General features: G+C 36.9%; 2 protein-coding genes and 1 long non-coding RNA gene across 7 annotated transcripts; 2 read left to right on the plus strand and 1 right to left on the minus strand.

The window, feature by feature from the left end:
• Positions 1-27173: 27173 nt before the first annotated feature.
• LOC148127862 (uncharacterized) lies at positions 27174-34297 on the plus strand. The gene is made up of 3 exons (XR_015740653.1): positions 27174-27230; positions 32655-32771; positions 34233-34297. It is a non-coding gene; the product is annotated as an uncharacterized LOC148127862 (long non-coding RNA).
• A 56351-nt stretch (positions 34298-90648) lies between these two features.
• KIF16B (kinesin family member 16B) lies at positions 90649-236774 on the minus strand. 4 transcript variants are annotated; one of them, XM_026712864.2, is made up of 27 exons: positions 236595-236774; positions 227856-227925; positions 226454-226567; positions 225435-225551; positions 224254-224351; positions 223668-223777; positions 222571-222713; positions 221464-221632; positions 221240-221371; positions 220593-220768; positions 218650-218715; positions 214498-214557; positions 190298-190417; positions 183937-183988; positions 180615-180752; positions 171662-171744; positions 171323-171411; positions 167784-167816; positions 167496-167549; positions 163780-165114; positions 162199-162354; positions 160739-160844; positions 157749-157799; positions 147759-147881; positions 145183-145272; positions 112747-112830; positions 90649-90905 (listed from the first exon to the last, which is right to left on the minus strand). In XM_026712864.2, the coding sequence occupies exons 1-27, from the start codon at positions 236639-236641 to the stop codon at positions 90747-90749; spliced, it is 3975 nt and encodes a 1324-aa protein (XP_026568649.2). In that variant the 5' UTR covers positions 236642-236774; the 3' UTR covers positions 90649-90746. The 4 variants fall into 4 exon arrangements, with proteins under 4 accessions (XP_026568649.2, XP_026568650.2, XP_026568645.2 ...); XM_026712865.2 differs by lacking the exon at positions 167784-167816; XM_026712860.2 differs by lacking the exons at positions 90649-90905; positions 112747-112830; positions 145183-145272; positions 147759-147881 and adding an exon at positions 153566-156734.
• Positions 236775-277670: 40896 nt separating this feature from the next.
• Positions 277671-286129, plus strand: SNRPB2 (small nuclear ribonucleoprotein polypeptide B2). 2 transcript variants are annotated; one of them, XM_026712879.2, is made up of 7 exons: positions 277671-277820; positions 278508-278587; positions 279336-279508; positions 281092-281232; positions 283147-283200; positions 284161-284249; positions 285662-286129. In XM_026712879.2, the coding sequence occupies exons 2-7, from the start codon at positions 278524-278526 to the stop codon at positions 285819-285821; spliced, it is 681 nt and encodes a 226-aa protein (XP_026568664.1). In that variant the 5' UTR covers positions 277671-277820; positions 278508-278523; the 3' UTR covers positions 285822-286129. The 2 variants fall into 2 exon arrangements, with proteins under 2 accessions (XP_026568664.1, XP_087775405.1); XM_087919279.1 differs by lacking the exon at positions 277671-277820 and adding an exon at positions 277907-278002.
• Positions 286130-288358: the final 2229 nt, after the last annotated feature.

The raw sequence follows: 288358 nt of genomic DNA on the forward strand, positions 1-288358 counted from the left end.
AATAGAGGCTGCAGCAATAACCTTGATGATTGCAGTGTATGCCAGAAGTAAGTCCAGCTGCAGCTAATGATAGACGGGGTGATCTTCAAAAATTTTAGTAACAGGTTCTCTGCCCGGTTGCTGGGTGGACATGGCCATGGTGGGCACGACTTAGTTGGCCTCCTGAACCATGGTGGGAGGGGCCCTTTTTGCCCTCCTGGGCTCCGGAGGCTCTTGTCAAGCCTCCAGGAGGGTGAAAACAGCCTCCACCGGACTCCGGAGGCTTTTTAAAAGCCGGAAATGGGCCCATTTCCGGCCTTCCTGAACTTCTGAGAGGCCCATTTTACACCCTTCCAAAGCCTCCGCGCGCACCCTGGACTTATCTGCATCCAAAATGCGCCACATGGGGACTCCTGGGAGGGGCGTGGTGGGGTAGGAGGGGCCACCCAGGAGTGGGATTTGGGGAATTCTCCAACCCCTGCAAACCCCCAGCAGCCCCACCCTTGATGATAGACGGAGCTAATCCTCCTTTCTTTTTCTTTCCTGAATTTTCCTCTCCTCTTCCATCTTACATAGCAGGAAGTCCTGAAAGGGAAAGATAGTTTCTACCAAAGATCTGAAAATACTGCCTGTAAAGTGAGGGGCCAAATGAAAGTCAGCTAAGGGCTAGGTCTGGCCCTAAGGCTACAGGTTGCTAACCTCTAATTTAGAAGAAGTTTTATGAGGAGTTTGACAGATTTTAATGCTTACAAACCACACAGTTTAGGAAAGCATTTCCGCCTTTGGCTATTAGTGACTTGTTGTGACCTGGACTTGCTTATGTACTTATTACTGTTATTCAAAATACATAACTAAAAATGCAGGAATCCAGAAGATGTCAGCCTTAACTGGCTGGATGATTGGACAGGCTGCGTATTGTCTACAGTCCTTCTCTGAAGTCATAGAATAAGATGAGTACTGATTCGCATGTTGCTTATGTGTGAAAGAAGCACAGGGTTGTAAAAGACTTTCAGAGTTACAACATTTCTTTACCCAGCAATTCTGATCAATGGCCACATGGCATTTCATTAAGTGAAAGCCCCCCAACCAGTGGTGGGATTCACATTTTTTTTTACTACTGGTTCTGTGGGCGTGGCTTGGTGCACATGGCAGGGGAAGGATACCGTAAAATCTCCAGTCAGAGGTGGTATTTGTCGGTTCTCCGAACTACTCAAAATTTCCGCTACCGGTTCTCCAGAATTGGTCAGAACTTGCTGAATACCGCTTCTGCTCCAAACATTAATATGCAGTCTTTTGACTTAGTCCATACATTTCAGATGAGCTGTTGTTCTTTCATCTGAAAACTTGCTGACAAACATCAAGCATTTTCTTTGCTGGTGGAATGGAAAGGAATGGTGCAATTAAGCTGCAATTAACTCTTTCATATTGTCAAGCATATATTTGGATGTGTTGCTTTTTAAATCAGTAGCACAAGGTGCCTTTTCTTTTGCAAATGAGGAAGCAGCTACACTTAGGGGTGAAATTTGTAAAACCTACATTTACAAGACGCTGACAGCATCGGTACCATAAATCTGCCCCCCCCCTATACTAGCTCCCTAACACACTGTAACTTATCTGTTACACCAGTTAAAGAAACCAGCCAAGGACTTAGCTCACAGATGGACTATTATCTGTTTCCTGTAAAGTTGGATGAGAGCAGCGTGGCCTGATTTGCCAGGCTGTGAACTTTTCAAATACTTACACCATATGTGTTCTGGTGCTTGGATGCTGTTTTTCCAACAAAATGAACCACAGATGCGCCTTCTAGTCCAAATGGGCATGTTTTCAATTCTCTTTAATTTGCAAGCTTCCTCAGTTAGCCTGGTTTTCTTCTCTCTCTCTCTCTCTCTCTCTCTCTCTTCCCCCCCCCTCCAAACCAGGATGGGACTATTAACTTATGGGTTCGGAGAAGGAGGAACAAAGATAAATGGTGAAATGACATGTCCCTCAAGAAAATTCCCTCCTTAATAAAGCCTTCTGCTTGAATTCATGACCATCTTGAGGGATTAAGCAATTCTCTCTCTCTCTCTCTCTCTCTCTCTCTCTCTCTCTCTCTCTCTCTCTCTCTCCCTCACTCACTCCTTCCCTCCCTCCCTCCCCACCTCTCTCTGTGGAAGAAGGGGAAGAGCCCAGCAGCTCTTGAAATTACAGGTGAAACTCAAAAACTTAGAATTTCATGCAAAAGTTCATTTATTTCAGTAATGCAACTTAAAAGGTGAACCTAATATATGAGACAGACTCATTACATGCAAAGCAAGATAGTTCAAGCTGTGATGTGGCATAATTGAGATCATTATAGCTTACAGCTCATGAAAACACAAAATCCACAATCTCAGAAAATTAGAATATTGTGAAAAGGTTCAATATTCTTGGCTCAAAGTGTCCCACTCTAATCAGCTAATTAAGCCATAACACCTGCAAAGGGTTCCTGAGTCTTTAAATGGTCTCTCAGTCAGGTTCAGTAGGAATCACAATCATGGGAAAGACTGCTGACCCGACAGTTGTGCAGAAAACCATCATTGACACCCTCCATAAGGAGGGAAAGCCTCAAAAGGTAATTGCAAAAGAAGTTGGATGTTCCCAAAGTGCTGTATCAAAGCACATTAATAGAAAATTATGTGGAAGGGAAAAGTGTGGAAGAAAAAGGTGCCCAAGCAGCAGGGATGACCGTAGCCTGGATAGGATTGTCAGGAAAAAGCCATTCAAAAGTGTTGGGGACTTTCACAAGGAGTGGACTGAGGTTGGAGTCAGTGCATCAAGAGCCACCATATACAGATGGATCCTGGACATGGGCTTTAAATATCGTATTCCTCTTGTCAAGCCGCTCCTGAACAACAAACAATGTCAGAAGTATCTTACCTGGGCTAAAGAAAAACAGACCTGGTCTGTTACTCAGTGGTCCAAAGTCCTCTTTTCTGATGAGAGCATCTTTTGCATCTCATTTGGAAACTAAGGACCCAGAGTCTGGAGGAAGAATGGAGAGGCATGCACTGTAAGATGCTTGAAGTCCAGTGGAAGTTTCCAGTCTGTGTTGATTTGGGGAGCCATGTCATCTGCTGGTGTTGGTCCACTGTGCTTCATTAAGTCCAGGATCAATGCAGCTCTCTATCAGGAGATTTTGGAGCACTTCATGCTTCCTTCCACAGACGAACTTTATGGGGATGCTGACTTCATTTTCCAGCAGGACCTGGCACCTGCCCACACTGCCCAAAGCACCAAAAACTGGTTCAATGACCGTGGAATTACTGTGCTTGATTGGCCAGCAAACTCACCTGACCTGAACCCCATAGAGAATCTATGGGGCATTGCCAAGAGAAAGATGAGAGACATGAGACCGAACAATGCAGAAGAGCTAAAGGCAGCTATTGAAGCATCCTGGTCTTCCATAACACCTCAGCAGTGCCACAGGCTGATAGGTTCCATGCCACGCTGCATTGAGGCAGTAATTGCTACAAAAGGAGCCCAAACCAAGTTCTGAGTACCTATGCATGCTTATACTTTTCAGAGGTCCGATATTGTTCTCTGTACAATCCTTGCTTTATTGATTGCATATAATATTCTAATTTTCTGTGATTGTGGATTTGGGGTTTTCATGAGCTGTAAGCCATCATCATCACAATTATGACACATCATGGCTTGAACTATCTTGCTTTGCATGTAATGAGTCTATCTCATATATTAGTTTCACCTTTTAAGTTGCATTACTGAAGTAAATGAACTTTTGCATGATATTCTAATTTTCCGAGTTTCACCTGTAAATGAGTGCAAGGTCTGAATGACACAGATTACTAATCATATAGGAAATAAAGTGGAAAAGTGTCCATATTAACTCTGCCCAGGGAGGATTCTCAAAAGCCTTTGTACAATAAGCTTTTGAAGAAATCCTGAAAACTGAAGTTATGCTTTAACTTACTAAGTTTGAGGATAGACATTATTTTAAAAGGCATAAGGAAGCCTGATTAGAAAACCATGGGATTAAAAGTCCCATTTAACTCATTTATATGGAAATTTCAGATCATTTAAAGGATAAGCTAATAATAGCTGAATCTTTGGAAACAAGGTTTCTCTCTTCCTGGAATTAAGTCTGAATGTAAAGATAATGGAGATTTGGGCTAACCCTAACCCTTATAGTACTTGGGATATGGGAATGGTGATGGGATAAATATTCTTTCTATAATATAGCTACATGTGTATTACATGCCAAACTCTTCTATCAGTAAGTTTTAATTCATGCCTCTGATGTTCTGCCTCTATGAGATTCCCATTAAAGAGTGCTATTAATGTGAAGTGGATTTTGCAAATACTTTTCCTGACAAGATGTAGAAATATCACGGGAAAGCATAATGGCTTTTTATGTCACTCTGGTTGCTAGGACACAGATTTCTGAATTCCTCGGCTGCAGAATGGATTCCTATACAGCAGTTAAATGCACATGATCAACCGCAGTTGACTCTTTTGATATGATTCTGCTGGCCCTATCCCCTTGGCTTATAGCACAGCCTTATAGATACTTGTGGATCTTGAAGTTATGAGTGGCCTGACATTTTCCAAGTAAGCAAGAAACCAGAATCACTGAACAAGAGCCTTCTACATAGTTGGTAACCCTGATGGTTCAGAGTCCCTAATCAAACAAATGTGTGCATTTGTATACATGTTTAGGCAACCGTCAATGAACAAATTGTTTGTATCTACTGCAAATCAAACTCTATTTCTCTTTCAGCATCACAACCAGATGGTCGTGTAGGAATGGAAGATGGAAGAAAGTCCAACTCAACCTAACCATGTGACAATGACCTCATAAAGAAGGGAGAACCAGAATTCATGGACTCCCAGGTTTTTGATCCAGGACCATTTGTTATTCTTAATCCCAAAACCATGGAATGCACTTAAGCAAACTGGGCCAATTTTGAGAGGCTGATATCCTTCTAATGACATACTATTTTTGCTATTTTTCTCTCAATATTAATTGTTCTTAACAGTGACGGGATTAAAAAAAATTATTACCGGTTCTGTGAGCATGGCTTGGTGGGCGTGGCAGGGGAAGGATACCGTAAAATCTCCAGTCAGAGGTGGTATTTGCTGGTTCTCCGAACTACTCAAAATTTCCGCTACCGGTTCTCCAAAACTGGTCAGAACCTGCTGAATACCACCTCTGACTCTTAACTTATGAAGGAATTGTTTACATTCCTATTTTTATGCAGCTTTTATTCAACAGAGAGTTTATTTAGTAATCCATGTATCCATATATTATGTAATTCATGTATCCATGTATTATGGCCTTGTTTGAGAACTCCATGTGTGTGTCTGATTGGGATAAACGGTAGTGGTGATGCAGAAATATGTAGTGTGTTTTCTTTTAGTTTTGCTTGTTGAGTTTTGTTTGTTATGTATGGCTTTATTATGGCCTGGTATTTTGTATTCTGACATGGCCTTACAGCTAATCAGTGAAGTATTATTACATTAATTTATTATCTGATGGTTCAATTTTTGTTCTTGATGTCATTTATGTAAGTGTGCAGGGAAAGTTTTAAGAGAATAAAAGTTGACAATTTCCCAAATAATTGCCCATGAATTCGGGGGGCATTTGTTGAAAAGAATGGAATATGTTGTATTGGTTTGGAATGATTACAATTGTAAACCTAGCCATTACTTTGGAAAGTCTTCTTGCTTGTGAATTTTAATTCTTTTTCTAACGCTCAAACAGGGGCCTTCCTTGCCTCTCCTTTTCCTTTCCTTTCCCTTCTCTCCCCTTCCGTTCCCTTCTCTTCTCCCTCTCCTTCTCCCATCTCTGTCTAGTTTTCTTTCTATTCGTCCTTCCTTCTCTTCCTGAATCACCTACTCTTTCTGTCTGGATTCTCTCTCCCTTCCTCATCCCCTTCCCCTCCTCATCCTTTATATTTCTGCTGGATGTGTGTATACCTCTGCACATCACTGTGTCTGCGGGGAGAAGAGTAATGATTTGCATGTGTGTGAGAGTGAATGGTTGATTTATGGAGATGAGAATCAAGTTTACAGGCAATTGAGTTTTGGAATTTGCTTCTTGCAGGAATACAGACAGATGTTCCCATAAAGTATGTTGTATGTGCATTAGAGAAAGAGTTGTCAAAAAGATGCTAGGTAAGGCTCATAGCTTCAGTGTGCCTGGATATATTCTTTTTATTTTTCCATTTATAAATAACACTGCTTTAAATTCAAGGCTATCTTCTTTTTGGGTAAATCTAGTCATAAGCACCCTTTTACGTTTCTTTGGGGGATTACTAAATGGCTCCTGTTTTACCCCTTCCCTCATTCATTTCTACAGAATACTAGAATATGCCATTTCCAGTATTGCTTTATATACGTGCAATAGCTATAATCATTTGAACTCCAAATGGAAAACAATAATTGAATGAAGTTTTATGCTTTTAAAGGCAGCTCATAGAGCTTTTTAATGATGCACTGTGCTTTGACTGGTTTCTTTACCCGTTTTCTTATCTGAACAACTCAAAGGGATCTTGCAGAAATCCATCTTTTTTTTTCTTCCTTAAATCCAGCTGTGTTGTTTTTTGAAACTTGACATCTCTACAGGAAAATACTTTGGGGAAACCATAATTTTCAAAATAATCTCCTTTTCTCTGTTTTTGCTTTCAGATTTGTATCCTTCAATCAGTTTCCTGACCATGTTCAGCTATGCCGAGACACATTCTTCTGCTTTGTTTTTCATTATTTATCTACTATCTATCTAAGGGCATTTTATACCATTACAAATAATTAGAAAGAAGTAAGATGCTGTCTTTTTCAGAAATTGGAAACCTTCCAAAATACCAAGAACAAGGTAATCTTTAAATAATTTTTCAATCATTAAAAAAACCAACCAACCCCGATCTCAATTATGTTTCCTCATAAATCAGAAATAAAACCTACTAACCCTGTTTTCATCAAAGCCTTCAGCCCTGATGCCCTTCAGATCTGCTGAGCAGGTAACTTCTCAGCTTTCCACCCAACCTGGCCTTTGATATTTAAGTGGAGTAGATGGATGAAGCAAAGCTAGAATTTTCCTTGGTTCCAGAGAGTTATATCTGGTATGGGATATGGCAGTGACTGTACTTACATACTGCTCCATTGTAAGCTTTCTGAGCAGTTTACAATGTCGGCATATTGCCCCCAACTATCTGGGTCCTCATTTTGCTGACCTCAGAAGGATAGAAGGCTGAGTAGTCAACCTTGAATTCCATCAACACCAAACTCCAGGCTGTGGGCAGAGTTTGCCTTCAATGCTGCATTCTTACCACTCTGCCATCAAGACTCCTAAAGTTCTGTCATGTGATTTTTATCCAGGGATATGGAGAAATCAAGCCTCTCACTACCCCATGGTGTTTTGGTGACACAGGATCAATATATACTTTTTCTTCATCTCTGCAACCTCGGCTGAGAGTTAAGTGATTTTTTTTCATGAGGTTTTACAGACAGCAATACCAGTAAATCTAATATCAAGAGTACAATTTTTCTGCCATTCAGGGCAGTCCTAGCAGACAAGTGCAGATAAGGCTACCGCAAAGAAAACACAAACATCTTGACTTGAAAATTAAAAAGCCTAAAGCAGAAAAATCAAAATCATATAAATGCAGACTAAAGATGAAACCAAAAAGAGAAACAATAGTATTATTATTGTTAATGACATTGAATAGACAGACTTAAATTACTATATACAGCAACTCTAAACAAAAATTAGAATTTCTTTTTAACTTGGCATGGTGATTTAAAAAAAGAAAAGAATGGAGACTCCCATGTATCTGATGCTATTCAAGAAAGATACTTGGGGGGTTGTGATGCAGAAAATAATTTCACGCTCACACACATGAACACACATATGCAGTGACTGGAAATTTCATTTGTTAAAAACAGAACAAAATCCAAATATTCTTCGCAAAGTAAGGACAATAAAATACTGAGAAATATGCAAAATAACTTCCTAAGAATGAAAGGGGGAAAATGACTATATTGCTATGAACATTAAGAGATTATTAGAATAAAAGTTTGAGATATGCTTGGTCTATGAAAGCTGATACAGAGAGCTAAGCAGAAAATGGGATGATTGTTTATGTTTATGTACTACCCAGAATGGATGGATGAACGGATGGATGGGTGGATGGATGGATGGATGAAGGATGAATGGATGGATGAATGAATGATTGGATTCACACTCCCCAGGGATAGAAAATGAGGTACTGATATCATTACTATATTTAGAGAGTCTACAGCCTAGTAGTTGAAAAGGATTGGAGCAAAATTTACAGATCCCAGGAGGAAAGCAAATGAATTCCAAAGAGGAACATATAAAACGTTGAACTGATGCAAATACAAAACTGTAAGGGGGAAAAAATGGCTTGTTTAAGCTGAGAGCCTCTTCTTGCTAGTCTGGGAACAAAATAAAACCAGGCAATATCTCTTTCTGTAAACACAAAGTGAAAATTCCTTGGCAGAGGAGAAAATGACCCCTGCCTGCTGAAAGCTAAAATAAGTGAGACAGGCAGCAGCTTCATAAACCAAATCTCTCCATAGTTTTTCCCTTGCCAGAAAGTAGTCATTTGCTCCCTGCTAGTTATATTGAAGAACAGTTATTACTACGGAAACTAATCCACTGTGAGGAAAATATAAAACAAAAAGAAAAGTGGGAAAGGCCCTGTCCATTAATAATGTAGGGTGTTAGAAAAAAATGCATTGGCTCTTCGTTTAGATTTGCCAAATCCAATAGGCAAAAATACAGAAAATTCAGCCCTATTTTGCGGTAATAGTGGGAATTCCAGGATGGCTATTTTCAACAAGGAAGAAAATGGAATTTGCCAGTGTTGGAGAGAGTAAAAAGCTAGCCAGCTCGGTGGAGTTTCACCATAAGGAAGAAAGATTTATGAGATACATGAGAGTGAGATATAAAGGTAACATTTTCAGTGATGAGTGAAAGAAGGATTGTGAGATGTGAGAAAAGGTGAATAATTTACGGTTCCATCTGCTACAGCAAATGTTGCGCTGAAAAATTATTTCCTATTTTAGCAGGTTAGCATTGTGGTTTAGGGGCATTGGCTTTTTTCTTTCTTTTTCTTTCAGAAAAGAAAGAATCAGAAGAGAAGGGAAAAAATAGACACTGATTATTCAAATCCACGGCTAAATTTATTTTGTAAATGACTGGTATAATATATTACTGAAAGGTTGAGAGAAATTAATATAGTAAGGAGAAGTTTGATATTCACATTACACTCTTTAAGAAGAGTTGAATTAATGTTTTTCTATCCTTAGTTGTTACTCTTCAACTTTAATTGCTTACTCTTACTCAAATGTAAAATCTCATGCAATCCTTCTTGATAGTTGCATCTTGTAGGCATACTTGTAATGCATGCTTGAGTTGTTTTCTGGCCAAATATCAGCTTTCCATCTTTGCCAGTCAAACAACTGATGTATCAAACTGTCCACAACTTGAACCTCTAAGATAGAAATGATCCTTGGCTCCATTTGTTGAGAAAGATATAATTTTATTAGTGATTAAGTATATTGCATCATTGCATAGCCAACTTGAAAATCGTCTTGGAATGCCCTGCCTCCCCTCCGGCCAGCTGGTATTTGGTGCACTGCTCCTGGGCTCATCAAGCTCTGGACATCAGATTCCCACCATCCAGCACCAGTTCAGGGGTTCCTCTCCCCCCAGGGAAGAGAAGGGAGGGGAGGGAGGGAAAGAGAGAGGGAAACAGAGAGAGAGAGAGAGAGAGAGAAACAGAGAGAGGCAAAGAGAGAGAGAGAGAGAGGGAGGGATGGAGGGACGGAGGGGAGAAGAGAGAGCAGAAGACAGGGGGAAGAGAGGGGGAAGAGAGGAAAAGAGAGAGAAACAGAGAGACTGAGAAATAAGAGAGGGAAAGAAATAGAGACAAAGTGGGAGGGGAAAAGAGAGAGCAGAAGAGAGGGGGAAGAGAGAGGGGGAGGGAGGAAAAGAGAAATGATATTACAAAAGATTTTTTTTATTGCTGTTAAATGTAATATTTCAAAAGCAGAAAAAAATCAAGGGGCATAAAAGTGCATTTATCAGGGACTTCCGATTTGAGCTTCTTCAGCGACAGACCGAAACCTTGTCTCTGAGAGGTTTCGATCCGTGCTTGCCACTGGAGCACCCTGAGCCAGCTAATTTCGGGGCTAAGCTACCCCGTAGAGGTGGTGAAGAGGGGGGAGACTGCCTGCAGGGTTGAGGAGAGCTGCATCTCTCCTCCCCAGCTGGCCATTACTCCCTTTCCTGAAGGTGGTTGCAGCGGTGGTCAGAAATGGCCACCACAAAGAAGAACTCAACCGGAAAAGAATGTGCAGGAGGAAGATAAGAGAAAGTTTTGGTTGACCAGGTCAAACAGCAAAAGCAACAAATAAGGTACCCTGGAATTGAAACAGTTAAAAAACAATAACATTGTTCCCTAAGAAGATTTTTAAGCTGCGAAGGAGAGAGAAAAGGGAAAAGATTTGGTTTTCTCCTTTTCCTATACTGACAGCTAAGAGACTTAAGCAAGAAATTGGAAAAAAATCCACTTTGACATCAATAGGCATTTAATGCTGAAAATAAAAAGTCAAAGGGATAATAACGATTTCTGGATAATTAAAAGCTTTTGAAAACAGGAAGGGAGAGAAAAAGAATAAAAGGGTAGGATCTGGAAGGGAGGAGACTGCCTGGAATTAAAAAAGAACTTACAACAAAATCTCAACAAGACTTTCAAAAGATACATTCTAAATGAAATATTGCAACAAAAACCCCAGGAAGAAAAAGTCGAATAAGAAATAAGAAGATATAACTCAGGACTATCTGGATTACTTGATGATTTCTGGATTCTTGGTTATTGTTTTGAATGACTAAAATCAATCGGGTGGTTGTTTAAAACTGTTTAAAATGGCCCCACTTTTAGAAGAACTGAAAATGGAACTTAAAAAGTACAAAGAAGATGCACAAGAAGGGAGAGGTTCTTTTGGCTTTGTATTTCAGTTTTTAGAAATTCAGATTTGGAATTATGAGAAACAACAAGAAATGCCTGAAGAACAAGAAGATTGCGACAAATAAGAAGCCATCTTTAATGAACAAGTAATCTTAGATGGGGGGAATAAAGGAAAGGGAGGAAAGAGAATGGAAAGTTTAAGATTGGGAAAAACAACTCCCCCCCCCCCAAAATAGAGTGTAAAATAAGTAGAAAATCAGAAAGCAACAGAAGAGGGAAATGCAGAAGAGAGAATTAGAAGTAGAGAGACAAGGGGGGGGGGGAAGGGGAGGGAGAAGATGAGAGGGAAGAAAGAATGGAAAAGAAGTTATAAAGGACAGAAGCAAAATATAGAGAAACGGGGCCTATTTAGAGATAATGGGTGAAAACTTAATGGAAAAGGGGATTCTGCAAAGGTACATAAGATAGTATGGTTATATTAGAAGCAGAAATAATTTTAGAAAATATGAAACAATGTATGATTAAAATGTCTGATAAAATAGCTATCGTAATTCAGTGGAAGGCTTGTCAATAAATAAATGTAACAAAAGGTATATTTAATGATTTATAAAACATATGTGAAGAGAAATAAGGGAAAAATTAATTATGGAGATTATATGTGTTTTTAAGGAAGTATGATATTTAATTGAAAAGAAGTGTTAAATATGTTAAGATTGTAATGATTATTAATGATAGAACTGAACTGGAATGGAATGAGGGTTTATAATTACATATATTTACAATCTTTCTTTCTTTTTTAAAGAATATAGTGTGTATTATAAGAATGTGCCAAGCAGAATTCGATTGGAAGTTATGTATTATGTATTATATTGAAGGTCATAACCTTAAGGTATATATTGAAGTTTAAATAAGAGTTGAATGGATGTAATTAAAAGATATAAAGGTGCCATACTCCAATTAGAAACTACGGAAGAAAATTTGTTTAATGAGAAAAGATAATATGAAATTGAAACAGAACAGACAAAAGTATAAATATAATGATTTGAATTGAGATGAGATAATCAAAATAAAATTGAGAAAATTAAAAGAGGAAAAAACTATATAGAAAATATAAAATAGTATAAGATATGGAATAGAATACAAAAAGGATCATGAAATTGAGTTTTGTGTCTGTATAAAGAAGTTCTACCCGGGACCATGCTATTTTCAAAAAAGATGTTTTACTTGTATTTTGTGTGTGAAAACCCAAATAAAACTTTATATTTTTTTTAAAAAAAGTGCATTTATCATGTTTTTCTTAGAACAATTAGCTGAACTCTGCCTTGTTTATCATTATTTTAGGTAGTAAAACCTCCGTATTCAGGTTAAATTGGCGTGTTGGCACTTTGCGGTAAATAAGTGGGTTTTGGGTTACAGTTTGGGCACTTGGTCTCTAAAAGGTTCACCATCACTATCCTATACCTTTTCATACAAGTGACTGTCCAGCCTCTTCTTAAAAACCTCCAGTGATGAAGTACCCACAACTTCTGAAGGCAAGCTGTTCCATTGGTGAATTGTTTTCACTGTCAGGAAATTTCTCCTTAGTTCTAAGTTGCTTCTCTTCTTGATTAGTTTCTACCCATTGCTTCTTGTTTTCCTTTGGAGAATAGGTTGACCCACTTCTTTGTGGCAGCCCTAAAACCCCTTCCCCATTTTTGTGGTAGCTTCTTGTTTTAAAGAAAAGTGTATTAAAGGTGAATGATACATGAGTTAAATTGATAGCAGTGTAAGCAACTGAAGTGTGGCAAATAATAGATTTTGCTAAAAATTATTCTTACAGGCATAACATGGAATTTTTTGAGAAAAACCAAAAGAAAGTCAAAAAAATTGCAAATATCCATTTCATTTATCCACTACTAATGAGAACCATTGATCTTGAGCTTGCTTACAAGCCTGAATGCACTGAAAATTATCAAGGTTACTCATCTCTACAGATCACCCATCATATAGGAAATTTGCCTCTTTCAGTTCGTAAAAAAGTTCAAAGATAAGTCCTCTGGGACTTTTAAATTAATGTTCTTTTTATTTATGTATTATAAATAGTTCTTTTGTTTTCCAAATGTCTGATCTGTAGAACAATCAGCAAGCAAAGCAAATATACAGGGCTTTTAAACCCAAACTTTATGCATTCTTATAATGGATTTTATTAGTATTAACAATGAAGTTCTCAATGGTAGCTTACTGAGGTCAGTAATGCAATTTGACTTTGTATGATTTTGTTCCACTTCCTCCATTAAACCTTTGGAGACAATCCACAAATAATGAAAGGGGTAAGCTGCATTCTGAAGTGCCTCAAAAGCCCTTTTGGGGGATTAGATACATGAGAGATATTCAGAAGCATTTACTGGGAATGGATTGAAATGCCTTCATTTGCATTTTCATAAATTCCTGAAAATATGTTTATTAAGCCCAAAATTCCTTTTCTTTTTTTCCCCTTTTGCTAAAAATGATTGTTAGAAAAACTTTGCAGATAAAATTAGATAGATTTCATGCTGGATGTAACTTGTCCGTGATGGAAGTCCCTGCTAGAGTTAGCAAAGTCAGGGGACAAAGCTCTATATAATCAAAATTATACTCAGGGATTCTCATAAAATCATTCATATCAAGGCAGCAGAGGCAACAATGCAAGATTTCATTTTATATAGGGTAAGATTTCATCATGTGGTCCAAAAACCTGCCCAAAATTCAAACTGGCAAACAGTCCAAATACCACGCAGAATCTGGATTCAGTAGAAAATGTTGTTTCCAAAAAAAAAAAAAGGACTGAATTTCAGCTCAAAGCCTTTGTAACTGAAGTTCTCTGGCACTCCTCTGTTCCATCTGTTTCTCAGAGAAAAGATAAGGTTCAAGTGTTTTCAGAAAGTCTGTTTCTGTTTGGCTATGAGCTGAAGGCAAAGGCTTTGCTGTTTGACTTTCTACATGCAGGCTGTTGCAATCTCATGATTTGGAGTTCAAGATGTTTTTCCTCCAGTGGAAATGCAAATTTAGCTGAATTGGTATTTTCCTCCTTATCATTAACTGTTTCTCAGATCATTTATCTCTTGATCCTCTTTTGCCTTTTCTAAAAAGAAGCTCAACTAGCGATCCATGACAAATATCAGGATTGATATGGAACCAACTACTTTCTGAACTATTGTCCCTGTTTTGAATCACCAAGGAATCCTCTTCATTCTCCTGCATCAGTTATGCCTCAGACAGACCCGTGTAAACAGTGTACAGATATTGAAGGGGAAAAAATCTGTTTCTTTCTACATTGAAATTAACATATTTTAGGTAAAACATAAAAGGGATGGGAAAAGGAAACCGAGCATTTTTTCAGCTGGTAAATGTCTCCCCATCATCACCAATTCTTAGGAGCTCTTGGAGCTAGATGAGAATGTTACATGCCTGTATAACCTTAGATTATGTTTTTCATTGTATTTAGTTATTGCCTAGATAGGAGTATTTGGCATTCTATGAATAGTAGCACATCTCCAGCAGAGGTGGTATTCAGCAGGTTCTGGCCAGTTCTGGAGAATCAGTAGTAGAAATTTTGAGTAGTTCGGAGAACCGGCAAATCCCACCTCTGACTGGAGATTTTACAGTCTCCTTCCCCTGCCACACAAACCAAGCCATGACCGCAGAACCAGTAGTAATTTTTTTTGAATCCCACCACTGATCTCCAGGGTTTTAGGCAAGTTCTGCTCCTTCCACTAGTTTTTTAAGTGATGGATAGGGATTGAAATAGGCCACTTCTTATTCAGAGGATATCTTTTATCACTAAACTGTGGGACATCTCTATGTCAGTTGAACACATGACACTGTTTTTTTATTGATTCAATCTGCCTGTTTAGTTCAGTGTTCTGGAAGTATCTCTCCCAAACAGCAATAGCACTTAGCCTTATATACCACCTCTCTCTGGACAATTTGCAATGTCAGTGTATTGTCCCCAACAACCTTGAGCCCCCTCAGGACGGAACTCTAGACTGGGGTCAGAGTTTGCCTGCAATACTGCATTCTAACCACCGTGCCACCAGGACTCTTTGGTGCCAAGCAGCATTTCACCTTAATCCTGCTCTTTATATTTCTCACAATCCAGCCAATGGGAGATGCCAGGATCAACTGAAGACCATCTATATGCAAAGTTATGTGGTATATTATTGGAATCATAAATGGCCCTTCCAACTCTATGAATCTGTATGCATAAGTAGAAAATAAACAAGGGTCTCTTTCGTGTTCGAAAATCATGGCTCACGTATCTTGTGAGTCAAATGGAAAAGGCAGAATTGAAAACGAAAACTGCATAGAAGAAAATAAAACATTAATACCTGTCCGAAGAGAGGAGATGTTTGTGGGAGAACCTCCCATTGTTGAAACAAGTGATGTAAAACAAGCCAAACTCTCAAGATAGAGCAAAACTGAACACACATTAGATGAGAATACAAGAAGATTGTTTCTTAAAAATTGCAAGAGTTTAGCAGAACATTAAAAACAACCTGCAGAGAAATGAGAATAAATTTAAATAATATTAAAATATAGGGCAAAAGTATTATTTCACTACTATTTTACACGTATGAAAAGTACATGAATACAAAACCAGTATATTTGCATGAACTCTATAACTTTTCCCTGTTTGCATTCTATTTTACCTTTGAAAGCAGCTCTGGCAGCTCTGCCAGTAGTAATTAAAGGTTTTATAGCTGACATACAAAAAACACCCTCGGTGATTTTTCAGAGACACAGCCCTCTATAATTTTGTAATGAGATTCTCCCTTTACAAGTGTTGATTTTCTGCTTGCTAATTTCATCCAAGTTCAATTAAAAGTAGCCCGAGAGAGGTGGAGAGAGGGTCGAATGCTTTGCAAAACGCAAAGCATTGGGCCATCAAATGGCAGGCTCTAATGGCCTCCTCCTTCGCTTCCTCCTCCCGTCAATGGTATAAACCTAAATCCCCATTTTATATTTTGTGGACCGGCCGCTGTATGAGCTGTCCATCACAGGCAGTCTCATTAGGATTCCCGCAGCACATGGCCGTTAATACTAATTCCATAATGACAGTGGAACACTGAAGTAACATTTAACAGTTCCTCAGTTAATCATTAAAATTAGCCTATCTCAGTGGATAGTGGATCATCTAATGTTTCAGGGCAATGTAATTTCAGATAATATATGAGATTATGAAAGAGGACTTTGAATATAGCACTGAATGGTGCAGGGTAGTAAAACGCTGCTTCCCTGGAGCATCCGAAGTTGGCGTCAGTGAGATTCTTCTGTGGGTGTTTAAGTGGACATCCATTTGGGCACATCTCATACAGATCAAAAGTACCTCAGCAAACCAAAGAGGAGCGGAGCCTGCATGCCGAAGAAGTGCGTTATTTTTTTTCCTGATAGAACATCAGAAAGATGAGAAAAGTGAGAAAAACCACATTCCTGCCAAATCAATGTGCAATGAAATTAACCTCAGAAGGCCCAGAAAAGTACAAACCTCCTTTCCTATCTTGCTAGATTGGACGGGGCCTGTTGGGGTAATTCTTTTTTCTTTTTCCTGGCCTTTCAACTCATAGATGACAAAAGACAGTTCTCCGAACCTGGAGGGAGATTTTAAAATGGCTCTGCAATGAGACAGCTTTATTAACAGGTTAATGAAGAAATCCTGCAGATGGAAGCTTCTTCTTCTTCTTCTTTTTTTAAAACTAAGAATGAGACCCTAGGAAAAACAAGTGATTTGTCATTTAAAAGTTAAGGCTGAAACCAGCAAAGCAGCAAAACTCCAACAGTCCATTTCCTCATCACAGGGACCTGCAAGTGAAAAGAAGTCATGATTGCAAACCCTTCAAATATCTTCTCTCGCTTCCCTTTTCCCTCAGACTTTAAAAAGAAGGGCTGATTTATTTCCGTAATTGATTCTGAATGTCAAGTCCTTTCCGAGAAACAGTCAGTGATCCAATTAGCAGCACAACTTTTGGCCTTTCTGGCATGGTACTGCTTTTTTTTTTTTAATGAAGTATGGATGTGTTTTGGTCGAATACTAATACTTCGCATTTACAATGGTGACTGAACAGCTGATGTGTGGCAGAGGAAGGTTTTCAGTTTACCCAAAAGGTGGGGGGGAAGTAACTCAATTTTTATGACCGTGATACTAGGGACCACTAACATGAAGGAGACAGATAGAAAAACTGGTCCATGGCATGAATGAATAGCCAATAAACTGAGAAAAGAGCATGTGTTATGCTTTTTAATATATATATATATTTATATGGCTTTTATTATTTTCAAATTATTGCATTGTTTGGGTGTTTTATATTGTTTGTTTGCGAGCCACCCACAGTCATGCATTGAGATAGGCAGTGATATTAAATAAATTAAATAAAATAAATGTGCAAAGTGTGCTATTTACCCTATATGAGGGGAGGAAGAGACTTGCCAGAGATGTGTCATTGCCTGAGTGATGGAAGATGCCTCCTGTTTTAACAAGTTAGACTTGGCACGCTGGCTTCAGTAGGGTAGACGTGAAAAGCTTAGTAAATGAGTGTGACAGAAAGAATGATATTAGGCTTTGCATTAAGCCAAATCATGGCTTGTCATAGCCATGGTGTGCAGTCATAATTAGCTGAGTTCACAAAACACCCTAAACTTTGAAATATCACATTCAACCCCCTTTTTGGGGGGGGGGGTCAACTTCATCTTTGGCCAGTATGCAACAGCATACAAAAAGCTAATGCAATCCTTGGTTGCATAAACAGAAGCACAGAATCAAAACCATGTGAAGTATTAGTACCTCTTTGTAAAGCTTTAGTAAGACCACACCTGAAATACTGCAACCAGTTTTGGTCACTACAATATAAAAAAAAGATGCTAAGACTTTGGAACAAGTGCAGAGAACAGTATCTAAGATGATTAAGAGCAAGGGTGTCAAACCCATGTTGTCATGTTGTCATCATGTGATGTATCGCAACTTTTTCCCCCTTTGCTAGACCAGGTGGGCGTGACCAGCACTTGATGCATATGGCCCAGGAGGTGCAGGTTTGACACCCCTAATTAAGAGCCTGGAGATTAATACATATGAAGAATAGTTGCAGGAATTGGGTAAGGCTACTCTAGAGAAAAAAAGAACTAGGAGTGACATAATAGCAGTATTCCAGTATTTGAGGGGCTGTCACAAAGAAGACAGGGTCAACCTATTTTCCAAAGTACTGGAAGGCAAGAGAAGAACCAATGGATGGAACTAATCAAGGAGAGAAGCAACTTGGAATTAAGGAGAAGCTCCCTAAGAGTGAGAACAATTAATCAGTGGAACAGCTTTGCCTTCAGAAGTTGTAGGTGCTTCATGACTTGAGGTTTTTAAGAAGAGGCTGGACAGTCACTTGTCTGAAATGGTATAGGATCTCCTGCTTGAGCAGAGGAATAGACTAGAAGACCTCCAAGGTCCCTTCCAGCTCTATTCTGATTCTGATTCTCTCTCTGAAATGGATATCCCTTCCCTTGTACTTGTTTCCTAATCCTACTCCACTGTTCACATTATCTTTTGCGGGTTTATTCAACATAACCAGTGTTATAGCAATAAAATAAATATTAACTGAGGTCAATAGGCGGACAGGAAATCTATAGTAAAACGATTGACTGTGTTACACAGCACCACCCTTGGCATCTGTGTGTGGGGAGGTGGGGGACAGAAGAGCAAATGACAAAACAATGTGTCGTGTCAATCTTTGTGCAAACATTGAAAGGCAAACACATAATCATGGCTTGTGCAGATGCACTGAAAACACGTCTGCAATTGTTTCATCATTTCTCCTTGGTTCTAACTGGGATTATAAAAGGCATTTTGTGCCAAAAAGTTTTCAGATGATATGAAACCTGGTTGGATGATTTAATATGAGCTCACAACCACTTCCCATGTGATCAGCAACCCATATCCTTTTGCCTTAATTTAATCGTTTAGATATATTTTGTGCAACCTGGATTACCTAAACTGTTCAGGGCCTTTGGAATGACAAGTTATCCATGTTTTATTTGAAACTTACCTCACTCATTTTGGAACACAGCACTTCTCTTGGTTTACTGTACAAATCTTCAGGCAATCACAAAAGGAGATATGACAGGCATAGCAGTAGGAAATGAAAATAAAGATGTGCAAAAAATATGTGTATGAAAGTAGTAGGAAAAAAAGAGATTTTATATATGTGTGTGTTTGTGTGTGTGTGTGTGTGTGTGTATGTGTGTGTGTATGTATGTATGTATGTATGTATGTATGTATGTATGTATGTATGTATGTATAAATAGAGAGCTGCTTTTACTGTTTGTTTCATTCATTTTCTTCCTAAGGTTGGGGAGACTGTGATATGGCAAATGTAACACGTAGCCAGGATCATAAAGTATAATATCAATTGATTATTAAGTCTTGTCGTTTTAGGCAGATGCTATAGAAAAATTTGATAGGAATTTATATGTGTAAAAATGTTTTGGTGTGCAAAGCATTTAACATTTACATCATTTTATTGTAGATGTAAAATAATGCAAATGGTTGATTAAGCTAAATTTTATTATTATTCAGCAATATTTTTTGAATGCTGTATTATTTTCCATTGATCTGCTCAACATCTATTCGACAAAGAGATTCTTATTTGTAACAATATTCACTAAATACTAGTACCAAACCTTAATATCAACACTCCATACTTGTTACTACAATTAGAATCACAATTTCAATCACCAAGTGATGCAGTCATAAAGACATTACACGACCACATCTCTTAGTAATTGCAATCCCTGTTGCCATCATTAAGCAAAATTTACTGGCTGTTAGCTAAGGGCACACCCCAATCTAAGCCATTTTGGGCTCAGTCCATTCTAAATCGGAGTAAGGAAAGGGACTGCTTCCAGATCCCCTCATCCACCTATCTCCCTGAAGATGCTGCCTTTTGGGCTACCCTGCACACTGCTTTATAGGACAGCAAGAGGCCCCCAAATTGTGTGGCTCTGGGGCTGCTTTCCATAACTTGGGAAGCCACAGCTGGCTCACTCCAAGACTTCTGCTGCCATGCAGGGGTGGGATTCAAAATTTTTAACAACCGGTTCTGTGGGCGTGGCTTAGGTGGTGGGTGTGGCTTGGTGGTCATGTGACATGGCTTGGTGGTCCTGTTACTGGCAGGGTGGGGCCAACTCAATATCACTCACATCGAGGCACGCATCTCCTTGCTTGGCCTCTCATGACTGTGGGGATGCTGCAACAGTCGTAAGTGTGAAAAATAGTCATAAGTCACTTTTGTCAGTGCCATTGTAACTTTGAATGGTCACTCCACACAAGCAAAGTAATAGCAAAGGAGTGGAAAAAAACTCCAGAGATGTTCCTGAGACAGGAAGTCTAGTCCTGCCAAGAATGTTACAGCTTCTGTAAGCAACACCAGAATGTTTCCTTCCTACCTTCCTTACAGGATTAGGCCAGTCATTTCTTCTAACAACCGGTTCTCCGAAGTACTTAGAATGTTAACAACCGGTTCTAGCGAATAGGTGCAAACTGGTAGACTCCCACCCCTGCTGCCATGTACCACGCCAGCTTAATTTTGCTGTTATTTTGCTTCTGCTGCTGCTGAAGTGCACTTGGCCTGTCTGCTAGGCTGGCTTTGCATGGCGAGAAAGAAAACAAAAGTATAAAGCAGCTTAAGGGGGCCACAGTATGCCAAAATGCCCCCCTTTTTGCTGCATTCCTGGGCTTTATGGGGCTGGCTTTGCACTGCAGGAAAAAAAGGGGGGGAAGGGGGAAAGCCAAAAGTACCCTTCTCCCTTTCTCCCAATGCAAAGCCAACCCCCAAGGCCCAGCAATATTTGGAGGATTTCTGACCCCTTTGTGCTTTGTCTTTTTTCTTTTTCCGCCATGTGAAGCCAGCTCTATACAACCCAGCAACCAGGCTGGCCCTGCTTCGTCAGCATCCAGAAACAAGAAGATGGGAAAAGTCCACTCCGGTTGTGAAATGCAGGACAGCAGGCAGCCCACAGGGCATAGATTTGGAAGGAGGGGAACTGCAGTGCCCCCTACAGGCTGTCAAGCATTGTAATTTTGAACATGTGACTGCAAAGATGCTGCAAGGACCCATTCCTTAAGGCACAGGTCGTAAATCTCTTTGTTCATCACCTATTGTACCCTCAAATGGTCGATTGACCAAACGGTTGTAAGTTGACTACCTCTACTACCCATACACAGTTCACTAGGAAGCCGTATGAAAATATACCAGAATCTAATAAAGCTCTGGGCACGGAACCATTGAACGTAAATACACAATCATTTCCACACCATAGAATATAAGTCCTAAAGTGATATAATTAATGCCAACATTTTATATATTCTTCAAAAGAAATCAAGAAATCCAGTTACGCTATTTATTATTAACTGCAAAATATAAATAGTTGATAGATAATTTTTGTGAAAAATGATTTTTTTTTAATTGTTAAGAGAATAGCTCATGCTGTGGAAGTGCCTCTCATCTTTATTTATTCGATAATTTTTCATCACTGCTGAATTGCCAGCATGTCTTTATCCACTCTCCATATGGCACTGTTTTTGCTTTTCATCAATCCTTTTGCAGTGACAACTTTCCTATTGTTAACAGATAAAGTACAACAAAGCTGAATATGTTTTTATAATCAAGAATTTTAAAAGCTTCAGCAATGTGATTTTAAAATCAAAAGCTGCATCATGTCCCAAATTCTCTATCATTCTGTAACATGTTCCCTGAATAGATGCATGGTTGGATAGGATACCCCAAATGCAAAAAAAAAAAAAAAAAGCTGTTGGGTGAAAGCCGTTATATTTCTTCTAACATTATTTAATAACTTAAATATATTAAATACACAACAAAACCAATTAGTAATGCGGTAAATTTTCTTTCAACAGTTGTTGACAAGGTCCCTTTGCTAGATTAAGGGGGGGCGGAGTTTTGTCCTATGATCGGCTCCCAGTAAGCTTTAAAACCTTCTGACGGGCTTATTTCTATCAATATGTAATTTAATAGTGAGAGTAACTGTGGTTGATTTCATATTCGGGTAATCACATCACAGGTCTTGTCTTTTTTATATGTATCTTTGGTTTGTCGTTTTGAAAATCCCAAAAGGATGCACAATGAACATTTACTTTGTTGTAAAAATATTTTTTCTCTCAAACAGATAGAGTTGAATGAAGATTTGATGTACAACATGGCTCTGGCTTTTAAAATATTGCAAGCCGGGGTGGATGGAATTCACTGTTTTGAGTGCCGCTGGCAATATGGTTACTTTGTTACACCCAAGTGGACACATATGGAGAGCCTGTTTATCTTCATTAAGATTTATGAGAATTTATTGCAGGATAGAAGTTTTATTATTCTGCACTGGGCTATCCAATATGCAATCTTGTTAAAAATATCAGGACATGAATTGGATGGGTGACATCCTTTTACCTCTTCATAAATGGGCATTATGCTCATTTGCATCTGACAGTAACAAAATGAGCTCATTTTCCATTCTTTCAAACGGATACCTAAATAAAGACAGGATTATTGTATTGTAAAGATTCTGTCATGCAATCATTTTCATGCAAACCACCGTGTTGCATTTTAATTAAAAAAAATGATATACAAATTCGGTACTTAAAAAAGCAATAAGTCTTCGATCCATTATTTAGAGCCAACCTGGAAGAAACTACATTTGGCAGAGGGAGGAGCGAGATTAGATTTCTCTAATCTAATATCTAATCTAATCTAGTCTAATCTTCCATTTTTACTTTCTCAAAAGTATGTTTCATTTTATTTTTATGAAATTACATTTCAGCGGTTCATCAAATGCTTACTTTTATAGCATATTCTATTATATCAACAAATGACATCTACCGGAGAGCATGTGCCTTCATGTATTAATGATCATTGCAAGATTTCTAGCTCTAAGGGGATTTATTGTATTTTCTCTTCCTCCTTTTCATGACAATGGAATAGAATGAACAGAACAGGACAGAACAGTTCTTGATTCACCAAGTATGATTGGACATACAGGGAATTTGTCTCTGGTGCATAAGCTCTCAGTATATAGTACATACAGGCAACAAAGTGATAAATCATAAATCACACTATCATAAATCATGATACAACCAACAAAGTGATAGTCATTATACTAATAGGAGTAGATAATAGGAAAGGTGAGGATAATAGCAATGCAGCCCTACTGCATAGGTAAATATCCTTAGGCATAATGCAGTGCTGTGGGAATTAGGTGTTTAGGAAGGAGGGGGGGAGAATTATCTTTGTGTCCAGTTGTTTTGGTGCACAATGCTCCATAGTGACATCCTGAGAGGAAAAGTTGAAACAGTTTATGTCCAGGGTATTAGAGGGTCTACAGATATTTTCTCTGCCCTATTTGTGGTTTGGGCAGTATACAGGTCCTCAATGGAAGGCATCTAGAACAATGGTGCAGGCATCTCGGGCATGGGCTCAATGAAATGCAACCCTTTGTATGGTGTGCAAAGTCTAGTGTGAATTTTGAGCTGATAAAAATTGTACAGCTCCAAATTAATTTCCCCATTCATTCAGATTCCTTTTCTCTTCTGCTATGCAGTATATAAATATTGTGTATCTGCACTGAAATAATGTTTCCTGGAATGTCCTGATGTTATTTGCTAGTATCTTAGTGATCAGAGGGGAGCAGTTGAAAAAAAACCACTCAGAAATTCAGACAGAAAAGCATTAATCGGTGTAAACTTAAATTGCCAATCCAGTTAGTGGTCAAAGACCAACAAAGTCGAGGGGACTCAAACTGTAAAGAGCCAACAAGAGCAGGAAGGTTTCCCTGTTCAATGAGCTTTTAAAAAGAGAAGGGTCAGCTAAATTTTGCTTTTGTTCTTTTGTCTTTCATCACAGCAAGATGCCTCAACTTGAAGAAGAGGCAGAAATCAGAAGAAAATAGCCACCTAGGGAAATGTGGAGCTCGATACAAAATTGGATTCTTTTTAATATATATATTACGGGATGGTCTGAGCTGTTTCTTGCATCTTTGGTTCTATTTGGTTCTTCGGCATTGAGTTTGCGTCTCAGTGTGTGTTTGTGCATGGCAGATAACCATTCTATTCTGTTTAATTCTAAGAAAGTCAGTCCCAAAGTATCTTCAGTCCTCAATTAACTTCCTAATCTACCTAATAAGCAATTTGTATTGTATCTTCTTGTGAAATCAGTAGCCTCATTGTGGCAGAGAATTTAGCATACCATTATCAGGCCCATCCTGCAGTGGCAGAAAAGCAAGAGAAAAGAGGGAGGGGAGGAGGGAGCATAAGAAGGAAATTCCACAGCAAAGAATGGTGGTGCCAGTGATTAGACAAACTTCCCAGATTCTGGGAAGTGACCGTGATTGTGGGAAAAGGGCTTAGGGACTACTCCATCCTTGTACATTCACATGCAAGCACAGAACATGACCATTCACAAATACTGACAGGTTCTGCATTTTTGTCCAAACATTACCATTTTGTGTGATTCCCTCCCCCGCCCCCCCCCAAAAAAATCAATTTCTAAATTTCATTCAAAGAAGAGGAATATTTTAGTGAAACTAAATGCGCTTATATGTGTGTGTACATCTCTGGGTATGTATGTGACTCCTATTTTGAATGGGAAATAACTTCAGCAATCTGCAACCTTCTCAGCTTCCTATCCTTTCAGGAAAGCCCAAGGATAAAGTCATGTTTTGTTCTTTTTCAGATTAAGTGTGAACTTCTAAGGAGGCTGCAGTGGAATGGAGGGATATATAATTCAAAGAAACAACAGCATATATTGTGCCATTGCACAATAGTAGTAGTAGTACTACTAGTAGTAGTAATAAAATTTCTAAGTGCCCTGGAGTTTAACAAACCACGTCCCCTTTACATGAGAAAGAAACTATTAGGTTCCTGAAAAAGTTTTCTCGACCCACCAATTTTTTATTTGTTGGCAAGGACAACATGGAATGTAGCACCAAGCTGGTTTTGGATGATCCTTCCTATTGCGTTTAGCCTTTCCAGCAGACCGCAACAATTGTTCCGGCTACAACCTCATTTTGCTTTAGCTTAAATGTAACAGGGAAGAACTCCTTATGGATCAGAATAGCGAGGCATGGGTGGAAGGGTTCGTTGTTATTTCATGCTACATGACACTGATGAAACCCCATCTCAAACTAATGGATGATGTCTCCCAGCAGCTTAAAGTAGATGTTAAAGAAAATGGGGAAAGGCATCATATATTAAAGTGTTCAAGGGCTTAATCTCTCTTCCTCAGCAGAACCACTTCAGGAAAAGCCCCTTGATCTCCAAGCCTCAAACCTGATCCAGAAATATACTATGGCATGGTCCATGGTAGTAAATGCTACTGGAAAATCCAACATAACCAAGAGGGGTGAACTACCCTCATCCAGATCAGTAGTGGGATTCAAAAATTTTTACTACTGGTTCTGTGGGTGTGGCTTGGTGGGAGTGGCATGGCTTGGTGGGCGTGGCAGCAGTAGGATATTGTAAAATCTCCATTCCCTCCTCACCCACTAACCTGCTTTCCAGCTCTGTTCTCCAGTGCAGGGCAACAGAAGAAGACCCAGACGATCAGCTGGGACTCAGGAGGCAGATTGGGGGGGGGGCGCAGCCAGAGGTGGTATTTGCCAGTTCTCCGAACTACTCAGAATTTCCACTACCGGTTCCCCAGAACTGGTCAGAACCGGCTGAATACCACCTCTGATCCAGATCCCACTGTAGTTCATCCACCAGAGTGCTTCTCATCTCATGCCTAGACCTGGATCTAGTTCTAGTTGGAAGAGATCTGGATCATCCATTTAATCCAGAGCCCTTTGATCTTGCTGTCTCATTACTTTCTGTACAACCACCCCTAAGAAAGAAAGAAAGAAAGAAAGAAAGAAAGAAAGAAAGAAAGAGAGAGAGAGAGAGAGAGAGAAGAAAGAGGAGAGAGAGGAGAGGAGGAAGGAAGGAGGAAGGAAGAAAGAAAGAAAGAAAGAAAGAAAGAAAGAAAGAAAGAAAGAAAGAAAGAAAGAAAGAAAGAAAAAGAAAGAAAGAAAGAAAGAAAGAAAGAAAGAAAGAAAGAAAGAAAGAAAGATAGATTGCAGACAGGATGGCAATCACTTCCGATGGCCAGGTTGAGTGATGGCATCTTGTGGATGACATCTTGTGGAATACATCATGAAATCTTAGGATTCCAAATAAACCACACATTAGTGAACACTGCAAAATAAAGTATACATGTTAAACACTTTTAAAAGGAATGTTAGTTGTGAAATATGATGGTGTACAAATATTGTAAATAAATAGCTAAATGTGGCATAATTATTAGTTATTAAACTACAGTCTAACATGTCACCTAAAAACAAATAGAAAAGAATTTGTTGAGATAATAGACCAAGGAGTTTTTAATTCAAATCTTTCAGAGTTAGGTGTTAGGCCTGAGGTCATATCAGATATCTCTCTCCCTCTCCCCACAACCTACAAAAGTGTGGTAACACAGATCTGTCTTCATAAATAAGCCACTAAAATAATTCGTTAAGTGTTGCATAATTGTGTTAGATTGTTAAATATCTGACTACAGCCTCTAGATACTGCTTTCTAAATGTGCAAACCTGTGGTTTTATATATTTATTTGTTTTCTGAGAGATGTGTCTTTTGCCTTCCCGGTTCTGCAAGGGACTACTTAAGACTGCATAAAGAAAAATACCATTTAACACTAAAGCACATCTGGCTATAAGATCCAAGCTGCAAAAATCTATATAGCCATTAGATGAACTGGTATACCTATAGAAGAATTTGCATCTTACATTTGTAGAATAATATCTTGATGAAATCATGCACAATTACCCTACTTTTGGTGTGGGATGTAAGTAATGGCCAACGGCTTTCATATTGTTGCTCCAAAAATATATAGATTAAAAAAAACTGTATCTTTTTATTGTACTGCATTGCTCTGCTCATAAAATAGAATATCATACACACACTCTCTCACACATGCACAAACCTTTTTTGTATTTTTTGTTCAGTTCCATCAACTCTCAGGTTTATTTCCCACAAGTTTTACATTCTGGGAAGCCAACACAAACTTTCTATACACTCTATTTTTGAAGCCTCATCTGGTTTTGAGCTTATCTTGGCCAATTGCAAAACACATTTCCTTTACCCTGGTAATGACCTCTCCATAACAAAATACCTCTGGATCATATTAATCTGTTAGCAGAGAGTTATGAACTTTAAACAGATGCTTTAAAAACACAGTCCCAGCAGTTGTAAGTATTTTCAAAATTGACAAAGAAGCTAAATATTTGGACTATTTCAATAAGTGAATTGTTTTTGCTTCTATTATCTTCTCAGAAAATGCAAATTATTCATGTCATCACTATTTGTAATTATTACTAAAATAAGTAAACATGATACTATTATTGTTGTTCACACAGTCAGATGTTTAGGCTGGATCTGGCACTTTTATCCACCCATTGAATGGTGTTAAACTTATTGTCACAGAAGATAAGGTGTACCAAGTAAAGCTTCCTTTTGCAAATGACTTATGGGGATTTCTCAATGCTGATTGTGTTCAAGTAATGCTCTGGATGTTTGGGGGTTGCTAATACTAAGGCACCTAGTATTATTGGTAGTATCTTTGCTTTCTTTTGCCACAGTCATTCTACTTCTATTCGCAGGTGCTTATATTTTGTTATTTTTCTTCAGTTTTTTTTCTTCTTCTTCTATTTTGCTGTCTTCAGGTACTCCCACATCCACCATCCAGACATTTTTATATTTCCTATAGGCAATTGTTAAGACTGGGGCAGGTGACAGGAATTTGTCTATTTAAATTCTAAAGTCCCAGAGCACTTTAGCTTCTTCATATTCTATTCCTTTGTTTTGTGATCCCACCAGTTCTTGCTGGCAGGCAAATGGTATTTCTTACACACATTCCAATGCATCATTGTTGCTACTTTGTCGGGCTGTTGTTTGTAGTTAATCCATGCAATCTTCTCGCAGCAGTAACTACATGATACACTGTTTCTTCAATTTTTTTGCAGAGGCAGCACTTGCTGCCTGTTGCTATCTTCTCAATTGTGGCTTTGTATGGATTTATTCTTAAGGCATGGTCTTGTGCAGTCAGAATTAGTCCATCTCTTCCAAGATATATTTTATGTCTAACATTTATACTATCTTAATAAACTATCAAACAAACAAACAGGCTTTCCCAGGATTCCATAAGAACTTCATGATATACAAGAACTCAATGGAAGAAGACCTAACTGTTCACCTACCCAAATGGCAGCAATAGTCTTATTCTCTTCCTTTTTAGTTGCTTCTATAAGAACTTTCAGAATGCTAGAATTGAGACATCAATATTTCATGGCTTGAATGCCTCAGTGGTAATGTTGCAAATACCCAGAGCAAGAATTCCTATTGCAGGTTGAAAATAGTAGCTCCAGGTTTTATTCTTTCTCATTCTTCAGTACTCCTTAATATAGGAAGGTGAAGTAGGAACAGAGAAAAATGAAATATGCTGATATTGGAATACACAATAGGATTTTCCATCCATTACAGGTGGAGAGAAGGCAAAATCAACACAGCCCATTTTCAAAAGCAATGCTAGTATGTCAAGCCTATAGGGTTCCTTCCACATATTTTGCTAATAGCAGAAGAGAAGTTCAGCCCAAGGATTTGAATTTTAGGACGAGAGCATCTGCTTGATTATTAGTATGTTTTCTTAATTATTTCTTAACTTCACAGATCAACAAATAGTACCAATAAATGTAATGTCTTACTTATGCTTCTTTTTCTGTGGGCAAGTATGTGTTTGTGGGAGAGAAACAGAGAATATGAATAGCTTTTGTTTATATATATAATTGAAAATTATATCTGAGGTGTTTAGGATAAAATTTAACTGAGAAGTCATTGGTTTTATTTGGTTTCTGTCTCTTGTTTTGGCTGGCATCTTTAAAAATGGAGTTCAGAACAAATATGCTGAATAAATATAAGAAATCTTTGCACTTCAAACAGATTCTGACTTGGCATCCAAAACCATGCATTCGGAGGTGGCAGATGCTGCTAATTTATCAACCTTGCCTAGCTAACTTTGGCCAGATCTTTCTAAGGGGGAGCAGGAATTCAGAACTGTTTCTCCAGGCCTCAAACTGATTTTAATCAAGCATTGCCACGTTGTGGATTTTTCTCTTTCTCTCTCTCCCTCCCTCCCTCTCTCTCTCTCTTTCCAGAAAATCCATTGTATCCTTCTAAAATGCACTATTTAAAAGAAACTTTTCCTAAAAGCATGTATCCTCATAAGGGCTCATTAAAAAAAAAATGTAGACTTACAACACAATCCCATGCATGAAAAAAAAGTCTCCATTCTATGGAGCTATCTCCTAAATTTGCTTAAGATTGTTGCCTTTGAAAGTAGCCCTTGACTTATGGCCTGGAAAATTCATCATGAAGTGATGTGTTTGTTAAGTATTAATCCCTTGACCACACCTGATTTTTAACAATCTTTGTTCTGCCCTTGTTAAACAAATCACCAGGGTCATTAAGTGAGATGTCATATGACTGCAACGTGAGACTTTCCCTATCAGCTTCCCAATTGATTTTTGCTTGTTGGAAGTTGGCTGGGAAGGTAGCAAATGCTAATCATGTGACCTTAGGGGTACTGCAGTTAAATCAGGGGTGGCAACCTGGCAACCTGCGGGCTGGACGCACCACATGCAGGCCACGCCCACCCCAGTTCCGTGAAGGGAAAAAAAAATCACGAAATGTCACATGACGGCAATGTGACAGCACGAGTTTGACATCCATGTCTTCAATGATTATGAAGCACCCAAATCATGATCACATGACTGTGAGAATGCTGCGACAGTTGTAAGTGTGAGGACCAGTTGCAAGTGATTTTTCTGGCATAGTCACAACTTTGAACAGTCACTAAAAAAAAAGTCAAGAGCTACCTGTATGTTCCAGAAGCAGGTTTAATTATTCTAATACCTAATTCATCCAAGTAGTTGTCTCTTTTGCTGTAACCAAGAGTAGTAAAGCTAACCAGCCAAGCTAAATGAAAGGGATCAGTTCAAGCAAGAATTACTTCCTATTCTAATACTTTGATCCATCAGTAAATGACTCTTCTCTATCTGGAGCTTCAATAAGCTCTCAGGTAACTGACTGATAAGCCAGCTCAAAACTTGCATCCAACTTGGAACTAGGACCCAGCAAGACAGTAACTGAGTTCACAGAAAGGAAAGGGGTAATTGCTTTCTTGAAAAAAAACATGATTAGATCACAGTTATGCTTCCATTAGTCTCCTCCAGAGATGGGATTCAGCAGGTTCTGACCAGTTCTGGAGAACCGCTAGCAGAAATTTTGAGTAGTTCAGAGAACCGGCAAATACCACCTCTGACTGGCCCCGCCCCCATCTCTTCTCTGCCTCCCGAGTTCCAGCTGATTGGCTGGATCGTCTTTTATTGCCCTGCACAGGAGAATGGAGCTGGAAAGCGGGTTATTGGGGTGGGGAGGGAATGTGATTTTGCAGTCACCTTCCCCCTGGAGTGGGGAGGAAATGGGCTTTTAGAGTATCCTTCCCCTGCCACACCCACCAAACCCACACCATGCCCACCAAACCATGCCCACAGAACCGGTAGTAAGACAATTTGAATCCCACCACTGGTCTCCTCCTGTTTTGTAGGTATGTAATAGCATGAAGAAATTAACTCTGGTGATAAGAGGGTGAGCTGGGCATGTAAAAAAAAAAGGAGAGGAAGCATAGGAAATATTTCAGAAGGGACTTTCCTGGTTTTCTGGAGGCAAAAAAAAGAAAGAAGGGAAGACATTCTTGCAAGATTCTGTTAATGTAACCTTATAGTAAAGATAAGTTGAGGCTACTCTTTGTGCTTCTTGTCTGGACCACCTTCCCAGGCAAACAAAGTGTCACTTTTCTTACACCACCAGTATCAAATAGCAAAATATCCTGAGGACACCTCTAGATAGGCGAAGCAATGGGATCGCCACTCTCCCAGATGTGAAACTCACTCCAACCTCCTGCTACCATTTCTTATAGCATGAAGGAATGACACTTAAATTGGTTTTACTCATGCAGCCAGTTCCTTGGGCCCATTACAGACTGTGATGGGAAAGACAACTTGGGGGAGGTAGAAGTTTGCCACCTACCTTTCCAACCCTAAAGTTAGAGAACCAATTCCGTCATCAGGCAGAGGATAAAAATAAATAAACGCCACCCCCATAACTCCTTAGGACTTTGCCATCCTTCCTGCTAACGCTTGTAGATAGCCTAAAAGGATAATAAATTCTCTGGTATATTACTAGTGTTTACTGCATTTTGACTTTCAAAAGGGAGTTTTGAGTCCGTTTTTTCTGACTCAAGCACCACATTAATATGATCAGACCGTACTCTAATGGTAGGGGGTGGGGGTATGGGGAGGAATTGCAATTTGCTCTTCTGCCTTAAGCAGCAAAATGTCTGTCTCCAAGGGCATCAGCTCTCCTTCATAGTTTAATGGAGCATATTCCCAATTAAGCATGCATAGGATTACATTATAAGGCTAAGAATGTTTACAGAGAAGTAAATCTTATCCCACTGTGTTCACTGGAGCTCATACCCGATGGCTGCCCCCATAGGATTGCAGCTTGATATTTGTATCATAATACAAATATCTAACACATCTATCCTTCCTGAGGAAAAAAAAATACACAATTTTATTGCAGTATTAAAACTCCATTGGAGTTCTTGGCAGACAGTGTATTCCACATTGGTTTGCCACAATCGAGTTTTACATCAAAACATCTGGCGCAAATATTACTTGAAATGACTCAAACGACAAACTATTACACGCAGTATACATTTGAAATACATTATTGTGTTATGCAGGGAGCCCCCCAGGTAATTACCAGAGTCACAGGGAAGCCCACATCCCCAAGATAGACTTCTTCTTCCTGAGTTGGTTTGATCCACTGTTTCCCCTATTTCTTTTTCATGTCTTGACAGCTTAAATTAAGATAGAATTGACAAAGATGTATTGATGAATTATTCATGGTATAAAGATTTCCAAAAAGCCTGGCCTCACACAGCAGCTTGTCAAGAACTAGGCAGCACCTTAACTTCTAAATAACATCTTCCTCTAATAGTTTTATATCAACATCTAAGTGTAGTGAAGATGTCTCTTTTTGATTATCTTTCCTTGCGTGAGAATGTTTTACATTGGCTTCAGCAAGGTAGCTATATAAGATGGTAAGCTTTGTACAATACTAGAAATATTTCTCAGAAATCTTGGTGATCCAGTCAGGAATACCACTACCATGTCCAGTTATTTCTTCTCATTTTGCAAGTCCTGCAATAAACTTGCTCAGTACATCCAATTAATAACCGACTTGAAGCTGAGGACAGAATGCTGACTGAGTTGCTTGCTTTGCATGTGTTCAGTCCAGTGATCTCCAGCTAGGCCTGAGAAACATCAGTGGGATTTTATGAATGCTCAGAGAGCCATGACAATATGTATGAGCTTCACAGCTCAAGAGTCTGACTTTCTATAAGCAGCTTCTCATGCTGCAATATCAAGAAAAAGGAGAGGACTTTAAAAGTTCATCCTGAGGTCAAAAAATTGGGAAGTTCAGGCTTCTATTTTCCTCCAGCTTTTCACTTTCTTTCCTTTTATGTTGTTTGCATCTGATTTGCATTTCAGCATATTCTAAACATCTTGCAAATAGAAGAGCTGCTTCTGTTCAAGGCCTTCAGTCGATTATGGAGAAAACGCCATTGGGGTTATTACTGCAAGTCTTACTACACCAGCCTAAAATCTGTATGTGCATTTGTCTATCTGCGTGTGTGTTTGTGCCTGCATGTGCACACCACTTTACATATAACTTTTAAAATGTATTTGAAGAGAAGTCAATAAGTTATTAAAATTGTTTATACCTGTGGGGAAGTAATTTTGTTATACTTTTAAAAACTATATTCTTTTTTTTCCCTACTGTTTCAATTTTCTTTGTATTTTCTGCTCCTTCTATTTTTTTATTTTGAATTAGTTTTTATTATTATCATTATAACTTGTAATACAAATTTATTAGAGGGTTCGAGTTAGGTGTTGTATGTTCATTTCAGTGGGTCCTGGAGGTGATATTAGCAGGTTCTGACCAGTTCTGGAGAACCGGTAGCTCAAATTTTGAATAGTTCAGAGAACCGGCAAATCCCACCTCTGACTGGAGATTTTACAGTATCCTTCCTCTGCCACACCCACCAAGCCACACCCACAGAACCATTAGTAAAAATTTTGAATCCCACCATTGGTGGGTTCATAGATGGGTTAAAGTGGGCTAAAATAGCTAAATTTGGGTGAAATCAAAGCCAATGAGAGAATGGGAAAATTAGAGCCAAGAGTAAGGCATTTGAACATAGTTTATTATATTGTTACCAATGCTGAATGATTTCTGTATTAATAGGAAGGATGAATCAAAGACTGAATTTTAATAACTTGTCACAGGCAAAATTGCCAGCTTGAACGCTCCAACACAGATACTTTTTCTCCCATGCATTCTTCATTATTATTATTTTTTGCACTCTTCTCTCTGGAATGAGCTTAGGGAACAGATGTACATTCTGGGAATTTTTCCAGGAGAGGTTCCCACATGCATCAGATGCTTTCAGCGTTGGCAGTCAGCACTCTAGTGTCCATAGCAAGGCTGTCAGGAGCATCAGTGATGAACTTCGGATGTATCTGGTCAATGGCCAAGAAGATTCATCTGGAAAGTGGTGAACAGTGCCTGCTTTCATCAATAAGGTTTAAAGGACTTTCTTATCAGGCACTTTGACTTATCATTGGGATGTTCATTGCTGAGAAACTGTGATTAAAAATGCTGATCAGTACAGTTTGAGCTTTGAAGTTCTTCCACCGTTCTCTTGTGAACAATAGTGCATGAATGTGTGGGATCTGGAGATTGAAACCTCTCCTCCAGCCAGATGTTCTCCTTAATGTTTTTAAAACTGTGGTACAATGTAAGGTTACCATATCTCAATTAAAAAGACAGCATGTCTTGAAATGGGGTTGTTTATGTAATGGGCTGCATGTAGCACCCCTTGCGATATGTGAAATTACAAATGGCTCATTAAGTCCGTGATGGGTGCTTTGGTGGGTCCCTGAAGAGCTAGCTGTACCCGAAGCAGTGTTTCTTAATCAAAAGTCGTCTTTGCTAAACTGGTATTGATTTTACAAAACCCCAACTCTCTGCTACTTAAATGTGTGCAACTCTCTCTTTTCTAATAGCATGCCATTGCCTGCTGTCGCACCATTGTGAAACGTTTTCCATGTTTACTTTCTGCTATGAAAAGGTAGGGTTTTTAAAAAATGAAAAGTGGCAAATGCAATCAATAAGAAGAGTAACAGTTATAATGCTGGGTATGTTTCTTTATGGCTTGATTGAGAACATGACCAGAGAAATATCTCTGAAAGCCTAAAGATGAGTGTAGAAGGCAGGGTATTCTTTACCATTTAATGAGGGGTCAACTCATTCTCCAAAGCACCTGAGGGCAGGACAAGAAGCAATGGATGGAAAAGGAGAGAGGCAACCTAGAACTAAGAAGAAATTTCCTGACAACTAGAACAATTAATCAGTAAATCGACTTGCTTCCAGAAGTTGAGGGTGCTCCAACCTTAAAAACTGGAGGTTTTTAAGAAGAAATTGGGCAATCTTGTCAGCACCAATTGTTTTTAAGTGCTTGCCTAGGTCTTTAGGCACAGCACCCAGTGTCCCGAGTACCACTGGAACCACCTGCACTGGTTTCTATGCCAGAGTCTCTGCAGTTCGATTCTCAAGTCCTGATACCTGGTGATTTTTTCAAGTTGTATCTAGTTGATTCTGCTGTCACCAGGTATGGCAATGTTGACAATCCACACTTTTTTCTTCTCCACCTTCATGATATCCAGGGTGTTGTGTTCCAAAACTTTATCAGTCTGTATTCAGAAGCCCCACAGTAGTTTTGCATGCTCATTTTCGACCACTTTTTCAGGCTTATGATCCCACAAATTCTTTGCTACAGGCAGATGGTAGTGGTGACACAAGTTCCAGTGGACCATCTGAGAGACTGTGTTGTGATGTTTATTATGATTAATATGATTATTATGATTATTATTATGATTTTAACAGCCTATGCAGCCCATTCAGATTTTTGCTTCCAGTGCAAGAAACAGAAAAATCTTCGTTTGCAAAATTCTATCTCCTCCTTTTTCTGAAAGCAAGTGGGGGCACACGTTGCTTTTTATATGTTAAGTATAAAATAATCGGATGGAAATGAATGCAAATACAGTTTTGCAAACTCAAGTTTATTTGGGAAACTGACATTTGATGTGTTAAAATATATATAAATATAAGGATAATGATCCCTAGCCTGCTGTGCCAAAAGGAAGAAGTTCAGTGGTAGAGGTAATACATTCAAGCTATTACTGGAATGAAAACTGATAACACAATTTTGGCTGGTGTGCTAAATGTATCCTTTGCTTGAGGCATGCAAGGCATTTGACTGTTTTAATTTACTTCTGGATTATTCCAATGTGTATATTTGATAAGTGTTCAGAAAGTGCAGCTCAGCCAAAATACTGTGGCCAGAAAGTTGCTCATTACAGGGAACAGGTGACCTTCTTGTTTCAATTCCTGACTATTGGTCTTTTCCCAAGCTTAGTCTTTGTTTTGATTCCAGTTTTGACTTCGAAAGCCCTAGAAATGCTTGGAATTGGAGTAGCTGATGGTTTTCTTTTTCCAGGAGGAGCTGGTCCAGCCATTATGTGCTTTTGAATTTCCTTGGCATTTTACCAATCTTAGAGGGGCCCTTGGCAGTAAAGTGAGGGTAGGATCATATCAAATTTGCTTTTCAGGTGTTCATCGCAACTGCCAGAGATTATTTCTATACTATCTGGAGATGATTTTGTGCTCTTTCTGATTTTTATAACCCAAGATGGTAGGCCAAAATCATTGCAACATCCTATGTGATCATGCAAAAGCAGTTTGGAATAGAATCCAAGTTAAACGGCTTCAAAATGGTATTGGACAAACGTAGAAGAGCAGGGGTGGGATACGACAGGGTTAACTACCGGTTCGGGATTTACGAGCTTCCCTGCACACTGGGAGCTGCGTGCCTGTAAATCATCATTAGCACATCATCAGCACGCTGCCGAGAAGGAGCCTTTGAAACAGCCCTCTTTTCTTGTTTTTTTAACTGCAGTTGGGCCTTGTTCAGCAGTAGAAAAATCAGGAAATAAAGGTCAGGTAAGAGCCCGGGTGGGTGGGTGGGCAAAAAACATCAGCAGACATAGAACTGGTTCTATGTCTCCTGCTCTTCAGAGCTACCGGTTCTACAGAGGTGAACAGAACCGGTAGAAACCCACCCCTGTATAAGAGGGTCTATTAACAGCTACTGTTCTCAGCAGCTACACGAGGCAATGTTCTCCTGAAATGTGTCTTGAACATTCTGAGAAGTCTTCTTTCTCTGAAAAAGAAATATCTGTTTCTGTATCTTACTGTCTTACCAGTGATCTTGAGCTTACTTTATAAGAGGAGAAAGCTTAGGGACTGATGCTGCTGCTAGGGCTGTTTCTCCCCCTCCCCCCCATTTTTTTTTTTAATCATTTGGAAGGAGTCCGCATAGTTTTCAGTCCTATGGAAATTCTTCCCTTGGGATTTAATGGAAGGCAAGAAAGCTAGAGTGAATATACACCACTGAGAGATGCTTGAACAAAGAAGGGCAGGAGATCCAGCCATGGCTCATGACCACCCAACTCACTAACCAAGTGTAGGGACATGACACCTCATCCGTGAGAATTTCATTAATCATATTTTCTCCTTGAAAGGAATTCTCAAAAATAAATTCTCCTTTATCAGATTCTGTGTGATTTGGGGGACTAAAGTTCAAGAGAATTTATCTGCATGAGTCTGCATGAGTCTAGCCCAAGGGAATCTCTGGATTTCAGTTACTGAAGCAGACAATAAAGAAGAATGGAACTATCTCCAAAAAGGTGTTGGACAAAATAATGAAAACAGCCATAAACTATGCCCTTTTATACATGTGCGTGATGTTACAATGTACATGCAATAGAGTCAGGGGTTGGGTTGGTTTACAAAAGCAGCAATTCTGTTTGTGTTGTTCTACTTCCCCTTGAGTACCTTGTCAACTTCGAAACAACTTTGGCCAAAGCCACATTTCCTTCCCTTTTGTTTCTTAGTTGCCACTCTTGGGGGGGGGAGGGGGGAGTTAGAAAGGTCTAGAATGCGGTGCCTGAGTCCACTAGACAAAACATCGACCAGACGCAGTGTGTGAACCAAGTTCATGGCAATAGCAATAGCACATAGACTAATATACTGCTTCACAGTGCTTTATAGCCTTCTCTAACGGGTTTACAGAGTGAGCATATTGCCCCAACAATCTGGGTCTTCATTATACTGACCTCAGAAGGATGGAAGGCTGAGTCAACTGTGAACATGAGATTTGAACTGCCAAATTGCAGGCAGCTGGCAGGCAGCAGAAGTAGCCTGCAGTACTGCACTCTAACCACTGCACTATCTTGGCTCAATGAACATCTGCTAATACCGAGGGGGAGTTACTGCTGGACTGATTGGTTAATGTGATCCAAGACACCTGAGGGGGTGGGAGGGAAGTTTCTATTATTTTTATTACTCTGAAGCATGGGAATTACCTTTCTAAGTACCAATACGATGTACTCAATAAAAGGTCTTTCAAGCCTGAATGGAGCTTCCAAGTCCTGATTCAATTGGGTTCATTGTTTGGAACCATGGCATACATTCTCTATAGCTGCTGTGGAAACTTATCTTTCTTGTATTCTTACAGGAATTTTGAAATGTCCAATTGGTCTCAGTTGGAAGCAAGAGATACACCTATATGTCCCCTTCACCTGACCTGACAGAGATGCTTTTTTCTTACGAATCTGCAGTATTTTTCATCCTCTTATTTTCTCCCTGTCCTACACTAATTGATTAGCCTTTAGTTCATCTATACCTACTGAAAAATACAACTGTGGTATTTTTTAATAGTAATCGTTAGGAATATGAGTCACCTAACAGGTATTTGGGTTAGAAATATATAAACCAGGATAGACATTTTAAAACTGTCTCTTTAAGAGCATGCTAAAAACTGCAATTGGGTGAGGTTATTCAAATGGCCATAAGATGGAGCCAGAAACCTGGTTTGTCTTAGTCTGAGCCTCAGAAGAGAGTGTATCTCTGTTTCCTTCTGTTGGAAAGTATTGCCGTTGCTCCATTTTTCCTAATTGACTGATATTTTCTGGATTTAATGTAAGTCTGTTACTGAACTGTTTTTTGACACTGGACTTTGATATTTGAATTATCCCTGGATTGAAAACTGACTGATTTAAGTTGTGAATGACTTTGGATTGCTTATTTTGGACTTTGCTTAACGTTTCTGGAAGTAAAAACCCACATTTACTGTACAGTGTATCTGTGTGCTCTGTGTGTATTATTCCAACACTACTCTCTATACGTCTCCCTGTATGCGCTCATTCTCCTAACGGGGAATTACCTCAACAGTAATGACCCTCCTGTGGGTTTTAACACACCAAAGAGTTAAGCAGATCATTTAAGAAATCAGAAAATATAGCTTTTTTCTAATGCTACTAAAAACTTAGTGGTAGTCTTGGGGAGATGAATGACTAAAAAATAAAGGAAGTAGCAAAATGCACTGACTAATGAGTTGTGCTGAATTGCTGAAGTCTTTAATCAATTCTTTTCAATCAAGGTCTTGATATGATTAAAGCATGAAAGGAAAGTCCCCCTTAAAGCTGGCAACCAAGAGCAAAACATTTTCCTGTTGTTCATATTTTGTAAATTAAACTTGATTTGAGAATGTAATATTGTGTAAATAAAATCTTCAGGGAGGAATAATAGAAACATTCAGCTTGCAGTTATGAAATCAAATTGAACAAAGGGCAATCTCAGCTACCCTCCCTTTGAACAGTTTCCAACTGATATAGTCAATGTGTGGATTTGCAAAGGGAAAATGTGAGGAAAAACATAGCTTGCCCAGTCATTTCTGTGTTTCTTAATTTTTAAAGAATCCTCTAAAAATGGTGAACAAACCATAAAATTAGTTTTGAACTTTGCTTTGTAGTTGTTGATCATGAAAGTATTAAATGTCAGTGAGATTGTCAATGAAGGCTACAAAAGTGTGAAATGACCTTGAAAAATGTGTCTCATTTGATGGACGGCCCAAAGGGAAAACTGGTGGGCACACTCAAGATGTCAGTGGAGCTCTCAGATAGATGCATCACTAGATAAAACATATTTGTTAATTCTCAGAGCATAAATGGAATAGAAGTCTTGATCTTGGAGCATTTTGATCCCCCTCTCAATATAGCTTTCATGTTTTTATCATGTAACTCTTTGCTTTATGCTGGGACATTTGATTGGGAGGGGATGACAACAAAGGTCTGGGTTCCCATTTAGAAAAGAAAAAGAAAAAGTAGAGCAGCTCATGATGTGTTGCTTGAGTCAAAGGAGAAAGTGGCTCACATTCTGCTCCCTTCTGTACAAACTGAAGCTGATTGGACAAAGAGTTGAACATTATTCCCATATGGATGATGCCATAACTACCTCTGCTGTAGGCAACACAGGATTGATTCTAGGCAAGGGCCGTGGTGCATTCTGTCCAGTCCTCAGATAAAGGGAGCTATTTAATGGACGTCAGGATATTGCTGCTGTCCCAATGTATATGCCACTTGAATTTTATTTTATTTTATTTTAGTTTAGTTTAGTTTATTTTTTATTTTATTTATTTTTTATTTTATTTTATTTTATTTTATTTTATTTATTTTATTTTTGTCAATTGCTGACAAGATAATAGGTATAAGTAAAAACATAGTTATGAATACATATAAGAAAAATAAAAAATAAAAGAAACAATAGGACAGGGACGGTAGGCACGTTAATGTGCTTATGCATGCCCCCTTAGGAAAGGGGTGAGGTCAATAGTAGACAGTCTAAGGTTAAAGTTTTGGTGGTTTGGGGAAGAAACCACAAAGTCAGGTAGAGTATTCCAGACATTGACCACTCTGTTGCTGAAGTCATATTTCCTGCAATCAAGTTTGATGCGATTAACCTTGAGTTTGTATCTATTGTGTGCTCTTGTGTAGTTATGGTTGAAGCTGAAGTATTCATTGACAGGTAGGACATTGCAATGTATGATTTTATATACTATACTTAGATCAGACAGAAGGCAGCATAATTCAAGGTTTTCTAGGTCTAGAATTTCAAGTCCAGTGGCATAAGGTATTCTGCAACGAGTAGAGGAGCGGAGAACTCTTCTTGTGAAATATTTCTGGACTTTCTCAACTGTGTTAATATCAGATACGTAATGTCATTCTGCTGAATGGCAGCCAGAAAAACTGAGCACTTAACAGAAACCTTTTGGTGCCAAGAACCTTCCATCTGAAAGCAGCTAGAATTTGTTGGAAAACCTGTACGGCATTGTAGAATAAGTAGACTGACTGTATCTCTTCTGATACTGCCCTTTCAGCAAGGCTGATGAAGATATGCCCTGATTTGGTGCCCCTCCAAAATCACACGCTCCTTGGGGCTTTTTGTTCAGCAGTGCCAGTCAATACACAAAGACACAGAGAAAAACGGGGCCACCAATCCAGCCCTGAGTACATCTTTTTGCATGATGATATTCTCAAGCTCAAGGGGAAAGAATGGAACTGGGTAGAGAGCAAGAAGGAGGAGGATATTTAAAATCTAGGTTTGGGTACATAAACAAATTCTTGTTGCAATGTTAAATAGCAGCTGAGCATTTTTATGAGAGGAAGTTCAAACCAGTTGGCTGTTCTGAATGCACAATCAGCCTAAAGGAAAGCTGTAATCACAGAAGGATGCATGCTAGAGGTATTTATCAGTGCAGCCCTTGCCTTGGCAGTTAATTAATGACTCACTGGCTCTTAGGTAGTTGCATGCAGAGAGAGCCTGATGAAGACGTGCCTGCAATATGATGAAGGGTGGAGATCCAAGATTCTTTTTAAGACTCTTTCAGGATTGTTCGTTGTCCTCCTTTTTATAGGCTCCATAAAATGGTAGCTGTTTTAACTTTCTCACAGAATTTGGCCTATGGTGATGGGAGAAATGTCCAAACTCTATTCATAGATGAGTCTTTTTACAGAAATCCACTTCATGGTAGACATCTTGGCAAAGGCTTTGATCATGAAAGCCAGTTGGAAGCTTTGCACAACACCTTGAAAGAGTCAGTCTTCTTGCAGGTGATGGAATGCTCAGGTTTGTGCTGGCAAAAAGGAGTGTGAAGAAGGGAAGCTCAAGAAGAAACTTATAAAGACTTTAAAGACTTATTTAAAAATCTTGGTTACTAAGAGCTAAATATTGTATGGACTACTGTATGGAAAGGCTTTGATCTGTTTATTTTTGTTTTGTTTTGTATTTTGGAAAAAAGGAAAAGGCATTTGGAAGAGCGCCTTAGGAGTTGAGACAACAATGCAGTGCGAACAGTTAATTCACTTTTTTTCCTACCATTTCTTCTTTTTGCAAATATTTTTCTTTGTAATTTTTCCCCGACCAGCAAACTTGAATGGTATCCTTTACTACATATGTGACACCCTAGTCACACTGACTTCTAGAATGGAAAGAGTTAAATACTGACTGGCCTTCTGTGGTGATGCAGTGATTAGAATGTAAGAATTCTCTCCTGACCAACTCAAGGTTGACTGAGCCTTCCATCCTTCTGAGGTAAAATAGGGACCCAGATTGTTGGGGCTAATATGCTGACTTTGTAAACCACTTAGAGAGTTCTGTCAAGTGCTATAGAGCAGCATATAAATGTCTAGGTGCTATTGCTATTTCCAGATTGCTGGATCCATCCAGAAATGTTTAGTCTCTGGACAAAGGATCTGAGACCACAGTAACATATGTGTGTTCCTAGACATGGGTGCACAGTCCAAAACCAAGAGCCGCAGAATCCATAGTGGGATCCAAACAATTAAAATGGTTATCATGACATTGCTGCGTATACAAAACAGGTGGCATCTTGATTGTAGGGATGTGGCCTCCATCTTGTGTTTTTTTTAAAATCTCTGCCCAGAAATTCTCCAAACAGCAAATTACATGTGATAAAAGTGAAAAACTATTAAATATGTGGCAGATGTGAAAAATGGTTAAATATCTGACAGGTGAGTAAACCCATTAATGGTATTTAATATTCTTAAATGAAAGTGTCCTAGAAATAAAATGGCATCGAATTTTGTTTCATTCTCAACTACAGCTCTTATTTTTGGAGAGTGGCATTGGTATGGTGGTCGAAGACATAATAAGGATGGTCTTCAGTCCAGAAAAAGCAGCGGCCCCTGAGGAAATGTGGTTCTCCCATATCTTGGTATGATACAGAAGCTGACCTAGACAAGGGCACTTTTCACCTCAGAGGCAGAAATGGAGGTCCGGAATGGGATTATAAAAGGAGTGCAAACCACTCCCCCACCCCGCCCATTCCCATGACTATACTCATTGCTCCCTTAGTTTGCGTCTATCCACCTGAGATCTGCACAAAGATGTTTGTTGCACTGATCTGGACTCAGATGTTCAGGGCTCGAATGGCATGGAAGGTCTCTGTGAGTTCAACTGACTGGGAGCAGTTGACAAGGTGACAGGGAAGATAAAGAGGCAGGCCTCTGGGAGCTAAGGGAGGCCTAGATAGAAAAGGATCCCTCAAGCAGAGAGTAAAAGAAAGCTTAGTCACTATTGCTATTCCATGAACCGGTAAGAAGGGACAGAAAGGGAGGGAGAGGAACAGAGTTTCTCTTTCACACACACACACAACACACACACACACACACAGAGAGGGAGGGAGGGAGAGAGAGAGAGAGGATGAAAAGGAGAGATTGATGGGGAATGATGGGGAACTAAAAAAGGAGAGGGCAATTCCAGAAATGGGCTGCAGGAGAGAAAGCTGTGGTGGAGGGGTGGGCAGAAGGAAAACAAAAAGCAGCTGAAAACTCTTTTTTGTTTTTCCGTTGGGATTCATTCTTCACAAATGACTGGAAATGTCAAGGTTGCCTTCCAAGAGATGTCTTGTATATACCTAATATACAGGATCAGATTGGAAATTCTTTCAGCCTAGGAAATTTGAGAAGTGTGCCACTTTGTGATAAAAGAGCAGGAAGCCCATCCTATTCTGAATCTCCTTTTGTATGCCTCACGGCATCTCTTCCCATTAGTACTTTATGACACATATCTGTGGAGCTCTTGTGAAAGGACACAGTGGGTCTCTGAGCTCAAATGAAACCTCTGTTTTCCTGATTCTGCTTATATTACAGTAATGCTGGGCTGTGTCTGAAAAATGATGGCTGTGTCAGAAAGTCCATTATAAACCTTTATGGTTGGAGGTTTATAACCTGGCAGTAGAAAAAACTATCGGAGTTCTCACACAATAATTTCTACTTGTGAACTGCAGAATTGCTATGCTTCTAAGCTGACAGACTGATATTTCAGTTGCTTTATTTAACCATGGAGGGACCAAGCAGTGAAGGGTAGAATATATAATTAACTATTTATCTCTATCTCTACCTCTGTCTATCATCCCTATCAATCAACTTTACATCTATCTATCTATCTATCTATCTATCTATCTATCTATCTATCTATCCTCTATCATCCATCCATCCATCATCATCATCATTATTATTACTATCTATCTATCTATCTATCTATCTATCTATCTATCTATCTATCTATCTCTGTTTTTATATTGTTGAAAACACCAAATGTGCTGCTTCATAGAATATCCAGTGAATATCCCTAATATCACACCCTGTAGTTTGGGAGACCTTAGAGTCAAAATCTGGAAACAACCAAAGGACTCTATGTTGAAGTACAGTATATTATTAACCTTCAATCAAAAGAACAACTATTAGTTCCCCTGCTTCTATTCCTCTTTGGGGAAAGTACTACCCAACAAAGTCAAATTTTCCCAGTCTACCAGAGCAGAAATCACTTAAGTAGCCCTATAGTTTCAGGCTGCTTCTTTTAAAATAATAGTAATTTTACTCATTTTTCTAGCTTTGACATGAATTTAATTCTGTTAGAATATGGATTCCAAATGCCAAAGAATCAATTTCTGCCCTCATCTGAAGAGGAATGGATACCCAGTTGCCCTCAGAATCCACTTTTCCTCAGTGAGAGCAGCCAGGAATAAGGAATTCTAGTTGTAACTAAAAGGCCACAGTGCCTGATCCTTTGCTCTATAGGGTGTGATCACCAGTGCAAATTGAGCATCATCAGAAATAAAAAAAAAAACCTGAAGGCATTTCACCCATCAAATAACTCATAAAATTGACCGGCTTACTGCTAATTGTCTAGTTTGTTGCAGAAGATGGTACTTTAACCAAAATGGAAAAGAAAGCATCACCTCGATATGAGCAAATTCTGGATGGATGGGTGAGTAGGTGCATAGATGGGATGGATGGATATTACATACTTGCATTTAATGCCTTGCCCAACGGTTTCCCAAATGATTGCATAACTCTGTGACCTTTTGGTATCTCTAATGCTCCAGTGGAAAGAAGACTATAGCATTAAGGGGGTAATGAGGAAGGCATCTGATTCCAAGGGGAAAAGGTTGACTCACTGCATAATCAGGCCACTTATACATTTGAAACCAATTTGGGATTGGCATTTATGTCCCTAATTAAACTGGCAAGAAATTCTTGCAGCTGGTAACATGCCAGACTAGCAGATTGCTAGGCTAAGAGCTAGGCCAAGAGTATGCCTTGGTTTGGGATGAAATTTCTAAGTCTGATAACTGGAATTTTGCATGAGAAAGATTTTGAAAGATGCTTGTTTCTCTTTTGGAATGTGAAAAGTGCAAAAAGGAACGGCTATTTGCCCTATGATGAGTACAGTGTAAAGTCTGACTGTCCAACTACTATGGAAGTCACATTTCATAAATGATAGGACAGATGTTTTAAGTAAAATATATGCTCCATCTCAACCACTGTAGTTAATGTTTTTCTTATAGAGAAATTGCCGCTTATAGTTAGATGATTCAATAGTATTCTAATTGCCCTGTTTTGTCCCTGGGGAGAAATATGTCTTTTCAATTGGTTATTAGGCCATGTGTATGGTGTACCTATTGGCAATGGTTGTGCCATTACTAACATTAAACATCTTTGCTTCCAAAATTATTCCAGTTTCAGAGTTTTCCATCAGTTTTTTTTTTTAAAAAAATGCAATTGTTCACAGGATTACTTAGCTACTCTGGCTGCCTATTCAAATGATGAAATATTCATCTAGGTGTTCCCCTCAGGTTCCCCTAAGAGACTTGGGGCAGGCAAAAAAAGGGATCACCCTGATGGTAATCTTCTCCTCCCTTTCCTTACATTCCTGTTGAATGACTGTGTTAAGACGAGTGGCTATAGAAACCATATGAATAAGTGGCAAAGGTGAAGAATTCTGGAGATGCACGCCTTAATATCTCAAAAGCATCAGGTAACGGAGCTTCCGGGTTGAGCCCTCCTCGCTAACAGATCATAGATCGCGACTGTCTGTGGCTATGGTCAGTGCTCTTTCGTTGGAGAGCCCCGATCATTGCGATTAGGGGCTGAAGCTGCCTTGGAGAGGCAGTGGAATAAGGGGAAGCCACCAGCCAGGTTGATGGGAGCCGTATCTCCCCTTCTGGGCTTGGTCTGAAGCGGTGGTCCAAAATGGCCACCCCAAAGAGGAGGACTCAGCTGGACTAAGATTTGTGCAGGAGTGAAGAAAGAGGTGGATAACATCTCAGCCAGGACAATTGGGTGAAACAACCAAACAAAAAGTACCCCGGGATTAAGGTAACATTGAACTTTTAAGAAAAGTAAAGTGAGCGGCAAAAATACAAAGGGACAGGGAAAAAAATAAGAAAATAATTTTGACAGCTAAGTGGGGCTTCGAACTGGGAAAGGAAGAAGCCGGAACTAAAGACTTAATTAAATTGGATTAAAATATTTTGGCAATAAACAGGCATAAAATAAAGCTGGACTTAAGATTGTCAAAAAATAATAATAATACAATTTACAAAATGGAGACTGGATTGCTTTGGAATATTGAGGTTCGAAAAACCCTAAATAATAAAATAGGGGGAAAAAGTGAAGACTTTGTATAACAGAGAGTGCCATCTTGTGGGCAAAAACTTAAATTCAAACAAAAGGGAAATCATCCTGTTACTTTATGAACTTGTGTTGATACAATGTTAAAGAAATATTGAAACAAAATAAGAATCTTAGAAAGTGAAAGCTGAACCAGAAAAAAGGAAGAAGCAAGGAAATACTGACTGCAGGATTGATTGATGTTTTTGGTATAGACCCTGGATTGGAACAATTGAGAACTTTAGAAAACTTGAAGAAGAAAGAAGGAAAGTAAAAGTGTTTTTTGTGGATTTCACCTATTATAAAATATAAGAGTGTGTAATGATGATATCTCTTTGGGAATTAAAAATGGAACTTAAAAATATGAGAGAATTACTACAGGAAAAAGGCAAATCACTTTGCTCTGTGTTAGAAGAAATGGAAATGACAATTGAAGAACAAAAAAAAAGAGCTTCAGAGAAGGAGGAGTCGGCTCAAGGAGAAGCCATCTTAAATAGACAATTAACACAAAGAACACTACAAAGATGAGGGGAAAGAAGGGAGGCTAAAAAGTTGAAATTTAAGAAGGCAATCAAAAAGGGGAATAAATGTGAAATCAGGAGAGGTAGAAAGATGCAGCAGAAAAGGGGAAAGGAAGATATCTAGAAAGAGAGGGATATAAACCGGAATGAGAAAATATATGGGAAAAAGAGGGGGAGGAGAGGCAGTAAGAAACAGGTGCAGGAAATAAAGAAACACGGAAATAGTAAAATGATGAAAAGAAATTGTTTTTATAGAGATAATGGCTGATGAATTAAAAAGGGGATTCTGTAGGGTGACAAGGGGTAACAACAATATATTTGCAATTAAAAAATACTTAGAAAATAGGGTAATATAGATTATCAAAGGAGGGATAGATACTGATAACTCTTATTAGATGAATATACATTTTTATTTTTATTTTTAAAAGAAAAGTTAAGGTCTATTGAAGAAATTATAATAATTGAATTGAATGTGAAGATGTTTAAAAATGAGGTCAATATCAGTGACCAGGAATTAGTCAATTTTTCCCTTTTACTCTTTTGAAATTAGAAATAAAATTAAGGGGGGAAAATATATTGCGGAATCCAAATGAAAAGATGTAATGATTATTATTGTGACTACTTAAAAATAAAGGTTTATTGGGAATTAAGATGAAGGAATAAGGGTATATTTTAACCACTGAGGTGTCACACTCAAAGCTGTAAAAGGGGGGAAACTATGCTTGTTTCTTTTTCTCTTGGGTTAAAACTTGTATTAATCTAGAATTTATAGAAAGAATGTGTGATGAAAAGAAAATATGACAGATTAAAAAACTATTTAAATTAATAAGCTAATACAGACTATTAAAAGGAAGAAGAGACACTGGTAACCTTTTTTTTATTAGGCAAACATATTATTATTTTTATTCTTAAAATAAATATTAAAGAATTATATTTGAGATAATTGAAATGAAATGAAAGGATGTTTGGCTTGAGATTAATGTAAGAGATTAGGATTAATTTGCTTGTTTTTTCTCTTTTCTGAAAGTTTAGAATGGAAAAGGTAATATTAGAATTAAGTATGCATATATGAATGTATAACTATTGTCATATTTGTATGTAAAAGTGATGATCCGGAAATATGTTGTCCACTAAAAAGAGCTTTTTGTTTTTATGTGAAAAATGGAATAAAACTTGTTGTTTTTTTTTTTTTAAAAGCATCAGGTAACATCCTGGTAGTGGGAGGGGAGAGACAGAATGGGGGAAGCAGAGCCCCCATTAATTAGTTTTAAAATATGCTTTATACTTGTTTAAAGGCACTTAAAACTTATCTTCAGGTTGTATTTTCTATGAAATGTATTGTTGCTGGAATAAAACAATGCATTTAAACAGAATGCTTTCTCAGTATTTGTAGATTGTGAATTAAAGCTCCTCTTAGCTCCATCAGCTTCAAACACTAAATATCCGCCCTCTCCAAACAGTTGCTATTGCTTGCTTTTGTTCTGCCACAAAACCTCAGCCTTGCAGAGTTTCTTCCCCAAAAAGAAGGGAGATGGAGATACATTCCATAGCTCATGGACCTCCATGTGAATGACCCTGACTCATCTTTATTTGTCTACAGCAGTTGCGATTGGATTGCAATAAGTCCCAAAAGCAGTTCCATTCAGCACTGTCCTGCCAATTACAGAATAAATGGAAAGGAAACAGGCTTTCATTGCTAGCAAAGCAGAAAAGTGGTAAGAGGAGCAGGTGGCAGCTGTGGCCAGGAGAGCCTTTGTACAACTTCAACTGGTATGCCAGTTACATCCTTTCATGGACATGGTCATTCATGCCTGAGTCCCCTCCCAACTGGACTACTGCAATGTGATCTACAAGGGTTTCCCTTGAAGACCTGTCAGAAGCATCCACTGGTCCAGTGTGTGTAGAGGCACAGATAGTTATGGCTGCATCACAGCGTGCCCATGTAACACCACTACTTTGTGAGACACAGTGGCTGCCAATAGACTTCTGGATATGACTCAGGATAACAGCTATCATATATTAAGCCGCCATAACACGGGACCAGTTATTTGCATGACTGCTTACTTCCAGTTATATTGTTTTGTCCAAAACACTTTTACAGCTTAGTCATGCTCCATGTCACTTTGCTGTTCGTAAGAAGTATCCCTGCACTCAACCTCTGGAATAATCTTTCCCCCCTCTCACCTAAATTTGATTGGCCTTGTTCATTTTGTGCAGCACTGAATTTCTGGTTTCCTCCAGAACATCTGTATAGTTAGAAATTAAGAAGTATATTCCCAAGCCAGGTGCAATAGCAGGACAACACTTGTGAAGGATTAGGAAATAGCAATGAAGCCCAGATCAGCAAAGCAGAGACAGGTGCTGGCCACAGACAACATTTCCTCACAAACTCTCTTATAGATTTCTAATTCAAAAGTTTAACCCAAGCATCTACAACGTGGCTATAAGGTATTAGTCTCTCATGTACTTCTTTTTTACCTGGTTATACTCTCTATCTTGCATGGACATCTACATGCTAACCAGTACAATTGTTTCTGGTCAGTGATTCGCCACAACTTCTACAGAGGCAGCACCTGTAGTTAACCACACCTAAGCCTAATCTTCCCCAACCAAAACTTTTGTGCTCAGGTACCCATAATGGCAAAATTAGTTCTTCCTTTATAAAATGCCATTGTTGCTGCTTATTACAACCTTTTCATTTCTTGCCAGTTCTTAGGCTACTTTAAGTATTATGAGCAAATGAAGAAAAAAATGTTTGTTGAATTTATGTTCCATTATTGTTCCAACAGTACCAGGATACTCATTGTAATCTCAGAACATGGTATTAACATGGCTTGATAGTTAGAGGATGAAGAAGATTACTCTCTATTGTTTAAATGTCTTGTTAGCCACCCATAGTCTCTTTGGCAAATGGATGGGTATACGAATTCAATAAAGGAATGTTCTCTTTTGGCATCAATGTCAAAATCAATCTTTTCACTAATGCTAATCAGAAGAGTATGAATTTTAAATCACATATCAGCTAACTCAGCCACTAGATAAGTGGAGGAAATAGTACCCACTCACTCAACTACTGCATAAGATTAGGCGATCAGCACTCATTTCTCCTGGATAAATAAATAAATAGCTCATTTTTCCCTTGTTCCATGACACCCATGAATTCAAATTCAGATAAACAGGAAACAAAGGATTAAAGAGAAGTTTTTTTAAAAAAAAGTTTCTCTTTCCTCATCCACACACAATCCATAGATTTTCCTCTATGAGTTTGTGAGCATTTATTGCTTTGCAAAGCATTGTCAAGATGGTCTGCTCTGTAGGTGGGTGTGATGCTTAGGTTATCCCAGGGAACTGCAGCAAATGTTGAGAACACAGACTCAGCTTCTTCTCTTCATGAAAGCAAATCAGCAGTGCTTGGAAACTACATTTTCAGTAGAAATCTTATGAGTGTTGCGTTGTTGCTGGCTTTCATGCCTCATACTCTGGGTTTAATTGGGAAAACATCAAATGAGAGATTTGCCAGCAGCTGTTGGAAGGACTAAAGCTTGCTTAAAGCAGAAATGAGAGGAAAATGGAAACAATTTCATGTATAAAGAACACTGACTAAATGTAAATTATTAAGATTTTACCACATGTTATTGTTAGAATATTTTATTCTGAATCTATTTGAGCTGAGATCAAGAAAGCAGGCAGACTCGTGCAATTAAGTTCTTCATACTTCACCTAAGAACAATGACAGTAAGCTGTTAGGTGGTCAGCCACAAAGACCCCTTTCTTCCAGCACAAATTGTATATATTACAATCAGCCCCTCCTTTATAGTATAATCTGCTTATCCATTCACCCAATTTCATCCTGAAATCATCCTTTTTCCCATGCCAGGGTCTCTTTTCTTAGAATAAAGGGAAAAGTTTCCCGAGTCCAGTTGTGTCCAACTTTAGGGTGTGGTGCTCATCTCTGTTTCTTCGCCGAGGGAGTCACCATTGTCTGGAAACATTTCTGTGGTTTATGTGGCCAGCATAATTATATGCCGAGGTGCATGGAAGGGTCTAGGTCAGGGGTATCAAACTGGCGGCCCTTGTGCCAGATGCGTCACACACTTTTATGCACCTCATAAAGAGAAAAAAACATCATGAAACGTAATGTGATGGCAAAGTGATACCATGAGTTTGGTACAGTGAACCTGGTGCAGCCAATTCACCAAAGGCCAAATCGCCACAACCAGCTTGCCTCGATCAGCTCACTATGGCCAATTCACCATAAGACAACTTGCCACAGGACAAGAGTTACACTAATATTGAAGAAATGGTGGAATAGGATCATTAAAGAAAAAGTGCAGAAGGAGAGGCAAAATAAAATGTGAATGACAACAATTAAATTATTTTTAAAATTATTTTAAATACTTAAATTGTTGAATTGTCCCACAGTAAGTTGCCCTGTGGTGAGTTGGCCACAGCGAGTTATCCCACAGTGAGTTGGCTGTGGTGAGTTGCCTGTGGCCAGTTGGCTGTGGTGGGTTGGTTGTGGCAAGTTGGCTGCACCAATTTGTCCCATTCCACACATTACCTTCCCAGTGAAATGGTATCTATTTATCTGCTTAAAGTCTATGGAGATTCTTAGTCATCTAGGTCATGGTTGTCCCAAAGATGCTATGAAACTTCTTGGATGAGAAGTGAAATGTCTTCAAAAAAGAAAAAGCAGAAAGTTCAGCTGCCTCTTGAAAAAACACCTTTGGGATATTTATCTGCTTGCACGAGCATGCTTTCAAACTTCTAGGTGGGCAGGAGCGGCAAATAACGGGAACTCACTCTGCCACCCAGAACTCAGGTCTCAGCTTCCCAAGCTCAGTACCTTTAGCCACATTTATCTAATGAAAAGCTATCCTTGGAATATATCCCTTATCTCACTTCAATAGATAAGCTACTTTCAAGGCCTAGGAGCAGTAAAAAGTAAGAAAGCCAACAAATATTAAACAAAATGAGACATGGTTTCTGAGCCTTCATAAGGGTGTAAATGCTCAAAGAAAATATTTTAATAACCTAAAAACATATTCCAATGTACCCAGGCTTATTTGCTGGATGTGGTAATTTTTTTAAAAAAAGTCTAGATGGTAGCTACAATGATATAATTGAAGTTGTGCCTATTTTTATGTGTAATGCACATGCAGCCACCATCTCGGGTTTTGAACAAGATGCAGACATCCTATCACTACTTTCTACTGGAAATATATATACATAAGTATGGGTATTACCTATATGTGGAGTGACTCGTAATTTACTTGTTTGAAAAAGGAGATAGATTTACAGTTGATAACTATAATGTGATATATTGTATACCATAAAACAGAAATAGTTTAGTTTTGCATTCAATCTCAGCTCATTTTGAGTTACCATATTATTGTTGATTTGAATTGTATTAGAATTCCTGACTGCATCTATCAACATTTAGCTTATAGTGCATTTCTGTGTATGTCTGCTTCCTAAGAACCACTGTTCTCAATTACAGGATTTACTCCTAGGTAAATATCTGTAGGCTTGTAACTTCAGATCATTCAGACACTGGAGCTTGCTATTTCAATCAGATAATCCATTCTTCTTAAGCCAGCTAGTTTCCAGTTCTTTTGTGAGTGAGCTGGTGGATATGCCTAACGTATAGCAATTACCGATCACTCGGGTGAAAACTAAATGAAACTGCTACTCTGAGGCACACAAATCAAGATTGCACAAATTGCCTTAGGTCTGCTGAATCTTAAACAGATGGGCAGCTGTGTGTGATCCTTTGCCTACACACAGCCTCTAAAGAAAATTCTTGGGGCAAAAACCCAACAGACGGCAAAGAACAACATTTGTGTGTCAAGGAGCACACTCTTTTTGGAAAGAAACTGGTGAATATGACAAAAGAGAGGGTGAGTGTTCTTGAAAGGTAAAATAAATGTGAACCACTCCTTGGTTAACTGTAGAAGGTAAAAGAAGAGCAGCATGCTAAAGAAATTCTTGTATAAAAGATTTCAGATTATTTATAATTATATTATTTAACGTATTTGTTACTATAAGATGTTTATCTACCTGGTGATTGGACTGACTGAGAATGAATGTAATTATGATTTTATTTACTTTTATTTGTTCCATAAGGCCATTTAAATCTTCTAAAGAGCATTCAATCTGATTAACAATAAAAGTGTAAGCAGATAACATGTAAAAAAAAAACCCACCATCAAGGTATTTTTTAAATTTAGCATTATCTTGGAAAGCTTGTAAATATAATCTTGAACTCTTGAACTTTTTCAATAGTTTTCTTTTTTCTAATCAAGTCATGTATTGATGGACTGAGAAAATGGCTCCCAGGATTTCTGATCACACAGCATGCTTAGCTAATGTTTTCCATTGTAAATAAATACAAAAAAGTTCCTAAACTCTTGATTTTTCTTTTTCAGGAAGAAACCTAATTCACAAACAATCACATAACTATGCAGAAAATCAAATGCTTCTCTCTGTGTCTCTAAGTGTAATATTCAGATTCCAGGAACCAAAACAATGCTGTTGACTTTTTCCAAAATGTTCAGAATCTGGTTTGTGGCATCAGAGATATTCTTAAGAATTCTTTTGCAATCTCCTCCCTTATTTGTTTAGTTTAAAAATGAACTTTGATTTGTAAATATTAAAAATTAATAATTAACATTTGGCAATAAAGAATTGATATTTAGAATATGTATGAAGAATCTCTGCCATCAAAACTGATAAGGCTTCTTGGATGAGAAGTGAAACATTTTCTTCTTCCTCCTCCTCAAGAAAAAAACAGTCCAGCTGTCTTTTGAAGGGGGAAAAAAAGTACTTTTGAGACAACTATGACCTGGATGACTGAGAATCTACACAGACATATGAAGACATAATTTCATATACGGTATGCCAGATAGAAAAACTGTGGGCCTAGTTCAAATAAAAGTCAGAAATAAGAGATTTGGGGCCATTTTGCTCTGAAAGAAATTTACACTGTGCTGGCTATTCTATTAACTTATTAATCTTCAAGGGGAAGTTGCTTGAACAACTAGGGACAGTTTGGCTTCTTCTGATATGGCTTGTTATTTTAAACTGTTTTTTAATAGCACTTCTCATTTCTGGCTATTTGGAATGTGCTTACTGCTGTTTTACTTATTATTTTGTTTTCAATCACTCTGAAATTTGTGATGATGAAAGCTGCGGTATAGCTATGTTTAAAACATTTGCATTCAATAAATTAAAAAGAACAATTGTTTGATCCGGCCTTCTCATATGCTATTTCATCTCAAATATATGGAGTATTTTTCTTGCAATTAATAAATCTCATCTCCTTCAAAATGAAAAACCAAGAGTGAAAGTAATTGCAGTGTATTGGGTTAATAGTGTTGTTGGTTGATTAAGCATTCCTGTGATCTTATATTGTTGCTTGATTGCTTTGGGTTGCCTTTATGACACTTGGTTTGCAGGAGTTAACTTTTATAGAACAGTATTTCCCAATCTGATCAACTTCCAGATAGCTAGACTTCAAAACTCAGACTTCTTAGCTAACATTGTCATGGCTTAAAATTCTAGGAGTCCACACATCTGCAGATAGCTGGAGATGATATAATAGGGCTGTCAAACTCACGGCCCGCGGCCTGGATGTGTCATGCACTGGTCATGCCCACACCCATTTAGTGAAGGGGGTAAAAGTCCCAATATGTCACATACAGGGGTGGGATTCAACCAGTGTTACTAGCTGTCCAGTGGCTACATTTTGCACGCGCTTAATGTGCGCTGTGCACACATATAAAAAAAACCATCAGCTGTGCCGCCCAGACAGCTGAAAAGTGCTGGGGGGGTGGGCACAACGTTTGAAAAGCCTCTTTTTTCCTGCTTTTTCCACCTCAGCTGCGCCGCGCAAAGCAGCTGAGTTTGAAAGAGCAGGAAATAAAGGAGCAGGTGGGTGGGTGGGCCAAACAGCAGCAAACACAGAACCAGTTCTGTCTCTGCTGCTCTTCAGAGCTACCGGTTCTACAGAACCCGGCAGACCAGTAGCATCCCAGGCGTAGTCTCATGACGGTGCCATAATGATGTGAGTTTGACACTCCTGTGATATAATGAGAGATCTGAATAATTCTTTGAGGCAAATATGAAAATTGGTAAAAAAAAAAAAAAAAGCTTCTCCGTCTCCAGATATTATGGGAAACAAAGCATACAGCACACGGTTTAATTAAGTGCAACCAAAAACTGTTGCCGTACAGCCTTGCAGAACCAGTAAAAATAATGCAGGAACATTTGGCACCCAAGCTTGAGAGATTGGCTAGTCTGTGGAATTTTGAGTAAAAGCAAATAGGATTAAGCCTACAACAGCATAGAGACACTAATAGATTAAAACGAGCTGTGCCATTGTTGTGGCAGAGGTTCATGCATGACTCTAAAAGAGAAACCAGAAAATGCAGTAAGAATGGGGAGCCTATTGTTCTGGGAACAGCAAGTCATCTGCTAAAGATTTTAAAAACCTAATCTCTTATTTTAAAATGCTGCAACAGATTGTGCCACTGATGAAAAAAGGAAAGTGAAACCAGGGATAACTTGGAAACCCATACCTTTAAAGGTAAAATGAGACCAGCACTATGATTCACAGCAGGAGTGAATTGGCAAAAGCATATAAATACAAATGGACATTGTTTCTCCTATATGTTCAGTTATGTCGTGGTTGTGAATCTGAACAGAATATGAGAGATGTTAAATTAAAACCAAGAGAAATACAATTAAAAACTTACACCGAAGAAGAGAGAATTTCCATAGAGACATACTGTATCTATTGCAAAATATAACAGCCAATTAGGGAGATTGGACTTACATGTTTTGGAGAAAAAAGCTGAACCAACACCTGAGTTGTGATTGGCTGAGGAAGCTGCCATGGACTAAGGTTCAGACAGCCACCTGTGCACTAAATTTCTTATCATGGAGACCACTGGAAGGAGGGTAATATAAGTATTAGATGCTGTGCCTATGTTCAGTGGCACTTTAGTGGTAAAATAAAGTTACAAGGAAATGCCACATCCAAGTTTTACATGTCCAGGTGCATATGCCATATGAAACAAGGGAGAGATTGAACAGAATTGGATGGAAACCCAGGGAATTTTTTCAAAAGCTGACTGGAGCCCATGGGTTGCATCTGTGGTTCTTGTAAAGAAGAACGGAACTGTTCAAATCTGTTGGAACTTAAAGTTGCCACCAATCTTCTATTAGAGGCTGAGCAATAACCTTAGTCTAGAATTGAGAACATCCCCCCCACCCCAACCTGGATGAGGGACAGTATTTCAACAAAATAGACCTTGCGGAGGCTTACTTACACTTAGAAATGGAGAAAAATTCCAAGGTGTTTCACATCATAAATACACAAAAAGTTGTATTATTATAATAGAGGGGAATTTGGAGCATTTCTGCCCTAGCAATTTGGCAGAAAGCCACTGACCAGGTGCTAGAAGGTTGTCCAGGCTCCTAGAATAATTTTGATGAGACCACTGTCCCCAGAGAAAATGGTCAGATTTATTGGCTAAAAACCTCAGTGCAAGTGACAAAGGTTAAAGAACAATGCAATAAATGTGATTTTTTTTTAAAAAAAACCCTAGTATTACATATCACAGACACACCATTGAGGCAGAAAGTCAGTGATGGGATTCAAATAATTTAATAACTGGTTCTCTGCCTTAATGATTTCTTCCAACAACCAGTTCACCAAACTGCTCAGAAAGTTAACAACCAGTTCTCCCGAACTGGTGAGAACTGACTGAATCCCACCACTGCAGAAAGCCTACACAAGCTCACAAGGCCACACATGACATGTCACGGGTTATGATCCTCTTTAAGATTTGTTAATCATTGTAATCAATTCCTGCTAAACTTGGCCACTGAATCCTATTCCTTCAACATTTTCTACATGTGGGTAGGGCGTAATAGACAAAACTGAAACTTTTCCATATCAAAAACCAGTGACACCAGACATGGGGTTCACACCTTATAAGTCACACTTGCTAGTGAAACCAGCTCTGGATATATTACAATAGGGCACCGGTAGAGTTATGTCACCTATTAAGAAAGTTAGCAGGAACATCAAAAGAACTTTGCATTAGGCATGCTAAAAGGTGTAAAAAAGAAAAAGAGATTTGCATGAATAGGAACATACTGAGATTGTTTGAGGTTTCAACCAACACTTTTATCCTCATCACTGATCATCAGCACTACTGCCAGTTTTCAGTCTACAAAAAAAAAAAAAAAATTCTTCTTATAGCAGCTGTTCAAATTCAGCATTTGTCTTTGTTCCTTGGGGACAGGCTACAAAGTGGAATTCAAAAGGACACTCAGTCATGCAGATGTAGATAGATTGCCTCATTTACTTCTATAGGTTAACAATCTGAAAACAATCACATCCAATGGGTTTCTTTTGATATGGTTTTCTCTTACACAGATCTGGATACCTGAGATTATTCAGGAAAATTCTAGTAACACTACAGCTGTCTCAAGTTTATATGCAACCTAAAATGGCTGCAATACACAGCAAATTATACTAATGGTCATATTTTGAGAATTTGAGAATATAATTTAATTTGGAAATCTAATCTGAGAAGCATCTGAACAGTTCAAACAAGCTGCTCAATCTGACAGTGAAACAACATTTTTACACTGAACAAAGTATAGCCATAAACTCTAAAGGGGAATATAAGTGGATTAGCAGAAAGAGCAAAGGGCCTCTTATATTGCACAGATTGGTTCTTGTAACATTTTAAAGTAAATATTGTCCAACTAAGAAGAACAGAAGTACAGAAAGAAAAGGATTGTGGCTGATGTGATTGTGAGAAAGATGTAATTCCTGAGACACAAACAAGTAAGATCTACCAACCCACCCACCCCTCCCCAAGTATACACACAACTGGTGGCTTCTCTGTGGATGTCAGCACTGGTTGTTGTGACAGATGTTATCCCGTTTCCATAGAAATTCCATTGTAATGTTACCTCATCTAGGTAGGTGGGGAGGGGGCAGACTGCATTAGGTTATTCTCATTAGTTGCTTAAGCCTGCCTTTGATCTACTATTGTTGCTTAATTGCCTTGAAATGCCTGGGTATGTTACAATTATTGCAGGCATCTGGAAGTTTTCAGGAATGCAAGCAACTAAGATCTGCTCTTGACTCCAGTGTCTTTGTCTGATCAGCAGAAACAGCCCAGCCTTGATATTTTAAGGAACTTTGAACAGAAATGGTGAAGAATAATCATGGGTGATATTAGTGGGAAGGCAGCATAAAAGCCAAGACATCCAAAGCTTTAAACAAGGGTGTGAATTGGGTATGAAAGATATCAGTGGAGTGAACTGTAAAGTGGTAAGAGTCAGACATGATCAAAGCCCTTGCTAGAGAAATGCAGACAACTTGAAATCTGAGCAGTAACAAAAGGTTTGATGCTGCAAAGAACTGGAAACCACAATTTTAAAAGAATCCAGCAATGAAAACAATTAAACCTTAAACCAGTATCTTTACAGCGCAAACAGAGTTCTGGCTAAAGTAAGAAAACGAAATGTCTTATTTTTCTTCAAGAAAAGTTACTGCTGAAAAAGTCTGGTGGTGATGATTTAGGCCAGAGGAATTGATAATTTAATTTTGAATAATATCCAGAAAAAGATAAGTGCAGGCAGACAGGCTGTTGGTTGCCTGAATTAAGTTTAAGATTTGGCTGGATCATGCAACGCCAGAATTGGCAGCCAAGGAACCAAAAGAAGGCCAAGGAGAGAGAGCTCAGAAATGATAAGTGAGACCAGAAAAACAGGCAAGTGGGCCAGAAATAAAAAAGAAAGAAAGAAAGAAAGAAAGAAAGAAAGAAAGAAAGAAAGAAAGAAAGAAAGAAAGAAAGAAAGAAAGAAAGAATAGAAAGAATAGAATAAAGAATAGAATAGAATAGAATTCCTCATGGAGGAAAAAATAGTTATAAAGTTGTGCACCTTTTTAGAGCTGGAAGAAACTGTACAGGTCATTTAGTCTAGTCTAGTCTTCTGCTCAGTACAAAATGTCAGACAGACATGCTGAGTTTCTTTCCAAATCCATGACCCACTTCCACACTATGAAATAAATATAGGTCAATATTGAAATAAAAACACAACAATTGGAAGGAGAAAATACAGGTATCTGTTTTCCAGAAAGAAGGACAAACACACTAGGAGTCTGCAAACATTTAATATGGAGAGTTGATCCAAAGGCAATTCAATTAAATCTCTGCCTGAAATTTCTGAACTGAATCAGCAAGTTGATTTAAATTGTCAAGACGACTTGGATTCATGTGAATCAATTCAATTGGCCTGTTTAGTTTAAACATCCAAATCAAATCAGATTTTCTGAATCAAATTAAATGTCCAAATCAAATTAGACCATCAGTCCAAACTGAATTAACAATTAAATCAGATGTTGTCCTCTCTCTGTGTTCTAAAACATACTGTATGAAACAGAATAAAATTTGAAAACATGAAACTTCCCTGGAAACAGATATGTATCTCTTCATTCCTTTATTACACACATACACAGCTAGTGTATATGAAAAATAATGCTGAGAAAAGCTTGGGAGACATCATTTCTTGCCCTTCCATATTCTTGTCAGCTAGCAAAACTTGTTGATAGAGCTATTCCTCCCACACTCCTTTTTGTCTTTATGCCCGTGGGAAGAAAAGTAAGAGGAAGAAATGTAGTCGGATTTGTCTAAATCACTTTTCCTTAAACAAATTCACTATGCTGCAACATTGACCATGGAGTTGGTGGAGTTTTAGTCCAAATTTTGTCTGGTGTAGCAGGTTGGGGAAATTTCATTGAATGAATGATGTTAGTATAAGTTGGCATACTTGCACTTTCTAGGCCCAGTGTATCCTACTGTTGGAAGTTAAAATCCACCCTCTCCTAGAAAAATGAAATATTTTAGGATATACTAAAAAGGCAGAATATTTCCCCTAAAAGAATTATAGAAACTCAGAGGCAGAAACTCAGCCCCCCCACCCCAACTTTGTTAATGGGCCATTAAGGCCTGGGCCAGTCTATTCTCCATAACAAAGAACTACCTCCTTCAGGCAGCGCCATTTAATTGCCCTTCATTGCACCACCCACCAAGTTTAGCACACAGACAACCTACGGAGCTAGCTATGACCTCTGACAGCAACCAATCAGGATACTCTTCCTGTGCTCCAGGAAGTTCAAAGCCCAGAGAGGGCATAAAACCCAGGCACTCTCAGCATGTCTTCCCTTTTTTGCCCAGGATCTCCAAGCCACGTGGTCCTGTTCATCAATAAACCATCTTTCCAAGTGGCTTCCATGTTCCCAGTGTCTTTTCCTCCACTTGGAACTTCTGAACCCAGTAGGATATTTCTTCCAACATTACTATTGCCATTAGGAAATGCATCTTCCTTAAATCATGCATGGAAGTGAGACAGGTTAAAAGAAAAAACTGCACAAGAGTTTTAGACAATGATAAAACAAGGTTGTTGTTTTTTTTTAAGGGCGGGGCGGCAGCTTATTTCTGCCAAATTTCTTGGCCTGGGAGATGGTTGGAATGCTTGTCATTAGGTCTTTGTTACTGATTGATATGCACCTTTGTTTCTTCTCTGCACCTTTATAGCAGGAGGTAGGAAATGTTACCCTCACTTGCATTGGATTCTGATCTTCCTTCATGATATCATCAGGAGGTAAATTAAGGGAGGGTCAGCACTTCCCACCATAACTCTAGTTTCTGGCAAGCTTAAGAGGAAGGAAGCAGCGAAAGCCAAAGACAGTCATGATAATGAATGTTCCACTGTCAGGTGAGAATCTGGGGGAAAATGATTATATAAGATAACCATAGATATAGGAAGAGCATTTAGTCTCCCCTATAGGCTAATCTTATGTAAAATTAGCAACTAAACCCTGCGTGGGTTTGAGTTAAGATTTACCTAATCCCCCCCCTTTTAAAGTCATTCATTAGCAATAGTGAAACACACATCCAGACAAATTGCCTGTGTGCAGATGCTTAATTCTGACAATCAGTGCTTCTTTTATCCTCTAGACAAATCTAGTTAACTGCAATACTGAGGAGAAGAAGCCAACACCTGAGCCAATTCTTGATTCTGATTTATTGCCAGGAACAGCAGCGTCAGCTGTTTGCAGAGTTTTCCATCTGTTGCCTTTGATCAAAGCAAGATGTCTGGAAGAGAACGCTGCTCTGAATGAGGAGGCTGCACAGCTTAGGCTTTCTCTCCCCCTTCTCTTCAATCAAGGCACTCGATGAGACACATCAATACCCCAATTGGGAGGACTGTCACCTGTCCTGATGCCATTCTTGTATTTATAATAGGAGCATGACAGTCAGAAGACAGGTGACATTTCAACCTCCACCACTCATTTCTACGGGGGAAAAGCGACTGTTTAAAAAACAACAACACTTCAGTGGCACATCTCTTCCGCATGAGCTTGCCTCTCTTTAAGATCCACTTTATTTTTTAATTTGTCAATTTTATATAGCCACCTGTCTCACAGAACAAGTGACTAGGTGCAGCAAGCTAAAATACAGGGTAATGTACAGGAAGCTAAAATACAGTTCACTGTTAAATACTAAAATATTTAAAACTATAAACAGCAAAGCTAGAAAGAAGAAATAGAGGTAGTCCTCAACATAAAAAAATTCATTTAGTAAGTTTTAAGTTACAACATCACTGAAAAAAGTGATTTATGACCATTTTTGCACTTATGTCCATTCAGAGGTGGTATTCAGCAGGTCCTGACCAGTTCTAGAGAATCATTAGGGGAAATTTTGAGTAGTTCGGACAACCAGCTGTAACCTTCCCCCAGAAGTGGAGAGGGAATGGAGATTTTACACTATCCTTCCCCTACCACGCCCACCAAGCCATGCTATGCCCATCAAGCCACGCCCACAGAACCATTAGTAAAACATATTAAAATCCCACCACTGCATTGATTACAGCCTTCCTGTGGTCACATGATCAAAATTCAGATGCTTAGCAACTAACTCATATTTATTCAACAATTGCAGTGTCCTGGGGTCACCTTTTGTGACCTTCTGACAGGCAAAGTTAATGGGGAAACCAGATTCACTTAACCATGTTGCTTAACATGATTCACTTAACAACTCTGGTGAGAAAAGTTGTAAAATAGGGCAAAACTCACTTTAAAAGGTTTTACTTAGCAACAGAAATTTTGGGCTCAGTTGTGGTCATAAGTTGAGGACTACCTATATTGGGTGAAGAGATCTTGATACTATTCCTAATAATTCACCAGTCACTTTAGAGATGGGACATTGAAGAAAGTAAGTTCAGTGGGAATACCCTGCTTATAGAACATAGTCCAAAAGAAACCATTTTTTTGAATTCTAATGGGTCAGGCCTAAAGACTAGAGTTTGCTATTAGCTGCTCATAACTGGGTTAATTTAAAATGGTCTATGAGAACCAGGGGAACCAGACCCACAGTGAAAATAATAATTTTAACCAGAAATAAGATCTTTGTCATCCACAGAAACCAGATTTTTTTCTAACCATAAGGCAGCATTCTTAATACATTTTGGAACTGGCAAGATAGCTATCATAAACATAGACTGGACAATTTCAAAAGTACAGACCTGAACACCTTGAAGAAGAAGAAAAATTACCTCAGCAAGAAAGGTCTCGCAAACTCAGGAAGAAAATGTGCTCCCTTTGAATGGAAAAATCTTAAGCCAGCTGAGGAGCTACATTGAGCAACATTGACTTGATAGGATAATTTTGTGTTCCAAGATAAGGAGGCCTGGAATTGCACCCCAGACTATTTATAAATGTGCATCTGGTCTCTTGGGGTCCTGTTAATTTTCCATTATGTTGTGCAACAACTAATCCTGCAGCTTTTTAATAATTTACTACAAGTAATTTTTTAAGGCCAAAGGAAGCCACTGGCCTCAATGCCCTTTTCATTCCCATCTGGGAGACAAACCAAATTACTACACCAGGTGCAACAGTTGCCAGGGGATTGATGGAGACTAGATTTAATAAGTGGTGAATGGCTCTTGGAAGGGCTGCTGTCAAGCTTAAAAGAGGTGATGATATATGCCCCTTACTAAGAATGCAACCATCCTGGACATTTCTATCTCATAGCAGTGGTCTCTTCTTCAGGATAGTTGGATGTGGCCATGCAGCAGCAGCAGCAGCAAAAAAAAAAAAAATCCTACATAAAGTAGATTACCCAGCTTTCTTTCAGTTTCAGTTCATACAGGGTGATGGAACCACACTTGTGCCAGGATTTGGGGAGAGGGAGTGCAATCCTGCTGGATCTTTCAGTGATGCTTAATGGCCAGACTTCTGGTGAGGGGCTGAAGGTTGAAAGCTCTGCTTTGCAGTGATCCAGGCCTTTTTTAGCAAGTGATTCCAGTTTGTGGTGGAAATTGGGAAAAGAAGGCATTGAACCAGAGTCCACTCAAATATGGAATACCTTAGGATTTAGCATTCTTTTTAGCATAAAACCACAAAATTGAAGTATCCTCAATATAATAGTGATATCTGGAAGTATATCGTCACTCCAAGCCAGGCAGGAGATGCATTAGAACTATTGACCCAGACTCTGGAGGTTATGAGAACTGGATGGGGTAAAAACAGCTGAAGCTGAACCCAAATAAGATGTAGCTATTCTTTGCTTAGAAGCCCCGTGTCTCCAGATTAGTTCCATCTGTTGCTTTAGATGGGTATTCCCTGAAAGAACAGATATATAGCCTGAGAATTTTCCTGGTTATAGGAGACCCTTTCCAAGCATTGATGGGTGCGCCAGGTATAACCTTTCCTGGAATGGGAGACTGCCGCAATAACAATAACTCTTCATCTTGCATTTGAACAACTCTGTTTATAGGGCTACTCTTGAAAAAGGGTCAGAAGCCTCAGCTGGTGCAAAGTATTTTGTTTACTATTTATTTACTGTATTTATTGTTATAGTGCAAGAGTCACATAGATGGGATGGGCGGTATAGAAATTTAATGAATGAATACATGAATAAAATAAAAATTATATACTGCCAGAATCAGGGTCAACTTCTGACAAATTGTGACATGATAGGCAACAAAAAAAAGAAAATTTTAAAAAAAGGAAAATAATAGGACATCTTACTATATATTATAAACTATGCTGTCAACCCCAGGTCAATATCAATAACTATTAGATTTCAATTATTACTATATCAAGCAGTTTCCAGTTTCTTAAATATGCCAATGTATGGTGCAATTTGAAGGAGGCTATTCTACAAGGTTGGGGCCACTATAAAAGAGTATTATAGGTACAACCTGCAGTTTGTTCACTTAATATTAGCTGTCAATTTATTTCCCAACTCAAGTCAGTCCTGGTTACATTTAACATTGCCTGTTCTAAATAAAATCTGCCTGTTGAGTACAAGTGGGCCAAGTGATGTGTTGTAGATATCCCTTCCTGGATGATGGAGGTTAGAGGCAGGCCTTCTTAATTGAATCCCCCCATCAGATTTCATGTTGGCTTCCCTGTCTACTAATATTTAGGAGAGCTATCAAGTTCATCCAGCTTTATGTAGGGTAGGAGTGTCAAACTTATGGCCTGCAGGCCAGATGCATCATGCACTGGCCACCCCCACCCCCGTTTTAGTGAAGGGAGAAAAGTCGTGATACATAAACAATACTAGACTAAATAACTGTCTCGATCTCATCTTCTGCAATAGTTTGAACTCAAATTACAGAATACAAATTAAAGAACCCCTTTCCAACAGTGACCACAACATGATTGATTTTTGTCTCAATATACGTCCACACAAAATCATCACAACGGAATCCCCAATTATAACTTCAAAAAAGGCAACTACAATCTTATAGACAACGATCTCTCATCCCTTGATTGGCAATCTCTATTCACTGGATGCAACACTGTTGAAGACCATTACAACATACTTTTACTTAAAGTCAAAAGAGTCATCAAACTATATGTACCAATAACAACTCCCAAAACCAGAAAAAAATGATTACCCAAAACAATAAGGAAGCTTCAATCCAAAAAGAGATCTCTTTAGCAGAAAAACAAATCTGGTCATGTTGCCAACTTCAAAAGCCGATACAAAAATTTATGCCACCAGATAAAGACTGAATGCACCAATTATCACATTAAACAAGAAGAAACCTTCTACACACCAATTCCACCCGTGCTTTGTAAGCAACAAACTAAAAGACTCAAGGTCCATCCCACCCCTGAAAGGACCTAATGGTAAAGACTGCAATGACGACACCATTAAAGCCAATCTCTTTAACACATTCTTTGGCTCAGTATTTGTAAACAGCAATGGATCATGCCCAGTATTTCCTAGTCGACCCACAGACAATTACAATGATCTAATACATATCGATTTTACAGAAGACAATGTTGAAAAAGCACTACACAATCTAAAACCATCTCTATCTATTGGACAGGATGGAATATGTTCCTATTTCTTTAAAAAGCTATCCACTGCCATAGCCGAACCTCTAAGTATAATCTTTGAAAAATCTTTCAGGACCAACTCCTTGCCAAACCTATGGTCACAAGCCACGGTTATCCCCATCTTCAAAAAGGGAGACCCCAGCCTAGTTGAAAATTACAGACCAATCTCTTTATGCTGTGTCACCTGTAAAGTCATGGAATCAATTATTAACCAATCCATTATCCTCCACTTAGAGACAAACAACCTACTCTCTAATAAACAATTTGGTTTCAGAAAAAAACTATCCTCTAATCTGCAACTCTTACACTGCAAAAACATATGGATTATACAACTCGATCAGGGCAAAGCAATAGACGCAATCTACATAGACTTCTGTAAAGCCTTTGATTCAGTGGTACACGACAAACTACTACTAAAAGTAAAATCTTACGGTATCTCTGGACACCTGCATAACTGGATAGAAGCATTCTTGTCAAACAGACAACAAATGGTCAAAATTGGGAGTGTCCTGTCAAATTCTGTACCTGTCAACAGTGGTGTCCCCCAAGGCAGTGTTCTAGGACCAACTCTCTTCATACTCTACATAAATGACCTCTGTGATCATATTAAGAGCAACTGCATTCTCTTTGCTGATGATGTAAAGCTATTCAACACCACAGACAATACTGCTACCCTTCAAAAAGACCTCGACTATGTATCAGAATGGTCAAACAAATGGCAACTTCAAATCTCAACAAATAAATGCTCTGTCTTACAAATTGGCAAAAAAAATAATCAGAAAATAAAATACAAGCTGAATAGTCAAGACCTTGTTGATGATCCAAACTCTGTCAAGGGCCTTGGAGTACTCAGCTCTAATGATCTAAGTGCTAGAGCCCACTGTAACTACATAGCCAAAAAGGCATTAAGAGTTGTTAACCTAATCTTACGTAGCTTTTTCTCTGGAAATATCACACTACTAACTAGAGCATATAAAACATTTGCTAGACCAATACTTGAATACAGTTCATCAGTCTGGAACCCACATTACGTATCTGATATTAGCACAGTTGAGAAAGTCCAGAAATATTTCGCAAGAAGAGTTCTCCACTCCTCTACTCATTGCAGAATACCTTAGGCCACCAGACTTGAAACTCTAGACCTAGAAAATCTAGAACTACACTGTCTTCGGTCCGATCTAAGTATAGTATATAAAATCATACATTGCAATGTCCTACCTGTGAATGAATACTTCAGCTTCAACCATAACAATACAAGAGCACACAATAGATACAAACTCAAGGTAAACCACACCAAACTTGACTACAGAAAATACGACTTCATCAACAGTGGTCAATGTCTGGAATACACTACCTGACGCTGTGGTTTCTTCCCCAAATCCCAAAAACTTTAACCTTAGACTGTCTACTATTGACCTCACCCCTTTCCTAAGAGGTCTGTAGGGGGCATGCATAAACGCACCAACGTGCCTACCATCCCTGTCCTATTGTTTCTTTTTATTTTTCTTATATGTATCCATTTCATGTTTTCATAACTATGTTTATACTTATACCTATTATCTTGTAAGCGGCTGACAAATCAAATAAATAAAAATTAAATAAATACATCACATGAAAACAATGTGACATCACGAGTTTGACATCCCTGGGGCATTTGAGGTCTAAGGGCATTTGAGGTCTAAGGGGGCAAACAGCCATCCAGCAAAGGTCTGGTATCAAGGTTGGCTTTTGCTGTATGATGGCTGAGCTCGACTTTCATGAGTTCTTATGATGTGATGATGTTATTTGTTTGTTACATTTATTCGCCACCCATCTCTTCACAAGGCAACTCTGGGTAACTTACAAAATTAAAAGCAATAAACAATAAGAATATATATAGCAATAAAATTATAAGGTAAAACAATGGGGGGTGAGGGAACATGGTGTTCAGGGAGAGAGGTGGGATCTGCTATTAGTCCATCAACCACCTCCAGCATGGCACTCACCCATTGGGGTTCCAAGCCAACTGGCAGAGCCAAGTTTTCAGGCCCTTACAGAAGGTCAGGAAGGTGGGAACAGATCTCACCCAGGGGTGAGGGCAAGATGTCCCAAAGGGCAGGAGCCCCAACAAAGAAGGCTCTTCTCCTGGAGCCCACCAGCCAAAATTCCTTGCCTGGAATTATTAAATTAAGTTTGTGCACCTCCTAATGACTTTGGGTGTTTTATAAGTTAAAAAAACAGAAACAAAATAGCCCATACCCAAAATAAAAGAATCAACTTATTTTAGGATTCTTTGAATTAATGTGTTTCTATTGCCTCATTGCTTTGATTATGGTGTGACCTGCTTCAGGTCTTGGATGTAGGCAATATACAAAAATGGTAATAAATGCATAATGAAGTGATAAACGCTGGAGCCCCTGTACTGCTCATTCAACTCCTACTTCAAACCATAGTTTTCTACTGCAAGAACAATATCTAGCCCTTCCCAGGCTTCTGCCTCCTTCCACATGAACCAGGGGCCTGGAAGCTGCTGCTTTCATGTCCAATTAACCACAGCTTGCTGCACGGCAGGAATTGGGCGAACAGGTTAATCTTCATGATCCTTTGTCTGAAACAAGTCGACTTCTTACCATTGCTTATGAACTGAAGCTAGCTGGTTTCAGCAAACTAAAATTAAGATTGATTGCAGTTAGGGGATAGATGGTATGCTCAAATGGGAGTTTCCAACCTTACAGCTATATTAAAAGGGGAAAGAAAAGGAATGTGCAAAGCCAAAGCTCAGTGAGTCTTATTCTCTTACCATGAAGTCATAATTTAGCATTGTATTGAACTGCAATTATTACTTGTTCTCCTTGATCATGATCCAAACGTACATTTGCTGCTTCTGGAAATCCCCTGCTATTGGACAGCAGTACTCAATTTATCCTCTCTGAATTAATCAGCACCGTTCTTTAAAGGTTCTGCTGTCACCTGGACTCCTTTCTTTCCCTGGGTTTTATTTTACTGAACTGTCTTGAACCCAAGTCTGCCACTTGGCTTTCTATATTCAGGGTCAATTAATAGCAAATTCTATCCAACAACACTTTCCCCATCCCATCGCCCCATTACATTAAACTAAAAGGCTGCCAGTCAAGTAGAATTATCATAAGGTAAACTATTGTCCATAATAATGAGAGTTTGTAGGCACTTAGCTTGATTTAGTTGACTAGGGATAAGTACATTTGCTCCTTGTAGAAAATTAGAAAGCAAAGTGGATAAACTTGAAATTGCTTTGATATCAGCCAATGCCTGGGGTGGATTGCTCAGAAGAATGTAACAAGAAGTTGATCATATGTTATGTATAAAAAGCGGAAGCTGGATATCCAATGTCATACAATCAGTGGTGGGATTCAAATTTTTTTTACTACCGGTTCTGTGGGTGTGGCTTGGTGGGCGTGGCAGCAAAAGGATATTGTAAAATCTCCAGTCAGAGGGGGTATTTGCCGGTTCTCTGAACTACTCAAAATTTCCGCTACTGGTTCTCCAGAACTGGTCAGAACCTGCTGAATACCACCTCTGATACAGGTGGTCCATGACATACGACCACAATTGAGTCCAACAGTTCTGTTGTTAAGAGAGACACTTGTTAAGTGGATTTTGCAACAATTTATGACCATTCTTGCTACAGTTGTTAAGTGAATCCCTGAAGTTGTTAAGTGGGTAACATAATTGTTCAGTAAATCTGGCTTCCACATTGAATTTGCTTTTCAGAAGGACACAAAAGGGGATCAGGTGGGACACTGCAACCATCATAAATATGAACCAATTGACAAGCATTCAAATTCTGATCACGTGACCATGGGGATGCTGGAATGGTCATAATAGCAATAGCAATAGGACTTACACTTATATACCGCTTTATAGTGCTTTATAGCCCTCTCTAAATGGTTTAGACAGTCAGCAGCATATTGCCCCCAACAATTTGGGTCTTCATTTTACCCACCTCGGAAGGATGGAAGGCTGAGTCAATCTTTTTCACATAAGTGTGAAAAATGGTCACTATTTTCAATGCCATTGCAACTTCAAACAGTCACCAAACGACCTAAGTAAGTTGAGGACTACTGGTACAGATAAAAACTTCAGCAACAAACATTAGAAGAATCTGTGGTTACTGTGCTGAATTAGGAGATGGAAGACTAAAGTTCTAATTTACCTCAGCCATAGAAACTCACTGAAAAGGTTAGTCATTTTCTCTTAGCCAAATATTTCCTCCCCACCGTCATATTGATGAGGGGAAAAAGAAGGAAAGAGTGTTATATATCCTGCGTTGAGCTCCGTAATGAAATGTGGTGTATCAGATAAATAAACCAAAAGGAAATGCAGACAAGATAGAAAATTGGGAAATGCATCAGGCTGTGGAAAACTCCTTCAGGAGCAGGTACAACAGATAAATAATATGTTTATGTCGTCCCACAGTTTTGTGGAATATTTTTTACAGTCTTCTTGGAGGATGTTCATTTATAGTCTTTCTCTGTTTCTCCTCCAAAAGAAAACGCTATTCATTCAGGAAGCAGGTTGCAAAGAGAAAACAAAATGTTTTCAAATCTGTTCCTTTAATTTAAGTCATACTGAATGCTTCCTGTCACTCAGCAAACAAACAAACAAACAAACAAAAAACGGCCCAAAGTTATGATCATTAGAAACGTTTTGAAACTAGAAAAGCAAACCCACTGGTAGCAGAGAAAGTGCATTTATTGACCGAGACTTATGCCTGCCAGCCCTGTTGACCTTCAGGCCAGAATGAGCTAATTGAAAATAATGTTGATCAGGATTCATTCCTGCTAATGTGCTGGATTGATTTATTTAGAGGACTGAAAAGACTTCTATGTATCAGTTTTCTGAATGCAGATTATTATCTGGTTTCTCAGTTGTACAGTAAAGAGCCGAGCTCCCCTTGTGTCCTATTATAGGGAGTTTAAAACTGTTTAAAATCACTCTTCTTAAATCCATCCTTTTTATCAGACATTAGATAGCCGTCAACTTAGATTGACACATATTTTGAGTCTGGGATTCAATTGACTTCTGCAATTGACTGATGGCAAATTTGTCAATGTCTATGATGTTCATGTGGTGCTCCAATTGTTTTGGGATTGCACCCAAGGCACCCATTACTATTGGTACTACCCTTGCTTGCCTTTGCCATAGTCGTTCTATTTCTATTTGTAGGTCTTTGTATTTTGTTATCTTCTCCAGTTCTTTCTCTTCTATTCTGCTGTCTCCACACACTGCCACATCCACTATCTATTGTTGTTGTTGTTGTTTGCACTGATAGCCAGACGTTTAAACTGAAATCAGTATTTTTATTCACCTATCAAATCTGCCCAAAGCACCTGGGATATAAGGAGATGTTGTTGTTTGATGGTGTTATTGGTATTGTCATAGAATGTAAGCTGTTCCAAGTAAAGCTGTCTTTTGCAATTGACTGATGGGGATTTTGACAATGCCAATGGTGTTCATGTTGTGGTCCAGATGTTTTGGGATTATTATTATTATTAATATGCTAAATTTATATACTGTCTGACTCACATAATAATGATTCTGAGCCCAACAGGAAATGGTGGACAGTTCAATCCTTTGAAATCACCTCTCCCACCCAATTTTTTTAAGGGGGTGGGATGGCCTGGACATGCCTGACTAGGTTGTTATCCAGTAAAATGTATATTTTGTGACACACTTCTATCTTTTGTGGCATTTTCTGAGTCAGACAGTTTCTCAAGGGAACCCATTTTGTTAAAGTGTAAACTCAAATGTGTTGAAATTTCACGTTTAACATCCCCTACTCCAATTGCCTATTCTGGTGACCAGGACATTTGGTTGCAGTTCTTCTGAGAAGTTCAAGCTGCTTTTTGATTAGAAATGGAATTAGCTGTTTCTGAAGTCAGGTGTAAAATGGGTCAGCTTCCTTATGGATCTCTAAAGCTTTTTTAGTGTATTCATATGGGATTTGGGATTTTTTTAAAAAACTGAAATCTACCTTGCAATATGCCTTGTGAAATCAAGATGACTATCAGTCACTTTAAAACACTGGAAGTTTTTAAGAAGAGATTGGACAGCCAGTATAGGGTTTCCTGCCTGAGCATGGGGTTGGACTAGCAGATCTCCAAGGTCCCTTCCAACTCTGTTATTCTGTTCTGTTCTGTTCCGTTCCGTTCTGTTCTGTTCCGTTCCATCCCATCCCATCCCATCCCATCCCACTCCACTCCACTCCACTCCACTCTATTCTACTCTACTCTAGTATGCTAAACTGAAGGTGTGATAGATTTCTATTCATATCCTTACATTAATGCATTCAACAGGCATGTTTCTGGTGAAGCTCTGACCATAGAAATTGATTAAAAAACCAAGGAGACCACAGTACACTGTTGAACTTTCTAGCAGGTACATAAGTGAGGAAAATCTTTTGGTAATGAGGCTAAGAAACATTCTTTTCCCCTGAAAGAGTTCATGAAAGAAGTGCCTCAGCTTGAAATCTTAGGCTCGGTCTTAAATCTAAATGTTGTTGCAAGGTTCCCCAAATGGGGAAAATTGTGATAGTGGAATCCAATCCCCATGCACTTAGAATTAAGTACCACCGAAGAACAGCATTAAATTTTGTTCTTTTGAGGGTTTGTCTCTTTTGCCGCTAATGCTCTCTCCAGTCTTCACATATTTAATTGATTTTATTGTTTTTATGAGTTGCTTTGAAGCCTTTCCTCAAGTTAAAAAGGAGATATATGCATGTAGCGGCTGCTACGAAAATGATCCATTTATACTTAGATAAATTCTTGGTTCTGCGGTTCTCGTAATTTTATGATCTTAAGTTAATTGGGTAATTGTGTTTGATATGTGTATCTTTTATGCGTTCTGGTTTTGAACTGTGACCAGTAAGAACAACAAACAATAAAGAATATGAATGTAGCTTAAGTTACAACCCAGTGAATTCTGCGTTGCTTAGTTCTAAATAGATTTTTATTGCATTAAACATAAAACTACAATAATGGTGTCTTCAGGTCAGTGCTTCCTATACTTTCTGCAGCTGCAGAGAAAAAATAAACATTTGGCAAATGTGTGGAACACACAATTGAACAAAAGCTCCCTCCTACATTTAAAAATAAAAAATAAAAAGCATGGCAGGTTTTTCTTCTTTTTTTAGCAAATGAACTAATAAATGTAGTGGCACTTGTGTGTCCCTTCCGATCCCCCCTTTTTAAAAATGCATATTCATACCATTTTTAATTAAATATATCCTTCTTGACTTATTTTTTGAATTCATTCCACAACTTTTGTCATAAGCTTAACGTTTAAAAAAATTTGAACAGATCTCTAAATACTGGCAACTAGGAGAATTGGATCTCCAGCCCACTTTTAGGTCATCATTGCAGGATTTTTCTATTTAAACTTTTCTTTTTTGGGTTCCTTGGTCAAAATCACAATTCCACTTAGCACAGCACAGATATGGCCTCACAGTAACCATGCTTGAGACTATTCCTTCTGTATTATCATTTGACACTTCAACGAACCAGTTTTCAACAAGTGACCCATGTTGATGAACCAATTAACTAGCAGTAAACATGAAGAGCCTGGGACTTAGTTGGCAGGAGATTTCCAGCTCGGTGAGCTTACTAGTGAAAATGTGTGGAAGATTTGGTGAATCACCTGACAGATGTCATAGACCACCAGTTGAGAATGGCAATAGGCATACCCTATTTGGGCTGATAAAATCTGGACAATTACTAGGTAAAAAAAAGGTGTGTGTGTGTGTGTGTGTGTGTGTATAAAATGTCACCCTCTGCTGCCATCTAGCAGATAGCTGGAGTCCTAGAGCTGATATAGTATACTTTGTGGCTGTAGTATATTTATAATACTATATATAGTATAGTATAGTATGGTATGGTATGGTATAGTATAGTATAGTATAGTATAGTATAGTATAGTATAGTATAGTGTAGTATAGTATAGTATAGATATACTATAGTATAAACTGTAGTATATATAGGCTGCCCCAAATTTGAATCTGAAACCACTATAAAAGCCTGACTCACAGATGAACACTATATAGAAGCCTGATGATGGCAGATGAGATTCTGCCGAAACGTTGCTACAACTTTAAAAGCACAACTACAATGACGTGGGAAAATACCTGAACAAAGCTGAATGCCATACTATACTATAGTATATAGTGTGTATCTAGTATCGTGTGTGTGTGTGTGTGTGTGTGTGTATTTTTTCTTAAGTTTTCGTGGGTATTTATATGTATAAACTGATTGGTTGGGAGACCAATAAACACAGACCAAGACTCCCAACCAATCAAGATGAAGAAAAAAACATTCTAACAAAGCATGAGGCTAGCACCAAATTTAAAACAGAAATGGCTGTGAAAGCCTGACTCACAGACGAACCCAATACACAAGCCTGATGATGGCAGATGAGATTCTGCCGAAACGTCACTACAACTTTAAAAGCACAACTGTAATGATGTGGGAAAATACCTGAACAAAGCTGAATACCACACACACACACACACACACACACACGCACATGCACACACACTATATTTTGCAAAGTTTCTAGAAAATTGTCATGTCATTACTTATAACAGTTGTAGCTAAAGAGATGAAAGTATTAGCAAACATGTAAATCAATGCCAAACATTCTAATAATTAATATAGTATAAGCCAGGATAGATTCTCAAAGCCATACAGGAGTAATTTTCCTTTATGTGCATGATAATGCATAACATACCTCACATCAAAGGGCATTTAGAAGATTTGGATGAATGTAGAAACAAGGAAGTAATAGTCAAATTGGACATTATAGCTAACAAAGGGAAATAACTTTTCTATTAACTTAGACCTCTAGCAAATGAGTGATTCTCAGTGTCTCACATGAGTCTAAATAACACAACAAAAAATTGCCCACACCAATTTTATTGCTTATATTCTTAAAACCTGTTGTATTTTTATAGACTGAAGGAAGAAAATGGATGTATTTAATTCAAAAATAAACAAAAAATAGTGTTAGAAAAAATCAGTACACAAACACCATCTCTTCGTTTAGACTATCTAAACATTAATTCATTGCACTTGAGAATAGGGCCATAGTGCAGCATGAAAGGCCTCAACAAGTGATAGCACCTCAATATCTAAGAAGGACTGGTTCTGGATCTGGTTCTGGTTCTGGTTCTGGTTCTGGATGGCTTCTCTGCTAGCCTGGGAAGTTGGGAAACATCCTAAAAGAAAACAACAGCAAAATGACTCCCTTAATGCTGCCAAGAAAACTGCTGGATAAAGACTCAAAGGATTCTTTTTATGGCATGGAAGAAAATGCAGACAGACAATTTAATTAAGAATCCATCACTTTCAGATTACAGTTCTATAATGGCAGGCATGACTCCCATTGGTTCCAATTTGACTTAATGTTTAGCAATTGAAAATTGCTATAAACAGGTAAGTGTTTGAGATGAAGAATAACTGCTATGTTTGTGACACTGTAGAAATGAAGATTCAATCCAGAACAGGGTTGAATAAAAGTATGTATCTCACAAGTAAAAAGATATGCCCTTATGACTTTCTAAACTCCTTCTGTGTACACCCCTGTCTAAAACAGTTTATTTATTTTACAGCTGCTCTGCATTCAAAATCCATAAGCCCTGTGAAACAACTCTTTGGAGCTCAGGACATTTTGAATTTGAAATAGTTCAAATCTGCACACCACTTCTCCACTTCAGTAGCCATTTCCAGCCACGATGATCTCCAGCCTGTTGTAAATATATTATCACATGTATAATTACACAATGGTAATATTACAGTATTTGGAGAGTTGGACATTAAGAGCATCTGATCAAAGAATCAACACCTTTGTACTGTAGTGCTGGCATAAATTGTTTCATATATCATGGACAGCTAGAGTAATCAAGAGGTGCTGCATTGTACGTATCACTAGAAGCCCAAATCACAATTACGATTACGTATGATTTTATTTTGGCCCTATCATGCATGCAAATTCATTGGAGAAGTCAATGACCCCAGGAATGGTTAGTGGAACAAGAAGAAGGGGCAAATAAAGAACACGTTGGCTTGATAACATCAGCCAACCAGAGGTGGGCTTCAAATTCTTTTACTACCGATTCTGTGGGCGTGGCTAGGTGGGCATGGCAGGGGAAGGATACTGTAAAATCTCCAGTCTGAGGTGGTATTTGCCGGTTTTCCGAACTACTCAAAATTTCCACTACTGGTTCTCCAGAACTGGTTAGAACCTGCTGAATACTACCTCTGATCAGAACAGATACAAAGCTGAACATCCAACAACTGAAAGAAGTTGTGCTTCACAAAGGGTAACATGGAGAGCGCTTGCCTATAAAGTCACCAAGAATCAAACACCATTGAATGGTTCGAGCAATAAAAATAATACTTGTTCAATAGTTATGCTCAGTGAAGTAGATTTCTGGGGGAACGTGTAGATGAGTTGAAAGATAGTAAAATACACCATGTATGATTTTGTATTCCCTCCGTTTTTTTTGAAAAATGTAAAAATTGTTAAGAGAGCAATTATACAAATAGAACCTTTTTTTCCCAAAAAACAAAAAGTCTTACGACAAATTTTGTTATGACAATCAGTTTACATACTTAAATAAATGATGGGGCATAATTTTAAGGCTGGGAAAGGAAGAAACAGGGCATCATTCATTGTCTCAGGATGACAGAATAAACAATTTCCATACAGAGGCAAGCAACATGATTTCTCCCTTGAAAAATAGACCATCCATCATAGTGAAATTATAAAATTATATGTAATCAACCCTGACAATCAATGGGGTGCCAGATGCTGTAGCAGATTGTGCTCGTGTCTTATTCTCATGCCTTATTTTCATTGCCCCTTTTGTTGTATTTAGCACACAAAATTTATATACCCACTTCTTACCTGCTGCTTTAAAAAAAAAACTTGCAGACTTTCCCTGTGAGATTTCCAGGAATGTAGCAAAGTTCTACTTAATTAATAGGGTCAAGACCAAGAAACTAACGGTAGAGATATGGAGTTTGAACCAAGACACTTGCTCCTGAAATCTGACATCACCCACAAACTCCTTAGGTCTTAATTTGTTTATTTTAGTATTTCAGGTGGCTGACTTCCAAGAAGCAAGCATATTCCCAGTCCAAACTGGCAAACTTTATTGCATGTCAAATGCAATATGGATGCTTGCTTTCTGAAGCTTGCTTCTGAATTGATCTATATCTATGACGTCCATGTAGCTTCATTCTTTGTAAAGAAGAACATCATTCAACATCCAAAAATCTGTGAAGTGAGGGCAGTTTGCATTATTTTCTTTTCACTCCCACGCCATACAGGGCTCTCTGGTAGGAGCTGAAATATAGGCATCTCTTTATTTTCTCTAGAGGAGAACCCTCCGAGACTTCAAACTGTATTGCAACATGCATGCTTAGCTTCCTCCTTTCCCTGGCTTCAGATGAAGTGAATGTGTTGATATTAGCTTCCAACTGTTTAGCAGGAAAATCCTTTGATAGCCAAATCATTATGTTAGCAGAGGGAGGCTAAATCCATCCCAGTCTGCTAAGTGATCAGTGCTGCCTGTTGGGATGAACAAAAATGTTTACCCACCTAATAAATCTTCTCATAAGCTGGGACTCCCCAGAGCTCAGCAGCAGAATGATGGCAATTTGGCCTGCTGAGAAGCTCATAGTTGCAAGAAGCTGTTAAATCTGAGGTGCCAGTTCTCCCCTGACCTCCTTGTCAGTGTTGATCTCAAGAGGCTGCCTGTCAGCTTGGATGAATAATGGATGGCAAACATTGCGTTCTTGCTCTACCACAAATCTTTTGCTGTTGTTGCCATGAAGTGCTTGTATGCATACTTCTAATCAGTTCGACAGGAACATGGTGAATGAATTCTTCTGCATGCTGACTTTGGGAGGGTAGAAAATTCTCCCCCCCACATCCCCAACTTTCAAAAGTAGGGTGTTGTCCAAATTAAGCAACCTCAGCAACCTCCCTTTCTGAAAGAATAATAGGCAGATAAGAGACCATTTGCAAAGTCAGCTTGTAGGGAAAGAGAATTAAGAACATATGTGGAAGAACAGTTTTTACAGTGATGAAATCCATTAAGGAATTATGTGCAACCAAAACTGTAGAAATCTGGATACATTTTCTTTCTCAAGGATAATATATCAGATTCTATTTGGCTTGGAAAACCTTGAGCCCTAATTCAGTAATGCTGGGATTTATAATATACTTCCATAAAGTTATTTACTGACTGAACCAAAACATTAAATAACCAAACTCAATATTTCTTCTGAAGATCCTTTTCCTGCAGAGAATGAATATCCTATCAATCCCAACCTGGAATTAGGTAACAGAAAAACTACTGGGATCTGATCTGAGCAACTTCTTCATCAGAGGCTTCTTTATTTTTTTGAGTCTATTCTAGATGATGTAGATAGAATCTAGATACAGAATCTCTCTCCATATGGTCAAGTCAACTTGTAAAATTTGACCTTATAATGCTGGCATGCTGCCAATGGGAATGAATGATAGAACCAAGTATTTTCTGTGACAGCTAGTTGGAAGTTCTACCAACCAAAGTTACCTTGGCAGCTCTTTAGGGAAACACAATTTTGCTGTTTATGATAGGATTTCAAAATTGGAGAAGAAAATAATTCCACACTCATGTTGGTGTTTTCGAAGTATTTGCTTCTTATTTATGGTACACCAAACAGTTTCAAATGTACAGTGATTATGTGCTATCAAATCAGCGTTAACTGCTAAAGATCACATAGATTTTTCTCATCATGATCTATCTTTAACCGGGTCTTTGAGATCTTCAAATGGAGCACTCATTGCCATTGTAGCTGGGCCCATCTACTTTTCTTTCTCTAGGGAGGTAAGTCTTCACATAATATCTCCAAAGTAGGATAGCTTATGTTGTTCAGTGAATTGGCTTCATCATTGACTTTGCTTCTCCAAAGGTCTCCAAAGGTTATTGAAGCGATCCAGGACACTGCAACCTTCATAAACACATACCAGTTGCCAAGTTTCTGAATTTTGTGACCATGGGGATGATGTAATTGTCATAAGTGGGAAAATGGTCATAAGTCGCTTTTTCAATGCTGTTGTAACTTCAGTCACTAAACAAATGGTTGAAAGTCAAGGATTACCTGAATTGCCTTTGTCATTGTCAATCAAATGGTTATCTGCCTCCAACATCTTCCTATGCTATCTTCTGATATTGGGGTGAGGTTTATGCTTTGGGTGACTCTGCTGGGAATGTATACTCTGGGCAAACACTCCCAATATCCTTGGCTCATCGCTCCCAGAAACACACCCACTATATTGAAGCAGCAGAGCAGGATTTTTGGAATAAGCTGGGTTAGATAAACTTGTTTAACATATTAACAAGCACCAGTGCTGTAACTTGTATATTAAATAGATAAAAATGCACGCATTTGGTACTGGCCATACCTTCCCAGTTTGAAGTCTTCCAGGCGTGCTTCAATAATTGTTCACAGCATGGTCTCACCATGCTGCCCAGGAATTCTGGAACCTGAACTGCCCTAACAACTCGAAGACATTAGGCTGAGGACCAGTGATATCGAATACAACTTCCTTTTATCTGTGTGGAGTCAAAAATCCAGTAGTTTTCTTCAGGATTCCTTCTCTGTGTCTCTTCCCTTTCTCCGGAATCTAATTTAAAGCCACATAACCCTATTTTTTGACTTGAGCATGCATCCCTTCTTCATTTACAGTGTTATGCTTTTTTGACACAGGAATGGATTTTTAAATGTTTATTCTTCTGAGAAAAACGTTTAATTTTAAAATTGGTTACTTTGTACCTCTTCAATATGAATATGCTTTTAATGTTTAAATGCCATTTCTCTGCATTTGAATTAATCAAAGCAGGGTGGGAGGGAAGAAATAGCCAAAAATAAACTTAATGGATTATATCAACCAAGAATGTGCATGGATGTTTTTTTTCCTCTCTCAAACTGAGGTTCATACTTGGCTTTTTCAGTGACCCCGCAGTACAAAATGTAGGTGGAGTCATGAGAAAAATTAATTTCAATTTCTTTTAATTGAAGTTTTAAATTACTTTACATTCAATGCATCTTAGTTTGCTTTCTGTATTGAGTAATTTTCCTCTTCAGACGCACTGCAAATTTCAGTTTGATGGCTGGTTCCAATTAATGGCAAGTTGGGGTTGTACACAGTACGTCTCTGATATACAGTAAGATAGAATACAAGAGACATTTCCTGACTGTGAGCTTTCATTTCCTGAATCTCGAGAGCTTTCTCTAAGTTGTAATGGTGCCTTCGTGTGAAGTTTGGAAAGGCATAAACCCATATTAAATGACCTTTCCACAGTAAGACTCATTCTGCTTCCTAGTTTGGAATGAAAAAAATAAATCCCTCTGCTCTACATAACTGAAATCACACTAAATTGGAGAGAAACTATGCCAAATGTCAGAACTTAATCAGAAATTCATTAGTAGAACAACTGGAAAATATGAAAGAAGGGAGTGAAAAAAATGATGGAAGGAACACAGCAAATCCCCAACTATTGGTAAAAATAGAAGCACCAAACACCAGAATGATGATTCTGAAAAGCAGAGATGAATTTAATCCTTCCTAGATGACTCAGAGAATAGAATCCATGCTAGGGAAATGATTGGTTTCTCCTGAGTTCTTCTCTTGGGAGCTGTCAAATAGCATCAGCTAAGGATGGATTTGCAAAATTGATGGATTACAGTGCCATTAACTCTGTAGATTGACCTCTTGCTTCAAAATCAATATTGTTACCTCCAAATTATTTTTTATTGACTTACGCATAAGAATCACAATTCTTTTATTCCTCCATCATTCTGAAATGCTTCAAGGCTACTCTTAACAATAGCATTCAAATCTTATTACACGGTATGACTATTTCACATTTCCTTTGTTAATGAATTGTCTGTAGTAAGAAAAAAAAAGATGAAAGAAATGGCATGGAAAAACTTGTCAGTAAGACTTCAAAGATTCACTGTCTGGAGTTCCCTATCCTAAAACTCCACAAACATATCTTTAGAAAATTGAAACTTTGTGTTAAGGTGACATAATGGACATGTTGATTAAAGCCAGTTTGGCAGATATGCAGTTTGAGATTTTTTTTTTCTTTTTAATTGTATTTGTAGATGTTTCTGCTAACTTTCTCTGAATTGTCAGATCCATCTTATGTCAGGATGGGCTGCTATTTTTAGAATTGGATCAGAAGAGGATAGATCAGCTTGTTTCATTGATTTGCAGACCAGTTTATGAATTTCTGCTCTGGGTAACAACAAATTAGTCTCACTAGAATACAGTTGGAACTTCTCTTGAGGGTAATGCTACCCATCATATCCTGGCTTCTTCTCCCATTTTACCTTTATAAAATAATGGAGAGGTCTATCAGTTCAGAGAAACCATCTTGGAGACATCAAGTCTTATATTGCTTATATTGTCCTTATCCATAAATTATAGTTTAAAATATTACTCAGATAAGAAACATAATCACACGATGATTTTTCTAATGATTCAGGACAATAATAAAAGTTCATTTAACTTTGGGAGTGAAGTTAATTATATATATTTACTAGGTATATATAATGAGCTTTACGTAATATTTACTAGGCATATATAATGAGATTTATGTAATATACATATTGTTGCTCATCATAATTTCATGTATCTTTTGGCATAAGGCAAATGCATAGTGGCTATCGTAGTGAAAATTCATCCATGTATGGCATCAATTAATCAAAATGTATTTACATTTAAAATATAATAAAAAGACCAGCAATACAGTATAAAATTTTGGTAGCCATATACTACATGACATTATTGTCTTTTTAAATATATAACTCAAGCTTGATGCTTTATTTAATATTAAAATGACTATATCATATTGTTTCCAACAAGAAATTAACATTGATGCTGAGTAAAACAGTATCTGTTATGACTTGTCCTTACATATAAACAAGCTATATTAGCTCTTCTACAGGAAGATCATTAAGAAGGGTATGGTGATTTGTACAACTACAGCACCTGGCTGCAAGACAGCTTTTGTGATAACTTCATTCTTTTCCTTCATTTTAAGTAATGGAAAGATGCAATATAAATGTCATGAATTAATAAAGAACATCACAAGTGACAATGGAACACTGACTGTGAGAATGTAAGAGCTCTGCAAGATGGAAAAACAACAACAACTTTTGTTAAATGTTGAAATGGGCCAGAAATAAATTATTCTAGTTTCAGGACAACAATCATTCTCTGACCTATTGGGAGAAAAATTTACTTTTGTCTTTATTTGTTTTGTCTTAATTTGAAGAGTGTTACCAGCATCACCTACAGTATGTAATATGATGGGGAGAGGATTTGATACTGTTCTTTCCATTGTCACAGAAACAAACTACTGTTAAATTTTTAATTCTTTAATTTAAAGTGTTGGTTTCTGAGTAGGAAAATGTATTAGAAGTGTATAGGGAGAGAATCTCCAATGAAGTGGAGCTTCTACTTCTAGCAAAAGTGATAGATGCTGTAATTACTCCAAATTACAAAGGGGGAGGGAACCCATGTGCTTAGACTACCGTTAATAATGTTCCTGTACTTAAATTATGATTAGAATTGCATATACTCTTTATTCTCTCCTTGTATTCTCTCCTGTGGTAAAAAGTGCTGGATAAAATAATAATTTACCTTGGGTATTGCAATCTTTATGTAAAAAAACTAGAATTATCACCAGGAAAATGGCTGTCTCCTGGAGACAAATTCACAGTTATATAAATGGTAATTCGTGTCATAGACTTCAGTAAATTGAATCCTAATTTAGTACATTCAGTCTGATGCAGAAGTTGAACTGAAAAGTGGTAAATGGATTTTACAGAATCACTTACTTTGAAAATCTGCAGGGTGACTTCAATGATTTCTGCAAATATTGTAATGAAAATGAAAATTGGCTACAGTGATTTGGGGCTAAATCTAGTTCTCAAAACATTTAATGGGCCCATAATAAGCTAGATCTGTCCCTTCTGGTACTGAGCTTGTGATTCTGCAATCCATGAAAGGCTTTTCCTGAAGTCAGATGAATAGATCTCAAGGAGTTCCATAGACTGTGATACTCTTAATATTGATGTTCCAAATTTAGAGAGGGAAAAAAGGAAGACAGTTGGAAGTGAGCTGGGGGAAAAATTGGATCTACACAAAATCTATGCCTAAACTAACAGCAAACTACCCCAATCCTAGCAAGCCAGCCCTACCATAGTATGAGAAAAAAAATCTAGGAGAGTCACAGGTCCTGTTTTTTGAGGCATGGCTTCCAGACTGCTTGGTCGTGAGATGGGAGAAAGCCTTCTCCATGGTGCTGATTGTACTGGGCAATAATTTCCTTTCTACAAAACACCACCAATATGCTTAGCTATTAGGGACACCTTTTGAAAACACACATTCCTTTAATGCCATGCTTAAAAAGCTGGGGGTGGTAAGAGGATAGTTTGAAGATTCTTTCATGAAAAAGAATTCATTTTTAGCCTTTAATTTAAAAAGGCTTGTCTATGCAATCATTGCTATGTAAACAAAAAACTCCTTACAACTCCAATCTATCATAATGAAAGGTAAGGAATGTCTTAAAGTGAAATAAGGGAAGCTAAAAAGACATGTGTGTTAGCTTAACCAGAATAATAAAGACATATGGACCACAATTATCTCTGACAATCCAGGGAAAAGATCATTGATTAAATATTAACAGCAACTGTACAGCGGGAAGTTAATGATCTGAGAAAGGGCCTAAGTTCTTGACATCAATAGACTAGGGGCTCTGGAAATAACCATTTGACAGATCAACAACAACACAGGTCTCCAGACAACATTCTGTTCTAAATTCTGCTAGAACCAATATAGTCAATTATGAATGATAGCTGAAGGTGGAATCCAGGAACGGGGCTATGTGTTTCTCCCAACCACTGGGAGATATTTTGCTTCCAGGATTGATTGGAGATCTTGGAAAAACAATAGTTACATCCAGAAGTTTTAAAATAAGGAGATAAAGAATTTATAGGCTGTTTGGAACCAGAAAAGTATACATATTATTGTCCAAAATAATATAGCTATACAAAACAATGGCTGAGGCAAGGCTGTAGCAACCACGTTAATAATTTTTATGTTTTCTTGATATATTCAGGCAGTCAGCAAGAGTTTACAGTGCTCGAATGAAAGCACATTAATGGCCAGACATTTACATATAAATGCATGATGTCACCTATTCAGCAACATCATTTACTGGGATTTTGAAGACAGAATTATGGATGCAGCTACATCTACAGTCAAAAAGTATGCACATCCATGTTATACTTTATTTTGCAATATGTTAGCATATATTTATGAATTGCTGAAACACGAACAAGAAATTTGATGAACGGCTGCGGGAATTGTTTGCAAGTAGTGCTTAGCTAAACTTCTTTACAAAATAAAACCCAGAACAGTGCTGAGAGTTGACAGAAATGTGCAGACAAGAACCCAAGGGACAGAACGAAGTTTGCATTATATGGGAGTTTCTGGAGAGAAAAAAGAACCTATTAGGAAAATATTTTATTAAAAATGGGGTGGGAAATGAAGCAGGTTTTATTGTTGCTATTGCTGTTATAGGATGTGATGATTTCATTAAACATTTAAAGGGCAGATCATGCAGATACGAAGTGCAATTGTAGGAATCCAAAGTGTTAATATGTTCATGGGGAAGTGAGTTATTTTAACTGATTTTGCAAGATTAAATAAAACAGCATAAGATTTAGACACAGTCCTTCAGAAATGCTTAACTGCATGTTAATCTGTTTCCGAAATGTTCCTGATCTGCTTTTCCAAATTTTGATTGTCATTAGGACACTTAAAAATTAAACATTTATTTCCTCTACTACATTCTAATTAAATTACCAATCATTTTATGCATTCAATCCTGCAACTCTGTTCCTCCGTTCATTAATCTTACTATTTCAATCCTAAATTTCTCCTGAAATTTTTCACTTGTACTTCTTTAGCAGTTTCAAATTATTCACCTTATTTTGTCTACATATTTCTTCCAAACATCAACTTTAATCCTCCATATAATCATTTTTAAACAGCATAGCTTAAAATGTGTAGTACATAGACCAAAGCATACCAGCTATGTATTCTACTGTCTGCTAACAAATAATTTCATTTCATTCAGTTGTTTTCTGTATTAAAGCTGCTAATACAATAAAGATATCATATCTTCATTATACATATCATGTACTATTCAAATCTGTTTAGTCTTTCTTAGAATAGATTAGTTAGGTGTAAATGGTTAAGGCATTCGCCTAAAAACTAGAAAACTTTTGAGTACTTGTCCAGCCTTGGGCATGAAAGCTGAGTGGCCAATCACTTTCTCTCAGCCCAACCTATCTCACAGGGTTGTTATTGTGGGGAAAATAGGAGGAGAAAGGAGTATTAAGTATGTTCACCACCTTGAGTTACTTGTAAATAATAAAGATGGGATAAAAATCTAATAAATATGTAAACAGAATTATTGAAATAGCTAGGAATATCTGGACATGTTAATTTCAGAGGGTCCTTTTTATATATAATTAATTTTGTATTCAATCCACTCTGATTTTATTTCCTCTGCTTCTACAATATCCATGCTTATGAGATATCTTATTAAGCATTTATCTACCTGGTCCAAAGTGGTATAATAACAAGTACAGTTCACGCAATTTAGCCCTGCAGTGATCTTGTATATCTGTGACTTAAATCTAGTTTGTAATGACTTCAAAGAGAAAAGACCCTTGATTCATTATTCCTCAAGTTGTCAAAGGCAAGAAATAAATGAAGCATCTTATTAAAACTCAAAATATATTCCTTTTTTAGTTGGACTTTGGCATGGCTGAAAAAAACATGACTGGAATACATCATGGGTGAAAACTGTAGGAGTAAACCAGTTGATTAGATAAGAGCTTTATTTATAAGAATTTATACAAAGTTAGACTTTATTAGGGCAACTTACAACACACTAACAAAACACAAAATTTTAACACAATTAAAATGTATAGTCAAATGCAGTTATTAAAACACACAATAGTGGAAGCAACAACTCAGATAAAAGCTTTCTAGGAAACAGTATTCCTTCCTTGCAGACAAAGCAAAATAAGAAATCTCATCAGGAAATGGTGCTGGACTTCCAAAGCTTATCTGGATGAAAGATTAACTAAATAATCCTGTTATTTAATTTCTTTATTAAGAGTTTGTACAGGCCCCCACTAGAATTAAGTTCCATCTTCCATTTCTAGCTCAAAACCCAATATTCGCATTGTACGCAAACAATGCTGTTTTCTGCCTGCATCCCACCCGGGGCTATAATGAAGCTCCCGCATTGAGAAGTAAGGGAGAAAAAAGAAGAAAAAAAGCAGAGTCTTTCATTCTGTTTGGTATAAGATGGAGTTGAGAGAAACTTTCAAAATTCTTTTATTCTGCTCTATGGAAACAAAGAGAATCCTTGCTGCACCTTTTTCTTGACCTTGTTTATCTCAAACGATAAGGAGCCTTTTTATTTAGTCGAATTAGGGAAGATGGTATAAAGATTTCAGCATTTAAAGTGGAAATTTGATATTGAGGACATAGAAATTAATGATGAAAATTTTAAAGATAACAAGCAATTAAAGAAAAAAAATACATGTACATTTGTCTAAGCATTTGTATGCATATGCTGTAAACTTCAATACCATGACAAAGACATTCAAACAAAGATACAGGAAATATATACAAAATCTGTCAGAATGCTGAGAATTACCAGATTTGCAGAAGAAAAGGCATAATTGGAGTGTTATTATCAGGTATGCCAAGGTACATAATATCTAATCAAAACAAAATTTAAGTATGGAAATACAATATCCCTCAACTACACTCATTAAACCTTTGATTCAGATTCTGTGAAGAAAGCAAACAAAATGGGGCAAAACTTCTTTTATGCAATATAGCTGGTTGTGAACATCTGGGGGGGAAAACATCTAGGGATTTTAGCAGGTACCATAACAGAAGATTAGACAGAAAGCAAATAAAGGAAGATTTATGTCTCATCTGCAGGCTTAACTTTCCATATTTCATACACTGCATGGCATTAATAGCAGCATTATGCCAGTTTGGTGTAGTGATTAAGGCATCAGGGTAGAAATCAGGAGTGTCAGTTTTAGACAAGAAGCCAGCTGGGTGACCTTGAGCCAGTCACCTTCTGTCAGCCCTAGGAAGAAGAAAAAATGACAAACCATTTCTCAAATCTTGCCCCCCACCCCCAAGACTTTTCCAGACAGATTACAGGAATCAACATTGACTTGAAGGCACCAATATAGTAGTAATGATAAGGAGAAATAGAACATCTATGGCAAAGGAATGAAAGGATAATACCAATGATAATAGGTACCTTGAGTGCAATTCTAAAACATCTTAACACCATGGGCATTAACAAACACATCATCAGTCAATTATAAAATGCAGCTTTACTTGGAACAACTTACATCCTGAGACAATATCTTTAATACTATCAAACAACATCTGCTTATTCCAGGTCCTTGGGAAATAATAGTGGATAAAAATGCCAAATCCAGTCTAAACTGATTGGGTAACCAACAAAAAAAAATAAAAGTGTTACCAAAACCAGGTTCTCAAATCTTACAGCAGAAAAGAAAGCCCATCCAAATCTACAACCACTTTAGGAAGCAGATTATAACTAAGTAAAAGACCAGATTCAGCCTTTGGCCCGCAGAAAGTTCTACGCAACAGCAATTTCAAAAATTATAGAGGAATGCTAATCAGAAGGTAATCGAAATTACAGGCCATTCCCTTGCTCTGTTGAACAGTTGGCAGTTGATCAGCAGAGAGACTTTCATCAGTGTAAATGCAAAAATTAAAATTAAGACACCTGGGTAAAATGAATTAGGAACAAAAGTAATTGCAAATTATCCAGTGCTGTGAACATTGTTAGATCCAAAAAAACCCAAAATACAGGTAGTCCTTGACTAATTCATTTAATGACTGTTCAAATTTACAACCATACTGAAAAAAGTGACTTATGACCGTTTTTCACACTTACAACCTTTCCAGTATCCCCAGGGTCAAAATTCAGATGCTTGACAACATTTGATGGTTGCAGTACCCTAGGGTCATGTAATCACCTTTTGTGACCTTTTGACAAGCAAATCAATGAAGAAGCCAGATTCACGTAACAATTACTTAACAATTGTTACTAACTTAACGATTGCATTGATTTAGTTAACTACTGTGGCAAGAAAGGTTGTAAAATGATTCAAAATTGACTTAGCAATTGTCTCAATCAGCAACAGAAATCTTGGGCTCAACTGTGGTCATAAGTCGAGGGGTACCTGTACTAAGTAGCAAACAGTATAGATGCACCAAAATATAGCAATCTGAGAGTAGACAAAACTGGAAACATAGAAGCTGGTTGTTATCTAAATGTAATAAAATAAATAGAAATCAGTGGCAAAACCTCTGCAAAGAAAATGTATATTCCTCAAAGTCTGATTATTCCTTGCATGTGAATTACAAGTGAGACCACTTGAGGCTAATATTTTTTAGCAAATATCAGCAAATTTCTTTGGGGAAAAATGAAGGTGTTTATGAAGTGAAGAAAGTTATGAGGTTATAAGAAGAAACAAAAAGAAAAGCATCAGCAGCAAAGATGCAGTACAATTTCATAGACAGTGCTTTTTATTGTTTCAAATAAAGCACTGTGAAAATAGCTTTTTTCTTCTGCTTTGTTAATACAAATGTTAATTAAAATGTTCAAAAGTTTATAGCTTGAAGCTTTTAAAAATATACAGAATTCACTCTTTCAAATAGTTTAATACACATTTTATATCCAGATTCTCAGTGAGACTCCAACCTTAAGACATTAATTGTATTGGAAAATTACAAAAGCTCAATTTACCATGGAAAAAATAGCTACATGTGTATAAAAGCTCTACAATTGTATTTTGTTTTCTGGAAAGCATCACTTCCATACCAATACTCTTCTTCTAGTAGAAGTGGCTCTGGAATTCTCAACTGGAGAAAATGTCACCCAGTAAGTAAATCCTGTAAAAAGTACATTTTTCAAAATAATATGCTTATACTGTATTTGCATGCACTTATATCCCATTTTTATGAAGTAGCTTCATCATGAATGTGACCATTAACCATTAGTAACTAGAATTGGTTACTTTTCTTGTCTACCGTGCAAGTGGATTTATACTGGAGAGGCCCAGCTGAGTCTGTATGGTGGTGGCGTCAAATTTGCCAAGATGATGACCAGAGTTTTGTGTTACAAATCTCATCCTTTTAAAGTATTGGTGCAATACTGAGGCACCTACCTCAGAGACATGGATGCCCAGACAAAAGGAACAAGGACACAGTTGCCACTGTAGATGCCTTTCCATGTTTATTCCTTTATATTCTTTCTTTTAATAAGGATACTGGGTTTATTTTTCAAGGGCACTCTGCAGGATTCTTTTTGTTCAAGTTACAACTACCTGTCGAGAAAGATGGCTTACCTTTCCAAGCTTTCAGTTTTATCTTTAGGAACTCATGTTAACCTTAGTTACTGATAAAAGGAACTTTGAATGTTGATAAATGAAAGATACAATGATTATCTGACCCTTCTGAAATCTTGGTAAGTATTGAGATCCCTGTTTGTGTGGGCATCAGCTTTAATGCAAGATATATATAAGATTATGTCACAGATATCATTTTAATCCACTTATCCATGAAAACTTTACATTGTAAGATTATAAATAATACCAGTTAAAAATGTCATGTAATTTCTCCTAGTCTCTTCCCCCCACCACCAATTTGTCTGTCTCACAATATTATCACTTCAGATTTGTCCACTTCAGAAGACATTTTAAAAGGTTTGTAGAATTAAGGAAATGGGATTGATTCTGGAAGGGGAATTTCTCACACTCATTTACAGCGAGTTAATTTGACAACTTGTGCCCTGTTGGGTCATTTCCTTATCTAAACAGAGGAACAGAGTGATCATGAGTGGGCAACATGCAGTGGAAGCAAGAACCATTTCTGACTTAAGTTGGGAAGTGTGCCTGGAGATGCACAAGAGGTACAGTTCTGTACAGCTTGGTAAAGTTATGGAGGTGGTGATCAAGAAGAATGCATGGGAGTCTCAGGAATGTATACGAGGTGCTATGCTGGTTGAGGACAGCATGTGGGATGGTGGTTTGAGTTAGAAAGTGTGCCTGGGAGTGCTCAAGACTGTGCAGGAGAGTGCAGGTCAGGGATGGTACATGGGATAGTGGTGCTGTGGATCAGGAAGGGTATGGATGTCACAGAGGTGGCACATGGTTTGGGGAAGGCACATGGTGGGGGTGCTAGTAGGGGAGAATGTATGGGGTGGTGCCTCCTGGAAGTGGGGAGAAATGCCCCCAAAGCTGTTGAAGACAACATCATCATCATATACAAAAAAAGTAGTTGTTCTGTTATAATACAGTGGCTTTGTCTCAACAGAAGTCATCCTGTTGACTCACTCGGATCAGCTTTTGAAACACAGCATTTCTGAAATCCCTTTGAGGACAACTCCTATGATTACTGTTTATACAATTCTGGAATAAATGTCTATTAACATAAAGCAGAAAAATAATTAATACAATCAAGATTAACTTCTCCTGAATATAAAACCCTAAAGGCTTGTTGCTTAACATCTACAATTCATTAACCTCTGCTCTGCACTCCATGAAAGTGTTCTCCGATGGGCATAACAGTCCTCAAAACAAGTTAGAATCAAAATGATTTGCTTTTCTCAGTCTTTTATTATTGTCTCTATTGTACATCACAGCATTTTTTCAATTTATACTTCTGCAAAATGAATACAGCTGCCTTTCTAAATGTCCTATCTTAAATAAGCCCTGAGTACTTTTAAAGCACGTTAAAAATGTAATTCATATTTTGCAACAAAGAATCTGCTAACGAGAAACCGTTACCCGCTTATGGAGAAAATTGTTTTCAAAAATCATAATACCCACTGCCTTTCTAATAGTGCACCAGGAACTTGTTTGAAACATAACACATAGTAACAGTCTATATAATTAAAAAAAGTGAAAAGAAATTTGATCTCATCTATTTCAATTGCTCAACAAATGATTCTGTTTAGCTTGGTGCGGAAGATTTCAGGATTTTAAGTCTGTGCGTATATATTTTGTCGATGTTCAAATTTCAACCAATCTGAAAAGTAGTATGATCAAAACGATAAAGTGCAGTTCACAATAAAAGTGCATTAGTCTAATACAAAAAAATGTGGAATAATTTGTTTACTCCAAGAAACCTACTTCAGGAAAAAGTTGCCTGCTAAAAACAGTCAAGTAGAAAAAGAAAGCCGCAAGAAAGGGTCTGAGAACATGTACAAGGAACGTCAGCTGTTCAGTGGATCCACACAGCCTGAGAAATTTTTATTAGCTATTTCTTCAACTAGTATGTAGCAAAATGGCAGAAAATGAGTTAGGGTTTAGACGGAAAAGGTCGATTTGACAAGGAGTATTTATGCAAGTTATCCAGTTTCTCCCCAGCTTTTTTATTTTCTGAGATCGAGCAGCATTACAGAAAGACAGGTGAATTTATTTTTCTAATAGGAAGCGAGGTTCCCAACCATTAACCGGTGCCATAGCTGCTGTAGTCAAATACACCTTTCTTAAAGAATGAAGAGAATTCACAAATGTCATGTTTGGACAGGATCAAGCCCTCTTTATTTACATATAGTGGAGATGATGGAGAATTGAGCATTGCGTCAAAGAAGTCTCTGAGGTATTTCTGGAAAAGAAAAGTAAACCAGAACAACAGTTACACCAATGTTACATAATTAACAGTACATTCATTACTCAACATTGTTTTTATTTGAAACACTAGAAAATAAAGACAGAAATACAACACCTTTACATGTGAATTGGCTGCAAAATCTAGACAACTTAAGACTTAAAACTAATATGTAGCCTTCAATGAAGTCTACAAGCTTTTTTTCTTCAAAAATGCAGAGCAAGATCTCCTTCTATTTCTGAAAGTGAGTGAAATCTGAAATGCAGTTTGTGACAGGAAATGAATTCTTTTATCTATGGAGTCAATGATTCAAAGAAACAAAATTTGTGTGGCCTCTTTGATTTTGTCTACAAAGCAGAGTTATACAGCACTTTGAATTCAGTCTCCCAAGAGCACTTGGGATGTGCAGGAGCATGGATACAACTGTTATGTGCTCTCAGGAAGACACATATGAAGATGTCATGGATTGGAATGGGGCAACTTGCCCTAGCTGACTTGCCGTGTGACAACTGGCTGTGGCTGACTTGCCACAGGACAACTCATTATGGGACAATTCCATACAGGATAACTCAAGGGAAGTAAAATCGTAGCTCCCCATCCTCGAGGACTTCTATCTTGAGAAAATTCAAATCTAAAGCAAGACAAGGCCTTCATTTACCCTCTCTTTAAGTTATCCTGCATTGAATTGTGCTGCAACGAATTGGCTGGGATGAGTTGCTTGCAGTGAGTTGTCCTAGATCTACCGCAGATAAATAGTATAAAGATATTCTCTGCACTCGGAAGCACTTTTTGGAGATGGGTTTTGAAGCACTGCATAGTACTACCTAATAGTGTCTAAATATCATTACATGTCAGCATATGCTAGAACAGGGGTTTCCAACCTTGGTAACTTTAAGACTGGTGAACTTCAACTTCCAGAATCCCAGGAGTTGAAATTCACAAGTCTTAAAGTTGCCAAGGTTGGAGACCCCTGTGCTAGAACAGCTTGGCAAATAAGGGGCAAATTATACACAATAGATGTCAACTATCATTGAAAAAATTAGGCTAGTCTTAGCCCTTGTTGGTCTTCCAGAAATTTTGAACAATTGTGTTTTTTTAGAGGGTGTTTGGGGAGAGAGTGGGCACCATTATGCTGATGCATTACTGGGTCTTTGACTATTTAATTATTTTGATTTTTTGCTGTTCATTAAGTTTCATTTTTTATGTTGTAAGCTGCCAAGAGTTGTTTTGGGACACTGGGGTGGGTGGGAGGGAAGGGTAATAAAAATGAAATGAAATACAAAAAGATGAAATAACAACCCAACAAAAACCTCTGGGAACACAGAAAGTGTTATCAGATGTGTTATATTAGCTATTGTCTAACAGAAAACAAGATCAGTGTTGGTCAAATTATTTGGAAAAATTGTGTAGGGGAAAAATGATGCTTCTATCTCCCATTACCGTGCTCTTTTTGCTCTCCTCTCAGGATTTTAAAGAAATCATAAAACTTTTTTTTAAAGTATGACAGATCGCAATTCATAACTACAAAGATAAATTACCTATTGTAGTAAAAATATATAATTCTTGATTTGTTTTCTGAAAGTCATCTAAACTTCAATAGAGTGTCAACAACTAACTTAAGTTTTATATGGAATGTTTTTCAATATTTTGTAGGTGACTAAAACAAAAATTATGTGTTTTCACCCAACAAATGTAACTATCAACACAGAAATACAGTTTCATGCTTGGAATGGTAAATTAGAGGATTTTTTTAAACAGAATGTTCTTACTGTATGTTCTATAGAGGTACACTTATAATCGAAATTAATTTAGCTTGCTAGAAGTTTCTTTGTTAAAATTGGTCACACACACACACAATTAGAATTATGTTAAAATATAATATATATATAAATAGCTTAATTGTATTATTCTAGTGTATACATATTTAATGCAGAGACAAAATAAGACAATAAATATAATGCTGCTGCCAAATATCTCTAAAAATTATAAACTAAAAAAAAATGATGTTCAGAGGTATTTAATATACTTTTCCATTTCCACTTAGGGCCAAAATTATTTTTTTTGTGGCATATCCAAACATATGTGCATGTTTTGAAAAAGTATATTAAGTATTTCAAACCTTAATGATTAATTAGCTTTCTTGATGTTTATATAATAAAGGCTGCATTTTTAAACTATTAAATAATATTTGCATAAGTTTGAAAACTTATCTGTTTGATCTAGATTATTACCTCTCAATAACATCACATGCTATTGCTACCAAACCAAAATCAAGGCTTTATGATCATAAAGAAATATGAATCTACAAAAGAATTATACATTTAAAAGTTATATTTAAAGGAATCCTTCAATTACTAGGAAATTTCCTTGTACTTTTCTCATGTCAATTGGCAGAATAACTTCTGCCAAAATTAGTAAGAATTTTTATTCCACTCGTAGCACTTAGCAAAGCTGCCTTTTAAACATATTCAATTATTTGCAGAACTTAATATTTTTACTTGTATACTATTGTCTAAAGTAAGCATAATTTACTTTTAAGATGATAGTATTATATTGGATGGGAAAAGAGAGTGTTAATACTCTCTTAATTTTAAAAGTATTTTTAGCAGAGCTATAGTATATCAAATGCAATCTTATTTTGAATTTTTAAGTTAATTATATAGCAAGCTTATCCTCATACAAAAGATGTCTGTGGTATTGATAAATAGGAATTTCTAGGTTCTTTGTGGCACATCACATTTACTTCTTTTTTTGCCATACCTATATCAGCTGTAACAAAACTGCAATTTGGAAATTTCAAACGCTATAGTTTCTAAGATGCTGGAAAATGAACCAGAGTTTCTAAAAAAATAATAATCCCAAGATCCACAACAGATGCATATCAGAACTTTTCCTGAATGTCACATATTTATAGCCTGACTGTTTTTTAAATTTACAATAAAAGCTCATACTATATTTTCTTGATATCACTACTATATTATAGGTTGCTTTATGCATTATAGAAACCTGTTTTTATTGCTTTTATTTTAATATCGTAAGACAGGCTTGCACATCATCCTTGTGATACATATACAAATTGTAAACACAAGAGTCAGATCACACATTTTACTATTGGATAGTGCTATATCACTCTCCGCTCCCCACCCCGAAGTTGTACAAAAGCACCTTGTGTATCACTAGATGCTTATTATAGCTTCTGTACCTATGTTATATAATAAGACACCAATTAAGAAAAATACTCACATCCCCACTGGAAATCTCAGTTTTAGCTGGGTAACTAATAAGAAAGTTAGGAGCACAAGAAACAACTGATAAATTGTCACCTAAAGTATTTTTCAAAACCCTTAGTAAAAACATTATGATATCTAAGTGCAATTAATGAAGGTACGGTATGGTCCAAATGCACGACACAATGAAACATTCTTTTGTATTAAAAGATTTATGACACAATCAAATTAAGTTTTATTATGGCCTTCAGATCAGAGAATAGTACAATAACAATATATAAAACTCCTAACTAGTATATTATGATGCAATAAAAACTCTAATTTCTTGGAATGTGCTTAATGTCTCCTATGATAATATAAACTAAAAACGATTCCATTGTCCTCCCAAGATTTTATTTTCAGCAAGTGTTAAGTAAAGCAAATTTAAGCAAAGTTTAGATTTCTTAAAGGTATTTTCCATTTATTGTGATTACTGGAATCTGCATATACATTGACTGACCAAAGTTAGGATTAGGGACATACATTTAGGTTGGGTCTGAGTCTAATGACTAGATTTCATCCATGGAAGAGAAATCACAGGATCCTCATACTTTGGATTGTTCCTGTTGCCACTTAAACAATAATTAAAAAACAAAAATGAAACAGCTATCTGAAATGTTTGTTGGGCTGCAATAGAAAATGAATAGAACGGGGATAAAGCCATTGTCCATAGCTAAATTGCTAAATTTACTGTTGTCAAGCTACAATAGCAAAAACATTGTATTATTAATGTTTTCTGCATCATTTATTACCAAGAGTTTTTCAATGAAAATCTTTTGGTATGAACATTATACTGAACATCATCCATCAAATTAACTGTCCCAGCTAGTGAAGTTCAACCTGCAATAATTATTTGCAATAATACTTCCTATTATATCTAAATACATGAAATCCATTTGGAATCCATAAAATGTAATAATCTTTCTAATGTTTACACATTAAAAATAAGGTTATATGCTGCCAATAGAGAGAGAAAAATCCCTCACTCTTTCACCTGTGCTGGAGAGTAAACCTATGATTTATAGTTTCTGCACTTCTGTGGATTTTTTGAATGTATAAGGGCATATTAAAAAAGAACAAAATAGATCTTGGTAGTGAAGGAAATCAATCTTTTCTCCTGAGCAATAGTCAAAATAAGTCTTGTCAAAAACTATTCACAGGAAACAACAGAGGAATTGAATTTACTACACGTCTCTAGGTTAGCAGTGACAATTTTTGAGATGGCTTCGGCAAACAGCTAGCCCAAATGCATGACATGCATCACCCTTCACTTCCTTGAATGAAATCAAAAACTGAAGGATGATTGATAAGTAGGCTGTGAAAAGGAACAAGACAAAATGCATCTTCTTTCTATACTTGAGTTTTCCTGTCATTGATGTACATGAGTTGTGAGCATTATCTGAAACTTGGTACATACAAATTCAGTACACAAGCATAACCAAAGAATTTGCTTTGATCTGACAACAAGAGTAATTAATAGAAAAACTGGATGGTTTTTTTTTTGTCCAAGAAGATGTAATTGTCCAACTCAAACTACAACATATATTATACAAGTGTAGCATACAAGCTATATTGCACTACTTTTTTAAAGGTTGACAAGCTATAATAAAAATAAATATTTAGGAACTTTCCAAAAACTCATTTGGAGGATATAACGAAAGAGAACACAGCCTACATCTCAACTGTGAAAGTAAGGATAACAGTAGTACCTTTATTCTTGCAAAATTTAAGTATCTGGATCTCAGATCGTTTTCTTCAAAATTCTTTTTAAAATAACATTTCACCGGAAACTTGGAACAGCTTTTCCTAATTTAGCACTTTTGCATAAAGCACCACTGAACATTTGCATTGGATACCACTAGACTGATTGAAAGGGAAGATTATTTTGACAGATAGCAAAGTGGCTTTAGAACAGGCAATCCACTTTGGATCAAGGTTTAGTACTTTATCACTTAACTAAAATACACTGGACTAGTGAAAGCAGCTGTATATGTTGCTTTCTTGGAATTTAAGAAAACTTTTGACTCACTATTGGTGACTACAGATATTGGAGAACTATCTCCTTCCTCTCGTGTATGGATTGCAAAAAGACACAATGCAGCAGGGAAACTTTCATAAATGGATGTTTAGAAAGGGAATGAAACAAGGATGTATCCTTGTTCTACTACTGCTCAGTTTTTATATAAATTCAACAGTCAGGTACTTAGAAAAAGGACACCATTTTCTAATACAGCATGGACTGTTTTACGCAGGTGGATATTGGTGAAGTAGAGTGAGGGAACATGCAGTGAGCAAAGAGGTGTGGCAGGTGGACTGGCAGGATATACCACATTGGGAAATTGGTGGTAGCAATAGGAGGAATGGTTGAGGAAACAAAGGTAAGGTGTTCCGAAGGGAGAGTATCTGCGTTATTGGAATATGTTACATTGTATAAGGCAGCAGTATTAGCACCTGAGGGAAAGACAACCAAAGTGGTCCAGGTTTTGGCTCTGCTGAACCAAGGCTGATCCAAAACACTTCAGCAGAACTGATGGAACCGGAATATAGATTCTGGGTTTGAAACAAGGATATATTCCTACTTGCTGCACTTACCTACAATAGACCTATTATCATAACACTGATGCATGCAAATAATCCAGTACTTTGATCACAGATCTCAATACTGTAGTCTCAGTTTTACATCTTATCATTAAGAATTCTCAAGGTCAGAAATACCCATTGTCTTTGCAGTATGGGTCTTTTTAGCCACTGATTCATATTCTATTCTACTGTGACTTCTACAGAGATCAAAGTGGTTTACTCTTCTAATACTTCTTCTCAAGCCATTTCTTGAGTGGCTAAACAATTTTTAAGTGTAAATGTCACATGCTGTTAGATAAAGGCTAATTTTTTAAATCAAAATTGTATTGTTAGCCTGCTGGATTCAGTCACTGTTAGTGGCTACAGTATATTTTTCTCAGCTCATTTATATAAGGCGGCAACAGTAGGCTCATTGTATTAGGGTGGCAATTCATCTTACTCTTAGTATTCCTCTCTCCCCCAGGTGTTGTAACAGTAAAATAAATGTATTTTATTATTTCAGTCCAAGTCAGGAAACATAAAAAATTGATAAAATTCTACCAGGAAAAACACACACACATAACTATTTTCCAAGATTCTTTCTTTTTCTACTTAGTCCTTAAAAATCCTGATTTATAGAGCTGAGACATAAGATAGATTCATGAGGTCACTAATTATAAATGACAGAAGCTTTATTTTTTTAAAAAATATTTTCATTCAATCCTAACTATAAAAAGGCACCAGGATTCCTTTTTATAGAAACCATTGGCAAATTTATTTATAGCACTTGATCAGAGAATTAATTTCTGACAAAACAAATTTTCATTCATTTCTGTAACCATCCTTCTTTAAAACCATCTATTATGTTACTATCTATAATTACCATATTTTGGCTCATACAATTAAACAATTCAATCTGATATGGTGTAATAATAACGACATCTATTTATTTTTATTTTTTTTGTGGAGTTTTATAGGAAGTTTCAATAGTGGTTTTAGGGCAGACCTTAGCATTTTAATGGCCTGTGGGCAGTCCCAGTCTGGCCTGCGGTGGTGGTGGGGGAGTGGCCTTCCACAACAGTCCCAGTTTCTCATTTGATCCCTTAGAAAAATTAATTGCCCATCCCTGTTCTAAGAACTTATGTTAGCTTTGGATAAAACTCAACTATGGAAAGTTAAAAATGCACTTAAGGAGATTTGCAGCTCAAGTGGACATTCCTGTTTTGTGGAAGGCAAAACGTAATACCTGGGCTGAGGGTTTTTCTTGATTGCTTCGTACTGACTGATCATACTGTATGCTAACACACCAGTGTTGACTTTTAGCAATCACACAGACAATATTTGTTCCCAGCCTCACCGCTCAACTTTTCCAGTGGTTTACTCATCCTCAGTCTAACTGAATCTGTCCACCTTGTTGCTGGTCACTCTTTTTTTTCCCCCATCACTTTCCTAAAAATCTAGGTCTTCTTATAGGATAATTTGAACCTAGTCATTTGTGCCTTTTCTGAAATCTCTTGACTGATTAGTTGATGATCCATTTGATATCATACTGTCCATGATATTCTCAGACATCTTCTCCAACGTCAAATTTCAAAAATGTTAATATTATTTTAACAACAATAATCACTGAAGATTATTTTGGAGGACTATGAGAGAAGGAAGATCAACTTGAATGTAGGTTGGATTGATTACTAGAAGGCATTCGACTCCCTGTCACATGACTGGATAATAAAGTGACTAGAGATAACAGGAGACAGTAGAAACATCAGAAGCTTTATGCAAAGATAAATGACACAATGAAAGACAGAGTTGCTGGTCAGTGGTGAAAGACCAGGAGAGGTTAATATCAAGATAGGAATCTTTTGAGAGATTCACTATCACCACTGCTGTTTGTCACTGCACTGATTCTTCAAATATTATATTTTAATGCTTAGGTAAATTTTCACCTCCATAAATTTTAGCAGCATCTCTTTTTAGCCCAAAGTTGCTTCTACTTTTCTTGTACTGAATGTAACAGCCATTTCATGCAACTTGTGTAAAAGCAGTGGTTGAACCCTTCCATGTAGCCCTTTTCCAAATATTTGCATTTGCCATCTTAAAAAGAGACTGCTAAGTCATGGTTAAGCTATTACTGCTGATTTATCAAAGAAAAGTGCATTCAGGTGTCAGTGGATTTCATATTAATACATAAAACATTTCATACTTAGCAAGTAATTTCTTTCCTTTCTAAAAGAAGTAATTTTAAAATTAAATGCTGGCATCCTTTTTTTCCTTTAAATTCCCACAGGGTTTTAAAAACAGGCAAATAATGACGGCATTTCCCTATTTATAGTTATCAAATGCCATGAATGGGTAAACATTAACTCCTATTCATTACTTTAATCAACAAAATTCTTGGCTGTGTCAGTCAAGACAGATTTAATCAAGGAAGGCCTGCTGTAAAGTTAAAATTGCATACTTAAACTGCTGAATAAAAATTTAGAGGTTTACTGTGGAATAGGCTATCATAAACCACTAAATTAACAGCTGGTGAAGTCTTGTTGGAGCTGGTAGTCCTATGTCTAAGTGTTGTCACTTTTGTTGGAGGCTAAGTTACAGATCTATGAGTCTCTTTAAAAAACAAACCAACCATGAGCTTTTATATCCCATATCTTGTCTTCAGCAATGTTGATCTGCTAGCCTCTATTCTGTTTTTTCCAATTCTGGAATTTGCTCTTTTCTGAACTGGTACATTCTTTTCGGATATCCTTTTCTAGTTGGATTTGATCTGTAATAACAGATCATTATCTCTTTGATTTCAAAATTTCTATATTTCTGATGTGTAAACAACTTTTCTTCTAGTAGTCCTACAGCTGCTGGCCTTGGTTGCTCAGCCAACAGTCTTGAGTCGTAAGCCCATTTGTCACCAAACATCCAGAAATTTTAACAGCTAGCCTGGTCCTTGTTGATCCAGGTGATGAGTGATGTGTTTTTGTAAATTATGTCTCACCATATTGTTTATGGGAGAGACACTTTTCATCTGACTCCTCTAATGAGACTTGTCCAATCTGATTAAACCTCACTGGGGGATGCACAGGCACACATAGCTCAACGTTGCAAACCTAATATTCTTTCCTATTTTTCCCAACAGCAGTTGAATGTAAATATCTAGCTCCTGTTAATGCTATATAGTAGATATTTTTCATACCTCAGAAATACTTGATTACAGTTCAGTGATAATTTTACAGCAAGCCTGCTCTGCTATTGCCCTTTTAAGTTATTCCTCCAGGTGACAAGTAGAGCTAATATTTCAGCAGCTGCCTGCTGACTCAACAAAGAAATCTTTTCCTGGCCTATTACTTAGATTGACACGATAGCCTGCTTATAGCATAGCGAATTTACACATACAATCAAGATATATACTAGACTGTTCTAAAATTGGGGGAATTAAACTTGGCTTGTGGTGCTTCGGTGCAGGCAGGATTCCGTGACTGTGCACGGTTTCTGCCTGTGTTCACTGCCTGAGTGCCTCGAGCCATTTGGCTCCGGGGCTAAGCCACCTTTGTAGAAGGTGGTGAAGACTGGGGGGTTCTGGCAGGGACGAGAGACATCGCATCTTTCTTCCCTAGCCGGCTAAATCTCCCTCTCCGATGGCAACTGAACGGCGGTCTCTGGCCGCCATTTAGAAGAGCTCAGCCGGGAAAAGGAATGTGCTGGAGGGGTTTGTGAAGAAATGAAACTGATTTTGCTGACTGGGACAAAGGAACAGTGAAAGTATCCTGGTATTTAACACGTACTAAAGACACATTGCTCCCAGACTGAGTAAGCAGCGAATGGATATCAAAGGGAAAACTTTTTTTCTTTTCACTCTCCTTCCAAACGGAACAGCTTTGAGAGAAATCGGAAACCCGCATTGAAGGTATGCTAAATGCTAAAGACTATGCTAATGCCAAAGGGATATGGATTTCTAAATATTTAACGAAAAAATTTTCTTCTGCTGTGAGTGGGAAGGGAGAGGAAAAAAATTGAAGTAGAAGTTGAAAATAAGGAGCAGACTGCCTAGGATTTTAAAGAGCCATTTGAACATTAATAAGACTTCAAAAGACATACTATAATTGGAATTTTGTGATTTAATAGCAAACCCAGAAAAAGAAATGGAAGAACAGAAAATAGTCTATCTGGTTTGTTTGGTGACTTTGCATCTTTTGGGAAACTTTTTTTTCTTTGTTTAAAAACACTCGGGTGGTTGCTTTGGGAAAATTTTTTCCTCTTTATAATGGCACCACTTTTGGATGAATTTAAAACTGAATATCTAAAATATAAAAAGGAAGAACAAGACTGGAAAGATACCTTGGACATTCTTTTTCAATCTCTAGAAATGGTGGTGCATTCCTATGGAGAATTGATTGCGCAGCAGGATAATTGGGACAAAGAAGGAACCATTTTTGATGAACATGTGACCCTATTGGGGGAGAAGGAGGAAGAGGAAAAGGAAAAAGGGATTTTAAAACCTAAAAAAACAACCAAAAAAGATAAAAATGAGTTGAAGGGTAGATATAAGGTTAGAAAACAACAGGAAGGGGGAAAGCACAAGAAGAAAAGGGAGGTGGAAAGACAAAGGGGGGAAAAGTGTAAGGAAAAGAATAAGCAAGGGGGAAAGGAAGGGGTGAGAAGTCTCAATGATGGGAAGCAAGATTTGAAGAAACAAGATTTATTTAGAGACAATGGGTAAACTTGATTGAAAAAGGGATTCTGTAAAGTACATAAGATTGTGTTATTATACGCATTTATAGAATAAAATGTTTAAGATATAAATATATAAATAAGTATCAATAGGTACGATTAAAATGGTTTTGATAGGGGTACTACCTATATTATATATCTATAAATTTCTTTGTTATTGTCGTTCTTTCTTTTTTCTTTTTCTTTTTATATAATATATTGTGTGACTTTAGGATGTGCTAAACAGAATCCCAATACAAGTTATGTGTGATATTGAGTATTATTAGGTTGGGGGAAAGAGTTAAAGGCGTCATGCTCCAATTGGTGTACAGGAGAGGTTTTGTTTAAAGAGAAAAAATGAATGGATAGCTGAGAACAGACAAAGAATGTTAAATATTATGACTTGAACTGAGATAAGTAGAATAAAACTAAGAGAGTTAGAAAAAGGAAGAAGCTATATGGAAAATGGAAAACGGTAATAAGATATGGAATGATATATAAAAGGAACATGATTTTTGAAGAGGTGTCTGTACGATGAGTTTTAACCCGGGATCAAGCAACTTTCAGAAAAGATGTTTATGTTTTTATGTTTTATGTCTTGTTTGTTTTTTTATTGGAAGAGAATAATGAAAATGTATAAGACAGATGGATATAAAAAATGTACACAATCTAAAGTTAAAGAGATATAATTTGAATAAATAGAAGGAAAGGAAGTAATAAAGAGAAGTTTGGGATAAGATATGAAGATGAACAGATAAGGTAAATATATATATCAAATTGTGCTTGTTTGGAAATGTGATAACTTGGAATAATTCTGTCTTTAAATAAGACGTTGTATTGGCTTTTTAAGAAAAAAAACTCTTATGTCATTATATTTTATGTTTTGTTTGTCTGTGTATTGTTTTGGAAAATCAATAAAATTTGTTCAAAAAAAAAAGATGTAAAACAGGGAAACACATTTAGGCTGGAGATTCTGCTTAAAGAAATCTTTGACAAAGCTTGTTTTTAAAAGTAAAGACCAATAACAAATAGAAGTTATCTACATTTCAAAAAGCAATGAATGAACCAATATTAATTGGCATATCTCTTTGACATATACTCTTGATAAGCATGTAATATTAAAATTTCCACATATAACTGTGGCTATTCCACCATTAAGCAGACATTGTCAAACACGGATACAGGGATGTTTGCACGTATCCAATGACCTTGTTTTAGCCAACTGAAAAATGTTTCAATATGATCACGAAACACTGACTGTTGTTGCTTTTCTTCCCAGGACACCATAGCCAATATGATAAGCATATTTGCAAGCTTGCAAACTATCACATACTTTGTTCTTTGTTCTTTGTTTATGATCTTCTTCCATATAAGGTAAAACTCTGCATACCCCTGTGTGCTCCCCACCCGCTTGAAAGAGGTTAATAAATGAGGTTTGTACAGAGCACCCGAAGCCTTTTCAGCTCCTTCTCCAGGTCCCCTCCTTCTCCTCCTCCCCTCCTCCTGCTGCGGCTGCTGCTGCCTGGGTCAATTCCATCTGCCTCGGTGTGAAGTGCTCCCTCCTATGAAAACAATCGGATGTCTGGTGTCTGTTATTGGTATTCACCCTTGCGAGGGTCCCTCTAAACTTCTTCCCTGCGGGAACTCCATAGGCAGCGAAAGAACGCAGACGGAGCAACGGACGGTCGCCGCTGCGACAACTGGGGCTCGTCCGGGATCCGTCTGCCTTCGCTGTCTCAAAGGTGTGATCTCTGTCTAGAGGTGCATCTCCTTCACTCCCGCTCTACGCACCTGGCAAAGGCATCGTACAATCATAAGTAATGGGCTCCTCACCTTCCAAAGTTTCGTCAAGTCATAGGGACGAACTTTATACTATAGTGAAGAAGGCTAATTCATTTCAAAAATTAATGGCACCACTGTATATCCTCTTTCAAAAAAAATTATTGACTAACTTATTGACATATATAGAGGAACATTGTCCATCTTATCCTGAGAAGGGAACACTCCGACACTCCTCATGGCAGAAATTGGGGAAATATCTACACGATATCCCCCGAGCCCCGCCTGAAATATTAACATCTTGGCGGGCTGTCATGGCAGCATTAAACACACTCTATCCTCCAAAAGAGAATGCTGCACCTCTTACCTCTAAAACCCCCTCTCTCTTCTTCTTCCTCAACTAATCCTGCTAAATCTGGAGATCCTCTTGTGGCACAGGTGGAAACTCCCTCTCTTCCACCACCTTACATCAATCCTGCAGAATCTTCTAATCCTCCCCTTCTGCCCCCACTCCTTCTTCCTCTCCACTAATTCCTCGAGGAGGCCTTATTAGCAATCTCCTTTCCTCCCCTCTACTGTTGGATGACTCTGAAACTCTTTCTGCCTTCCTCTTGCCCTTCCCCCGGGAGGTGGCGGCAACCCTGTACATACTAACATTGAATTTAAGGTCTTGAAAAACATAAAAGATGCTGTAACTAATTATGGTCTGCATTCACCTTACACTAGAGGCATACTTGATTCCTTAGTTTCTGGTAATACTGTCATGTTGCTCTATGATTGGAAAATGTTGTTTTCTATGCTTATGACCCCAGCACAATATGTTGTGTGGCAGTCTGAGTATGAAAAATGTGTTGATGTAGAAATAAGGCGAGGTTTGCCGGCAGCAGTCACGGAAGCTCATCTTAAAGGGACAGGACAATTTGCCACTTTTAGTTCAACAACAGACTTGTCCCCGCCGTGCGTTTGCCATCATTCATATGTGTGCAATGAATGCTTTAAAACGGGTGGATGATACAGACTCACAATCCACCCAAACCTTTTTAAAAGTAATGCAGAATCCTGATGAATCCTATGCCTCTTTCATTAGTCGCTTGCAAACTGCATTGGATCGTCAGATTGACAATGCTACTGCTAAACAGGAATTACTCATGAAATTGGCCTTTTCTAATGCTAATCATGACTGTCAAAAGATTTTGCAACCTGTTGCTAACAAGCCAGGGGTTACTTTGGCTGAGTTTCTCCAGCTTTGTAGAATTGTTGGCACAACCTCCCATAAATGGATGCGCTTGCTGCAGCTATTTCTTCTTCTTTCCTGCTTCTGCTTCTTCTCCCGACGCTTTTGCTTTAACTCGTAATGGCAATTGTTTCAACTGTGGCAAGCCTGGACATTTTAAAAGTCAGTGTCGGATGCCGGGAGGAGGAGGGGCACCCCACAGCCAAGCTTAGGGGCCCTCCGCCTCCTGATTCTAAAAACCAAAACTATCTGTCCTCGCTGTCGTAAAGGCTTTCACTGGGCTTCGCAGTGTCGTAGTAACCCCCTCTGCTCAGCCTTCGGAAACTAACTATGGGGCCCTCAGCTAGCCCCGCTACCAAGGCTGACCTCCCCACTACCACTTTCCCGGTAGTGTTATCTGAAGACCTTGTGTATGATGACCCTGGTGCTGTTGTAACGCTTCCTTTAACTGCAACTCTTTTAACACCCTTGCCTCCCTCATTGCCTATTCTGCTCATTCCCAATTCCACTCTCACTATAGAAGGTATTGTTGCTGCTCCTTATCTATATGACTCCTCTGCTCTCAATAATCTAGCTCTTGCTGCAATAGGGGATCGCTGTTTTTCCTTAAAAAATTGGGGCCTGTGTGTGGTACATAGATGCTCAATGGAATAAACGCTTAACTGCCCCGCAGAAATCAGCACAACAGGCTGAATTGGCTGCTTTCTCATTAGCCTTGTCTCTTTTTCCACAGCAACCTTTAAATATCATATCTGATAGTATGTATGTCACTCAAATGGCTGTTTGCATGTTTGATGCCTATATCTCCCCTGTTACCCTCCCTCTCTCATGACACTTTTTTACAGCTCCAAGCGCTACTGAAGGAAAGAAGTAAGCCCTTATTTGTGGCTCACATTAGAAGTCATCAACACTTGCCTGGATTTTTATCAGAAGGCAATCATATGGCCGATGAGGCCTGCAAAATCATGACCTCCTCCCTTTTCTCAACCACTTTCGGCTGGGGAGAGTCATGACTATTTCCATCAAAATAAGAAGGCCCTGGTACAGCAATTCGGGATTACGTACCAGGAAGCCACAGCAATAATCCAACAATGTCCCACATGTAGTCTCCAGGCTAGAGGTATCCCTGAGGGTGTTAATCCCAGGGGTATCCAAGCTTGTGACACATGGCAGATGGACATTACTCACTACCCTCCCTTTGCTCCCTGGAAATACATTCATGTGTCCGTAGACACTTATTCAGGGTTTATTATGGCAACATTGCAAAGAGGAGAGGCAACTAAAAATGTTATTAATCACTGTATTCGAACATTCGTAACGTTGGGATGTCCAAAAATTCTCAAAACAGATAATGGTCCTGCTTATGTCAGCTCTCCCTTTGCTGAGTTTTGTCATAAGTGGGCCATCACTCATAAATTCGGTATACCATTCAATAGCCAGGGCCAGGCTATTGTGGAAAGGGCAAACCAAACTCTGAAAATGCCCTTGATCGGCACACGGGAAAAAGGGCTTAGGCCCCCGAACCTCCCGGCGTTACAAAACATCTTGAACATTACACTCTATGCTCTTAACTTTCTTAACCTCACTGGCTCTCCCTCTTCTACGGCTGCTTCTCGCCATTTTACCAAGCCAGTGCCCCTCCTCTCGCCCTCTTGTCTATTTCAGGCAACTTCCAGATCCTGCGTGGAAAGGCCCTGCACAGCTCATCACGTGGGGAAAAGGATACGCTGCAGTACAACTTCCTGACAAAGTGCTTTGGGTTCCTGCCCGTGTCCGCCCTACCATGGGCCACCCAATGGCCACGACTCCTCTATCTCTCACCCTCTTGCTGACAATGATATTTCCAGTCTTTTCACTCTTTAATGCATCTCCAGGGGTTATCCTAGCCCCCTTCACAGCACAGTAACCTTTACTTATAAAGACAATTCTCTTCCTGCCTGCAATTATGCCTTTCAGCATAATGGCCACACTCTTCTGCCTGCTTCAGAAATCACTCTCTCATATTATTATTTCCCTTGCTTCATTTCTCTGACTATACAGGTAACTTCGCAAACAATTGGCTCCTATTCTTGTTTAGGCTTCTCTTTTAATCATACTTACCTCAATCATACTGTTCTCTTATTGTCTACCCCCTCTTCTGCTTTTCCTCCCCTATCCCCACTGCTTTCTATCCTGGCTACAGCTGCTTGACTCCAACGCTCTCTTCTTTCGAACGCCTGGAGAGACACCTTCACTGCTGCATTCCACCCTGCGATTCTGCTGCCTGCCTTTGGAGATCTACTCTTCCATCTTATTGGCCAGGCCGTTATAAGTCACCCTTGGACCGCAGACATCGCCTCATCCTCGATGGCAATTCTCACAAAACAACCACACTCATCTGGACGCATCGCCTCAGATACCCTGCATTTCCGGTCTCAGCTCCATTTCCAACGCCATGGAATGTGTCCAGCGCTCCGGTAAAAAAGAAGGGAACTATTTGGAGGTGGTTTCAAATGACACTCTGTTGACAGATGACACCCAATATTCCATCACTTCTCATTTTCGTGCTACAACCCTGGCCCTTCACCACGTGCGATTGGCTGACTATGGACAGTACCAGTGTGAAATTACAAAAATGGTCAATGGATTTGCCACTTCCTCCCGATTGACTCTCACTTTGTATCAACAGCACGCTCCACACACCGCCCATCGTGTCCGTCGATCTCCTCGAGCAGTCTCCGCGAATGCACATCAACCACATACCTATACCTGGACTATCCTGGACGTTCAAGGACAAGTTCTTAATAGCACCACCAACTACACTCTGTGGCCATGGTTTCCCCCCATTATCCATGGACTTTGCTGAAATGGGTACTGGGGTCGAGAAATTTGCTGACAAAAAACTGCAAGCTGATATATGGGACAAACAAGGCTCTTGCACTCCAAATCCTGCTCATAACTTTCCTTTATACTTTTGTCCTGCTCACAGTACCGGCGAACCCCGCACTGCTTGTGGTGGTCCAATCGATAGGTATTGTAAAAATGGAACTGTGTGTCCACTGGCCACATTCGGTGGTCACCCCCTACCAAAGGAGATTATATCAACATTACCCGCACTCGTGGGCACCTTCCTGCTCTTCGTGGCCATGTTGTGGCCAGAGACTGAACCCGCTCACCATTACCTTTACCGAAAAAGGAAGACATTGACTCAACAACAATGGATGTCAGGGTTTACATGGGGGACGGCAATGGGATGGTCATAGGGATGAAGGTAACATTTTCACTATTCGTTTAACAATGTCTTTGCCCACGTATGACATAGGTCCAAATCAAAATTTGAAGTCTGCCTTTTTACAAAAATCTGACACTCAGGCCAATCCATTAATTCAATTGGTTAATTCTTCTTTGCATTGTTAAAAGCCACCCTTAATGACTCCTCCAAAACGGACCAATGCTGGCTCTGCCTATCTGACCTGCCACCCTTTTATGATGCAGTAGCCTCAGATGAACCCATTCGCAATTCCACCTCAGATAACGGATGCCGATGGAATACTTCTTCCATCACGGTTACTGACATAATAGGTCAAGGATGCTGTTTGGGAAATATCCCTGCTAATTATTCCAAGTATTGTCATAATGTTTCATTAGGTCATCATTGCCAAGTCTATTTGCCCAAAGAACGGTTAGCCATCACATCCTTTACCGGGCATGGTGGATATAACCCATTATATACCTCTTCTGGAAACAACATAACTGCTCGCCTCCGGGTCAGTATTTCATTCCAGGTAACAACTCTGTTTGGGCATGCTCCACGGGAGCTACAGCCTGTGTTCATGGGGACGTTCTCATTGCTCAAAAATCCTTTGCATACAAGTAAAATTGCTCCCCAAGATAACTTATTACCCAGGGCCGGAACTTGTTAATGTGTTAGAACCCCCAAAATTTCCACTTCACAAAAAGAGAAATTGTCACAGCTCTCACATTGTCTCTGTTGTTGGGCCTTGGTGCTGCTGGCGCAGCAACTGGGGTCACAGCTCTGGCTGTTGGTCATCAACAAGTAGCAGCACTTAGTTTACAAGTAGATGAAGATCTTAACGTATTGAGACCTCGATCTCTGCACTCCAGGCCTCGCTCACTTCTCTGGCTGAGGTCGCTCTGCAGAATAGAAGAGGTCTTGATCTGCTATTTTTAAACAAAGGGGATTATGTGTAGCCTTAAAAGAAGAATGCTGTTTTTATGCTGATCACTCAGGTATTGTTAAAGATTCAATGGCTGAATTACGCAAACGATTGAAGGATAGAGAAAATGAGCGACAACAGAATCAAGCATGGTATCAAGGCAACTACCCTGTTGTCTGCTGTAGCCGGTCCTCTGATATTGCTATGCCTTGCCTGTTTAATAGGTCCATGTGATATGGGACGATTGCTAAAATTCTTACAAGGTCGCTTACAAGCACTTGATAGTGAAATCAGTAATACTCAAAAAACGGTCAGTTTTCTCACATCTGTTATTGTATCCAAAGATTCCGTTAAACAGCCTCTGCTGGAATGGTCTTCTGACGAAGAGTCAGAAAATGAAATAGACACAAATGCCTCCTATGCTCCCAAAGGAGCCTTATTGGATATGAGTGATGAAGAGCCAGAAGGTGAGTGTTCCTTCTCGTATGAATTGGTACAACAGGATCTCAACAAACCGAAGGGTTTGTTGCCACCCATTGAATCCATTTCAGGGGAAAAAGGACTTTACCTGGAGACAGCATCACAAAAATAATAAAAAAGGAGGAATTGTGGCTATTCCACCATTAAGCAGACATTGTCAAACACGGATACAGGGATGTTTGCACGTATCCAATGACCTTGTTTTAGCCAACTGAAAAATGTTTCAATATGATCACGAAACACTGACTGTTGTTGCTTTTCTTCCCAGGACACCATAGCCAATATGATAAGCATATTTGCAAGCTTGCAAACTATCACATACTTTGTTCTTTGTTTATGATCTTCTTCCATATAAGGTAAAACTCTGCTACCCCCTGTGTGCTCCCCCACCCGCTTGAAAGAGGTTAATAAATGAGGTTTGTACAGAGCACCCGAAGCTTTTTCAGCTCCTTCTCCAGGTCCCCCTCCTTCTCCTCCTCCCCCTCCTCCTGCTGCGGCTGCTGCTGCCTGGGTCAATTCCATCTGCCTCGGGTGTGAAGTGCTCCCTCCTATGAAAACAATCGGATGTCTGGTGTCTGTTATTGGTATTCACCCTTGCGAGGGTCCCTCTAAACTTCTTCCCTGCGGGGAACTCCATAGGCAGCGAAAGAACGCAGATGGAGCAACGGACCGGTCGCTCGCTGCGACATATAACAGTGCAATATAATCTTGTAAATGCATTTTCTCCAAACCTTAAACAATAAAGGTGAGAAAAATCACCTTCAAAATACACCTACAGAACATAGGAACTATGTTATTGTTTTAGGTCAGTCTTATGAACTTTCTGCTTAGCATTTATACTAGCTGAGTTCATGATAGTTTCCTCTCCTAGGAGCAAACTCAAAAGGGAAAGAATGCATTGGATACAAAATCTAAGACAGTGGTACTTGGAGCCATTGCCATAGCAATGGCATCTTTACTTAAAATTGGACTTAATTTCTAGTAAAAGACTAACAAAAATAAAATGCTAATGGGGACCATACCAACAAAATAAAATGGGGAATTAGCATATTAGGGGGGAAATGAGTAGAGGTGATTTTCTGGTGAATTAACCTTCTGATGGCAATTAGTTGGGCAGAATCTAGCAATTCTCACCATAGTTTTGGTAGACTAATACAATAAACAATACAAAAAAACCACAATTTATTAAATTGCTGACTATATAGAAAAATAGCATAAAATTCCAATTTCAAGAATGGAATATTATTTCATTTTTAAAATAACAATTTACCACAGTATGAACAATTAAATTATATACAGCAACAGAAACAGCATTTCAATTTACATCTTATACGGTTCTAGACACATTATACCAGTGCTTTTGATAGTTCCCATTGTAACAGGAATAGTCAAATGTATGAAAATATAATTTGTGAAAACACAGCATTGTTCTTTTCTAGTTTCTACTAAAAAAACAAGATCTGTGATAAATAGCAGTATTGTACATGGAGTATATTCCCCCCCACAAGGCAAAACTGCAAATGTTTATTAGAAATCTTTCCAGCACAGTTAAGTTCATTTCTCTCAACACTTTTTAATCACAACTTTAAAAGCAACTGAAGAAGAATTGTCATTACTCATCTTCACAGATTTTATTACATCCTCCTACATCTCAGGTTCAGCTCTACCCACAGAATAGAAATGATCAAGACTACATTAACTGGCTGGCAGACATAACATCTCAGAATGTTGAATTCTTGATTTTATTTAGCATTTTCCATCTACCCTGCTCTTCCTTTTGAGTCAAGAGTAGGCACTAGAGCCATGTCAACTCACACAATGTGAATCATTCCCTGTACCAATATGCACCTAGAATTCCCCATCAATGGATTGTTTAATTATCAAGTAGATAATAGGGATGGAGACAGCCTGCTGCTTTCCTGCTTCAAATGTGGTAGGAATGCTGGAATGGAAGCAGAGTATGAGAATCCAGCCATCAAATAGGGTTGTTTGAAGTTAAGAAAGCAATGAAGCTTCCATGAGGAAGAAAAGATGATGGAAAGTACCAACAGCAGGTAGGAGAAATAATGGTAGAAATCCAATTTTAAGGGTTGAACACTTCAGAAGGTTCTTTAAATAAATAAATAAAAAATCCCCTGGCAGTACGTTGTTCCATTCAGAAACCATAAAATGTTTGATGTAATCTTGACCAGAGGACAGAAGGTTCTTTTGATGTTTGTCCCTGAGAGACTTTCTTCTCATTGCTTCTTGTTAGTGTGATCCCCCACTCCCCCTTTAATGGTTGTTGAAAGTAAATGACCCAGCATATTGAAGTAAAGCAACTCTTAGGATTAAATGTTCACTATTTAGTTTTTTTGCTTAGAAGGAAAAACATCAAATCAGAAATCACTGACCACTCATTTTGGGGGAGGGATTGCCCATGTGATACACGGTAGAAAGTATTTCTATGGTGCCACATAAAAAAACCATTTGCCTCACCATTACCTTTTAATTTCAGGCTTTTTCATTCCCAATGTATTTTTTGATCAAGTTCTTAGCCTTCTATTATAAATATGGTATCATTGTTGTAGCTATTTATTGAAAAAGACTCTATAACAAAAAAAATCTACGTTTTCTTAACAAATTAAGTAGATAGGCAGAAAGGCAAGATAGCATTCAAAATAATAACAGTACTCCCAAATCTAATGAATTGTTAACCTATATAGATAGTAATACTAATAACAGATCTGAACTCACCTTGTTGAAAAAGGAAATGAACAAATATTGTAGCACAAATAAAATTAAACAAAAATAGCTAATTGGACGAAATATATAATGGAAAAATATAAAATGTAAGTCCTAACAAAGGCAATTTTTTTCTCAAGCAAATAGAGCTCTTCCCATTGTATTAATAATTACCACATCAAGACAACTAAAATCATTTTCAGCTGAGATTGTGGCATCATTACAGCCAGCATAGATAACATTATACTGGGTGCACCTGAGAGTGTGGTGGAGTCAGTGATTATTGAACTGAATACTTTGAAGAGTGGAATTATCTTGGCTATGAGTTTTACATATTTGTATGATTGTTTAATATGCTTTTATATTCTTCTTCCTTGGTTTTAAATTGTTGCATTGGTTTTTGGCTTTTTTATATTTTTAAACTGTTTGTAAACCACCCAGAATCATTTATCTATCCACCCATCCATCTATCTATCTGTCTATCTCTAGGATTTTACCTAATGGTATTTTGCATATTTGTAAGTTTTCAGATTTCCCCAACACTGCTAATATTTCCCTTCTGTAATTGAATGGAATACTTTGCAATATAACAGTACTGCTACTGAATATTAGGAATGGAGAGAATGATACAAAAATCCAGACAAATGTAAATAGTTTTCTGTTCTAAAGATTCATCTTACAAATAACTTTTAGCTCTGTAAGGCAACTGTTTCTATTGAATTCTAAGAAATATTTCAATGTAAGCTCAATACTCTTTTCGATATTTTTCAGAGATTTATGTCCTGTGCAGATATCTCATAGAGCTTCCATATCCCTTGTTAAATGAAGCATGGGGTATCTAATTTTTACCACATGAAATGTATTGATCACAAGTGTAATTGTGTAAATATAACCTAAAAAGAACTTAGAGTAAGTTTTTTTAAAAAAAATTCTATTACCTCTAAGTGATTCCGCCGCTCTGCAATGACACGTTCATCCTTGTTTCCAAATAGCCTTTTTGGAGGAAATTCTAGCATTGCCAGCTGCAACAGACAACAGAAGATGAATCAGCTGAGAAAAGTTTCTTAAACATGGAACAAAAATACTAAATGTAAGCTATGTGTGTTTATAGATGGTCTACTTAATCAGACAGAGTTTGGATTGGTGGGTCCTCTTTTCACAAATCTAAGCAGCTTCAAAACAAGTAAAAAAAAACAAATAACAGAGGAAAATCAGTTAAAGAAAACAGTAGCATTTATTACTTCAGTCTTTGCTCAATATTCTTCATAAAGTTTAAAAATTTAAATTTAAAAATACGTTGAAATAGGGGTATTTTGCAATCTTTTCTAAAAGCAGGTAAAGAATATATTTTATTCCATATATAAGGTATTGGAGAAACAGCCAAGGAAAGTAAGATAAAAGAGCTGCCAATTTTTCAAATGTATAGTGTTACTTCCACCTTCACACAGGTTCTTGTCCACTTCCTTTACTCTAAGACAGCTCTAAAATATGAGATTATCTTGTCCCGGTGAAAGAAAAACAAGGGTCTAATCCAAGAAAATTATTATGGGATCTAATACAAACCAAATCAGATTTGTAAAAATGTGTATTGTTCAAGTCATAAAGAAGTTGAACGCTTGCAACTTGAGCTATTGAAGCAGATTGGCAGACAATGTTGACATATAACGGGCTAAATAATTTCATGAATTCCAATAATTATAAATTAATCTGCATGGGGCTCATTGAAATTTCAAGGTCATTACTAAGTTCAGCCCATAAGAATGATAAAAAGTACAGATCAGTACAGCAGAGCCTACACCATGAGCTCAATTGCCAAAAAGAAAAAAAAAGCACCTAGTAGCTACAGTTGAAGTTATATTGTATGTTCCTTTTCAATTTAGGGCAAAATATATGTTTTATTACCTACCACAGAGCCTTGTGGGAAAAGAAAGCTAAAGAAAAACATATGTGCTTTCGTATCTCTCATCATTTTATTTAGGAACACTACTTTCAACAGCCACAAATAAAAATAGAAGAATGTTGTTTTAAATGTGATTTAGTTTGCCTTATGTCACTAAGTTTAGATTCCATGTTTTGATTTTTCCCTGTCTGACCTGAAAAGAAATATGATATAATTTTATTCTGTAACTGTGTCAATATCTGCTTAATCTATGTTTGACTTAATAATGGTGGTGGGAGAGGAATGTCCTACTTTCAGGTTTTTGAACACACTAACACAAAGCAGAAGGACTAGAACTCAAAAGTAAAAGATGCAGATAAATCCATTTTTACATTAGAAAAACACTACACATTTATTGATTTATAAAGTTAACAACTGTCTTATTACTTGGAGCATTTTTTCAGTTACTTATTTGAAAACAAAACAATCTTGACCAAAAATTTTCCAGAACCCTCAAAGGGCAATATAAAGTTACTATCAAAAAGGTGAAAAACAACAGCATTGGCTACAATAGTAATATTAACAAAAGGGATGGGAAAATCAAGGCAAAGGACAATCTTCTTGAAAACTTTACCCCCCAACCCACTTATCCAGCCTATTTCAGGTAAATTTATATTTCTGAAAAATAAAATTAGTTATGGACAATTTACATTCCTGTAACTGAAAATATTTGAATTATTATCTATTAGTTTACACAAGTTATGCTTCTACACACAGCTCATTTGGAATGTTCTACATCTGTAAGAAAAAATGGTATATGATTCCCTCTGTGTATAGCACACTTAATTAAGTACAGCTCTGACTGAGTTTGTTCTGTTTTCAAGACTAACACAGATTATATAGAAGAAGGGAAATGTCCAGCAAGTAAGGTAGGAGGGCAAAGAATGCATGTAATCACATATCATTTAAAACAAGATCATCTTGAGAAATACTCAATACTGGAATTGTTGGAATAGGTAGAATAGATGCTCAGCATCAACTTCTCTTCGCAGGACTTGTGATAGCCAATGCTGAGCCATGTGATATCCATTTGTGCATCAGATGGGATAGATCAATCAGTGGTGCAGTTGTTAGAATGCAGTATTGGAGGCAAACTCTGCCCATAGCCTGGAGTTTGATCCTGACCAGCTCAGGGTTGACTTAGCCTTCCACCCTTCCGAGGTTGACCCAGATTGTTGGCGGAAATATGCTGACAATGTAAAAGTTAGAAAGTGCTGTAAAGCACTATGAATCAGCATATAAGTCTAAGTGCTATTGCTATTCAACATATGAATTGTAACAGTAAATCAAATGGACTGAATATCATTGTACTATGACATGTAAAAAAAACCACCTCATCATCATCAGACCACTGTAGATTTGTCTGATACAAACTGAATTATTTGGATTTTGAGAAAACTCTAGAAAAAAAAAACATTCAAATTGCAATAGCTCCTACCAGTACTATACAGCTGAGAGTGGAAAGGCAGATGAACTGAGGGTTGGTAATCTAAAATATCTCATAAATAAGGGAAAAGAAAAAAAATGAAAAAAGAATAAGGAATCATATTAAAATAAATAAAATTTAAAAAAGGAAAAATTATAAAATTGGCAGGCAGATATGCTCAGATATGCTCTCACAGTAGCAGATGAAAATAAATTGAAAAAAGAAAAATTAACAGGGCCAAACTACTTATCTATATTATTCACGAAGTATGCCTCTTGCCACTGTATTCTGTAAGTTTTGAAGGATTCCAGACAAGCTGTACACATACTTGTAACCCATATGTATGATTACAGAGAAAACAACAAAGCAATTATGGCTTATTCATAGTAGTACCATTGTAGTTTATACTTCTAAATGTAATTCTTTCCAACACTGAATTAACTGTACTCCTCATTACTGGTGTGGTCATTAATAGTCAGAGATAGTATTACTCTAGGTCAATGAATAATCACTGTGGTCTTGTACACAAGTTTACAATAAGAATGTGTTTGTGTGGGACAGATCTGAACTGCTCTACTTTGGTTACTATAGGTCATTGATTTTACTCTGTACATTTTAATGACTATTAGATTAATGTCTATGTAAAAGATTTTGCTGTGCTTTGCACTACATGAAGATTAGTCATGAAACAGGTTGAAAATCTCACGAGAAAAGCCTTAAGTGGCTTAGATGTTTCTTCCCATATTGCTGGGAATAATAATTATTATTGTTACACAGTCAGCCAGACGTTCAGACTGAGTTTGGCATTTTTGTCTACCTATTGAGTCCTTACCAAGAATCTGGGATAGGCAAATCTGGATATTTGATGGTGTTACAGATATCGCCGCAGGATGGAAGCTGTTCCAAGTAAAGTTGCCTTCTGCAATTGACTGATGGCAAATTTGTCAATGCCTATAGTGTTCAAGTGGTGCTCCAGTTGTTTTGGGACTACACCCAAGGCGCCTATTACTATTGGTACTATCCTTGCTTGCCTTTCCCATAGTCGTTCTATTTCTATTTGTAGGTCTTTGTATTTTGTTATCTTCTTCAGTTCTTTCTCTTCTATTCTGCTGTCTCCAGGCACTGCCACATCCACTATCCACTGCAACACCCATTATTATTATTATATTACACACAAAAAACAATAGTGTACACAGCAAACGAGATAACTATGGTGGTTTTTGTATCACAAATCACTAGTTGAACACTTCCCAAGCGTTTAGGACTGCATGATGTATTGACAGATTATGTGAGCAGATCCCAGTAAGGTTGCATTCTGCGGCTGTCCAATGGTGATTTTGTCAGTGCCAATTGCTTTTAAAGCTTGCCTAGGTCTTTAGGCACAGCACCCAGTGTGCTGAGTACTACTGGAACCACCTGCACTGGTTTATGCCAGAGTCTCTGCAGTTCAATTCTCAAGTCCTGATATCTGATGAATTTTTCAAGTTGTTTCTTGTTGATTCTGCTGTCACCAGGTATGGCAATGTCGACAATCCATACTTTTTTCTTCTCCACAATTGTGATATCCAGGGTGTTGTGTTCCAAAACTTTATCAGTCTGTATTCGGAAATCCCACAGTAGTTTTGCATGCTCATTTTCTACCACTTTTTCAGGCTTATGATCCCACCAGTTCTTTGCTACAGGCAGATGGTAGTTGTGACACAATTCCAGTGAACCATCTGAGCGACTGTGTTGTGATATTGTTTTCAGTCAGTCTGAGCAATTGTCTACAAACAAGTACTATTATTATTATTATTATTATTATTTGTTATTTTCTTCAGCTTTAGTCAGGTATCTCATGATCTTGTCAGCCTAATTAATTTTCTCAAGTCAACATGGATAAAATACAGTTTCAGTTGCCTACACAGTAAAAATTACTTAGCAGGTACATCACTTCATGGATTCTCTTTCCATTAACTAAACAGAATATCAGACTGGGAAAAGTAGACAATTATGTATCCAACAAATACATTGAGACTTCAGGTAGTTTCATTTATCATAGGTCTAATAAAAGGCTAGTACTTTTCCGCTGAATCAGGCCACTCCTATGATTCAGCTTTTCGATTCTTTGATATGGGGCAATATTTTCATTCCCTTTTCCTAATGATCTTGACTTCATTTTTAAAATGTGTGTGTGTGTGTGTGTGTGTGTGTGTGTGTGTGTGTGTGTGTATGTATATATATATATATATATATATATATATATATATATATATATATATATATATATATATATATATATATTATTTGTATCTTGCCTTTATTACTTTATAAGTATTTCAGAGCAGCATACCTAATATTCCTTCCTCCTCCTATTTTCCCTACAGCAACAATCCTGTGAGGTGAATTGGATTGAGAGAGAGAAACTAGGAAGAATCGTTAGTGCTAGAATGGAGTGAGGTTTGTTCTCATTTTATATACTAGCAGCTTGCCCTGTCACTGTTGGTGGGGGGTAGTCTTGGTGGTTCTAGCATAGATGTTACCTACTTTGGTAATGAAATGTCTGCAAGAAAACAAGCTCAGAGGGAACCAAGGATCCTACAGACTTAATAATTCTGCTACTAATAGGCAAATGAGATTTACCTCTCAGCTCAAGGAGACTCTTAATAATACTAAAGAAAGACAGTATGGTTAATTTCTGCAGCAATAATTGACTGGAATCCCATCCAATATTCTGTAAGCATTTGGGGCAGATCTAGGCAACATAATTTGTTGCATTATTTTCACACCAGTCTGTCCAATGCTATTAAAGAAGCAAATTAAACTCAGCAGAAAATATTTATCTAGGTTAGGGGATTCTTTCATTCCCCAAAGTAATTTTTGGATCTAGCTGGATATAGTAATAAACACTGGAAATATTAGGCATGAGAGGTAACATAGTGTGATAAATCACTCCAGCATTGTGTTTATTGTACATAGTGTAGTAACATTCATATGCACAATGCTAATAAAAATGGAATGCACTGTAATTTAAAAGTTTATGAAAACATTTTGAAATATTATAAACTATATGTAGCCTTGACTCAATTTTAAACTGTTTTCTAAATAAACACATAGGGCTAGTAAAGAGTTTACTAATTAGTTACATACTTCAAAAAGTATTTCCAGAAAATGTGCTTATTGCTACTGACTCGTTCAGTTCAATACAAGATGCTCAGTGATATTCACTAAATTTCTTAAATGTATTTAAGATTTAATATTTAAAGGCAATATATTTTGCCTACAGCTGCATACAGCTTTCTACAAGAATTATCACTGAGTGATATTCAGTTTATACTTCCTAGCAGAAGCCAAAATTTCCAACAAAAGTTTAAGTGATCCATTAACACATTAATCAATAAAGTTATACATTCAAATGTTATCTTAATTTTATACGTATGATCGTCTTAAATTTGTTTCTTTTTTAATATCCTGATTATGCACAGAAAAAGCAAGATTATTAGAAGGCAGGGTTCAGCTATTTTTCTGGGTAACAAATAACAAAAACAACAGCAACAACAGGAATCTTGAGACCTCTGTAATATTTTTAATGTAGTAATGCCATGTTGGAAGTCACACTTCAACCCACCAACTACTCCATCCCAAATACTGCTCCTTTTATCAAAATAGCCGTTTACTGGAAATTGGGAATTCAATTGCCATTCAGGAATGCCATGATCTGAGTAAGCCCTCCATAAATAGCTGATATGATTTTAAAAAGAACATCAAAATAGCATTTTTGAAGTGTGTGCTTAATAGAACATATGATTTGATTCTGATGTACATTTAGATGATACTTATGTACTTTTTATCTATGACGTCAGGTGAGCTACCAACATACTAGATCCCTGTCTAGTTCTTGTCCTAATGTCATATAGCCCTTCCCTCACTGACAGCTGTGTTGAAACAATAATAAAAATAATATGGTGTCATGCCATTATTAAAATCCTTCCATACATCCTTATAGCTCTAAATGTCATCTTGGTGCAATGAGTATCCAGGGACCCAGATGTGTATATATAAGAATTTCAAATTAGCAAAAGTACTTTTAAATTCTTAAGAATTATGTTAGAAATGCCATGTTGTGTTCCCACTGTAATGCTACAACTGAATATTCGTCCATGTTCAATAAAAGCAAGAGCCTAGATTAGTATTTTTAATTAGAAGTTGAACTTAATCGTTCTTATGAATTAAGAATGTTTGTCTTCTCAGAATTAAGACTTTATTACACAACATGAATTAATTCCTTCAATCCTCTTGAAGAAAACTTGGGGAGGAAAAATTTCATCTATATTCCTTTATGTCCCACGGCTGTGACCCCCCCCCCCCAGATATAAATAGGCATGTTGTTCGATCTACTGTATGACTCATTGTCAAGCAGAAATATAGTCTCTGATCAAGACTTTATGGCTGCTAACTATAGTGACAATTTCACAGTTACCAAGTAAGAGAAGCATTTTCACACTGATCTGCAGCCCTTTGGGTTGGCAGTAGAGAGTCCTATTACTATACTGTCCATATGCAGCTGATGAGGTTGAAATGGCTGATTTTGTATTGCCATGTTGCTTAGACCTTAAAAAAGGTACACTGATGAAATTGTCCCTGTGTTAGTTAAGTTTCAAAGAAAGTTGAAGGCATATCCATAACATAATCCTTGATTGCTGTGCACATTTTGATTTGACTATGATTTGTTTTTATTTCTTTTTAAAATTTCTTTTTAATTTATTTGCTGCCCAAAGTCATGTTGAGATGGGCAACCATACAAATTGGATAAACAAATGAACATTACATAAAGTTGTCCAAGCTGACTGATGACTGAAGGGAATGAAAGTTATGGCATGGTTTTGTGGTAAATATGTACATTGATTACACATTGCACATAAATATGTACATCTACAAAAAGGGTATACAGCAAATGTCACATAATAACTGCCCATGTCCAATTATCTTTTTACCATTCTCTCTCATCTACTTACATCAGCACAACTTTACAACTTACTCTAGAATGTGTGCTGTGTGGAGACTGAATAACATTAGAGCACAGTCCATGCTTCAATGAGGCTACCGAGAAAGCATCACATGTCTTGCTGTGCTGCTCCATAAACTAGACTTGGTACTCTGTTAATGTTCCCTCTCCTTGATAAATGTATGGATTCACCTGAAATTAAGGTTATCTACTTTTTATTACAGAATCAATCTACTGAAAACTCAAGGAAAGTTGCTAAATGCTACACAATCATGATTGTTGTTAAAAGATAATGGAGATGAATTACACATAAGCTTGGATAATTAATTACACCTTGTGTTAAAAGTGTGATATTAATATTTCTAACTAAATTTAATCCTTCTGATATCTAATTTATTGTTGCAATTTTTTTGATCTATACCTTATTATTATTATCTTTTTGAACTTTAATCATGAATCAAATAAACAAAAATAAATATATGTAAGTACAAGATAAGATGATGAAACAATATTAAATTGTGAATAAATAAGTGGACATGATTGCTTTACAGATATAAAAATATATTACCTTGAAATACGAATGCGCAAGTGCTATAATCATTTCACTGATATTGCCTGACAATGAAAGCTTTCAGAAGATAACAAAAGGGATAGTGAAAAAGAGAGATAAAAATGTGCCAGACAGAGAAAAAAATGATATCCCCATCCATTTGGAGTTGGGCTCATATATTGTTGCATAAGATGGGGTACCAAATAGTGGCAATATAACCTTCATCAGAAAAAAAGGTCCACCCAAACTGAAGTGAAATAAATATAAAGATTTTGGAATAGTGCTGCTCATACCGCTGTTTCAGAGATGCTCAGTCCTTCTCAGTGAGACTGCACAATTGGGCATTACAAATCTAATTACAAATAATGCTGCATGAGTAAACCCACAAAGGGAAAATCTAAATTGGCCATTTAAAGCCCCAACAGGGGAAAAAAAACAGCTTGAGTACAGAGTACTATAGCTAGTTAACACATTACCAAAGTATGTGACTACTACAATAACTTTCATTGGCATTTTTTCTAGCAGCTTTTCTAGCAGCTATTTTAAATTAAATCAGATATATAACTATAATTTCTATCACGCGATGTCTATAATGCTCAGGTAAATTCTGAATTTGAATCTTACAACCCATGCCTAAGAGCTTATGATTTGAGAATTAACACTTAAAAAACAAGCTAGACAAATAATAACCATAAAAACCTCTCACAAATTCAAAAGTACATAACTGACAGGTGTTTACATGCCAGAGTGAGAGCCAAAGCAATGGGATTCCAATTACCCAGGAGACAATATCAAATTTTTCTTCTGCATTTCCAAAGAGCTATACATTCCTATATGTTTATTTCATTTTCAAAAATTTAAATAACTCCTATGGCCAAAATTATATATGTCCTAAAAACATACTTTCTGAAATGTCTTTTTCTATTCTGTAGTAACCATCTTTTCCTAGAAGGTATTCATCTGACATTTATGTTTTTTTTTAAAAAATGTCTTTTTAACTAACCTTTTTTCTATCTTACCTTTTCTTTAGAAAGCCTGTAAAAAGAATTAAGTTAAAATCTGGAAGCCCATGAGTTCTATTCTCGTCTTACTATAAAGCCAGCTGGATTACTTTGGATCAGTCTCTTTCTTGCAGCTCTAGCCAATATAACCTTCATCAGAAAAAAAGGTCCACCCAAACTGAAGTAAAATAAATATAAAGATTTTGGAATAATGCCACTTCCAAAAATCTTGTTAAGGAAATGGCAAGGACTTGTCTGACATGAAAGCACAAATACTGCCCTCATCACTTTTCTTATACTTTTTCTATAGCTATTTTGGATCTAGTGTAATTTTACATATATTCATATTATCTTCATCCTCACAACTGAACATTTCTTCTAATGTCTAAGTTCCCCAAAATCTTAGATTGCAGTGTCAATTTATATCAATGTGCATTCTACCTTTAAAATGATTTTGATCATGAAACTCCACAAGAGGAATAGACAATACCCTCTTTGCATATGGACACCCAGATCTTTTTGGAATTTCACAATACTGATTTTTAACAGTGGTAGTTTCCATGATTACTTATTAAAACAAGGCAAAAATCCCTCTCACTCTGTACAGCAGTACAGAGCAAATCTTTAAGAAAGAATGCAAGAATGCTTAAGTAAACCTACACTTTGTCCCAGGAAGGAGAAGAAAGAAATTAAGATAATCCCATTTTGCTTCTCTTTAGAATAAGAGATGGAAGAAGGAAATTCCAAGGCCTTCAAGATTCTGTTATAATATCCTGGAAAAATAGAGTTGCAGAAGTCCTTGTTTCCTGACATGGCCTATTTCAAAGTGATGACATCCTTAGTGAGGCATAAATGGATTCTCACAGTTTCTGGCCCTTTAAATATGGTTTGCCTCTGTTTGAGCAATGTGAAAAATTTCTTCCCTGAATGTGAAAGATATTTAAGAGGGGGTGGAGGTGAGTAGAACAACTGATTTTTCTTTGGGGTATACAATAAATGGCATAGTATACTTCAAATGCTTTTGCACCAGAAATTAAAAATAACCCTGTCAAGCATGTTCAACAGATAACAGATAATCAGAGTTGGAAGGGACCTTGTAGGTCATCTAGTCCAACCCCACCACCACCCAAGCGGGAGACCCTACACCATTTCTGACAAATGGCAGTCCAATCTCTTCTTGAAAGTGATGGTGCTCCCACAACTTCCGAGGGCAATTTCTGTTCCATGGGTTGATTGTTCTTACTGTCAGAAAGTTTCTCCTTATTTCCAGGTTAAATTTCTCCTTGTTCAGTTCCCATCCATTATTCCTTGTCTAGCCTATAGCTTGACCCTTCCTCCCTGTGGCAGCCCCTCAGATATTGGAAGACCGTTATCATGTCTCCCCTGGTCCTTCTCTTTACTAGACTAGCCAAGCCCAGTTCCTGCAACCGTTTATTGTATGTTTTAGCCTCCAGTCCCCTAATCATCCTGGTTGCTCCTCTCTGTACTTTTTCTAGAGTCTCAACATCTTTTTTATAATGTGGTAAACAAAACTGGATGCAGTACTCTAGGTGTGGTCTTACTAAGGCTTTATAGAGTGGTAGTAGTACTTCCCTTGATCTTGATTGTATCCCTCTGTTAATACAATTTAGGATTGCATTAGCTTTTTTGGCTGCTGCTGCACACTGCTGGCTCATATTTAGCTGGTTGTCCACTGAGACTCCAAGATCCCTCTCACAGTTACTGCTATTGAGCCTGGTTTCACCCAGTCTATATGTGTACTTTTGGTTTTTCTTGCCTAAGTGTAGGACTTTTCTCTATATTGAATTTCATTTTGTTAGATATGGCCCAGTGTTCTAGTCTGTCAAGATCCATCTGGATCTTGAGCCTATCTTCTTGGGTGTTAGCTATTCCTGCCAGCTTAGTATCATCTACAAATTTGGTAAGTTCCCCTTCTATTCCCTCATCTAAGTCATTAATGAAGATATTAAAGAGTATTGGGCCTAAGACGGAACCTTGTGGCACCCCACTGCTTACTTCCCTCCATGTTGACTTAGACCCATTAAAGACTACTCGTTGAGTACGGTTTGCCAGCCAGTTGCAAGTCCATCTAGTGGTGGGGCTATCTATTCCATTTTTTTCTAGCTTACTAAAAAGTAGGTTGTGGTCTACTTTGTGGAATGCCTTGCTGAAATCTAAATATATTATGTCCACAGTATTTTGCTGGTCTACTAATTTAGTCACTGTGTTGAAGAATGAAATAAGACTGGTTTGGCATGATCTGTTCTTAACAAACCCGTGCTGACTGCTAGTTATTACTTTACTTGTTTCTAGATGTTGGCAGATCTGTTTTTTTATTATCTTTTCCAGTATCTTCCCAGGTATTGATGTTAGACTGATTGGTCTATAGTTTCCTGGGTCTGTCTTTTTTCCTTTTTTGAAGATGGGAACCACATCAGCTCTTTTCCAGTCCTCTGGTAGTTCCCCGGTGCTCCAGAATTTTTGAAAGATATGGTGCAGTGGTTCTGAGATGACCTTTGCCAGCTTCTTTAAAACTCTGGGATGTAATCCATCAGGCCCCAGTGATTTGTTTTCATCAAGATCAGACAGGTGTTCTCTTGCTATTTTTTTGCTTATTTTAACTTTTATTTCTGGTCTGTCTTTTACAGTTATGTTTTTGGTGGGTTGAGCTATAGTTTCTTTTTGCGTGAAGACCGATGCAAAGAATGAGTTAAGCAGTTCTGCTTTCTCTCTGTTGCCTGTTAACTTCCTTGCCATCTTCTCTCTTTAGTGGACCGACTGTTTCCTTGATTTTTTTCTTGTTATTTATATTTTGGAAGAAACTTTTTTTATTATCTTTGACTTTTGTTGCAAGTCTTTGTTCATTCGGAGCCTTTGCTACCCTGACTTCGTCTTTGCAGATTCTGGCTATCTGCTGATATCCTGCCTTAGTTTTCCTTCTTTCCAGGTATGGTGCAGTTATCTCTGTTTTCATTACCCTGTAATATATGTCACTAATTTTTAAATGACTTATCGCTTCACCTAAGGCAGGAAATCAAACATACAGTAACGTACAGTCTAAAGGTAAATATTTTAGAGGAATTCAGAGAAGAATGCAAACACAGCTGTTTAGAACATGGATATTCTTTAACTGTAAGTCTAGCGTTTGTAAACAGCATGGTTGCTCTCAGCTTATGAAGAAACCTTTTAGTCCTCTACTTATTGCACAAAGGTAACAAATGTAATGCATTAACATTTAAAATTGTTTTCAAATTGTAAATTTCATCCATAATTATTCTGAAAAGCATCCATTTAAATTAAGATGACTCAAGACACATTTATTAATTCATTAAAACAAATGTAGATAACAAATTAAAAGTTGCATAATGCTTCAAATTTAAAGGCTATAAGGTGATTTAGAGCAGTGGTTCTTGACCTGGGCGATATTGCCCCCCAGGGGGCGATTTCGTTTTTCAGGGGGGTGATGGAATGAAAAGGGGAGACGCGGGGGCGAAGGAATGGAAGGGGGGTGATATAGCGAGAAGTTTTGGGGACACTTTTGAGACTTTTTTCGTACAGTGTACCACTGTATATCTGTTGTACAAAAACATCAGATCGCTCACTATTAGTGGATTGAACTGTTTTAAAATGTTCCTCCAGCTAGCTTCAGTACAGAACGCTGTACATATGTGAATATGCATCGCTCATCTTCATGCACGCTGTAGCAGCCTCTATCACTCTACCCATTGTCGTTCTGATTTTTGTTGCTTTCCTTCTGTAAAATTTTTCTTTGTATCTTTTTAACCATTTTTATAGTGTGCCTGAATATATATTTTCATCAAATCTTAATTTAGTTTCAGAGTTTTCGTCTTGAAATTCTTACTTCCTGCATTGAGATTTGTTCTTATGCCCTTTCTATATTTCTTTTTGCATCTTAAAATTCACTTGTAATTAAATCATTAAATGTTACTGTTTTGGGGGGGCATTTCATTTTCTTGCAATTGAATATTGTTTTCAGTGGTCATTGCATTTAAGTGTCTTGAATAAATAAGATAATAATGAAATACACGTATCATGAAGTTTGGGAATAAAGTGATGGGTGGCATCAGAATTTTTCACAGTTGAGGTATGGAAAAAGACTGGAAATAAATTATTTGCATCGATATGTCCTGATGACAATTTGAAAAAATGTGTTTGCATAAATTGAAGAATTATTTCTCTGTGTTGTGATTGAGAGGTTATGTTGGGGGAGGGGGGCGATGATAACTTCCTCAATGGTTTCAAGGGGGCGATTCTTTCAAAAAGGTTAAGAACCGCTGATTTAGAGCACATATGGGTTTGCATGGAGCACATGTCTGCAAACTCTTTAAACCAACTGCACTTTGTCCTGGCATAATATGGCAACTGTAAAGGACTGCAGTGATTCCAGAAAAAGATGCAGCTGCTTTAAAAAGCTGCAGACTAGTGTTCTCTGATAAGAGGTATTGTCTATACAGGTAGTCCTTGACCTACGACCACAATTGACTCCAGAATTTATGTTGCTACAGTAAGTGAGAAATTCGTTAAGTGAGTTTTACCCCATTTTACAACTTTTCTTGCCCCATTTGTTAAGTGAATCACTGCAGTTGTTAAATTAGTAACAGGTTGTTAAGTGAAGCTGGCTTTCCCATTGACTCTGCTTGTCAAAGTCAAAAAAGGTGATCACATGACCCTGGAACACTGCAAATGTCATAACCAGTTGTCAAGCATTTACATGTAAATCACATGACCATGGGGATGCTGTGCAGGTTGTAAGTGTGAAAAATCATCATGTCACTTTTTTCAGTGCTGTTATAACTTTGAATGGTCACTAAATGAACTGTTGTAAGTCAAGGGCTACCTGCATTAGATAACAACTGTTTTCCTAATTCTATTCCTTTCTTCTATTTAGAATTGGGAAACTGAATCGTAAAGTGCCAAGGAACAGATTTAACCTTTGGCTGTTCTGTTTCTCAGTTGTTTTGGTGCCCAAGTAGTGCCTTGAGCTCTGTTTTAGGGAAAGTAGGATTAAAGGGAAGCTGAAAGCGCTGTAGAACAAGTCGCACTCTTATTCTGCAGACAGGCAATCAGAGAATGGCAGGAGGTTGGTGGGGAATTTATTTATTAGATTTTTTTTTAAATCCCATCTTTACTGCTGGTGGGATCCAGGAAGAGCCTTTTCTGTTATGTTCCTTGATCTTTGGAATATTCTTCTGGTAGAGAGGAGGTTGGCCCCCATACTCCTGGCCTTTTGGAAGAGTGTTAAACCCAGGCTCTGCTAGTTGGCTGAGGGACTGACAGAGGCACTTTATGCTGAGAGTAGCTGACTGGGTAGAGAAAAGATCTCCACCACCTTGTTGCCTGTTCTCCTAGTTTTGAGAGTCTTATTTAATCTTCTTAATTTTAATTGTTTTGTGCGATCTTTTTTTTATCTTTTTATCATTCTGTAAATTGCCCAGAGCCACTACAATAATGAGATGGGTAGTGTATAAATTTAATAAAAAATAAATATATAAAATTATTTTGATAATTAACTCAAGGTGACAAACATACTTAATACTCCTTTCCTCCTTTTATTTTCTTCACAACAACCCTGTCAGATGGGTTGGGTTGAGAGAGAGTGACTGGCGCAAAGTCACCCAGCCATTTTTCATAACAAAGGTGGAACTAGAAATCAAAGTCTCCTGGTTTTCTAGGCCACCCCCTTAACCACAACAAACTTTCTCTCATCTTCCCCTTTTAGTCCCCTGCAACAGAGGGTCTGCTAAGGATAAGCAGTGGAGGAACTATAATTAAATAACTCTTCCTCAGTACTTTTTAGCATGCTTGCTTCCTTACCTGATCAAGCTATGCTGCCATGCTAGCCCTCATCCAATCCTACCTATGGATTCAACTTTAAGCAGTCATCTCTGCCAGTCTCCAGGACTTAAGATTGAGCGGGGAAAGAGACTTGATTATTGCATCACATCAGCAAATAAGAACCCTGGCTGTATAGAATGTAGATAAATGGAATTCAAGCAGCAAAAGTATAGAAGGTGAAGCCCAGGCCTCTGGTTGGAGGTTGTGAGCTCTTCGTTCAATCTCAACCCACTGGGCATCTGTCTTTTCCCTTGAAAGACAAAGACCTAGTTCACAAGAATTAGACCAAAGTAGGGTTGGGTTGATATACCCTTGCTTTATATGAGTTGACATACCCTTGCTTTATATGTACCCCTGTATGTTCTGATGTATTTTTTTGCCTTCAAAGCTGAATTGTGCCCTGTTCTAACAGCATCTTTGAATTAATCAAATGAGCTAAACAGTGAGTATCTTTTATGAAGTAAACTAAAGAACGAACATTAATATCACAATGCATGCAAGAAATTGAGGTGGAAAGAACCACTGTAAAATAGTCCAAGTTGTTCATAATATTGTTTTTCATTCAGCCTGAAAACACAAATATGAAAGGCTAGCCACCTTCTAGGATTTTGGTAATATATAAATTAAAGAAATAAAAAAGGAAATACATTTAATGTGTGTAATTAAATATTACACACATTAAATGTATTTGATGGACATTTGGATTCTCTAACTTGACAATGTTTCATTTGAATGATATTTTTAAAAGTGAAAAGAAGAAAAAATGCATTCCTGTATAGTCAGTAGTACATTTTCAATGGCTTGATACAATGAAAAAAACAATCCACAAATTCTGAAATTCCAACTTCTGAGCTTTTAACATACAGATTATCATCCTTCAATTTTTAGCACAAAAACATGGTTGTCAGAATGTGTGATTTAGTGAATAGTCTTCAATAAACTAGAGTATAACTCTTCTAAAAAAACATCACTAAGTGTCTGAAGCATATTTAAGTTGAAAACTTGAAGAGGGCGCTCAAGTATGCAGTTTTTCTGTCCTTGATCACTATACTCCTTTTGTAGATATGGCAGTCTGAAAGAGGAGACTCCTCTATTTGAGGAGGCCCTATAAATAAATGAATGAATGAATGAATGAATGAATGAATGAACAAATGAATGAATACAAGGTTCACAATGAACTGAAAACTTGCTACAAAGAGAGGAAGCCCTCAGCAGACAGCCTGTCTTTTCATATGAAAAGCAATGAGAAAAATGACTGTTCCCTTCCTTACATATAAAACTCACACATGCTCCTACTGCCTAAATAGGGGCTAATGAAAGGAAGATAGTAGTTAGAGTAGAAATCTACGCAGAAAGTAATTAAGAGTAGAAATGAATAACAAAGATAGATATTCAAGGCATTTTGATCCTTAAAACAATTGGAAAGAGAAGCAATTACACCTATGGTTTCTATAATCTGTAGAAAGGTGAAAGGTCAGTTTGGAAAATTTAACAAAATAAAAAAAAACCTTAAGGGAGGATTCAATCAGTCTGAGTATGTTTTTATAGCTTATTTTTTGAAAAAGTGCTATTAATTAAGGTATTTTATTTTCTATTGGCAAGAAATGTACCTTTATGCATAGCAAATTCATTTAGAGTCTGAACTTGGAATGTGCAGCTAATGATAAAATACGTATAAAGCACTGTCAAGAGCCATATTTAGAATATTGCCAACTAATTCTCAAGAAGATTGGAGTATGAGCTCCAATGGAAAGAACAAAAAAAAAACCTGCAACCACAGAACTCAAGCAATAGTTAAAATACTGGGAATATGAAAATGCTGGTTAAAAATGATTGTCAGAAGTTTATCTTCTGCAATAGTATTTTATTTCAACAGAGTTTTAGAAAAAAAGATCCATGCTAATTCAAAATACATAAGCTTCATGAAGTTTAGTTCGATTTTACTTTAGAAAGAATTGGTTTATCAGACAAACCACAGATCTTGAATAGCACAATTTATTTGGAACATCAGTTAGTGATACTCCATTTAAACAATGGCAGATGGATATTTCTCTGTTTATATGGCAAGGAAAAAACCCCAATAATTGAATATAAACTACTGCAAAATATTAAGGAAAAAAGAGGTTTCGGTTTATCATATTTGAAATTGTATTTTGGTACTTGTTGATTAGTTTGGTTAAGAGAGGGTGAATCTTCAGAATAAGAGGCTACTTGACCTAAAGCAGAAATGTCAAACTGGTGGCCTGCGGGCTGGATGCAACACATGCAGGCCACGCCCACCCAGGCTCCGCAAAGGCAAAAAGCATTGCAATACATCACGTGACATGATTGAGTTTGACACCCGTGATCTAGAGAGCCATGATGGCCCGGTTAATAGTTAATCCTAATAGTTTGGAATAAGTATAAAACAAGGTTTTCTGTGAAGATGCCTCTTTCGGTCTCCCCTCAGGAAGCTTTTTTAAAAAAGAAATGGTGGCAAAGCCAGACTGGTAGACTTATGGTCAAATAATCTTTCTTAATTTTGGTGATCCTATCCTCAAATCTAAAGAGGAGTTAGAATCAGAAGGATGTGTCTGCCATTGGTTTACATATTTATAATTGAAAGAAAGATTTAAATCAGACAAAAAGAGTTATGGCTTAGACTTTGTGAAAATGAACTAGAAGTCTTACTGCATAGTAGTGATGAACATATTATTGCTGAGGTCTATAAATTATTATTGAATTTGAATTTGGAAAAGGAATATGTAAAACATTACATTATTCAGTGGACAAGAAACTTTGTATATAATGTAATGCTTGAAGAATGGGAGAACCTGTGGATGAAAAGTAGATTTTATTTAGTTACCTCTGAAGAGCTATTATGCAATTTCTTATCAGTTAAGATGTGAGTCATTATTATTTGCAGATACCAAAGGCACATCTGGTCAGGGTTTTTACCTCACTTTTTCTGGAATATCAAGACAAATGGATATTAAATTTCCAGAGTTGAATAGTTCAATAATAATCAACCAGTGCATGGGAAGGGGGTGATTACTTTTCCATCAGTTCAGATTACTGCTGAAGGCACCCAATAAAAGTTACCACTCTGTAATGTTTATAACATGAATAGAGCAGTGGATTGATTGTATTGGCAACAAATCATCTTGAACATTAATGGAATTTAAGCAGCTTTGTTGCATATAGGTAGTCCTTGAGTTACGACAGTATTGAGTAGTGATTCTACATGTTGTTTTTCCACAGCTTCAGATTGTCACGTAAAGAGGTGGGGTATCTATGGCCTGACCTTTTTCAGTATTGTTGACAGAAGAAGCAATGCAAGAACAAGTAATGGTGACAGTGAGTCTTCTTGAAAGATACTTCTCTTGATATTAGCCTCTTCTAATCTATCACCATTGACCAGCAACTGTGTCATCCATTGTGCCATTGATAACTGCACAAAGTTTCTGATGTTTTTACTAATGCCTGTTATTTCTAGGCACAATTATCCAAGGAATTGAATGCCTTCTTATAATAAATCCAAACTACATTCAACTTGATCTTCTTTTTTGGGAGTTGATTACTATTTCTACTACCGCTACTGGTAGTATTATAATTACTATATGTACACTCCAATTTGAAGACATAGCTGGAAGTTATTTAGCTGGTGTTGGTCTCCATATGCATAAAGTTCTTTCTGAGAATCTAAGATGTTGTAATGTACTGGTGTAGTATATACATGGATCCAAGTAGTGTAGCTTTTTGTAACTGATGGATGGAAATGTTATCAGGGTGCAGAGCTTCTAAGTGCCACACAAGATTTTTGGGTATGGTACCCAGAGTTTTGAATAGAACCATCACAGCCAGTTTATGCCATAATCTTTCATTTCAATTTTAAGATCTTGATATTTTGTGATCTTCTCCAATTCTTTCTCTTCTATTCTACATCCCCTTTTTGTTATAGTATGTTGCCCATCTTTCAACAACTCTGGGTGGCTCACAACAATCAAACATAAAAAAAATAAAATAAGAAAGATAAAAGATGGTAAATAAGCACAAAGATCAGATGGCATGAAGTGAGGGGCCTCTCCCCCTCTCCCTTGCCAAAGGCCTAATCTTCACAGTTCTTCTAAACAATAGCAAAGTGGGGGCCATCCAAATCTCAGGGGCAACCTCGTTCCAAAGGTCAGGTGGTATTATGGAGATTACTTCTGTGGTTTCAATAGATAACATTGTTTAATTAAAGGCACCTGGAGAATGCCAATCCTAGCAAAATTGAATCAGCTCGACTTTAGGAAAAGTTATAACTGCAGAAAAAGAAATAGATCTTGATTGTTATCAGGATATCTTATGTATTGGTTGTAACATTGGAAAAGTAATATTGCACAATCCTGGTTCAGGAAGCTTTTTAAAGAAATTACTAATAGAACATCACAACAATATGTGTTATTATGACAGAGATTCCAGGATATTTTATAGAAATATCTTGTATATTTTATCAAAGAATTCCAAATATGGTGTGGACCACAACTTGGTCTCTCTCTCTCTCTCTCTCTCTCTCTCTCTCTAGGCTCTTGATTGAATAATTTTTGCTTGAAAATGTTAAAGAATTGTGTAATTCTTTAACATTTTAACCTAAACACAACTGCAAATTATAGAGAAAAGACTGTTAAAATACAAATTGGTTTCTGAATAAAAGTTCTAACAAATTATGACCTGGACTGTTTCTTTTCAGCAATGAAAATAAACTTAAGATGCACTTGTTTGCATTAGAAATGACAATCAATTGTTGGGGACTAAGTGCTTTATCCAAATTTTTAAATGGCAGTTTATTTCTGTGACACTCAAAGCCAGGAGTTGCTCTCAACAAGCTGTATATATCTTGCTGACTCTTAGAGCTCATATAAACTTGGTACTTGAAAGAACAGAAAAAACCTAATTAATGTAACACTAATGACAAAAACAACAACAAAAATCATTAAAATGACAATAGAAGTTTTCAAGAGCTACTTCAATTACAAGAATGTTTCAGTGAAAAGAATGTCTAAATACTGAAACAGAAGTAGATATTCCCAATAAATGCCTGTCTTGAAGCTTAAGACCCACAACTTTGCATATTAAACACATTTTATTAGACTTTGAAAAAGTAATCGCAGTGACCTTTCCTCCATCTTGTCTCAGGGCAAATGTTCCTATTCAACACATAGATCTAGACAATACACATACATTTAGACCAGTGGTTCCCAAAGTGGGCGGTACCGTCCCCTGGGGGGCAGTGGAATGCCTTAGGGGGGATGCTAAGAAGCAAGGGGGCTGGCAGGGGGGCGCTAAGAGGCAGCAGGGGGGCATTCGAGGCGCTGGCCCTGCAGGTTCACCCATTGACTGTAGCACCGCTCCGGAGCCGGCGCCTCCAATGCAGAAGCGGTGGCTTGTTATGTGCTACCGCGACAGTGTTCAATGCACTGTCCCCCTGCCAACTCTTAGAGTCCCCAAGGGGGCCAGCAGAGGGGCGCTAAGAGGCGGTAGGGGGGTGGCGTGTCGAACACGGCCGCGGTGGCATGTAACCTGCCACTGCTTCCGCATTGGAGACGCCGGCTCCGGAGCAGTGCTAGTCAATGTGTGAAATTGCAGGGCCAGCCAGCGCCTCGAACGCCCCCCTGCCACCTCTTAGCCCCCTCTGCCGGCCCCCTTGGAGATGCTAAGAGGCGACAGGGGGGCATTCAAGGTGATGGCCCTGCAGGTTCACCCATTGACTCTAGTAATGCTCCAGAACCGGTGCCTCGAATGCGGCAGCACGTTGGGAAAAGCCACTGCCACCACTTTCCCAAAGTACTGCCGCTATCGCATTCTGTCTGTCTGTCCGTCCGTCCGTTCATCCATCCAAAAGGTCTGTCTGTTTGCCTGCTTGCCTTCCTGCCTACCTACCTGCTTGCCTGCCTGTCTGTCTCTCTCTTTATCCATCCATCCATCCATCCATCCATCCATCCATCCATCCATCCATCCATCCATGTTCGAAGCGCCGGCCCCGCAGGCACATTGGGAAAGTAGAGCAAAGGCAGTCTGAGAGGGAGGAGGGAAGAAGGGAGGGAGAGAGAGAGAGAGAAAGAGAGAGACCTGATGCATCAGACTGAATGAGGCCTAGTTTAGACTGAGGCCCTTTTCCACATTGAAACATCTTTGCCAGCACATTGAAACATCTTTGGGTTCTATTAAAGGTTTTGTGGACAAAACATGGTCAAGACTATCAGGAAGCTCTCACATTTTGTTGAGGCTTTAAACAGGATCCATTGGACCAGTTCTCCACTCTAAAAATTACTCTTCCCCAATGTATTACAGTGCCAATTTTGAAGAAGGCAAAACCAAAATGTACTGGTAAATTACAACACACACACACACACACACACACCCTTCTAACCCTGCTGGAGCAGGTGATTGGACTAGAATAGATATCTCATTATCTTTCTCCTCCCTCCCTCCCTCCCTCCTTCTTTATTTCTTTTTCTTTCTGTCCCTTCCTTCCATCCCCCATTCTTTCTTTGTCCCTTTTTCTTTCTTTCTTTCCCTTTTCTCTTTATTTTCTTCCTCTCTTTCTCTCTTTCTTTTCTCTCTCTTTTTCCCTCACTCAGGCTCATCCCTTTGGATCAGGGGCCGCCAAACTTTTGGACCTAAGGGACCACCAAACTCATAATTTTAAATCCTGGAGATCACTAATATGAATTTTGACTGATGGTGGCTTTCTGGCATTGGTGGGAGAGAGAGAGAGAGAGAGATCTGATCCAACCTCTCTCTCTCCCTCTCTCACACACACAGGCAGGGGTGGGATTTAGACCCCTGATCTAAAGCTGTCAAAACTCCAAAAACTGTTCAAGTAGCTCTGGGGAGGCCAGTCATAAATTAGAACACTTGCTAAACAACCGGTCATTAAGGGAGGACCACTTGTATTTGGTTTGCCAGTCACCTGGCCACACCCACCCAGTCGCATGACCAGCAAGCCATGCCCACTCAGTCATGTGACCAGCAAACCACACCCTCAAATTAGGCCACACCCACAGAAATCTGAATCCCACCCCTGGGTGGGGGGCACCGAGTTTGTAGCACCAAGGGGGCAGTGGACCAAAAAAGTTTGGGAACCACTGGTCTAGACAATGGAGAGAAGGACCTGTACATTGACTACAATGTACTATGCTGCTGTATCAAAATAAGTCACACAACCCACAACTCAGCATCCAACCCTACTTCAACCAATCCACCATCACCCAAGACTAGGCACGCACACCCCGAACTACCTCAATTCCAACTACAACTGGCCTTAAATGCAAGCTACCCAATGCAAGAAGCCTTGTGAATAAAATTCCTCAATTTCTCCTCTTATTAAATATGGCTACATTTGACATCGTATTTGTCTGTGAAACATGGCTCAACGCATCTTTCCCTGACTCCATTACCACAGTAAGAGACTATCATGCTTACTGAACAGATTGTGAAATCCGTAGAGGAGATGGTGTTGCTATCTTCTATAAAAAGTCCCTGCATCTAAAAAACATCCAAGTTACCCAGGAGCTTGCTCTTCCCGAGACCATTGTTTGTGAACTGTCCTTAAATATCACATTTCTATTCTTACTATGTTACAGAGCCCCTGATTATGACATCGAACATGTAAACAAACTAAATTCACTACTAACATGGGGAACATCCTGCCCACACGCTTTTATCTTTCTTGGTGACTTCAATCTATCTCATATTAACTGGACCCTAAACAAATGTATAACTGAATCCATACATACAACTTCTACAATGCTGTAACAAATCTGGGACTGGAACAACTAGTAACCAACAATACTAAACTTAACCACTGCCTCAATCTCATCTTCTGCAATAGTTTGAATTCAATTTATGGAATACAAATTAAAGAAGCCTTTTCCAACTGTGACCACAACATGATTGACTTTTGTCTCAACATACGTCCACACAAAAATCATTATAACAATGTGATCCCCAATTACAACTTCCAAAAAAGGCAACTATGGGGCTTCTGGTTTGAGCTTCTTCGGTGACAGACCGAAACCTCGTCTCTGCGAGGCTTCGATCCGTGTTCGCCACTGGAGCGCCCTGAGCCAGCTAGTTTCGGGGCCAAGCCACCCCGTAGAGGTGGTGAAGAGGGGGGAGAATGCCTTCAGGGTTGAGGAGAGCCGCATCTCTCCTCCCCAGCTGGCCATTACTCCCTTTCCTGAAGGCGGTTGCAGCGGTGGTCAGAAATGGCCACCACAAAGAAGAACTCGACCGGAAAAGAATGTGCAGGAGGAAGATGAGAAGAGAAAGTTTTGGTTGACCGGGTCAAACAGCAAAAGCAACAAATAAGGTACCCTGGAATTGAAACTAGTAAAAAACAATAACATTGTTTCCTAAGGAGATTTTTAAGCTGCAAAGGAGAGAGAAAAGGGAAAAGATTTGGTTTTCTCCTTTTCCTATACTGACAGCTAAGAGACTTAGGCAAGAAATTGGGAAAAAAATCCACTTTGACATCAATAGGCATTTAATACTGAAAATAAAAAGTCAAAGGGATAATAAAGATTTCTGGATAATTAAAAGCTTTTGAAAACAGGAAAGGAGAGAAAAAGAATAAAAGGACAGGATCTGGAAGGGAGGAAACTGCCTGGAATTAAAAAAGAACTTACAGCAAAATCTCAACAAGACTTCCAAAAGATAACAGTCTAACTGAAATATCGCAACAAAAACCCCAGGAAGAGAAAGTCGAAAAAGAAATAAGAAGATATAACTCGGGACTATCTGGATTACTTGATGATTTCTGGATTCTTGATTATTGTTTTGAACAACTAAAATCAATCGGGTGGTTGTTTAAAACTGTTTAAAATGGCTCCACTTTTAGAAGAACTGAAAATAGAACTTAAAAAGTACAAAGAAGATGCACAAGAAGGGAGAGGTTCTTTTGGCTTCATATTTCAGTTTTTAGAAATGGAGATTTGGAATTATGAGAAACAACAAGAAATGCCTGCAGAACAAGAAGATTGCGACAAAGAAGAAGCCATCTTTAATGAACAAGTAATCTTAGATGGGGGAAAAAAAGGTAAGGGGGGAAAGAGAATGGAAAGTTTAAGATTGGGAAAAACAACTCCCAAAAAAATAGAGTGTAAAATAAGTATAAAATCAGAAAGCAACAGAAGAGGGAAATACAGAAGAGAGAATTAGAAGTAGAGAGATAAGGGGGTAAAAAGGGGAGGGAGAAGATGAGAGGGAAGAAAGAAAGGAAAAGAAGTTATAAAGGACAGAAGCAAAATATAGAGAAACAGGGCCTATTTAGAGATAATGGGTGAAAACTTAATGGAAAAGGGAATTCTGCAAAGGTACATGATAGTATGGTTATATTAGAAGCAGAAATAATTTTAGAAAATATGAAACAATGTATGATTAAAATGTCTGATAAAATAGCTATCGTAATTCAGTGGAAGGCTTGTCAATAAATAAATGTAACAAAAGGTATATTTAATGATTTGTAAAACATGTGAAGAGAAATAAGGGAAAAATTAATTATGGAGATTATATGTGTTTTTAAGGAAGTATGATATTTAATTGAAAAGAAGTGTTAAAGATGTTAAGATTTTAATGATTATTAATGATAGAACTGAACTGGAATGGAATGAGGGTTTATAATTACATATATTTACAATCTTTCTTTCTTTTTTAAAAAAAGAATATAGTGTGTATTATAAGAATGTACCAAGCAGAATTCGATTGGAAGTTATGTATTATGTATTATTGAAGGTCATAAACTTAAGGTATATATTGAAGTTTAAATAAGAGTTGAATGGATGTAATTAAAAGATGTAAAGGTGTCATACTCCAATTAGTAACTACAGGAGAAAATCTGTTTAATGAGAAAGGATAATATGAAATTGAAACAGAACAGACAAAAGTATAAATATATTGATTTGAATCGAGATGAGAAAATCAAAATAAAATTGAGAAAATTAAAAGAGGGGAAAAACTATATAGAAAATGTAAAATAGTATAAGATATGGAATAGAATACAAAAAGGAGCATGAAATTGAGTTTTGTGTCTGTATAAAGAAGTTCTACCCGGGACCATGCTATTTTCAAAAAAGATGTTTTATTTCTATTTTGTTTTTGTGAAAACCCAAATAAAATTTTCACACACAAAAAAACACACAATACAAGAGCACACAATCGATACAAACTCAAGGTAAACCGCACCAAACTTGATTGCAGGAAATACGACTTCAGCAACAGAGTGGTCAATGTCTGGAATACTCTACCTGACTCTGTGGTTTCTTCCCCAAACCCCAAAAACTTTAACCTTAGACTGTCTATTATTGACCTCACCTCTTTCCTAAGAGGACTGTAGAGGGCGTACATAAGCGCACCAACGTGCCTACCATCCCTGTCCTATTGTTTCTTTTTATTTTTCTTATATGCATCCATTTCATGTATTCATAATTATGTTTATACTTCTACCTATTATCTTGTAAGCGATTGACAAATCAAATAAATTAAATAAATAAATGACAACTCTGAAGCGAATCTGGCTGAAGCCATCTTGTGCTGCCTCGGTTACCACAAAGCCTGAGAGAGGGAAGGGAGTGGCCCAGGTAACAGTCAAAATAAAAAGTTTTCCTGTGGGAACCAAGGTCTTTGTAACAGATGGCTGGTGAAGGAGGAGAGAAGCCTGCCAGCTATATTCATTGGACAATGTGACTGGTGACACCTGGGATGGGGGGAGTTTTACTCTTTTAATTAGGGGAAAACCACAGAAACATTTAGAGTTAGTTTTCATTGGCTGTGCTGATATGATGCATCCAATGAACATGTTCTTTGAGGAATCTACCTGCCTCGGAGTTCTGTTTTCAGTGGGTGTGTTACTTGGAACACTGACAAGAAGACAACCAAGGGTTTTTTTTCCCCCTCCATCCTTTCCATTCAGTTATTCCTGTGCATTCCTCTCATCTAGTTTTGTTCTTTCTTTTCCCTTTCTTTTCCTTTCCAGTGCAGCTCCCCACTCCCTTAATCTCATCTTGATCCTACTTCTTGAGGGTTGCTTCTGCTGGATGAAGAAAGAGAAAAGCATGTGGGTATGTGGCAAAATTATTTCAGTATGTATAGAGGCATAGGAAATCAATTTTAAAAATTGTTTATCTTACTGGCAATTAATTCTAACTGAAATATATGAATTCAGCTATTACTAATCTAGTTCTGGTTCATGCCTTCACTTGTTTGCAGATTATCTTCTGATATGTCTAATCACTTATATATCCTCAAGTGTCTCTCTCACACATATTTATTTATGCAGTTGTCAACCTCACCAGGACTGGTTTGAAATAGAGCTAAAAGTACTAAGTTGGCTAAATACATAGACTGTCCATTTTACAAGACTGTTGTTGATAGACAGTATAAATAACCTATTCTTTCTGTTATAGGGAAACATTTTCATTTCAGGTAAATATATTGCTCCTCACAGTACCCCCCAAAACAGGTGTGTTTTCATGAATACAATTCTTAATTTCAGTCTTCAAATTTAATCTTTTAACATTGTACAACATATTTAGAGAATTAATAATCTGAATGGACTGTGGAGAAAAATATTCATAAACATATGCAACCCTTGTTATCTAGGGACCCATAGAACAGAAACTTACTGCAAACATAAAATAAGCAACTCCAAAACTAAAGTTCTTTGAAAATGCTATGAGATTTATGCAAATAATTACTAGCATATTTGAACTAAATTTGGAGCAGGCTATTCTAGGCTTTTAACTTCTCTACGTATTTCATTAAACCCCCATTGTAAAACTGAAAAAAGAAATAAGCATATTAAAGATAAGATACTCACTGACTCACTAAATTATTTATTTAGAGGATAGCAGTATGCATCTGTAGAAATAATAACATAATCTCAATTTTCTCCCTTATATTATTCATTTTTATATGTAGCTCACCCAGTCTGAAATTTTGATTCTATGGTAACCATATACACTGATCTTTTGGCATTGGAATTATATTGTAAAATATCACTGTTATATCAAATACTAGAAGGTCAAGACATACTGAGTACTTAAGGTGCCCAGTATATAACTAGTTCTGGTTAAATGCCCAATGCATAATTAATAGTATATCCAGTGATTTAGTAGTGGTTCTAGAAGGTCAAGAAATACTGAGCGCATAAGATGCCCAGTAGTTAGCTAGTTATGGTTGAAGTCCAATGCATAATTAGTAGTGTATCTAGTGCTTTAGTGCCTGTACCTATGATATCTCAAGTACGATCATGTTAGGATGTCCCTATTTTGATTAAATGCATTCATTTGGTATCAATTTCAATTCATTTATCTGATTTATGTGCTTGATTCAACAAAATTATATATTGCAAAAATTAATAGTATTAGATTACAAGGGGACAGCAGTTCATTTTTTCAAAGTATTAGTATTTCACCCACTCCAAAAATAAATATATATTCTTCTAAAACGGGGTGCGGACACCATGTGTAATTTTAAATTAAAAACAGAAAGGTTGAGATTCACTTATGTAAAGTATAGCACATATTAAAGAATAGATTTTGTGTTCATAAATATAATGTTTCAAAGATTAACTATGAAACACAGCCTTGCTGAAAAAAAAATGCTATAACTGTTCAGAATTTGGATTGTCTCACACCCCCATCCCAGGAGGCTGTATTAGAACATCAAATGAGAATCTTTCAAATGAAACATATGGTAGTAGTGCAACTACATAATATAAAGATTGCCAATAAAGGATTAAAACACTGTCACCTCAGGTCAGCTTGCATTTTTTGCTAATCAGGTTAAACAATATGCCTTTATATACAGAATCTAAATCTTCACAGAATACTATGCAATATTAACAATTGGTGTACTTTATAATTTCAAATCTGATAACTTGGTTTATATCAGAGAAGAGTAATGCATGACCAATTCTAAAAGTTGATGGAGCTCCAGTTCAACAAGTCAGCCATACATTCTTTACAACAATAGTTTGTTTTTATAGCTAAGCAGGTCAATCTATGGGGTGACTTCTTCATAATTAGTGTTGACGGGCTTCCTGAAGTATCTCATGAAGAAGCTTAGCCCGCGCTTTAGAAAGATGCATATGCTTCAATCATGATTAGGAAAAAATGCTTTGGTTTAAAGGTAGTCCTTGCTTACTGATTGCTTCATGGAGCAACTGTTAGTAGTTATCACAGGTAGTCTTCAACTTAAAACAGTTCATATTAGTGAGTGTTCAAAGGTACAACAGCACTGAAAAAAGTGACTTATGACCATTTTTCACAATTACAATTGTTGCAGGATCCCCATGATCATGTGATCAAAATTCAGACGTTTGGCAACTTACTCATATTTATGACAATTGCAGTATCCTGGGTCATGTGATCCCCTTTTGCGACCTTCTGACAAACAAAGTCAATAGGGAAGCCAGATTCACTTAACAACCATGTTACTAACTTAAGAATTGCAGTGATTCAGTTAATTTAACAACTGTTGTAAAACAGGGAAAGGCTCATTGATAAATTTCTCATTTAGCAACAGAAATTTTGGGCTCAATTGTTGCATAAGTCGAGAACAACCTCGGCTTACAGTTGAAGTGCTAAAAGCAGAGGTACAGTGCTAAAAATAATTTTTGAAAACCAATCCTTTCATTTACCACAGCAGCCTCTCACAATGATATGATCACCATTCAGGTACTTTTCTACCAGCATGCATTTTCGCTTGCAGAGTTAATACTGCACAATATGAATAGAATAGAATAGAGAAGAATAGAATAGAATAGAATAGAATAGAATAGAATAGAATAGAATAGAATAGAATAGAATAGAATAGAATGATTTATTAGCCAAGTGTGATTGGATGCACAAGGAATTTGTCTTGGTGCATATGCTCTCAGTGTACATAAAAGATATATTTGTCGAGAGTCAAGAATGGAAAGTCGAAGTAAAATTGTAAGTCATAATCATGTGATTTTTCACTTAACACCCATGTCATTTTGTTTAATGACTGAAAGCCATTACAAAGCCATTGTGAGCCCAGTGGCGGTCATGTGGTTTTCTGCTTACAGCCCAAGTTGCCAGTCTCAATTTTGATTGCTAAGCAAGGATTACCTGTACATGTAAGGACAGCACTTCCCTGTTGTTCATTTGAGAAAGGATGTTACTGCTTTTATGAACAGCATAGAAGTACTGTGTTCATGCAGGTTCTGAAGTATTTCTTCTGAAGCATTCTGGAAACATTCATAACCCAACGTATAATGTTTAGTGGGAATTAATGACATGCAATTTTTGAGAAACTAAGAAGGATCTTGCGAATAAAAAAAGAAAAACCTCTTTCATATTTTTTGAATTCGATGACCAGTAGTGACACTTGAAAAAATGACATTTGAAAGGATTTTTGAAGCAATGGGAAAGAAGCTTGTAGATACAATGACAGCAACAATATCTGCTCTGGGAAACACACAATTTTAAAGAGATCTGAAAAAAGAAAAGAAAGATGTGGTGGTGAACAATTTGAAAAAATTCAATGATTAATAGAACTGAAGAGAAAAAACAAACTCCAACCTATGCAGAAATACTGGAAATGAAATAGAAGTTGTAGACTATAAGACAGAGATGAAATTAAAAGCGGAAATACAAACTATATGCCAAGAGATGAAAAATGACCTGGTAATGATTTATTACTGGATTTACAAGAGAGCTGTTAAAAGCCATAAAGAAACTCCTGAGATGGGAGAAATAAAATTTTGATGGAGATCAAATCTTATGACAGCATCTTAATGAAGCAAAGATTAAGAAGGAGCCAAAGAAAAGAATACAAAGTAGACCTGTTTGATCAGATTTAAGAAATATGTTTTAGGAAAGTTCTGGGGGGAAAAAAACCTTTATTTTTGCTGATACTACACATAAACGTTAATAGATTTTGAATCTGTGGAAGATAAGCATTGAGATATGGGAAGAAGTGATATATGTAATGTAATATCAAAGAGGGCGGAGAAATGCTAAATAAATCTGTTTATATTTGTAAAGAAAATCAAAAGCCATTTCTTTAAATCTTTCCTTCCTTCCATGTTAGGAATTTATAGTCACCTAACAATTGGGTTGGAAATATATAAACCAGGATAGACATTTAATACTGTCTCTTTAAGGGAATGATGTAAATACACGTAAATCAACATCAGGTACTACAGTGTTATTTGGAAAAGTGTTGATTGGATGGAGGTCTATTCGACAGAAACATCTAAGTTTATCAACAATGGAGGCTGAATTCTTGTATTTGTCTCTATTATCTACAGATTTAGTTTGTTATAAGCAACTATTGATTGATATGGGAATTGATGTAACAGATTCTATTGTTTATGAAGACAATCAATTAGCAATAGAGATGGCTTCCAATCTTGCTGTAAAGACAAGATCAAAACACACAGATCTAAGATATTGAAATGTGAGACAATGTGTGCAAAGTAAAATGATTAAACTGGAATACTGCATGTCAGAGAATAACATTACAGATCATTTTACAAAAGCCCAAGGCTCTGTAAAGCATAAGGCTTGCTGTGAGGATTATGGACTTAAACTGTAAACTGTGTTATATATTGCCCTACCCAAAGGGGAGAATGTTAAGAATTGATAGTTATCTAACAATTGGGTTGGAAATATATAAACCAGGATAGACATTTAATACTGTCTCTTTAAGGGAATGATGTAATTGTAATTGGGTGTGGTTCCTCAAACGGCCATAAGATGGAACCAGAAACCTGGTTTCCTTGTTGCAAGATGTTCTGATGTTCGCTATTTTTGGTTCCTGCATTTTTCCTATTGACTGTTGCTGATCGTCATTCTTCTTGGATTGCTGTAAGTCTGTTACTGAACTGTGTATGATACTGGACTTTGTTATTTGGATTATCCCTGGATTGAAAACTGACTGCTTTAACCGTGTATGACTTGGACTGCTTGTTGGACTTTGCTTAACCATTTACTAGAAGTAAAAACGTACATTTTACTATTCAGTGTATCTGTGTGCTGGTCATGTGTTATTCAAAACCACTATCACTATGTCTCCCTGTGTGCACTCATTCGCCTAATGGGGAATTACCTCAACCTACCCTCCTTCCTTCCTTCCTTCCTTCCTTCCTTCCACCCTCCCTCCCTCCCTCCCATTTATGTTCTTTTTCCATTGCTAAATCTTTAATAAACAGTAATTTCATTTTTTCTAAAAAAAAAGAACAATAACAAAAACATACAAAAAAAAGAACAGGCATTTCCACTATCCCCTGCATCCTTTGAATGTGCTCATAAAGACAGATATTTTCATTATCAACTGCTATACTGACATTGATAACTAGATGGAAATTATAACTTTAATGAAGAAAAAGCGTGCTGTTTTAATTTCAGATGGCTCAGGACAATTGATAGTGCTACTTAAACAGAGTTGACTTGTATATTAGCACAACGAATGACAAAAATAAGATATCACAGTGTTTAGGTGGATAAATTGTTATCCTCAATATATATATAAATATTATCCATGTATGTTTGGGTAATGCTGATGAATAGGAAAGAGAACCTATGTGAAAATACCCGAATGCGGGTATTTTAATACTAGGTTGCATTGTGGGACACATATTCTTCCTTGCAACCTGCAATATTCATCTAAGATAGAGATGTAATTTAATTATATTTATTAATATAATGTAATGATTAGAGAATTACTTTTGGACTGGGGTGATATTCTCCTGTACTCATACCTGAAAAGTGAGGTGATCATTAGCTCTCAGCCTAATTATCTCATAAAGCACCTATGTGCATAGAACGGAATTAAACGATGGTCTTTCAAAAAAGAATTGGTTATAACTGTGATAAATTGCAAAGGTAACTATATTTGCATATTCAGAATCCCATAAAATTATACATGGAGACTTTTAGAATGAAAGACAATAAAATGTAGAAAAGAAGTAACAAAGAGAGAAGTAATGATTTCAATTCATAACTGTGCCCTGCATTTTCACGAGGTGGAGGTAAATTCTGCCCATTTCTCCTGCCTTTTGGGCAGCCAGACTTTGGCTCCAAATTGCTGGGAATACAATTAGTGTGAGGTGTTGATGAAATGAAACAAATGAAAAGGAAAAAAAATATTGCCTCTCCTTTTTTCAACATAAAGAAATGTCCACTTAATGGAGCAGAAAACTCTGCTAGCTTTAATTCACTTCCATGAATGTGAAACAGCAGATTTAATTTCATCACTTTCCCAAAAGATCTCTGAAGGGTTCCATAGAAACAGTCTTGTAAAAAAAAAAGTTTGACAATTTCAAAGAAACATATAAAGACTGAAAATCTTGGAATTAAGAAGTGAATTTTTTCTCAAGAAACACAGCATAGCAATCCCTTTTATGTGCTCCAAATAAATATCAACATAAAATAAAAATTGCCCCAAACCCCAAATATACATAACAATTCCTGCCACAAATGTAATAGTTTCTTAGAAACTAAATAGGAAAGTTCACCAATATTTGCTATCGGTATAAACCAAAAGGAAATAATAATATATTTACATATTAAAATTTTATTATACATTTATTATACATAATAATACATTTACAAATTAAAACTTACCTCTGGGAATTTTAATTTTAATGTCTGATGCATTTCCCTAAAGCGGCTGTATCTCCTGAATATAGCCCATGTCTCATCTAGGACTGATATCTGTTTTGTAAAAGTAAACAATTTAATTAACAAAAAAGGAACATATAGTGAAGGTTTATATTACAAGGCTTCTCATAATGAATAATTTTCCCTGACTAAGCATGATTACTCACACAAAATTTTACTTGGAGCAGAATAAACCAATGTTTTCAGTTTGCTGGGAGAAACTGAATATGTAATTGCATTAGCATAGAAGTCACCTTCCCATGAGGCAACTCTATGATTATGGGCAGATTTGTTGTAAGGAGGGCTTTTTATCACTTGACATTACCTCAACCAGGAGGTAGAGTGCCAATTATCTGGATAAGTTACGCAATTAAAATGGAATAGGAATACTGCTGTATTAGATCATTCAATGGAAAACATATACATCAGCATTAACTGATTAAGAAAACAAGTATTTTCAAGAACAGCCTTATCAACAGGATCTTGCTGCTTTCCCTCGAAATGAGGAAAGAAAGAATTGTCCCTTTTGGCAGCATGTGTGATACAATGAAGCATGCAGTAAAGGATTAGGTTGTAATGCAAGGCTGCAAAGTTGCCATCATCAGTCTCATCTTTTTATTTTCATCTCTGGTGATATATATATATATGTGTGTGTGTGTGTGTGTGTGTGTGTGTGTGTGTGTGTGTATGTATGGTGTTCAGCTTTGTTCGGGTATTTTCCCACGTCATTGTAGTTGTGCTTTTAAAGTTGTAGCAGTGTGTGTGTGTGTGTGTGTGTGTGTGTATCTTTTGAGAGCAGGCATCAAAATTTCATTTTTTAATATGTGCCAATGTGTTCACAGAAAAAAGTGACAATGGTTATCTTATGTTATCTATCTTAGCTTAGCTTATCCCATCTATCCTATCCTATCCTACCCTACACCTTCAACTTTGGATATCACACCAAGAGAGCTGGTATGACACAATAAATCCAATGGAGTTAAACAATGGAGAATGTAAAGCTGAAAACTACCCTAGTTTGTCAAGATTCTTGGGATTATATCAAACTTCTATATTTAGTACATAAAAGGTAAAGGTTTTCCCTGTCCAGTCATGTCCAACTCTGGGGGACGATGCTCATCTCATCTAGTTGAGGGAGCCAGTGATGTCCGGAGACACTTCTGTGATCAGTATGACTATATGCCGAGATGCAGGGAATGCTGTTACCTTCCTATGAAATACTTTGTATTCTTACTACTTAGCATAGTATACTTAGAATACTTCCTACATGTTCTACTTATCAAAATTGCATGTTTGTATCTTCTTTAGTCTCCCACTTCAACTATTTAAAACAGGGGTGTCCAACCTTTTACCTTCCCTGGGCCACATTAGAAGATGAAAATTTGGTTTGGGCCGCACATAAAATAAAATAACAGTAACGATACCTGATCATCCCCAAAAACCATAGAAAAGTTAACATATTAAATTTATTTGGAAATGAAGTTAGTGAGATGTTTTTATTATTTATTAAAAATTATTTATTTTTTATCACTTTTTTTTATCACAGTTTTTTTTTATCACAGTTTATTTTCCGGCCAAATTTTTTTTGGGGGGGGGAGAAAGCTCGCCCGCCTCACGCCTACCTCTCCTCCTGCAAATGGCCCGGCTGGATGAGGCAGGACTGGAAGGCAGAAGCAGCAGCAGCAGCGGCGGGGGGCAGAAGCCTTCCCCGCCACTGCTGCTGCTTCTGCCCCCGCTGCCCCCGCCGCCACTTCATCCCCCGCCACCGCTGCTGCTTCTGCCCCCGCCACTTCTGCCCCCGCCGCCGCTTCTTCCTCCGCTGCCACTTCTGCCCCCGCCGCCGCCACCGCTTCTGCCGCTGCCGCCGCTTCTTCCCCGCCACCACCACCGCTTCTGCCCCCAGCGGGGGCAGAAGCAGCAGCGGCAGGGGCAGCAGCGGCCGTGGCCGTGGCGGCAGGGGCAGCGGCGGTGCCGGCGGCGGCAACAGCAGGAGGTGGCGCTCTGACGGTGCCCGCCTTTTCTCTTGCTGCTTGGCCTGGCGTTCGCCTCGCCCCGCGCCTGCCTCTCCTCCTCCTCCTCGCTGGCTCTGGCACGAAGGTTGGGGTGGGCACTGGGCCGCATTACGAGGCGACCTGGGCCGCATGCGGCCCATGGTCCGCGGGTTGGACAAGCCTGATTTAAAACATTCTCTCCATACCTCTCCTAATCAGTATTTTGAGGTGTGCAGAAGGCATTTGGCTGGGGCAAATTGATGCCATGTCTCATAAAAATGCTTTCCTGTAGGGTGCTAGAAACAACTCAAAATCTCCTAACAGAAGGGGTCCTGACTCACGGTTTATGACTGCTGTTCAAGGAATGGGCACACTCAAAGATCAAAGATAGTAAAGAGAGAAAGTAAAGGGTGATTATGCGTTACAATCTAGCTCAGTCTGCTTTCCAAACTGAATCTTTTCCATAAGAAGTTATTAAACAATGAAAGATTCCATATGTAGACAAATAATGCACACCAACAAAAATTTTAAAAAAATTATTTACCTTACCTTGATTTCATATTCATAATGCTCATCCTTTCCCTGCCCACAAAGGATGTAACGTGGGATGCTAATTTTAACCGGATTCTTTACGTCATCTGGATTTGTTTTAACAGGACGACAGAACATGCGCTATCAAATGAATATTAAAAGGTAATTAAGTACTGCATCATTTCTTAAGTAGAATTGCATGAAACCAGAATATGTTATTTAATAGAAAAAATCAGGTTTAGTTAGATAATTAAGGATTTGTGTGATAGCAAAATATAGTTCTCTCGTGAATGGTCAACATTACTTTCAAATATAGAATAGCTACTGAAGAATTCCACTGCAAAATGTGTCTTATGCTTTATGTAACTTCAGTAGAAGTAAAAGGCTTGTATCCATACTTTGCACAGATTAAATTGCACTAATAAGTACAACCCCATCAGTAGAAGGAGGCAAATGTCTTCTTTCTGGGCAACCTTCTGAAAACAAGATGATGGGAAAAAAGGAAGAACTGGAGAAAACTGGATAACTTGAACTCTACTGGGCCTCAACTACTATAGATAAAAGAGGAATTTCCTTGTGTAGTATAGCTTGGGATACAATTCACAATCAAAAGCTTTCAAGATCAGAAACAAGATTTTTATGATCAGAAAAAAATGTTAGTATGTAACAGATATCAAGCAACACTTTTAGTAATCTGGAATTTTTGCAAACATTTTATTCTTTTAAAAAAGCACTTTGCTATCTTGTAACTTAATAACATTCTGATAATATTTCATCATATAGCAAACAGCAAAAACCATACAGCCTCTGCAGATCAAGCTTCACTTATTCCTAACTTTGAATCAGTGAACAAGAGGATCTGATGAACAGAATCTTTAGATTTTTTTCAGAGATTATATAGTTTACCCAAGTTGTTCATGAATACAAAATACAGAGACAAGTTTCCCATTAAACATTTATTGCAAAAGCTTATGTTTGAAATCCAGGGGCAAGATCAAAACCAACAAAATTATATAGTCATTTTCTGTATTTATTGTCTAGAGCAGTATCCATCACTGACAGCTTACCAAAATTAGATGTCACTGAAATGTTTATAGCTCTAGAACAATTCCACCAGCTCTAAACAAGGAGAAAATTTATTGTAAAAGTGACTCTTGTAATCACATCAGATCCTAGAAAGACAGCCTTGAAAATGTGTTATCACAGGAAATAAGAAATAGAATTATTCTTTTACTTGAAACATAAACTTTAGTCTGAATAAACATTTCTCAGGAATGGTGGTTGGTTCTGAGTTAACATTTGGTTTAGGAACACACATTCAGCAAGCAGCATAATTTAAGTTGTAGGATGCACCAAAAAAATAATTTTTAATTTTAGAATTTTTTTAATTTACAGAAATAAAACCACTAAAATGTGAATATAAAATAATATAAATCTTATATTACTATTTAATAGAAACAGTTTTAAATCATAACAGATTTTAAAACTTCAAACACCTGGGGGAGGGGGAGTAGAAAAATCTTAGGGACTAAAGGAAGGAGAGAAAAGAATTCATACCAGCTGAATTCCCTCAACAGAGGGCAACAGTGCTAGCCATCTAATTTCAAAAAGGTGGGACAAGCCAGGTGGGTATCAAAGAAAGGGCAGTTTCATACATGAATAGGTATTCCTTGACTGGAATTCTTTTATAAAATACATTAAGGCTCTCTGTATCATGGAGAAAACTGCACTGATTTGCTAAGACTTCTTTCAAACAAACATGAATGAAATGATTTAAAGAATCCTGAAAGAATGACAACAGCTGTGGAGAAAATTAATTATTCTGAACCTATACTTATTTGTCCCCTGTTCCATTTTAATTAATATGCTAATTTTGTACATGTTATAACTCATTTTCTATTTTCCCGATCAAAAGTTGATGTATGAAAGGCCTATCATCACTGTGAACTTCCAAGATTTCAAAACTTACATAGTGTGTTTTAGTTGGGTTTCCCAAGTTTTCTCTGTGTTAGTATTTCTTTTTAACAATCTTTTTGTTTGCATAAATATTTCTTTGGATTGTGTCTTTAAATAATATGAATAGTCTGGAAACCTCTGACAAAGGAAAACAAACTTTGTTAAGCTCACAAGACTCAAGACTTGCATCTTTGCAAGACACATGTAACTATTGGCGATAAAGGTTAGGTAGCAGAAAGATTGGATGAGCTAAGTTTATATTAGTAGTTTTACAAAAAAAAGTATGGCTCTTTTAATAAAGGCACTTTATGTTAAAAATGATAACAGATGTAAAAGGCCATTATCATTATGGTAATTAAGTGTTAAAAAATAATTCCCTCCAGCTAATACTTATGTTCCTAATTTAGATACTATTGGCGCATTTTATAATTGTCTAAGCCATCTTCTCTTGATTATCATCCAATGTTTTGATAATTGGTGGGTATTTTAATCAAATTCTTGATCCAATTTTAGGCACCATTCATATAAAATTAGTACCCAGTTCAGTTTAACACTGAATGCTTAAATGTAAAAAACTAGTTTAATTGAAATGAGTATTTATTAAAAGAGATTACACTTTCTTACATTGGTTATTCTTGTTTGGATTTTAAAATAATTTTTCATCTTTACTTTAAAATGTAATATAAGTGCAGTTGCAATATTTATTACAGATATTGTGCTTTTCTTGTTTGGTGGCTGATGAACAATCTAAAACTTCATGTTGGGGTTGATGAGCTACAGAGTTTGGGGACCCCTACTCTAAACTAAATAACTCTTGGCATACATAACTCTTTCTGCAGATGATTTTCCACAGTAAGATTAATTAGTTGAATGGCTTATATAATGCTAATTTATTGGCACTGAAATTATTGGCCTTTGGGGAACTGTCCTAGAGAGAGCCTTTAATTTTCCATATCTAAGTTTCTATCATGTATCTTCTTAGGTAAATTGAATGCCAGGTTTTGCCTTCATGTAAACTTGCCCTCCTGAACCATGCTGGAACTGGTCTTTGATACCAGCAATATAATGGAAGTTACTAGATTCCAAATTCCTTGAAAAGAATGAACTATTTATTTTTTTATACTCATTATTAGAAAAAGCAATAATGCAATATTTTGCCAAACATCAATCTTAAACACCCTTAATTAACATTCTGGGAAATGAAAGCTTGAAAATACCAAGATAATCCTTTTGTTGCAGAGTAAAGCTATATAACTTCACCTCAGGCCTGTTGGAAGATGCAGTGGAAATCTCGACCTGTGTCTGTAGGCTATCAGATTTTGGATGGAGAAAAACATATTCATTCAACTAAAACAAGAGAGAATTTGTTGATGCATGAAATGACTTGATTCCAGGACTGGACCATTTCTGGCTCTTCATGGTCATGATCCATCAGAGGGAGGGAGCATGACCATCAAGTCCTCCTCCTGGACTCAGAGTTCTTGGTTGAAGAGGAGAGAAATATCATGGCCAGGAGGGTTTTTTAATAACTTCAGATGGTGCACTAACTGCACTCTTATCTGGAACAGGATGAACTGCCCTCATAATCTCTTGTGATTCACTCTACAACCTTTGAAGATTACCCAGAAACTTAAAACAGGTCCAGCATGCAACAGTACACATACTCAGTGGTCAGTCAAGGCACTGCCACATTATACCTCTGTTGCACAAGCTGCACTGATGACTATTAAGTTTCCAAGTGTAATTCGAGGTGCTGGTTGTTTTCTAAAAAGATCTATTAGCTCTGGACATTGTGGGGACCATTTTTTTCCCCAACAGTTTCAGCCATCCTACCTACATAACCAGGGAAGTCTGCTGAGAATCCCCAGGAATAAGGAGTCCCAATGAGGAATAAGGAGTCCCAATGAGGAATAAGGAGTCCCAATGACAAGTTATAATTTCAATTATAGCCTCTTTGAACATCTTCCTTACCAAAATGCATTTAGTTTCCACCTCGTAGTCTTCCAGAACAGATAAAAACATGGCTCTTCTAGAAGATGTTTGGGAATTGTTATACCATAGTCCAATTAAACACAACTTCCTTATATTTTTCTCTTTAAGAACAAAGGAGTTCATGTTTCTCAGAGAATAAGATAATTATTGCATTTGTGTATACCTTTCCACCCTTTTCATTTTTAAAACCCTGTATAAATTATATATTATTCACTAGCTCCAAATTAAGTATTTTTTACAACTTGAATTATTTTATGTATACTAGGACATAGTAACAAGCACAAACACATTGGCAAGAACCTTCTTGAAGAAAAATCTCTGAATATTAATGGATTAGGGATGCATGGATGGACTCCAGTTAAATAAAAGTCCATTTTATTGAAAAAGAATTTTGCATGACTTATTCACACTTATTTTGGAGCTTGGTTTTATTAAATCATAGTTCCATGGTTCCATTTGGCATGTGTGAATTCATGGTTAGTAACTGAACATAAGACTCGTTCACTACTGTTAGTGTTCTGAACTGGATTGCTTACATGCTACAATTAATCAATTTTCACCAGGAATTTGTTTTCACAAATTGACTGATGGTGAATGTGGGGAGACATGATGTGGAAGATATATGGAGATATGAGGTAGGGGTTTGAAAGTGAGCTTTGGCTAGCATCCTTTTGATGAATGGGTAGGAGTAAGGTCTAAGTTAAAGAGTGCTAACAGGGAAGAGAGATTGAGTCTCTGTACCGGTTCTCACCGATGAACTAAGGTGAGACTGTTGTACAGCACAAGATAGATCTGTACAAGCCACCTGTAATCAGACTACTTTTTGACAAACACTTCCAGACATCAGTTAATAGGAAGAGTCACAGTGATGCAGTGGTTAGAATGTGGTTACAATCTGGCTGATCAAATCTCACCAGGGTCAAGGTTGACTCGGCTTTCCATCCTTCTGAGGTTGGTAAAATGAGGACCCAGTTTGTTGAGGGCAATAGGCTGTAAACCACTCAGAGAGGACTGTAAAGCACTGTGAAGTGGTACATAAGTCTAAATGTTATTGCTGATGCTATTAAATGACTGCCTGCTCCTGGGGTCTCTAGACAGCTTATAAAAATCCAAAATAACAATAAAATAGTTAAATCCATAAAATATCACAAAGAGATCAGACTAATACAACCATGACAGTAACAAACAGCTATAACAGGGGGACTTATAAACAAATTAACCGTAGACCAATCTTAAAGAGCGGAATCCCAGGAGAGAGGTTCCATCTGTACCTCTGGATTGGATTGCTGTTCCAAAAGGTGGGGACCCTGACAGAAAAAGCATACTTCCTCAGTCCCATGACAGCTTTAATAGATGCAGCCTGGAGTTGTAATATCTTTGATCTATGGATATAGGTCAGTTGCACTAAGTGCTTCAGAGTCCCCTCTAGTACAAGAGAATATAACTTTTTTTTTCAAATAATAAATCTAAACTAAACAGTTATTAAAATATATTAAATTAGATGTTCAAAAATAAAGAAAAGCATGGAATAATCGTCTGGAGATTCCAAGCATGAAAATAAGTAGGAAACCATTTTGGCATCTGATGTCAAATTTGTTTAAATTTAAAATTAATTGCAGAAATTAAAAATTAATTCAACAAATAACGGGACTTTTTACTCAAAATACAACATGAGAAGTGATCCTGTGGTATAGGAGCATTTTTTGAAGTTATTTAAACATTAATTTTATTTTGGGTTTTCATTAATAAGCCAATTCTTTTAAATTATATTCCAGTGAGCAAAGTCGTAAAGTTGTAATTGACCTAACCAGATCAATTATAAAACATTTTCCCCCTTTCCCCTTTTTATATGTAAAATAAGTGAAACTGAAGCAATGTACATGTGTATTAATTTCTTTTACTTAATGAAGATAGAAGATTAAGAGGAAGGTTGAGAATTGGAGGCAAAGGCTGTGCTGTAAACAGTCTCGCTGCATTGTTCAAGAATCCGGTTGCATCCTTGAAGCAATAACTAAACACAGGCAATCTTTAATGTCCTTGGCTCTAACTCCTTTACATGCTGTCTTATATTTCCACTTTGTATTTAAACAAAGCTAAAATGTCCCCCCAATACTTTGGAACCATACTATAACAATAAATTCTGTATGTATATATGTATATGAACTTCAAAGCAAACTATATTCTTCTGTCAAGATCCATCTTTCCTATATACTTTTGCGTTTGTTTTTTAAAATGTTAATATATACTACTGTTCACTGAAATAATTATTAAGGCAGTTGCTAACAATACACAGTAATTCACACATAACAAGTGAAAAATGGGCTAAGTAGTCTTAATTTGCAGCATATATTCAGAATTCAGCCTTTATACATGAAAGAAAAATTATACATTGATAGTTTCAAATAACTCATGAAGCAGACAATATAACATAGAAAAAAGAATTCAAGTTATCCGAACAGACAATAATTTATTAATAAAAGGAAATAGGGCAATAAATGTGGTGAGAAGGAGGAATCTGTTAGATTATATTCAAAGACAAGCAGCTGTCTTTAAGCTAAGTGTTTTTTGGCCTAGGACAGAGAACATATATTCATATGAATCCATGACTAAGCCATTTGTTTATTGCTAGTTGAAGACTGAGCTCCTTATTGTAGATGTACGGACATGTACAATGATTGTCATCATAACTCAACCTTAAAGTTATGTCTGAATGGAAGTGTTCTAAATGCAAATTGTCTAAGATAGATGCAATAAGGAAGTGAGTCTAAATTTAGTTCCTATATTTTTAGCTAGAGAATTCTAATCAACAAGCAAAAAGGTATAGAAGAGGAATGTGTTTCTTAATTAACCTAAAAAGCACATATTGATGCATGAATCCGGTATTTAGCAATAGTGATCAGAAACATTAAAGATATTATAATACTACTCTAAGTTGAAATGCTGGTACATTTTTTCACCAAGAGGCACCAAGACAAAAACAGAAACATACTTGTGTAACCCCACTCCAAAGGTTGTATTTGAACTCTAAAGAGGAGTTAAACTTAACTGTCCTGTCAAATGCAACATTAGTCTAACAGCATCTTCATCTGAACTGAAAATTAGTCTCCAGATATGAGGTTGATTGCTAGCTTGGTTGTGACAAAAGGATGAAACATATTCTAAATGGGTATTTTTTTCTCCTTGTGAAGCACCCAGTAAACTACTGGATGAACTAGTCTTACTTACTTTTGAAAATGCCAACTCAATTTTTCTTAGATTCTCTTTCTCTGGGACAATCACACATCTGAGTTCACTTAAAGAGTGTAGCTGAATTTGGGCACACTGTGACTGATTGTCTGTGGAATGCAGCACTCTAGATATTAGGCAGAAGGCACTGTTTTCCTTTATAAGCCCAATATGAGTATTAGTAAGGATCAGGGATCTGATATCACCTGCTAGTTTCACTGTTGTATAGAGCACTACCTGAATGTCACCTAAAAAAGGTTTGTTGATGTCCATGTTTTCATGGAGTAAATAAAGTAGGTCAGCTAAGTCATTCTCAAAATTGCATGATAGGCACATGCTATTTTCCAAAATTAAGTTGGTGACTGCTGAAGTCCAATCAACAGAAAGTTTTAACAGATCATCATTTAAGAGTGGGTGATTTAAGCAAGCACGATCTAATGGAGATATAGTACTAATTATATCATGACATATTCTTTGTGTAAAGTATTTGTTAAAGGTGAATAGTTTCATGACATTTTCTACATGGAGATCTAAAAGCGTAAGGCTTTGTCCAGCATAACCAATTTGGATTTCTTTTAAAGTACTGATTGAGAAAACATGAAAAATATCCAAAGAGTTCTGATTGCTTTCTAACTGATTGGTTGATGGAATAATGGCATATAAAACAGAATCATATAAAAGCAAGCAAGCAGGCTCCGGTCCAGATTTTTTATAGTTTCCCACTGCAATCCAGTATATTCCTTTTAATTTGTTCGTCTTGGTACAAATTTCTGGCAAGACAGACGTCAAGTATTGTAGCAGTTCTTCTAAAGAATATTCTTGCAATTTCAGAAGATCCTCTGAAAAGTCCATAAAGTTTTGCCTAAGCACCAGGCTACTAATCAATGTATCATTTCTGCAAAGATTACTAGATTCTACAGCATGATTTACTGTATTCATATCAAATGAGATTTGTGATGATAAGTAATTCATGGTATCTTCCTTTCCTAATGGCTTACCTGGGCTAAGGCTTGCACTATTTACCTTCAAACCTAAATTCAGATTTGGTTGTACATCTTTAATAACTGCACAGTTCTTGATAAATGAGGTCAGTTGTGTGCATTTCTCATTTTTGTGATAGACACTGACTAGATCTTTGATCCATTTAGAAAACCAACCATTTGTGAATCCTTGACAAATAAAACCATGATAAGAATTACAGAATAAGTTAAATAGATGTCCCAGCCCATAATTCTGCTTTGATCCAAAAAATGATTTAGGTAGTTGTCTTTTGATTTCATTTGTTGCTTTTTCATCCAAAGTCTGGTCTGAAATCGGCTGATTTATTTGAGAAATTCTGTTACAATATTGTTGGAGAGACCAAAAATGGGATGCACCAGGCTGACCTTCAGAAGAAAATGAATCAAATTCTGTTTCCATGTTCCCATGTTCCCAAAGATTACCAAGACAACTTTTGTTTCCAGAGTGAAGAAATGTTGATTCTTTACCTAATAAATCAAACATTCTAGATCTGTCAGAAAGTGATTTTGGGGGACTGTCAGAGCATGTTCTTTTGCTTTTAATGTCTTTGGGTTGATTCCAGCCACATCCATCAGGATACCTCCAACTGACATACTCTTGTTCGATCTCTTTCGTTTGATTTGTATTTTCTTGGGTCATGCCAAGATCCTGAATTGTCCTTGAGAAAGGATTAAATGTTCCTATGTCTTTGTCCTGTCTACTGATTCTTGATACCCTTGTGTCTTCTCCAGCCTGATTATATTTGCTGCCATCATTAGACAATGTCAGAAAGCCATGAAAGGACATCCAAGGCTCTCTTTTCTGTTTTAAATGTAAAAAAAAAAGTGCTTTTGTATATTTAATAGAAAAGTAACTCAAATTTAAATTTCTAGAGGTGATTTTATCATTATATGCATGTTTGTATTAAATAGCAAAAATCAAATTATGTTGAAGATGATCTGATTCAAAAAGCAAAGCCATGATTCTTCTTTTCCATCATCTTGCGTTTAGAACAGTATCCATTTCTTTTCTGTAGGATGACTCAACACCCTTAAATCAGCAAGAGCCTTCCAAATGACCTTATGAATCAAGTCTGTATCCTATAATTCCAATTTTTTAGAAATAATTAGGAAAATATTTTGGTCAATATTTACTTCATTTTAATTTGGAATAGGGCACATGAAATCCATTGGCAAGAAACTGATTGTGTTTTTTTGTAAGTAAGGATGACAGCATTGTGTGAATATACTTTTGCTTGCACCATGAGATTTTTTCTTCGTCCTTTCCCACTGTAGCATGCTGAGCTCCATTCCACTCTGGTGATTTTCAAGGCAGGTGGGAAATTGCAAATCATTCCCCTCATCTGTTAAATAGATATGCTGCTAGCAGGAAAAAAATCGACAATACTGAACATAATATTTCTGCATTATATTCTAAATCAGTTGTCTTGCTGAACTTGTCTTGCTTTTAGGTTCTAATCTCTTGATTAGAACAATGACCTCTCTCTCAATCCATGGGTATAATTGATATTTGGTAATTTTCTGTGCAGTATTGCTAGTTTGTAATTAGTTATTTCTAGCAATAAACTTAGTTCCGATCTGAAAACATTTGAAAGGGATACTGTTGTAGCGTCAATGTTAATACATTATTACCACAATCACAACTACCCAAATCTTTACCATATTAGAAGATTTAATTTTAAGGCTTGTCCTACCGCCGCCATTAATCTTGCTGGAATACAGAATTATAATTGCTGTGAAATGTTAAGAAATTTACTTAGAGAGCATGCCATAATTTAATATTAGCACTTCTTCAAGCTGACAAGCTATAACTTACTTCATACTTCAACTTGCGTTGAGCAGCACCATTATGAAACCTCTTGTTATCCTGAAAAGCAAAATGTCCAATTTAAAAAAAAAGTTGCACACAAAGGACGATAACAAATAGCTCAGTTCATTTGTATATTAGCAATAAAAGGCAATTTTAACCTAAAATGGGAACAATAAAGTAGACTTAAAATAGAATTAGGAGAAAATACACTAGCTATCTAATAAATTCAATTTCTAATGTTTAATAATTTGAATTGTAATATGATCTGTCATATACAGATAGATATTTGCAGATATTTGCAGATATTTACAGATATTTGTTAAATGATCATTTGAAGTTATGATGGTGGTGGAAAAAGTAACTTAGGGCTGATCCTCACATTTACAACCGTCAGAGGATCCCAACAGTCAAGAGATCCAAATTCAAGTGCTTGGCAACCAACATGTATTTATGACATTTGCAGTATCCTAGGGTTACATGATTGCAATTTGCAACTTCCCAGGGGGACGCTGAAGTCACTGGGGAAAACCAGATTTGCATAACAACCAAATGATTAATTTTAATGACTGTGTGATTAATTTAATAATCACTCTGATTCACTTATTGACAGCAAAAGAAAACATTGTAAAATGAAGTATGACTCCTATATCGACTACATTATTTAGCAACATTATTTAGTAGCATAGGTTCTGCTCCCAACTGTGGTTGTAAGTCAAGGACTAGCAGTATTTTAAAATGCCTAGGAGGTCTCAAAAATACAAAACAACACATAATTATTCTATTATATGTATAAGTTAAATATTTAACATCATCATAGAAGGTTCCTTTATTTGGCTTAATAGGAAGATGGAAATGTATCCGAAGGCAATTACATATTTCTGTTTAATGGTCATGGCCTTTAGCATGTGAAAAAGAAAACCTCAAATGAGGTATGCAGGACTGCAAGTATACCACAGATAGTCCTAAATTAGAAGGATGTGTAAATATATGCTGACTTCAGCACAATCCAATTTAGAGGAAGATACTTACTCATAAATCTTGGCAATGATATGCTGGGGAGGGCATATTATTCAAAATAACAATTAACTAGTTAGTATGTGTTGTGGGTGAATGGAATTGGAAAGATCCATGAAAATGAGTAATAACCTTCTAAATATTAAAACTGAATGCTGATCATACATTCAGATTGGCAACAGGTTGGTAAATTCATTCCATTAGCCCTGGCCCCATCTTACAATCATTAGTATATGAGGCCGCTCCACTGGTACTGCACTCCCAGACTATGCATGTTCCTATTTTCTCAGTCTCATGTAATTGGGGCCCAGTGTTTTAGCAGTATATTTATTGCTTCTTATTGACATTTAGCTATATATTAGCTAATATTATTTATAATCAAGCCTTTCCTGGCTGCTATTAGAAGAGAAGGCTCACAGGTCAGTCATTCCTGGATACACTACTTCAATTACTACTGTATGTTCAGTGTCAAACCTAAGAAATCTGTAAAAAGGCAATCTAGCAATTGCAAATTGTAAAATGCAAGAAGCAAGGTTTAATTTATACATCTTTTTCTTCTGCCAATGTACATAACGGTCTTGGAGCCTCACACTTTTGGGAGAACGTGAGGGTAACTATCATCGCATATATGTGCTCTGTGATATATACTATCACAGCGCACGCGCACGCACACACACCTGTGCTTCATGACGAACTATGTGATCGGACTATGAGGTGAAATTTGGTTCACAATCCGTTGGCTCAGTGGTGGTCAGTAATTGAAACAGATAAGGGTTTCCTTTCCTTTCTTTTCCTTTCCTTCTTTCCTCCTTTCCATTCATTTCTTTTCTTTCTTTCTTTCTTTCCTCCTTTCCCTTCCCTTCCTTTCCTCCTTTCCCTTCCCTTCCTCCTTTCCTTTCTCCTCTCCATCATCTATCTGTCTGTCTGTCTGTCATCTATTCAGCAAAAGTGTTGTAAAATGCAATGCTCCAACTGTTGTCCCAAAGATGCTTTTTTTCAGGAGATAACTGGACTTTCTGGTTTTTCTTTGAAGATGCTTTGCTTCTCATCCAAGGAGCTTCTTCAGCTCTGACTGGATGGTGGATAACAAAAAAATACTACAACCTTTGATGCCAAAGTAGCTTCCTGTTTGGAAATGTACTTTGCATCCTTTTAGAGAGTCGTTGAGGCAACTTGAAGGTTTGTCTGTGTTCTCAGATCACCTAAGTGGTGCAAATGGCTGGGGAGTTACTAAGGTAATGGAATATGAGGTAACAGAATATGAGGCAACTAGCAGTTGGAACAGAGTTCTTTACAGGTGGGGAGGGGAAGTAGAACTCTTTAGCATCAGAGCGTGTTAATTACTGTATTAAGAAATACTAATGATCTGATGGTCATTTCAAAAAACCCTTTCTTAGCGAGCACCTAGAAGCCAAGAGGAACATACGTGCCAAATTTCAAGTTTGTAGGCTTTACGGTTTTGGAGATTTTGTGATGCTGAGTGAGTGGTATTTCATGTTATTTGTATGTGTATGTATGTATATATGTGTATATATACACAAACATACACATATGCATATATGCATATATATACATACATATACATACATACATACACATATACATTTCTTAGATTTTCAGAGATCAGATAGCATAAGCTATATTAAAATAGGTTTTCAAGACCAAATTGAGAATAGATATATTCCCTATTCAAACACACATACAAACACACAGACACCACACACAAAATTTAATCTTTAGTATACGAAGTAAAAATCAAGAAATGATCTTATTATTTATAAATTGTACGGATTTTGACAGTATGAAGCATTACTGTTATTGTCATCATCAAGATAACATTATGTTCATCATCAATTGTGACAACATGTTTCATTTATGAGGAGTAATTTTGCTTCTTTACATTATGTTAGAAGACATTAACTCTCTGAAGAAAATGCAGGAAGTGATTTTAAATTTCATTACCCACAATTGTATTTTCTTACCCTCATGCTTTCTGTAGATTGTAAGGGACTGATATTGTTTTCTCCAGAGCTGTACTGAATATTTTGAAGACGTCTTTGAACTTCTTCTTCAATAAAGATATTTATTCTAGAAATGTTAAACATCACAGATTAACAGGAAACAATTCATTAGGAAAGTGTTATGTGTACGTGTATGTATGTATGTATGTATGTATGTATGTGTATATATACACAAACATACACATATGCATATATGTGGAATGCTTTGGAATGCTGCTATTCTGGGTAATGTAGAATATAGAACCAAAGAATCATTGTACTATTTATTTATTTTCATAAACCAGATATTGATCTCAATGGCTTTTGGTATTTAGGAATAGGACATGACGATTGTAGTTTAATAACTAGCAGATTTATAGCATTAATATATTGCTACCTGCTTTAGATAGGCTATAAAACCCATGATATCTCTAAAACTACAGAAAAAAACTTTAAGCTTGTAAACAGCTTAAATTTACAACAATTATTAATGGTACTCAGCAAAAAAAATGGTAAGTCAATTCCCCTAGTAGGTTAATGCATACAGTGAGAGTAGTCAATACCAATCCTCCATTAAAATTCAAAAGGGGATTTACTACTGTATTGTTTTCAACAGCAACAAGACTGCAGGCAGTACAGATTCCCACTGTGAGATTTACTTATTTATAATCAAAAGAGAGCTTGATAGAGAGAAGGAAGGGATATATAGTATGTGTGGATCATTTTTATAGAAAACCCTCAAGTGATGGAAAGGTTTAGCTCTTTATTTATTAGGGGATATTTCACGTGCCCTTGATTACATGGCAGTAAATCAAGTGTTCTCAAATTGTACGTTATAATCCACTGGGAAAGCTGTATGTCATTTTGAGATTGCAAGTTTCTCGGTGACCATAGGGTTGAAAAGTGGTGGACAGAGAACGATATTATCTGCAGAGTTCTGGCTCTTGAGAAAGAAACAAAGCAAGGAGAACTAACGGCAACAGGAAAGGAAAACACAGTCTGCTTGCATTTGTCCAGAAGATTTTATGCAAAATAAAAAATAAAGATGGAGCCAGAGTCACCCAAAACATTAAACCCTAGCAAATAATACATGCAAGTAGGTTGTTTGTCCTGTTATATGAATGCTGCCAAGGGGAAAATTCAGTGCCTGTACTATTAGGGGGCTACAAAACATATATGGTGAGCAGGCAGGCAGGCAGAGTCACATTTCCCAAGTGTTGTGGGGAAAAAGATGATCAGAAAATTGTACAAGTCCCTGGGCACAATTTCAAATGTTTCTGCTCAAATCCAGTTCAAAAGTTTCTTTGAAAAGCATTTCAAATTTTTAAAGCCAATCAGCCATATTATTGTGTTTACAACCATTCTAGGAATAATATTTTAATAATCTAAAAATATTTTAGAATTAAATGTAGTTACAATCTGTTGAAACTGGATATACTTACCTGTCATCAACCAATGGCATAAAAGATTGAGATTTGGAAATGTTAGAAGGGGAACTATTATGAGTCAGCCTCTCTTCTACAGCTCCAGGAAATCCCTTTTCAACTCTATCACCTTCATATATCTTCTGTTTTAACTGCTGTATTTGCAAGTCCAAACTGTCAAGAAAATTCAACATATATATTGTTTAAGATTCTTCAATACAGTAGGAAAGGTGCCACCAGACAAAAATAAATTGCCTGTATAATGCTTATACTACCTTAAGCAGATAAAAAAAAATTGTGTTACTTTTAGTGTATTGTTTCAAAGCATGTTTAAGTATAAATTGACAGAAACAAGACTAGAGCCAATACAAATAAATTAGAATATTACCAGATGAGAACATTTCTTCAATACATAAATATATTAACAACAAGAGGTATTTAAACTGCTTAAATATCAAATAATTATTTCTCAACAGGAAGCTACATTTGGATATGAATATGTTAGTTACACTAACAATTAGTAGCAACTTTCAAAGGAAATATCATTAGTAACATCCATCAAATTTGCTTTATTTTAGAACTTAAATCATGATTTCAATCATTTTACAGGAACTAGCAAAAGTCAAATTACAGTATTAAAATTACAGATGTAATTTAAAATCATGTTTAAAGTATTTCAACTACTGGGGAATGTAGTTGTTTTTACATATATCTGAAAGTCTATTGTCAACTGATGCTTCATTGAAATCTACCATAAAATTGTACTTTATGTATTGTTAAGTAAAAAAAACCAAATTTGATTTGGAAGTCTAACTTTCAGGATTTTCAATATTTGTTTCAAATATATACTATCTCATATTTGCAACAGTGCAAAACAAAATAATATGCACACCTTACTGCATATGACGCGCACAAACAATCATTTCAAACCTGCACTAAAATATAGTAAGGTTTTTTTTTTTAATATAAAACCTTTTTTTGAATTTGGCTTTTTCAGTTCCCTCACGCTACCAAAGGATATTTGTAAGAATATGCTTTCTACAGAAATGATTTTATTCATTATTCAGGTATGAATATTCAACCTCGGAGATAAAGATTGGATCACACTTTCTTTTCTGTAGAATAGCCACATTTACATAAATCGTTTTCCACATAAGTCCACTTTTCCTCAAAGTACTCAAAATATGAATAGATTTTGTTGTATAATATTTCAGGGCTTTAGATATTTCCCCAAAAGGATGTGGGGGGGGGGAACCCTCTTTAAAAGAACTTAATGGTTTTGTGAACAAAGGAGAAGCCAAGAAATTGAATTAAAAATGTTTGAGGCCAAAACTATACACAATCTTGGAAATATTATATTTAACATGTTTGATTGTAAAATATAAATGGGGTGAGGGAGATTTTTCTTCCTTGGATGCAGTTACATAGGAAGCAATACTGCATTGCTTTATTGGCCCAACAACCTCTAGAGAAGACAATTACAATAAAATCAGGATATTTCCATTGATATTGCAGCACTAAAACTATTTTCATTGAAACTACAGGGAATGTGAATATGTGCCTGTGTAATACATTCAGGGCAAAATTGATCCTTCTTACTTTTCTCGGTCTTGTTCCAGGGCTTTTTGCTGGGCCTCCACTGTTGCTTGCAAGCCTGTCTGTTCCCTACAACTGTTGTTCAAAGTTGCAAGTTTCTGCTTTTGCTCCTCGATTTCTAGGGTAGAATGGCGCTGTAAAGCAGAGTGCCGCCTTTCCAGCTTAGCAACTGCTTGTTCCAGTGCCTCCCGCTGCTGTTTTTGCCTTGATTCAAGAATTTCTTTCTCTTTTTTCCAAACCTTTTCTTCTTGACGAGCTACGTTGGCCGTGAATTCAAACGTTTCTTGAAGCTGCTGAAGCTCACTGGCACTGGCTCTGTACTGGGCAAGCTGTTCTTCTTTTTCTTCCATTTCTTTTTCAACCTCATAAAGTGTATTGTCCAAGCTTTGCAAACCTCTGTCTAAAACTTCAGAAGCTCTTTGTTTTTCTTCCAGTAAAGCTGGCAAATGATTATTAATGAGATACAGAAGTTGTCGTTCTTTATGGTGCAACCTATATTCACACGATCTTATTTTGTTACATTCTTCCACAGCTAATGCAGTATCTGGTGTGTTTTTGTCGAAATGCTCTGTGTGTACCTGTTTTAAATAATCCAGATTTTCTTGTTCTTCGATCATCTGTTTTTCTAGATGATTTCTTTCTTGAACCAAATCTCTTTCTAAGCCAGTTAATTGTCCTAGCTGTTTTCTCTTAAAATCCATGAAGTTACACTGTACTTTTTCTAACTCTTCACAATCCTCCTCTGCTTCAGATCTGGCTTCTTTGACTCGCAAGAGAGATTCTCTGATGTCTTCCAGGTTCTTCTTCTCTTCTTCAATTCGTTGCAGATCCCCTCTTTTTAGCAGCTGTATCATGATTTGTTTGTCTCTAAGCTGTTCTTCTAGATTTGCTACCAACAATGCCTGTTCTCTCTCCTGAGCTTCCAATCTCTTTTTCTCCACTTCCAATTTTAAATACTGGTCTTCTTTTTCCTTTTTAAGCTTTTCCAGTTCGTGAAAAATCTGCATTTTCTCTGCTTTTTCATTTTGATTAAGCTCTTGTAATAGCTGAAGTCCTTCTTTAACGCTACCAAAAATTTCTTCTTCTTGTTTCTTTTTCTGAAGCTCTATTTCTTGCTGTTCCCGTAATCTTTCCTCTTCAAATTTTTCCTTTTCTGCCAATAAATCTTTCATCCTGTTTTCTATGTGAAAGCTTCTCTTCTTAAGATTCTCCTCTTGTTTTCGGATTTCCAGCTGAACTATTTCAGTTTCTTTACGTTGTGATTCTACCTCTTGTTGCATTCTTTCTAATTCAGCCTTGTTAGTTTTTTGTTTCTCCTCCATTTCTTCTATGAGTTTCCTAAAATATTTTAATGAAAGAGATGTTATTTATCTAAAGATATAACTAATGACTATTACCTGAAAATATAACATTGACTTATATTCGAAGAATTACACTGGAGAATTATATTTCTCAATGTAATTATTGAGGAGCAACCCTTGATAATTAAAACTATATATTTCATCTTTGACTCTAGATAAGGTGGCACTTCTGTAGACTAAGCTGGTACACAATTTGGGAGGCCCTCTTGGACTCATAGCTCCTGCTTGAGAAACAGGTAGTAGCTGAGGATATGTGGGGAGGGCGGAGGGTGGGGCTTTGCACAGATTCATCCAGTGCACCAACTGCATCCTTTCCTGGACTGGGAGGCCTTGCTCATAGTCATTCATACCTTGGACACCTCCCGTTTAGATTTCTGTAGTGAATTTGGGGCTGCCCTTGAAGATCACCAGGAAACTATAATTGGTTTAAAATGCAGCAGTATGTATAATGATGGGGGGGAGGGGGGGGCTTAGGTTTGTCCATGTAGCACCTATGTGGTGAGAGCTGCACCAGCTTCCAGTTTCTTTTGGGATGCAATTCAAGAAGCTGGTCATCATCTTTAAAGCCCTATATGCTACGGAGCTATGTTATCTGCAGGACAGTCTTATCTACCTGTCCCTCTAGGTCAGATAGAACAGGCACCTCTTAGTAATAGAGATATCTTATGGGAGGAAGGAAGTATGTCTTTCTCATGGCAGCCCCTTCATTTGTCCGCTTGAAGTTTGGCAGATCTTTATCTCCCTAATCTTCCATAAAGCTCCGAAGAGCTGGGATGAGGTGACTTCATATTGGAAACTTGACTTGGTTTTTTTTAAATGTGATTGATTTTTGATTTAATATGGTTTTATATTGTTTTATTTTTTTGATGGGAGCTGCCTAGAATTTGTTATAAGATGGATGGCTATATAAATGTTTTAAATAAATAAGTTTTATATATAACATTTTACACATTAATGTAGAAAATGCCATAATACATATGACATATTTTAAAACCTTTATTATGAATGCTGAGGAAAATATACATAGGGCAATGTTTTGTTTTATAAGCAGAAACATTCCTATGTAGAATTTAATTCAGAATGCTTCCAATATTCTCTTTCTATGATTTTGATTCAAATAAAGTCCCCCTCAAATAGAATTCATGTTCTGGTGATTTTACCAATATCCCTGGGTTTTGTTTTGGGGGTTTTTTTCCGCAATAAAATTACAATGAGTTGCCAATGCATTTGTCCGCAACCTTCTTTTTTCAAACTTTCCAGTTTAGCCTAGAATACTGATTTTGTTGTTGTTGTTGCTGTGTATGGCAAATTTTTTGGACTACACAGAAAACAGACCCTTGATTTTAAAAAAAAAATCCCTGGAAAAAGGTGTAGGAGATTCGTGGGAGACTTTTGCAGTATCTGTGAATTTTGAAAAAGGGATCAACATCTGCAAAGTTAACATAGGCATGTGTAAAAAGAGTGGGCTTGGATCACACTTCCATGGCTGCCATTGCATATTTTGATCCCATTCCATGCCTGAATAAATAATATGCTCATGTGTTTTTAAATAAATATTAAACATATTAATAATATATATGGGATGCAAAATTATGAGAATGAAAGTTACATATCCCTGAACCAATATTTTCTGTAGATTTAGTCTCTATCATATAATTATGTTATAATTGATTTTCTACTGCGATCACAGAAGTACCATTGTCCTAATGGAATTATGTTATCTTTGTTCTTCATAAAATATAGTTAAATTTTTCTTGTGCTCAAAGAGCAAAATATCAAATGTATTACAACTCAATTAAATAAAAATAAAATGGTGGGAGGAAGTCCAAGGAAAGTAATAGAATTACAGACTTTGCAAAAATCAGGCAGTGTTAATATTAAGTTAAAGCCTTCTCACAGTAATTATAATCAAACAAAATTTAGCAACCCTTCTAAAGATTTCTATAAACTGTCTGTTACCAAAATTAGACTAGTGTAGTCATTTGGCCAAACATAACATGAGGTTAAAGGGTACACAAATAAATCAAAAGTTTATGTTTGAAAGAAAGGACAGTGCAATAATATATGCAAAATGGTCCCAATTGCTCCATCAAGACAAGAGACCAAGTAATCGTGTGTATTAAGATACTACAGAAATCTGTTCCTATGATTATTACAAAGTTCAAATAAAATCAAATTGAATTATAATATAAATGCCATTAGATCTCTTTATAGTTAAAGAAAACTGTTAGAAAGTTAAAAATATAGAGTGAAATCTGCTTATTTTCAATCCCTAAGCTTTATCATTAAAATATTCTAGCAAAATCAAAAACTCATATCAACAATATAAATTTACAAAGAAATATTAACATAAGATACCTTTTACTTTCTAATTTTTCTAGTTCTTCTCTTTGTTGTCTCTCAAATTCTAATCTGTTGTTTTAAAAAGGAAAGAGTTACATTAATTTTTTGTAAGGGAATTTTGATGAATTATTAGAACTGCATTTCTATAATTTAATATGTTCCACAAATGAGTTTTATGTACAATCTAATTTGTAGCCATGTTAGAGAAACATTAAACATGAGAGAAGAATGATCAGCATTGATTCTACATGTTAGATCCATGCAAGTAAAGCACTCAATATAAAAAAAATATTTTTTTTCTACCTTAAAAAGACTGGTCCTTTTATAGGGAAAAGGCTGCCAGAAGATGTGGAGAGAAATAAAGTACAGTAATCAATTAAGCAAAAAGAAAAACAGCAATAACTCCTATACAACAGAAATGTTTCAGGGATAAAAAGAAAAAAGAAAATATGAAGGGCATAATTAATAAAATACTATCCATTATATTTGGAAACATTGCAAAAGATTCAGATTTCCCAACTTTCAGGTTCAATTTTCATGGGGACATTGCAAATAAGAAACAGGTTAAGATACAATGTATATATTATCGGAAAGTCTTTTAGCTATACAATTTGGGATGAACACCCTTTGAATGGTGTGGGAGCAGGAATGGATTTCCAGAGAAAAATTGCAGACTGCAGGAACCAGGAGCACTACTCAGATGAACGTGAGGACACAGATAAACCTCCAAGTGCTTCAACGACCCTCTAAAAGGATGCAAATGACCAGCTGTCTGCAAGGAATATAAATCCTTCCATTCCCCACAATCCTGTCAGAGCTGAAGAAGCTTCTTGGATGAGAAGCAAAACGTCTTCAAAGAAAAAAACAAGAATGTCCAGTTGCCTCCTGAAAAAGCACCTTTGGGACTCTCTTTCAATTCCACTCCCAAATTTTTTTAGCAGACTCCGCTGAACAGGTGTTATCGCGTTACCAAACTATTATCCATGTTCTCCAGGCCTCACCATCTAGAGTTTCATAAATTAATTCTAGCCTCCTTCATATGAGAGGCACACCTTGGTTTGACACAGGTTGTTATAAAGCAAAAAAATGCCCTTCTTACTGCAGTACTTACTTTTCTGACAGACAACTCATTAGGTTCTTTTTGATCATTCAGCATAAGAAATTTTATAAAGCACTTACTAAAGAACAAGCAGTAAGGCGGATAAGGGGAGACTATTAGGAACACCAAGTGAGAAGGTTTTGGAAAAAGAGCCAGTTAAAATCTTATGGGACTTTAAGATCCAAACAGGCACAGCCTCCTAGATATAACATTTGTCAAAAAGAAGAAAGACTGCTTCTTTGTTATTGCTATACTGGGTGATACTAGGTTTGAGGAAAAACAAGTGGAAAAAATTAAAAATATTAGGACTTGCATATCAAAGTAAAACATTTATGGAAAAAGAAATCCATTATTTTACCATTCGTGATTAGAGCCCTTGGAACAATACTTAAAGGATTTCCTCCATAACTGGAATTAGCAAATTTATTGGACCTGAACATCCTAATTTTGAAAAAAAAGCCCACCTCATTCTGCTTAGAATTGTCTGTATTATCAAAAGCTACCTTAATAAATCTTGGGTTCTTGATGAAACATTATTAAGTTTCCACCAGTCTTTGAGTACAAATCTAACTGTAGGTTACCACACATAACAACAAAAACAATAACACAGGACTTTATCTTCTACACTATGGAATAGATACAGACATCATTAATTTTCAGGAGGAAAGTTGTGGAAAGATGGAACAAGATTCTGAATACATGTCTAATAAGTCTCATTTGCTGAATCTGAAATGCTTTCTATCAGACAATCATTCTTCTAAAGAAAGTTCTTCCTGTCACATACCCACAGGGTATGAGTGAATGACAATCATCTCTATAACAGCCTCCCTTCCACCTTATGGAATACTCCCCTCTTCTAGAACTTTGTGCAACTTCCAATTTGCTACAGTTTGCACAAACAGGTTAAAGTTGTTTTATGCCAATGTGCTTCCAATTCCAATGGACCGACTGTGCATCCATCTGGGATTTGATCTTTGCTTGCTATGGTTTTGTTTTGGTAATTACATTTACTTATCCATTATTAAGCTTTTGGGTTTTTTTTCTTTTTCTTTTTTTAATGTTTTACTCCCCCACTCTCCCCCGCCACTCGAAGATTTGGGACAGGTTATAAATAAAGATTTGCCACACTTTAAAATGTTAGTTGATTACTTGGCAATAATTGTTTCTGCACCTTAACTTCGATTTCAGTTGAAAATCAAATATTAGGAATATTAATCCAATTTTTCAATGTCTCTGGCAACAAAAATAAGCCCTGAAGGAAAAAGGTCCAGAAAACTCCAATTTCCCCCTCCATAAGATTTTCCAGATTTTTATTGGGCCATCACTCCCAGAAACATATAGGTGATTAATGCCTGTTAATGATTGCAGCTACATAAGGGTCAGAGAAAAGAGGATTTCAAGTGCAAACAATGAGAGACAAACTATGGCCAGGCCTGGCTGATTGTGTGCTTCCCAGAAATCATCTGTGGCCACTCTTGAAGAAAGAATGCTGAAGTAGACAGACTTTGGTCTGACGCTGAGGGGCCATTTTTCTTGGGAGCAAATTACCTGTCATATTAAATGATTGCATTTAATATGTCTTTTGCTGTGGTGGTGGTTTAATTAAATAGCAAATCTACTCCCAAGCAAACTGCAACTCTGGGAAACGTAAGTGAACTTCAAGAACTTATATATATGCCTGCCCCCACCTCCTGCCCACCAACGGTGGCAAAAATACAAGAGAGTGAATATAGAACATTTTTTATAATCTAAAAGAATAAGCAATTTGGGGGCTAGAGAGCAAAATTTGACATTTTATTGAATGCCTTATTCCCCACTACCACCATTTGAAGTGACAGATATATCTGCTCTGCACAGTGGAGATCGAAAACACATTAAGCAGAAGTAAATTACAGACATAGCTGCATTAAGTTAAAAGTAGACTGTATTAGGTTAAAAGAAGTAGACTGAAATACTAACTAGATTACTGAGAAACAAGCAGTAGGTTTGAAAAAAAAACCTTACCTATGAAAATGCAAATAGTTAAGAGTTGTAAGCTTTTTTTTTTTTCACCCAGAAAAGGGAAGAGATATTTCTGTCACCTGACCCGTGCAAGAAACAAGTATTATCAGGGGAAATTGTTCTAACCATCTATGTAGTAGTCTAAAGTTAATACATGAAACAAGGGAATTCTTTTAAAGATTGCAATTGGTATTTACTGGATCACAGTAAATATTGCACAGCTTTACACTTTAATACAGCTACATACAATTATAATTAATACAGTCATCTGCCCAGAATTTTAAAAATATTATCATTTTAAATAAGTGTGTGTGTGTGTGTGCTTGCTACTTTATAATCATATTTTTAAAATCCTGCATTTTCCTTTTCTTTTTAGATTTTACGTCTTCAAACTTTTGGGGCCACTTCTTAATATAAGATTGTTAAACAAAATATTTTCATTGGGGGAAATGTTCATACCTACAACATCCTAAAAACAAAGATTAAATTTATTTATAATTTGGAGTAAAATGATAGCTGTCTGCTAGAACTCACTGTAGTAAAGACAGTTCTGCTGTTAGAATAGTTATCAGGCAGATTTTTTTTTTTGTACCCGATTCTCACATTTCTCCATTTTCTCTTAAAAATTAATATTAAGACATTATTTGCATACATGTAGGGTAATTAAAGATCATTATATGTTCAAATATAAATACAATATATTGATATCTGCCATAAAAAAGTATTTGAGGAAAAAACCTACCCTGGATTATACAGCATAACTGTTGAGAGGTTTTCACAAGATTTTGAAAGATCTGACATGGACAAACTGAAGGAAGAAAGCAATCCACTCTGTTAAAAACAACAGAAAAGTTAATTGTTATTTAATTAACTGATTGATCAATTATATGCTATCAAGTTGGTTTTGACTCCTTGTAACTACATAGATAATTTCCTCCAGGACAATATTTTTTGCATAAGAAAATTTTGGGGTGGGAGCATAAACATTGTACTTTAATCTCATTCAAATTATTGCACCAAGATCACTCAGGCACTTACGTTTAGAAGTAATTGAAGTTTCCTAAGTATTCAATAATCTCACCTTTCTTTTCTCCCTCAGTTTGGCTGCTTCCTTGGGATGATTGAATCGAAACATATTTGTCCGCCCAAGTAATATTACAGCACCTGGCAAGAAAATCATTGAAGCCATAAGCCAACTAAAGGCAGAGATATTTCTTCAATTCAGACTAAAATACAATTAGTTTACTCCATCATGGAATGAAAAATACATTTTTTAGAAAATGAGCTATAGACTGCCACTTTTAAAAATGAAATGTATGATGTTTGTATTTTAAGCTGGGTAAAATTGCTTACTCAGATATTTTAAGAACAAGAGAAAACCATTTATTGGCAATAAACTTTTATCCCAATTTAAAAGAAATCCTCCAGGCTTTTTGAAATGATTCAAGTGGAATAGAGTGTGTTTTAGTCATCATAACCATATGTTTTCTAATATTTATTTTTCAACAAACACAAAGAAACACAAATATATTTGAAAAGAAAAAATGGGTGGAAGCTCATAAAAACTCACATGGAGAGCATTGTTTTTGTACCAAATTATTTGAACAAATTGTACTATATAATAGCCACCATATCAATTGCTGTATTAACTGATCACCTGAAGCAAAAGTTCTCAAAGACAACATTTCTCACAGAGCAATCCATGATACTCTGCATCAGAAATAGTATTTCCTCCCATATTTTAATAATTACATGCAAAGACATACTCATAAAAGTTGAAAGGTCTTATTAATCAGCAAGACCACCCTCCCAATCTAGTTCAGGTACCTGCCTCAAGAAAGTGTAGCAAGTCTTAAGAGATTTATGTGCCTATTTTCATAAGTATATCAAGCTTAAGACATAACTACCCTTGACAAAATAGGATGAGTAGAACCAATGAATGAATGAATAAATAAATAAATGAACAAACATTCCCGCTATTCTTCACCCTCTGGTAAACTTCACAGGATTTTAGATGTTCAGTCACTTTCCTGCCATATACAGTGTAGAACGAATGAATGCATTCATTCAGAGGGAAAATGCATGCATGCAGAGGGTGGAGAATAGCAGAAATAATTGCATCTTATAATCCTTCCCTATCATGGAAGCTCTATACCAGAGATTGGCAGATATAGCCAACATAAGACAAATCTCCCACTAGATCCTTCAAGACAACCATTTTGTATCAACTCTTGTGGCCTTCATCACTAGGTGGCACAAGACAGCAGTTCTGAACTGAATTTTAGTAAGACTATAAATCAAATTTTAATTTATATTTTTGCCACAACGGGTTGAACAGTGGAGATCCTACCAGATGCAGCAACTTACTTTCCTGTCAGAGATCATGAGGAAATTAAGAGCTACTTACAGCGTGGAACATCTCACACCCATTCCATGTTATCATCAAACAAATAGATTAATGGGAAAGTTGAATGAAACTTGGGGTCCATGTTTGAAAAACGTATAGGAGAACATTTTGATAAATTAGAACTTGATATTGCCACAGCTTGTTTCCATGCAGGGCTGTGGTATAGCCTAGTCTGGGATTTCCTCTTGTGTACAGGAAGAAGTCTGAATTAGTACAGAGATTTCATTCAGATATATGCTTTATAAGTATTCTGACCGTGATCAGAGTGCTTTTTACTATACAATTATGTCTACTCTCTCAAAACCAGGAGAGTAGATGGAAGTGGCAGAATAAATTGAACATCGGTGATCAAGAAGAACAAATACAACCATACATGAGCGCAGATCCAGGTCTACACTATGGCAATCAGTGGCAAAACATTAATACTTTGCATTTATTGCTTCCATAGATTCTCATGCATTAACCCTATTTAGAGCAATTGAAACTCTTATCAGTAGGAAGATAGGTTTTTAGAGTGCTGTGATTATTTTTCCAAACATCCCAGGGGTGGGGGGGTGGGGGGGGGAGAGAACCACATGCAAATAGAAACTGCTGGGCAAGTTTAAAAGGGATGATAGACAGAGTCTTATAAAATTATTTGCAAAAAAATAAAAATGAACAGGATCTTCTGTGACATCAGCACCACAGATTAGATATTTATTCTATCTGGTTGGTGAACACTGACAAAAGGTAACTTCATTTTGATGAAGTGCTTGTGGCTAAATGCATCCTTGAGTGATGAGATCATGTTAGCCGACTTGAAGAAAGTGGCAGTGGATCTTTTTTTCAACTTGCTGTTACTTGACCCAGCTATTAGCCTTTCTCCAACCCTCTCTTTCTTGGAAATGTTCTTAAAAAGGCAGCAGACCTGTAGTTACACGGTGTTATCGATGAAGCAAAATATCTAAATCTTTTTCACTTAGTTTCAAGCCAGGATACACGAATGAGACATTGATTGCTTTTGCGGTGAACTGTGGTAGAACAGGGGATGGAGGGAGTATGGCCTTCCTGGTCCTGCTGGATCTCTGTTACCTTCAGTAATGAGCATGGTATACTTGTGAAGTCAGAATTGAGAATATGTTTTGCAGTAATCGTTTCGGATGGGCAGTTTCATTTGAGAGTGATGTAGAGAAGATAGGTCAAATCTTGGAGATGTCCACAAAGGGGTCTCATGGGGCTTGACCATTTTAAGTCTTATTTCATTTCCATATGAGGTCAAAGGAGCGGGATAACTCCTCTTGGAATCACAGCTTAATGTAAGGGGAGGTAGAGGCCATGGCCAGGAAGACTTATATGCATAGCTCTATATTGTGTACAAGTTGTGTTCATTCTAGGACCTCATAACTTTGCAAACTATCACTAATGCCTCTATTCCTTCACATTTGCTCTATATAGGGCTACCCTTGCAAATCATATGAAAATTACAGAATGCAGCAGCCCTAAGGAATATCACCATTAAGAACCCTGAGGTGAGCCTAGCCTCTGCACCATCTGATTTTTTATAATGCTGGTGACATATTTGCTGCTGTTTTCTAAGACAGTCAAGACCTTGGAGGCTATTTGGGGATGGATGACTACTGACTGGCTCCTCAAGAAATAGCAATTGTTGTGAATTATGAGACGTATGACTGTATAGTGGCTTATGATAATAATTTTATTTTTGTGTCATCATTAATTTTGCTTTCATCTCAACTGTATTTTAATGCTAGACTTATAATAAATGAAGAAAGTTGCATGGAGTGATTTTATAAGCTTTAGCAAATGAATAAAAAAAAAACCTGAATTTATATCTTGAATCTGATCTGCCTAACCCATACCATACCATTGTTCTAAGTGAGTTAGCTTTCTATATTCTGTTCTAATTTACTCAAATTGAGAATAGCTCAAACATTTCTTCTTGACTTGGAGAGATAAAAAATTATCTGGGGACTCAAATTAAAAACCTAGATTCCATTCTATAAATATTATGAACCATCGCATATATTGAAAAGACTGAAAATTAAACAGTTCAGCAGGGCAAGAGAAGCTGGGAGAATTAATTTTCAATATGAAAACAGAATACGGTTTACAAATGAGGAGGCATAAGATTTTCTGTGAAGTATCACCTAAGTGATCTTGAATATAACCAGGTAATTACATTCCGTTTGGTAAATTCTGTGTTCCAGCATAGTTCTGTCAATAGAGTTTATAGATAGAAATCAGTATCAAATGAATGTAATTTCCATGTGACATGGCTTACACGTTTCTTCAAATACTTGTACTTCAGCTTGCCTTTATTTTAATGTAAATATTCCAATCCACCACAGAAATAAAAATGTAATAAAGTGTTAGGACTCTACTGCATCGATTCTTAGAGTAGAAGGATCTAGTGCTTTTTTTTCTTCAAAATTATACTAACAATTCTTACTAAACTTTATCCCAGGCTAATATTAAAGATTTACTGTTCATATAACTTCATGCTATTTCAATACTCTCACTGTAATTTATGTGATGCATTGGACTGGGTTTTTTTTTTTTTCAACTTTTGCAACTACTAGGTCTGAAGTTGCAATTCTAGCAGCTATGCCATGAAATAGTTTCTTTTGACTGACATATACTTATTACTTAACATTCTTCTTGATCTGAAAGTTAAATTTTCTATATTCTTTTTGAAGGATATTCACTCAATCAACTGTTACAAATCAATGGGAAAAGTGGCACATTTATATTGCAATATTATAAAAATTTACATTTTACCAAGCATATACAGAATTTAACATGACTAATAGGTTTAAATATTTAGAAAACTTTGGTTGTAGGATTTATTTCTACAAACAAGTTAATTTTAGAGTAATTAAACAGTGCAAAAAAGTTATTTCAGTACTTCCAACTTTATTTGAAGGAAATGTCATTTTGATCTAAGTCAACTGCACAACCAAAAGGGATTTAGAGTTTAAAAATATTTGTTAAGGGCAGGTGATATGTGATACCAATTACATCCATACAATTAATATATGGTCTTTTTTGTTGTCTGAATAGTAAGTTAAGCATGAAGACTTTGAGATGTTGGTAAAATTAGGGAGGAAGAAGAGGAGTAGTAGTTGCTTAATGCTCATTGCCATGTAACTGATATAAACATAATCGATTCACTGTAACTGAAAATATATACATGATTGCCATCATAACCAGTTGCTGTGGGTCAGAATAGAAAACTGAGGGGTTTTTTAGTACGTTAGTACTGTAAATTCAAGAAGAAGCAGACCAGATTTTGCTACATATGTGCAACATACATAATGTCCTACTAATAGTAAGGGTACAATATCATTAAGTTATCATACAGTTTGGCCAACATACTGCAAGTACAACCAAAGTCCAAACATATGGTTTTTTTACTCCAAACACATTTACATTATCCTATGTAATCTAGGTTTCTCATCTAAAAGGCCACCTTGTAAGCCAAATAAACCACTTGTCAGCTCTCAACACGACTATAGCCGAAGCCATATGTTCTTTGCTTTGTGTCTTAGTTATCATACTTATGGGGGTTTGGGAAAGGGACTTATGGAATGTAGAATGTTTTCCTCCAATGTGCCAGATATAACAACGATAAGACTCCTGAGAACCAGGGCTAAATCAGCGTGCCCTAGCAACGGCAGGAGAAAGTGCTGAGAAGTTCATCGCCTGCTTGGGTGGGTAATGTGACCTGTGACACGAGAGGGGTGGACGGTATCTATTCTTTAATTATAACAAAAACGTGGGAACATTACTTGGAACTATGACACACCACTGTCAGCTGCCCACTACTTACGTATATGCAATAAAATAAAAGAAACAGAGTAATACATGGATAACGAATGTGAATACAAAAGTGAAATATGGCAGAATTTTTTCTGACTTCAGTTTTCTCATTCATAGCTCCTCTAGTTCTCTTTCATATAAATTACATGTATAGTACTTGCTTCATTGCATTGATCTTATATTCTGACTCTAAATTCTGTAGGTCAAATTTCATTAATCCTGTATATAGTTTCATGATATGAATAGTACAACATGTATTTGATTTAAAATGGCTCATTTTTGACAATTTCAAATTTTCCTTGGTTCATGCTTCTCACATTCTATTTTCCAATGATGTATCTTCTACTAAAAGATGAAATTTTCTTTCAGTAGTGGATCCTTTGTTGATATAATTTATTAGGGCTTTGTTCAGGCCATATTTCTGTCTTCAGATCTGATCGTTAAAAGTTCAAACTTTCCCTCTGTAATTAGAGGAAAGTCTTCCAAACTGTGAGTCTTAACATCTGGCATCACTCATTCATCCAAACATTATAGACATAGGCAGAATGAAAAAAAAATGGTTTGCTATTCCAAGTTTGATTTTGAATTTAAAGTTCTCCTATACAAGTTGGTTTGTCTGTTTGCAAAGCCCACCTATCCTCCTTCCACCCTGTGGTAGATTACCCAAAGATCTCCTCCCTTTCGGACCTCGCTAGAAGGATGACCTAGCTAAGAATTCCTATTCTTGCAAGCATCACTGTTACAGTCATTGATGCTATTGAACTCTCCCATCACAGCAAAGTGGTAATTGATGTTTTCAGAGCTTGGTTGTTTTCTTGCAGACATTTCAATACCCAAACTAGGTAACATCATCAATGCTAGTGGTAATTGCCTATCAATATAGCTTTCAAAATTAATGGTCATCACTACAACTTGAAAAAAATAGGATTTTTTTTTTTAATTTGAACTTCCATTCCTATATATTCTGATAAGGAATTCCAGTAAACACAGTGAAATAAATCAACAACTCACACTTTAAAGTCAGTAGAAGCTAGAATTTTCAGCCATGCCTAAAGTAACAAAGTGCTAACAAGGTAAGTAAAATGCAAGCAAGCAAGTCACTAAGGAATACACTAGATGGCTAGAAACATTTAATGCTGGAAATCAAGATATTTTGATTTACGTTATATCACATTTATTAGCTACAAGTTCTTAGACATTGCTTGGGGTAAGAGTTCCATTGTGTTTAGGAAAGCATGATCTCTTTTGATCCACCCTTTATGGAATATTTTAATAAACATATAAATAACCTAGTCAGTAAGGATAATCTTATTAATCATCCTGACAATAATATCCTAATGGGTTGTGGCTCATTAACTAACAATATAATATAACCAATTAAACAAAAGTAGATTTGCATAAGTCACAAAGAGGGCTTGTAAACCCACTTCCCCCTGGATACTGCTTATTGGCCCCTGGTATAAAACTGCCAATTAATCAATTTATGCTTTGATGTATTGTATATCCGTATCTGGTGTAAAAGTACTCCATGAAAAATAACATTTCTTCAATAGCAAATTTCATACCTTAGTTTTATGTTAAGTGATTGTCTAATATAGTTAAGGCATAAGGCTAAAATCGGCAGACCATAAGTTATAGTCCCACCTTGGCATGAAGCCAGCTGGGTGACCTTGGGCTAGTCACTCACTCTTTCAGCCCTAGGAAGCAGGAAATGGCAACTCACTTCTAAAACCTTGGCAAGAAAACTACAGGGAATAATACACACACACACACACACACACACACACACACACACAATTTATAGAAAGGAAATATTGTTTAGTACAAGGTTAGCAATTTTGGCTGTAACTTACTTTGAGATTTTTAAATAGGGAGTAGAATAAAATTACTTAAATAACTATTTTTTCTGAACACCCCTTACTCTGTGACAAGGTAATAATGGTCTCTGAATTCCCTTTCCTGTTTACTGGCTCTAAACCTGTACAACATTACTTATATGGTTCATGTCATTAGCAAGACTTTACTTCATTATCTTCACCATATAGCTCAACTCCTTCTTTGTCCAACCATTTCAAATTAATACTATTTTTCAAATGAAAGGGTACAGTTAAGGATGAAGAAGCTAATTAAAAATTTCTGACACAGGTATTTAAAGATCCTTAAATTCAAACTTAAAAATATTTAACAAATAATTCTAATACACAAATCTTAAAAGCTAATAGCAATAACAAGAGCACTTAGATTTATATACGGCTTCACAGTGCTTTACAGCCTGCTCAAAGCGGTTTAGAATCAGCATACTGCCCCCAACAATTTGGGTCCTCATTTTACCCACCTCGGAAGGATCAAAGGCTGAGTCAACCTTGAGCCTGGTGGGATTTGATCTGCCAAATTGCAGTAGGAATGGCTTGCAGTACTGCACTCTAACCACTGTGCCACCGAGGCTCCTTATATATGATATAAGCATTATATATTTAATGCTAATATATTATGAAATATGACAGTTGTCATTTGTCTATATTTAAGATAGTAGTCTTAGTGAATTCAGAATATGTATATCTTCTTCTGAAACGTGTTCTCCAAGTTAAACCCATAATGTCATGAAGAAAAACAAAAACATGTCTCAATTTAACATACTTATATCATTGTAGAACCCTAAATTGCATAGTATTTCTTCTTATCCTCCTCAGCATGCAAACAGTAAATTTAAATAAAATAGTGTGAGGGTGTTCTATAAAGCCCTGAGAGAGAAATACACATTACAAATAGATGCATGCTATGTTAGGGGATAACACAAGCATCTAGAATACCATAACCCAGCTGGAGATATTGATTTTGTCCGTAGATTAGTGAGGAAACTGATGAAAAGCCTTGCATTTCTCAGAACAACTGAATTCTTTAAAACAGGCAAAGCTATAGCAGTCTCGTAACCATTTATCTCCTTCCTTCATGATAGTACTCAGAAGCCATGAGAAAGATTTTAGGATGAAATAAGAATGGTAAAGAAAAAATAAAATGGAACATCTTTTTTCAAGACACTACTGAAAATGAAATTGAGCAAACTGAACATTGCTGCAGGCACAAGTTTAGTGCAAACATTCAGATGAATTAAATGGGCCTTGCATTGTCAAATCTTCAGGGGACTGGGAAGGAATTGCAGTGGCTCCATTGTTGTTAACATCTGCCGCCATTTCTTAGCTTTTGTGATTTTTTATTTTTTTCAATAGTAATCATTTTTTTATATCTTAACTGTTTTATAGATTTATTGTACACGACCAGAGTTACTTTTTCATAAGATGGTCAGCCCATATAAATCTTAATGAATAAATAATTAAAATATTCCCTCTCCTGATGTGAGGGTTAATTTCTTTAAGATAAGCTGGAGGTACTTGCATCTATTCCATTCCAATGTATGGCTAGGATGACTTAATTTCTGTTCATTCTGTGGAAAAATTATACCTAAGATACCTTGAAATCACAAACTGTTTTAATCTCCACTAAAATAAATTTCTACTACCACCAGTACACGTACAACAAACACATTTTCTCACTATATTTAGTGAGAAAATATATATTCTCACTATGTTCTTCATAGCCTGACAGTTTTCAGATGCACTGGAACTGAAAGCATGATGGCTGGTAATGATAGAAAATGCAATCTAAACACATTTGAAAAGCATCAGAGAAGGCTGGATTGGACAAGTTCAGTACATGCATCTCATTAATGTATCATCGGTACAGCTGAACCTGCAATAAAATATGTAGAAGAGATCTGAAATGAGAAATGGCAAAGAACTATCTAGGATAATACCTTGGTTGAGTTGTGTAGCCTCTGTGATTTGAATTCCATTTATAGAACATTGTGCTCCATCAAGCGGTATTAAATGAACCGTTCCATTGAAGTGCTCAAAAATGCAGTGCTCACTTTCCAAATCAAGACCATGAAGTACTAAACACAAAAACAGATTTGTAGTAACTATTACAATAGGATTTTTATTTTTCTAATCCTGAAGTTTTAATCTATTAACACTTATCCCATTAATTCTTAGATTTCATATTTTCTTTGCATTGCCTGTGTACAAAGAACGAATATTTAAAATAAGCAAGATAAGTAAACTGGTCTACAAAGAAGCAAAGAAATAGATCAAAATGTACACATTTTTAAAATAACAATTCAAACATGAAATAATTAGATATTAGTGGACACTGAAAATTATATTGTGTTAGACAGTCATATAGAGCAGGGGGCCCCAACCCCTGGGCCCCAGCCCACTACCAGGCCTTCAGACATTTGGAACCGGGCTCCAGAAGTGAGGGGAAAGCACACGCTCATCCCCACTTGTGTAAGCAGCAGGCAAGAGTGTGTGCACACACACTTCATTTGCATGAGAGGTGGGTGCGCATGCCCACCACTCAGGGAGAACCATCCCCTCCCCGCCCCGGGGCAGTCTGTAAATCCAGAAATGCTGGGGAATTCTGATATAGAGAACCATGTATGATCTCAGTAATAATAAAATCATCAGCTTTACAGCTTCTTAAGTAATTTTGGGTTTTGTAACCTGTCCTATTTTGGAGATCAGTGCAGCTGTAACAATGATTAATTCCTGAGATATCATTAAGGCACTGGAAGTGGTCAAAGATAACTTGATCTTTGTTATGAATCCTAGGAAGAAATAAATTGTGCTAAATATCATAATGTAAATATAGAGAGATTTGGTTCCATTAGCATTTAACATTGAATTCTTCAGAATTTGGGCTTGATTACAAAATGTATAACTCCTCCACCTAATAAGTGGTTAAGCATACTTGGAAGTCTTATCCATTCAGTTAAGCAGAAACAGCACTCTTATTCTTCTTCTAACATGACCAGCGGCTGCTCCTACTCCTTTAGTGTCTTCACTCTTTTTTAGAATCAGATGCTTCCCTTGTGGAATGGACAGAATGGTTCTTAAACGATACGTCTGGAATGATGATTTTCAAATCAGTCTAGCCTGGTTTCAGACTCACAATTCATAGAATTTTCTCTGAAAGGTGTGTCCCAGCTTCGTACCTTTCTTTTACTGGGAGTCTTCAATTTATAATCATTTTTTCAGTAACTGTTCAAAGTTACAGTGATGCTGAATGAAGGAAGTTATGGGTGGTTCCTGAAGTTACACTCATTGCAATAACCCCCCCCCCCACCGCCCGTCACAGGATCAAAATGTGGGTGCTTTGCAGTCCACCTGCACTTACAACTGCAAGGGTGTTTTAATTCCCTCCAATCTTGTCCCTGTCTATGTCCTTTCGAACCCCTGCACTTTATATCCCCTGCTGCCCTAGCTGCCATTTGCTAACTTCTTACTTCTGTTGCTGACCAAGCATGTCCACCCTGGCCCCTTGCGAGGCCGTTGCTGGCCACACAAAGGATATCCTCCCCAGGTTGCACATGACAGTTTCCTCATGAAACTTGTGGAGGAGGGCCTCACAGGGCCGACAGCTACTTCACAAAGGGCCAGAGCGGGCATGCCTCATCAGCAGTGGGAGCACGAATTTGGCAAAGATCATCTGGTATAGCGGCGTACAGGACAGCAGGAGTATCAGAGTACAGGGCAAGGTGGGCAGCTGGGCTGAGGTGATTGGGGCTTTGTGGGTGGCTGCTTTGTGCCAGGCTGCTACACAGCTACTTTGTGCCAGCGCCTGTTTGCTGCATTGCCAGGTGGGTGCTTATTTCATACTGTTGGACTGTAGGGAATTTTCTGGAGAGCTGGGCTTTCTTGGTTGCTGTTTTATGCCATGTTGCTGTGAGTTCCTGGGGCAGCTGAAGTTTCATGCCGTGCTGCTGTGCTATGGCTCCGCGCTGCAGTTCAAAGGGCTTCTTAAATCCAAAAAGCCACGGCATACCAAGAATGCCAAGCAACAATGGCAAGCAACAAAGTTCTGGGGTTGTTTGCCACCTTTGATGCAGGGCAGCCAAATGGCAGAAGGGGGTGGGGGTGGGGGTGAATAAATAGTAGCAGGAGGTGAAGGAGAAGCAGTCCCTTACCTTGATAGAACCAAGGCTCGGGGCTGGAATAGACTAAGCTGAGAATGGCTTAAATTGGGATGGATCTTTGGCTAATGACCGATGGAATTCAGTTAACAATAGCAACAGGGATTGCTGTTACTAAGCAATGCAGTCACATATGGTGACTGCATCATTTAACAACATAAATCTGGTCTCAACTGTAGTCTTAAGTTGAGGACTGCTTGAATCACAGTTCTAAAATGTAATCAGACCTGTGCTTTGGGCAAGTTGGAGGCATCGCCCTCTGTTGTTTTGTTTGGGTGTCTCTTTTCATTAGCATAGAAACCCACATGGGGGTGGCTCAGTAGAGTCCCTGAGCAATATGCAACTTTTCTTCCCTTCTCTGGATGACTTCTGTGCAGTCTATGCTAAAGAAATTCCCTGGTAGAGAGTACAACTTCTATTCATTACTTCTTTTGCTCCAACCAAGATTTTGATATATTGTCTTGTGTGTGTGTGTGTGTGTGTGTGTGTGTGTGTGTGTACCATGCATCTTTCAACATCTGTATTATTTTCCTCTTTAACTTTTAATTTTGAATATTACCTTTTTATAAATCTATATACACTTATGCAGGAACACAGAACAGAGAGACATATATGTAAGACTGGTTTAATTTGAGAGCTACAGAAGTATAACCAAAAATATAAATCTGCATTGATACAAGAACAGAGACTTTTATTCATATGCAGTATTATGCTGAGAGCAACAAGGGGGGGAATTCATAAAGTAGTAAAAAAAGGGCCAGGGATAAGAAGTTTATAATATAATGGCTTATTTCCACTATCATAAACCTTAGTAAAAATAATGCAGTGTTCTATTTACATCAATCATTCTTTCAAAAACCATAGGTATTATTTCTTCTGTAAGCATCCTACAATAGACATCTGCTCATGGCAATGAGTACATTATGCATAGCCCTAATCCATGGACGGGAGAAATGAAGTGTGTGTGTGTGTGTGTGTGTGTGTGTGTGTGTGTGTGTGTGTGTTAGAATTCTAAAACCCCTTTCATGTTTATAAATTTAGAAATCATCCCTGCAACCAATAACTGTTGGAACAGCTATTAGATTAAAAGAGAGAGTACATTTACCAATATCTTGTTCTCTTGCAGCATCCTCTCTGCCAACATGTGTTTGGCCATCCTAAAGAGGAAAAAAATGACATGTTATAGTCACTACAGGAAGTCTTTGACTGGATTTCTGGTCATAAATTGTTACATTTAAGCTGAGGCACCAATGTGACCGGAGTTGATTTTACAATATTTTTTTGAAGTAGTTGCTTAATGAATCACTGTCATTGTTCAGTAAATTTTGTGGTTGTTAAGAGAATGCCACAGTCGTAAGTGTGAACCCAATGTTCCAAACAGGGTTGTTTTTAATGAAAATCGGCAAAAAAGTGTTGCAAACTGTAGTCATGTGACCATGGGACACTGCAACCAATTGTAAAGATGAGCTGGCTTTCCTGAGTCAAGATTGTTATTACAGTAACTGTTTTTTAGCTATTAGGAATCCTTTGGGTTGAAAAAATATGAAACCATTGGGTGAGTTTCTTTTAAATCTTACAACCCTGGTCCATGGAACAGCACTGCTCCGGAGCATGTCAGAAACCAGGCCATTTAAATAAGCAAAGCCCCATCTGTGGGATGCAGGCAGCACATGAGACCCCTCTCCCCCGATCCACAGAAAAACCTCTCTCCATGGAACCAGTCCCTGGTGCCCAAAAGTTGGGGGCCACCGCCTTGGTGAAAGAAAGTTTAAATATAAGTTTAAGCACTTTAAAAAATTTGGGGTGGGAATTAACAGCAAAAGTTGATTAGAACTATGGTTTTGGAAAATGTCTACTATTGACCTCACCCCTTTCCTAAGAGGTCTATAGGGGGTGTGCATAAGCGCACCAAAACATGCCTACCGTCCCTGTCCTATTGTTTCTTTTTTTTCTTATTCGTATTCATTTCATGTATTTATAACCATGTTTATACTTATACCTGTTATCTAATAATTGCTTGTAAAATAAAATAAAATAAAATAAAATAAAATAAAATAAAATAAAATAAAATAATAAAATAAATAAAATAAAATAAAAATAAAAATAAAAATAAAAATAAAATAATAAAATAAAATAAAATAAAATAAAATAAAATAAAATAAAATAAAATAAAATAAATAAAATAAAATAAAATAATAAAATAAAATAAAATAAAATAAAATAAAATAAAATAAAATAATAAAATAAAATAAAATAAAATAAAATAAAATAAAATAAAATAAAATAAAATAAAATAAAATAAAATAAAATAAAATAAAATAAAATAAAATAAAATAAAATAAAATAAAATAAAATAAAATAAAATAAAATAAAATAAAATAAAATAAAATAAAATAAAATAAAATAAAATAAAATAGCAAACAGACTAAGGGTCCGGATGGATTGGAAATAAGATTTTGGAATTAATTATAAAAATTCCTGTAGGAAAATTCTTTTGTTTTAAATTCTTTTTTTTTTTTTAATGATAGGATGGGACTTAGAAGGTTAGACTCTGGAAAAACCAGAAGAAACAAAAGATTACAATTAAAGGAGAAGAACACTTAAATTTTAGTTACTAATATAGACTGGAAGAAAACATTTTAAAATATGGCATATTGAAGGGTATTTTGAACTCTGGACCTAGAAGTTAATGTTAAGGTGTCTGCCTCTATAGATAGACTATGTTTAAAAGATGTTATAGGAGAGGAACAATGTTTATCAGAAAAGACTGAGACTGATCTGAACATAGATTTAAAAATACCTTAGTGGATGTCTTTATAATGAAAAGAGATAGTATGCAAATAACTTAACAAAAGAATGATCTAGATATTTTTTCCTATATTAGATTTACAAAAGAAGCTTCATAAAGCTTTGAAAAATTTTGTAAGAAGGGACAAAGTAAAAATGAAAATAAATCAAGTTCTAGGTCATTATTATTTTTTAAATAAATGTTATTAATTTTACAATTAAAACAAACAACACATACATAAATGTGAAAAAGAAAAAAGAGCAAAAAAAGAAAAGTAGAAAAAAAGATCAGAAAACAGTTAAACCACTTTTGTCCTCGACAATTTGTGGGACCTTATTTTCAACCTTATCTTAAACCCTCTATACAATTGATCCTTGTGCAAATATATAACATACACACACACACACACACACACATTCACTACTACCATTATAACGTATCTTCTTTTGCCCTTTATTGTTTAATCGATCGTTGTTCTATCCATTCATACCAGCAGTTCCAGCTGTCATAGTACATTGACGTATCTTTTCCTTTTAATGCCAAAGTTAATTTGTCCATCTCTGCACAATTTTCTATTTTTTGAACAATCAATTCCTCTGATGGAATATGAGGTTGCTTCTAACATTGTGCAAAGGCCAGTTTGGCTGCTGTCAAAATATGTACTATTGTATACTTCGCTTTTTTGAGATTTGTTTATTAAAGATCCCTAATAGAAAAAGTTCTGGTTTAAATTCGATCTGTTCTATTGTCATTTCCTCCAACCATTTTCTAATTTTCTGCCAATATTTTTGTGCCTCTATACAAGACCACCACATATGGAAGAAAGTTCCCTCCTTTTTTTTACATTTCCAGCAATTCGGACTCATATTGGGGTGCATTTTTGCTAATGTCGAGGGGGGAAGGTGCCATCTGTAAAACATCTTATAGGCATTTTCCTTGTAAGCTGCCGATTTTGTGATTTTATTATTTCTACTCCAGACCTTCTCCCATTCTATTAAGGTGATACTACATCCTATATTCCTACTCCGGGCTATCATATTCCCTTTGACAATTTCTTCCTCTAATTCTGCCTCTAGTAGGTAATTATAAAATTTTGTTATATTTTTTAAGTTCTAGATCATTATTTGAAGGGAATTAAGGATCAAGATTATTAAAAATAAAAGGACGGAATATAAAATTGGCTTAATTGATCAGGATTAAAATAGATATGTTGGTATCCCTAGTATCTTTAATGGAGTATTGCTGATCACAGGTAAAATGATTTGTTTATAGATAAAGTATGGGATATGGGGAGAAGGGATTACCTATTGTAAAAGTTACTAAAATTGTTTATATTTTTGATGAAGGGGGAAGTTATTTCTTTATATATATTTTTCTTTACTGTTTTTTTCTTTTCTAATTTCTTTTTCTGTACTTTATATCGTTTTTTTAACCTTTTTTTTTACTTTGTATGAATTTTTTTATCACTGTAATAACTTGATGGAGTACACATGAAAAGTTATTTTGCTCAAGCTACAAGGAAAATTATAGCAATAATTCTCTTATCCTTTTACTTTCTCTTCTTTTTTTCCAAAAAGTTTTTTATTTTTTTATCTTTTACATCTTTTAGTGAACAATGTGATTCCAGGTTTTTACATTTCCATATAAACATGACCATAATTACGTATCTATCTTACACATTCAGTTTCTTATCATATCATTGCATTTTTCCATTTTCTATAAATTTTCAAATATATTCTATGTTTTGCATTTATTTTATTCAACTTTAATTCATATCTTAACTTATTCTGTTTTTCTTTCATTATACTCTTATCTTCTTTATATAATATCTTAAAATTCTTTACTTCTTATTCTAAATTCACTGTATTCTTATACTTTTATCTGTCATTTGCAATTTCATCACATATTCTTATTTCATTATGCAATAAATTCCATCTTAGTATTAATAAGTATTAAGTATTAAGTTTTAAGTATTTCCCCCTTAATTACCCGTTTGAGTTCACCACCTTTTTGTCTTATACCTCATTCAATTTACTCCTCTTTAACTCATATTAAAAATTACCATAATATAATCATTTTTAATCACCTAAATACTACTTATTGCATATACATTTTAGGTTAGATTCAACATGGTATTCTTTTCTTTATTCTAAAGCATTTATTTTTTCCTAATACACTTATCATTTCAGCTAAGTAAAGAAATTGGTATTTGTCTTTTTAATACAATTCTCATAGTTCATTTTAACTATATTTTTAATTTCATTTAAGGTAATTAACATTCTTATTATAATCCAATCTTTGTATGTATCCCAGTTAATTTAACAATAATTCTTAGAAAATAATCAAATAAAAAAAGTAAAAACATCAGTTCCAATCATTCCTTTTTTTTTGCAATCTATATTCTTATACCTCCTCATATATTACCTTGTAGAATCCCCTTTCTTATTCTCAATTTACCCATTATCTCTAGTTCTTCTAGCCATATAGCTTCTTTTCATTTTTTCTTTTTCTTTTTGGCTTTCTATATCCCCTTCTTTCCCTTCTTTCTCTTTTCCTTTGTTTTTTATTTTCCCCCTCCATTTCTGACTCCATTTTTTTATCCCCCTACCTCTTTTGAACTTTCTCCTGTAATTCCCCTTTCTGCTGTTTCCTTTTTCTTAATTTGACGTTCCTAACAATTACCTCTTTAATTGTCCCCTCAAACCTCCAGGTTTTAATTTCCATGCCCCACCCCCCGTTTCAATGTTTGTTGTGTCGTTTGTTCATTAAGGCTGGCCTCTTCTTTAATCAACTCCTCTCCTTCTGCTTCTCCTTGTCCGTCTTTGTTCTCCAACGACGCCATTGCTAGCATTTGCAAAGCAGTACTTCACAATTCCACTTTTCCCCATATCATTTCCTATACACTTCTTAAGTCCAATTTTATTTCCAGATAGTATTTTGCCATTTTTGTGCACCTCTTTTAATTTTAATTTTTTTACCTCTTTCTTCAGTGTTTAAATCCAGTCCAGTTATCCAGCAGTTAATTAATCCAGCTTCTAACCATCCACTTCTGTTAAATCCTATTTCAAGTTTCCAGGGTCAAAATAATCAAATGTTCATATATTTTTGTTGTTAAATTCCTTCTGTTGAGTTTTAAATTTTCCTCAAAGTCACCTAGTAGTTCCAGGATTCAGACTTCTTTCTTCTTCCTTCATAGTATAGTAAATTCACTTTTCAGGGTTTCTGTCTTATTGTTTCAAAGATCCTTTTACTTTGTATCAAGTTCCATAGAACCAAACTTTTTTTAAAAAGTCATTGAAAGTTTCCTTTACCATTAGGTGGCGCTCTCTGTTATGTCCAAATTCCACTTTTTCTTTTCCACTTTCCTTTCCCTTTTAGAGCTTTTAAATTTGAAAAATCCAGTAAATCCAATTATTGTATTGTATTGTATTGTATTATTTTCTTTTGGCACATTCAAGTTCAGCTTTTAAGTATGCCTATTTAGTGCCAATTGTATAATTTAATACAATCCAATTTACACAGATGTTTTCCTCTTTCAATTTACTTCTTTTACTGTTCAAAACACTTTCACTTATCTCCTTTTTTTTTCACTCCCTCTGGTCACCGCTTTTCCAGTCTCTTTTTTTAAAAAAAATCTCTTTAAAGTTTTAAATCCGGAGTACCTTGTATTCAGATATTGCACTTAATTTGCCTGGTCTCCACACTGTCCGCTTCTCCACCTCTCCTGCATGATCTTTGTCCCAGCTAGCTCTCCTTCTTCGGAGTGGCCATATTTAACCACCATTGCAGCCTGTCTTCTGGGGGAGTTTACCTAGCCAAGGAGGGGAGATGTGGCTCCCCTTGACCTGACAGGCGGTCTCCCCCTTCTTCCCCACCCCTTCAAGGTGGTTCTAACCCCATTCAGAGCCCTCTAACAGGTATAACACAGATTGAAGCAGCGCACAATCCTGGTCTTCGGTCCGTCCTCGAAGGAAATGCAACTGGAAATCTAATATCTCTTCCTATAGCTCCATGAACTGGAAAGAGGCTGCTCTCAATTCTAAATTCAAGAATTTACTGAATTTATTATGAATGTTAGATTCAAAAATAACACTTTTTTTATTGAACTTCAGGTTGCTAAAATCACAAAGCACACACTAACGTATCCCATCTCTTCCTATACAAGCTTAAGGTACATTTGCCAGGAACTGGAGGTCTTATTAGTTAGTGATGTATTGCTTTCCTCATGTTTCCCATGGCAGCTAGCAATATTTGTTACTTAATTTACTTAATACACACTTGATCTTAGCCAAAAGGCCGAGAAGTGATTACTTAATTTATTTAAATACCTTTTAAAACCATATGACTTCTAATATTATTAGAAAGTATTATTTATTTCTACTTTTGTGCTTATCAAGGAAAGCAAATTAAATATTTCAAAGCATCAACAAGTCATAGTCAGAGTAAAATGAGTTAAGAACAAATAAACAATTAAGAATGCTATTCATCTATCACTAATCGTCAGGGCAGATATAGGCAGTAGATGACTGATAAAAGCATATTAAACAAGTTAGACTATTCAATAGTTGACCTCCATTGTGCAGAGAAGTAACAGATGTTTAGCTTCTTCAGCCAATAAATTAGTACAAAAACACAGCTGTCTTTTTAGAAACTGGAAAGCAGATAAATATTGAATTACCTTCAAATGATACAAGATGATACCTGTGCTCAGAAGATCGTCATCAATGCCTATTAAATGAGGCAGCTCAGAATCTAATACAACTCCAATACCTTCTTTCCTCAAAGCTAAAGTTTGCTCCTGTAAACACAAACATGATAAAGCTTTCTTAAAAGACATTTTTGCATATTGATTCAATGGTTATATAATTTAACTGAGGGTAAAATCACCACAGTGTTAAAAGAAATATTGGAAATGACTATAATTACTACAAATAGCACAAACCATCAACATAAATCAGTTGAATCTTGATTTTAATTATTTAATAGAAAAGAAATGCAACTAACAAAATAGCATGAGTTAACATGTAAGTATCAAAGTTTTGGTATTTAGATATTTAGGAGCAAAAAGACTGATAATTGATTATTATCTGATAAATGACAAATTATCTGATAAATCTGACAAATCTCAAATCTGATAAAGACTGATAAATGATTAATATCACCCTTCAATAATTTTTGAACTCATAATGCCTGACCTATGGCAATGAGTTCCATAGATCCATTAAAAAAAATGTAGATCCTGGAAGTAATTTTAATTTGTACTTGGGGCTTCCATTGATACAGATGAACAGCATTCAGGTTTTTCATAAAACCTATTCAAAATATATATTTGATGGTTATATTTTGTTCTATTAAAGTTTCTAAAAACTCTTCAATAAAACATACTGTAATAACCCAGTTTATTTGTTTGAAACATGGAGCTATACAGGAAAATGCCACAATATTATTAATATAAGTGCTAACTAAAATATGCTTATAGGTGGTAACCAAAATTTCATACATTGGAAAGAATTTTTTAGTCCATCCTTATCAAATACACTTTTTCAGTTTAAAGCTACAAAATTATTCTTCAGTACATAGACTAAGTTTAAACCAACAAGAAATATTCAGGGACAGGCTTAGCTAATTTTGCAATCTTGCAGCTAAAACCTCCATACAATATTATGCTGACATGCAAAGATACATGATATAAAATTTACCGCAACCAAATCATGTAACTAGCATTACCAGCATCAAAAAACTCCAAAAGAAAAGAACTAGCTGGATTTCATATGGAAGATATTTAATGTTAATCTACTTGTGTTTTAAAAAATGGAATTGAACATTAATGTTTCCTACAAGTTTCATGCCTCATTTTGTCTTAATTGGTATAAATTAGTTTCTCCATAAAAACAGACATTCTAGATATGCTGACTTACAATTCCCTTTTTCCTTCAACCAGCATGGTTGATTATTTATATAGAGTCAGTGCCTCTCTAGGTCTGAAAACCAATATAAATGAAAAAGCCTGTAACACCACTAAACACAGTTGATTGTGTTTTAAAATATTACATTACCTAGCACAGCAACAAAAACTGAACGTGAGAACATCTATGGCTCAAATGCCACTTTCCCCCATCAAGACGGAGTCCATTGCTCCTGACAGATTAATTTCAGTCTGTCTAGCAACAGGCAATTTTGGGGAAAGTTACCTATTATGGCCTGGCACTTGAGCAACTGCTCCTTCACTACAGAATATGCTTTATGACATTTTCTATTATGTCACAAAATGTTTTATGGCAATTGTATGTCATAAAATGTTTTATAACACTTGTTAAAGTTTTGGGGTTTATTCCATGGGAGTCGTGGATCGCAGACTTAAACACATTCTATATAAGTTAGCCCATTTGAGGTACCTTGGTGCAAAAGTTGTTGCCCTACAATGCACTGTTTTGCCCAATAAAAGATTATACAGGACAGTTTTAGTAGTGTATAGATATATGGAGAATATCAATTTAGAAAAAGGTCAGTTCTGAATATGTGACTGAAGCATAAGTCAACTCACACATACGTAGAACAAAAGAATGAATACTGTATAAAGTATGAAGAGAATGAATGAGCTGAAGGAACAACTGAAGGAAAAATGGATGGATCAACAAGAAGGGGAAATCTAAGTTATGCAGTTTATGATAACACTAAAAATAAAGAAATGCCCATTTAAACAACATAGGCAATACATGAAGCAGTAGACATAGTGGAAGTAAGTATAGTTAAATATGGGAAGTTATACTGTATTTAGTGTTGTTGATAGAGAACCTATTTTAACTAAGTTTCATTTTCTTTAAAAAAAATTTCCCTGTTTTTTTACTGTTTTTCTGAGATCTGCATATTGTTGTTTACTCTTTCATGGTAAAAATTGCAGAAAATGGACCATCTGATTTTTGCCAATCCATCACATCTCATGTAACAACCCTGAAGCTATTTCAAGAGAATGCAACTGTCTTGAAATATGGGATAAAGGATAGCTAGAATGGAGTAGAAATAAAGAAACAATGCAACTTGTTTTGCTCTAGTAAAATATTGAATGTTAATACATTACTACTAGGAATGACTCTTTGGGTACATATGTGAATTATATACTACCCCAGAAGAAGCCATGATATGCTAACATTTTCACACAGGAATAAATCTATTCATTTTCACTGACATGATGCTGAAATTATAAGTTATAGGAAAATTAATACAAAAATGAGAATGACCAGCTAAAGGTCAAAACAGTACAAAAATACACTGATGTTTTTCTTGAATAAAAAAATATCCGATGTTTTGCAGACAGATGAAATGGCCTTTGAAAACCAATCAGTTTGATTTTGTGTACCCCACCATAACATAATTAATGCCTTGCTCTCTCAAATGTCATAGGTAATTGGCTTTGGTCAGATAGCTATGGATTTTGCTGATGTATTTTATATTTCCACAAATGTGTGAACTCTGCTTCCCAGTTAAGAACTTTGCTGATGTGTTTTATATTTCCACAAATGTGTGAAATCTGCTTGCTACTTAGAAATTTTTATTATGAGTATTTTTTTATCCAAGCTTAATATACTCCTGTATTGAAGCAACTTAGTTATGAACTAAGTTGTAAAACAGCTGCCTGATATAACACTACTGCATCTTTCACACAGTGTTCACAGTGGATCTGTAATATACTATATAGAGGTGGAGATAGAAGTCTAAAATAAACCCATCTTCTAATCCATCTTCTTGGGCTATCTTTTGGTGCATTTAATAATCTTATTACATAAAGCATTTCCATCATCAAATTAACTAGTACATACCCAGGAAAGCAACTAATAAATAAAATTCATACAACTTTGAAATGCCTTCTGACACATAATCAATATTAGGTTTAATAATACTTAAGAAAAACGGCACATGTTTGTCTTCTGGACTGAACTTTACAACCGAACATACTTTGCCTGTATCCATCCTCACCCAAGAATGTTCTTCTAACTGCTAAACCTAGTGAAAGTTTAGTGAAACTTCCAAGTGAAACTTCTAAAGTTCAAAAGAAAACAAAATCTGCATCAGTTTGCATCATTAAATATATATGCTATGTCTTATTTAGGCAGAAAACTTAAATGTCGCTCCTATGTTACATACCAGTAAATCCATGTTAGCTGTATTATACACTAAAGCAGGAGTGTCAAACTTGCGGCCAGCGAGCCAGATACATCACATGCTGGCCATGTTTGCCCCTGGTTTAGCAAAGGGGAAAAAAGTTGTGATATATCACGTGACAACGTGACATCGCAAGTTTGACACCCGTGCACTAAAGAAAGCTGGTCGAACTCAGTGAGATAAGTACCTCACAGATGGTCTCTTTTGCAAAGATATATCCATTCTGTTTGTACTTTATATCTTAGATGAATGTAAAATTTCTTAATGAAATCCTAAAAATGTCAATAGGTTTTATTATCATGACCAAAATAATTAGCAATAGGTCAAACTGTTAACTGTTTTGAATGAAAAGCTAAAATAGGTCCTCTAACAGAGAAAATAGCTCACAAATACATGAGATTTTGGAAAATTTAAACATTTGAAAGAAAATAAGGCATTTCTCAAAAAGTACTCTGTGGTAGCAATTTATTTATCACCCACAGAAAATTGTTCCAAGTAATGAGTAATTTCCACGAGTCTCAATTTCCCATATGAAACAATCTAACGAACCCCAATGGGTTAGTACCAAACACAACAAACCTACAGATCTGGACAAATATCCTTTGTGCCAGTCACTCTACCTCATCCCAACTCAACTCACAGGGTTGTTCTTGTGGGGGAAATAGGAGGAAGAAGTGTTGGATATGTTCACTGCCTTGAATTATTTGTAAAAATAAAAAAGACAGGATACAAATAAAATAATAAAATAATAAATTATAATATCCTTTTCCATATTGAATATAATTATGTACTATGATTTCTTTATCCTGTTCATATAAAACATGTCATACAATAAATCATGGAAGGACTTGTTATAGGGCTTGTTTTTAACCAGTCCTTCCAGTCATTCATTCAGGATTTAGATGTTCATCACATACTTAGAATAAAGAATAACAGAGTTGGAAGGCAACTTGCTAGTCCTTATCTTATCTTTTTATAGTTGAATAAAATTGATTTCAGTATTCTAAACTTTGGTCTGCTTTTCTTTTTTTGCCACTTCCTATTCCTTCTTACTAAAACTTTTCCTGTTCTTGCCACCTCCCAAGTCCCTAAAGTAAAGATCCAACTCCGTTACAGCAAAACATATATCTGAAGACCATCGGCCAACAGAAATGGCTTCGTGGTGAGGGGAGTACGTGTGGGCGCTCGCTGCAAGGTTGCTTCTACCGGCCGATAGATTTCCTCCCCATGCGCACTCACCTCTCCATGATGCCGCTTCTACCGGCTGATAGAAGCAGCTGGTGACTCTGCCTTCAGGGAGCTTCCATCAGCTGATAGAAGCAGCCTTGTGGAGAGTTGAGTGCGCATGGGGAGCTCTAGGTTGGGGTGCGTGGGGGGAGGACACTAAGTCACCCCTGAAAAGACGTCCTAGCTGTTTTTTCGGGGCTCAAAAAAAAAAAAAGAAAAAAAAAGATCCGGCCTTATTTTATGAGAAACACGGTAGAATATTTAAATGAATACCAGAGTGCATGTATTACATTCATTAAAAAATAAATTGAAAACATACAGGAGCAACATGGAGAACAGTAATCCAAATCCTGATGCAGCAGGTCTTCCAAAAATTAATATTTTACTATCTAGAGACTTTGGAATTTATTACACATTTTTAGAAATTAGCTTTTTATTCATATAATTACAGTACTATATTTAGAACAAAAGTATCAAGTCAGAACAAAAACAATGTATTTTTTAAAAAGAAAAGGAAACAATTTAAACACCATGTGATATATTAAAAAAGCGATGCTTAGAGACAAAAATATGTAATCCACATACTGCTGAGATTTCCTAGTTAGATTTTTCTTTCTCTCTATACTGTAAATAATGTTATCCTCATCAATCAAGAAAACCCATTAAAATTATGCTGCAAAATAAATAGGGAACGTGATGTTACACCACAAAGACTGTAAATAGCTTACCGTGAAAAACAGATGGCACTAAAGTACATCAATAGGCCTCAAAATTGAATGTCAGTTTGAAAAAGGCAGATGTAACATGCAGTTCTGACCAAATGAGCAACTACTAGAATGGTAGTTATAAGGATGTGGATTAATTATGCTATTCATTTCATGATGGTGGGAATGTGAAAGAATTACAATCATTATAGATGCTGTAATATACATTCTTTATTACTTTTCCCTCCTATGAACTGTTTACTAACTTCGCCTCACAAATACTGACATTTATTAACATACAAGGAAATTAGCAATCCCATTCTCAAGAACAATAGCATAATTAATGATCTATTAGTAGTTTTCATTGTGAAACATTTTACAGATTCAACTGTAGCTTTAACTTTTTTAGAATATGTAGCGTTAGCTTTTTGTGAAATGACTAAAATTAATACATAGTTTTTTAAATAAACATCTAACATCTGCAAAGATTCTATTAATTTCCCTCACAATATTTTGCCTAGTTCTGCTCACAATCAAAAACCTGTTGTAGATTTTAAAAAAAGCAGATAAAGGAATTTTATGCAACAGCAGCTAAGCTGGAAGCATTTGGTCTTTCTACGCACATTTGTGCTTTTTTGGTTTTTGTTTAACTACTGTGCCAAAGTGTAGCCATCTGCATCGCAAGAGAGGCTTTCAATGCTAATATATTGGAGAGCAGAATAAATCTCAATCTAAACATCAGAACAATGACAGAACTTAGAAAAACTAGCACATGTAATTTATTTTAATGGGAAAAGGAAAGAGAATTTGCTGATAATTAGAATGAGTGCTATAAACAAAGCATCTTGGAAATAAGATTAAAAATGTAGAACTTCTATCTCAGATTTAAAGTAGGGAAGGACATATGTGTTTATTCTGTTACTGATATTATGAGAAATAATAATGACTGGAGAAATCTTAAAGATATTGTTTAATCAATCAGCAAAGGATTTTCTTTAGCATGATGCTTCCTTTTCACTTGCTTCCTAACTAGAGACTCCAGGTCACAATAAAACGTAAACTTCCCTAACAAATTAATTGGTAAAAATTAGGCAAATTATGTTAATTTACAGAGGTTACTTTTGATCGTCAATCACATGAAGTATGTGTGTGTGTGTGACCACTCATTCAGCAACCATTAGAAATTACAATAGCACTGAATGATGGTTCTTATGACCAGTTCTTGAAGTTCCAGCTGTCCCAGAAAGCCAGCAATATGAGATTGTGATCTGGATGCTTGGCAACTACCTTATACTTATGACAGCTGAAGGATCTCACAATGACATGATTACTATTTGTGAGATTCTCTGCTGCCTTCCCACAAGCAAACTCAATGGGGAAGCCAGCAGGGAAGGTTGCAAGTTGCTCTGGTAACTCTCCCGCCCAACAGCAGGCACCCCTAGCCCCACTGCGTTTGTGCTATGCTGATCTTGACACACCTTTGCACATCCTGCAGCAGCCACTCCCACCTGCCACATTTACACAACACCAGTCCCTCATGTGATGTCCCACAGCCAACCAGTCTTGCAAGTTCCTGCCATCTGTCCCACTGACTTATATTGTGAGAAGCCAACAGAATGTTGCAAAGAGGCTCTTGTGTAATGCAAGAGATTCTAGTTTAATAAGCAAAGCACAACAATGGCAACAGGGACTGCCAGAATTGCCATTGTTTTGCGATTTACATAGCATTTTATGACTGCGTTACTTAGCGATGGAAATTCTGCTCCCAATTACTGTCATTAACCAAGGACTAATTGATTAGTTATATATTTTATTTTTAGAAAGAAATGAAATATGTAATTTTGGAAATTTGGTGAAGTCAGATATAAGGAAATATCAAATGCCCCACTTGTAATTTATAAATAAGGCTAATTCATCAGAAAATATTATTTCAGATATATTATACCCAACACAGAATGCTTAATGCTTGGTGAAAGCATTCTGTCTTGAATAGTGCTGTTAGCTTGGTGGATTTTCAACATTTTGGCTTATTTTCTTTTGAAAGCAGGTATCAGAATTTCACTTTTTAATGTGTGCCAGTGCGTTCACAGAAAAAAATGGAAATAAATGTTATCTTACCTTGCCTTATTTTATCAATAGCACTTATATATTGCACGATAGTGAGATTTATATACTGCACTATTGTGCTATACACCACTCTCTGAGCAATTAACAGTGTCAGCCTATTGCCCCCAACAATCTGCATCCTCATTTTACTGACCTCGGAAGGATGGAAGACTGAGTCAACTTGGAGCCACTCAAGATCAAACTCCTGGTTGTGGGCAGAATTAGTCTGCAATACTGCATTCTAACCACTATGCCACCAAGGAGATCAACAATGGATTTCCATGTTGGCAATCTAAGAAATGTGAAGGCTTTTTAACTAACCTGATTTAGTCTTGATCTATTATAGCTTTATTGTGATTTCAAATTAACATGCATATCAATGTAAGTTTCAGAAGAAAAATGTATTTAAAGATTTAAATCTAGTTTTGAATGATATTCCTAAAATATGTTATTTTATTAAAAGCTTTAACTAACATTGGGGGCACAGCAAAGAGGATAATTTTAGATAAGTAGAAAGAAATTTATTATCTTGTTTTTCAGGAACAGATCCAGGATTTTAGTTTATTATCTATTTTTTAAAAACTCCTTATGTTTTAAAAATGAGATGCTATGCTGTCCAGATTTATTTCTATATTCAACAGAATTATAATTAATTCATTATATAGATATATTTATGCTACCATGCCTTTGTTACCTCTTTTTGATTGTGTTTAATTTATTTAACCACAATATTTAGGGGTTTTTTTCTTCATTGCATTATCCCTATTCAGTGTAAATATTATAGATTAAAATGTGTAGATTTTACCTAATTTAACATAGGATTGTTTTTTTTTAATAGCCAATTTTACAGTCACCAAAATATCTTTTTTCATAAAGGTTATCCTAGACCTACAACCACAATTCAGACCAGAATCCTGTTTGTTGAACAAAGCAGTCATTACACAAAACACTAAGGTGACCACAATTGCAATCTCTGCACTTCTAGTTGTGGTTGTTAAGCAATCTCTCAGATTTAGTGAAACAGATGGCACAAAAGAGCTGCCTAATGGGAGGATTTCAGCTGTGGTAATAAAGGCAGCCTTAAGTTACAGTACTTAGGCAGGATAAAAACACATAAGTAAAAAAATACAGTAGGATTAGTTTAATAAAAGAGAATATTTGTAGCTCAGGTTTGACATGAGGGGTCCTTGGTGCTCTATGAGCTTGTTTATTTTCTTGCAGATGTTTCATTACCCAAACTGGATTACATCATCAGTGCTAGTAAAGAGTGCTGTTTGCTGTCAGTTTCTATTCTAGTGGTTTGCCTGTCAGTGCTGGTAGGGGTAGTCTTACGAGATCCTTTGGTTGGGCTGTTTGCTGTTGGCTTCTTTGGCAGTTGTTTGATTGGGGTATTGTTTACTTGATTGTTGGTCTGATGTTAACCCTGAAGTTAATCTATGCTGATCTAGATGCTGATTGCTGGTGGAGAGGTGCTTGGGTCTTTTTGATCCTTTTTGGGATGAGTGACAGTCCCTTGCAAAGTCCGTAGATATCGTAAATGTCCCTTATGTCTGCTCATGGCTGATTTCTCCGAATGCCAGACTTCTAGAAATTCCCTTCCATTTTTGGCCTTGGCTTGGTCTAGGTTGGTCACATTTTTACCAATTGAAACTATGGTTAAATCTGTCTATATGTTGTGGAATTAAAGAGTTGCACAATGTAAGGATTACAACAACCACTATGTAGGACAAACAGGCAGAAGACTGGCAGAATGCATCTACAAACACCAACTAGCAGTCAGAAGACATGATGAAAATTCTTTAAGAGCAGCAAGGACCCCTCAGGATTAACTTATCTGTTCATGTTTCCTGTCTAGTCTACCTGGGAAGGATAACATTTATAGCAGGGGTCTCAAACGTGCGGCCTGCAGGCCAATTGCAGCCCGCAGGACGATATCCTGTGGCCCCCACCATGATATGAAAGTATAATATTAGTGCGGCCCGCAGGGGGAATGGACCTCTGAAGGAAGTCCCGCCTGCCGTTCCTCGTCATGGCTTCTTCTCCACCCTGAACTTTAACAAGTCCAAGCACAGGTCCAGACTTACTGATGATCATCTTCAAGCCATACTGAGGGTCTCAAATGCCTCCTCTCTCAAGCCAAATGTGGCTCAGATATGAGAGGAAGCGTTGTCAAGTCTCTGGCAGCAAGGAGTAAGCTGGAGAAGCCATGTTCTGAGGAACTGTTCATGATCTTCATTCAATGTTCCATTCATGTGTTCAGGACAGTTCATGTATTGGAGAAATCATTAACTGTTGATGACATTTGAGGATTTTTTTTAACAAAGTTTTTTGTGGAATCCCTTATGCAGCCCAGCCTCACCCAGACTCTGCCTCCAGCGGCCCCCAGGTAAATTGAGTTTGAGACCCGTGATTTATAGGAAATTATCTCTAGTGGGCAATTTCTACTAGGAAGAGTTTTATTTTTTATTTTTTTTAAAAAAAACCTGTTTATCATTGTTAGTCCCTAATCAAATGTACTCTTCCTATAGCCCTGGCTCTTTTTAAGGAAAGAAGTCTACAGAAGCAGCCACAGATGTTGTACATATTATTAGGCCAAGCAATGGCACACTGCTTTGCTGTTGCTGCAAGTCCCATAATTATAGTCAATCTTCTATTCAACTAATCAACTAGCTTTTCAATTGCCAGTAAGTGGGAAACAGCCCCAAAGGATTCCAATCTACCTAGATGTACACATCTCAGAAGCAAATCAGTCACATTAATTCATCAAACCAGCTTAGAGGTTAAAGCACAAAAGTTTGCACTAAGGCTCATCCTAGAGACCGTACTCCAAAAGTAGTATCAGAAGTAAGAAGTGGGCAAAACCAAAACAAAAGTTAAATTCGATTTAATGCAATTGAAACAAAGTAATTAAACAGAATTAAAGTGATTGATTATTTAATAGGTAGGCTGCATTAAACTTCTCAATCAAACACCAAATTTTGAAGGGGCTCGGTAAAACACAAATTGTACAAGTCAAAGATAGTGAGACAGCCACATGTATTTCCAGAAACTAGGTCCAACAACCCACATTTACATTTCTTCTTAAATATAGGTCAGACTTACATGCTTTATTATTTTAAAAAACTTTTTGTTTTGTTTTGAAAGCCAGTTTAGAAGGTTTTCTTGTTGTTATGCTTTTTTATTTTGTATTTTTAAGGAAATATATGGTAGCTCATCCATTGATCAGTCTTCCATTCTCCAACCTCCCAGATGAGTCCCACAAAATATTGCATAATGACAGACTCAGGTGGGATTCAAATTTTTTAACAACCAGTTATGTGGGCGTGGCTTAGTTGGTGGATGTGGCTTGGTGATCATGTGACTGGGTGGGCGTGGCCAACTTGACATCACTCACATCGAGGGGCGCTTCTCCTTGCCTGGCCTCTCATGACTGTGGGGATGCTGCAACGGCCATAAGGGTGAAAAATAGTCATAAGTCACTTTTTTCAGTGCCATTGTAACTTTGAATGGCCACTAAATGAACTGTTGTAAGTCAAGGATTACCTGTACAAAAATACAAAAAGCTTCTATGCTTGCAAACAGCTGCCCTAAATATCAATAATTAGATTAAAAATACCTGCAAGCCAGAGTTACAAATCAGGCAGGGTGCCAGAGCACCTTAGGGAATTAAAATAGTTAAAATGCAATGATAACTATCAGCAGCCAACTCTTGCTCATAAAGTGAAAACCTTTAGCAGAGAGGGTCATTTAAGCTCTCCAGAAAGAGCATATCCAGGAGAAGCAATCCTTAGATCCACTTGCACTACTTAAAGACACCAGCTGGTCTCTCTCACCTCCTAAGATACTCTAAGGAAATCATCCAGATTTAAGGAAAGATCACATGCCCTCCCAGAAAGGCAGTAAAAAAACAGTGCCAAGCTTGCATCCTGCCTATTGGAAATACACCCCAAAAGAACAGTGCCAGATTCCACTAAAGCAGTGAAGGAAGACCCCCCGCTCCCCAGATTTTTTTAAAAAAAAGCAGGAAAAAATTCAAACACAATACAAATAATTAAGTCACAACAGTAGCTGTTGCTTATTAAACCAATTACCACAACAAATAGACACAGGAACTAGCCAGATTTCTCAACCCAGTTTCTTTTCAGGAACAGAGATTAGCCTTTTTCCTTGCAAACAAAGCTGAATAGGGAAAATTATCCCATCAATAAACACAGGATTAAACATTACCAAGCACAGAATTAAACTTCACCAAAAACCAGTTTTAGACCAAAACTCAGAAAGGATATGTAAACTCATGTTTGAATGTCAATCTTTCTAACTAGCCAAGAAGCCTTGCTGAATGTCACTCATCTTGGTTCCTTGTCATTAAAACTTTCTTTCCAACAACTCTGCTTCGTTATTCAATTATTTCTTCAAAGTGGTAACTCCAACAGGGGAGTATTTCCTCCAAACAGCCGTGTAAAAAGCTCAAAACAACCCTTCCCCTTTAAGAAAGTCAAGCTGTCAGGTTTCCAAGTGAAATGGGCACACATATGTCAATTTCGGGCTGGATACAAGCAAAGTACCAGCAAAGGAGGAAAAAAAACCCGCCAGAGAAGCTCCAGTGACAGGAAGTGTAGTTCTGCCAAGAATGTAATAAGGGTTAACAAAGAGGCAGTTTCTGTAAGCAACAACATCTGAATGTTTCCTTCCTGCCTTCCCTACAGGATTAGGCCTGTAAAGTGAAAAAAAACAAAAGTAGTTTTCTTCTAACAACCAGTTCTCTGAACCGCTTAGAAAGCTAACAACAGGTTCTAAAGAATAGGTGCGAATTGGTAGAATCCCACCCCTGGATAGACTTCGACTTTCACTGGATTGATCCTCAAGTTGAGGAATATTAATATTTTTAACTGCTTATAAAAACAATGAATGCAACATCCCTACTCTCTCCCAGCTTAGGAAGATCACAAAAATATGTAGCATGGTGCGCTTAAGATGTTAGACCAGAACTGGGAAGATCTAAGTTCAAATCAGTCATCAAAATTGACAGGATGACTTAGTGCAAGCCACCACCTTAAGCTAATGTCCCTTGTGGGACTGTTATAGGGAAAAATTGGAGAATTATTATGTATATCACCTTATGTACCTAGAGAGAAAGTGAGATATAATTATAACAAAATAAATAAGCAAGTAAACATCTCAGGGGGCGCATTCCCTCTCACATCTGACCATCTAAAAATGCTGGAATCCAGTAAATCAGACATTAGTTAAAATACAATAAAAAAAAAGTTTCTTACATTTTAATTGAACACCAAGTTTAATATAACCCTAATTGATTTAAGAATTTTTTTAAAATCTTCCTTAGATCTTGTATGTCATTCAATAAATATAATGGATTGCCTTTTTAGGTTTAAAAATATTAAGAAAAATTAGAAAAAGATGATTTTTTTTTTTAGCAGTTTAGAAAGGCAGCTGGACAAATACATAATACAAAAGGCCACACTATACAACACCGTTAAAATCTTTTCATTTAACATGCATATTTTAAAAAATTGAGTGAAGCTGATAATTATGAGAATTATGGTAAGCAGAAAGGAAGAATTTAACTCTTTCTTTTTCACTGCAATCACTGGAGATTACTCCTAATGAAAATAGCATCTTCAAAAAAGAAAAAATAAGCCTCTTATGATTAACACTTTTGCTACCAGTGTAATTTGAATGAATAACAAAGGAAACTAATTTTTAACTCTTTGTGCAAGTTTCTGTGCATCCGCAAACAATGATGCTTTATATGCTTTTTTTAGCCAGAAGTGCATTATTGTGTTACAATCTGCAGCTATTACAATGTTTTGCAGTTCTTCAAATTGCTATCTAGATAAAATATGAGGCTAGATTATTCCAATTTATTTTTTCCCAATATAACCAAAGTTTCACATACAAGGGAAACAAATTTCTGTATCAGCAGTGACATCTAGTGATCAGAAAAAATCAAGGACAAGTATTGTGAAACTAGATGTTGATGAATATTTTCCTTTCAGGAAAAGAATGCAGTCCGAGTATCTCAAGGTACAGTCTTTTTAGATGTTGTCTGAACTTCTTAGTATTTATACAGGGATTTTTTTCAAAAGGCATAAGAGATTATAACTGCATATGATAGAAAAGGTTTACATCTGTAGAGAATGTGATCCTGATACAAGAGTTAAATACATAGCCAGAACCTGAATGGTATTCAGAAGAAGAAGCTAGACAATGTCATCAAAGCTCAGTATGCCAAAGAAAGTGCATGGTGTAGAAGGTTACTTCATGTTGCTCATTCTGCAACTAGGAGACGTTTCAGGCTGAATCTGCATTTCCTCAGAAGAGCTAAAGCTATATCTAATGCTATTCCCGAACATTCCTTTAAATTCTCATCCCAATCTCTGCAGAGAGCTATTGCAAATCCAAGTAGAGCTGTTATCACTTGTAAAGGTACAATAAATAAAAGATGCCAGTATTGTTCATAACTCATGCTTGAAGAAACATATGCCTTTAAATATACTGAGCATGCAAATATATTTATTATTTCTTAAGAAAATTTATATGGCCACCTAACTCATTCTTTGTGTCTCCGAGCAGCTTACAAGGATAAACCCCCAATACAAAAACCAATGACCCACTATACCCACCTTGGTGACAAAAATCAGACAAACCACTTGATAGAATCCATATCACTCAGGGATCTCCAGGCCCATTGGCAGAACCATGTCTTCAGGGCCATGAGAAAGAGTGTCAAAATGGAGACCAGTCTTATCTTTGTTGAGATGACATTCCACAGGGAGGAAGCTACTGCAGAGAAAGCTCTTAATTTTTGAACCCACTAGATGGATCTCCTTAGTAAAATCCTTACTCCCCTACGAACTCTGTTATCAGCTTAGATAAACCAAGACTGCAATTTAGGTAGTTTATTATATATTTCTTTCATTCTGTTCTGAGAAAATTTGAGAAAAACATTCCCAACTGTACCTAGCCTACATAAATAAGCAACATAGAATTGTACAAATGTCACATACACAATGCCACCTTAAACTGTACATTAAATCACATATTATGCTCTTGGTTTCATTACTGTATTCCATGACCATCATTCTCAACCAGCTTGTTAGATTTGTGTTTCTAAAACAATGCCCAAATGGTGGATAATACATGGATTTGGAGACAAAATGTCAACCATGTTAGTAGACAGAAATCAGCATTATGATAGTCTAAAAGAAAACGTACTAGTTTATCACACGCTATAATCCTGCACCATTTCTTATTTTCTAACAAATGAACAAAAGGCAGCATGAGGGTTAATTTAACTTGAACTCCTGGTACACATGAACCCATACCAAATATAAGTATTTTTACATTTAACTCAAAAAATGAAATAGCAATACCACTTAAGATGTATATACCGCTGTGGAAACCTTGAGCCATTCAGAATCAATCTCCTGGAGAGAACAGTGAGTTAGCCTGCAGTATTGCATTCTAATTACTATGTCACCACAGCTATAGATGATACCTATCTAAAAATGATAGCCTAAATATGAAAAACAATGTGCATGCCCGGAAATTTTCCTTCACTCTCTTTGTAAGTGCAGTATTCAATGCTAGACACATTGTTTAAACAGCAGTCATATTTTCCCATCCCACACTTTTTACACTTGCTGATCACAACTTGTCTAACAAACAGTTCTTGGCAACTCATGCATTTGGAACAATTTTGTAAAAACTCCTATTGTTTAATAATATTGTTGTAATATGGATTTTAAGCATAATTTATTTTATTTTTTATAAAAGAAGCAGAAGTATGTGTGCTGGCGATAACACTAGCTGCAAAATCTTTATTAAATAAAATCACAGATCACAAAGATCTGTGGTAGATCACCTTCTATCTCCCTAAATCTTTTAATCAGGTAAATTCACAACCAGGCAGGTGGAAAGGTTTATTTTGTAAAGTTTTACATATTCAATCAAGTCTATATATCAAAGCCTTAAGATCGGATGTGTTAATGTTTCGTCCCATCTTTTGTGTTATCATTCAAGTCATGAAGCTTTCATATTTTTCACACTTATGACTGTTGCAGCATCCCATGGTCACATGATCAAAATTCAGAGGTTTGGCAACTGGCATGTATTTATGACGGTTGGAGTGTCCCAAGGCCATGTGATCAACTTTTGCGACCTTCTGACAAGCAAAATCAATGGGGAAGCCAAATTCACTTAACAACTATGTTACTAGTTTAACATCTGCAGTGATTCGATTAACAATTGTGGCAAGAAAGGTCATAAAATGGAGCAAAATTCACTTAACAAATGTTTTGCTTAGCAAACAAAAATGCTGGGCTCAATTGTGGTGATAAGTCGAGGACTACTTGTATAATATGCTGAAGATATGTCAACCAGAAGTATATATAGTACTGCAGAACAGACCAACATGACCTTTATTTACGTGAGATCATCCCTACAGAGGGAAGGTTTTATTTCTTTATATCTTTTTCTTAACTTGGGAGCTGTCTTTTTTATTCAGGCATATATTGGGCAATATTCATTAGACACTAAAGGTAGTCAAAGTTAGTTTTGGGATTCCCCTTTGAGCTTCTTCATTTTTTCATTTTTTATTTATGTGTTACCTAGCTTGCTTCTGATTGGTCAGCTTGATATCCTCCAGGCCACCACCACTTCCAGTTTCTACTAATTACCAATCGCTCCCTCCCTTCACCAGGGAACATAATAGATACCATGGCTACCCTGGTAATATAACAGGTATTGTGGCTTAGCAGATCACAAAATCTTTCATCCTTTTACTTGGTAGACAGCTGATTATTTAAGCTCTCTATCTAAATATAATTTCCTAATAAAGATTTCCTTCTTTTTTTTAAAAGATAAACACTAATCTCCAGAATTCCTCCTGCAAATTCCAACATTATTGTTATTTCTCTCTGTATGCATATTCTACTGCATAAAGCTATTCCAGCAGTTCTTGTTTATCCATTCACTCAATCTGAAGAAGTCCCTTCACAGCTGTTAGCAATCCTTTTTTGCTTTTACAGCCCTGAATAATTTGGTGTCATGTGCAAATCTGGAATTAATCTAATTGTTCATTCATGTTGAGTCCAAAGGTTTTCTTCCCTAAAGAGCTTCTTTTGAGTGAAGGAATCCTGGGAGACTAGCTTTATCAGAAGAATGTAAATTCTGAATCCAATAAAACTTCCTCAGCATAATACAGTAAAATCTCAGCAAAAGCTCTTATCCGGAAAGCCTTATAAACCAAGATAATTTAATACATCATAAAGAAACAGCAACATATTAGATTTATTTTAGTGAACTAAACAGAAAATACATGTAAGAAATGATGTGACTGAACAGGTAAAGTTTTGATGCACAAACAGTACAAATTATATATATTCAGTGCACTCTCACATCCCTTTTTCTTTATATTAGTTCTTTTTCTGTAACCATTCCTTTTATTATGTAGAACATCGGATACAAAGCTGATACAAATGAAGCAATGCAAATATTCATGAACTATTTTTAAAATGGCACTATTAAAAAATGAACCATCATTTCTACATATTCCATATCATACTGAAGTACATAGAATAAAGAAGATGTGTACAGAAATTATACAGCTTGAATAAAATGCTGCATTTCAAATGAATATTGTTAGCTGTACCCAGCTGAAGTATGCAAATGGCAGTAATCCATGCAAGAATTGTTGCCAAAAATTTGGAGCCTCAAACAATTTATTGGAATTTGGAAGAACAGACTCCTGTCAACAAGTTATAGTCTGTTATTACAACCCAGAAAAAGACATGTTTTCACACGCTTTTATGATATATTGAGAACAATTTACACGGCAATTCAACCAGTTTATAACAGGACCTATTTGGTACAGACATAGGAGGCAAGGAAAAATCTTAATCACAAGCAGAGAACATGGGTTATCCTATCTTTGCAATTCATATTTTTAAGAATGCGAGGAGGGGAGGATGACACAAACCACATTTTGTGTTCGAGGCAGAGCAAACAAATTGAAATTCAGCCAGGTCTTGTGAGCATAGTAGCCAATGTTCCAATATGCTAGAATGCTGGCTTAAATTTGCCCTCAGTTTCAGCACAAAGAAAGAACCAGTTGTGCTTATTCATCATAAGAGGCAGCTACTCTTTAAGAAACCTTGTTAGTTTGGCAAAGAAGAATGCATAGAAAACTCAGCCTAGGATTAAACAGTTGACCTAATGAAAACCAAAAAAAGCCCTCTGTAAGAACAAAATGTATTTGGGAGAAGAAACCTTTTGATTGGGGAGCAACTAGACAAAAGGTCAAAAAAAATGGAAGGAGGCTGTAAAGCTTTAAATCCTGCTTGATATTCCACTTTTTTGGTGCTGCCATCATAGTTATTGCTACCATTGTTGAACAACAAAGAGAAGTAGCATGCTGGTGGGAGGACAGGCAAGCATGCAGAACTCCCTAAGGTGATGATGAGAAGGTGGTGAAGTGGCGACACAAATCACTAGATATACTAAATCAGCAGAGAAAAGGATAAGGATAAGAAGAGGAAATTAGATGTGGAGGCTTAACAGAGAATTGAAGAAAGTAGCTAACAGAGTGAGAAAAAAGATGATGTAAGAAAACCTCAATATGAAATCAGCTATGTTCAAATTCAGGAACTTAGGTGTAATTTGAGAGAGACAAAACAAGAAAAGAGTACCATACAATCATAGGCATCAGCAGGGGCATGTAATGACATGTGGCTACAAGACAGAAAGGTTGGGATTTGCAACCTGATGTCATGACACATGTTTTATCTATTTTTCCCCCTCCACTTGATTTGTAGAAGACATCTAGAAATACAATACCACAACTTAGAAAGAAATCCAACATTTTTGACTACATATCCATGGGCAAAAGTAAAAGAAACCAGAAATTTTTGTTTTTTTAAAAAGAAGTAAATTTCATTTCTGTAAAATTAGATGTAACACTTCTGAAATACTAAAAGACCATGATGGGTTTGTCCATTTTTAAAATTATTTTCTGTTTACCACTTCACAGCTTTATCTTTTATTTAATACAGAGATGAATAAGGCATCCTGAAAACAAAAGATGAGAAAGAAGAGCCTCAGAGGCTCCTATCATCTAAGCACTAGGATGAACTCTTGACTAAATGGGGACGGGCGAGGAAGGGATAAGTGGAAACATCATAAGAAGATACTGCTTAAGGATGATTTAGTCCTCTATCATTTAACCTATCAGAATGCATTTTGAATGGGAAAAATATAGGCAGGTTAAAAAGATCAAATGGAAGACCAGAACACATTTGTTTCATTTTTTTATTCTTGTTTGTTGGGAAAAGTAACTAGAAATGTTTACTGATAGTCAACATTTAAAAAAATCTTTTCTTTATAACAAGGCCCATTTGAAATAAATAATGCTCTAGAATAGAGTAGACAATATACTACTTGGTATTTTGGTTTTCAATTTCTGCTAGTTCCAACCTGCATAGCCATGTCAAGGAGCTGATGTAGTCCAAGACAAATGGATATTAAATTATACAAGTAATCTTCAATTTACAACAGTTCATTTAGTGACTGTTCAAAGTTACAACGGCACTGAAAAATGTGACTTATTACCATTTTTCAGTTATGATCGTCACAGTATCTTCACAATCACGTGATCAAAATCCAGATACTTGGCAAGTGATTCATATTTATGATGTTTGCAAGGTCATATGATCACCTTTTGTGACCTTCTGACAAGCAAAGTCAATGGGGAAGCCAGATTCACTTCACAGCCATGTTGCTAACTTAACCACTGCAGTGATTCACTTAACAAATGTGGCACAAAAGGTCATATAATGGGGCAAAATACACTTAACAAAAGTTTCAATTAGCAACAAAAAATTGCGCTTAATTGTGGTCTAAGTTGAGGACTACCTGTACTTCTGCATCCTTTTTGTTGAGAAACTGACCAAAAATACTAGGAGGCAATCAAGACATTCTGCACAATTCAATATTTTACTTATCTGGTGCATTAAGTTTCATTCAGATTTTTCTCTATATATATATGCGTGTGTATGTGTAAGTGTGTAAAATCCAAACTACTCACCAGACATAATAGTCAAATGTGCTGTAGGAGAACAATTATACTTCTGCCTTTTATCTTCAAGACTTTTTATCTCAGGATTTCATAGTCCTGAGTTTGAAAATCCATTCAAAACTAGATTTAGGTTATAATTTTGAGTACATCATTTGTCTCGGAATAAGACCCTCTCAATTCAGAAGGTTTTATCTTTGAGAATGCTTGCACAGGACTCAACTTTTAAATAGTTTAAAACAAAACGTTAGATCCCTCCCTAATAGGAAATCCTTTGGCTGTAAGGGAAGTGAACTGAACAACTTTAATAAGACATCTGTAAATAAGGCTGCCTTGTTTTTTAATGTGCATATTTTTTTATTGACAAACCTGGTGACATTTGAGATGCTGTACACAGCAGATGGGGTCAAAACAGTCAACATCTTACGAGACTGCAAAGCTAAGCAGCTCTCTACACAAATCTAAACAAACAGATGCACAAATTAAACCAAACAAATCCAAGTAGTTAGATAAACTCACAAGACAGAATGAGTAGTAAACCATGATGCTCAAATGGCAATAATACTAATAAATACTGTAAGATATCTGGCTCTGCAAAGTAAAATATTGAAAAGAAACATCTCTCTTTCCAGTTAAGAAATTAGAAATATAATTTTGCCCTTCAAGTTTAGCTAAAAGTCCAAATTATACATAAACTTGATTTTCATATGCATAAAATTGAAAACAAAAATGCCCTAAAAATAAAAATTAAATTTCTAGTCAAAATGTAAAATACTCAATATGGAAATTTTTATTATTCTTTTTTACTGTTTTTAAAAAAACATTATTAATCTCCTGCATACAAAGTAGCAATAAAGACTACATTTTTCTCAAAATATCTCATGTAATGTTTATGTAATTTCTGTATCTCTAAACATATTAGACTGCAAAACCGAAAGGTGCTTTTTCCCAAAAGGCAACTGGATTTTCTTGTTCTTTTTCTTTGAAAATGTTTTGCTTATCACCCAAGACAATAAAAGGTTTAGTTGTAGAACTGAAGAAGCTTTTTAAATGAGTAATGAAATCTTTTCAAAGATGGGGGGAAAACCCCAAGAAAATCTAATTGCCTTTTAGAAAAAAGCACTTTGGGCAACCATGACCTGGATGATTGAGAATCTCCATAGACATTTAGATTGTAAGACCAATTTTGTGCCTTCGAATCAGGTTTTGACTCCTGGTGATTGCCTACTTGACAAGTACTTTTTGGAAGTGATTTGCCTTTGCCTGCTTCCTAGAGGAGTGTGACTGGCCAAGGTCACCAGGCTGGTCTTGTGCCTGTTGTGGCCCGTTGGCTGCCAGCAGAGCTAGCAGCAGAGTCAGACGAGAAGAAGGTTGAGGGAGAACATGGGCCAGCTTTGGAAGGCTTTGATTAAGGAAACAGCATCAGGGACAGAGACAGCGCCTTCCTTCCTCGCCCAGGTGGAGAGGCAGCTGTCTTCCAGGCCTGAGCTGAGTGAGGGGGAGGAACAGATGCGTGTATGGGCAGAGAGTAAAGGAGAGGAGAGCAAAGGAAAACAATAAGCTGGCTCTCAAGGAAAAGCAGACACAGATGCTAGCTAGCCCCTCCCTGGCTGAGAAAAAAATAGTAGGGGTTTGGGAGTGGCCGGTTGTCGCAGAAAACCGTTCTTTTTTCGAATACAGCAAGCAATTCAGATTTCTTGGTCAGGTCTGTTGGGACTAATTACATTTGATTTTTGTTTATCCACATGAATAAAAGACTGTTCCTATCCTGTTTGAAAAGGGGTTTGTTTTTACTTGTGAGTAAGCAGCTTATCATTACTTGGTAAGACTGGGTCAGAACAGTGCCTAAGGCAGAACAAGAGCTCAAGGTCTCCCAGTTTCTAGCCTGATGCCTTAACCATTACACCAAATTGAGTGTCATTTATTTCATTTCATTTTTCTTTACTTGGGTGGTATAAAATTAATAAAATAAAATTTATTTATTTTATTAATTTTTATGCCGCCCATCTACCTAGAAGATGACTCTGGGTGACTTACAAGTAGAAATAATTAAAACATTACACAGATTATAATATTAAAAACTGTAATAAACTGTAACTAAGAAAGCTAAGAGATGGACGGGCGGGGATGAGATCTTCTTACCCCGTCAGCCACCTCTAAAGCTCCCCCGCCAGAGCATTACGCCAAGCAGCAAAGCTAGGTTCTAACAACCTTCCAGAAAGCCAGAAAGAAGGGGGCAGTTCTCATAGTAAACCTAGTATTTGTGCATTCCTCAGCTTTCATTTGGAGGGGCTATGAGATCTAAAATTTTAGCTCTCCCCTTTGATTTACTGACTTTGACCTTTCATTCACATCAGAAGTTAATCTTAACAGTTTGCTGTTAAGCATACTGATTGCCTAACTAATAGCTGATATTCTTTTATTTTATATCATCTATTGGGGTATTTTAGAAACAAAGAAGGTAAGGATATGTACACATCATCTTAGAAAGAATTACATATATTTCATTCCATTTCAAGATAAGAATATAGTGGAAATTAAATAGATAGAAAGAAAATACTGATTTTCTACTGCAAATACCTAAGAAATCAATATAGTTTTTGCAAAGCCATAATTTCCAGCTTACTTCATATTTTGGATACAGTATATTTAACCAAATCTGTTTCTACCAAAGACAGTTAAAGCATGCAATAGTGAAACTGAACAGATATATTAGGTGATGTTTCCATTTCCCCTGAAGCAAGCATATTGGTGTGTTATACCAAATATAAGTTAAAATATGAAACATAAGCTGCCACATCAAAATGACTGCCACATCAAAATGAGGAGAGAGAAATCAAATAAGTTAACCAGCTTATTTTTTAAAAGAAGAGGAAGAAGAAGAGGAGGAGGAATGCTATAAAACTCTCTAATGAAGAAATTGTACATTTCTGAATTATACAGATATTTTTATTCCCAATTCAATTTTTAGACAGAAATTAAACAAATCAGTACATTCTGCTATGCCATCTGCCAGATAGTTTTTAGTTCAACATTGCATTTCCAGACTGTGTATCTTGAAGTCTGAAATCATTATGGTGCTGGCAAGTAAGGTAGCAATACATGTGATTATGGAAGAATTGAGACCAAGAAAGAACAGAAATGAGGAAATGTCTCCTGTTATAAATATGGAACCCGGTTCAACCCTTTAGGTGAGCCTAGCAGACCACATTTCTAGATATGAACAATGGTGATTTGACAAATGTGAATGAAGTACTTTTAGAGCCATATCACCTACCTATAAGAATAATTTCCTATACTGAAACCAAATGAGGGACGTACAGAAAACGTTTATTCCTTTTCCATTTGCCTTTCCCTTCCCTTCCTTTCCTTGACTGCATAAACAGCATGCTAATATTACTAGACAAGTTTTGTATTTCAATTCACTATTATTTTGATCAGTTTATATATGCAATCCTATAGACCTCCTGTGACCAGATAGACCTCCAGTAACTAGAAACAATCCATTCCATGTTCTAATAAGAATTAATAGGAAGGTTTTACCACCATAATATATTTTATTAATGTAATCCATAATTCTATCTACCTGCTGTGACTAGATCTAGTGAGAAACTTGTTTTTATACTTTCTAGGAGAAAGCAGGCATATATCTTTATAATTTGTGATACAACGATAATTTAGCAACAAGCCTGCCCCGGCCTACTTAATCCAGCTCATCGCATCCATCATTATATCTTTAATTATTACGAACTGTAAGGGGGTGAGCCCTTATTAAATCCAGCCATCTCTCTTGTTCCATCTTTCTTGTTTCATTCTTAGCACAAAGCCTGAAATCGATAATAGTGAAACAAACAGCTTGCTCACCCTTGTAATTTAAGTTGGTCATAATAAAAATTGTGCTATTGCTTCTTTGGATTGATGCATTTTTAATTCATTTCATGGTACTAAAATTCTTTAATACCTGATCACCTTTTAACAAAGAGATATATACACACAACATTTCCTGCTTGGACTTTAGATAAAAATGACTAGGCAATATCGTTATTACATATTATTCCAGAGCTGAGAAAAGCCATAAAGAAAAGTTTTTCTCACTCATGTTTTTGCCTTTTTGGAAAGTATTATAGGTCACAAATACACACAAGTAAAATGTACCAATTGCACAAGTACCCATTTTAGATTTCTGATTTCCTGAACCTGCTTCATAAAGTTTTGATCTTTTTTTTTTATATCTGTTCAGCTTAATGGAAGAAATGTCATAAATATTAATTACATGCATATATTCATTTTTATAATATCTTATTTACTATTCTGAAAACATCTTAGTTTTCATTTACTTTATCTTACATTAAAAGATTATGCAAGTTCTCTCCCAAGCTTCTAGGGTAAATTTTCCAAGAAAAAGAATTTATAACAACACCCTTGAACTTTTATCTCTGAACAAATTTAGATAAAATTATATTATACAACACTTTAAAGAAGGTTGCATTCTACAGATCATAAGTGAAGTTCATAAACAAGCACACACACACTTTAAGAACCCATTCCTAAATTGAAACTTTGAAGAAAATGAAATATTTTACTGCTTACTTTTAAAATATTTTGGGTTTCATTCCACTTATTAGTCCACTCTTTGGTAAGTTCTTGCACCTACGAAATAAGCCAAAACAATACATAGATTAAATCCATATTTGAACTGATTACCAATTATTTTCTGACTGTTTTCCAAAATGTTTCAATTATCCACTCAACATTACTGTAGCATGAGTAATCTCATGGATCTTATTCAGTCCTAATATTTTTAGACAATAACATTAAAATTACTCAATTAAAACAAGAGTCCATTTTTATTTCAACATAGACACTAAAAGTTTTGCTGCAAAATTATTCTTACTACATTACATTGGAGTTTACAATGTAAATACAGAATTATTTAATAATTATGTTTGCTGGTATTCAGTAATTATGCTTGCTGGTGTTATTTTGAATAAATGACGAAAGCTTATTTCATAGCGTTTATTTATATTTATAGTGAATTCATTTATACCAATTAGTACACATAAATTACTAATTAATATAAATATCTTTTTCTTACTTATAAAAGCACATAAAGCTAAATGCCTGAAGTTAATGGGTTAAGAAACTCTATAGGGGTCTACACCTGGATCATCTTGCCAGGACTCAGAAACTAAGTGGATTGAAGATGTGCATATATAAGTATTCAGAGATTGCCAGGAGCGGGTGCCAAAGCAGCTGAACAAGCCTGGAAAATGAGAAGGCTATTATCAGTTTGAAAACAGGTCCTTTTTTGTGTTCTTGCAGATACCTTCTCTCAAAGGTTTTGCACAACCCTAATGGTAGATAGTGGTAAGGAAAGCTACCAGAAAATCTCAGAGTTGAAGGTTACATTGGGAAATTGAAAAAGTATCTTGGGAAAGGGAATGGCAAACTACTTCTATATTACTGCCATGAAAATATCAATTCTGATTAAAGCAACATCACAGTGTTGGGGCTAAGTTAGAAACCTTTTGTATATGAATATGATGTCATGATAATAATACAAAAGAGATGTTGCTGTTATTTGTTCCCTGTCTGGACATTCACTGAGGAGAAACTTAGCTAAAATATTTGTGGGGTCTTGGAAGTACCAGATCAACAATTTTCAGCTAAAACAGTTATTGGCTGATAATATTCTCGATATTTCGACTAAGCTCAATTCAACTAAATTCCATGGACTATGCTTCCTGGAAATCTGAGAGGCTCAATTGAAGTGTACGTATACACACACACACACACACACACACACACACACATTCAGCATATCTGGAGGACACAAGATTGGAGAAAACTGAGTTGAAGTTATGATGAAATGGATAAACACTGAATCAATATCACTCAAATGACATATTAATATTTGATTGAAATGAAAAGTTGAGAAGCTTTGTTTTTTATGAATTCAAATATTATGCTTAACTGCATTGTTTTTCCGTTTGTATTTTTGGCTTTCGAATTATGAATACATTGTTTTGTGTTTTCACTGGGTTGAATGGCAACATAAAAACTAATAATGAGTAAAATAAAAACAAATGCTTGTAAAAGTGGAATGGGAAAGTTTATAATCTTAGGGGTTAAATTTTAATGGGATTTATCCTGAGAATATAGGTAGGCCGCATTTACTGACAGCCTCATGTAGTGGTCATTCAAAGTTATGATGATGCTGAAAAAATAACCTTGTGAATATGATGTTGATTTTTGAGCTTTACAGTTTCTCAGTCACATATTCACAATTACAGTCAGTTAGCACAAATTGTCCAATGTCTGATTTCCCCCCCACCCCCAATATGCCAAGTGAAGAGATTGGAGAGAAGGGGATTAGAAACAGACACACAATGAGAAGTACCCATCAAAAGTGGTGTGATGGAGAACCTATGGCACGTGTGCCATAGGTGGCACGCAGAGCCATCTGTGAGGGCACGTGAGCCCCAGCTAAACTTACTTGCACTGCACATGCACGTGCCTCCCAGCTGATTTTCGGCCCATTTGAGGCCGCTTTCACCCTCCCGGAGGCTCGAAGGAAGCCTCTGCAGCCTCGGGAGGCTGAAAAACAGGCCTTCCGGAAATATCGGAAGTGCCAAAACGGGCCTGTTTTCAGCCTCCCAAGGCTGCAGAGGTTTTCCTCAAGCCTCCAGTGCAGGAAAGGGAGTGGGTGTTGCATATGCATGTGCAGGGGTGCCTGCGCTGCATTGTGGGTGCCGGCACACGTGCGCTTTTGGCACACCACAACATAAAGTTTCGCCATCACTGGCCTAGCATGCTAGGAGCAAAGGACATTCTAGGAAAACAATGTATTCCCCATTGTGTGCCTGCTTCCTCTCTTGTAATCACTTCCTCTCCAATCTCTTCGCTGAACAGAGGAGGAAAAACAGGGTCAGATAGAAGAGATTACCTAAAGATCAGGAGTGGGATTCTACCAGTTCGCACCTATTCGCTAGAACCGGTTGTTAACATTCTAAGCAGTTCAGAGAATCGGTTGTTAGAAGAAATTACTGCAAGGAAGGCAGGAAGGAAACATTCTGGTGTTGCTTACAGAAACTGCCTTTCCATTAACCCTTATTACGTTCTTGGCAGGACTAGACTTCCTATCTCTGGAACGTTTCTGGAGTTTTTCCCCCCTCCTTTGCTGGTACTTTGCTTGTGTGGAGTGACCATTCAAAGTTACAATGGCCCTGAAAAAAGTGACTTATGACCATTTTTCACACTTATGACTGTGGCAGCATCCCCACAGTAATGAGAAACCAGGCGAGGAGATGCATGCCTCGATGTGAGTGATATTGAGTTGGCCACACCCAGCCAATAACATGACCATCAAGCCACATCCACCCAGTCACATGACCACCAAGCCACGCCCACCACCAAAGCCACGCCCACAGAACCGGTTGTTAAAAATTTGAATCCCATCCCTGCTAAAGATATAGTTTGACAGGCAATCTCTTCTGTACCTGACCTGTCCTCTCAATATCCATTCCCCACTGTGTGCCTATTTAGTCTCTTGCAATCTGTCCCTCTTCTATGAATACATATACAAGCATTAATTCCCTTCTTCCTAATTATCCCAGCATTGGGATTCCTTCCCAAAGGGCAAGGAAACAATAAAAGCTGAAGTAAAATTATAAGCTCAGTTAGAATTCCACCTAGAGATTGTGTTGCCAGTCTCAACTGTGGTTGTTAAATGAAGAGTCTGTATATACAGGTAGCCCTCAACATACAAGCACGATGGAACTCAAAATTTATGTTGTTAAGTGAGAAATTTGTTAAGTGAATTTTGCCCCATTTTCGACTATTCTTGACACATTTTTGTTAAGTGAATGTGGTTTCCCAATTGACTTGGCTTGGCAGAAGGCTGCAAAAGGGGATCATATGACTCTGGGACACTGCAACTGTCATAAATGTAGGTTGTGAAGAATCCGAATGTAAATCATGTGACATGGAGATGCTACAACGGTTGTGTGATAGTCATAAGTCACTTTTTTCAGTGTCATTGTAATGAACAGTTGTAAATCGAGGATTACCTGCACATAGGTGACACTGTATATGGAAGCAAAAATTGGACTTTGAAGAAGCAGGATAGAAAAATACAATTTATACTTTTGAATTATGGTGTTGGGAAAGATCTTGAGAATGCCATGGATAACCAATAAAGCAAACTGAACACAGAATAAATCAATCTAGAGTTCTCATTTGAAGGACAACCAGACTCAAATTATATTTTGGTTACAGTATACAAAGATCCGGCTCCCTTGAGAAATCTATAATGCTGGGAGAGGTGAAAGGAAAACACAAAAGCATAAACCATCATCAAGTTCAGGAATGGGCAATTAATTTTTGCAAGGGACCACATGAGAAACTGGGACAGTTATAGAGGGCCACATCTGCCACCTGCCACCATCCTGCCTGCCACCACCACCCTTGACACAGCCATGGGCCAGATAGGGACAGACAAAGGGCTGGATGAGGGCCACATGCCATAAAATATCCAGGTCTAATCAAGTTGGATGGACTTCATTACATCAGGAATAGGTGCACTTAGGATGCTTGGGGTCCAAGTTGGTGACAGATTATCCTTGAGAAGGTCTATTTACATTGAGAGTTCACAATGACTTGCTGGCACATAATCAATTTATATAGACATAGGGACTAGTCTGCAAGTGTTGGTGTTTGAGGCACTGACAAAGTAAAACTTACTCGTGCTTCATTCTGTTGCAATTTTTCTTCCATACTTAAAGCTGTTGGAGAATCCAGAAGTGCAATCTAGTTAAACAGATAACACAAACTATTAGAATAACAATGTTATTGTCCTGAAAATAACTGTACAATTAATCTTTAAATGGGAGAGAAGGAGATGTATATGACCTGCATGCTTTTTGTTATAGGCTACTTTTTGAGATGCACTCAAAGCATCTACAGCAGAGTTCCCCAACTTTTCTGGCTTTGCAGACTGGCTGGGGGGTGGGCAAGTTCCACTGCAGTGGCGGAAAAGTGCATGCATATGCGCTCACCAGCTGCTCACACAAATGGGGATGCATGCACACACACATGCTCACCCATCACTTCTGTGGCCCAGTTGCAAATGGCTCAAGGCTTGATAGTGGGCTGCAGTTTGCGGGTTGGGGATCTACACAAATCTGCATAGTTGTGGAACTGCATATGTACTTGCTAATTTTTATTTCTAAAATGAAATACAATAGCAAGGAAATTAAAGAATAAATTAACTGAACTGATGGGATTATCTAAGGTGGATGTGTCCTTCTGTATGGAACGCAATCCTTATTTTGAAAGCATAATCTATTTGAAAACCCTTCAGTACTTCTGAGGAAAAAATTGTGAACTGATTTTTTTTTTAAAAGCAATAGTTCTGAAGTTGTCCATCAACAGTTAGCAACTAGGCAGCAAATTGAACAGACTTACATCAGCAAGACAAAATAATTTGATTACAATTATTTGTCTTAAAGGTATTTCATGTTATATACCATCTTGAGGACTCTCTTTAAGTGAAAAAGTGATAAATCAAAATTATATAAATGGCAGGCTAAAATTTAAATGATACAAGAAAAACTTCCAAATTTTTAGTGATGATATCTACTACAATATTTTATTATCTTGGAATAACAAGTGTAACATACTTAAGTTCCTTCCTTTTTAGAATGGTGTCAAGCCTGTAAAAACAAAGGGGTTTGATGCCCCCTTCCAATGCAATCTTCTACTTGCCACCAAAATCAGCTTCTGAAGTTTGTACCTATAATACTACAACTTGGATTGAAATGACTGAAAAGGAATAAAGTTCATCTAGTCACACTTTCTAAAGGATTTCAGTAACTAGATTTCCAAAAATGATTAAATTTTGCTTTACTAATATTCTGCTATGATGTTAAAAATGCAAGTAGCGACAACTTGCTATTGAGAAAATGGACGTGGCCCATATTGTATCTCTCTTTACTCCCTGCTGAATATGCATAGAAACTCTAACATAAAGTTTAGTTCTTTCAATTTCTCTACTAATCACAACATCAATTACTACTTTATAAGAAAATACACTATGTTTTTCAAGCCCAGATCTATAGTATCATCTGGCAAAGCTATTGAGGTATCAGAGACTAAGTTGTAAAGAATTACTGAAATACAGATGTAAAGAATTACAGAACAGAGAATAGTGATGTTTCAATAAGGAATTATCAAATCAAGATTTGGAACAAGTGCCACTTTCATGTAATTTTTTTTTATCTTAAAGAAAGACTTGGTCAAGCTTTTTTTTATAGCAGAGAATGACTTTTCCTTGCATGAAAGATCAAGAGCTCATGGCTAAAATTGCTTACCTCAAATGTCAAAGGCAGAGGACCCAAATCTATTCCTTTCCTCTATGCAAAGCACAGACCACAAAACATAAGCCTCAATGTTTAGATTTAAAAAATGTGAGTTATCTATTTCTAAACTGTTTGATGACTAATTAACATATACAGTAATAGATGTATTTTGTGGATTAACCTAACATTCAACATTGCCCTAAATTGTCTCTTATCTACAGGCAAATTTTGTCAAGAAGCATTTAGTCTAGAATTGATGTATACACGTTAGTATAATTTAAAACAGAAAATGCTATTAGAGATTGTGAAATCACTGCTATCCCTAACCTGGTTCCCCTGAGCAAGCAGAGTTTTCAGTCTGGCAATTTCAGCTCGCAGTTCACGAATTAGCTTAACGTTTGGATCTTCATTAATGGTAGGTTTGTTGATTATGTTTTTAGCTCGGTTTGCATAGCGAAGGGTGCTCAATGTTTCTCCATAATTGACATCAGCAGGTGATATAGCTGAGAAAAAAGATTTCAAAATTACGTGATATCAATACCAAATTTCACTTAAAAGTCTTAAAAGCTCCTTATAAGTAGAGAAAAAGCAAATGGTTTCTTCAGAATGGCATTTATGAAAAATTATTAGTTGTTATTTTGACACATGGCTCTAATGGGAAGTTTATTATATTTCACTAGCTTGGGACTGACTTCAGATGTCTACGAAAAGATGTGATTTCTTTACAATTTTGTAGGACCTTGAAAATTATTATGAAGAATACGATGAAATAAACGGACTTTTCATTATTCTCTACTTCTACGTAGGCCCACATTAAAGCTTAGACATAAAGGTTATGTTATTAAAAATAATATAACAATATTGTATTTTCAGTACAACTGTTTAATGATCATACTGTATGCCATGCTAGTCAACGCAATCTACAGAAAACTTTTCTAAAATAGAAGAACATTCAAATAAATGAAAACACTTACTTGCAATCATTATTGTTTTAGAATTTCCTCCTAGGCTATCTTTCAAAAGCCATGTCAACACAGAATCCCTGTAAGGCACAAATACTTGTTTTTTCTTTATAAGAGGGTTTGAGACATCCTGTGATATATCAGCTATGAAAAAAGAAACAAGCCATTTTTATAGAGGGATAGATAATGAGTTAATTCAGTTTTGCAATGAATTAAACATAAAGCAAGGGATATACCTAAGGCAGAAATTACATTTCCCAGAGTAACTAGGGATTTATTTATATTTCCTCCTTCTTTTAATCTGACACCTGTGGCACCAGTGGCATCTGCTCTCTCACTTCCAGCTAAGTCTACCAAATGTATCTTGCTGACAGTCTCGCATGGCATTTCAGTGTCAAACTTAGCCTACGGAAATATAACAAGAACAAAATACAATCAATACTCCGAATATTAAAATACTTGCTTCAAAAAGGCATGTGTAAAATGCCTGGGAATTAACATTTTGAACGTATCCAAATATTTTCATTGACAGCTCTTAAAATAAGAGTTTTTGTTTCCACAGTGAATTCCCGTTCATAAAGATAGACACCATTTCCTCTTGTTGATATAATCAGAATAGATACTTAGACTTTGATTAGACATTCCAACATTTCATCAAGATGAGGAGTATTAATACAACATTAACAGTATTCCCCGATTCCAATTGTCTTTCCTAGCATTTGTCCTGCATGGCTCTAGGGCCCGTGTGTTTTACACTTGGCTCACCTAGTTCTTACAAAGGAAATTTCAATGCAAGATGCAATGGAGAATGTTAATTTTTATCTGACTTGTAAAGGCTAATGCTTATTAGAATCGAGAAGGACAGACTGCACTGTGATCACCCAGTTAGCTTCCAGGCTTAAGGGAGGACTAGAACATGGATCTCTCTATTCTTAATATGGCCTCTTAACCACTGCACCATACTGACTCTCATTCCCCATTTCAAATATTAGTCCACTATTTTTTTAAAAAAAATACTGTGTAATTAACTGTGTAATTAACAGTAGGATTAAGCAGACAAGCAGACATGTTTAGAGTTAGGGAAAAGGCATGAAAGAAATGCTATCATTCTTCCACATTCCTATCAAGTATGGTGTTAAAAGTAAAAACTAAAAGAAATTCTCATATCCAGTCACAAATTGTATACATACAATACAGTTTACACATATCAGGGAAGTGTGATTGCCATTTAATTTATTAGAAAGGCAAATATTTTATTTCCTTTGTCTCAAATTAAATGACAATTGAACGAGTTGCAACTCAATAATACAATGTAAAAAATTTCACCAACATTTTTTTTTTACCTGAGTGAAATTTATTGTGAAAATGGCATGGGATCTGCTGCTAACATCATTCATTCCAGTTGCAGCAGTGGTTCGATTTATATTCCCTCCTTCCATAAGTTCCTCTACATCGCTGTAATTTTGTACTAAGTGTTTTGACAGATCTGAAAAAAAAATCAAAAATATAAGTAAGACATTTCGGTATTAATCAAACATAAGACACAAACAGATCTCAAATTAATAATACAACATTTTAAAAGCTGTTGTTAATATTATTATAATTATTGCAAACAAATACAGAGTTTCCTCTTTTTCTTTCCTTCAGTACCAAGTGGAACTGGTAACAAACTTCCTAATGGTTCTTAAACATCAGCAAAAATTTAGACTTTCTATATCTCTGGTACTCTACTGTTCGCCCCCAGCACACACACACACACACAATGTAGCTCTTTCCCTTCTTGCTTCATCTTCATCTTTTCTCTTTTCTTTTTGCTTGAAGAAAGCCAATCCCTTTATGTAGGTTATCTTAAGTTCAGTATTCTCTTCCTATTAGTACTTCTAATTCAGTGCTACTGCAAGTAGAGAAAACAATGTAATAACTACATGGATGAATATATATATATATATATATATATACATACATACATACATACATACACGTATGTATACTGTGTGTGTGTTGTATATATATGTGTATGTGTGCATGTAGAGGTAGAGACAGAAGAAAGACTGCTGTGAAGATAGGGATTCACAACCTGAAATACTGGGATTATCAACCTGAAAAGAAATCTGCAAATTTTCTAAACATTTTTTATTCTTAAGGCACTATGACATAAACCGGAAAAGAATATATTACGCCAATTATATTCTAATAAGTGCTCTTCTATCACAACTGCCTAATTTATACGGCAGACTCATCAGTCATTTCCAATCAGTTAATAGAACATCAACTCCACAAAAAAAAAAAAAAAACCCAGCTGAAATTCTCCAAGTGATTAGGGTGAAGCTACATACATTTACTATGGATGATAAAGATTTATAACCAAGGCAGATTTTTGCATCCATCCATACATGCATGTATCCAATAAATGGAACTGTATTTATTGTTTAAAACCCACCTTCAACATAAGGTCCCTCCTTTGGATGTTCACGAATTCTTAAATTATTTGTTTTTGAAGACTTGCGCCTCAGTAAATCCCTGACACGCTCATTGTAAATTTCCAGGTAACTGAAATAAGAAATAAATGTTTCAAAGAGGTTAGAAATAAAGATCATAGCATTTTTATACATTAGGGAAAATAAAGAATTGGCTAACATGTTGATCGGTTCTCACGGGCAGTATTTAAGAAGAGTAAACAGGTCTACAGTAGATGGAGCAAAACAATCAGACTATTTATGGACTCTAAACAGAATAGAATTTAAGCAGTGGATGCTTGTTTCATTTTTAAATAAAGGTGTAGAGTGGTAACTCAGTTAAAAACATAAATAAATTCAGAAAGCTTTGTTTCATTTATTCTTGCAGCTTATGCTGACTGTTGAAAATTCTTCCCTCCCCCTGAATAAATATGTTGTCTTGAACTAATCTTGTAATGAAGAAAAATACAGCAAACAAGGAGAGAGAGATGATAGGTTGATGATGATAATGACAAAGTCAAGCAAACTGTTCTGTCCATATATAGCCATGATATCACTACACAAGCATACCTGACCTCTGTTCGAAAGGAAGCTTCATTCCATCTTGTTTTCTCATTTATTCGTTTGAATAATCCTTCACAGATCCGAGGTATTAAACCAGTATCTCCCTACAAAAAATAATACATGGATATACTGTAAGACAAAAAAGTCACTGATACAAAAAATATTCCATTCAAAAATGGGGAACACTTGCGTTTCAACAAGTCCTTTCAATTTACAATTATTTGTATCTCTCTAAATTGTATTTTGGCTAGTGGGCAGAATTTAGTTTTTTTGTTAGAGGAGGTTGAGCAAAAGAATGAGCAAGTGTCACTTTCCCAACTTTCTTGTCAAGTCCAGAAAATCAGGAGTCCAGGTAGCTCAAATGAATATATATGTTTATTTCAAGCTTAAGCTCTCTACAAAAAACTGAACTAATAATGATCAAAACAAATTGGTGGTAGGTAACAGTCAACATAATTCAAGGTAGGCAGAACTTAGATATCTTGTGGACCCAAAGGGACTGATGACACATCTGACACCTCCCTTGGACTCAGCCTGATCATTCATTATTTCCCATATAGACAATTTGGGGAAGCCAGTATCATTAAATAACTCTTCACATGTCTAGTTATACTTAGAAAATGTAAATAAACAAGTTAACTTGTTTAAAATATTTGTATGGCTACCCTGCTCAATCAAAATAACTCTGGGAAGCATATATAAAATTCTACAGAGCCTAACAAAAAGAATATAAAAGCCACATTATGTAAACCAATACACAATAATAAAATGATGATCCAAATAGAAATAACATTCTGATCTAATTGGGGCTCCAAGATACCTAACTCAAAGGTTTTGACAGCCTTTCTAAATGCCATCAGGATCAGGACCAACCATATCTTGGGAGGAAGGATGGCACATAAGATAAAGATCACCACCAAGAAAATGCATCTCCTTAGTCTCACCATATGCTTGTTTCAGTGAGGGGATCTGGAGTGCAGCCTCCCTATAGGAAAGTATGGGGTGGACAATGAAATTGTTTTTTTTTAAAAAAATCTTGCTTTTCTCTATGCCAGATGTTGTTAGAACTCTCTACATGTAAAACATTTGTTAAAGTTATCTGTTTTCTAAAGAAAACAAATTGGGAAATATACACAATCAAAAAGGCATCAACTTATAAGAACTATATTCTGAAATGAGTAACTTACAGCATTTCCCATCATTGTATAAGACTTCCCAGATCCAGTCTGTCCATAGGCAAAAATACAAGCATTATAACCTTCAAAGGCAGATTGGAGGACATCAATTCCAAGGTTGTTAAATACCTGGGGATCCAAGAATGACAGGAAATAAAATACAATTTCAAAATATAATTTACAGTATGCTTTTCATACATTTCTATAAAGTATCACAATCCTTTTAATACAACAAACTGTAAGAACAGTAACTTAGCAAGCATTTATTAGAGATGGTCAGTTCAAATATTTATTTAGAAATATAATTCATATAATTTCCCAAGTGCACAGTAAGCAACATACAGCCTTTTATAAAATAATCTTGGATGCTCTTCTTAAGAGTCAGGTCAGGTTCCTTATTTCTTTTTCCTTTTTATTGTTAGATTTACAACTCTCATGAAAAAAATATTTATTTTTTTAATTATAATAGGGATATGAAAATATTGCAAAGATTATGTCTTAACATTCACAACTTGTCACCCAAGAAGCTTACATGAATATTATACAGGTTAAACTTAAGGTCATTAATGTGGAAGTAACAATTTATCCTTTTGGACTCATGCCCAGGTTAATTATTGATAAAACTGAAACATCTGCTCAAAAACTATAAACACGATTTATATTCCTTTACATACACAAGGAAAGAAAAATCCAATGCAACACAACAGAATTCTTTCTTTTTTAAGACCACAATAGTTTTTAAGCAAAACTTTTAAAGCAGTTAACAGACATCTTGTGATAGAATTGCAGGTTTACATGATTTCATACTGCTGGCCAAACAGAACAGAAGATCACAGTGGGGAAAAAATGTGTATGTGTGCCTACAAATGGAAATGTATATACTTACAAATGTGCATGGCCAACACATGTGGGTAATTTTGTACATACTAAACAATTGAAATAAGCAGTTTTAAAATGATCTCTCAAACACTCACACAGTAAACATTGGCATTATGTTTTCACTTTGAGTATCATTAATGTCAGCAGCCTACCATTTCCTGGGATGCATAGTTTGAATTTTCAGGATCAGCTGAGAAGTAGGAGAAATCATATGTAAACGTTTTTGTTCGTTCTCTTCCCAAGTCCCCAGTTCCTCCCTCTGGGATCTAATAAGTGGATGAACAAATGAATTACCACTGCATTCTATATTAAGATAATCACTGTACATTTCTTTTTAAAATGTGACGTGAATATGTAGTGAGGGTGAATATGCTGGTGGATATTTTAAATATTTAAAAATACTTCAAGAAAAGCAATTTTCAAAAATTTATCCTCCACTACTCACCTCCTATATTATTAATATATTCATTAATTTTATTCTATAGAGTCCCCACCTGCACTTGTTTATCATGAAGATTGGCAAATTACTCCTACCATTTTCAAGAACACAGCCAAACTCAGATGAATAGAATGGTGAGGTGATTGAGATACATTTCTTTCAAAATTAATGGACTGATTCAATAGATATTCCTGCCTTTTATCTTTTACATTAAGATTACAGAATTAACAGAAGTAAAATAGAAAAAGAAAAAGGAGAATTAAATTCCTAATTATTACAATTAGAAAGCCCTTTGAATGGGGGAAAATGAATTTTAAAAAGCATATAAAATTAACATGCCATATATATTTAGTTGCTTACTAAATTCAGGTTAAATATATTGAAATTCTAATTGAATTGATGAAGATGGGCAAGATGCAATCTGCAAGGAGCAGCTAACTCTATTTTGTGGCCACTGAAACATATTACCCAGTTTCTCATGAGTTATTAATATGAACCAAAACATAGGATGTGCTAATATATCTGGATAAACTAACCACAACTACAACAAAGTACCATCCCCAGATGAAAAGACTCAAGCCTACTTATTTGTTTGATATCCTGGTTATCATAATACCAGCCTTTATGCCTTCCAAACATCAAAGACAAGAAAGAAAGTGTTCAGGAGCCCTCTAGAGTTTGGTATAAAATGCGCAGCAGTATAAGTGTTTTAAATAAACTAACTATTAGTGTCATAAAATTACCACTTCCCTATATCAGGTACTACTAAATTCTTCAAATCTTTTGTTTTTCTTTTATGATAGCAATAGCACTTAGACTTATATACAGCTTCAGTGCTTTACAGTCATCTCTAAGTGGTTTACAGAGTCAGCAACAATTTGGCTCCTCATTTTACCGAGCTTGGAAGGATGGAGGGCTGAGTCAACCTTGAGGCAGTGCCAAACTGCACCATTATCCTGCAGTACTGCAGTCTAACCACTGCGCCACGACGACTCTCACCTTGATCCTCTGATTTTAAATTCTGATGGTGATTTGTCTGCTACATTTTGTTAAGAAAAGAACCAGAATGACAAACTAAAATAAAAAATGTTTTCATTGTGGTTGAAAATACTCACTTTTAAGTTTGTGATTTGTGTTTGATTTTTCTCCATTGAAATAATAAACTTAGCATCCAGCTCTTCTTCCCTGCAGAGTAAAATACTATAGTAAAGTAACATCATGACAACTTTATTATGACCAGACACCAAGCAAACATTTTATCATCTTCAAGTTCATTCAAATATATTGAGATAGGTATCTGATACAAAAGTGTTGATCTTCTAAACAGCACACACTTGTTGCTAAGAAGCCAAAATCGACAATTAGAAGGTAACTTTGGAATTTCAGTCTGCTGTAAAATAACTTATATAAATTCAGATAAATTCTGCGTTCCTCCAGGCAATTTCTTAAAGAGCAGCCGAAGTAGCATAGAAAGACGTGTTCCATAGATTTAATTTCATCTGAATCACATGGGCATAACATTTAATAGAATTTTGCTGAATCTGCTCTCCAAGATTGCTGAAGGGAGACCATTACATAAATCATAACATAAATTGTATGAAGCAAATCTGTTCTCCCGTGTCTACCTATTTTACATTTTCTCACTGCATGGCCTCTATGATGTTCCTTAGCATCTCTTGAGAAGTCTTCACTTGCTTTGAAATGCAGTACAATAAGGTCACTGTCTAAATTGAATCGTGCTACAGTTCAATAGTTTCTCCAGCTAATCTGTTCTAAGTTCCCCTACTCATCGTGCCAAAATACAATTCTATCTGCCTTAAGGTTTCTACTCACTTTAACTTCCCTAAAAGATGGGGAAAACATGCTCTCAGAAAATCAAAAACAGAGGACTAAAGAATGGAATTTGGTTAGAATTCTGTTCATATATCAAAATATTAATATTGAATGTAACACACCACGATATTAAATAAACATGGAGTACCACAGGAAGTACAGGGAGGAGAAATGTGAAAGTGCAAGAGTAGGAAGAGTATATTATTGTTAGCAATGCTGCTTATATTAATTTTAGTGAGTATATTATTGTTAGTAATGCTGATTATATTAGTTTTAGTGAGGAAGTTCTGGGTAAATTATTTAGATTAACTGTGCTATATATTTATACAAATTATCTGATCTTGATAAAAATATATACTTTCTTGAAAGTGGACAAATGGGATTGTCCAGAAATAACGTCATTAGCAATACTATGAGACAGTGAGGAAGAAAGGATCGAGATCAGGCTGTGGCAGGACACTGTCATCACTGAAATAGGGCTGTAATTTGCTTCAAGGTTAAGAGTTTTGTGTTTGCCAGGTTTCATGCAAATAGCTGGAAGGTTCTGAGATTAAGACACCTGTGAGCAAGCACATCTGTCTTCTAGTTCAAGATCTGGGAGGAGTAGCATGATCAGAGAGAAGAGTTCTTATCTGTCAGTTCATATGTTTTGGTGTGGATTGAAAGTGCTATATGTTCAAGAAGCAACAACTGAAGCTGTGGTAGAAAGCAGGCAATGTGGCTGGAAGGAAGATTCCTGAAGAAAGGAGGAGTGTACATCTGAAAACCCAGCAGGAGAAAGCAGCGTTAGAAAGTGAGATTTGCAGAGTAACTGGCTGCAGCGAGTAATAAGAGTGGCACTGGAAAATGTATGGGAAAGTGTGGCCAAGGTGCTGGCTTTTCAAGAGGTTCAGGAAAAGCTCCTTTTGCCTCTTTCCCTCTCTTCTCTAGCCAAGAGTGGATAGGGAAAGCACTACTAAGCTAACAGAGTTAACAAAGCCATGATTAAATTTAGCAGCTATATGAAAATGGAACTCCTAAGTATATTACTTGGCTGAGATCACTGTACACAGAAATATAAACACCATTTACTTTATTTGCCCTGTAAGAATAACACATCACTTTGACAGAACACTCTGTATGTCTGCATTAATTCCTGTGTCATTCCTACCCTCTGACACAGACCATCAGATACACAGAAATATGGGGTGGCTGGTGGATGTTCCTTGCTCTGCCTTGTTCTCTTATTAACAATTATGTTTGAGCAAATACAGCATCGGCATAAGCCATAAGAATGAGGAATGGGAAGAATTTATAGGTAGTCCTTGACTTATAATTGTTTATTTAATGATGGTTCCAAGTTACAGTGGCCTCAGAAAACATGACTTCTGCACCATCCTTGAAGTTAGGATCATTGCACCCCACACCCAGTGATGTGAGTGCAATTCAGATGCTTGGAAAGCACCTTACATTTACAATGGTTGTAGTGTTGTGGTCACAGGAGCACAATTTTTAATTTAACCAGCTGGCTTCTGACAAAAAAGTTCAATTGGAGAAGCTAGAATCCCTTTATGACCACATGATTTGCTTAATGATTGCAATGATTCATCCAATGATAAAAATTAGATCCAGTCACTGCAGGACTTAGCAACCAAAATTCCGATCCTAACTGTAGTTTAGAACAGGTATCTATGCTCCAGGCATTTGGTTTTTTTGTGGCTGTTAAGATATAACAAGTAGGGTCTATGGGGGTATGGACAAGTAGTACAGGGAAATGAAGCAAAATAAATTAGAGTAATAAAATACAAAGTGACTGTATTCTTTATTGAAAGATGGGCTAGAAAAACATTTGTTGGGCTGCAATGAGTTTTTAAAACAATGGAAGAATAAAACTGCTCAAATATGCTTGGAGCTCAAGTCCAACTGGAAAAGTCCTATGGAGATGATTCAGTCTACATTTTGTGAGATTATCTATACTGAGCTCACCACTCAGCAGCTTTTGATACCATTCATCTGTTATTCCCTGGAATATCTCCAAGGGCTGGGAACAGAAGATACTCTTTTACAAACTCTGCTCTTCCCTGAGGGGAAGTATCCAATTAGTGTTAGTCGAGAGAAGTAGTGTTTTCTTGGTTACAGCCCTCTTTCTTTGGAACAGTGTATTTCCTGAGATCGGAATAGCTCCCACCCTGTTGTAACAGATTTTATGAAATCTGTTATAATCGAACTTTTCAAAATATAGGAGCAGTGATAAGTAGTGTGATCCTGTCATAGTTTCATGGTTGACACTTTGGGTACCAAAGTTTTGTAATTATAATTTGTTGTGTTTATTTTGAATTTTAACATCACTTGTATAAGTGAGGTATATAAACTGCTCAGAGTCCCTCTGAAATGGAGTGGCATACAAACACTAACAAATATTTTTTTTAAAGTGCTGGTCATCCAGATACAAACATAAGTGGAAGAAACCAATTATCTATATCCATTTCACTCTTGCTTTAGGGTGGAAACAGCCCAGAAACTGCTTAGTTGTCCATATCAATCACCATACAGGGAGAGAGAAAGACATGGAGTGTGCTACAGCATTGACTTTCAGAGCTCTTTAACATGACTGATTGTGGCATATGGCTGGAGCAACTAGTGGTATGGAACTGGAAAGACAATATTACCTGGCTTTACCTGCAGGGCTGGAATCAAAAAGTTGTAATGGGAAACTTCTATTTGGAAACTTTGTATTTAAATTAGGGGACTCGCAGATTTTTTTTTTTAATTTGACTTGATATTCAAATAGCTGGAGGTGTTTATCCAGCTGTTGGTTTCACTGATGTCTTAGTGACACTCAACTCCTTTCTACTTGAATAAGGAAAGACTATTTATGTGGTTAAAAGTTGCTTGGAAACATTAATGGAATGGATGGGGTCCAAAAAACACAAGTTGAATCCATATTAGATGGAATAATTAAGTAATTTTGTTTTCAGCTCTGAGCATTAGGAAAGCTTCCTCTAATAGATGAGAGCACTTTCCTTCCAATAGAACAATTGTATATCTTAAATATTCTCGATTCTTATCTGTTACTAAAGGCAGGGTTGGCCTCAATACTAAAGAAGCCCTATGTTTAGTCTTGGCTAAGGAACCACCTTCAACTCTGTGCTGTATCCTGAAGGCTAAATCCTAGCCTCCAGGATTTGTGCCCTGGTAATTATCCTATTAGCTTATTATTATATTCAGTATATAGGACTAGCCTTGAAGATGTTTCAGAAGCTTCAAATGGTGATCAATTCTTAAGGGGGACATCTAAACAAAATCACAGAACATTAATCATGAAAGCACTCCCTCCATGAAGTTCAATCTATGCATTGATCATCTTGAGAGATATTACTTGCTGTTCTACCAGAAGGTTTAGCTCACCAGATCCTGAGCAGTGTCTCCTCAGATGATGTTAATAACACTGGACTATTAATGGGTTTTTTTTATTAATTATAGACTTCCATAATTGGAGAAGCAATTTTGGAACTCTCTCCTAAGGGACATTCAGCTAGTTTCTATGCTGTCTTCTGTATAAAAACAAATGAAGATAGGGATGTACAACTATTTCAATCCAAAACAGACAAACGTTGCCAATGCTTCCTTTAAGAAAATGCACTTTTTCCTGCCCTCATTAGAATAAGTGTGCAGGTCTGTTATTTTGAGTAACAGTGATTTGGAAGCAGAATCAGGATACAATTTTTTTGCACCTGTCAACACCTCCTTAACTCAAACATGTATTTTTCTGAGACCCTGCAGCTGCTATGTAAGTCAAGGATAAGACAGTTTCTTTTAAGGAAAGGCTGACAAATAAAATGAGCATGCTCACATCCAACTTCTTCTGCTTTGTATTAAAATACCTGCATATCACTAATTACAGACATCCCTGATTACCCAGACATTTTAAGAGCCATCAAGAACTAATATTTTGCTTTTCTGTACAATACAAAAACCACCTCTAATTTTTTTGTGTGTTCTTTAAGCATTCTCTTCTTGTGATGATTTTAAATCTATTTTGCATTCTCGTAAACTGATCAAAACTCTATTAAAAGGAATGTTATAAAATAAGAAAAATAGTTAATATCTAGAACTGTTTCAAAGAAATCAAGACAGCAAAGTCCTTTTCTTTTTTAAAAAAAAATTCAAAGCTATAGAAATAACATCTGTCACTTTTATCAGAAAATCCTCAATATAAGTTTATCTAAGAAGTTACATATGGCATCGCTATGTAGAATTTGCTCAAAGAAATGGACTTTTCACTTGTTGCAACATACATTTCTTTCCATAATAATGTGGGTAGATAAATAATCTGGGGAAAGCAAAAGCATTCATGGATTTGAATCTTAATTTCATTCCTCACAAAAATTTCTATCTTCTCTTTCATTTAGTTCCCTGTGTTCACATTAACCTTTTAAGAAAGTTTTTCAAGATAGGAAGAGAAGAAGCATTCAGAGAATTGGATTTGGTCATCTGAGGTGTTTCTAACCTCTTGCAATGCTTTACCTCACATATTTAAGAGAGACTTGATTTTTCAGAGGTTTTGAATGGTTTGCATTGCAGGTAGCTATACAATATGACAGAATTGAAATTTTCTTTTTAAGATTGCTGTTTATAAATTTAAGGAACCAAATCTTGGAAATTATATTGCTTTCTTCATTTTTCATACAGTTATTTTGGTGAAAAATTTTAATAGCCAATTTTTATGTGTCAGGGATCTAATTTTTATTTTGACCTATTTTATACTCCTAAATAATCCTTCAGAAATTCTGAGACTATATTCCTAGGTGTTTTCTTGAGTCTTACTTTCAAACCTTTCTTCAAGGAATAGGAAAAACAGTTTACGGTACTTCATTGTAGTTGACTATCAAGCTGAGTTATAAATGTCTTTCTGCCACAATATAATTTGTTGTATTAAATTCTGTAACCATCAGAATACAACTGCCCAGCTTATAATCAATACTATAATCAATGGGCAAATTCCTCAAGGATATTCCTCCTTGACACATTATAATAAAGTAGTATTTCAAAAAAAGTTACAAGAAGCAACAAAGCTTCAGGGTTACAATTCCAGTTAATTTTATAATAGATAAATAACTTCCTCTACCTCCATTACTGACACTGCATTACTAATAAGGCCATAAAGACTAGCCTTGACCTTTTGCTATTGATTAGAAAAGGATAATAAGATACTGGATTGCAACTGAAAAATTAAATGTGTAAAAAACCAACAGACCAAAACCAACAATACACATCCCAAACCCCATTTATCAAAACTAGTAACAGAGAAAAAATAAATTAATACAAGGTACACCAAAAACTAAATGCATAAAATGCATATTTACAAAGTAGGCTTTTTCTAAAAAGAAAAAGCTACAGGAATATTTGCAACCTAGTAATATATAAGGCTGATGCACAAAATGTTGGTGATACAAAAAAACTAAGAAAGTCAGGGGGGAATTGGGGGCACACAATACTGCAGCATTCCATAATAGTTTCCTTTGATTTGATCCTATTGGCTTTAAGAATACATTTTCTTGGCACTAGTGTAGAATTAACCTGCTATTATTACCCTCTGGGATTTTAAGTGCCAATTGCAGTTTAACCCTTACATTTTCTTTTGAGTCTCTGATTCAAGTACTAAGTAGGTTCTGCTCCCTCATTGGGCATATTCTGTAGATGATCAGCAAAAAAGGTTACCAGACCTTTAGCATATATGTAATCCTTGAGTTATAACCACAACTGAGCCCAAAATTTATGTTGCTAAGTGAAACATTTGTTAAGTGAGTTTGCCTCATTTTATGACTTTTTTGCCACAGTTGTTAAGTGAATCATTGCATTTGTTAAGTTAGTAACATAACTGTTCAGTGATTTTGCTTGTCAGGAAAGGTTGCAAATACTGATCGCATGATCCTGGGACACTGCAACTGTGATAAGTATGTGGCAATAGTAAAGCCTCTGAATTTTGATCACATGCCCATGGGGATGCTGCAATGGTTGTAACTGTGAAAAACAGTCATAAGTCCCTTTTTTCAGTGCCATTGTAACTTTGAGCGGTCACTAAATGAAATGTTGTAAATCAGGGACCAACTGTATTAAAACTAGATTGAAAATATAAAAATGCAAGGAATAAACCAAGTACATAAAATAATGGTGACTTTAATAAATTCATTTACAGGCAAGTGATAATTATTTAAGAATTACATTAATAGAGGTTCAAATAAGCATCTAAATCTGGCAATTTTTAAAGCAATTATTTCACAATTTGTAGCATCACTTGATATTGTTTCTAATTAGCCTATTGTCCTTATTTTTCTATGACTTAAATGTCATCAATTGTTCATTAATGTCTTGTATCTAATTATTTAGGGTATTCTTTGATGAAACAGTAAGATGAATTTGAAAGGTTCAATAAATCAGATACTTCTGTTGCTTTTACATATATATAGAAAAGCATGGTTTGCTTAATCTTCATTTATTGAATAGATCACAACATAAAAAAGGATGAGGAAACCTCAAAATCTCAACTGTCTAAAACAAAATCAAGAAGGCACATAATTTTTTCTCTCACTGTTCTCATTTGCTTTTCTGAATTTTTATTCACTACAGGAAAATCTCATAGTCAAGAACTATTGTAAACTTTGGAGAGAAAAAAGTGCAATCAAAACAGCTCTATTACTCTACTAGAGTTATCGGTAATCTCACCACAAAAAGATTCTCTTATTTGAGGAATTTGCCTATAAATACAATTTGTTCTGAAATACATTGAAACTTTTATGCAAGTATGAGGATTTAAAAAAAAATATTCTGACAGTTGGTTCTCCACATAATCCATTATCAAATTCCAATGAATTAAAGGTAGCCAACAAGAAGCAATCAGTTGTTTACTAGTTTTCTGTTATGGGAAAATGAAAGCTAAACAAATATCACAATTACATTTCTGGTGGAATCTTACAAGTATCATGCTTTGCTGAAGTTGTCCTTATACACGTTAAAAAAAGCAGTTATCTTCTGAACAGAAAATATTTTAATGGTTAAGAAATGTGCCTGGTAGTGTCTTATACAGACAGTCCTCATTCTTATGACTACAACTGAGCCCAGATTTTATGTTTCTAAGTGAGACATTTGTTAAGTGAATCTTGCCCATTTTAAGACCTTTCTTGCCACACTTGTTAAGCGTATCATGGCAATTGTTAAATTAGTCACATGGTTGTTAAAGACAATGAAATCTGTCTTCCCCATTGACTTTGCTTGTCAGAAGATCACAAAAGGGGAATCACATGACCCCGGGACACTGCAATTGTCATAAACTGACCCAGCTTTTCATCCTTCCGAGGTCAGTAAAATGAGGACCCAAATTATTGGGGGCAATATGCTGACTCTGTAAACCGCTTAGAGAGGCTTGTGAAGCACAGTGAAGCGGTATATAAGTTTAAATGCTATTGCTAAATATGAGTCAGTTGCCAAGCTCCTGAATTTTGATCTCATGACCATGGGGGCCACGGCTGTTAAGTGTGAAAAAAAAATGGACACAAGTCCCTTTTTTCAATGCCCTGTCTTAACTCTGAATGGTCCCTGAACAAACCATTGTAAGTCGAAGCCTACCTGTATAATGTATGCTTTGAAGTCCTGCCCCCTCATCTGTGCCCATGTGAAATCAGACTTTTTGAAAAGCCAAACTTTCTTGTGCCTTTACTCTTTACTTATGTAGAAGGGGAAGGGCAGGAAACGATAGCTTTATCCTCCCAAGAAGTAAACACCCATTAAACGCTACAAAAGGAGAACAGGGGTTTCATTTCCACCTGCTCACCGTCAGGCCTCGAGTAGCCTTGTTGTTTATTTGGTTATCCAGTGTCACGCTGGAAGTACGCCAGAGGCCAAGCGAAGCAGGCAAACCCATCACCCTCAGAGGTGCTCAGTCCCTGCCGGGCCGCAAGAAAATAAGAAACACCCGCCAAAGCTCTCCTGTCGCAGAGCTGGAGGAAGACGAGGAAGAGGAGAGAAGGGGCTCGCTCTCTCACCTGCGGTTTATGGGCCTAACTCGGACAGCCACCTTCACCGAGGCCATGGCGCATGCCCTGGTCGCGAGCGAGGGCCCCCCCCCTTCGCCTGTTCCCCCGATGGGGAGACCCACTTTCCCCAGAGACGAGCAATTCCCCCGCGGCTCAACGGGTCACATCCCTGCGAGGGCCGGGTGTGTGCGTGTGTGGTGTGTGGGAAGGTCTCTGGCTCCGTCCGCCTCCACCTCCCGCTCGACGCCCCGGGATTGGGAGCGGGAACAGGACTGCCCTCCTGGCGCTGCTGACGCGGCGGCTCCGCTCCGCGGCCGACTTCCCCGCGCAGGGCTGGCGTAAGGATACCGCCGAGGGACAAACGGTGAGCGGACGGATCGCCCGGCCCTCGCCCAAATGGAATTCTTCTCTCCGAGCTAATTCTGAGGATTCTAATCCGCCACACATACGTATCCACACGGTCAATTTCATCCGTACAGGGGTCAGCCGCAGGCCCCCATGTAAATAAAATGGCTTTTACTTTTTACCACACTTCCCCTTTGAACGGACAAGCTTCAGCGAGGGCGCCTTTAAAAGGCACTATGCCCAGTTCCTCTCAAGCAAGCCCGCTACTACAGCAGGCACCGCATCGGCGAGAAAGGCAAAAAGTGCGGTTCCAATCGGAGAGTCGGTCGGGCTGGGAAGAACAAGATGCCGTTGCGGCTGAGCTGCGCTATTCTCTCCGAAGCCGCCTTACAACGTGCTAAGTGGCCGATCCACCTAACTGGCGCTGCCCAATTTATACTGGTCTCCGGTATACTCCGGGGAAAAAAAACAACAAAAAAAAACTTTCCCGATTCTTCCTGGGACCTTATGTTTGTGAAAGACGTGCGTTATCTACCCAGTCAACGACCTGATCTTTGTAACCCTGGCTCTGCGAACCATTCGTAAAACATCACTAAGGTCATCCCCAAAGTAGTATAATAGTTGAAACTTTTGTTGTTGTTAAAAAAAGTGCACGTGGAAATCGGCTTCTTTCAAAAGCGCCATCCGATCTACTCTGTGTAATAATAACTCGGGGGTCCTGATGGACTTAATGGAGTGGGTTTAGAGATGTGTGAAGTAGGTGCCTTTGTATGTGTGTGTGTGGGATAAGAATATTTAGCTTTGTAAACCCAAAAGCATCGTGTGCGTTGTGCACTGCTGATATAAGAATGTGATTTTAAAAAGATTTAAAGATAATCTGGACACTTATTAGAGGTGGTAGGAGTATTGCGCTGCTTTGTTGAACTCAAGAGTTGAAGAATTATAAACCCACTGGGAGCCTCTTATTGGACCAAATGGTATGCCAAGAAATTATGTTTTTTTAATTTGTCAAGCAAGTATTAGATAACAGGTATAAGTATAAACATGGTTATGAATACATGAAATGGATATGAATAAAAAAGAAGCAATAGGACAGGGACGGTAGGCACATTGGTGTGCTTATCTTATCTGTGTTTCAGTTTCAAACATAACAACTCCATGTCTCTTATAAGAGTTAACTACCGAGTACTAGATGTACAAAGCTAGTAGGATAATTAAGCCTTTTTTAGGAAGATGACTTATTATGGCCTATAAAAAAAATAGCAGAGCAATTTTCATTGTGCAAGTTATAATGTATTTTTCCACCAGTGCAGCTAATTTTAATCCTGAATTGATTAGTTTTATGGAGCCAAGTTATTTTAATTGGGAAGCCTACTGTGTAAGTAAATGTTCACTTCCTCCATTCCACAACCCCAAATTTTCCAGTTGTGCTGTACTGAACGTTCCCCCTCCTCCAGTGATAGGAATTTTAGGAAGAAAGCAAGAGAAGTTTTTATATCTCACTTTATATCAGTTTTTTCAACCTCAGAAACTTTAAAATGTTTAAATTTCAAATCCCAGAATTCTCCAAGTGGCATTTCCTGGTTTGGATTCAGACTCTGCATGCTTCCTTGTGAGTGATTGAAAAGGGAGGAAGGAATACAGTAGTTGCCTACTACATCATTATTTTCTTTCAAATTATTCCTTGCTTCAAAAGAACAGATTCGGGCTCAGTGTAAATAATTCCATGCCAGGTATTTTTATTTAATCATCTATGATGTAAAATGAATAAATGTTTACATATTTTTGTCAACTGAAAAAAATACTATGATAATAAGATATCGTTATCATAAGTCAGCATTGATTGGATTTATGTCTTATAGCATGAATTAAAATGGAAAGGGTGTACTGTAAGTTTTTAAAAGCTATAGCTCCTCAACAGAAAATGGGTATTAGAAACAATCAAAAAGTCACAATCTGGCAAAACTAGAGAGAAGAGGCTGGAAAGCAATATATCCAGACAAGTATAGGAAACGAAAGAGAGAGAGAGAGATTAAGGCTCTTAAGACAGTCATCTTGTGAGTGGACTACTGCAGTGTGCTTTACATGGGGTTGCCCTTGAAAACCATCTAGAAATGACACCTGGTTCAAAATGCAACAAAAGCAGTAATGCACACCTCTCACTGTGCCTATGTTGCTATACAAGTGCACTGCCCATTGAATGCAATTCAAGGTGCAAGTTATTACCTATAAAGCCCTGTATGACAGAGGACCCAGATATCAGAGACACTGCTTTTCTCCAATAGTTTCTGCCCACCCAGTACATCTTGGTACACTCCAGGCTGCCTTTATAAAACACTATCATCTTGCAGGACCTAGGAAACATGCCTTCATTGTCATAGCCCCCACCCTCTGGAACAGCATCCCACACAGATAAATACTGTGCCCTCTTCTTCTGGGGCTCTGGAAACACAGCTTTTGTTCACTGGGTTCTTTTTTGTTGTTGTGCTGACCATTAGATTATTTTAATCTGGCTGTCTATGTGATTCAATGTTTTAGCTGTTTTTATGCTTTCTCTGCTTTTGTATGCCTCCAGAGTCCACTGGAGTTGGGCAGCCAATAAATTCAAATAAATAAGTAAAGCCCATTGAGATAAAGAACTAGGTGGATTAAAACAGCAAGGTTATTCAGGTTGTTATATCCCTGTGAGTTCCATTCTCAGATGTTCTCATAAGTTCTATTGTATGGGACATCTGATGTAGAAATGTCCTAAAAGACATTCTTTATTGTCAGATGTACAGCTCTCAACAATTCTGGATGTCTCATAAAATCAATGAAATTACAACATAACATCTATAACATCCATAAAATCCAAAAGAGGGCAACTATTACAACTTGTGAAACAGAGGTCTTACATATGGGTGAACTGAAGGATGCACATGACTGATCAAACTATAGCATTCTGGACCAATTCTCGGTGGTCTTCAAGGACAGACCCATGGGGGCAGCATTGCAATACTCAAGCCGTGAAATGAAATTAGGGCATTGTGATAATGTGAAAGGCCCTCTGATCTAGGAAAGGGTGCAATAGATGCCCTAAATGGAGTTGTGCAAAGGCCTTCCTGGGCACAGCCGACACCTTCTCAAGGAAGAGCTACAAATCTAGAAAGACCCTCAGGTTGTGTATCAACTTTGAAGGGGGAACTACTACCGCAACCAAGGTTAAAGATGGAATATCTCCAGATCTGGGTGGCACAAATATCACAATCGTGTAACAGCAGGATGTTACATGTGTTTTGTCACAGAAATAGAAAAGAAGTAGAAAAATACATTGCTCGATACAGGTAGTCCTCACTTAATAAATATTTGTTTGAAAAGCAACAGCAACACTGAAAAAGTGATAGTCCTCACATGTATGACCATCAGAGTAATGCCATTTCAATTCACATGCTTGGCAGTCACATGATTGCAACTCTTGTAGCCAGCTTCCAACAAACAAAGTCAATGGGGTTGTAAGAAATCTGTCACGTGATTTCTAACAATGATCCCAGGTGATTTGTTTAATGTCTGCAACCAGGACTGCCATAACTCTTATTTTAAGTCTCTGCAGAAGAGGTGGTTTACAGCAGGTTCTGACCAGTTCTGAAGAACTGGTAGTGGAAATTTTGAGTTGTTCAGAGAACTGGCAAATACCACCTCTGACTAGAGATTTTTCCAGTGTCCTTCCCCTGCCACACCCATCAAGCCACGCCCCTAGAACCGGTAGTAAAAAAATTTGAATCCCACCATTGCTCTGCAGTTATGTGATGTTTCACTTAATGACCACTTTGTTAAGAATGTAAGTCACCTAACAGTTATTTGGGTTGGAAAAATATAAACTAGGGTAGACATTTTAATACTGTAGCTTTAAGAGAATGCTAAAACTATAATTGGGTATGGCAAATGGGTGGAGTCAGAAACCTGGGTTGTCTCAGTGAGTATCTGTTTTCTTCTGTTGAAGAGAGTTGCTGTTCCTCCTAAATGACTGTTACTGATCGTTGATGTAAGTCTGTTACTGAACTGTTTTTGATACTGGAGTTTGATATTTGGATTATCCCTGAACTGAACACTGACTGCTTTATCTGTGAATGACTTGGACTACTGATCTTGGACTGTGCATAAACGCTTATTGGAAGTAAAAACTTACATTTTCTGTACAGTTTTATCTGTGTGCTGTGTGTGTATTATTCTTCACTACTCTCACTACATCTCCCTGTATGTGCTCATTCTCCTAACAGGGATTACCTCAACACACTTCTCTTAGCAATGGAGTTGCTGCTCTCAATTAGGGTGGTTAGGTGAGGACTACCTGTAGATAGACAGGAAATGGTGAGAAAGGAGAAGAGAATCTTAAAAGAAATTCAAATAATAACAGAATCGAAGGGATAAGGATAGTGAAAGGTCTGTTTTTACTATGGCTGCCTAGAAATCTCCTAAATCCCTAACAAGGCAATAACTTGTATATTAGATAAATATTAGAGGTGACAGAAGATCCTCCTTTTGTGAGGTTAATGACTGGTTGATCGATTCTGTGCTATCAAATCAATATTTTGGAAGCCATATGGATAGACCCTCACATGGATGACATGTCCACAACCCAGTCCCTCACAGCTTCCAGTGATTCATCCATCATAGCTATAATAGAATCCATCTGTCTTGCTGGATATCAATCATTTGTGCTTTCAAAGACAATGATTTGTTTATTTGTCTGATAATCTCTTTTTCTTGACCATCCATGGTATTCCCAGAGTGTTCTCTACCATCAAAGTCCATCTTCCATAGGCATACCAATATGGAAGAAGTTGAATAGAACTTGAAAAGAGCGGTGTCTCAGTAACATGCAGAAGAATTCTAACACTGGCGTTAACTGTCTGTGTGTCTTTAAATGTTATTGTGCAATTTTGCACATATAGTGTTGGACCAAGGAGAGTTTGCCTGGTCTTACAAGTTAGTCTTCCTCTGGCTTGGGTGGTCCTGGATTAGTAGACAGTAGATCTCAGGCTGGAATTTCTTCCTTATGTTAAATTCTCATCTAAGCCAAAATAGAAATCAAGGCTAAACAGAAACTTACTAAATGAGTGCTTTTTCTTTTGACTTCCATTTCTGGAAATTTGGGAAAGGGACAATTCTAGTTTCTTCTTTGCTAACTTCCTTGCTGTCCATTTTAACAGTTCAGAATTGCATCAGTTTAACATGAATTGTATGGTATTTGCTGTTGCTGGTTATAATCCCAGTGGGGGGAAAGATAAGCTGCTTTTTCCAAAGAAGAGGCTTATAAAGACCAACAAAAATTGCATATCAAATATCATCCCATCCTATGTAACTTATTGTGAGAATTGGTGCTTATATAATTTAGATAACCTCTCTCCATTATATCGCACTTGCTCAACATTCTATGAAAGAAGAAAAAAGAAGAAACAGCATTATGACAGTGCAATGTGTGAACTGTATGTATGGGCCCAGTTGAGATGATATACTCATGATTATCTTGGCCATTGTTTTCTTAACATCTCATTTAGATTTGTCTTCTGAACCCAGGTCAAAATGTGATTATCTCTTTTATGCATAACACAGTCAGGTTAACTCAATTCATACACTACCATTTCTGCTACATGTAGAAACCAATAGTTTGCCTGTCTCTCATGTCTGTTGTTGCCCCATAAGCATATATATAAATTTCAGCATTAACTTAAGTACGTTAAAAAGGATATACTGTACATACAACAAAGTAATCACCTCAGAAATATACAGCCATGGTTTAGGGTGTCTCTTAGCTATATTTGCCTTTAAAAAAGTGGGGACTAATTCTTTAATCATACATATTTAAGTACAATTCTGATATTTTTAACAGAGTTGGGAATAGACGTCCCTTTGGTGTGTATGGTATTCTTTGCGTAGGGAATGAAAGGTGAGGTGAGGGAAAAATTACTTGGAGATGGGGACAGACCGATGAAACAGGATGTACTACTCTCCCTCCCCGTTGAGCATGATGGCCTTCCAGGAAGCAGAAGAGCCTTTAGGGATATTTTTAAATAGGAGGTCTCTTCTGTGACAATAAATATTAGCCAGAATATCCATTTGCATGACAATTTATCCTTTTGCATTCTCTTTCATATTAGTTTATGTCAAACATGTTGAATATCGCAAGAACATAATGTATGTGCATGTAGTAGAAGGAGGGGAAATAATGTTTCAATGGGCTTGTCAAGAATCTTGTTCTGTCTGTCTGTCTGTTTGTCTCTATCTATCTATCTATCTATCTATCTATCTATCTATCTATCTATCTATCTCTATCTATCTATCTACCTACCTACCTACCTACCTACCTACCCACCCACCCACCCATCTATCTATCTGGAATGTCCTCTTCTCCCTCTTGTGGCTTATTTGGTACATGAACTATTTTAAGGATATGATTGCACCCACAAATTAAAGAAAACTAACAACTTCAAGATTAGGAAATTTAACAGTTTGTTAACTGCAGCATCCCTCTGCGATAAATATATTAATTGTATACATCCTCATGGATGAAAATGCTCACAGCTTGCCAATGCTTGCATGGCAAAAAAGACTGGTGTAGTTGATCAGATAATGGAAATCCTTAGTCAAAATACAACAAACCATTTTTGAGGTTTGGAAAATCCAAGATAAGAATTGCTGATGGCAATTGTAATTAGAAGAAATCCTACTTTAGTTAAATTCCAAAATAGGAACCTGGGGTTTTTTACATACAAATATAGGCTCTACCTATAATTCTAAATATGCTAATAATTCTTTTAGACATTTTTAAAGCAGATCCATCCCAGAAGTTAACCATTCTTAATATACCACTAACACTTATAAAGTGATAGTGTGTGGGATTGAGTTTTTTTCTTTTGTACTTTGGGCAGACTTTTAAAAATGAGCATATTATTTTAATTATGACTCTGGATAAATTAATTAGATGAATTAATCATGCAGGCCAGAATGAAAGACTGAAAGGATCTACTTTTAAAACAATTTTTAAAGTAGGGGAGTTGCTACTGTTCTTCCATTCGAATATACCAAGCAAGACTACAACATCCCAAGATCTGTAAAATCAAGCACCCAACCTGGACTCCCTCATTGCTTTCCAGACGGTTCAAAGTGGTCCAGACTAAACATGCATGCAAGCCACCTTGGGTATTGGCTTCCCTATTGTGCTGATATGAATCATATATTCAAATTATAGCATTTAATTTTAAATACATGTAAATATATATAAACAGGCATATGTGGATTTTATAAAAATCTGTTGCCTCTTTTGGGCTGGTTTATTTCCTTCTTTTTTTGTCAATACATAAGTGATTATACATGGCTGGTAAAGACAAGGAAAATGTAAGGGCAAAAAGGCTTCTGTTCCCTTAAACTTTTACAGATGGAAACAGATAACTTTCAGAGTTTTAAATGAGTCCATCATTCTTGGAATATGACCACCCTGCATTAAGCCAGAAATTATTAACTACTAAGATAAAGAAAATAAGAAATGGAGAGAGTATAAAAGAAACTGCTGTGATTTATAACCCAGCAGACAGCACCTACATACTTTGAAGCCTTTTTTCTATATTTATTACTCTAGAAACATTCCAAATTATATGGGTGTGCATCAATCCTTGTATTCATATCTCAGACTTTGAAATAAGCGTGTTGTCTTTACAGTTTTCACATGAAATTTAATCCTCAGCTTTTGCTATCTGTTTTTAAGAATTTCCCCATTTCAGATTACAGTTCTAATAAAAAGATTCTATTATCACTAAACTAGCTCGATACCCGTGCTTCACTACGAAACTATGTGGTCAGGCTTAGTTTTGGGGGAGTGTTAGGAATGTAAGTCACCTAACAGCTATTTGGGTTGGAAATATATAAACCAGGATAGATATTTTATTATTGTATCTTTAAAAAAACTGTAATTGGGTGTGGTTTCTCAAATGGCCATAAGATGGAGCCAGAAACCTGGGTTGTCTTAGTCTCAGAAGAAGACTCAGTGAGTCTCTTTTTCCTTCTGTTGGAGAGTATTGCTGTTCTTCCATTTTCCTCCGAAATGGACTGTTGTTCATGGATTTGATGTAAGTCTGTTACTGAACTGTTTTTGATACTGGACTTTGTTGTTGGATTATCCCTGAATTGGACACTGACTACCTTACCTGTGAATGACTTTGGACTGTGTTTGAACTTTGCTTTAACGTTTCTGGAAGTAAAAACCTACATTTACTGAACAGTGTATCTGTGTGCTGTGTGTGTATTATTCAACAGTTCTCTCACTACGTCTCCCTGTATGTGCTCATTCTCCTAACGGGGAATTACCTCAATACTGGTTATAGGCCCAGGCCATACCAGGCTTAGATAACTGAGAGTTAGTGTGAATACACAGTACTGTATACAGACAGCTGTTTACTGTTTAATTGTTGTTACTATCCTGGTAAAGATGGCACAAGACACTTCAACAAGTCTATCACTGATAACCCGCTTGGATGGAACAAACTATGTTTCCTGGTCTATGAAGTGCAGTCTACTTCTGCGTAGAGAAGGTTTATGGAATGTAGTTCAAGACCCACCGGATGTAAACGTTTGGGATCCAACTAATGAGGACGATGCCAAGAAGCTTGCTGACTTTAAACAGAACAATGAACGAGCTCTTTGTATAATTGGACTAACACTGAGTGATCAGCAGCTAGTCCATATTCGTGGAAGAGTCTGCTGCTAAGTGTTGGGAGAATTTGAAGAGGATTTATGTTCGTGACAGTGTAGGTGCACACATACATCTTACATGTAGACTAGAGCACATCTTCTGAAAGGTGGAGATATGTTAGCTCATTTGAACTTCATGAAAAGAACTTTTCAGGAGCTACATGAAAAGGAACTGATATTTTCAGAGCTGCATCAAGTTTACATCATTCTTTCCTCATTGGATGAATGTTATGATGATTATGTATCTTCACTGGAAGTCCTGATCAGAGATGAACTGATATTGACTGACATAACCGGAAGGTTGTTAGAAGAAGCAAGAAGACGGCTAGATAGGGACCAACTGAGGAAGGAACAACCACAAGAAGAGAATTTGTCTTCAACTGCCTATACTGTTAGGAAAGGTTTTTCTTGTGGGGCTAGAGGACATGTAGCTAGATTCTGTAAGAAGGGAAAAAGACAGAATACTGGTAATCACCAGAAGGCCAAGAAGAATGTTAGTTTAGCTATGTCTAGCAATTCAACTGTAAACCATGATTTGTGGGTTGTTGATAATGGACCATCGCAATGCATTACTAAAGATAGAAAAAGGTTTGTAAAGATGTCCACGAGTAAACAACATGTATCATTGGCAAATGGATGGAAGTTGAAAGCCTCTGGTGAAAGTACTGCGTATTGTTCTTGTATAAACGAACATTTAACTATGTTATATGTACCTAAACTAAAATTAATTTGCTATCAGTAAGGGCTTTAGTTAATCTTGGTTATGTAGTAACCTTTAGGGGAGATAACTGTATAATAGAGAAAGAGGGTAAAAGTGTTACTGCTAATTTAGAGAATGATTTATATGTGATACATGATGACCAGTTGAAGATGGCTAACTCAGTTTATAACAATGTTAAGCCACATGATGAATGTATACATTTACTGCATAGACGTCTGGGGCACATTAATTTCAAAATGCTCAAACTGTTGAATTGTCAGAGTAAAATTGAGACCCTGTAGCAAATATTTAAACTATAATGCTTGGAGCCAAGAGAAGAGCAAGGTTACTCCTGCAAACAGACAAAAAGGGTTTAAGACCAAAGAACCTTTAGAGGTTGTTTTTGCTGACATAATTGGTCCTAAAAAACCAAGTTTAGGAGGTGCCTGCTATATTTTGAGTATTATGGACCATTACTCACGATACAGGTTCTGCTATCTTATGAAAAATAAAACAGAAACATTCCAACATTTCTTTAACTGGCTAAGGTTTTCTGAAAGAAAAATGAAAAGTAAAGTAATTACTTTAGTTACAGATAATGGGACTGAGTTTGTTAACAAAAGATTCCAAACTATGTTGAAATTGGCTGGTGTTGAGCATAAACATTCTGCACCTTACAGACCACAACATAATTCGTTTATAGAATGAAGAGGGAAAACGTTACAAGCCATGGCTCGTACTATATTATCTGATTCAGGTTTACCTGAAAAACTGTGGGGTGAAGCCATAATGTGTAGTAACCATGTTTTAAACAATGTAGTAAACACAACAACTGGTGAATTGCCATTCACTCGTTGGCATGGCAGAAAGCCAAATTTAAGTTACCTACACACATTTGGAGCATGGGTGCATATTCCCTCACAAGTAAGACTGAAAGGGCAACATAGAGCTAAGAAGTTATTTTTTGTGGGTTACGAGGCCAACCATAAATCATTTAGATTCTGGGATCAAGGCCCAGCTTATGTTTATTGTAGTGCTAGTGCAAAATTTCTTGAGCACGTTGGGTGGGATAAACTGGAACAGGAATCCAGAAATGATATTATTATTGACACCCAAATAGTCCCTAAAGATAAAATAAATAAACCACAAATAGCCATTAAAGAGGAAGCACAGGAGGAAGTAGGAGTTCAGGCACAGGAGGAAGTAGAAGAACAGGAGCAGGTGGCACAGGAAAGTCCACCAGTTAGCCCTGTAGTACCAAGACATTCAACCCAAGTAACACGACCACCTGATAGATATCAGGCTAGTGTTGTATGCCAAGTGAATACAGTTCCAAGTAATTATAATGAACTGAAACTGTATCCTGCTAAGGATCAGGCTGCTTGGCAGAAAGCAATAGATAAGGAATTGGAATCATTAAAAAAAACTGGAAGTATATGAAAATGTTAAGTTACCACCAGGTAAACATGCCATAGGATGTAAATGGATATATAAGCTAAAGACAGGTGTGGATGGGACTGTTACCCATAAAGCCAGGTTAGTAGCACAAGGGTTCAATCAGACAGCAAATGACTACGATGAGGTGTTTACACCTAGTCTGAAGGCTACTACATTAAGGGCAGCATTAGTGTGGGCAGCTAAAGAGAAATACATTATAAATCATTTGGATGTAGAGATGGCATATCTGCATGCACCGTTGCAACAAACTATTTATTTAAAGAAACCTTTAGGTATAAAAGAAGATAATATAACTGATTGCTGGAGATTGAAAAAGAGTCTTTATGGCTTAAAGCAATCAAGATATGAATGGAACCAATGTATAGTTAAAGAATTAACTAAGATAGGCTTTGTAGGTGGCATGGCTGATCCATGTTTGTTTAAAAAAGAAAGTAATGGTATAATTTCATTGTTGCTATTATTTGCTGATGACATAGCATTAATCACCAAAACTGAACAAGAAGCTCAACAGGGAGGAAAATAAGGAGACAAATTCTGCCTACCAGCATCCATTGGTATTCATCTGGTTAGCGTCCTGTCAGTGTGTGAAAGAGTTGAGGGCTGTTTGGAAAGTGAAACAGTATTTGCTGTGTGAGCAAGGAGACAGCAAGGATCCTGGGCGTGGCTTAGCTCAACTGTTCTGTACTAAAGCTGCTTGGTGCTGTGAAAGTAAAACTGAAACTCCACTCCACTGCTTGTGTTTTGCACTTGGAACAGATTTCTTTTCAGGTAGGGAGGGAGAACTCCTTAACATCAGATCAGAGCCTGTTAATATTAATATAGAAAATAGTAATGCTCTGATGGTCATTTCAAAAAACCCTTTCTTAGTAAGCACCTATAAGCCAAGAGAAACATATGTGCCAAATTTCAAGTTTGTAGGCTTTACGGTTCTGGAAATTTTGTGATGATGCGTGAATGGTATTTCGCTTTTATATATATAGATTTGGTAGCACATGAAAAGCTGGTGTACAATGTATGCTTTGCAAACTGATTGTCACAGAGAACTTTCTTTAGCTGTTCTGAAGGACAGCTGTTCTAAAGACCACCAATACAGTATAAAGTCTCAAGGTTTTCTTGCTTTTTCTGATTTTTACATCATTTCTCCGTAACCCTAACCCTTTTATATGTTTCAGCTGTGCCCCCTCCACCCAACCCAAAATGAACTGGTGACCTCGGATCCCCTTTGTGGGGATACCCAATTACATATTTCTGCCCCTGGAAAATTAAGCAATGCTGAACATCTTAACCCAGTGCCTGCAGACTGTAAGGGTCTGGATAGGTAGCAACAGGTTTCAACTGAATCCTGACAAGACTGAGTGGCTTTGGGGGCCAACCAACTCTAGGATCATACTATCTTTGATGCTGGATGGTACGAGAAGTTAAATCTGGGATACCTGCTATTGATTTTTAGACATTTCATTCGCATTTCAAGGATGTAGAGATTTTTGTGGATTCACACCTGAGGTCCACATAGCAGCATGCCAAAAACTTTGGCGTACTTTAATCGATGCAGAGACAAAGTTGTTTCCCTGCCAAATAGCAAATTGGTTGATCATTAGAAATACTTTTTGAGCTTTCATAGCTAACTCCTTTATTTGATGACCCCAACAAGTAGAGGTTTGGATACCTACTTAATCACCTGCTCAATAGGCCTGCCATTAACTGTCCAATTCAATGGATTATTCAGTTTTTTCTGAGGGAAAAATAACTTTTGCTTATGGTAGTTTATTTTGAGGTATTACTATCACAATACTTCATATTCTACATAACCCAGTTTTTAAAATCTGAAGAATATTTGCATCATCCGCATCCAGAAGAATGGGGACTGGATAACGGCTAAAGGACAGAAGAAGTCTAGATTGGCCAAAACTACAATATTGTTAATGTAAAAGGAGGGTAGTCGTGGTGGCACAGTGGTTAGAGTACAGTACTGCGGGCTACTTCCTGCTGACTGTAATTTGGGAGTTCAAATCTCACCAGGCTCAAGGTTGACTCAGCCTTCCATCCTTCTGAGGTAGGTAAAATGAGGACCCAAATAGTTGGAGGCAATATGCCGACTCTGTAAACCGCTTAGAGAGAACTTTAAAGCGGTATATAAGTTTAAGTGCTATTGCTAGTCTAACTTTTTGGTAACCCTTCAGGAGTGGGGATAGGCTCCATCCGATCACCAATCCTAAATAGTATTGCAGCGTAACTGAATAATCAAACTAAGATTCTAAGTATCACTTGTTTCCTCCAATGGTTTTCTGGGAAATGGAATCCAAAGCTGCTTTAAATGGAGTAAAGATTCAACCCAAGGGAATACCTGATAAGAATGGGTAAACATCTATTATTAATGGAGCTTAAATGAGTATTTCCCTTCATAAAAATTCAGACACACACGGCAGATGCTTGCATGGATATATAGAGACTGGCAATTGGCAGCAAGCCATGGACAAGCATCTTGAGCAGAAGTTGTAAGGTTTATGGAAGAGCTAATAAATATCAAGCAGCTGGGAGAGTCAAACAGACCTTCTTGAAAAGCCATATGGTCTAAGGTTATGTCAGGAGCTAATTCCCTCAGATTTCCCCCAGGATTTGACCCCCGCTCTTGATGAAGTCAGTGACAAAATTTGCAGTTAAGTCTGTTGCTGTTTGTAAGCCATTTTCAGAAGCCAATTAACCAAAGAACGAGATAAAAATAAAAACAGCCAAACTTATAAAGAAGGTTTCCTTCCAAATCAAAACCAGCAAAAGTTTTCTGAATTCAGTTTTTTTTTCCCCATTGTATTTTGGAGGAAGTTTGTATCCGAAGTAGGGAACCTATGACCCACAGGATTTTGCAAGTACCACAGTCATCAGGCAGCCTGGGCTACCCGTGCACCTGGGCGAGGGATGCTAGAAGTTGTAGAACACCTGAGGGCACAGTTCTCTACCTCTGGCCTGATTTGTAAAGTCTCACTTGGCTACCTGCTGAATGAAAAACAATTAAATGAATCATCATTATTTGACATGGAAAAATATATAGAGGGTAAACTATATCTACATTTAATCCAAGATTCTGTTTCTAATATCAGCCAAAGGAATGTTTCTGATAGATACCAACCCATGCAGGACCCCTTATATCTGCTTCCCATGGCACAAAGGTAATCATTATAATTACACCTTTACATTTACACTAGACAACCTGTGACCCAAAGGGTCATTCTTTCTGAGATAATTCCTTACCAGATTTCTCAGTGCCTTGAACAGTGACATAACTTCCAATGTATTGTCTTCACTGGAAAAGTTGGGATATATTCAGAGATGAGTCTGCCTTGAAAATAGCCTGTGTTGAACTGTATTGCACAGCCAAGAAATTAACTGCTTTATGATCATTGTTATAAGTTATAAAATACTTTATAAAATTTGCCAAATTTCAATTCTTTTGGGGTCATAGGTACCAGATTTTGGACATATTCTGCAAGTTAGCCCATTTGAAGTACCTTGATTCAAAAATTGTTGCTCTACAATGCACAAATCACTATTATAACAAAATCTCTCTATTTGTTGGTCATTCATACCTTGCTCTCTGTTCCTCTCTCCCTCCCTCCCTCCCTCCCTCCTCCTTCCTTTCTTCTCTTCCTCCCTCTCTTTTCTTCTTCCCTTCCCAGCAAAGGTTGTAGGAATTAGGGTTTTGATAGTATATAGATTTTTATTATCAAGCCATCCATCTCAGAACAGTGACTCTGGGTATCATCCTACAATTAAAACAGTGGTTACAAGCAATGAACCACAATGCTCGAGGCAAACAATATATCCCAGATCTTTCTTTCACATTAACAACAGAGGTCACCTAACCTTCTGGTCTTAATGATAGGAAAAATATGATATCATTGCACAAATGATATGAATTGTACAATTTGTGTTGCTTCCAAGATAATATATGTGACATTATGCCCCCTTACCCCTCTATAAATATCCATGCATATGAAACATTTTCTCCACTTTCTGACCATTTCATACAAAAAGGATAATATAAAATTGATTATGTGCCATCAAGTCATTTTCAACTCCTAGCAACCACATGGATTTTTCCCATCACAATCTATGCTTACCCTGGTCATTCAACTCTTCCAATAGTGCACCCATCACTATTGTACCTATTTGCTGGTCATGCTCATCCTTCCTTCCTTCCTTCCTTCCTTCCTTCCTTCCTTCCTTCCTTCCTTCCTTCCTTCCTTCCTTCCTCATTTCCTCCCTCCTCTCTCTTTCCCTCCTTCCCCCTCTCTTTCCTTCTTCCCTTCCCAGCTGCCTGATGGAGGAGGTAGCAATGGAGGGCACAAGTGACCATAGAGGAACTTGTGAAGAATGAGTGGGTAGGAGAGCCCAGTATCCCATTGACTTTCTCCCTGAAAGCCTCCAAGGCAGGAAGCTGTAAATCCAAAGCCATCAGGCAAATAAGTGGCTGTTGCTGGGTTGGGAGAAGGAGGAAGGAAGTGTGTGAGTGGCCAGTACAGTGCAAGCAAGTGGGATTGGCAAAGGGTGCTTGGGTGGGGGAAGACAGTTTGTGATCTTCCTAGTCAGATTCACCATTGACTTTCTCCCTGCAATTTCCCACAAGCAAAGACTTTACTAATGGAAAGGTGGCAAGGAGCAGTGATGATCAATCACTTCCCCATCGATTTGTGGAAAGTTTTCAGGGAATGTTAAACATGAGGATCACCTGATTGTGACAGTGATGCGGTGTGCTGTCCCAGCCAGTCTATGGGAATTGGATAGTTACTTAGGAATTATGAGCTGTCCCCTTAAGGGAATGCATCATGGTAAATGTAGTTAAAAGTATCCTGGGAAATGTAGTCCATGTCACGTGACAACATCTGTAATCCTGATTAGTCACTAGTTTGACCCTCGATGGGTTGGGGGAGTTTCCCTCATTCTTTGTTTGAACTCTCTAACTCATGGCAGCTTCTTTCTATCACTACGAGATGGGTTAGGAGATAACCATCTTTTACTACAAGGCAGTTATACAAAGGATTGGTCATTAAAGAAGAACTTCATCACAGGCGTGAGTTATGAGGATACCTGATGAACCAATAAATGTAATTTGTTATGGACATCTTGTTGAGTTATCTATCTGCATCTGTACAGTTTACAAATCCACCTCTGTGCAGAAGGCAGAAAATGCGGAATAGCAACAGCACAGTTATGATGAAGCAGCAACCACTCCAACTTTCAATCCCTCAGGAGACATGGGTCGTGGCATTCTGTAAGCTAGCCCATCATTTGATTCAGTAATTGTTGCCCTTTGCCTTCCAATTTTGTCTGAGGGTTACAAACAATCAAACAGATAGAAGAGTTTTCGTAGTATATTGATCTAGAAATTCACTAGTTGTGGAAGTCTTTTCTTGGTGAAATCCTGCTTGGGAAAATTATTGCACCAGCCTAACTAACATACTGTAGAGCTGTGTTAGCCTATGAGGGGTTCTGTGCCCTTGAAAATCCCTTCTACCTTATCTACCCTTACAAGTTGTATTAACTGATGAGTAAACTAACCCACTCTAAAACCTCCTCAACCCAATCTATTTATTGATTAACAATGAAATTTGTCAACCTGTGGGTAGATCTTCCTAACTGAAAATCCCACTGGTGCTTTCTCTTCAGAGTGACGGAGGTGGCAGCTGTACCTGCTTTGGTTTTGGGTCTTAGCTTGCTTGAAATCTGCTTCAGCCTCTTCCTCTGCTGCAGTAGAGGGGGCAATCTTCTGGATTCCCTGCAGTTACATGTATTATGAACCTAGGAGTCCAAATCATGATGAACGAATGTAGTTACACTCAGGAAGTGGTGGCTGTTGGGAATTTCATTACCAGAGTCTTAGATGTTTTCTGGGGATAGAATTAATTTCGGCCTTCCTTGCATACCCACATTTGAGGCTAGGAAGTATGAAATTTTTTTTGGATGAATCAACCTTTGCCTGTACCTCTTCCTGTATAGGATACAATTTTTGTTTGGCTCTGAAATTAAACATCTGGTTTGAATAACTTTTTGGGTTCTAAAACTTCTGTAGGGTTAATTGCCTCTTTGCCTTGACTATCATACTACTCCTTCTCAATGTCTCTAATAATACCGATGCTTAAATGAATCAAGATTCCAGTTTTCTGGATTTGTGTGACATACTGCACCATAAATGAATTGCTGTTAACTAAAATATGGTTGACTAATTTGTGGCTCACGTGGTATCATGCATTATACAACCACTATTTTTTTACTGTTCAGTTTGCTGGGCTAAAACATTTAATAAATGTTTGAAGGGCCTCCACGTTTTCCATTGGGAGTTTTTTTTAAAAATTGTCATTCAAGCATACATGCCACTTTAAAAAAAAAAGTGAAAAGAAGACATTGCAGTAGAAGGCTGAATGCTTACATGCAGAATCATGTTTTACCTTTAGGAATAGATAACATATTAGGGTGGTTTGAGAAATTATACTCAGTTTGAAATATATCCAAGCATTATCCTTCATCAAATTTGTAATTCAGATAATTACAATCTCCAGTGACTTTTCCAGTAATACATTTTTGGGAAAATGTGACGACCTGTATTAATAATATTACTCGCATCAGTAATAAGGAAAGATTGAAGCCTACCTCCTAATATATCAGAGTACAGCTGAGAAGAACTGCTTGAGGTTCAGTTCATTGTAATAATTACAGCCAATGCTCTTCATTTCAGATGTATTAACTTCCATGCTGTTAGACAGTCAATACATGGTTTCCACATGAAACAGAAGCAACTTTATCAATAATCTTCAAAACACCTGCAGCAATCTTAATCTCCTTTTGAAGTATCGTTGTTTCACAGCAAAGTGGCCCTAAAATTCCGTAAGGGTAAGACTTTCCAACTTTTCAACTATGATAACAAGCCTCATCATTTATTTAAATATGGTTATATTGCCCATTCCTAGAACTTGTATTAATAATTATCTCTAGTAACTAGCTAAGTGTTTAGATAGTGCAGTCCAATAAAAGTTGAGAGCTAGAGTATTGCTTTAGGGTTTAATCCTGCACAGGTATTGAATCTGACATAACCTTAGAGCACGGTTGCCAAACTTGCCATGTCACATTGCCATCACGTAACATTTTGTGATGTTTTCCCCCATTTGTGGAGCTTGGGGTGGATGAGTTTGACACCCCTGCTAGAGAATGAACAGGAAAAGCAGGAGTTCCCAACATAACTACACATACTTAGCAAGTTGGAGAGCCTTGTATTTGGAGGTGACAACTACAAGATTGTAATTCTATGCCAACTGTCTGGACTCCTAACCAGCTGTTAGCGTTCCACAATCACAGCAACAGAGGAGAACAGGCCTGCTGGCAAAGTGTTCGCCTAACATAGGGGAAATGAAGCATATGGAAAAACCTGTCAACATCAGAGCTTGTCTGAAAACCAAAAAGAGAAGGAGCCTGTTATAAATCAGCAGCCTGAATTACGTCAATGCTGGAGCAACAGCCCCCTTGGGTTTCCAAACATCAATGAAAAGCCTTTCTGAATTGAAATATGAACAAATTGCTAATGCTCATTCTTTCTCTCCAAAGTCAGTACAAACAGCCCTTTGATTTCCTGCTTTAAGACAGAAAAGTGAGAGATAGCAAAGAAGAAAGAGAAAGCAAAGGGGGAAAAAATCTAACTCTCATCTTAGGATTCTGAATTCCTCAAAAATTAAAAAAAAACATTGCCTCATATGAAGACAAACAACCTATGATCTTCCAGACATCGCTGAATTGCAATTCTTAATAATTTTACTAGCATGGCTAATGAAGAAAAATGCTAAGCTAATGAGAAACAATATGGAAAAAACTCTTAATATTATCAGATTATCATATTACCTGCCCGATTGTCACAAGGATCCAATCTTTCAGGACTGTAAGTTTTAGTAAGTAACAGTTCTTCCATTTTTCCATTTCTTCTCTAAGTGGTGCTTTGCTTTTGCATGGTTGACAAAATACAAAGATGGAGGCACGATTTGACAGTTTGCACAAGATGCAATTAACTATAAATGTCAAGAAGGCACACTTTTTCAGCATAGTTCATTTAATGAAAGTAATTAGAAGTTTTAAGCACTGCCAAGCGACTATGTCAAAAATGGCATGAAATGTCATAATATGGTACAAGTGGAGGGACAGAAATGTGATGTGATGGTAAAATGAAGCCAGCCATCTGGAAGAAATTATTTATCCCTGAAAATGACTGATGGAAATGCATGTCCATTCTCTGTCTCAAGATAATTATGACATGCAAGCCATCTTGCATATGACACTTCACAATAAACCAGGGCGTAGATAAAAAGCATCTGCCAGTTACTGAGAACTATACCAGTAGATGCAGTTTTGTGTATTACTTTCACTGTCCAACCTGTGATTTGGAATTAAAAATAGCAATAACACTTCAGGACTGAAGTAAACTACAGTTCAATTTACAATATAGCTCAAATATCTGGGAATGACACTGCAGAATTGTTGCACACCACCCTATTTTTGATGTATTGTCCGTCACAAGTCATTCCCCCCCCCCCCACACACACAAACAGCGCCTACTAACCTGACATACAGAACAATATTCATCTCTTAATGTCTTCTTTGACTTATTTTACTTGCAGGAAAAAGAGATTAAGAAAGAAGAGAAATTGAGTAAAGGAGAAGTGAGATATAGTTGTATAATCTTCTTTCTTTTTACCCATTTACGTTCTCTTTTCCTTGTCTGCCACTGACCCCTGTAGTCTCCTTGCAGTTTACAATATAGAGATGAATGAATTGCAGAAATACATTTCATTGTTTATAAGCACAATTACCAATCTAAACAGTAAGTGGCATATAATTTTCTTTTCAGTAATACTATTGTCAATATGGAGCTGAAACAATTTTTTGTCTTTTACTTCTGTATGCATTCCTTACAGAACATTGTTCTTCATATAAATCAAGGCATTTTACTAATGGATTCTAAATATTCATGATCTATACATATAAAAATGTTTATGCCACTTCCGGTGGCAGGACAGGGACGTGTAGAGGTGTAGAAACCCGGCTGTGGTTTCAGTGTACCTCTTCTTGCACTTAGTGCGATCCCTAGAGGATACCCAAATCCCGGAGAGATTCGTGTCAGTGTGGGGGAATCTCGAGTTGCAGTGTGGGGGAAGGCAACCCCCTGGCAGCAAAGAGAAGACCTCCAGAGCCCAGCACGAAAGAGCCAGCCACCTGCCAATGGCGGCTCCAAAGTCCGGACTGCCTCTGATGTGAAAAAGCGAGTAAGTGACAGTTTGTAAGATCGGTGGAGAAAGAGGTGGCAGAAAGACTTTAATGGTGAAGAGTGAGATCGGCGAACGATTTTTTTTCTTTTTTGTGTTATATCTGTTGGAAGCCCAAGAGAAAAGTGGCTAAAAAAGCGAAAGTTTGACTAGCGTGGGTGGAAAGACTCGGCAGATGGAAGTGAAAGTGTGGATTATAGTGTTTGAAAGGAGAAGACTGCGAACTGAAGAAGAAATTGTTGGAAAGACTAGGAGACCGGTGGAGAATTTGAGTTCTTGAGTGGATTGTTATATTGATAAATTTCCTAGGTTTAAAACCCGAAGAGGAACGAGGCTGCTGAAGAAAGGGAAATGCAGCGCCATACGAGATACATTGAATCTTCGAAGTTATTGCAACAAAATAACAGACACTGTTTGCTCAGTAGACCTTTAATTGATTTGGAGGAGAACTTTATTTGATTCTAAACTGACTGAGGTGAAAGCAGTAAGTGAAGAAGATCAAGACATTGAACTTAGAAGCATTGACAAAAAAAAAAAGTAATTTTGAAGTTTTGGAAGAGACTGATTGCTGGCATCTATTATTCAGCACTTTTCACCTCCCTCCTTCCGGTGTGTCTGAAGAAAACTACAAAATCCCAAAAACGGTAGATTTAAACCTGACTCTAAAATTCCATTTTCTTACCACTCTACCTTATTTCTTTGCGGTTTTCCCTTGGTATTACTCTGTTAAACTTTTTATCCTGTCTACTATTTACTGACTCTTTGACGTTAAGGCGAATTCCTTTTCTCTTTTCATTTTCTCTTTATAATAGCTATAAATTTACTTATTTAGAAAAGGTATAATGATTGCTAGACTGAATTGCTAACTGATTTAATTGTTTTGAATAATTAGTAACAATAAGGATTGTCATACTCCAACCAGTTTGATAGGGAAAATAGTAACAAGGTTAAGAATTTTATAATTAATAAGTAGAAGATTAAATGTTAAACAGTAATTATTAAATGTTAAAGTAGTACAATTTAGTGTGTGAATATAATCAACTTATTGGGGGAAGAGTAATACTATTTTGGATCAAAAATATTGGTGCCTTAGAATACTTAGAATATTTAGTACCAAGACAGGGTTAGATAAGATTAGATAAAAAATTATATATATTTACAAAACCTATAATCTTATAAAATTGAAATCTGGTTGGACTTGATATATTACTTGTTATATATATTTGTTATATATATTTATTATAGAGAATATTGTATAGTGTTGGATAGTGTTCTATAGTATTTGAATATAGATTGTTCAAAATTACATACCTGATTGAGGACGTAAGACCAAAAATAATATATATTTATATATTTTAGTTTCTAGTTAAGAGCACAGAATTCAACTACTTAGTAGATAGGTAGACCAAGTAATTAGATATTGAAATTTTATCATAAGGGTTATAATACTGAATGGTAATTTGGGACAACATAACTAATATAATTCAACAGCCAAAACAAATACTAAAAGAAATGACTTCTACAACAACCATGGCCCTGAAAACGGGAAGAAACACTCTGGCAACAGCTTCCCCTACAATTCAAAAAAACATAGAAGAATCACTAACAGGAGAAAAACAAACCAATGTCTCGAATGCTAATATAAAATCAACTTTGTTAACTTTGCAAGAATCAATGTCAAAACTTCAAGAAATAATGATTAAAGATCATAATGAAACAAGAGCGGATATTAGTGAATTAAAAGAAGAGATGGGAAAGTTAAAAGCCGAGATGAAAGCGGACTTTCTTAAGGTAGAGGACAAGATTGGAACACTACAACAGGCTTTGGAAAAAAACAAAACAATAATAAAAGAAATAGAGACAAGGACGGAACGAACGGAAAAGAATCTGGAAAGGGTAGACGAAGAATTAAAAAGTGTAAGCAAAGAAATGGAAGATTCATTGGTCTACCTAGAAATGGATAAGGCGGCTGCATACCTGAGATTCCAGAATGTGGAGGAATCTAAGGAAGAAGAACTGGAGCACTAATGGCAGAAATACTGGCCGAACTATTAGGAAAAGATAAAGACGACATACTCAAGGAATTTGATGAAGTCTATAGGGTCAGTACCAACTATGCAAGATGTCATAAATGCCCGAGAGAGGTTCATATTCATTTTGCGAGAAGGAGTGTGCAAGACATAATACTTAGACTGTCTAGAGATGGAACAATAATGTATAAAGGCAAAGAGATTTTGATCCTTAAGCAAATTCCAAGCAAAGTAAGGGAAATAAGACGAGATTACAAATTTCTAGCCAGTTATCTAAATCAGAAAGGAATTCTAATCAAATGGTTAATCCCAGAGGGGATGTTAGTAACATGGAAAGAAAGAAAAATCAAAATAGATTCTATGGAATGGGCACAAGACTTTTATGAACAGCTAGTAGGCACAGAAGATCAAAATAGTAAGAAGGAATTAAAAAGAAATTCACGGGAAGACCGAAGTCACCATAGAAATAAAAAAGAAGAACCCCCCCACAAATCCAAGGGAATAACTATCCTCCTCAGGAGAGAGAAGAATCTATTCCACAACAACCACAAGGAGAGAGCGGAATTATCACGAGACAAAAAGCAAAACAGATCTAACTAAATGGATGGAGAAAAGAAACTTCTATCCATCAATATAAATGGTTTAAATTTGACAACTAAAAGGAAAAGGATAATAGCTAAATTAATTAAACAAAACACCAACATAATGTTTACAAGAAACTCACATAAGGAAAATAGATGAAAGATATTTAGACTGTCCTAAACTAGGGAAGTTATTTACGGCACCAGCAGATTAGAAAAAAAAAAAGGAATTGCAATACACGTGAAAGATGACCTAAAAGCAGATCTAATTTAGTCAGACCCGGAAGGAAGAACACATAAAATTGAAATCTGGTTGGATTTGATATATTACTTGTTATATATATTTGTTATATATATTTATTATAGAGAATATTATATAATATTGGATAGTGTAAGGAAATGATGAAAGAATTAAATTTGGTGGATTTATGGAGAAGATTAAACCCAGAAGAAAAACAATTTACATTTTACTCTAACCTGCATCAAATATGGACAAGAATAGATACGGCGTGGATGAATGGGGAAATTGCAAATTAAATAAAAGGAATCGAAATTTTACCAAATGAATGGGCTGATCACAACCCAATTCAAATAATTTGGAAAGGTGTCGCAGCGAGCGACCGGTCCGTTGCTCCGTCTGCGTTCTTTATCGCTGCTATGGAGTTCCCGCGAGGGAAGAAGTTTAGAGGGACCCTCGCAAGGGTGAATACCAATAACAGACACCAGACATCCGATTGTTTTTTCATAGGAGGGAGCACTTCACACCCGAGGCAGATAGAATTGACCCAGGCAGCAGCAGCCGCAGCAGGAGGAGGGGGAGGAGGAGAAGGAGGGGGACCTGGAGAAGGAGCTGAAAAAGCGGGGCCTCGGGTGCTCTGTACAAACCTCATTTATTAACCTCTTTCAAGCGGGTGGGGGAGCACACAGGGGTAGCAGAGTTTTACCTTATATGGAAGAAGATCATAAACAAAGAACAAAGAACAAAGTATGTGATAGTTTGCAAGCTTGCAAATATGCTTATCATATTGGCTAGCGTATCCTGGGAAGAAAAGTAACAACAGTCAGTGTTTCGTGATATTGAAACATTATTCAGTTGGCTAAAACAAGGTCATTGGATACGTGCAAACATCCCTGTATCCGTGTTTGACAATGTCTGCTTAATGGTGGAATAGCCACAATTCCTCCTTTTTTATTATTTTTGTGATGCTGTCTCCAGGTAAAGTCCTTTTTCCCCTGAAATGGATTCAATGGATGGCAACAAACCCTTCGGTTTGTTGAGATCCTGTTGTACCAATTCATACGAGAAGGAACACTCACCTTCTGACTCTTCATCACTCATATCCAATAAGGCTCCTTTGGGAGCATAGGAGGCATTGCATCTATTTCATTCTCTGACTCTTCGTCAGAAGACCATTCCAGCAGAGGCTGTTTAACGGAATCTTTGGATACAATAACAGATGTGAGAAAACTGACCGTTTTTGAGTATTACTGATTTCACTATCAAGTGCTTGTAAGCGACCTTGTAAGAATTTTAGCAATCGTCCCATAACACATGGACCTATTAAACAGGCAAGGCATAGCAATATCAGAGGACCGGCTACAGCAGACAACAGGGTAGTTAACCATGGAGAATAATTGAACATGCCTTGATACCATGCTTGATTCTGTTGTCGCTCATTTTCTATCCTTCAATCGTTGCGTAATTCAGCCATTGAATCTTTAACAATACCTGAGTGATCAGCATAAAAACAGCATTCTTCTTTTAAGGCTACACATAATCCCCTTTGTTTAAAAATAGCAGATCAAGACCTCTTCTATTCTGCAGAGCGACCTCAGCCAGAGAAGTGAGCGAGGCCTGGAGTGCAGAGATCGAGGTCTCAATACGTTTAAGATCTTCATCTACTTGTAAACTAAGTGCTGCTACTTGTTGATGACCAACAGCCAGAGCTGTGACCCCAGTTGCTGCGCCAGCACACCAAGGCCCAACAACAGAGACAATGTGAGAGCTGTGACAATTTCTCTTTTTTTTAAGTGGAAATTTTGGGGGTTCTAACACATTAACAAGTTCGGCCCTGGGTAATAAGTTATCTTGGGGAGCAATTTTACTTGTATGCAAAAGGATTTTTGAGCAATGAGAACGTCCCCATGAACACAGGCTGTGGCTCCCGTGGGAGCATGCCCAAACAGAGTTGTTACCTGGAATGAAATACTGACCCCGGAGGCGAGCAGTTATGTTGTTTCAGAAGAGGTATATAATGGGTTATATCCACCATGCCGGTAAAGGATGTGATGGCTAACCCGTTCTTTGGGCAAATAGACTTGGCAATGATGACCTAATGAAACATTATGACAATACTTGGAATAATTAGCAGGGATATTTCCCAAACAGCATCCTTGACCTATTATGTCAGTAACCGTGATGGAAGAAGTATTCCATCGGCATCCGTTATCTGAGGTGGCATTGCGAATGGGTTCATCTGAGGGCTACTGCATCATAAAAGGGTGGCAGGTCAGATAGGCAGAGCCAGCATTGGTCCGTTTTGGAGGAGTCATTAAGGGTGGCTTTTAACAATGCAAAAGAAGAATTAACCAATTGAATTAATGGATTGGCTAGTGTCAGATTTTTGTAAAAGGCAGACTTCAAATTTTGATTTGGACCTATGTCATCGTGGGCAAAGACATTGTTAAACGAATAGTGAAAATGTTACCTTCATCCCTATGACCATCCCATTGCCGTCCCCCATGTAAACCCTGACATCCATTGTTGTTGAGTCAATGTCTCCCTTTTTTCCGGTAAAGGTAATGGTGAGCGGGTTCAGTCTCTGGCCACAACATGGCCACGAAGAGCAGGAAGGTGCCCACGAGTGCGGGTAATGTTGATATAATCTCCTTTGGTAGGGGTGACCACCGAATGTGGCCAGTGGACACACAGTTCCATTTTTTACAATACCTATCGATTGGACCACCACAAGCAGCGGGATTCGCGCAACTGTGAGCAGGACAAAAGTATAAAGGAAAGTTATGAGCAGGATTTGGAGTGCAAGAGCCTTGTTTGTCCCATATATCAGCTTGCAGTTTTTGTCAGCAAATTTCTCAGACCCCAGTACCCATTTCAGCAAAGTCCATGGATAATGGGGAAACCATGGCCACAGAGTGTAGTTGGTGGTGCTATTAAGAACTTGTCCTTGAACGTCAGGATAGTCCAGGTATAGGTATGTGGTTGATGTGCATTGCGGAGACTGCTCGAGGAGATCGGCGGACACGATGGGCGTGTGGAGCGTGCTGTTGATACAAAGTGAGTCAATCGGGAGGAAGTGGCAAATCCATTGACCATTTTTGTAATTTCACTGGTACTGTCCATAGTCAGCCAATCGCACGTGGTGAAGGGCCAGGGTTGTAGCACCAAAATGAGAAGTGATGGAATATTGGGTGTCATCTGTCAACAGAGTGTCATTTCAGAAACCACCTCCAAATAGTTCCCTTCTTTTTTTACCGGAGAGCGCTGGACACATTCCATGGCGTTGGAAATGGAGCTGAGACCGAAATGCAGGGTATCTGAGCGATGCGTCAGATGAGTGTGTGTTGTTTTGTGAGAAGTGCCATTGAGGATGAGGCGATGTCTGCGGTCCAAGGGTGACTTATAACGGCTGGCAATAAGATGGAAGAGTAGATCTCCAAAGGCAGGCAGAATCGCAGGGTGGAATGCAGCAGTGAAGGTGTCTCTCCAGACGTTCCGAAAAGAAGAGAGTTGAGTCAAGCAGCTGTAAGCCAGGATAGAAACGGTGGGGATAGGGAGGAAAAGCAGAAGGGGTAGACAATAAGAGAACAGTATGATTGAGGTAAGTATGATTAAAAGAAAAGCCTAAACAAGAATAGGAGCCAATTGTTTGCGAAGTTACCTGTATAGTCAGAGAAATGAAGCAAGGAAATAATAATATGAGAGAGTGATTTCTGAAGCAGGCAGAAGAGTGTGGCCATTATGCTGAAAGGCATAATTGCAGGCAGGAAGAGAATTGTCTTCATAAGTAAAGGTTACTGTGCTGTGAAGGGGGCTAGGATAACCCCTGGAGATGCATTAAAGAGTGAAAAGACTGGAAATATCATTGTCAGCAAGGGGTGAGAGATAGAGGAGTCGTGGCCATTGGGTGGCCCATGGTAGCGGACACAACGGGCAGGAACCCAAAGCACTTTGTCAGGAAGTTGTACTGCAGCGTATCCTTTTCCCACGTGATGAGCTGTGCAGGGCCTTTCACGCAGGATCTGGAAGTTGCCTGAAATAGACAAGAGGGCGAGAGGAGGGGGGCACTGGCTTGGTAAAATGGCGAAAGCAGGCGTAGAAGAGGGAGAGCCAGTGAGGTTAAGAAAGTTAAGAGCATAGAGTGTAATGTTCAAGATGTTTTGTATGCTTGGGAGGTTCGGGGGCCTAAGCCCTTTTTCCTGTGTGCCGATCAAGGGCATTTTTCAGAGTTTGGTTTGCCTTTCCACAATAGCCTGGCCCTGGCTATTGAATGGTATACGAATTTATGGTGATGGCCACTTATGACTAAACTCAGCAAAGGGAGAGCTGACATAAGCAGGACCATTATCTGTTTTGAGAATTTTGGACATCCCAACGTTACGAATGTTGAATACAGTGATTAATAACATTTTAGTTGTCTCTCCTCTTTGCAATGTTGCCATAATAAACCCTGAATAAGTGTCTACGGACACATGAATGTATTTCCAGGGAGCAAAGGGAGGGTGTGAGTAATGTCCATCTGCCATGTGTCATGGCTTGATACCCCTGGGATTAACACCCTCAGGATACCTCTAGCCTGGAGACTACATGTGGGACATTGTTGGATTATTGCTGTGGCTTCTGGTACATAATCCCGGTGCTGTACCAGGGCCTTCTTATTTTGATGGAAATAGTCATGACTCTCCCAGCCCGAAAGTGGTTGAGGAAAAGGAGGAGGTCATGATTTTGCAGGCCTCATCGGCCATATGATTGCCTTCTGATAAAATCCAGGCAAGTGTTGATGACTTCTAATGTGAGCCACAAATAAGGGCTTACTTCTTTCCTTCAGTAGAAACTTGGAGCTGTAAAAAAGTGTCATGAGAGAGGGAGGGGTAACAGGGGAGATATAGGCATCAAACATGCAAACAGCCATTTGAGTGACATACATACTATCAGATATGATATTTTAAAGGTTGCTGTGGAAAAAGAGACAAGGCTAATGAGAAAGCAGCCAATTCAGCCTGTTGTGCTGATTTCTGCGGGGGCAGTTAAGCGTTTATTCCATTGAGCATCTATGTACCACACACAGGCTCCAATAGTCTTAGAGCCATCAGTGAACACAGTAAGGGCTTCTTTCAAGGGCTGTTGAACAAAGGTGACTTCAGAACAAAAGGCACTGTTACGCAAAACTTGTAACCGAGTATCAGGGGAAGATGGCATGACACTTGACCACACCAATCTTCCAATGCATCCTGTAATACCATGGAGGTTTGCAGGAGGGTTCCCATTGAGCAATCTTAAAAGGGATATATAGTGTAAAAACATCCATTCCCATCAAGGCTTTGGTTCGTTTTCGCCCTTCTCTATTAGGGAAGCCATCTGAGCTGCTCTAGTGGTTATAGATGTCTTGGGAGTGTGTGGTAGGTGTAACCATTCCAAAATGTGGAGCGTTTTTCATCCGAAATTTGAATCACTATAGCAGTTAATAGCTGTTGGGTGGAGAGAATGGCAAGGGGAGGGTGGTCTATCAGTGAGGCACGGTCCACCCATCTAGTGGCTAAGCTGTATTTACCTGGTGCAAAGCGTGTAAGTGTTGTTCTGAAAGATAATTTTGTCTGCTGGATGCTTTAATCCTACTAGTGCCTGAAACAGTGGTGACAGCATATGTGTGGTCAATGCAAAGATAAGGTCTAGCCCAATTGATGACTCCTAGGCATTGTTGCAGCTGAACCAAGGTGGTTGGTTGAGGAAGTGTAAGTGAGGAATAGATGGAAAGCCGTGGAGGCTAATACCTTGTGACCTAAATACTGCATTGGGTAATGAGACTGGATTTTTCAGGTGCTATGTGTAACCCTGCTTTTGCTAATGTGGTTAAAAGGATTGGAAAGGTTTTCTGAACTGTTCCTTTTGGCCCATCTGCAGCTATCAAGATGTCATCCATGTAATGATAAACAAGAAAAGTGGGAAATTGAGACCTATAAGAGCTGCAAGGCCTGACATTAACAAAAAATTGACACATAGTTGGTGAATTTAACATGCCCTGCGGAAGGACCTTCCACTGGTACCGAGCCGTGGGCTTTGAGTTGTTGAGCTCGGGTACTGTGAGAGGCAAAAATGATCCTGTCCTTTTGTGCTAAAGGTATGGAGAAAAACAATCCTTTAAATCTATAATGATAAGATCATATCCAACAGGAATTAAGTTAGGATTAGGCAAACCACACTGCAGAGGTCCCATGGGCTGCAAAATAATATTCACAGTCCTGAGATCTTGCAATAAACGTCATTTGCCTGATTTCTTTTGATAACAAAAACAGGAGTGTTGTAAGGACTTGTAGATGGCTCAATATGCCCTTCCGCAAGCTGTTGCTGAACAAGAAGGTGCAATGCTTCTAACTTTCTTTTTGGTAAGAGGCCATTGATCAGTCCATACAGGCAAAGATGTTTTCAATGTGAGTTAAGGGTGCAATAGACATATTGAAAGAAAGCAAAGATTTTACACAGAGATGTTAGGGTAGTTGAATATGGGCATGAAACTGAGAAAGCAAATCACGTCCCCATAGATTGCAATGCAGGGGAAGAACATAAGGCTTAAGATATGCTGTTATAGTTGAATGTGGAGTAGAAGCAGAGAGCCAATTAGAGCTGACCTTAGCGGCTTGGCTCCGCCTCGCCTTGGCACTGAGGCAGCCTCGGTAAGAGACCAAGTAGGTGGCCACTCAGCAGAGCAGATGACAGAAACATCAGCACCGGTGTCAATCAGGCCATCAAAAGTGTAACCATTCAAGGTAACAGACAGGGTGGGTTTAGAAGCGTGCACAGGTTGCTGTAATGCAAATAGGGAAGGCGGATCAGTAGGTGGCATTAAGATAAGCGTGGCGACCACAGTCCCCTTTAAGGAAAACAGCGATCCCCTATTGCAGCAAGAGCTAGATTATTGAGAGCAGAGAGTCATATAGATGAGGGCAGCAACAATACCTTCTATAGTGAGAGTGGAATTGGGAATGAGCAGAATAGGCAATGAGGAGGCAAGGGTGTTAAAAGAGTTGCAGTTAAAGGAAGCGTTACAACAGCACCAGGGTCATCATACAAGGTCTTCAGATAACACTACCGGGAAAGTGGTGGTATGAGGGAGGTCAGCCTTGGTGCGGGGCTTGAGGGGGCCCCATAGTTAGTTTCCGAAGGCTGAGCAGAGGGGGTTACTACGACACTGCGAAGCCCAGTGAAAGCCTTTACGACAGCGAGGACAGATAGTTTTTGGTTTTTAGAATCAGGAGGCGGAGGGCCCCTAGCTTGGCTGCGGGGTGCCCCTCCTCCTCCGGCATCCGACACTGACTTTTAAAATGTCCAGGCTTGCCACAGTTGAAACAATTGCCATTCGAGTTAAAGCAAAAGCGTCGGGAGAAGAAGCAGAAGCAGGAAAGAAGAAGAAATAGCTGCAGCAAGCGCATCCATTTATGGGAGGTTGTGCCAACAATTCTAAAAGCTGGAGAAACTCAGCCAAAGTAACCCCTGGCTTATTAGCAACAGGTTGCAAAATCTTTTGACAGTCATGATTAGCATTAGAAAAGGCCAATTTCATGAGTAATTCCTGTTTAGCAGTAGCATTGTCAATCTGACGATCCAATGCAGTTTGCAAGCGACTAATGAAAGAGGCATAGGATTCATCAGGATTCTGCATTACTTTTAAAAAGGTTTGGGTGGATTGTGAGTCTGTATCATCCACCGTTTTAAAGCATTCATTGCACACATATGAATGATGGCAAGCGCCGAGCGGGGACAAGTCTGTTGTTGAACTAAAGTGGCAAATTGTCCTGTCCCTTTAAGATGAGCTTCGTGACTGCTGCCGACAAACCTCGCCTTATTTCTACATCAACACATTTTCATACTCAGACTGCCACACAACATATTGTGCTGGGGTCATAAGCATAAAAACAACATTTTCCAATCATAGAGCAACATGACAGTATTACCAGAAACTAAGGAATCAAGTATGCCTCTAGTGTAAGGTGAATGCAGACCATAATTAGTTACAGCATCTTTTATGTTTTTCAAGACCTTAAATTCAATGTTAGTATGTACAGGGTTGCCGCCACCTCCCGGGAAGGGCAAGAGGGAAGGCAGAAAGAGTTTCAGAGTCATCCAACAGTAGAGGGAGGAAAGGAGATTGCTAATAAGGCCTCCTCGAGGAGTTAGTGGAGAGGAAGAAGGAGTGGGGGCAGAAGGGGGAGGATTAGAAGATTCTGCAGGATTGATGTAAGGTGGTGGAAGAGGGAGTTTCCACCTGTGCCACAAGAGGATCTCCAGATTTAGCAGGATTAGTTGAGGAAGAAGAAGAGAGAGGGGGTTTTTAGAGGTAAGAGGTGCAGCATTCTCTTTTGGAGGATAGAGTGTGTTTAATGCTGCCATGACAGCCCGCCAAGATGTTAATATTTCAGGCGGGGCTCGGGGATATCGTGTAGATATTTCCCCAATTTCTGCCATGAGGAGTGTCGGAGTGTTCCCTTCTCAGGATAAGATGGACAATGTTCCTCTATATATGTCAATAAGTTAGTCAATAATTTTTTGAAAGAGGATATACAGTGGTGCCATTAATTTTTGAAATGAATTAGCCTTCTTCACTATAGTATAAAGTTCGTCCCTATGACTTGACGAAACTTTGGAAGGTGAGGAGCCCATTACTTACGATTGTGCACGATGCCTTTGCCAGGTGCGTAGAACGGGAGTGAAGGAGATGCACCTCTAGACAGAGATCACACCTTTGAGACAGCGAAGGCAGACGGATCCCGGACGAGCCCCCAGTTGTCGCAGCGAGCGACCGTCCGTTGCTCCGTCTGCGTTCTTTCGCTGCCTATGGAGTTCCCCGCAGGGAAGAAGTTTAGAGGACCCTCGCAAGGGTGAATACCAATAACAGACACCAGACATCCGATTGTTTTCATAGGAGGGAGCACTTCACACCCGAGGCAGATAGAATTGACCCAGGCAGCAGCAGCCGCAGCAGGAGGAGGGGAGGAGGAGAAGGAGGGGACCTGGAGAAGGAGCTGAAAAGCGGGGCCTCAGGTGCTCTGCTACAAACCTCATTTATTAACCTCTTTCAAGCGGGTGGGGGAGCACACAGGGGGTAGCAGAGTTTTACCTTATATGGAAGAAGATCATAAACAAAGAACAAAGAACAAAGTATGTGATAGTTTGCAAGCTTGCAAATATGCTTATCATATTGGCTAGCGTATCCTGGGAAGAAAAGTAACAACAGTCAGTGTTTCGTGATATTGAAACATTATTCAGTTGGCTAAAACAAGGTCATTGGATACGTGCAAACATCCCTGTATCCGTGTTTGACAATGTCTGCTTAATGGTGGAATAGCCACAGAAAGGTAGGGAAAAACCAAAGAAAAGATGGACATTAAACACCTAATTAATAAGAGAAAAAGAGTATACTAATAAGCTTAAAGAGGAATTAAATTATTTTCTAAAGGAAAATGATAATGATGTAACCTCGAAACAAATTATCTGGGATACATTGAAGGCAGTTATAAGAGGTATAACAATCTCTTATAATGCCATGAGAAATAAAAGAAAATATGCTCAACAAAATAAATCACAACAACAAATTAAGAAATTAGAAACCCAATTACAAAAGACCCCTAAAGATCAAAGAGTACAAAATCAGCTAATAACAGCCAAACTAATTTGAACTTAATGGAACAAGAAAAAATGGAAATAAATTTGAAAATGACTAAACAAATTTATTTTGAATATGCAAATAAACCAGGAAGATGGCTATCTTATAAACTTAAAAAAAGGAAAGAAAAGAGATTGATATACCAATTAATAGATGAGAAGGGCATCATACAACAAGACATAGAAAAGAAAAAAGACATTATACACAAATATTTTGAAAAGTTATATAAAAAAGAAGTCAATGAGGATAAAATAAGAAATTACTTAGAGGAAACGAAAGACAAAGTAATTGGAGATGAACTGATAGAATTATTAAACAAAGATATTACATGGTCCGAATTGAAATCAGCAATAGAGAATCAAGGGAATAATAAAACCCCAGGGCCAGATGGGATCCCGGCAGAATTATATGAGGCAATTGTGGAACAAATTGGACCACTGATGATGGAAATGTTTAATGAGGTATCACTGGTAGCTAAGATGCCGGACTCGTGGAAGGGAGCATTGATTTCGCTGATCTCGAAGGAGGAATCTGACCATAGATACATTAACAACTACAGACCAATTTCACTCCTAAACACCAATTATAAAATATTCTCCTCTGTTATAGCTAACAGACTAAAACAAGTTTTAAATCCGTACATACATGAAGACCAAAATGGATTTCTCCCGACTAGACAGATAAAGAATAATTTAAGAACAGTAATAGATGTTTTAGAATTTTATGAAGCCCACCCTGAGAAACAATCTGCACTTATATTTTTAGATGCAGAAAACGCATTTGACAACTTAAATTGGCATTTCTTAATTCAAAAAAATTATAATATGAATTTAGGCACCAAATTTGAAAATATCATAACAACAATTAACAATACACAGCAGGCCAATATCATAATAAATGGGGGACAAACTGGTCCAATAAAAATAGAAAAAGGAGTCAGACAGGGTTGTCCTCTTTCACCTCTTCTCTTTATATTTGCTTTAGAAACACTCTTAACACGAATTAGGCAAAATCCTGAAATTAAAGGACTGAAGATTAAAACAGAAGAATACAAATTGCAAGCATTTGCCACTGATATGGTTTTCTTTTTGGAGGAACCAATAGAAAAAGGATATAAATTGATAAAAGAACTAGAACAATTCGGTGCAGTAGCAGGACTTAAAATCAATAGGAAAAAAAAACAAAATTAATGACTAAAAATTTAACAGAAGACCAGAACAAGGAATTAGAGGTAAGTATGGGAATACAGGTAATAAAGAAAGTTAAATATTTAGGAATATGGCTAACACCACATTGTAAGACACTCAAAGAGAATAACTATGACAAATTGTTGCAACAAGTAAAGAAAGATTTAGAATCATGGAGTAGGTTGCAACTTTCACTATTGGGCAGGATTGCTTCTATCAAAATGAATATTTTACCAAAATTCTTATACTTATTTCAGACGATTCCAATTAAATTGCATAATTTTTTTTTGAAGAACTTAATAAAATAATACTCAAATTCATTTGGCAAGGAAAGAAATCTAGAATTAATGTAAAGGCATTACAGGATTTGAAGAGTAGGGGGGGATTGGCACTTCCAAATTGGGAACTATATTATACGGCAGCTGCTTTAGTATGGTTAAAAGATTGGGTGAACTTACTTAACAAAAGAACGCTATTATTAGAAGGCCACAACTTGCAGAGAGGTTGGCACGCCTTCTTATGGGAAATGGGAATACCCAATAAGTCATATTTCCATAGACACTTAATTAGAGATTCACTATTAACCAATTGGAAACAAGTACGGAAAAAACACTATTTAAAAGTACCGATTTGGTTATCGACAATGGAGGCAATGATTCACCCAAACAATCTGGACATTACTAAAATGATCAAATATAAAGAATTATTAGATGCACAAGGAAAATTGCAAACATGACAAGAACTACAAGAGCGGGGATTTAAAATAGATCAGTGGGTATATCTCCAAATTCACAGTAGATATAAACAAGATAAAAAAGATTTTGGAATTAATAACAAATTCCGGCACTTAGATAAAATTTTACTAGGATCAAATAAAAAAAATATAACTACATTTTACAACTACCTACTGGAAGTAGAGTTAGAAGAAGAGACTGTGCAGAAATGGACAAACTAACTTTAGCCCTAAAAAATAAAGATTCTTCAATATATTATAACAATTGGAATTGCTGGTATAAATGGTTAGACCAAAGATAGACTTTATATTATAAAGTAAAAAAGAATGGGACAAACTTATATGAGTGTAATCTAAATATAGATATGGATAAGATGTGCGTATATGATATAAATTAAGAAGAGAAAAGATCTTACAAACTGTCGAAAATGAGAATGTTTTTAAGTGTTCACTTTTTCTTCTTTTTCTTTCTTTCTCTTTTCTTTTCACATTTCTTTCTTTTTTCCTTGCTCTTTTCTGCTTTTTCTATTTGTGTATGTGTTGTTGATTTGTTTTTATTTGTAAATTCAATAAAAATTTGTTTTTTAAAAAAATGTTTATGCCCTTGAGCATTTCAGAAATGTTTTTTTTAGAATCCTCATGTTCAATTATTTACTTTTACATTTTACTGTGTCAGTATTTGTCTAGATTAGGCATTTGTAAAGTACAGACTTTGCTGAGTCTTCAAAGCTGCTAAATCACAGATTAATCCTGAATGTGGAACTGTAACAAAAGCTGTCTCATTGTACTTACCCACAATTATTTATTTAAATATGTGTACCCTACACACTGTCTGGAGGACTTCTTGAACAATAAAGTTTCATCTTTCAAAAATTATAAACCCATAAATTATAAGGATACTGATTAAGTACTAATCCTGTTAAATAAGTTGAATAATATTGGGTATACATCTGTCTTATGCAATATGTTCTAGAATAACATATGTATGTAATCAGTGGTGGGATTCAAATATGTTTCCCACTGGTTCGGTGGGTGTGGCTTGGTGGACAGGCTTTGCGCGCGTGGACACATTTGCATATGCGCATGTGCCAAACGCGCACTTTGCGCAGGCGCAGATGCATTTGCGCAGGCGCAGAGGCGTTCTAACTCCTGCAAGCCTGCACGATCCCGGTCGCTTTAGCAGCTGCAGCGCAGCACTCTTCTGTGCTGTGCCAAGCAGCTGTGCTTCAAATTTAGGGGATAAAGGTAAGTATGGGAACCCAGGCAGGCGGGTGGGCCCAACAACAGAGCTACCAGCTCAGCAGAACTAGGGTGAACTGGTAGAATACCACCACTGTTATATTTTTGTCCCCTATCTGTATTTTTATTGAGATCAGTTGCGTTGGCTTGCATGTTCTGTGTCAAATGAAACTCACCTATCTTATGCAGCAGTTAATGTTTGTTTTATAATTGTAGAAAAGAATGCTTAGAAGCATTCAAATTAATGTCTGGTTGCTTAATCTGTCCTTTGAGGCAATGAATCAGAATAGCTGTTGGCACCCAGGAGGGAACTAACAGCCATTTTTGAAATGGCAAGCCTCTTAACAACAACAAAAAATCAATCCGTAAACCAATCTGCCCTTAATATCCAGACACAAAGGATATTTTTAACATATTATTGAACATATTTTCCACAGCAAATTTATTTATTTTTAAATCAGTGATGGTGAAGACTCTTTAACTGTAGGCGGGATGGAGGTAAATAAAAATAATATGTGAATAATCCTTTTGTTTCTCAGAGGCCAATCTCATGCAAACAAGAGGTGGGGACATACCCCCTTTTCCTCACTGTCCCCTGCAAGTGGAATTTGGAAGCATATTGCCAGAGCCCTTCATACATGTGGATGTATTTAAAGACAGCCAAGTTAAAAGTGATGACCAGAACTTGTACTGATTCCAAAATTTGTGTGCTATGTGAAGGCATTTTTTTTCTTTTGTGTGTTCTAAATTTCCCTCTAATCAGTTTTATTGACTGGCCCTTGACCTTAATGCTTTGAGAGGAAGAAAAAGTGTATTTTTGTCCAGTTCCTCTATGTCACATATAGTTTTATACATTTCAACATTTCCCATCTAAGACACATACCAAAGGGTATATGTCAAAAATATCAAGATGGCAACTGTGACCAGGTCATTTTATATGCATTCTAACATACAAAAACAACAAGATCGCAGTCAGCATTATGACTTTTGACATTCCTCTTCCCCACTATCAATGTCTTTGACTCAAGTCTCTTTTATTCCCAAACCGGACTCCCAAGGTTTTTCTCTTTGTTGTCCTCTTGTGTATTTTTTAATTTAAAAAAAAAAGATTTTTCAAATGTGGCATCCAGAAGTGTGTGTGTGTGTGTGTGTGTGTGTGTGTATGTATGTATGTATGTATGTGTGTGTATATATATGTATATATACATACACACACACACACACACACACACACACACACACATACACACACAACATACATACACACACACACACTTATATATACATATATATATATATATATATATATATATTCATTCATTCTTAAGTTTTCGCGGGTACTTAAATGTATGGTATTCAGCTCTGTTTGGGTATTTTCCCACGTCATTGTGTTTGACTAACAGACGAACACAATACAGAAGCCTGATGATGGCAGATGAGATTCTACCGAAACGTTGCTACAACTTTAAAAGCACAACTATAATGACGTGGGAAAATACCTGAACAAAGCTGAATACCATGTGTGTGTGTGTGTGTGTGTGTGTGTGTGTGTGTGTGTGTATTGTAGATTTGTGTGATAATATTAAAATGCTATTTTATTTTCAATCTCTTTCTTAATAAATCCTAGCATGGAATTTGCCTCTTTCTCAATGGTACACACACAGCTGATATCTTCATTATGCTATTCATTTTGATTTGAGTATATATTTCCTTGTTAAAGATGGCTCAGACTTCATCAGTATGTATGCAACATTAGGGGTATTTTGATTACCCCAATGTGCAACTCTTTCGACTTATTTCAATTCAATTATTTTTGCCATTTGGCTGAGTATGATGTACTGTACATATTATCTCACTTAATAAGTGATAATAATTACTTTTAAGCTTTTAATATCTTAAATCATTCAGTATCATACATAAGGTTAGCCATCTTGCTAATTACCTCTAAGTAAAAGTGTACTGTATATATTTACATAACAAATTCTGGCCTGTTATTTCAAACAGGTGGCAGCACTCAATGAATGAGCTTGAAAGTGTCAGAATTATTTAGAATTGGAGAACACCAGGGATTATCAAAGTTGTAGGCTAGACTGGGAAACTTTCTAAAAATTCCAGAAGTTAATAGCATATCGATCCTGTCTCAATGCTAAGAAAAGTCCATAATATCCATGAAATCACCTGAAATCCTACTTAATTCAAAACAGACTTCCACAGTGTCTTTACTACAAATTGGCAAAATATTATTTTCATTAGCCTGGCTAGTTACTCACAATTAAATTAATCTCTTCTTCAAATGATAGTTATTTAACTTTTGGATAACTGTCCTTGGAGAACATTTCAGCTATTAACAGTTACTGCAGAATGCTAGTTAAGAAAAGAAGTGAAGCATTAGCACTAGTGCACTATCAGTAGCCAAGCTCAATTCATGTCACTGATTCTATATATTTATTAAAACAACCTGCTACTGCTTTTAAAACTTGAAAACTTCCCTTTAATATTAAAGAGATTTTTAAAAAAAAATAAAAGTACAAACTAAAAATGTAAAGAAAAAAAGAGGGCAGGAGGAAATCTATCTTATATTTTATACTTCTCAATTATCATTAGTTTACCAATTAAGTCACTATTCTAACATGAACAATACAAATTACTATTTAAAATTACTATTATTATAAGATATCACAGAATCTCTGCCACAGTAATACTATAGTGCACTTTTTGACTTTCCCCAAACAGATAAATCACACTTTTCTGACAACATTCCTTGACATATAGAATAATATCATTTTCCACTTTCTTAATATAATTCTTTTTGCCGCCACATGCTCAATACAATCACAATTCCTGATAATCAAAATTTAAAACTCTTGTATATCATTACATAACTCCTTTAAAATTTACAGATTTTCCCATGAAACTACTGCTAAACTTTAATATACAATCCTTAAAAATACTACTTGTCCTTATCACATCTATCAGTATACCCTCATTTTTATACCTCCAGCATAGAAAAACATAACCATCCTTTCAAATACATTCTTTGGGGAACCCAGTAAACCTAAATACAATTTTTGATTAATTAAACCTTAACCTACAATCTGTTGTTACCATTTTAATATTTTTAAAAGTGCCAATCTTACAATTCTGGGAGGGAACAACAACGTAAAGATACACATGTAAAATAACGAATTAGCAAAAGAACAAAAATATGGAGGAGGCCCCTGCACCAATCTGCTGGAATTGAAAGCTCATTGAAAAAGGGTTTCCCCACTCCTTCTAAGTCAAAAGGAGGAGGGTACCTTTTGAGCTAGAAATAAGATGCCTTTGTTTGTTTGTTTATTATTTATGTATTTTATACTTTTTGATATGTTGCATGCTGACAATTTCTGGAAAATGGTTACTTTTTATAGACAACTTTTTAGACTAAAAAGTGAATTTTAAGAACTTGTCCTCTTAAATTCTTATGCAATGAAACAGGTGCACCTGAAAGGATAGTTCGTTATTTTTTATTCAAAGGTTTTTTTGTACAAATAGTTTCAATTTATGACAATTGAGCCCAAAATTTCTGTTGCTGAGACAGTTGTTAAATTAATTTTGCCCCATTTTACGACCTGTCTTGCCACAGTTGTTAAGTGAATCACTTTGAGTTGATAAGTTAGTAAGCAGGCTGTTAAGTGAATCTGGCTTCCCTGTTGACTTGCAGAAGATCGCAAAAGATGATTATATAACCCAGGGTTATTGCAACTGTCAAATATGTGTCAGTTACCAAGTATCTGAATTTTGATCACATGATCATGGGGATGCTACAAGTCAGTAAGTGTGAGAAAAAATCAAGTCACTTTTTGCAGTGCCATTGTAACTTCAAATGGTCAGTAAAAGAACTGTTGTAAGTCTAGGACTACTTGTATTAATATTATTGTTCCTTTTATTTGAAAGAGATCCATTTGGGGAGTTTTGTATTGCAAAAATATTGCCAAAATATTATTGGGTACAGTATGCATATAATACGGTATATGTATTAATACAGGGGAGAACAGCATTTATTAATCTGCCTTAGGCAGCCAAATATACTACAGCCAGTACATGATATATGCCATTGGAGCTCAATTGCTGATATTTTGTGAGTAAACTGGATCTCAGTTTATTCCAACAGAAGTATTTTGAAATTAGAATTATAGCCAAGGTTAATTCAAAGTAACCCAAAGCCCGTACTTATTGGAAGTGTGTTTTTTGAATGTCAAAAGCATTGACGGAGTGAATTCAGTTTGAATTTCAGAGAGGTATTCATAACAAAAAAGTTGAAACACAAAACAATGGAAAGTCTTGAGAATCTTAACCTGAGCTTATATATTCACACTTGTGTCATAAAATAAGTGTATTGATCCATCAGGTGGCACAATATGTTTTCAATTGATAGAGAGTTGGGCACATGCCTCTTGCACACTAAGAATATTTCTATTAAGTTCCTGTTATCGAATGAAAAGACAATCCAAGCTTCTTAGAACACGAGCGCCCTGTATCTTTCGAGCCCAATGAAACATGCGCATTCCTGTAACCTAAGATAAGAGGATTGGGAGTGAGGCAAGTAGTATTATGGAGTCAATTTGATTGCCACGAGAAGAGACTGCAACCTTTTCTATTTTATAGCTCTATGCTCTTTCATTCAATTAATACCATATCCGGCTACAATTTGAACAAGTTTTCCAAAGTACGTCAGGTTATCATAGAGATGATATGGCCTAGAGGGCCCAGGATGCCCCCACCCCTCTTTTGGGTACTTTTAACCGGAAGTTAAATATACTAATATATTAGCCTCAGGTCGATAGATTTCTTCATGGTTATAAATTGTGGAACACCGGAAGTGGCTGAACGAATGGTCTTTTCTAAGCAGGTTTAATCGGAAACGGAAGGAGCAGGCGGAAGTAGTGGCACGTGGAGAAGAGCTGGGGTAGACAAGTAGTTTGGCTCGGCAGTTATTCCGTTTTTTTGTTTTGTTTTTTAAGGGAGAAAAGGCTCTCCTGTCATCTCTATCGTCCCGGGCTTCTTAAGGTGAGCGGGGTCGCAATAGAAATTTGGAATAGAGCGTGAATCGCGCGCGGGTGAGGAAGAGGAGGGACTCCCGTGTCCTTCCTCCCAGGCGGGGATCTCAGAGGGGCAGTCACACCCCAGTGTAATGCCGAGAGGAAAATTTGGAAGAAATTAAGAAATTGCTGGTATTGCAATACAATGCAGTTGAGTAAAGCACTTTACGTGGTGCTCCTGTTACTAAAGTGCTTTGCCGAAAACCTCTTAATGGGATTACCTTCTTTAAATGGCTGTGGCAATTGCAATGAAGCAGTCAAAGAAATTTTCCATGTTGTTGCTCGAACATAAAACTGGCAATGCTTTTATTCAGTGTTTTTGCGGATCAGATTTTTTTAGAAATTGTTTTAGAAATATCTGTTCACTATATTTTAGAAGAGAATACAATCAGGTTGTGACCAAGATTTGCTTTTGTTATTCTCTGAAAATTCAACAAGTGTGTGTGTATAAGGATACACACACACACACACACACACACATATCCTTAGGCTCGTCTCCCCTTCCCATCCCCAAAAGTGTATAGCTACCAGTATAATAATCATGTTTGCCTTTTTGAATTAGAAGATTCTGAAGAGTTATTGTGGATTAATGTATGATGCTTTTAATTTTTTGGAGAAACTAGGATATGTGAATGTGCTATATCTTATTTTTCAGGTCAGCCTATTGGAAGATGGATATTCGACCAAACCATACACTTTATATCAATAATGTGAATGATAAAATTAAAAAAGAAGGTATGAAATAAATGATTCCTAACTGAATCCTAATGAATTAGGACATATGCCAATTCTTATTCCTTTCTTTCTCAGCCATGAATTGGTCCTTAGCAAATTGTAGTTTGAAAAGAAAATTAATTTCTCCGGGTCACAAATCTACAGTTACTTTAACTTGGAGCATAACTGGACTTAGATTAGGCTGTGATCCTTTTCTCTGAGGATGTATGGGAAAAAAGGCCTGTCATATACTGCAGAGGTCTAATTGCCCTGTGCCCACCTAGATGTTTATGAGAGAGAGATGAGTGATACGGATATATGTTGTCTGTACCACAGCACTTGGTATCCAGAAACATGCTTCTGCTGACTGAAGAAAATGCTGATTAATCAAGATAATAGTATTTGATACTTTTATGTTTCCAGAATATATGTATAAATAAAGGTTAAGAGATTTCATTAATCTATGCCCTACTTTAAACCATTGTTACCTCTTTCTTAAAAACAAAGGCACATTGTGAATCGCTTTTACTGAGTCAGAAAACCACTGTTTCTGGCCCAGTATTGTAAGGATTATTGATAGGAATTATCTTGGTTTCAGTTATTTTAAATTCTATGTAAAGATTTCATTTAGAAATAGGAATCTCTGCATTCAAATCATATACTCACTATAATAACAGTTAATATGATAATCTACCAATTATAAAGTTCTGAATGTTCTTTTAAGTAACTACAAATAATGCAATGTCCTATCCTTTTTTCCCCCTGACAGAACTCAAAAGATCTTTATATGCACTATTTTCTCAATTTGGTCATGTGGTGGATATTGTGGCTTTAAAAACAATGAAGATGAGAGGACAAGCCTTTATTATATTTAAAGAGCTTGGATCAGCCACCAATGCTCTGAGGCAGTTACAAGGTTTCCCATTTTATGGCAAACCAATGGTAAGTTGTTAAATATTTACCACCTAACAAACAGTATAGGTATGTGGACAGCATCTTACAAAGTTCTGATTTTTCATTACATTCTTAAACTGTAACTTTATGAATTAACACACAATATGATAAGAAAGCCCTTTATTTATATCCTGCTAGATCTACTATAGATGGAAAGAGATATTTTCATTTTCATTTCAGTGGTAATACCAATGCTCAGAGTAGAATATTTCTTAACTCCTACATATCCACTTATTTGGAGTAATGAAACCAACTTCTAAGCCGAACATATAGAAGTAGCTGCCTTTCAATTCATTTTCTTAAATAACATTTTGAATATAAAATATTTTATCTGTGATGCATTTTTGTATAATCAGAATTTTACAATAATTTATAATTCTACTAGCTTAGAATCCACATAGAGAACTTTCATTTTGGACTGATTAGAAACAAGTGGAACTGTATTTATGGTCTGATTATGGGGAGGGGTATCCATTCATGAATACCAGTTTCAATATAATTGTATAAGTAGAACCATTTATGTCATTTATTTGATGAAATTACATAAATAATACAAATCATTGGAAATTTAATCTGCTATATTGAGGTCCACAAAATTAAGATTTCACTGTATGTTAAAAGCTGAATTTGAACAGTAGAAATCTGCAGGGAATATACAGAAACATCAGCTGAACATATAAAAGAATTAAGTGAATTTCCTTTGATGAGTATTTATCCATGATTGAAAACTTTATTTTTGTTAACATTTTTATTGGCTTGAGACTAGATAATGTAATAACATGATGACTTCGGAGAGAAATAGAATTTAGGTGAAAGGAGGCTTTTGGGAAACAGCCGATTTATCTCCTCTTACTGACATTCCTCAATTTTTTTTAAAAAAAGCTTTCTTCTAGGCATGGCACTGTATTTTGTTATTGGCATTACCACAGGAAAAACATTCTAAAATCCCATTTGAGCAATATATTTGCCATGTGGAAGTTGTTGAAAACAGTCCAACAGGTGTTATTTTGTTGTACCAGCTTTAGGAATATTCATATGTCTGTATTCTACCTCTTTTACCCTGAACAGTCTGACAGTAAATATATGTTCATCCTTATTTTAGACTAAATCATTTTAGACTAAATCATTTATAACTCAGTCCATAGTAAAATACCGTGAAGCAGCCGTGAAAAGCAGGCATCAATTATTGAAAGGTCATCCACAATTATAAGCATAGTTTTTGTATCAACTATCTCAATTGCTTGTATTAGTCTGCTTTCTTTTAAGTTATTTTCAGTTGTATCTTTTATCTCTGACATTTGGCTCTAATAAAGATTCATTTTACTCATTCACTGTTGGAATAATGTTGCAATTTTTGATAATAAATTGCCCAAAATACTTCAGTGCACGCAGGCCAGGTGCAAGTGATTCTGTTCATCTCTAGATCTCAGTATAGGATATACTTTAAACTTTTCAGAGAGTTAAAGAGCAGGATATCTTGTGCACTTGAATTCATATTGATTTCTCTTAGATTGCTCTTGAGCTTACCGCAAAATATTCAGTTTTCATGAAATGTTGTTTTGTGAAAATAGCGTATTCAGTATGCAAAAACAGACTCTGAAGTAATTTCCAAAATGCGTGGTACATTTGCTGATAAAGAGAAAAGAAAAGAGAAAAAGAAGACCAAATCCTTGGAACAAGCTGCAAATGCTGCCAACAAGAAGCCAAACCAGGTAAGAAACATTTTTAGCATATCTCTCATTAGACATAAGTAATACAAATAAGTTATGAAGCTCTATATGTTCATTAGAACATTCTTGACATTTTGCTAGTTTTATGTGATTTGAATGAAAGGCATATGTTTCTCTCGGAGTGCTTCCAGATGAATAATAGAACAGGCTGTTTAAACTGTTGAGTTTTATTCGTTTTTTACTGCCTGAATCTATATAAACGCAACCCTCAGGTTTCGACAGCAATTGGGATCAAAATTTCTGTCACAAAGCAATGTGGTAGTAAAGTAGAAGGTCACATAATTGCATTGTTTAGGAAGGGCAATCTTGGCATCCCAGTTGTGCCCATATGGATCATTAAGTAAGGATCTCACATGACCGCAATGTGGAATGAGGCAGGAGTGCCAAGCAAGCTGGCCAGCAGATAAGAGCTAGGATGGAGAGCAGATGCCACGGGTGAATGCTAGGAATTGTAGGCAGGTGGGTGCCATTGCTGGGCCAGGGCTATGACTCCTCAGCACTGTGTGCCACTATCAACTGAGACAATCCTCTCAGCAGCAATGAGGTGAAATTTTCAAGGCCTTCCCTCTGTGTGGCCAAATGCCTGGTGGTGATTCCTGGCAGCTATTTGGTTGAGGGCTTTATGTGCTAGAGGGGGAGGCAGGGGGACCTGCCCAGCATGACCAACATAGCACCTGTTTAGTAGGGCTTCAGGCAAACAGCTGAAAGAAGGCAGTTGAAGAAGACACCAAATATCAGTTGGAGACAGTAAAAGAGAAGATCTCCAAATGCCTGAATGCTGATCACATGACTGTGGGGACACTACCATAGCCAAGGACCAGCCTTCAAGGACTAATCATAAATCCATTTTTATAATGCTGTTGTAACTTTGAACGGTTGTTAAAAAAATGGACGTAACACAAAGACTACTTATCAAAACATCCCCCATAGGTAACTCATCTAATTTCCTTTAAAATACATCCTATCCCTAATACTATTAAAAATACCGATCAGTTGCCTTTTTTAATTTTATAGAAATGACAGAAAACAGTAGGAAAAATACAAAACAACCTTCCAAAGAGACAATTACTCTTCTGTCTTCTTATAGCTCAGTAAAAATCTGAAAACTTATAAACACTGCATGAAAGCAGTAAAATTCCCTAGTAAATTCCTGTTCCCATAAACTTACTATATTTTTCAGTGTATAAGACACACTCTCCCCCTCAAAAGTAGGTGGAAATGTCTGCGTCTTATACAATGAATGTTGCCGAACCCCGCCCATCTGCCAGCCCCCACCCTTCATCCTCTGTCTCCCATCAGTTTGCTTCCTTGCAGCAAATAGCAAACAGTCTGGTCAGCTTCAGCACAGTCTGATTTAGCACAAGCAGCTGATTGTCGGTTGGATCAGCCTCCCAACAATGAGCTATTTCTGGCTGCAGGGATTGCCATTGCCTATTGCCGCCTCCACGTGCCCCATTTTTGGCTTCTGTGCACCTCATTTTCGGCCCATTCCACTCCCCGCCATCTGTACTGTGCTGAAGCTGACCAGACTGTTGCTGAAGGAGGCAAATTGCTTGGAAGCAGAGGCAGATTTCTCCCCCCAAAAAGCTAGGTGCGTCTTATACATCGGAGCGTCTTATAGTCTGAAAAATACAGTACTTCGTGCTTTGTAAAATTGCTATGGCAGAAAAGATCCTTAGATGTAGCCTCTAAATGTCTTAAGACTGTAGGATTTTTGTCAATTCTTAAAATTACATTTAAATCACACTATCTCCTAACTATTCTGGCCTTCTTAAATATCTTTTTTTTTAAAATTGAGTCAGCTGTTCTGTATCTGTGTCTAAAGTTTATTCTTGTAATGCAATTGTGTGATTAAAAAGAATAAAGTTTTTAAACACTATTTTTATTTTGTAATAGGGAGCAAATCAAAATTCAGCAAATGCTCAAGGAAATGCTTCACAGAATCAACAGGTAAACCTTACTGCCTTAGTACAACTAAACAATCCCATCACTATATTTGACTTTTTTGAATAACGTGTAAATAAGCAGATGTATTTCTTGTGAATAAAATTGTAACCAATTATTTGCTTCAGACTTTAATTTTGCAGTAAGGACAGGCAAAATCAGAATCTCTATATTCAGATTTATTGTTTTAATAATTTTTTTAAAATAATGAAACCTAACCTGCTGCAAGATTCAAAAATGTTTGTTATCTCCCAAGATTGAATCTAGTCTTTATATAGCCCTGCAGGCATTCATAAAGAGTAAAAAATACTGATTTTTATCTTATGTGGTATTGGAATGATATTAGTTTCCTCAGAAAAGATGATAGTAGGTGAAAGAGAACAATCGTCTATCAGTTCATCTTCTGATAAATATCATTTTGGTAACAGGCTAGGGCAGTGATGGCGAACCTTTTTCAGATGGAATACCCAAAGTGTGAGCCACCCCTGTGCATGCTCACCATCCCTCCCCCCATGCATGCACATGTGGGGGAGGGCGCACATGCCCCACCTCCCCATGCATGCGCAGCAGAGGTGGGAGGTGCCCAGGCATGCGCAGTGGAACTGAACTAGGGTGATGGCTCATGTGCTCACAGAGAAGGCACTGCATGCCACCTGTGGAACGTGCGCCGTAGGTTCACCATCACAGGACTAGGGTCACAGCTGAAGGTATTTTCTGTGGCTAACTACGAATATATTCTTAGAATTCCAAATGTCTCCACTGGCTCCTATATCCAGGCTAAATTCAGTAAAATAAATTCAGTTAAGTCAGTGAAACTTTACAGACTCTTTAATAAAAAGGTAATTTTCCAGATTATTTTAGGCTTATTTACTTAACTTTGAAACTTATGAAATATAGAAATGGCTTATATTTTTCCCAGTTCTGTCCTTTATTGTATCCCTTTGTTTACCACTTCTATTACTACAGGTGCCTGATAATCCACCAAACCATATACTTTTCCTCAACAACCTACCAGAAGAGACAAATGAAATGATGTTATCAATGCTATTTAATCAGTAAGTGCATATGTTTCTCGTTCAAAGATGTTGGATGCAATACTGATATGTAATTACTTCAAAATATAGCTCACTGACATCAATTTAGTAAATTACATGGGATTGGTTGCCAACAATTTTACATAGGCTAAAGCTATGAATACACAGGACTGAGATCATGTAGTTTTTATTGTCCTTTTCTTGTTTGTACCGGTAGTAGTTTCCTAGAGATGTTCAGGAATGATGTATGGACAATGCAAGAAGCTGGGCTTCCTGGTTTAAGCTGAAAGGTTTATGGGTATTACACTGATTGCACATGATTTTTATGGCTGTATGACTGAAAAGTAAATGTATGTGCATGCTTAAATTCAGACAAAGGATATGTACCTTGTAGGCATCTTGATTTCAGCCTACCCCAATTTTGTTTTGGATGTTAGCTTCTGAAATTCTTTGCCAGCATGGTTAAAAATGAAGTATCATGTTCCTAAGAACACCAGCATAGGGAAGGCAACACTACTTCCTTTCAAACTGTCACTCATAATTATTTGAAGACTGGTAATTTACTGTATTGTGAGTCCTGATTTAAAGATAGGCCTCTCGGCTTTTGCTCAAACTGAATGAATCCATATTTTTGGCACTAACGTTCAACAATGTGCTAATAGAGGTTACTGCCTTACTTTTACAGATGTGTTTTAATTCATTTGTCCTTTTGGTTCAAAGTGTCGATTTTGTTTGAAAAGGACTTTGACTCAAAATATTGAAACATTTAGACTGTTTTAAACGGTCTGCTGAATCCAATTTTTGAATTGGTTTGGAATCTGAATATGCCACAGCAGTTGGGAGTCAGGCAGTACACAAGCTTAATAATACATAATAACTGAGTTGACTTGGCAAGCAATTCAGTTCAGATATTCCATCAAATTACAATTCAGTTGCAATTCTCTCATAGCCATATTAATTCTACCCATTTTCTTCATTTTTTTCAACTGCTTCCTCCCTCTAATTGTTGCCAATTCCATTTCATGTAATTGAAGATGACTTTTTAAAATGATTATTTAATGACAAATTATAGAATATAGAAGTGTTTGATGAGTATTGTATGTAGGACGGATTGCAGATTTGCTGAATAAAATTTTTGCATAGTTAAAATTTTTGCAAAGCTGTATATAGTAGTTCACTAATTAATTATGAACTTTATCATTACAAGCTTTTCTGAATTTGAACTTTCTGTATTGTCAATTGCATCGTTTTCATTGGGTGGAAAATGTATTACTGCTTTTCCTTTTCTGGGTTGCCCAGATCAGTAGTATTCAATTATTGTTTAAGAAGGAACTTCAGTTTTAAGCTATCATTTGTTAAGAAAGTAAGTCTAGCTCCATGATTGGCAATGATAAAGAATATAAACTTATATAATATAAATATTTTTTGTTTAGGTTCCCTGGTTTTAAAGAAGTGCGCCTAGTTCCTGGCAGACATGACATTTCATTTGTGGAATTTGAAAATGAAGGACAGGCTGGAGCTGCTCGGGACGCCCTCCAAGGATTTAAAATTACCCCGTCACATGCAATGAAAATTACATATGCCAAAAAGTGATGGCAATGAACTCAGATTTTTGAAAGAACTTGTTAATGTGCTTTTTTTCATGTGCCATGGGGTTTTTTTAGGGCAGGGGTGAGTAAGTTAAAGGATGGTTCCTTAATTTTAAGGAAACTATGTTATATAAAACTCTTGGAATTTCATCTAGTCAGCATGTTTGCATTTCTAAACATGTTCAAGGAATGCTAACGTTTCTGCTGACCACTGTTAGTTTTTGTTGATGTACATAAATTGGTTTAAGATACTGTGATATTCAGATCCTTAAAAGTTGCTTAATAAGAAATAAAACTTGTTTCATAAGAGTTCATCTGTGATTGCTGTTTCATGTCAAAATTATTAAATTTAGCTAATTACCAGTCCAGAAATTGAAAATTCTAATTTGAAGTGGTTTACATTTCATCAGTTATGATTAGCATCTCCAAAGGTCCAAGTTCCAACATAGAAGTTTATAAGGAATGAGTTTTGCCCTAATAATATTTTCCTGCAAGGGAAGTGGGGGCAGTGGGGGCGGAGGGAGGAGAGCCGTGTTCACCCTAGCAATAATTGCTGGGGAAGTAAAGGAATGAAGAAAGTGGGTGGCCTCATTTCCTTTTGTATTGATCTCTGTTTCCTACCGACTTCATCTCTATTTATTGCTAGAATATGGCCTATGGAAATATCGCTCCTAAGCAAATGCTGCCTTTGATGAGAAAAAGTTTTCTACCCACTCCTGCCTCCAAATTTTCCTTAGGAGTTAATAAGGCACAGTGGGATTGTACTTGTTCGTCACATTGACATCTATACATATGGATGGGCGTACATTTGTAGAATTGAAAAAAAGCAAACGTGCCTTGTATCTAAAGTTGTTCTAAAAAGTTTTTCTTTAGAGCCTACTGTAATTGATGGGAAGACTTAATGCCAAATATGAAAATAAATGTAACCAGTGATGCTTAACATTGTCTAGTAATAGATAATATCTTAAATCTGGTGATGTTATATAAATATATTCATAACTGTAGAGATGGATATGAAAGACACTGTCTTCCATGTAATTTGCAAATTTCCAGGTTTCATCTAAAACACGCACTTGATAAGGCACAGTACACTATTGTACACAATGTTCCTATACTAAGAATATTGTGTGAAGGCTTATCCAGAATCTTTCAACAATTGAAAGTAATATGCCAATAATACTGCATGCTGGGACATCTCTTTTATTTCTGAAATGGCAATCCTGCGAGATACTGTTATGAGTTATTAGCCCTAAATCACTCAACCTGGGGGGGACTGCAGTGTTGGTTTAATAACTGTTACACTGTACAGGGTCTTGCTGCAATGTAATTGCAAATTTAGCCTTAGTTATGTTCTAATGCCTTATTGCCAATATTTTATTTACATATTAGTAGCATGTTCATCCTGACACCAGCTTTTTAATTTAGAAGGAACGTAGGGGCACCTAGGCAACTGAATAAGCCCTAAAGGTAATGCCAATTTTGTGGGAGAGTAGAGCTGCTATCCTGCCTATGTCCTATGTCTAGAAATAGCTCCTAATATCCCTAGAATTATGCTTGAATTTGGCCAATCCCATGTATTGTTGAGGTTAAAATGGGATGGCTGTATCCCTATGAAGATGATACAGTATGTTTAGTAACAATTCATGCCATAGATCAAAGTCAAGTATTTTTATGACTCTTAAGCACTGATTTATAAGATATACTAAGAATAGACAACAAGGGATAATGGAGAACAACATATAGTTAAGACAACAAAATACAGTATAGAATTAGCACATGTAAATGCCTGTTTCATAAGTTATACTTTCAGATTTTGTTAAAATGAGTTCCAGACAAATTCATGTTAATTCTTAAATGGATTAATCCCCAATGAATATGTTTATAACTTTTACCAAATAAGATTTTAAACAAATATGTAAGTTGTAACCAAGGAAACAATTTTGTAGAAGCTTAACCAAAGAAAACTTAATGCAACAATTTATAGTCTTGGTTAAATATAGTCTTGGTTAAAAACTTCTCTGTTTAGCAACTGTTTGAACTTAAACGATGGTGTTGTAAAGTAATTTATGACTGGTCCTTGAACTTAACAACTGTTCTCACATTCATACTATTGCCATTTGGGCACTTCGCACCCAGCATATATTTACAGGTGCAGCATCCTGCAGTCACATGATCACTACTTGTGAGATTCACAACCAGCTTCCAAAAAGTAAAATTAATGGAGAAGCCAGCAGGAAGTCACAAGTCACAGTCCCGTGATGATGCACTTAATGACTGGGTGATTTGCTTAACAATCACAGTGGATCTGACATAAATCTGGCACTGATAGGTGATGTTTCATTTAACTGTGTTGCTTAGCAACAGAGTTGCCAGTCTCAATTGCAACCTATATTGTCTCTGATAAGAACCTTTTATGTTTTGCTCAGAAGTGATCCTGCACATTTTTCCTTTCAATAATAACCCGTTGTAATAATTGTTGAGTACTTTTCCCCCATATCTTCCTCCCTAGAAAAGAGGTAAAATTTACAGGCAATCAGTCTA

This window comes from Pseudonaja textilis, chromosome 1 (assembly GCF_049901715.1).
Source record: "Pseudonaja textilis isolate UNSWEBS1 chromosome 1, rPseTex1.2, whole genome shotgun sequence".
In the NCBI taxonomy this organism is placed as follows: Eukaryota; Metazoa; Chordata; class Lepidosauria; order Squamata; family Elapidae; genus Pseudonaja; species Pseudonaja textilis.

Coding starts and splice junctions, on each gene's coding strand:
- KIF16B (XM_026712860.2), bottom strand. CDS start 236,641: ATGGCCTCGGTGAAGGTGGCTGTCCGAGTTAGGCCCATAAACCGCAG. Junction 214,558..218,649: donor TGCAACAGAATGAAGCACGA/GTAAGTTTTACT, acceptor CTTATTTCGTAG/GTGCAAGAACTTACCAAAGA. Junction 157,800..160,738: donor AATCTACAGAAAGCATGAGG/GTAAGAAAATAC, acceptor TTTGCTTTTCAG/GATAACAAGAGGTTTCATAA.
- SNRPB2 (XM_087919279.1), top strand. Junction 279,509..281,091: donor CATTTTATGGCAAACCAATG/GTAAGTTGTTAA, acceptor TTGTGAAAATAG/CGTATTCAGTATGCAAAAAC. Junction 284,250..285,661: donor TTATCAATGCTATTTAATCA/GTAAGTGCATAT, acceptor TTTTTTGTTTAG/GTTCCCTGGTTTTAAAGAAG.